General features: G+C 46.3%; 1 protein-coding gene across 1 annotated transcript; it reads right to left on the reverse strand.

Moving 5' to 3' along the window:
- Nucleotides 1-28580: 28580 nt before the first annotated feature.
- On the reverse strand, nt 28581-155136 carry KCNV1 (potassium voltage-gated channel modifier subfamily V member 1). The gene is made up of 2 exons (XM_073679783.1): nt 153781-155136; nt 28581-31347 (listed from the first exon to the last, which is right to left on the reverse strand). The coding sequence occupies exons 1-2, from the start codon at nt 154796-154798 to the stop codon at nt 30839-30841; spliced, it is 1527 nt and encodes a 508-aa protein (XP_073535884.1). The 5' UTR covers nt 154799-155136; the 3' UTR covers nt 28581-30838.
- Nucleotides 155137-288358: the final 133222 nt, after the last annotated feature.

Consider the following 288358-nt stretch of genomic DNA (forward strand, 5'->3'; position numbering starts at 1 on the left):
TTCAGCAGGTCGATGATGTTATTCATCTTTTCACAGAGACCGTTGGTTTGGGGTTGGTACGGTGCAGTCCTGATCTTTTTACACCCGTACAAATGGCAGAACTCTTTGAACAACTCAGCCTCAAAGGCCGGCCTTGGTCTGTCAGCACCTGCTCAGGGTATCCATGGGGTCTGCAGAAACACCCCTGGAACATTTTTGCTGCTGTCTCTGCCGTCAGGTCTTTGACGGGGGCGACCACCAGGAACCTGGAGTAGTGATCCACCATGGTCAGGGCATAGGAGTATCCTGACCTGCTAGGTGACAGCTTGACATAGTCCAGGGCCACGATCTCCAAGGGTCGAGTCATCTTGATGGGTTGTAGGGGTGCCTTCTGGCTGCTGTAGTCTTTTCTTCTGAGGCTACAGGGTCCACAGTTTCGGCACCACCTCTCAATGGAGCTGCGCATTCCCACCCAGTAGAATCAACACTTCAGCAGGGTATCTAGCTTTTTCCAGCCAAAGTGTCCCGCCTGATCGTGGTAGGATTCCAACACCATTTGGATGTCTGTCTTGGGGACCACTATCTGCCATAACATGTCATGGGTATTTGGATTGACGTACCTCCGGCACAGCTTCTCACGGTAGATAAACAGCCGGCTTCTCTCATTCCACAGCTGCTTTGCTTGCAGGGATGCATCCTTCTCCAGGGAGGAACCTTCTTGGGTCATCAGCTCCTTGATACGGCTGACAACCGGGTCACTGTCCTGGGTCTCTTTCCAGCTGTGGTGAGGCAAAGGGTTTAACGTCTTCCCACGCTGCCTCCTGGAGGCTCGTTGCTCGTGGATCATCCCATTCCGGTGAAAGGCAGGTAGCTCAATCTCCTCCAGGTCATCCTCTTCTTCTGTGTCTGACTGGTGAGGCATCCTGGATAGGGCATCAGCGTTGGCATTCTTGAGGCCCGCCCGGTATTTAATTGTGAATTGGTAGTTTGACAGACGAGCCATCCATCGCTGCTCCATGGCTACTAGCTTGGCTGTTTCAAGATGGGTCAAGGGGTTATTGTCAGTGTAGGCAGTGAACTTGCTGGAGGCTAGGTAGTGCTTGAACCTTTCAGTGATGGCCCAGACCAAGGCCAGGAACTCTAACTTAAATCTGCTATAGTTCTCTGGGTTCCTCTCGGTCGGGCGGAGCTTCCTGCTTCCGTATGCAATCACTTTCTCTTGCCCATTCTGCTTCTGACTTAGGACAGCTCCCAGTCCTTCGTTGCTGGCATCAGTATACAGCAGGAACGGTTGGCTATAGTCAGGGTAGGCCAGGATCTCGTTGCCTGTCAGGATCTCCTTCATCTCCTGAAATGACTCGGCTTGCTCCTTACCCAGTGGATTGGGGGGTTTCTGCCTTTGGGGACTGTCCTACCAGGAGGTCTTGCAGAGGGGCTGCTTTCTTAGTGTAGTCTTTTACAAACCTCCAGTAGTATACTACTAGTCCCAGGAACTGACGCACCTCCTTGAGGTTCTTCGGCTCCGGCCACTTCTGGATGGCAGTGACCTTCTCCGGGTCTGGTGCTACCCCTTCTGGACTGACAATATGCCCCAGATACTGTACCTTTCTCTTGAGCAGGTGGCACTTTGAGGGCTTCAGCTTCATCCCGTACCGGGACAGTGACTCAAATACCTCCGCCAGGTGCTTCAAGTGGTCCTCATACATCTTGGAGTACACTATCACGTCATCCAGGTATAGTAACACAGTCTCGAAGTTGCGGTGTCCCAGGCAGCACTCCATCAATCTCTGGAACGTTCCGGGGGCATTGCAGAGTCCAAACGGCATACTGTTGAACTCGCAGAGTCCCATCGGGGAGGTGAAGGCCGTCTTCTCCCGATCCTCCTCAGCCACAGCTACTTGCCAGTACCCACTAGTGAGCTCAAGGGTGGAAAAGTAATTTGCAGACTTTAAGGCAGCCAGGGATTCCTCAATACGTGGTAAAGGATATGCATCTTTATGTGTAATGCGATTTACTTGTCTGCAATCTACACACATTCTCATGCTTCCATCCTTTTTCCTGACTAGAACTAGGGGAGCTGCCCAGGGACTATAACTATCCCTTACTACCCCTGCCTTCTTCATGTCGTGCAACATCTCCTTCGCCTTCTGGTAGTGTGCTGGTGGTATAGGCCTGTAACGTTCTTTGATGGGTATATGGTCACCTGTGGGGATATGGTGTTGAACCCCCTTAATCCTCCCGAAGTCAAGTGGGTGTTTACTGAATACCTGCTCGTATTCCTGAACCACCCGGTGTACACCCTGCTTCTGATGGGCAGGAGTGGTGTCTGTCCCAACATGGAGCTGTTGACACCAATCCTCCACCTGGGTTGCCGGGTCATTTTCCTCCACTTCGTCTGGTGAGGTTAAGGACTCCGCCGTGAGTATGGAGTTGTTATTTACTATGTACAGTTTGGCAACAGTGGCGTAGCGTGGTAATCTGACCTCATCATCCCCATAGTTGAGAAGACGGACGGGCACCCTCCCATTGCGTACATCCACTACCCCTCTGGCAGTTAAGAGTGTGGGTCTGTGCTCTGAGCTAAGGGGTTCGACTACCACCTGGTAGCTCTGTCCTTTAAGACCTATTGCTGCTCTACACCAGATAAGCATTTCACTCATTGGGGGAATCACAATGGGTATGGGGTCTGTTACCCGCACATTACCAATCTCGCCACCGGATAGCTTTACTTGCTGCTGGTACATCAGGGCTCCGATCTCCTTCTGGATCGCTCTTCTCTGCCCCGGTGTGGCGGCGTTAGCGAGCTGATGGAGCAAACACACCACTTCCTCCAAACACTTATCAACAATGTTAGTGCCTAGTACCATATTCAGTCCTGAGTCATCAGAGACAGTCTCTGCTACAATGAGTCCCTGGTCCTTCAGCTCCACTCTCCCCACCTTTACCGTCACATCCTTAACCCCGACTAGGTTAAGAGGGAGACCGTTAGAGGCATATACTGAAAAATCTGGGTTCGGGGGTTGGAGACTGTCCATGGACCAGTATCTCTTGTAAAGGACATCAGGCATAATTGTTACCTGAGGTCCAGTGTCCAGCAGGGCAGATATCGCACTGCCGTCCAGGATTATGGACAGGAAAGGTCTTCCTACCACGTACCTGCTGTGCCAGTCTGAGGGGCCTGCTGAGTCTATTCCTGGGTGTTGGCCCTCGGACCCAGGGTTTTCTTGTTTAAAGGACAGCTCTGGATGGTGTGACCTGACTTGCGGCAGACAGGGTCCCTCGGTGGACCGTGTTGGTCGTTGTCCTCTTCCTCCTTCTCATCCAGGGGACATCCTCAGGGCTGTCGGCTAGCAGGATCCTTCCCTCTGCCTCGGGCTCCGTCCGCAGCTGCAGGGCACTCAGTACAGTGGTCAGGGTTTTGCTCAACTGACGCACTTCAGAGCGCAGGCTGTCCAGCTAACTAGGGGACGTTGCTGGAACCTTGGCTTCAGCAGCCACCGGGGAAAAGATGGATGCTGCAGGCACTGGGGTGGCCCCACCCTGGTAACATTGGATAGCAGATGTTTCCAGGGGCTGCAGTCCTTTTATAGCCATGTCCTTAAGGGTGTCAAAGGTGGCATCTGGATGATCCAGGGACCACCAACGCACAGTCCTGCTCTCCTCTTGAGACCTCAGTCCCCGGATAAACTGTTCCTTCAGCATTTTATTTTCATTATTGATGCTGGTTGGACTAACCTGTTTCAGAGCCCGCAGGGCCCCTTGCAAATGCCAGGCATAGTGCCGAACACTGTCCTCCAGTTGCTGAGAGCAGTTGTAGAACGTCATCCGGTGGTCTGTCTCAGTACAATTCTCAAAGACAGTCTGTAACTTTTTAAAGATTGCGGACACTGACTCCTGGTCTGTGGCTGACCAGCTTTCTACTTCTCGCTCCGCAGCACCAGTCAATTGTCCTAATACAACAGCAGCTCTTTGCTTGCCTGTCATAGAGTACATGTCCAGTATACCGCATATTTTCTGCTTAAATCCAGACAGGGTATCTGGTTTGCCACTGTACTGGGGGAGCCACTTCGCTCCAGGGATGTACGGCAGGGCCATGGGTATGACAGGGGTTACAGGCCCTACTGGTGGAGCGGCTCCTTCGGCCTTCTCGCCGCCGAGCTCGGGTGGAACATCAGGGCGGTTAACCGGTGCTCCGGCGTTGTGCTGTTCTTCGGACATTCTGGCGCCCCCCTAGCGAACCGTGGCCTACCTTCTTTTCTTTCCTTCCGGTAGGCCGCAGCTCCGCAGGTGACGGTCTTCTTCAGGACCTTGCGTCGCTTGCGTCCTACGTCAGAGCGTTCAGCGACGCTCCTTCCAGGACCTGGTGCTTCCTGGTTTGACGTCGAGGCGTGGGGCTTGTCCGGAGCTTCGCGCGCTTTAGCTGGTACGCCTCTCAGTTTCCCGCGGTTACGCCCTTCTTCCCGTTCGGCGGCACAACAATGGCGGCAATCTTCACCACAGTTAAATACACAGTTTTTGAGTAAAGATGCACAGTGGCAATGGGCATAACACTCTGTCATTGCAGCGGGCACAGAATCCTGTTCGTGATGCCAGGAAAGAGATGACGCGCCCAGGGGATGGGGACGACTCGGCGCCTGGGCCTTGTTGCCTGGTCTTGGGGTTGTCGCAGTAGTCGGCTCCCAGGCCCATACCCTGGGCCTCTCTTTAAAAGGGTGGATAATTATGTGAAAGGGGAATGTTCGTGACGCCACCTGTAGATTCTGGTGAGGACCACCAGTGCTGCAGCAGTCCTCTGAGGCCGGTGTTCTGGCAGCTAAGATGGTGTAGCTCCCCACAGGTGGAGCAGGGCCTCAGGGCAGCGTAGAAGATGGGATGCAGGACAGAGGGGACCCAGCCGGGTCGGAGGAAGAATAGGCACACACACGATAGTTCACTTCAGTACCTTTGCTGGTGGTATTTCAGGCACGATCCAGGGCACTGTAGGGTGAAGGGGGCATTTCAGGACTCTCCCCAGTGAGCGGGTGTGGGGCCTCCTGTTTCTTGCCTTTTCCTTAATAAGTTTCTGACCTGCCTGGAGCTAGGCCTAACTTTGTCTCTTTCTTGCATCTGCTGATCCCGGTGATAGGGCCTTCTGTTGAAGTTCACACTCCCTGGTTTCTGGGGTTTTGGTAACTCCTGACCCTGGTACGTTGTCAGTGTTTGGGTTAACCTGGGACATATAGTTCGCCAGGGGTTCCGGTTGTTTCTGCTGGTCCTAGAGATCCTTGCAGACACGGACCCGGTGTCCGGTATATGGTCTTGGGGTGAGCTGGCTAAGCTCCTCTGCCCCCTACGTAGCTCGCTACTCCACTTGCCTTCGGCCACGCTCGGGCCCTCACTAGGCTACCCACAGCAGTAGGCCTTGCTACTCTTCACCACTCTTATGGCATCGGCACGCCTTGGGCTCACTAACCTGAGCTCTCTGAGTCTGGACTGTGCTCCACTGCAGGATGGCTTCTGCAGGAGCTCCTCTCAACAGGCTTCCTTCTACAGACTGGATTCTCACAGACTGGAACTAGCTCTGTCCCCTGAGGAAACTGGACTCCAGACTTACTCCAGACCAGACTGACTGCCTGGCTCCACCTTCCCTATTTATATCCCTAACAGGCTCCCTCTGGTGGTCTGAGGTGGAAGGTGGAGGTGTGTGTATGCTGTGGGGGCCTCTTGTGGAGGAATCCGTCCATGCACCCCTCTAGGATCTGTGGCACTAATGCACAGCAGGGCGCCACACCACAATCTGATAATACCCATTTAACGCTTTTAGTTTGTAGGAGACCATTAAAAAAGCTTCAGTAACATCAAGCTGAGCCATTCTGAGAATAACGTCCAGTAATAAAGCAAGAGAATAACGTACACTCTGTGTAGCGTCAGCGTCTCTGCCTGCTGCCGGGTAGAGACGCAGTTCCCCTCACCGCCGCGGTCCTGGTCCGGCATCCTCCAGCTTACCTGCTTCCGTCGCTGCTGTTGCGCGCACCGCGAGCAGCTTCCTGGGCACTGTGCTTAGGGCGCACGCGCGCTCCCTCCCTCTTAAAGGGGCCGTGCGCGCCGTCCTAAAGAGTCCCTGGCCAATGGCCAGAGGACAACTCCTATATAAAGCACCTCCTCCAAAATGGAGGTGCCTGTGCATGGTTGTTGTTTGTGTGCTAACACTCTCCTCAGCCCTAAGGTTCCAGTGCCCGCCAGCCTGTCTGTCAGCTGTGCCCACCAGCCTGTCTGTCAGCTGTGCCCACCAGCCTGTCTGTCAGCTGTGCCCGCCTGCCTGTCTGTCAGCCAGGCCCGCCTGCCTGTCTACCTGGATCACCTGTCAGGCCACATGCCGTGTTCGCCTGCTTGCCTACCCAGATCACCCGTCTGGCTACCTGCCATGCCCACCTGCTTGCCAACCCGGATCACCCGTTTGGCTACCTGCCGTGCTCTCCCGCTGTACCTGTCAGCTTCACCCATCTGACCCATGGGAGTCGCCTGCTCTCACACAAGGTCGGTCCCAGAGTGGCACCTGGTTCACCTGCCCGGTCCCTCCTTGGTTCACGGAGTCGACTAAGCCGCCGTGCGACCAGGGTCGGTCCGAATCGGCACTTATTTACGCCCCTCTGGTCCCTCCTTGCATTCCAGCACAGAGGTTCCACTACCCGGATCCGTAACACTCTGTATCCAGCTATAAAGCAAAACTGGGCCATTATGGGAATAATTTACCATCCGGACTGCACCTTCCAAGTGCCAATCTCGTATGAGGGCTTTATTTTGGTCAGAAAATAGTAACATCACATCCAATAACAATCAAGATCCAAAGCAGTGCAACTATGGCTTTTGTAATATATACAGCTCTGGCAAAAAATTAAGAGACAACTGCAAAATTTTCATTTTCTCTGATTTTTCTCTTTATAGGTATATTTTTGAGTAAAATGTACATTGTTGTTTTATTCTATAAACTACTGAACTACTGACCACATGTCTCTGAAATTCAAAGCTAAAAAATTTGTATTTATTTGCAGCAAATGAGAAATCATCAAAATAATAAAAAAGAAACAGTGCTTTCAGACCTCAAATAATGCCAAGAAAACAAGTTCTTATTCATTTTGAAACAACAATACTTATGTTTTAACTCAGGAAGAGTTCGGAAATCAATATTTGGTGGAATAACCATGATTTTTAATCACAGCTTTCCTGCGTCTTGGCTGCTTTCCACCAGTCTTTCACACTGCTTTTGGGTGAACTTATGCCACTCCTGGCACAAACTTGAAGCAGTTCTTCTTTGTTTGATGGCTTGTGACTATCCATCTTCCTCTTGATTACATTTCAAAGGTTTTCAATGGGGTTCAGGTCTGGAGATTGGGCTGGCCATGACAGGGTCTTGATGTGGTGCTCCTTCATCCACACATTGATTGACCTAGCTGTGTGGCATGTGGCATTGTCCTGCTGGAAAAAACAGTCCTCAGAGTTGGGGAACATTGCCTGAGCAGAAGGAAGCAAGTGTTTTACAAGGATAACCTTGTATGCGGCTTAATTCATACGTCCTTCGCAAAGATTAACCTGCCCAATTCCAGCCTTGCTGAAGCATTCCCAGATCATCACCGATCCTCCACCAAATTTCACAGTGGGTGCAAGACATTGTGGCTTGTATGCCTCTCCAGGTCTCCGTCTAAGCATTAGACGAACAGGTATTGGGCAAAACTGAAAATTAGACTCATCAGAGAAGATTACCTTACTCCAGTCCTCTATGGTCCAATCCTTATAGTTTTTGACAAACTTCAGCCGGGCTCTTCTTTGCTTCTCATTGATGAAAGGCTTTTTTCTAGCTTTACATGACTTGAGGCCTCTGGGAGCCTGTTACAAACTGTTCTTGCAGTGCACTTCACCCCAGCCGCCATTTGACATTCCTTTTGTAGGCCACTTGATGTCATCCTGCGGTTGCTGAGTGACATTCGAATAAGATGACGGTCATCCCGGTCAGAGGAGAGTCGCTTTAGCCCTCTGCTGGTCTGTAGCTTTGTTGTCCCCAATGTTTGCTGCTTGACCTTGTTGTAATGGACTGCCGTCTTTGAAATTTTAAGGTTGGAGGCAACATGACGCTCACTGTATCCCTCTGCTAGTAAAGCCAGAATTAAGCTCTTCTTTTTCTCACTCAAGACTTTTCTTTTCAACTCCTTTGGCATGGTTAAAAGTTATTTTTTCATTCAAATTACTTTTGGGCTATTCCTAGCACTTGTTTTGCCATCCAGCTTGTCCTATTGCAAGAGGATTGTGAAGACCACAGCAGTGTTTTTTATACTTTCCCTGGTTACATAAGATTTGGTTCAGGTGATCACCTAATCAGAAGCACCTTAAGTAGAATGAGGTGTACTTTGGTTGGAATTCAACTGACACTGGAATGGAATGGCTGTCAGACATGTAGAGATGGTGATTTTTAGAAAACTGTGCAGTGGTCTCTTAATTTTTGCCAGAGCTGTATGTGACATGCAAAAGTAGTGCTGTTGCTTCCAAAACATCCAGCAACTGTTACAAATAACACAAGCACAGGAGACAGGAAGTGTTGTGCTTCAGAAGCATCCAGCAACTAGAGGGGTTAACACAGTCACAGGAGACAGGGAGTGTTAATTGTTTGTTTCTTACAGGAGTCCTACAAGAAAAAGGTCGTAAGAATAGGTTGTTATCAATGTTTATAAATGTTATACCAATTAGACAATGACAAATTTATATATATAGTTACTAAGCTTTCACTACTGTCTCAGAGTTGGTCAGATTGAGAAAATAAGATGACTGTCGAGGACGATGCTCAAAACGGAGGGAAGAGTATGACATGCAGAAGTAGTGCTGTTGCTTCCAAGGCATCCAGCAACTGTTACAAATAACAGAAGCACAGGAGACAGGAAGTGTTGTGCTTCAGAAGCATCCAGTAACTAGAGGGGTTAACACAGTCATAGGAGACAGGGAGTGTTTTAGCAGACCCCCAGGGGGATTGTGGGGAACTTGTTATTGTAGTCTGGCTGAAGCCGAAGAGAAAGGTGGTGTGTTATCTGGATCTGACAGAAGGCAACTGAACAGGATTCAGATCAGTAGGGAAACTAAACACAGGTCAGATAAACTCCCTGAACTAACAGTGCAGAGTATTATTGGGCAGGAAGATAAGGACTGGAAGGAATTGTGTCACAGGGATCATCTCCTTCATCAAACCCTCTCCCCTCCATCTCCATGCAATATAAAGAATGCTGTGGACTATTGTGCCTTTGTGAAGGAAAATCCTGTGGTTGTGTATGCATAGAAGTGTGCTGCTGAGAGATCTAATATATGCTGAATTATACTACTGAAGATACTGTAATACTGTGCCTTGTGAAGAAACTACTGTATTGTTACTGGAGCCAGTTGCTTAAGAAACTCAGACTGTACTGTAATGAAGATTGTTGCTGTAATATCCCTGAATTGCACTGGCCGTACTTCAGATTAAATTCAACTGTTAAACTGTTGAAAAAGACTCTTGTCAGATGTGTCTGGTCAGCAATTGAATCTATCGTGTGCCTAAGAGAAACTACAGCCTATGATCACCCTGAGTAACGGTTTCCTCAGGATTCTAAAGAATTCATGAAACCCATCTCGCCCTATCTGAACCTAGCGGTGTGCATGTAACATTGGTGGCCCATACGGGGAATCCTGAGTGGGAATTAGAGTGCAGAGGAAGAAGAGGAAAAGTGTCTGGAATAACACAGCAGCACAGCAACTCAATTTAACTCTGCTACTGCTACACCAGTTAAAGGGGACCAGCCCTAAAGAAAACTCACTAGCAGCAATAGATGTGGAAATACAATTGGACAGAATTAGTGAGCTGCTTCTTAGTTAACTTGTGAAGAATTGAGAACAGTAACAGAACATATAAAGATGGCAGAAGAACAGATTTCTAAAGCACACAACCGCAGGCAACTGTTAGCTGCCATTAATGCAAAAATGGATGAGCTGGGGGAGAAAGAAGCTGAAGACATCACGGGGACATTCCTCTAGGAGCTACCACAGTTTCTAACCAGGTTGAAGTTGGAGGATGGAGGGGCGGCACCAATTATCAAAACCGGGAATCTCTGTCCACAGACAGAACTACAGAAATTGAAAGAACAATTCAAAGCCTTAACAACAGCCCTGCAGGAATCGACCAAAACCTCTGAACGGGTGACAGACTCAGACAGAACCTTTACCCTGCTCGGGTTAGATAAATCGGGAAGACAGTCCTCTCTAACACCACAAATCACCATAAAGAAACAATTCAAGATCCTGGGACAGATTGGAGAGTGTGAACAGAAAGAGAAACTGTCTTATATGAACTTGTTGCACCAGATCGATGCAGGCTTACAGAAAGGTTACCAGCCAGATGAGATCATCGAGGGGGTGATGAAAGCGATCAGCCCAGGACTGAACCTCCGTAGTATGCTAGAAATGAAGAGTCAATTGACTTTGCAACAGCTGAAGATGATTTTAAAAGGGCACTATAAAGAAGAGAGTACTTGAGAATTGTTCCAACGATTCATTAACCTCTCACAGAAAAATAATGAATCACCCCAAAGTTTCTTGTTCAGAGCAATTGAACTGAAGGATAGACTGTTGTTTACATCCAGAGATGTAGAAGCGGAAGAGAGGTTTGATGCTGGACTACTCCAGAAGAAGTTCTTGAGATCATTGGGAATGGGGTTAATCAGCAAAGACATAAAGTTGCAGCTGAAACAGTACCTAGAAGATGCTGGTATTCTGGACGAAGTCTTAATTGAAAAAATGAATGAGGCAGCTAGTTTGGAGTCAGAGAGCGAACAGAAGTTAAAGAAAGGCTCTGCTCCTAAAATCACCAAAATTAGTCAGCTAAAGTTGGAGACCCCTGGTGGCCAGTCCGAAGATCATCATGGAGACCCTCCAGTGCCACCTCTGATAGGGAACCTTAAATCTCCAACAAAAGAGAGGACCGCCAGCGCTGACTTTGAGGAAGTAATAGGAGAACTGCGAGCCAAGTTGATTGAGGTGAAAAAGTTGATTCGTTTCAGGCCAGAACCTGTATCCCTCAGACCCAGGAGTGGGTTCCAAAACAGAAGATGCCCAGCTTGTGAAGCGTGCCGCTCATCAAATCAAAGTACGGTGTGTGTCCACTGTCTAAGATGTGGTGAGGAAGGACATTATGCCAAGGAATGCCAATGGTCACGGTCGTTTGGGTTAAAAGACAGGAGGTTGCCAGTGCGGGGCGACTGGTAACCGCGACACGAAGGAGGCCCCAGAAGCAAAGCCAAATCTCACCAAACCCCAGAACGGCGCATGAGATAAAACGGCTGGGGCAGTACTATCCTCAAGTGTGTTCCCATCTACAACAGCTGCTAGAGAGACAGGGGCATCAGTTACTTAATGCCTAGTGCGGAGGTCAAACGATGTACTCCTGGGAGGAGGATTCCTTGGTCAGTAAAGATAACCTCATCAGCCTAATCGGTGAAAGGTGCTTTATACAGTGCTAACTTGATGGACTCCTGGTAAAAGCACTGTGGGACACAGGAGCCCAAGCAAGCCTTTTAAATGAAGAATGGAGAAGGCGCTACCTGCCACATACCTGCCTTCGGTCGCTAAAAGAAGTCTTGGGACCAGTGGAACTCCACGACAAAGCTGTCAACCAGACAGAAATCTCTTTCATAAGCTGGGTGGAAGTGACTTACCAACTGAGGGCCACGAAGAACAGCAACACCATTGAGATTTTGGTACCTTTTCTCTTGACCAGTGATCAGAACGTGGCAGAAGATCCCATCCTGGGTTATAATGTAATCAGTGAGGTCGTCATGAAACACAAGTCAGGGACGCTGGTGATGGATGCAATTGCCACATCACTTGCCATACCCAACGCCATGGCGGAAAATGTGATTCATGGAGTAAAGAAAGCACAGAATACAATGGACCTAAAAGAAGTCAAGGTAGGCTAGCACCCAACCATCATCGCTGCAAACCAAATGGTGGGGGTGAGGTGTGGAGTCCAGGTATAACCGGGAAGAAAAGTCCAGAAAAGACTGTTCGGGCCAAAAGACTCCTCAGAACTTCCGGAAGGCCTAGTTCAAGGTGAGACTGTGCTTACGATACCTACTGGTAGGTTTGTTCGAGTGACGGTAACAGTGATGAATACTATGAACCCAAAAATTAGACTGGATCCAAAGACTGTATTAGGTCACATTGAAACCGTTAAAGCAGTATATCCAGCCAGTATGAGACCCGCCCAGGGGTCTACTGTGAATTTAGTCTCCCCACCAAGGAACAGGAGTTGCCCAGGGGAGGAAATTGCACATCCCACCTCAGGGTCCTTGGATCCCCCAGTATCCTTGGAACACTTGTGTGCTGAAGATATAGCGATAGCAAAACAGATGCTAAGAGAAGAGTGTCATGCATTCTCTAAAGACGACTCGGATACAGGCTGTATCCTGTCGTTGCAATTGAAAATCAATTTGAAAGACACGACCCCAGTAACCAGAAGATTACATGTCTGTGCCGAAACCATTACACCGTGAAGTGAAAGTGTATTTACAAGATCTAATCAACAGAGATTGGGTCCAAAAGCCGAAGTCGTCTTATTCCTCTCCTATTGTTTGTGTTAAGAAGGATGGTGCGTTGAAACTCTACTGTGATTACCGGGAACTAAACCAAAAGTCAGTACCTGATCGGCACCCGATACCAAAGATTCAAGATATGCTGGATAGCCTACCAGGAAGTACCTTGTTCTCTGTCCTCGATCAGGGTAAAGCATACCATCAAGGGTTTGTTGAAGAGTCCAGTAGACCCTTGACAGCATTCATCACACCGTGGGGGTTCTATGAGTAGATCTGCATACTGTTTGGGCTCAGTTCAGCTCCAGCAGAATTTCAGAGGAGCATGGAGACCTGTTTGGAAGGATTGAGGGACGATATCTGCCAGTCATACTTGGATGACAATGTGGTACACAGCAAAACCTTCCGGGAGCATGTTGAACACGTGAGGACCATATTACAGTGGTATCAACAACACGGAATTAAGTTGACCCCAAAGAAGTGTGAACTGTTCAAAAGGCAAGTCCGATTTTTAGGTAAAATTGTGTCCAGAGAAGGATATACAATGGACCCAGCAGAAATCGCTCCGGACTGGCCTTAAAAGACAAGCGGCCCTCTACTGTCGGGGAGTTGAGGCAGATCTTAGGATTCCTCTCCTACTATCGTACTTACGTTCAGAACTTATCCAGAATTGCCGCCCCGCTATACCTCCTCTTGGGGACGACGACAGAGTCCACAACACCCCTGGAGAAAAAGAAGAATGCGGGTAGGGCCGGGCTTAAAAGAAACAACGACGTTTCGTCCCAACAGCCCATTCTCTGGACAGCAGACCATCAGAAGGTATTGTAAGAACTAGTAGACTACCTGGTAAAACCATCCATTTTGGGATAACCTGATTTCAACTTACCTTTTGCTCTTCATTGTGACTCTTCTCAAGTTGGACTGGGAGCTGCCCTGTATCAGCATCAAGATGGAAAATTGAGAGTCATCGGTTACGGTTCTAGAACGTCGACGGACGCCGAGAAGAATTACCATCTACATTCTGGAAAATTGGAGTTCCTGGCATTGAAATGGGCTATCTGTGAACGATTTAGAGATTATCTCTACTACAGCAAAGAGTTTGAGGTATACACTGACAGCAACCCTTTGTCCTCACAAACTGAATGCAATGGGTCAGAGATGGGTCACTGAACGAGCTGACTTCAGATTCAGCATCAAGTACAGGTCTAGAAAATGCAATGCAGATGCTGATGGATTGTCGAGAATGCCACTAGAGTCTGAGGAGTTCATGCAAGAATGCTCAGAGGAAGTCAGTCTGGAAGCAATTGAGAGTACTACCCAAGCAGTGCAAGCTTATCAAGAGGAAGACACACCATTGTGGTGAACGTTGATGGTGGAAACCACCATAAAAGCAAGAGAACAAGATCACCCCCTGTCTATTCAATATCTACCAATAGGAAAAATGCATAGAGGACAACGGGAAGATCAGATAATTGGTAGAATACTACTTTATGTGGACCAAAATCGGTTTCAAAGTAAATGGGAGAGAGATAATGAGTCACCAGCAGTATCTGTTTTAGTTAAAGAAGTTGTCCGGTACTTTTTTTAAAATTGCCCAATGTATTCAGCTTGTGGGCATAAGTAAGTTTGTAAATACCTTGTGTTACTGATAAGGCTTGTGAACGGCGCTATCGGTGGCCACTTACAGGCATCACGTGACCCCGCTCTGATTTCACGACAAGTGAGCCATGACTCAGTGCTGGGGTCCCCATGGTGGCTGCTGGGTTGTGGGTGGGGTTATTCCCTGCGTCACACCCAGCATCCACCGCGTGCTTTCTCAATGAATGGGGAGAGGGAGAGCCAGAGGTGGATGCCGGGTGTGACGCAGGGGAATAACCCCGCCCACAACCCAGCAACCACCGGTGGAACGTGAAAGAGGGACCCTCGGCTGCAGCCTGGACTTGTCGTGACGTCAGCGGTTGTCAGCGCTGGCTGCAGCCAGGGGTCACGTGATGCCTGTGAGCGGCCAGTCATAGCGCCGCTCACAGGCATTATCTGCAACACAAGGTATTTGCAGAGATACTTATGCCCACATGCTGAATACATTGGGCAACTTAAAAAAAGTACTGGACAGCTCCTTTAAAGAATGGAGCTGTACTTCAGTGAAGACGGTATCCTGTATCGTAAAGGAAGTCAAAACCGGCAGTTTGTACTACCCAGAGTATTTCGTAGGTTGGTCTTCAAAGAACTCCATGAAAACATGGGACACCTGATCCGTGAACGTTTCTTCTGACCGTACATGCAGAGAGATATTGAGAGGTATGTGACCAGGGAGTGTGGGTGTCTGAAAGATAAACGTCCCAACACATCAACCCGGGCACCTATGGGCAACCTCCAAACTACGTATCCATTTGAGATGGTCTCAATAGACTTTCTACATCTCGAGACGTGCTAGGGTGGTTACGAATACACCTTGGTGGTGATGGACTATTTCACTCGATTTTCTCAAGCATATGCCACCACCAATAAATCAGGTCGAACAGTGGCAGAGAAGACCTTCAATGGTTTTACTTTGAGGTTTGGGTTCCGTATGAGGTTACACAATGACCAAGGAAGAGAATTTGAGAACCAGCTCTTTGCCAAGCTAGGAAAGTACTGTAGAATTCAGAGATCCCACACAACGCCCTATCACCCAGAGGGTAATGGACAAGTGGAACGTTTTAGCCGGACATTATTGTCGATTTTGCACACTTTAACAGCTGACGTGAAGAAAGACTGGAAGAGTTCTCTGTCAAAAGTGGTACATGTCTATAACTGTACAATGAGCGATGCAACGGGTTACTCACCCTTCTTCCTATTGTATGGACGATCACCAAGACTGCCAATCCACATCATGTTCGATATTCCGTTGTCAGAGACTTACAGAACGTATCCGGTGTACATTCGGAAATGGAAGGAACGGATGGCAGAGGCATACAACATAGTGTCCAAAGTGGTTATGCAAGGACAGAGTAAGAATAAGGAGTACTATTATCGAATATGTTATGGAGCAGAAATGGCACCAGGAAGCCGGGTGCTAGTCAAGAATGTACGTGAGAAAGGTGGTCCAGGAAAACTTTGTTCGTACTGGGAAGACAATGTGTTTGTGGTTGTAAAGAGGAAAGCCAATGACAGTCCAGTGTATGAAATCCGATTGGAAAGAGGGGACAAAAAAAACAGAATAGTCCATCGGAATTTTTTACTACCCTGTGATTATCTCCCACCACAACAAGACATCGACCGAGATCGACTAAGGGACCACCACAGACTGAAACTCTGGAGGTGGATAGTGATCTTGAAAGTTCCGATGAGGAAGAGCACACCATTGTATTTCTCGGACCGGCAAGGAGAGGGATGTACCATCCTCAAGAGAGTGAACTAAGTCCCAAGGTTCCAGAGTTTGCACCAAGGAGTACAGATGAAGTCCAATTCAGATCTGATGATCACTGAAGAGACCAATCGACACTTAGGAGTTGCCGAATTACCAGACCAGGTGGAAACGGATGATTCAAGAGAAGTACAGGAACTTACAGAGGCAGTTCCAAGATCATCTGAGGAAGTACAAGAAATGAGTGCAGCAGGAACAACCCGCCAGGAGGATGTTAACTTGAGAAATGAGGAGGCCCATGATGCTGACGTACGAGACACTTGGAGAACTGAGTCAAGTGCCAAGGACTGTCAACTGGAAACAGGTATCTCTGCCTGTGGACCAGGTAAGCCCACTTAAGTGGTATTCACCACCGAGAGACTGTATGGACAATGTTACCTGGTGGAAAGACTTGTTTTGGCCTAGTGAGAGAGAGCTGGTTGAAGACGTACGAAAACCTCCAGCGGAAGAGATGCTGATTGTTTTAATTGTGTTAATTGTTTGTTTCTTACAGGAGTCCTACAAGAAAAAGGTCGTAAGAATAGGTTGTTATCAATGTTTATAAATGTTATACCAATTAGACAATGACAAATTTATATATATAGTTACTAAGCTTTCACTACTGTCTCAGAATTGGTCAGATTGAGAAAATAAGATGACTGTCGAGGACGATGCTCAAAACGGAGGGAAGAGTATGACATGCAGAAGTAGTGCTGTTGCTTCCAAAGCATCCAGCAACTGTTACAAATAACAGAAGCACAGGAGACAGGAAGTGTTGTGCTTCAGAAGCATCCAGTAACTAGAGGGGTTAACACAGTCATAGGAGACAGGGAGTGTTTCAGCAGAGCCCCAGGGGAATTGTGGGGAACTTGTTATTATAGTCTGGCTGAAGCCAAAGAGAAAGGTGGTTTGTTATCTGGATTTGACAGAAGGCAACTGAACAGGTTTCAGATCAAGAGAGAAACTAAACACAGGTCAGATAAACTCCCTGAACTAACAGTGCAGAGTATTATTGGGCAGGAAGATAAGGATTGGAAGGAATTGTGTCACAGGGATCATCTCCCTCATCAAACCCTCCCCCCTCCATCTCCATGCTGGATAAAGAATGCTTTGTACTATTGTGTCCTTGTGAAGGAAAAGCCTGTGGTTGTATATGCATAGAAGTGTGCTGCTAAGAGATCTAATCTATGCTGAATTATGCTACTGAAGATACTGTAATACTGTGTGTTGTGAAAAAACTACTGTATTGTTACTGGAGCCAGTTGCTCAAGAAACTTAGACTGTACTGTAATGAAGATTGTTGCTGTAATATCCCTGAATTGCACTGGCCGCGTCTGATTAAATTCCACTGTTAAACTGTTGAAAAAGACTCTTGTCAGATGTGTCTGGTCAGCAATTGAATCTATCGTGTGCCTGAGAGAAGCTGCAATCTATGGTCATCCTGAGTAATGGTTCCCCCAGGATTCCAAAGAATTCATGAAACCAGTCTCACCCTACCTGAAACGAGCGGCGTGCGTGTACCATATATTAAAGGGAATATGTTAGCAGCTTTTTGCTATGTAATCTGAAGATAGCTGGAGATAGGGGCTCAACACAGAATTCAAAGATGTGTCACTTATCAGGCAGAGTGCTGTTCTTTGCTTACAATTATCACCTGGAAATTATCACTGCCAGCACTGCAGCTCATGTGACGGACCACGTCCCCTCCTGTGATAATCGGCTCACTGTCTAAAGTCTATGAACATAGAGAGCCCTGTGTGGGCAGGGGCAGATTTCTGAGCTCTGCTTTATGCTCTATATAAAAACTCAGATCGTGTCACAACTGCTGCACCCAGTAAACTAAAAGATACATCACTGGAAGCATGGTCTCTGCCCCTACATTATGCTGCTTTCAAGGTATCAAAAACCTGTGAACAGACGGCCTTTAAATCAGCAATGAAACAATGTAAATGAACTATGACATGTCCCACTGTGGCGCCCTGCTATGCCTTGGTGCCACAGAACCCAGAAGGGTGCATGGATGGACTTCTCCACAAGAGGCCCTCACACATTCACACACCTCCACCCTACCACCTCAGACCAGCAGAGGGAGCCCGTTAGGGACATATATAGGGAGGGTGGAGCTAGGCAGTGCAGTTTAGTTCTTGCTGAGACACAGAAAGGGACAGAGCTCAGAGTGAGCTGAGAGCGTGCTAACGCTCTGAGAGCAGTGAAGAGAGCAGCAAGCTGGCTGCTGTGCTTAGGCGAGCCAATGCCTACAGCACGTGTAGAAGCCTAGTGAGGGCCTGAGTGTGGCCGAAGGCGAGAGGAGAAGGAAGAAGTAACAAGGGGGCAGAGGAGCATACCAGGCTCACCCCGATATATATACCGGACACCGGGTCCGCACCTACAGGGACTATTTATACCCAGTAGGAACCACCGTAACCCCTGGAGAACTACAGGTCCCAGGTTCACCAAATGCTGATTGTAGTACCAGGGCTAGGAGTCACGGAGGCCCCAGTGTCCAGAGAGAGTGATCTCCAAAGAGAAGGCCCTACCACCAGGTCAGCAGGTGCAAGGAGAGACAGTAACCAAGCTAGGCCTAGTTCCAGGCAGGCCAGAAGCTTAGAGAGTAAAGCCACGGATCAGGAGGCCCTATACCCGCTCACTGGGGAGAGTCCAAAAGTGTGCCCTTCACCTGGAGTACCCTGGACCGTGCCTGCAGCATCACCAGTAAAGGTACTGAAGCTTACCCCTGTGTGAGTGTCCGTCTTTCCGCCGGGACCATCCAGCTTCTCCCCTGCACCACCATCCATTACACCTCCACGCTGCCCTGGAGCTAGCTCTACCTGTGGAGAGCCACACCATCCCTGCTGCCGTAACGCCAGCTCCAGAGGACTGCTCCGCAGCGGCGGCACCCCTTAGCCGCATTCCACAGGTGGCGTCATGAACTTTCCCAAACCCCCTATATATATTTCCCCTTTTGACTGACCGCCCTGGGTCCCGGACCGGGCCAGCCACTGTGATATCCCCCCAGCAGCCAGAGGCCCGTTTGCCGAGTACACCACGGCCCAGGGGGCGCGTCACCACCTGTTACCTGCCCTGGCTCCATTTTCGGGCTATCCATTCTCCTGTTTTGCTGGCAGCCTCTACTCCTGTGCGCGTCAGCTAACTCAGCATGAACCTCTGATGTCATCCCCTAAGATCTTATATACCAGCCTAGGGGGCGGAACACCACTTGAACATTCAGCAAGTTACTCACCGTTACTCACCGTTACTACCTCGCTGGCTCCCCCATCTTCCACTAAAGTGGCTCCTGGCTAACCCAGTCCTACTACAATCAGGGGGCTCTACTACATTCACTTAGTGAGTCTCCAATCAAACCTAACTCTGCTACAACTGATGGGCCATGCTGCATTCACTTAGTACATTTCCTGACATACCGTAACCCAGCTCTGCCATGCTGCTGGACTCTATTGTCACAAGTTAGTCTCCTGACATACCCAGTTCTGCTTTTCATGGTCTCTGAATATACACTGCTCCATATATACCAGGGGTCACCAAACCTCCTCAGCTCTACTTTACCTCTGAGATTATCTGCTGCTGTTAAACCAGCTCTGCTTCATAGGTCTTCCTTTGCTGAGTCTCCAGCCTTTATTGCCTCTATTCTTCCCATTGTCGTTCCGACTGTAAAGCCTCCGTTGCTTCAATGGCTCACCTCGCTGTATCAATGCCATCAGTCCATGATGCATCAGTCCATGATGCATTACACAAAGGCTTGGAGGATCATCCCTACTGTATTGTTGCATCCTCACTTTATGACACCAACCTTATATAGTCATTATATTTAAAGGAAAAGAAGTGCAAAACATATGCACACCACTGTCCAAACTCAACTGGGAAATGCCGCAGGTTTGTCCTCGATTGTTTAAAATTTTACAGGCAGATGATGCATAAATCCAGCAATTTCAATGAAGTCACAACTGTGGTTTACATGAACATGCAGCCCTGATTGCAAAATAACAAAGACCGGGGGAAATTTAGCTTTATCTCATTTATCACTTTCAAAATTAACATTTTTCAAGATTCACTAGGTTGGCATTTGATGCTGAAGGATCCTGACAAAAGTGAGGAACTGGTGAAGAGACAATGATGGAGTGCACCCCTACGTGCATTGTAGAGAAATGTTGTCATAATGCAGATTGTTTGTTATTTTCAACATCCCAAGATGTGACCTTTGTGGGAGCATGCGCAGAACTCTCATAGAACTCTCCGGTACTGGTATTTCCGGTACCGGAAATATCAGGACGTGTGAAACTGGCCTCACTCTCACTCAGCAGTACTGAGCAGTGTAGCTATGAATCCAGTGTAAATATGTGATGAAATAAAAAGCATCTATAAAGCAGCAACACTGGTCTGTGTGTATGTGTCCTCCCTGGTTCACTTTGCTCCTCCCGTAATATTAGACTTCAATTGGTATCCCTAATCCGATACAACAATGAGCTAGCAGTCTGTCTAATTTTTTTGTGTTTTTCAGAGTGGATGATGAGGAGGTGAGATGGAGGTAAAATATCTGATAAGTTTCTTTTGCTTGCTTGTACTATTGATGTTTTCAATACTTCACCCCAAAAAATAACCAGTTCACTACCTATGTCTCAGAAATTCATTCTTGCATGGATAAGTCCAGGATTTGTAGAATCATTAAATAGACTGACCATGGTGTGGAGGGGTCTTACTAATAAAGCTCTGTCTTTGTTTAGAACCTCGTACACAGTACAACCAAATACACCTGTCCTACACATTTCAGATGTTTAATCCTCAGCCATAGATATACATAAATGCAGTAGCGTAACTAGAGTCCGCAGGGTGCCGGTGCAAGATTTGGACCGGGTCTTCCCCCCATCTAGGTATATATATATGTACTCCATCCTGGTATATATATCCCTCATCCTGGCCCCACACTTGTATATATATTCCCTCCTTCCTTGTATGTATGTAATTTCAACATTTTTATATATGATCTAGATAAGGGAGCTGGAGATAAAGTAATCAAATTTGTAGACGATGCAAAGCTAGGAAGGATAGCTAACACTAGAGAAGACAGAGAAAGGATTCAGAAGGATCTAGACAAGCTTGAACAATGGGCAGCAACTAATAGAATGGTATTTAACTGGGAGAAATGAAAGATTCTACATCTGGGCAAGAAAAACAAAAATTACATTTACAGAATGTGAGGAATAGAACTAAGCAACAGCACGTATAAAGACTTGGGTGTACTAATAGATCACAGACTGCACATGAGTCAACTCTGTGATGCAGCAGCAAAAAAAGGCAATATAATTCTGGGATGTCTTAAGAGAAGCATAGAGTCTAGATCACGCAAAGCAATTATGCCCCTCTACTCCTCCTTGGTCAGACCTCATCTGGAATACTGTGTCCAGTTCTGGGCACCACATTTTAAAAAAACACATCTAAAAACTGGAGCAAGTCTAGAGAAGAGCTATGAGAATGATGAGCGGACTGCAAACTATGTCCTACGAGAAACGGTTAAAGGATCTGGGAATGTTTAGCTTGCAAAAAAAAAAGGCTAAGAGGAGACTTTATAGCTGTCTATAAATATCTGAAGGGATGTCACAGTGTAGAGGGATCATCCTTATTCTTATTTGAACATGGAAACATGAGAAGCAATGGAATGAAACTGAAAGGGAGAAGATACAGATTAGATATTAGAAAAAACTTTTTGACAGTGAGGGTGATCAATGAGTGGAACAGCCGGCCACCAGAGGTGGTGAGTTCTCCTTCAATGGAAGTCTTCATACAGAGGCTGGACAGACATCTGTCTGAGATGGTTTAGTGAATCCTGCATTGAGCAGGGAATCGGACACGATGACCCAGGAGGTCCCCTCCAACTCTAACATTCTATGATTCTATGATTAACCCACCCTGGCCCTTTACTGGAGTAAATTTATGTCCTCCATCCTGGTATGTATGTTCCCCTTCTTGACCTCATCCTGGTATATATGTCCCTTATCCTGGGCCCCATCTTGGTATATATGTCCCTTATCCTGGACCCCATCCTGACATATATATCCCCCATCCTGGCATGTATGTTCGCCATCCTGGTATCTATATCCCTTATCCTGGGCCCATCCTGGTATATATATTCCCCATCCTGATATATATATCCCTTAGCCTGGGACCCATCCTGGTATATATATCCCTCCATTCTGGTATATATGTCCTTTACCCTGGGCCCCGGCGTCAGCTGCTGGCCTCATATTGGCCGGCAGCATGTATTGCAGCGCACAGGCCCAACTGGTCTCTGTGCCGCAATACACTTCAGCTGAATGAGCATTCGAGGACGCACATTCAGTTGAAGTTTGCACTGGTGTTGGTGAGCTCCTCACCCACTAGGGCCCAGTCGTGGTAGCAACCTCGGTGACCACTGTTGTTACGCCCCTGCATAAATGCATTCGCGTAACTTGAAGCCTGTGGGACCCAATGAAAAACTTCCAATGGGACCCCCAATTAACAAAGTTTTTAATAGTAATAGGCTTTTCATCCTGAACAAAGGGACCTTTGGGGCCCCCTAATCTCCAGGGCCCAGGTGCAATTACAACACCTGTACCTGTTATAGTTACGCCCCTTCATAAATGTATGTAAAGCTATGACTTTCTTCTAAAAACCTCACTACTTCTGCTCACAGGTTTTCCTTGTATTATTGCAACTCAAACTTATTCATTTCAGTGGAGCTGAGGTGCAGAACTGGACACAACTCATGGAAAATAGTTTCTAAACAGCAGGCATTTTTCCTAATCTTTTAATCTACAAGCAGAGACACCCATACACGTTGTATTATTTCTTGTCCTATTGTATTACCATTAATGGGATGAACTTTCCATAAGGCTGGAACAGCCGAACCCTTCATTCTTCTGATCACTGATGGTCACTAGGCTTGGCCTCCAAAGTTAATATAATTATAGGTTTATTTTCACGTTTTTTAATTGATAAAATTGCAATGTGCTTGTAAAAACAAGACACATTGCAATTCACCTCTTAAGCTATATTCACATGTTGTGTTTTTGCATTTCTTTTTTAGCGTTTTTTAATGCAATTAAAAGCTGCTTTTTTAGGCCACGTCCACATGTTCAGTACTTGGTCAGTATTTTACATCAGTATTTGTGGCCAAAACCAGGAGTGGGTGATAAATGCAGAAGTGGTGACGTGTTTCTATTATACTTTTCCTCTGATTGTTCCACTCCTGATTTTGACTTTCAGATACTGATGTAAAATATTGACCAAGTACTGAACGTGTGAACGTGGACTTAAAAGCTATGAGATTTCAGAAATCTCATGCACACGCTTGTTTTATTTCTGACTGAATTGGAAAACTGCTTTGTTATTCTTTGAGAATTTTTTCAGCATTTTTTTCACCCATAGAAAGCAATGTGAACGTGCAAAAACGTTGCAAAAAAATGCAACTATGTGTTTTTGCTGCATTTTTGTCGTGTTTTTGGTGAATAAAGCTAATTTTATTAAACATGTACTGTAGACAAATGACACGTATTATCCGGCCACAAAAAAGGCAGCAAAAACACATCTAAAAGTCAGCAAAACCTACTATTTGTAGGCAGCTTCTTTACTGCTGAGAGAGTAAAGCTGCCTCTGTCTGGCCAATGATGTATCGATTGCCTCTGGTCCAAACTGTCAATCAAGAAGTTCATCGTACCCCACAAAACAGGAAGCTGGGAAGATTGGCCCAAATTGCCAACACTTGCCAATCTTTTTAAGTGTAAACCTCTGTAAATTTCTATTTTATGGAGAGATTATCAATGTGCAAACAGAGAAACAATATTGTATATTGGTTATCACAAAATTGTGACTGACAAATAGGGTAAAAAGTGGATTGTATATTAATATATTCAGTTATATAACACCAAAAGCAAGACAACTGAACTGGTGGAATGATTAGTTTTATTTCTTTCCCTGTAGTATTTTGTTTTTATATTCTTCCCTTCCTAGAAAGGGAAAATTTGTTTTTTTTTGTCCCTCACTTTGTATGCATTTTTGAAGATCGGAACTGATTTAATCCTGATAAATTAAGATAAATGTCTTCCCTGTGCTTTGTTCTGTTGAGTTCTGTTCTTTTCGTTCTTCTGTAAAGTGACCGTGGGCAGTAGCCATGACTGAGCTGTTGTTTCACATCTCCCTGCCACTTTACAGGAAAATCAAGTCCAAGTCCCAATGTGCTATCATGTGTAAGGTGGATCACACTCACTTGTAGGCCCCAAACCTTCGCCTTCTCCAGGCCTCCATCATCAGGAGCCGCTGCAAATAGATCAAGGGACACCTGAATCGCTTTAACATCCAAAAGTTTACTGTACAGTTCAAGTTCATCAGATTGTAACACGCAGCATTGGGCGCCACACTTCCAATTCCTTGTTTCCTTAACACAGTATGCTCTCAGCAACGCTATCCATTCCTCCTGAACTATAACCATATTCATAGGCTCTCTTAGCCTCTGGGTTTTCTCATCCAGTCCCGCAGTCTACCCGGGATCCTTTACCCTCCCTTCTCGCGGTTCCACGTCCATCATCCCCTGTATGCTAGAGAATAAGGCACTTTCCAATTTACCTATACCGAGCCCTGAGCTCCGGACATTACAGGGGTGTCTGCAAGGGATTCTAGAAAGGCCTCAGACTGCCATGAATGATAGCTGATTGCCCAATGCAACTTGAACTTGACCTTGGTTACTGTACGTCCCTATCTGAGTCATTACCAGGAAGCAGTCCTTTTTAACTGGGACTTGTCACTCCCACTATGGGCTAGTCCCAACCTTTAACTATGTCTGCCCCTACAGTATGTAGCTGGCAGAACTTCCCCAAACGTTATACACTAAATATATTACATCTATAATGCTTAACCTATAGTTACTATCCATCCTATGTCCTCAGCTAACTACAGTTACTATCCAATACTAGTATGTACTAAGCCTATTGTCCTAGATCTTAATCTATATCTCCACCTTATGCTGTACACTATAATATCACAGTCTATTCACAAATACACTAAAACCGCAGAACCTAGTACATAATTCATATAACACAATATATGTATAAAACGCATGACATTATATACATGACGAGATTGGTGTCTTCTGGGGTAGGATTACAATAAATAGTACAGGGCACCACTTACACTTCATATCACTTTTATTTCAAGAATAAGATGAATTAAAGGAGACTAAAACATCTTTGTAGTTTTGAAAACCTTCAACTAAGGGAACAAAAAAAACCCTCCCTTACAATACATGGATGCCATCCATGTACAATCTGTATCATTTCCATTTTTAACACTGTAATGCGTAGGAGAGGTTTTTTTTTAAAAAAAATATTTGGGGGGGGGGGGCATATGAGAAAATCACAGATGAAAATCTGATCCAGCACACAAAGTTGGTATGTTCTTTTAATGTGCCAAAAAGAAAAAAACAGACGTGTAAATGAGGCCATATATTTACATATGAAAGAAAGACACTAATACCTTTACAATTAAAATGATTGGTTTCTTTATTCTTTTTAAGGCCTATCTGCAACACAATAAAAAATGTAATGGCATTAAGTATTACCCAATAAAATCACACAATGTGACATTTAGATATTCAAAGTACGTAAAATATATACAAAGTGATTCCGTAGAATTCCGTCTGTGCTGCTAAGGAACAGGAATGACAGATTATTCTTTCTCTCGATTTCTTCTTTAGAATAAATAAAATACGAAAAATAAAATTAGAATGGAAAAATAATTTTGTGTTTCTACATTTTATTTTACACATTTGGTAGATTTAGATCAGTGAGTGGATTCCACTTCATGGTAAAGGCCAGCACCCACATGTGGTAGAGGTCAATTTTCAAAATGCATCACAGTCCGGCTGCAAAGAATGACTGCGCCCAGCATATGCATGTAAAATATTATATTTTTTTGTTTTAGGGGGATAATATGTACAGTAGTAGCGAATTCTAAAGGCTTCAAAAGTATAAAGTTATTAGAATTTCTGATCACAAAAAACATTTTCCCTTAAAGGCTATGTACACTTTAGCTTTGATAAAAGGGAACTTGTCATCCGGTTTTCCCAATATAAACTGTGGCCACCACCTTTTTTCATCTCTTTTACAGAAGTCTAGCAACCTGGAAATAAGCCCCAAACCCCTGATGCACGTCTCAAAAAATACCTTTTATCATTCCCTTAAATGGCAATGTCCGGTCCCATGGGCGCCGCTAGTCTTGCTCAACACCTCCTCTCTCTCTCCACAATCTAAGTTCTCCTTCTCTGGGTCATGTGGATGACATGTCCTATGTCATCCACACTGCACCCTCAATCTTACTCTTGTGCAGGTGCAGTTTGCTCTGCCAAGGGCAGAGCAAAGTACTGTAATACGCATGCGCAGAAGAAGACAAATAAGTGCTGGTAACGCAGAAGTAAAGCTGACGCATGCGCATTACAGTACTTTGCTCTGGATTTACTTTAGGGATATTCCCACCTTTTTCTCCTCTCCCAATGCATACCCCCAAGTACGCTTGCACAGGAGTGAGATTGCAGGCGTTGTGTGGATGTCGTAGGATGCGTCATCCACATTAAGCAGGGCAGTAAAATGGTCATTGCAGAGAGAGAAGAGACTCCAAGCAAGCAGTGATGCCCATAAGGCTGGAATATATCGTATGTAGGGATGAGCGGACGCGACGAAGTTCGCGTTCTGGTACCCGATCCAGAACTGTACCTGAACTTGAACCTGAGCTCAAACCACAATGAAAACAATGGGCACCCCAACTTTAGATCTGGAAAATTTCTCTCTCTCTCATGTCCCTGGACTTCCCCCGGAACTCTGAACACGACTTCTCCAGGAAGTCCATATTAATGTTTGGAGTTCTGGGGAAAGTCCGAGGACATGAAAGAGACAGAGAAATTTTCCAGATCTAAAGTTTGGGTGGCCATTGTTTTCATTGAGATTTGGGTTCATGTTCAAGTTCGGGTACAGTTTAGCACCGAACCCCGAACTTTCAGTTGCGCCCATCTCTAGCCATATGAGGAGATTATAAAAGATAATTTTTGGGCTATGCATTAGGATTTGGGGGCTTTTATGCCGGCTTTTAGAATATTGTAAAAGAGGAAGGAAAAGTGGTGACCATAGTTGATATTGGGAAAATCTGGTGACAGGTTCCTTTTAAGCAATTTTTCAAATAGTCTTTATTTAAATTCCCTACAATTTGGTTATGCAGAGTATGTGCCAGTCCTTCATTTTGACTTCTGGTCTGCAAACTCTGAAACAAATCCTTCAGAGCTCTATTGTCTATATCCGCTCTCCACCTCTCTTCTCTCAGTGTTAGAGATAGAAGGGGTAGAGCTTATACTTGGTAGAGGAGAGAGGGGGAGAGCATTCAGGCTATTAGGGGGGGGGGGCAGAGAAAACAGGCTGAAAATAAAGAATAGAGTAATGGATCATTTTTGAGCTGTAGAAGGAAAAATTGCTCCAGGAATGAAGCAGCGTTGATACATGAGAGATAGAGAAGGCAGCAGCATCCTGGATGTATCACTGGGAGGAACATGTGCACAACATGAAAATGTGGACTCTGGATCAGGCTGCAAACTGATAATCTGTGGGTCTTAAATTGAAAGAAAGACTAAAGATTGAGGCCTGACATTTAGTACAATTTTATTTAAATAGTGGCAAACACTAACATACGTAAAAAAAATTCCATCCCAAAGGAGTCCATAGCCTTTAATGAGAATGTCCATCCAAAACAAACATTTTTTTTAATTGTCCCCTTATAGGAGTAACATTTTTTTCATTTTGAGAATGCTTGCGATAAACAGGACTACTGTGACTACTTTGACTTTCCCTGATTCCCTTTCTCACAAGTATAATTGCTAGTTTATTATTTTTATGCCTTGAGAAAAATATAATGAATATAGAAAAGTTTGTCCAGGTAACATCTTCTCTTTAATCGGCTGCTACTCAAATTTTCAACCTCAAAAAGGACGTTGAGCCATCTTTGTTCAAAAAGCTTCTTAAAAAGTAACTATAGTGTGTCATATTTCTGTAGGTAAAATAAACATTCTTTGGATGCTGCTCTAACTTCTGATTTACTAATATATGGACAATTTAATGTTTTGGCGGAATATCATCTCTGTAGGCTCAGAATTGTTTTTATGATTATTATTATTATTATTATTATTATTTATGGCTTTTTCTCCTTTTATTGAAAACCGTAACAATTTTTTTCAGGATAAAAAAATAGAAACTTGTAAAATAAACATTATTTATGCATTAAAGCTTCTCATTAGGAGAAATGTATTAAAAAGTTGTTTTAGAATTTTTTTCCCCTCCGTAAATCAATAGTACACATGAAAATAAGAGACTTTGTAATATATATTATCAGAGAAATCTTTTGTTTTTTGATCAGTCCAGGAGGAGAAAGAAGCAGATCTCCCTGTTAACATATAATACAAAGTTTCTTACTTTCACTTGTACTATTGATTTATGAAATAAAAATTAAAACGATAGTTACACTTTAAAATCAAAGTTTTTATCCTCTTAATATATTGCAGTCATCATATTATACAGCGCTGTGTACTTACAATTGCTCATTTTGCCTTTCTACCTAGTTAATTCCTCTCTTTTCCATTAGGTCTATGACATCACGGGATTAAAAACTGACGAGCTGAATCCTTCTAAGCTCTACGTAGAAACAAGTCATGAGTCACTGCGAAAGTCCTTGGCAGGGGGAGGAGGGAGTAGCTGCGTCAGGAGTTGAAGAGGGGAATGATAAATGCAGGGACAAGAGACTTCCTGTTTCTACATAGAGCAGAGAAAAGAGAAGAATTAGCTGGGTAGAAAGGCAAAATGAGCAATTGTAAGTACACAGTGCTGTATAATATCATGACAGCAATATATTAAGAGGATTAAAACTTTAATGGGAGTGCTTCTTTAATAATGGAGCAGTTGCCCATTGCAATCAGATTTCAGCACTCAGAGGTATTTAAGAATTCAACCAACTGATTGGTTATTATAGGAAAATTCACAATTTTTCAACATATAAAAAAATTTCTGAAATATCACATTATATTAAAGAGGTTGCCTTGGTTAAAAAAAAGAAATAAAAATAATATCAGAATATAGAGTTATAAATTAACCAGAGGGGAGTAGTGTTGAGCGAGCATGCTCGTTTACCCCTTTAAACGAGCATGCTTGGGTGCTCGCCAAGTATTTGTGGCGTGCTCGGCATCTCGGCTGCATGTGTAGCGGCTGTTAGTCAGCTGTGACACATGCAGGGATTGCCTGCTTGTTAGGCAAGCTGTCTAATAGCCGCAACGCATGCAGCCACGGCGGATCAAACCTAGATGCCGAGAAAGCTGCAAATACTCGGCGAGCACCAGAGCGTGCTCGTTTAAAGGGTTAAACGAGCACGCTCGTTCATCACTAGAGGGGAATCCTCACCTCATTTCTTAGTCAGAAACAGAGACGTGCAAAGTGCTACATGGACAGCCTGTTTATTCACCTGAATAAAACTGTGTAAAGGCTTGTTCATACACTGCATTTTTCCATGTGTTTTTGCCTCTGAAAACATACAGCATTTTACAGTAGCAGCGAAGTGAATGAGATTTCAGAAATCTCCTGCACGTGCTGCTGATTTCTTCCTTGCAGATTAGTACTATCAAAGCATTTTTTCACATCTGGAGCGTGTCAATTCTTTTAGCATTTTTGCAGCAAAAATATGCAGCATCGAAAACTCATTGTGGGAATGTGGTCTAACAAGATGACGCAGCAGGTTGGATACCCGACCTTTGCTCCATTCATTCCCTATGAGGCTTACAGAAAAAGCCGAGTTCAGCGTTCAGCAGCCCCTTAAGAAATGAATGGTGCATGTGCATTTCCCCTCCATTTTTATGGAAATATAAGTTCCCCCTTTCTGCTGATTGCTGCAGGTCACGGCAGTCAGACACCCACTCATCAGCAAGTTATCCACAGGGATAAGTGACAACGAGACAAGAGTATTTTCAGTCCAAGTGTGATCCACAAAATATCAGCTCACACCCGGACCAAAGTTAGTCTATGGGGCCGTGCACATGCCCGATTCGTTTCCTTGGACAAGGTCTGTCCAAGGAAAAAATTGGTGCATGCCCAAGTTTGATTAGATATTCGGATCGCATTCACCGATGCAAGTCAATGAGTGTGTTGAAAACATCGGACTGCACTTGGATGACATTTGAGTACGATCCGATTTCCGCGCAGTGGCATAATGGAGATGATGGAGATATTTTTTTTCTTCTCCACATCCGAGAGAATTGGATGACACTATGCTCACACTCTGATTAGAATTTGATCAGAGTGTCATTTATATAATTGGCCCGATTCTCTCATATGAGAGAATCTACGGTCATCTGCAGAAAGAAAAATAAGCTCTGTAGAGGGGTCACTGGTTCTGGATGTCTCCAGGCTTGAGGATATTGTTTCTCTGCACAAAATATTGTATTAAAGGAAGTTTTTCATCCTTGGATTAGCACTTTGTGCAAATGGTGCAAATCCGGACAGCCACCCCAAAGTCTTAGCTAGTCCCCACTCCTTACTGATGGAAAACTCCGTGGTGTTTTCTTGAAGTTTCCTTGTATCTCAGATCTTGAGCATTTGTTTGCATGACCTATCCGTTAAACTGTAGAGCAGAAGGGCGCCTTTAATGTGGCCAAAAGCTGGATTGATCACCATAACAAAGAGTGCAGCATAATAAAATCCTGAAATAATGACATGACCGATGCCTGCTACATCTGAATGCAAAAAGCCACATCCAAGTAAAGCTAAATCGTAATTGAGACAAAAAAAAGGTAAAAAACAAAACCAAAAACCAAACCCAAAACACTCTAGAATTACCAGAATTCATCTCCTCCGCTGCTTCTCGTACTCGCTCGCTCTCGGGTTTTCAGTCGTAACATTTCCATGACACTTTTAGCATAAATGTCCCTTAGATTCACGTTGATATCGGACTCAGTACTGATGTTTTTCATTAGCTTCTTTAAGGCCTCCCTTTGCCTCAGAGCTGCCTCCTTCATTTTTAATGTGAAGTAACAAGCAGCAAATCGGTCATTGATAATAGCAATTGGCAACGCTAAAACTAAGATTCCCGATAAAATGCACAAAAACGCCACAATTTTACCAAACGTGGTGTCCGGTCTGATATCTCCGTAGCCTACAGTAGTCATGGAGGTTGTCGCCCACCACCAGGCACTGGGGACACTGGTGAAAGTCGTGTCAGGGACGTTATACTCAACGGCGTATTCCAAAGCGGAAAATATGGAAATGCCCACCGACAGGAAGAGGAGCAGGAGGCCGACTTCTTCATAACATTGAGCGATGGTCATTCCTAAAGACTTTAAACCTGAAATGTGAAAAGACAAAAATCATTTATTACCATCCATGTTATCAAAAAAAAAAAAATCTGAAGGTTGTCCAGAATAGAAAAAACATAGCTGCTTTGTCTCAGAAATGGCACCAAACTTGTCTATGGGTTGTGTCTAATATTGCAGTTTAGCTGCAGAGAAGTAAATGCTGTTGAGCTGCAAACACCACCTATAACCTGTGGACAGGGGTGGCGCTGTTTTTTAACCATGAACAGTAATATTTTATTGTCATACTCTTTATGGTTAGTTTTAGCATTGCTTTGGACTGCATGCTGACTGACAAGAGGGGTGCCAAAAAGCCCCTCTACATTGATCAAAATAGAGAATATCAAGGCAGCATGATAATATAGTGGAATAAAGGCTAATTCCGGAGAGAAGAAATTCTGTATTTGTAATAAGCTGAGCTAGAAATATGCATAACCTTACGTCAAGAATTTTTTTTCGTTTTCTTTCATGCTCCGGTGACTGTTGATACATATGTATTTCCTTTTGACCGTGTTCTGCCACAGATCTGCTCCTCTGGGAAGCTGCTGAGAATCTTAATAACCAAGTGCCGGTGGCATCAACGCTGCAATAACAGCCAAGGTTAAAGGACGAACAAACGTATTTAATAATAATTATTTTCTCATATATTTATGCATTGCTTCTACGTAAGACATAAATGAATATGCTTTAAATATTCATGTTTGAGGCCGAGCGAAATCTAGTAGGAATTAGCCGGAATTTCATTGTCTGTTTTTTTTTATTAATATCTAATGGATATTTATTGTTGTTATGTGAAAGTTATAGTTTTTTTTAGTTTGAAAAATATTTAACAAAATTACGCTGGACAAAGGCAGGGGCCAATAGTTATAAAGTATAAGGATCTTCAACTTTGTAATACATCGTAATGACCCATTTTTCCTCCTTAGCAATGTTTCAACCCATGTCTATTTGCTCGTAGTCTGTAAAATTCTGCAGTTCATTACTGGATCCTGACTACAAACACGCTCCTCTGTAGTCAGATTGTATCATATCAGTAGAAGCTCCTCTTAGGCTCCCAGCAGATTGTTCTCTGTTGTAATTAAAGGGGGTTTCTAACAATGAATACATGTAAGACCTGAATAGAAATAAATGAAGACTTCTGAATAACTAAAGGATCCTGACAACAGTCTTCTCTGAAGTCAGATCTTACAAATAGGTTACCCTTACGGTCCCAGTGCACAGAGTTATTTTGCTGGTGATTAACAGCTTAATGGGGTATTTCCATCTTCAAGATCATATCCCAATATGTAGTAGGTGTAATAATAATATTTGCAAATACCTCCTATTCGAAATGTAGTATAGTTCTCCTGATTAGCTATGTTCCTTAACGCATGTGTATGACCATTCATATAGTGACAATTAGTTGTTAGAAGTTATAACCATGGATACCTAAGCTACTGCAAAGCCCTGCACATGGGGTAAAGAATATAGCAAATCACGAGAACTATACTACTGTCATGATGTAATGGCTTGTCGTAAGGCAGAGGGGCCTACAACTGTCCCTGGAACTAACTATCCCTGTCCCAGGGTCAAGTCCCCCCATCAGGGCATTACTGCCCTTACTGCTGTAAGGGGCCCGGTGAGCAGAAGTAAAGAGGGAGGGCCCAGGGGGCCCAGACCTAGTTGGAGCCCCTCCTCTTGTGCTACTGCTCACCAGGCCCCAGGGAATCGTGTGCCGGAGCTCCACCGCCAGTGGCATATCTTGGCACAGGGAGCCTTAGAGTTCTCACTGCTAGAGATGAGCGTTGTTCTACTCGAACTGTTCGCCAATCTCAAATTCGAGCTGTTTTGGGCGGTGTTCGAGCCGTTCGGCGAACACGAACAATTTGAGAAAAATTCGACTGTTCGAGGTTATGTTCGATAACTGTTCGTGCACCAAAATCATAACTGGATTTTTTCTCAGTAATGATGAAAATTAATGTTAATACGCAGTTTGAGTGTACAGCGGGGTGGGGGGAGGGGCAGGGGATGGATCTCTGCAGGAACAATGAAGATCTCCATTTTTTTTTCTCTTTCCCGCATTTACAGTGGGGAGGTGCAATCTGTCAGCCTATCAGCAGCGCACACACGGAGCGAACTGCTTTTTTTCACACAAGCAAGGGCATGTGTCATTGGCAGTGTATGTCACATGTCCTTGCCCTATAAGACCAAGCCATTTTCCCCGTCGCCACCATTTTCTCACTGCTGCAGCTGCGTGTTAGACGGCACCGCTGTTGCTGTGTGTGCTATACCTTGTTAATTTCAAGCCAATTTTCGCACAAATCTACAGATAGCTTGGGAGTAGGGAATAGTTGTGATTGCAGTCCTTTTAAGGACTAGGTTACAGCATTTCCTATGACTTTTATCAGGCAGGTCTGTGCTCTTAAATAGATAGGTTGTGGGAGTAAAGACTAATTGTAATTGCAGTCCTTTTCAGGACTAAGTTACATCAGTTCCTATCAGTTTTTGCCAGGCAGGTCTGTGCCAGTGCTGTGCAAGTTTTTTTCACAGCATTTGGCTGAATCTAGCAAAGCTAATCCTTTTTGGCCTATTGCAGAGTGTGTTAGTCAGTGGAGTAGCCTATCTGTGTTGCAAGATATACCACCTGTGTATAGAATACCAATTTTTTTACTGCACCTAGTGAAGTAAAATCTTTTGGGCATAGCATCATTCTATTAGTCCATCTATACTGACCTCCATCAGGTTGCAAATTGAATATAATTTTTTTCTGCATCTAGCTCTGAAAAAATATTGGGCTTCTAGCTGTGTGTGGGACTTGTTGTATTAGTCCATCTATACTGACCTCCATCAGGTTGCAAATTGAATATAATTTTTATCTGCATCTAGCTCTGAAAAAATATTTGGCCTTCTAGCAGTGTGTGGGACTTTCTCTATTAGTCCATCTATACTGACCTCCATCAGGTTGCAAATTAAAAATAATTTTTATCTGCATCTACCTCTGAAAAAATATTTGGGCTTCTAGCTGTGTGTGGGACTTGTTCTATTAATCCATCTATACAGACCTCCATCAGGTTGCAAACTGAATATATTTTTTTCTGCATCTACCTCTGAAAAAATATGTCGCCTTCTAGCAGTGTGTGGGACTTTCTCTATTAGTCCATCTATACTGACCTCCATCAGGTTGCAAATTCAAAATAATTTTTTGTCTGCATCTAGCTCTGAAAAAATATTGGGCTTCTAGCTGTGTGTGGGACTTGTTGTATTAGTCCATCTATACTGACCTCCATCAGGTTGCAAACTGAATATATTTTTTTCTGCATCTACCCCTGAAAAAATATTGGGCTTCTAGCTGTGTGTGGGACTTGTTCTATTAATCCATCTATACAGACCTCCATCAGGTTGCAAACTGAATATATTTTTTTCTGCATCTACCTCTGAAAAAATATTGGGCTTCTAGCTGTGTGTGGGACTTGTTCTATTAATCCATCTATACAGACCTCCATCAGGTTGCAAACTGAATATATTTTTTTCTGCATCTACCTCTGAAAAAATATTGGGCTTCTAGCAGTGTGTGGGACTTTCTCTATTAGTCCATCTATACTGACCTCCATCAGGTTGCAAATTCAAAATAATTTTTTGTCTGCATCTAGCTCTGAAAAAATATTGGGCTTCTAGCTGTGTGTGGGACTTGTTGTATTAGTCTATCTATACTGACCTCCATCAGGTTGCAAATTAAAAATAATTTTTATCTGCATCTACAGTACCTCTGAAAAAATATTTGGGCTTCTAGCTGTGTGTGGGACTTGTTCTATTAGTCCATCTATACTGACCTCCATCAGGTTGCAAATTGAATATAATTTTTATCTGCATCTAGCTCTGAAAAAATATTTGGCCTTCTAGCAGTGTGTGGGACTTTCTCTATTAGTCCATCTATACTGACCTCCATCAGGTTGCAAATTGAATATAATTTTTATCTGCATCTAGCTCTGAAAAAATATTTGGCCTTCTAGCAGTGTGTGGGACTTTCTCTATTAGTCCATCTATACTGACCTCCATCAGGTTGCAAATTAAAAATAATTTTTATCTGCATCTACCTCTGAAAAAATATTTGGGCTTCTAGCAGTGTGTGGGACTCATTGTATTAGGCCATCTATACCAAGCTCCACCAGCTTTGAAATTAATAATAATTTTTAGCTGCATCTAGCCCTGAAAATAATTTTTCCCAATAGTGGTAGCAATAGAAATATGGGGCGCGCGCCTGGCTAACAAAAATATACGCTTCATAACTCAAAACACCAGCCTAGCGCACTGCATTAATAAGATGGCATCATCGTCTCTCCCAGTGCTAGGCCTACTACGCAGGCTAGTATTCCTGTGCCTAAAACACAATGTATGGGTCCACGCTAGCCACTATGCTGAGGGGTCTAAAGCTGCTGCTAACGCTTTATAACAATTCAATTGGCAGATTTTCACAGAGCTCTTCCACAACGCCCACCCATCGGGCAACAGTTGCCCACCCTCCCTATGGGATCTAGTGGCGAATAGTTGATGCCATTAATCAGAGCGTCAGTTGCCCCGTCAACGTGGCAAGCATACGGTAAGGCATGGGAAGAGTGGACACGACTAGTAGCAGGCAGACGGGTTGACCAATGTGAACAAGCCAGATCACAAGTCACCATAGAATTTCTCCACCAGCTAATGATGAGGGGCATATCAGGGGCGTCAGCGCAGCGGTGTCTGACCGGAGTAGCATTTCACTTCCAACTACTGAATTGGGGAGATGTGACAAAGATTCATCATCAGACAATCCATAAAAGGGTGGAAAAGGGGTCAGCCAAGTCAGGAATGTAGACGTCCCGTCCCGTGTCACTAAAACTGATTTCTAACATCTTATCCCTAACTCCATTAACATGACACTCACAATTTGAAGCAACACTAATGTCTACTGCATTTGTGATCGCCTTCTTCGGGGCGCTATGTATAAGCGAATTAGTCCCTCAATCCAAAATTACCACCAGTGGACGCTTATTACACCAGGAAGTAGTCATAGCCAATAATGCAATACGTGTACGCATACACCAATCGAAAACGGTTCCAGCGGGCAGGGGTACTTGGGTACTTCTACAACCCACAAACGGTACACTGAGTCGGATAACAATAGTAAAAACATATCTAACCATCAGATCACAAAGTAATTTCTTCGTATCACACATTGATGGAACGCCATTATCAAGATACCTGTTCCAAGCTATATTTAATAAATGCATAACATCGGCAGGGAACCACCCCAAAGATTACGGGATACACTCATTCCGCATAGGTGCGGCCATGGAAGCAGCAAGAGCAGGACTGTCAGAAACGGAAGTTCAGAGGATAGGGAGATGGCGATCCACGTGTTTGGCGAGATACATAAGACCGGACTTGTTATCCTAACGTGGTTTGTTTCTTTTACAGGTGACGCTAAGCCAACAGTGTGAGTGATAGGCCACTCGTATATATATTGGGCACAAAAAAGGGCGAAAGTCCGCCCAGGCGGGAGGAAATTAGAGTTTCATAACACATATTTCAACTGGAGAGGTATTAGAGGCCTGCTATGGCCACAGGTACTAATGGAGGTAATCAAGGTAGGGAGAGAGGCAAGAGGTCCGGTCATCTTAGTTATACAGGCCGGGGGAAACAACCTAGGTCATCACAAGAGCGCATAACTAATGGCAATAATGAAACTAGACACTGAGTGCTTCAGAGAATTTTTCACAAAATTAGCTATAGTATGGTCAGAGATTGTGCCGATAGCGGTATGGCAAGGTGCGCGAGACATCACGGCCATCGAATGGACAAGGCGGGTAATAAATATTCGGATGGCAAAATTTAGAAGAGACAGAGGCGGTGTAGTGATACGACACCGACAACTGGAAGGAGATAAAGCAGGCCTCATACGGCCCGACGGTGTTCACTTAATAGATATTGGACTGGACATATTCCTGTCAGGACTCCAGGACGGAGTGGAACAAGCGTTAAGAGTGATGGGTGGGGGTCAGAGTCCTGCATACGAGTACGCTGGATCCTCCGTGGCCTGGAAATAGAAAGGACATGTTGGAGAGTTACACTTGTTGGCCAACTTGCCGGAGTGGGGACCCAGGGCATGCTGCAACAAGCTGAATTATTTTAGAAATAAAATGCCTTTCTAATGGAATGAGTATAAAGAGTTAATAAAGCTGTGACCGATCCTCACCCATCCAGTTGTAAGAGTTACATTATTGGGTTGTCCATGAAAGGGGGGTGGTAGGGGGGCTGAGCATCTGGGTTTGGTTGGGGGTCCCCACAGTCTGCCTAGGCTAGATTAATTTAAAAAATCTTATTAGATACACAGGCGGTGCAGCTTGCTTCGCAGCTGGGCTACTACGCCCAAAGTATTGCCTAGGCTAGATGCAGTTAAAAATTCTACGCTGACTAGCAGACACTGAAGATTTGGAGCAGACCTCTGAGTAAACAGCTCTTCAGACTCAACCATCTGTGTTACCCCGAGCCATAGTGTATGTAGTTTCTTACAGTTAAAAGGGGGGGGTGCGACCCAACCCACCTGGAATTGACGATGCCAACGTCACGTAAGACACAGCAAGGGGACTCCCAAAATTGTGGCACAGACACCACTTAACCCTAGAACGCATACCTGTGGCCTTGCAGGCCCGCCCAGTTAATTGTTTTCTATTTTCTGCAAGATTGCTTTAGTTAGAATTTTGAAACTCTAGGTATTCTTCATGTATATAGTTGTTTGTCATTTGAGTTTGAGTTATTCCATGTTATTTGCACACGGGCCTAAAGGGCCCCAGGTATGTGAAAGTGTAGATTTTTATGGTCATGCGTTCTAGGGTTAAGTGGCATCAATTGCCCCATTGTTGCTTAAAACGGTTGGTGAGGTGATTTTACCAAATCCTCAAGCTTTTAGTCTCCCAAGGATGACACAGGGGTAGAAATGTCCTTGCGAATCCATGATTTGATCATCTTTATGAACGTGAGTCTGTCTACATTCTCAGTGGACAGCCGCGTGCGCTTATCTGTCAGCACACCACCAGCAGTGCTGAACACACGTTCAGAGAGAACGCTGGCTGCATGGCATGACAAGATCTCCAAGGCGTGAGTGGCGAGCTCCGGCGATTTTTCAAGATTGGAATACCAAAACGAGCAAGGGTCCAGTGACACAGTCATGGCTTCGATGTTCACTTGGAGATTCTCCTGTACCATCCTCTCTAGGCATTGACTATGTGTCAGACTTCTTGTCTCCTGTGGCCTTGCAAAGGATGGTCTAAAAAAGTGGTGAAACGATTCCACAAAATTGCTGTTACCAGTAGATACTGTGTTACTGTTACTGTTTGAGTGATGAAGACTCGACAGTCCCACCGTTGGCAAGTTAGAACTGTGAGATTCACTACGTGCACCACTGGTGTTTTGTGGAAAAGCACATGTAAGATTCTGCAACAGATACTCCTGCATTCGTCAATACCTTTTTATGGCAGGAATTATTTTGGCAAATATACTTTTGTACCGGGGATCTAAGAGTGTGGCAACCCAGTAGTCGGGATTACTTCGAATTCTGACAATCCGGGGGTCATGTTGCAGGTAGTGCAGCAAGAAGGCACTCATGTGTCTTGCGCATCCAGAAGGACCAAGTCCTTGTTGTGTTGGTAGCGAGGTAAGAATCATGCTTCCTTCCTCTGCCCTCTCCCTCCAACCTCGCACAACAGAAATGTGATCAAGGTCTCCCTCATCTGATGAGTCTTCCATGCCCATTGCCAGTTCGTCCTCCACTTCTTCCTGGGCTCCTGCACCTTCCTCAACAGTTTGGCTGCTACCATGCGCCCTGGTTAATCCCTCTCCCCCACCCTCCCATGCCTGCCGCCTTGGTGCTGCCAACCGTCTGGACCTTGGAGATGTTATCCCTTCCGCATACGACTCCTCCTCTACTTCCTCCACCTCCTCTTGTCCCACCACCTGACTCCGAATTCTGTTTAACATGTGCTCCAGCATGTAAATCACCGTAAATCACCGTAATAGTCATGCTGATAATGGCATCGTCAGCACTAAACATCTTCGTCGCCATTTCAAGACTGTGCAGAAGGGTGCATAGGTCCCTGATCTGAGACCACTCCTCCAGCGTGATTTGCCCCACCTCTGGATCTCGTTGGCCCAGGCTATACGTCAGAACGTATTGCACCAGGGCTTGTCGGTGCTGCCACAGTCGCTGCAACATGTGCAGAGTTGAATTCCACCGTGTCGGCACATCGCATTTCAGCCGGTGAACTGGCAGGCCCAACGACTTCTGTAGAGATGTAAATCGTTGAACTGCGGGATGGGAACGGAGGAAGTGAGCACACACCGACCGTGAACTCTGCAGAAGGCCATCTAGTCCGGGATAGTGGGCTAAAAATTGCTGGACAACCAGGTTCAACACGTGAGCCATACAAGGCACGTGTGTGACATTGCCCCGGCGAAGTGCCGCACCCAGGTTTGCAGCATTGTCGCACATGGCCTTCCCTGGTTGCAGGTCCAGTGGAGACAACCTTTCATGAAACTGGGTCTCCAGAGCTGACCAAAACTCCTCAGCTGTGTGACTCACATTTCCCAGACATTTCAAAGTAAACACTGATGCGTTGAGCCCTGCTGCCAGCATAGTAAGGAGGTGTGCAGGATTCCTTCTGCGCAGTTAGAAAGCAGGTGGCATTACCAGACAGGCTTTGGGTGCAGGTGGAGGACCGAGAGGAGGTTGAGGAGGCAGAAGCAGTGGAGGAAGTTCGAGATAAAGAGGATTAACACACAACTCGTGGGGACGGTAAGACTTGGACAGCAGCCCCTTGTCCTGCTGTCACCATAGTTACCCAGTGCCCAGTCAGCGACATGTAACGCCCCTGTCCATGCCTTCTCGTCCAAGTGTCTGTGGTGAAGTGCACCCTGTCACACACAGAGTTTCTCAAAGAAGCGGTGATGTTGTGTGCGACATGCTAGTGGAGCGCAGGCACACCTTTCTTTGAGAAGTAGTGCCGACTGGGCATCTGGTACTGGGGCACTGTGACGGACATAAGGTCTTGAAAATCCTCTGTGTCCTCCAGGTGGAAAGGCAGCATTTCTGTAGCCAACAGCTTGCAGATGGTGAAATTCAACCTCTTAGCTTTCTCATGGCTAGGAGGAAATGGTCTTTTACTTTTCCACATCTGAGGGACCGAGGGCTGGCTGTTGTGCTTAGACGGTGTTGAGTAGGGTGTCCCCGGCAACTTCCGGTCTGTGAGGAAGATGCAGGCGGACATGTTAGGTTGCCTTGATCCAAAGGTGGTGCTCTCGATGTCGGAGAGCGCTCAACACTAGCAGGTGTTTCCACTTCCCAATGAACTGACGACCTGCCAATCACACTGGCTGTTGCGGGTAAAGAGGTGGCAGGTCTGCGTCCAAAAACATGTGTGACTGCTGTCCCCCCAGTCACAGAGGATGAAGAGGCTGCGGATGCACAAGATGGGGCAGACGGTGGTTGGCCCAGCCGACTAGGCCGCATTGTAGCACAGTGAGCTTCCCACTGCAACTTATCCTTCATATCCATGTGACGGTACATGCATGAAGTACTCAAACTATGTATTTTTTGGCCTCTACTTAGCTTTTGCTGACAAATATTACAGATAACATGAGTTGGGTCATCCTTATCGATCTGAATAAATGCCCAGGCTATGCAAGGCTTAGAGCCCATGTGACCTGAAGAGCCACTACGACTTGTGGTCAGAGGCAGAGTTGTGTTTGAGGATGCAGTTGTTGACGTGCTTCCAGTACTCCGTCTCTGTTCAGGAAGGCGCAACCTAACCTCGTCGTCAATAGCATCTGTGATGCCCCGCTGCGCTTGGTATCACAGATCCTACAAGAGTGCATTGATGGAATCCTCCACAAGAGGCCCCCATAAACATTCACACATCTCCACCTTCCACCTCAGACCAGCAGAGGGAGCCCGTTAGGGATATAAATAGGGAAGGTGGAGCTAGGCAGTTCAGTTCCTCTGAAGAGTTCCTGCAGTAGAGAAGCCTAAGAGAGGTCAGTCTGCAGTGGAGCTCAGTCTAGTCTAGAGAACGCAGTTAATAGTTCAGCAGTGGAGCACGAGGCTCCTGCTTGCTAGATTCAGGGAGCCCAGATAGAGCTTAAGGTGTGCCGGTGCCGTAAGATCAGTGAAACGCGGCAAGCTGCCGTTAGTGTGTATAGCCTAGTGAGGGCCCGAGTAGGCCGAAGGCGAGTGGCGAGTTAGTACATAAGGGGCAGAGGAGCTTAACCAGCTCACCCCGAAGCATTTACCGGACACAGGATCCGAGCTTACCGGTATCTCTATGACCCAGTAAGGCATAACCGGAATCCCTGGAGAACTACAAGTCCCAGGATCGCTAAGGTGCTGATATGTAACAGAGCCAGGAGACGCTTAGGCCCCGCATACTGGGAGCGTGAACTCCAAGAGAAGGCCCTACCACAAGGTCAGCCAGCGCAGGACAGAGACAAAGTTAGGCCTAGCTCCAGGCAGGTCAGAAACTTACTACTCAGAGGCAAGAAACAGGAGGCCCTACACCCGCTCATTGGGGAGGATCCTGATATGCACCCTTCACCCTACAGTGCTCCGGGATGTGCCTGAATTTCCACCAGTAAAAGGTACTGAAGTGACTACCGTGTCCGTTCCCGTTCTTGCTCTGACCCAGCTGGGTCTCGCCTGTCCTGCATTCCCCCTGCATACGCTGCCCTGAGACCTAGCTCCACCTGTGGGGAGCTATACCATCGAGCTGCCTTATCACCGGCCTCAGTGGACTGCTGCAGGGCTGGTGCTTGTCACCAGATACCACAGGTGGCGTCATGAACTCTTATAAAATTAACAATTATCCACCCTTTTAAAGAGAGACCCCAGGGTACGGGCCAGGGAGCCGACCACCGCGACATCCCCAAGGCCAGGCAAATGCCCGGGTACCGAGTCATCCCCATCCCCAGGGCTAGTCACATCCTCCTCCACCTCCTCTGCTGACCTCATCGACTGTCTGACTGTGGGTTGACAGTAAGTGGGATCTCCAACCTCGTCATCATCACCCTGTGTGTTATCACACCCGTCGCCCTCAGAGCCAACCTCTTCCTGCCCTGACCGAAAAGTCAAGTTGTCGCTCCAATCAGGTATTTGAGTCTCATCATCGTCTTCATCATTGTCTCCACCAACAGGAGTTACAGTTTGGGAACAAGGGTCTACATTATGCTCAGAATGTTATGTTCTGCTACCAGAGCTAAGGAAAGAGAGGAGATCTGTCCCTACGATAGAACTCAGCTTAATCCCTACGATGTAATAGGGAACCTGATCCTGCGATCAGACCTGCTAAAGTCCTAAGCTAGTCTGTACGGAGACCTATAGATGTGGGGAAGGAATCCCTACAAGTACTAAGGACTGGGAGGAATATGGGACACCTCCTAACAGAAATAGTAGCAGACAAACGAACAAACAAAATATATAGAACATAGAGGTCAGAAGACCAAGCAAACTAACAGAGCAAGACACAGAGCACAGGCTAGCTAGAAAGTAGATATACAATGAAGTCCAGCAAAGCCAGAAGGGCGGAGCAGGATTAAATAGGCCAACAAGGTCATGTGACCAGCAAAGGAAAAAAAACCTAAGAGCAAGGTTTTAACACAGAACCTTCTTCATCTGGTCCTGGATCCAACTTATAAAGATTCTGGGCATCGGATCAGATCATTTCCTCATCTGAATTAACAGAAGCTCTGGAGCAGACCTCCGTTTCCCAGGCTATAGTATGAGTAAACAGCTGGGCAGACTCAGCCATCTGTGTTACCCCATACTCAGACGGGCAGCTGGAGACTTGGGAGCTGTGAGGAAGCAAGTGCGATTGGGGTGACACCTCTGAGGACTGGAGTATTTGTGATGTTGAAATTGAGGTGATGGAGAGCCCACTTGAAGGAGCACTTGATATCCGTTGAAGCACCTGCTGTTTTTGTGCCTCATCTAGAATTTGTAGCGATGGGCGTGTCCGTAAGAATGGGATCGTATCACATTGTCCACGAAAAGAAGTCGACATCTTAGTTTGGCTGGAAGATGGTCTTTCTTCTGCAGATGTTACTCCCCCCCCCCACCGTGGGGGGCCTCGACCCACTGGCGGACAGGCACCAGTATTGGGATAGGGGGGCTGGCCGTCAGGGTCCACCGCGGCTCTGGCACAAACCCGGCGGCACAGAGGTGGCACAGGCAGGAACGGACTGGCTGTGTCGGCTTCTCACTTTTTGGATTTTAGAAGGGCATGACATGCCTATATCTGTGTCTCCCCCTCCTTTTACTCCTCCACCTCTTTTCTTTTCGCATGACTATATGTACTTGTCACTTTTCCATGTGTTAGTTGTGTCTTCTGAGCAGTTTGTCAGCTTTTGGACACCTTTGAAGGTGTTTTCTATGTGTTTCTATGTGTTTTTGTTTGCCTGCCATTGGTTTTAACGGTGTTCGAAGGTGTTCGACGAACAGTTCGACGAACAGTTCGGCGAACACACGGGTGTTCGACGAACCGAACCGAACTCGAACACTACGGGGGTGGCTCAACACTACTCACTGCCGTCAAAACTGAACAAATGTGCAGCTCCAAGGGAGTCCCTCCGCCTCTTCTGTGATGTGCTAGTAACGGCATCTGCACGATGATGTCATCGCGTACACGAAGGCCTCCATTATCAGGATGCCGGTCCAGAAGTGGAGCTGCCGGGGATCGTATGAGAGGTGAGTATATAAAACTTTTTTCTTTTAATAGAATTAATTAAATGTTCTAGGGGGAGAGCAAATGATGAATTGGGAGGGGAGGGGGGAGCAAATGATGAATTGGGAATGTGGGGTGGGGAGAGCAAATGACAAATTGGGAGTGGGGGGTGGAGAGAGAAAATGACGAATTGGGAGTGGGCGGTGGGGAGAACAAATGACGAATTGGGAATGGGGGGGTGGGGAGAGAAAATGACAAATTGGGAGTGAGGGGAGAGAGAAAATGATGAATTGGGAGTTGGAGGAAAGCAAATGATGAATTGGGAGTGGGGGTAGGGAGAGCAAATGACGAATTGGGAGAGCAAACGCCGAATTGGGAGTGGGGGGAGCAAATGATGAATTGGGAGTGGGGAGAGCAAATGATGAATTGGGAGTGGAGAGAGCAAATGATGAATTGGGAGTGGGGGAAAGCAAAGGATGAATTGGGATTGGGGGTGGGAGAGCAAATGATGAATTGGGAGTGGGGAGTGGGGAGAGCAAGTGACGAATTGGGAGTGTGGGGTGGGAGAGCAAGTGACGAATTGGGAGTGAGGGGTGAGGAGAGCAAATGATGAATTGGGGGGTGTGGGAGAGCAAATGATGTATTGGGAGTGGGGAGATCAACTGATGAATTGGGGGTGGGGGGGAGCAAATGATGAATTGGGATTGGGGGTGGGGAGAGAAAATGATGAATTGGGAGTGGGGGTGGGGAGAGCAAATGACGATTTGGGAGTGGGGGGTGGGGAAAGCAAATGACTAATGGGGAGTGAGGGGGGAGAGCATATGATGAATTGGGAGTGGGGGTGGGGTGAGCAAGTGACGAATTGGGAGGGTGGGATGGGGAGAGCAAGTGACGAATTGAGAGTGTGGGGTGGGAGAGCAAGTGACGAATTGGGAGGGAGGTGAAAAGCAAATAATGAATTAGGAGTGGGGAGTGGGGAGAGAAAATGACGAATTGGGAGTGGGTGGTGGGGACAGCAAATGATGAATTGGAAGTGGGGGTGGAGAGAACAAATGATAAATTGGGAGTGGAGGTTGGGTAGAGCAAATAATGAATTGAGGGTGTGGGGAGTGCAAATAATGATGAATTGATGGTGGGGGTGGGTAGAGCAAATAATGAATTGAGGGTGTGGGGAATGCAAATAATGAATTGAGGGTGTGGTGAGTGCAAATAATGATGAATTGAGGGTTGGGGGTGGGGAGAGAAACTGATGACTTGAGGGTGGAGGGGAGAGCAAATGATAATGAATTGAGGGTGGGGGAGAGTAAATAGTGATGAATAGAGGATGGAGGTGGGAGAGAGAGGACATGACAATGAATTGGGGCGGAGCGGGGCATGTAAATATAATGAATCGGGGGGAGCGGGAGGTACACAGTGGGGGGCATGGCGGATGATGGAGTGTGAATGTTAATGAATTGGGGGAAAGAGTACCGATTCTAATTAATTTATATATTTATTGGGTGGGGAAAGTGGCTTTTTATAGTTAGTAGGGGCACAGTGGTTGATTATAATTTATATTTGGAATGGTGGGTTGCATAATAACTATATATTAATGGTGGGTGCATGTCTGTATTCAGCTACATAGTGTAGAAGTTGGGAAATGTGCTCTGCAAGCGGTGCTCTAGATAACTGTGTTTTATTTTATGCAGAGACGAGTCGTGGCTGGAAGAAATTATGGAAGTCTGCACTAGATGAAAGTGAAGATGAAGGACTTCTACTAGAGACGTCACTGATGAGTCGGTGTCTGTACATTGACACTATACACTATATACTATGTACAGAGCTCCTATGTATGTCACTGGTGATCCCTGTATTATATGTACAGTACACACTATATACAGAGCTCCTGTGTATAATGTCACAGGTGATAACTGCATTACCTGTGCACTGACACTATATACATAGGTCCTGTGTATAAAGTCACGGATGTTATTCAAAAGTTGCCTTAGACAAATAATCCCCAACTAAAGACCATAAAATATAACTTTTAATAATACTACTGCTAAAGCAATAAATTTGAAAACCGCATGAGTCAGTATATGTTCTTCGAAACAATTATACTTATTTAATGAAATAATCAGTCTATTCAGTGTCCATTTAACTATTCTTTTCAATATACTGTTGAAACCAGAAGTTTATATACATTATATAAAAATAGACATATGCATGTTTTTCTCAATATCTGACATGAAATCAGAATAAACCTTTCCCGTTTTAGGTTTAGGTAATGAGAGAGAGAGAATGTTTTAAGGCATTTTTATTACTTACTGCAAAGTGAGAAGTTTGCATACACCAAGATTACTGTTTCTTTAAACAATTCTGGACTGCCCATATGATGATGTCATGTGTTTGGAAGCTTATGATTTTTGGCATCATCTGAGTTAATTAGAGACACACCTGTGGATGTATTTAAATGCACAACTGAAACACACTGCTTCTTTGTGCAGCATCTTGGGAAAGCTAAAGAAATCAGCCAACATATCAGGAAGAGAATTGTTGACTTGCACAAGTCTGGCTCATCCTTTGGTACAATTTCAAGATACCTGAAGGTGCCTCGTTCATCTGTACAAACAATTATACGAAATGTGCAGCCATCATACCGCTCAGGAAGGAGACGGGTTCTGTGTCCCAGAGATGAACGTGCTTTCGTCCGACATGTGCATATCAACCCAAGGACAAAAGCAAAAGACCTTGTGAAGATGATGGTGGAAGCTGGTAAGATTGTGTCAATATCCACAGTGAAATGAGTAGTGTATCAACATGGAATGAAAGGCCACTCTACCAGGAAGAAGCCATTACTCCAAAAGAAACATATAAAAGCCAGATTAATGTTTGCACACAGGAACAAAGACCTTAAATTTGGAGACATGTCCTCTGGTTTGATGAAACTAAAATTGAACTTCTTGGGCATAATGACCGCAGTTACGTTTGGAGGAAAAAGGGAGACGCTTGGTAGCCTAAGAAGACCATCCCAAATGTGAAACACAGGGGTGGCAGCATCATGTTGTAAGGTTGTTTTGCTGCAGGAGGGACTGGTGCACTTCACAAAATAGATGGCATCATGAAAAATGAAGATTATGTGGCAATACTGAGGCAACATCTCAAGACATCAGGTAGGAAGTTAAAGCTTGGGCGGAAATGGATATTCCAAATGGACAATGACCCGAAGCATACTGCCAAAATGGTAACAAAGTGGCTTAAGAATAACAAAGTCAATGTTTTGGAGTGGCCATCACAAAGCCCTGATCTCAATCCCATTGGAAATTTATGGGCTAAGATGAAAAGGCAGGTGCGAGCAAGGCGACCTACAAACCTGGATCAGTTACACCAGTTTTGTCAGGAGGAATGGGCACAAATTCCGACCAACCATTGTGAGAAGCTTGTGGAAGGATATCCCAAACATTTGACCCAAGTCATTCAGCTTAAGGGCAATGGTACCAAATACTAATGAAATGTATATAAACTTTTGACTTTGCAGTAAGTAATAAAATGCCTTAAAACATTCTCTATCTCTCATTCTGGCATTTGGCAAATATTAAAAATTATGGTAATCCTAAATGACCTAAAACGGGAAAGGTTTATTCTGATTTAATGTCAGATATTGAGAAAAACATGCACATGTGTCTTTTTATATAGTGCTTCAATCTTCCAGGAGGATCACCTGTGTAGGGCTGATTGCAGCACTACAAGTCAAAAAACAGCCAGTGAGGCTACCGAGCGTGAGAGGCTGATTGAGCGTTCCAGAGGCTGCAGTTAAGTACAAAGACGGCAGTAAAGTGCATAGTTAAACTCAATAACATAGTTTGACACAAGAGCATAGTTTGGTGTTTTCCTTACTTGCCTTCTATTTGTTTTTCTGCTTTTACCTGCATTGATTATCCCCATTTAATATGTGCTCCATGGACAATGCTACCAGGTGTGCGTCTTGTGAGATGTATGTGACGCGCCCCTGGGCCTACTTGGTGTAGCGTTGCGCACGCGGGGACTACCCGGAGCCGGGCCTGTTGGGGGTAGTAGTCTCGTGGCGGTGACCCGGTCCGTGCCCAGGGAGTCAAACTGTGTGGCTAAGTATTAGCAGTAGATGTTGGACGACTACGCCACCCGTTGAATGCAGCTATGGAGCTGCCGCTGCAGGGCAGACCGCTGAGGCCGGTGGAAGGATTGTGCAGCGTGGATGGTATAACCCCCAACGGGAGGGGTATGGCCTCAGGGCAGCCGACGTGGATGATGGGGGTAGCAGGAACCACTCAGAGACGATGCGGTGTAGTTCAGGGTCTTTACTGGTGATAAAGATAGACCCTCCCGGAGTACTGGCTAGCGATCGGGGCCTGGTCAGTCTTTGAGCAGATGGGATTTCCCCTGGCCAGGCGGAGTTGTAGGCCTCCCCAACTAACTGCACTCTTCTGGCTACCTTGCTAGAGGCGGGTAAAAGTAGCCCACGTCCCTGAGTGTACCGTGTGGTGCTCACCCGTATGGCCGGTGACTCGGGGCCTTCTAGTGGCTTCCGCTCCACGACGGCGGTGCTGGTCCCACGCGTGTGACCGTGCCTTCGGGTTTCTTGGCCAGAGGACCTGAAATCCCCTGCCGGTCGGTTTCTGCTGCTGGGTAAGGATTAGTCCCCACAGCCTCGGACTCCGGGTCCGGTGGTAACTCTTCAATCAGGGCGAGCTCTACAGCTGCCAGCCCCTGATTCCTTTTAGCACGACTTCCCCAGAGCGCCTGATCTTTCTTTCCTATAGCTGCTTCTCCTCTTCTCAACTCACTAACCCTGCCTCAGCCCCAGTTTTATATAGGGGAAGTTCTTCCCCTCCCAGGACTGGGCAGGAGGTGTGGCATGCATAGGATTACTGACCAGGAGACCTCCCACCTGCTCTCAGACGTAACATCTCTATTACTGTGGCAACCAGACCCCTGGGGTGTCACATTCCCCCCTAGTGAAATTTAGTACTCCAGGACTAAACATACTTTTGTAAAACATAACAAGTAAAAACAAAAACAGTACAATAAAGAAAAACACATTAGGATGGTTACGGCATGTCCGCAACCGGGTGCAGTCTTTGAAGAAACAAAGGTGTCCATTTCACCAAAACAGGGAGACGTAACCAGGTAGGGGTCTGTCCTGCCCCGAGTCCTTATCAGTCTTTTAGTCCATCCTGGGTTACGCTCCAACTATATGCAAAAAGGATTCCCGGTAAATCCACCAAAGACTCCTACAAATAACTAGAAACACATAATTATACACAAGCAACAATAAACAGGTAAACATTAATAAAATAGCTTGAACATTTAGATCCTCCACCGTATGGGCAACTGGCCTCTAGTGACCCTAGTGGACCTACGGAGCTGGCTGACTGGTCCTGAGCTACAGGGTATAGGAGCTGTCAAGGGTAAACTGGGCAGCCGTCTACGGACTCTTTGGCTCACTAGGGGTATGGCAGGCTCACTATAAGCAGAGGGTTGATTCTCCTGGTCTGCTTGTGTGGGGTCTTCTGCCTCCTGGACCGGCTGTTCTTCCAGCTCTACCTGTGTCTCCGTAGGCACTTGGGATGCTGGTTGGAGGAACGTGAGGACGGGTACCACAACAGCACCATTGACTTGAGTCCAAGACCGAGGGAAGTCTCCGAGCACAGTACTAACCATATCTTCCCTTTCCTCTATGGGTCGAGGGTCTTCTTGTTCCTCTTCAGGGTTCCGTAGCTGTTCGGGACACTTCTTCAGGTGATCCCGGGATACAATGGCTGTGGTTTCCCCTCCGTCTTTACTGATTGTACAGATCTTTGGGTTGTCGTGACTTGAGGGCAGTACGGTGTACGGGTCCTTCTCCCACTGGTCGTCCAACTTGTGGAGCCGTCTTTTCCTCTTCAAGACCTGCTCTCCGGGCACCAGGGGAACAGCGGGAGCATACTGGTTGTAAGTTTTCTCTTGTCTTTCCCTAGCTTGACAGAGACTTCGCTCCACGCTCTCCTGTACTTTCCGGTACTGCTGCTGCCTCTCTGTGTCCCAGTCTGCTTCTGGTGAAGTGTCCTCGGGTGTCAGGACTCCCATCTCCAGATCAACAGGAAGCTTACCAGGTCATTAGGTAAGCCGGGGTACAGTTGGTGGAACCTACAGGGATGTGGTTGTATAGGTCTACCAGGTCGGGCAGCTTTTCAGGCCACAGACTACGTTCTTCCAGGGGCAATGTTTTCAGAAGATCTATCACCACCTGGTTCATTTTCTCACAAAGTCCATTAGTTTGCGGGTGATAGGGTGTTGTTCTAATCTTCCGGCAGCCATACAGGGTGCAGAATTCCTGGAAGACTTCCGCTTCAAAGTCAGGCCCCTGGTCCGTCAGCACCTGCTCCGGGTATCCGTGCGGACGGCAGAAGTGCTGCTGGAAGGCTCTAGCTGCTGTTTGAGCCGTTAAGTCCTTGACGGGGACGACAACCAAGAACCGGGAGTAGTGATCCACGATGGTTAACGCGTAGACGTAGCCACTTCTGCTTGGGGTCAGTTTTACATGATCCAAGGCTACCAGTTCCAACGGCTGTCTGGTGATGATGGACTGCAGGGGAGCCTTCTGGCTGGCACGGTCCCTCCTTCTTAGGTTGCATGGGCCACAGTCTCTGCACCACCTCTCGATGGTTCCTCTCATGCCTACCCAATGGAACCGCCCGCGCAGCAGGAACTCCAGCTTCTTCCATCCGAAGTGCCCAGCTCCGTCGTGGTATGCCTCCATCACCATAGCTGCGTCTCTTCTTGGCACCACTACTTGCCAGATTAGTTCATGCGTCCGGGAGTTAACCATTCTGCGGCACAACTTCCCCTTGTAAAGGAACAGTCGACTCATCTCAGCCCACAGTTGCTTGGCTTCCTCCGGAGCGTCTGGGTCAAGGCGTGCATCTGGCCGAGTCAGCATCTCCTTTACCAGTCGGACGGCAGGGTCACTGTCTTGCATCTCCGCCCAGTTGTAATGAGGTAATGGGTTGAACGTAGCGGATTGCTTACTCCTTACACGGTGGGAATACTGGATAGTCCCATGACGGTGGAACGCGGGGAGTTCAACTTCTTCCAGTTCCTCTGAATCTTCCCCTACGTCCGGTAGGTTCGGCATCCTGGACAGGGCGTCCGCGTTGGTATTGGAGCGTCCTGCCCGGTATTTGATTGTAAACTCATAGTTGGACAAGCGGGCCATCCATCTCTGCTCTAGGGCACCGAGTCTTGCAGTGTCCAGGTGTGTCAACGGGTTGTTATCCGTGTACACGGTGAACCGGGAAGCAGCGAGGTAGTGCTTAAAGCGTTCGGTGACTGCCCACACCACTGCCAGGAACTCTAGCTTAAATGAGCTGTAATTCTCAGGGTTTCTTTCGGTGGGTCGCAGTTTTCGGCTGGCGTAAGCAATTACCCGTTCCTTCCCCTGCTGGATCTGGGACAGTACGGCTCCTAGCCCGATGTTACTGGCGTCGGTGTAGAGGATAAAGGGCTGGCTATAATCAGGGTACGCCAGGATTTCATCCCCCGTGAGGGCCATCTTCAGCTGGCGGAAGGACTCTTCTTCCAGCTTCTCCCATCTGAAGGGTGGCTTCTGGTTCTTGGCCTTCCTGGACTGGCCTATCAGGAGGTCCTGCATAGGAGCTGCCTTTTTGGTGAAACCGGGAATGAACCTTCGGTAGTAGCCTACCAACCCGAGGAACTGCCTCACTTCCTTTACGCTGGAGGGGCTTGGCCATTCCTTAATTGCGGTGATCTTATCAGGGTCGGGAGCCACTCCGTCAGCACTCACCACGTGTCCCAGGTACTGCACCTTTGGCTTCAGGAGGTGACACTTGGAGGGTTTCACCTTAAGGCCGTAACTTGCCAGAGCTTCGAACACTTCCGCCAGGTGTTTCAGGTGGTCCTCGTAGGTCTTGGAATAGACGATGACATCGTCCAGGTATAACAGGACCGTCTCAAAGTTTCGGTGTCCCAGACAGCATTCCATCAATCGCTGGAAGGTTCCTGGTGCGTTGCAGAGTCCGAACGGCATGCAGGTAAACTTGCTAAGTCCCATCGGGGTGGTGAATGCGGTCTTCTCCCGGTCCGCCTCTGCTACAGGAACCTGCCAGTACCCGCTAGTGAGATCCAAGGTGGAGAAGAAGTTAGCAGATTTTAAAGCAGCCAAAGACTCCTCTATTCTTGGTAAGGGGTACGCATCTTTGTGTGTGATACGGTTAATTTTCCGGTAATCTACACACATTCTCATGGTGTTGTCTTTCTTTTTGACCAAGACTAATGGAGCTGCCCAGGGGCTACAGCTATCCCTGATTACCCCAGCCTCCTTCATGTCTCTAAGCATCCCCTTGGCGTGTTGGTAGTGTGCAGGGGGTACGGGTCGATACCTCTCTTTTATGGGAGGATGGTCTCCCGTGGGGATGTGGTGTTCTACCCCCTTGACTCGCCCGAAGTCTAACGGGTGTTTACTAAACACTCTCTCGTACTCTCGAACCACCCGGTAGACTCCCTGTTTCTGGTGGGAGGGAGTGGAGTCAGTACCCAAATGTAGTTGCTGACACCAATCCTCCATTATTTTTGTAGAGCCGTTTCCTTCCTCCGGGTGAGATGGAGGCAAGGGTTCCACAGACTGTATAGAATTTTGGTTGATAGTATATAATTTGGCTAGCGTAGCATACCGGGGCAGGTATACTTCCCTTTTCCCGATATTTATTATACGAACGGGCACCCTCCCATGGCGTACATCAACTACCCCCCGTGCTGTCAAAATGGTGGGCCTACTGTCTGAGTAGACTGGTTCTACCATGGCCTGGTAATCTCTACCTCTCAGACCAATAGCTGCCCGGCACCAAATCATCATTTCACTTTTCGGGGGCATGGCAATAGGGAAAGGGTCACACATTCTTACGCTACCAATCTCACCACCGGAGAGTTCCACCTGTTGCCGTCGCATCAGTGCCCGGATCTCTTTCTGGAGCACTCGCTGCTGGCCGGAGCTGGCATTCTTGGCAACCTGCTGTAAAATGAAAATCACCTCTGCAAGACTATTTTCAATCACATTAGTTCCTAGAGTTATCTTTGGGTGACTCTCGCGCTTGTCAATGTCTACAATGATCAGTCCCTGTGCTGCCAGTTCGACTCTACCGATTTTAATGGTCATTTCTTTAAATCCGATCTGTGGCACGGTCTGACCATTACTGGCGATGATACTCAAGTCGTCGTCTGGATAGCGGGTTATATCCGAGTCATTCCAGTACTGCTTGAAGAGCACGTACGGGATGGTGGTGACCTGTGACCCGGTGTCCAGTAGGGCACTCATAGGGATGCCATCCAGTACCACAGGCAAGACTGGACGTCCTCCCACATATTTGTCGCGCCAGTTCGATGGGCCTGGTGATCTTTTTCCTGGGGGTTGGCCCTCTACCCCAGGTTGTGCCAGTTTAAAGGACAGTACCTTGCCATATGTCCGGGTTGATTGCAGCGGCGGCAGATGGGTTGTCCGTCCTCGTTGTACCGGTCGCTGGGTCTTCCTCTGGCCGGTGGGGTCCTCCTTGGTCGACACCACGGGATGTCCTCCGGTCCGGATGCCAGCTGGATCTTCCCTGGAGTGGAAACCTGTAAAGACTGCACAGTTCGGGTTAGCGCAGCAACGCTTTTAGCTAGCTCTTGGACCTGATGGTGAAGGTCCGGAGCCGGGTCATTGTTCAAAGCCTGCGCATCAGCCCCCACAGGCCCTGCCGACAAGGGCGCCGCCTCCTGGTGGTAAGTGATAGCTGGGCGCCTGTGGGTCACAACGCCACCCGGTGTCGGTTCTCGGAGCACCCGGATGGCTCTGTCCTTGAACTGTGCAAAGTCCAGATGAGGATCCTGTAAGGCTATGGCCCGCAACTGGGTTCGGTGGACATTGCAATATAGTCCCTCTATAAATTGCTCGGTCAACAGCCTGTCCTCGTTTCCCACGCTGTCAGGGTCGGTCTGCTTAATGGCTCTCAGGGCCTCTTGTAGGTTTAGTGCATAGTCCCTTATACTCTCATGTGCTCGCTGCTTGCACCCATAGAATCTAAGCTTAATCTCGGCTGAGGTGCGGGTATCAAAGGTGTCCCTCAGCCGGGTTAGTATCCCTGCGACAGTCCTCCTCCCAGGTGGCCAGGACTTTACCTCCCTTTGGGCTGCCCCGGTTAGTTGGGCCACCAGGATGCTCACTTTTTGCTCTTCTGTGAGGGGGTACACCTGGAAGAGGCTATCCAGCTTTTCTTTAAAGTCATTCAGGGTATGTGACTCCCCTGAGTACTGGGGTAGCCAGGCTGCTCCCGGGATATAGGGCATGATGAAAGGCATGACTGCAGCAGCGGTGGCACTGGCGGGGATTGAGGCAGTGAAGCTCTCCTCCGTATCCGACATCTTTCTCCCCCCCTAGTGGACCGTGGCCTACCTTGCGATGATCCTCTTCCGTAGGCCGCAGCTCCGCAGTGGATCGTCAGGGTTGAGGACCTTCCGTCGCGCTCCTGTGACGTCGGCGTCTGCTGGGCTCCTTCCAGGACCTTACGCAACGTCCGGACGTGAGGCGGGGCTTCAGTTCTCGCGCGCTTTCGGAGTCCACGCCCCTCTTCTTCCCGCGCGGCGGGAAGAAGGTAGAAGATGGCGCCGGATGGCGGGAATCTTCACCACTGGTAAGTTTGAACAGTCTTTTTTCAGGCACGCAGTACCCGGTGGTTGCGGGCACGAAATCCTGCCGACTACGCCAAAAGTTGACGCGCCCCTGGGCCTACTTGGTGTAGCGTTGCGCACGCGGGGACTACCCGGAGCCGGGCCTGTTGGGGGTAGTAGTCTCGTGGCGGTGACCCGGTCCGTGCCGAGGGAGTCAAACTGTGTGGCTGAGTATTAGCAGTAGATGTTGGACGACTACGCCACCCGTTGAATGCAGCTATGCAGGGCAGACTGCTGAGGCCGGTGGAAGGATTGTGCAGCGTGGATGGTATAACCCCCAACGGGAGGGGTATGGCCTCAGGGCAGCCGACGTGGATGATGGGGGTAGCAGGAACCACTCAGAGACGATGCGGTGTAGTTCAGGGTCTTTACTGGTGATAAAGATAGACCCTCCTGGAGTACTGGCTAGCGATCGGGGCCTGGTCAGTCTTTGAGCAGATGGGATTTCCCCTGGCCAGGCGGAGTTGTAGGCCTCCCCAACTAACTGCACTCTTCTGGCTACCTTGCTAGAGGCGGGTAAAAGTAGCCCACGTCCCTGAGTGTACCGTGTGGTGCTCACCCGTATGGCCGGTGACTCGGGGCCTTCTAGTGGCTTCCGCTCCACGACGGCGGTGCTGGTCCCACGCGTGTGACCGTGCCTTCGGGTTTCTTGGCCAGAGGACCTGAAATCCCCTGCCGGTCGGTTTCTGCTGCTGGGTAAGGATTAGTCCCCACAGCCTCGGACTCCGGGTCCGGTGGTAACTCTTCAATCAGGGCGAGCTCTACAGCTGCCAGCCCCTGATTCCTTTTAGCACGACTTCCCCAGAGCTCCTGATCTTTCTTTCCTATAGCTGCTTCTCCTCTTCTCAACTCACTAACCCTGCCTCAGCCCCAGTTTTATATAGGGGAAGTTCTTCCCCTCCCAGGACTGGGCAGGAGGTGTGGCATGCATAGGATTCCTGACCAGGAGACCTCCCACCTGCTCTCAGACGTAATATCTCTATTACTGTGGCAACCAGACCCCTGGGGTGTCACATATGCATGCCTTGAACAGCCGTTTGAGGGTGAATACGGTATGTCTGCACTCAATGTCAGCGAGGTACATGTTTGGAAGCCCAGATACTAGATCTAAATATGCAGCTAGCAACACTCAGGAGCATTGCAAACCTGGAGAGGAGTTTAGAGCTCACTGAGCTTGCACTGGCTGGGGCCAGTGATATGGAGGACGGTGGAGGTGGAGAAGATCAGGACCCAGAAGTAGGTAGCTGGGTAACAGTTAGAAGAGGGGGTAGGGGGAAAAGTTCCAGGGAGCCCAGTCCTGATCTGGCACAACCTGGTAAATATGCCTGTTTGGCTGATATGAGGAATGCTAGCCCAGGGCAGGAACACTGCAGCAGGACATTGCTCCTAGCAACCAGGAAGATGACTGCTGTAGCAAGGTGGGAAATAGAAGTGCAGCAAAGGCCAGACAGATGTGGTAGGGCACACTATAATTAGGTGGACAGACAGCGTCATCTGCTGCCAAGACCATGAATGCCGAACAGTGTGTTGTCTGCCGGGTGCTTGGGTTCGACATATTGTGGATCGGATAGACAGATTGCAGGGTGGGGCTGGGGAAAACCCAGCAGTCATGGTACACATCGGTACCAATGACAACGTTAGAGGGAGGTGGAAATTCCTTAAAAATGATTACAGGAAACTAGGAGAGAAGCTGAAGGCCAGGACCTTCACGGTGGTGTTTTCAGAAATACTGCAGGTGCCACGTGCGTCACTAGATAGACAGCGGGAGCTTAGGGAGATAAATAAGTGGCTCAGAAATTGGTGCAGGAAGGAAGGGTGTGGGTTCATGTAGAACTGGGCCGACTTCGCTGTCTGCTACAGGGTCTACGATAGGGACGGGCTGCTTCTCAATGGGGAGGGTGCAGCTGTGCTGGGTGAGAAAATGGTCAGACGGATGGAGGAGCTTTTAAACTAGGATCTGGGGGGAGGGAGGGCATTCATGCTTATAAGGGAATATATAGAGTAGACAGAGAGAGTGGGGCAGCAGGGGTTATAGAGGAACTGGGGGGACTGGGATACGCAAGGAAAGTAGGGAGCTGAGTAGGAGTAGCAAATGTGCTAATTGTATTAAATATCTGCTAGCTAATGCAAGTGTTATTTAGTGTTGAGCCACCCCCGTAGTGTTCGGGTTCGGTTCGGTTCGTCGAACACCGGGATGTTCGAGGAACTGTTCGTCGAACTGTTCGTCGAACACCTTAGAACACTGTCGAACACCGTTAAAACCAATGGCAGGCAAACAAAAACACATAGAAACACATAGAAAACACCTGCAAAGGTGTCCAAAAGCTGACAAACTGCTCAGAAGACACTCTCTTTAAAAAAGCCGGCCGGCAAATTCAGCAGCGGCATACACCGGTACCCGACAATTTAGACAAGAAGGAATAGAGCATCACACATAGATTAGATAGATAGAAACATGTCAGTCACACATATAAGAAGCACAGTGACAGTGTTGGTTACTGCACTTGTCATTTAGTGTAAAGGATTTATTAAAAAAAATATTAGTGTTTTCATGCACCGTCTCTTTAAAAAAGCCGGCCGGCAATTCAGCATCTGTACCCGACAATTTAGAACAGAAAGAATAGAGCTTCACACATAGATTAGATAGATAGAAACATGTCAGTCACATATATATGAAGTACAGTGATAGTGTTGCTTACTGTACTTGTCATTTAGTGTAAAGGATTTATTTAAAAAAATAATAGTGTTTTCATGCACTGTCTCTTTAAAAAAGCCGGCCGGCAATTCAGCAGCGGTACCCGACAATTTAGAACAGAAAGATAGAGCATCACACATAGATTAGATAGATAGAAACATGTCAGTCACATATATATGAAGTACAGTGATAGTGTTGGTTACTGTACTTGTCATTTAGTATTAAAATAAAGGATTTATTATTAAAAAAATTGGCGTGTGGTTCCCCTTAATTTTAGGCTCTAGCGGAGGTTAAGCAGACGGCTGGGGCAGATGTTTGAAGCCTGGGAAGGGGGTAATACCCACGGAGCTTCCCAGGCTACTAATATCAGCCCCCAGCTGAATACATAGCCTTTACTAGCTATTAAAATGGGGGACCCCCCAAAAAAAATGACGTGGGGTCCCCCCTAATTTAATAGCTAGCAAAGGCTAGGCAGACAGCTGGGGGCTGATATTAATAGCCCAGGAAGGGAGCCATGAATATTGGCCCCCTCCCAGGCTAGAAACACCAGCCGTCAGCTGCCCCAGAAATGGCGCATTCATAGGATGCGCCAATTCTGGCATTTAGCCTCGCTCTTCCACGCTGCCCTGGTGCGGTGGCAGGGGGTAATAGGGTTGGGGTTGATGTCAGCTTATAATGCCAGCTGACATCAAGCCCAGGTTAGTAATGGAGAGGCGTCTATAAGACACCCCCATTACTAACCCCATAGTCAAAGTTAAAAAAAACACAAACACCCAGAATAAAGTCCTTTAATTGAAATAAAGACACAATCCTTTATTGTTCTAAATTAAACCATACTTACCATCACGCCCATTCCAGCTGAAGCCAACGATCTCCTGCAATAAAAGAAAAATAATAAAGCAACCTCATCCTTACCTTTCCATGGTTCCCACGACAGCTTCAGCTCTGCTACATCGAGATGACAGGCTGGACCGCAGCAGAACGCTGCCATCCAGTCTGTCATCCCGCAGACACTGAGAAGCGCAGGCTTGCTTGCGCTGCTCAGCGTCTCTCTGTGACGACATCCAGAGGAGCCGAGTTCATGTCCAATGAACTCGGCTCACCTCATGCACGTCACTGACAGCGTGGGAAAATTTTCACGCTGAAGCGCTGATTGCAGGAGAATTTTCCCACGCTGTCAGTGACGTGCAGGAGGTGAGCTGAGTTCATTGGACATGAGCTCACCTCATGCACATCACTGACAGCGTGGGAGAATTCTCCTGCACTCAGCACTTCAGCGTGAGAATTTTCCCACGCTGTCAGTGACGTGCATGAGGTGAGCCGAGTTCATTGGACATGACCTCGGCTCATCTGGATGCCGTCACAGCGAGACAGTGAGGAGCGCAAGCATGCCTGCGCTTCTCAGTGTCTGCGGGATGACAGACTGGATGGCAGCGTTCTGCTGCGGTCCAGCCAGTCATCTCGATGTAGCAGAGCTGAAGCTGTCGTGGGAACCATGGAAAGGTAAGGATGAGGTTGGTTTATTATTTTTCTTTTATTGCAGGAGATCGTTGGCTTCAGCTGGAATGGGTGTGATGGTAAGTATGGTTTAATTTAGAACAATAAAGAATTGTGTCTTTATTTCAATTAAAGGACTTTATTCTGGGTGTTGTGTTTTTTTTAAATACTTTACTAGAAATTCATGGCGGTCATGTCTAATACTGGCGTGACCCCATGAATTTTGGGCTTGGGGCCAGCTGATAATACCAAGCTGGCCCTAACCCCTTTATTACCCAGTGAGTCACCGCACCAGGGCCCTGGATGAGTTGGGTACAGCGCCAGAAGATGGCGCTTCTATGAACGCGCCATTTTCCGGGGTGGCTGCGGACTGCAATTTGTAGCGGGGGGGGGCCCAGAAAGCTTGGGCCTCCCTGCGCTGCAGATTCCAGCCCCCAGCTGCCTAGTTGTACCTGGCTGGACACAAAAATAGGGCGAAGCCCCACGTACTTTTTTTTTAATTATTTCATGAAATTCATGAAATAATTAAGAAAAAAAGGCCTTCCCTATATTGTTGTGTCCGGCCAGGTACAAATAGGCAGCTGGTGGTTGGGGGCAGCCCGTTCCTGCCTGCTGTACCTGGCTGGACACAAATATAGTGCGAAGCCCCACTTCAATTTTTTTAAATTATTTCAGGAAATTCATGAAATAATTTAAAAAAAATTGAAGTGGGGCTTCGCACTATATTTGTGTCCAGCCAGGTACAGCAGGCAGGAACGGGCTGCCCCCAACCACCAGCTGCCTATTTGTACCTGGCCGGACACAACAATATAGGGAAGCCCTTTTTTTCTTAATTATTTCATGAAATAATTTAAAGAAAATTGACGTGGGGCTTCGCCCTGTTTTTGTGTCCAGCCAGGTACAACTAGGCAGCTGGGGGCTGGAATCCGCAGCGCAGGGAGGCCCAAGCTTTCTGGGCCACCCCCGCTGCAAATTGCAGTCCGCAGCCACCCCGGAAAATGGCGCGTTCATAGAAGCGCCATCTTCTGGCGCTGTACCCAACTCATCCAGGGACCTGATGCGGTGGCTCACTGGGTAATAAAGGGGTTAGGGCCAGCTTGGCATTATCAGCTGGCCCTAAGCCCGAAATTCATGGGGTCACGCCAATATTAGACATGACCACCATGAATTTCTAGTAAAGTATTTAAAAAAAACACAACACCCAGAAAAAAGTCCTTTAATTTAAATAAACACACAATTCTTTATTGTTCTAAATTAAACCATACTTACCATCACGCCCATTCCAGCTGAAGCCAACGATCTCCTGAAATAAAAGAAAAATAATAAAGCAACATCATCCTTACCTTTCCATGGTTCCCATGACAGCTTCAGCTCTGCTACATCGAGATGACAGGCTGGACCGCAGCAGAACGCTGCCATCCAGCCTGTCATCCCGCAGACACTGAGAAGCGCAGGCTTGCTTGCGCTCCACAGTGTCTCTCTGTGAGGGCATCCAGATGAGCCGAGTTAATGTCCAATGAACTCGGCTCACCTCATGCACGTCACTGACAGCGTGGGAAAATTCTCCTGCACTCAGCGCTTCAGCGTGGGAGAATTCTCACGCTGAAGCGCTGAGTGCAGGAGAATTCTCCCACGCTGTCAGTGACGTGCAGGAGGTGAGCTCATGTCCAATGAACTCAGCTCACCTCCTGCACGTCACTGACAGCGTGGGAGAATTCTCCTGCACTCACCGCTTCAGCGTGAGAATTTTCCCACGCTGTCAGTGACGTGCATGAGGTGAGCCGAGTTCATTGGACATGTACTCGGCTCATCTGGATGTCGTCACAGAGAGACGCTGAGCAGCGCAAGCAAGCCTGCGCTTCTCAGTGTCTGCGGGATGAGAGGCTGGATGGCGGCGTTCTGCTGCGGTCCAGCCTGTCATCTCGATGTAGCAGAGCTGAAGCTGTCGTGGGAACCATGGAAAGGTAAGGATGAGGTTGCTTTATTATTTTTCTTTTATTGCAGGAGATCGTTGGCTTCAGCTGGAATGGGCGTGACGGTAAGTATGGTTTAATTTAGAACAATAAAGGATTGTGTCTTTATTTCAATTAAAGGACTTTATTCTGGGTGTTTGTGTTTTTTTTAACTTTGACTATGGGGTTAGTAATGGGGGTGTCTTATAGACGCCTCTCCATTACTAACCTGGGCTTGATGTCAGCTGGCATTATAAGCTGACATCAACCCCAACCCTATTACCCCCTGCCACCGCACCAGGGCAGCGTGGAAGAGCGAGGCTAAGTGCCAGAATTGGCGCATCCTATGAATGCGCCATTTCTGGGGCGGCTGACGTCTGGTGTTTCTAGCCTGGGAGGGGGCCAATATTCATGGCTCCCTTCCTGGGCTATTAATATCAGCCCCCAGCTGTCTGCCTAGCCTTTGCTAGCTATTAAATTAGGGGGGACCCCACATCATTTTTTTTGGGGGGTCCCCCATTTTAATAGCTAGTAAAGGCTATGTATTCAGCTGGGGGCTGATATTAGTAGCCTGGGAAGCTCCGTGGGTATTACCCCCTTCCCAGGCTTCAAACATCTGCCCCAGCCGTCTGCTTAACCTCCGCTAGAGCCTAAAATTAAGGGGAACCCCACGCCAATTTTTTTAATAATAAATCCTTTATTTTAATACTAAATGACAAGTACAGTAACCAACACTATCACTGTACTTCATATATATGTGACTGACATGTTTCTATCTATCTAATCTATGTGTGAAGCTCTATTCTGTCTGTTATAAATTGTCGGGTACCGCTGCTGAATTGCCGGCCGGCTTTTTTAAAGAGACAGTGCATGAAAACACTATTATTTTTTTTGATAAATCCTTTACGCTAAATGACAAGTACAGTAAGCAACACTGTCACTGTACTTCATATATATGTGACTGACATGTTTCTATCTATCTAATCTATGTGTGATTCTCTATTCTTTCTATTCTAAATTGTCGGGTACCGCTGCTGAATTGCCGGCCGGCTTTTTTAAAGAGACGGTGCATGAAAACACTATTATTTTTTTTGATAAATCCTTTACGCTAAATGACAAGTACAGTAAGCAACACTTTCACTGTACTTCGTATATATGTGGCTGACATGTTTATATCTATCTAATCTATGTGTGAAGCTCTATTCTTTCGGTTCTAAATTGTCGGGTACCGGTGTATGCCGCTGCTGAATTGCCGGCTTTTCTTGTTTCACTGTTGGCACTGTTCCCATCGATTTGGGCAATCACTGTAATGCCACAACCACCATGGCTGTGGCATTACAGTGAGTGACAGACAATCCCTGCATGATTGGTGCTCTAAATAGCGCCAGACATGCAGGACACGCTTTTGGTGCACGAACAGTTATCGAACATAACCTCGAACAGCCGAATTTTTTGCAAATCGTTCGGGTTCGTCGAACAACTCGAACACCGCCCAAAACAGCTCGAATTTGAGATTGGCGAACAGTTCTAGTCGAACACCGCTCATCTCTAGTTATGATCTGCAACATGTACTAAAGAAAGAAAGGGGAAAGCTGTCCCAACAGTAAGACTAAGCTGAATCCCTACGATATAGCGGGCTGCCTGTTCCTAGAGAACAGACCCGCCTAGTCCTCGGCTAGTCTGAACGAAGACCTATAGCATAAGGGGAGGGGTCCCTAAAAGAACTAAGGACTGGAACAAAAATGGGACACCTCCTAAACAGAGAAGTTGTTGCAGAACACAAAAAGACAAACTAACAAAAAGGTACTAGAGGTCCCAGAAGGACCAAGCGAACTGACAGAGATAGGCACCGAAGAACCTGGCTAGAGAAACAGTCAAACACTGAAGTCCAGCACAGCCAAAATTGCGGAGCTGAAATATAAAGGCAGATGGTCACGTGACCGCAAAACACAAGAAGAAAAAAACAAACAGGAGGGTTCTAACAGCAAGAAGTCTCCCAAACAAAATGGCTGAACTGGAGACTCTTATGTCAGTCACAGAATACGATGTGGTGGGCATTAGGGAAACCTGCCTGGATGAAAGCCATGACTGGGTGACAAACATAGAGGGATATACTACATTTAGAAAGGAAAGGAAAGGGGTGTGTATTTTCGTAAGATCCAAATTAAAACCTGTGCTTAATGACAACATTGGGGGGTGCTGCGACAATGTAGAGTCAGTCTGGGTAAATGTACATGGGGATGGCCATAATGGAAAGCTGCTAATTGGAGTTCGTTACAAGCCTCCTAGTATAGCTGAACAGGTAGAGGACGAAATGCTGTAACAAATTAAAAATGCAGCAAATAATAGGGTCCTTATTATGGGTGATTTTAACTATCCAGATATTCAATGGGACATAGAATCTTCCAGTTGTGCTAAAAGCTGCAAGTTCTTATCTACAGTTCAGGACAATTACCTCTCTCAGCTGGTAGATGAACCAACCAGGGGAGTTAATCTGCTGGATCTGGTGCTGTCAAATAGACCAGATACAATTTCAGATCTACAGGTCCGGGAGCATTTGGGAAACAGTGACCATAATATGGTAAGTTATTAAATATTACATTGAAAAACATTTCAAAAAGGAAATGCAAAAACCTGGAACTTTAGGAAAGCTGATTTCAGCAAATTAAGGGAAGAGCTTAATCGTGTAGACTGGGACCAGGTCATGGTAACTGGGGATACCGAATGTAAATGGGGCATGTTTAAGGAAATACTACTAGAATCCTGTAGAAAATTTATACCCTCTGGTAATAAAATGTCCAGGAATAAAAAGAAACCATTATGGATAAATAAGACAGTACAAAGTTTAATAAGACAAAAACAAAGGGCATTCAAAATCTTGAAGGCCGAGAATACAGAAATGTAAAGAGAGGAGAGAACAAGGTGCAATGGGTGACTCAGTATTGCAATTGTTAGAGGGGTGTGGGGATGGCTACTAACCTTGTGAAGTTGTGCACCTCTGCACAACCCCAGTGTAAAGCTCCATAAGCTCCGCTCTGTTGGTGGCTGTCATCTATTTCCAGCGGCGTTCACAGATCCTGATCTCTCGGTGGTGGATCACGTGGTCAAGTTAGTAGCATGTAACGCCGAGATGGACGCCCAGCTTCACCAACACCTCCGGCAGCGTTCCGGAGGGGTTAGGGCAGCGCAGCTTGGAAAACCAGGGTAGTAATTCTAATTAAATTGCTCCCACAGGTGAAAGAACAATAGATTAAAGGCAGCTCTACCGCACCCCAACAGGGGGAAAGGGACAATCAGTGAATATAAATAGCGGTACCAGAGCGCCAATAACAGGGCAAAAATTATGATGAAGGTGGCTGTGTCCACCGAAACACGTTGTGTGTATTAATAAATCAGTCCTTTTAATATTTTTGCCCTGTTATTGACGCTCTGGTACCGCTATTCATATTCACTGAGAATACAGAAATAGCATTTCAGGAGTATAAAGACCTAAATAAGAAATGTAAAAAAGAAATCAAGCTAGCAAAATTATCTACAGAGCAACAAATCGCCAGGGACATTAAATTAAATCACCAAAATTTTTATACATATATAAGTGCCAAAAAGAGAAAATCAAATGGTATCAGCCCCTTAAAGACAATAATAATAAGATAATTATAGAGGACAAAGAAAAGGCTGAGATATTAAACAAACACTTTTCATCCGTGTTCACCAACAAACAGTCTGTTCCAGGGATCTTTCAACAGGGCAAAAATCAAAGTTCACCTCCTAATATAACTAGTTTAACATAAAAAGAAGTACGCCTGCGTCTGAGCAAATTAAACATTGACAAATCCCCTGGACCAGATGGTATTCATCCACTAATACTGAGGGAATTGAGCTCAGTAATTGATAAACCGCTGTATCTCGTATTCTTAGACTCTCTTGTAACAGGGGTAGTGCCACAGGATTGGAGGATAGCCAATGTGGTACCGATTTTTAAGAAAGGTAAGAAGGTGGATCCAGGCAACTACCGTCCTGTAAGTCTGACATCAGTAGTGTGCAAAGTTTTTGAGGGCATGATAAGAGATGACCTTCACAGTTATATTGCAGAGAATAATATAATAAATGATAATCAACGTGGATTCATGAAGAATAGGTTGTGTTTAACCAACATGTTAGGGTTCTATGAGGAGGTAAGTGCAAATCTGGATGTTGGTAATGTGGCTGATGTGATTTATCTGGACTTTGCAAAGGCATTTGATACTGTACCTCATAACAGCCTTATACTGAAGCTGCAGAAGCAAGGACTTGGGGGAACTATATGTAGATGGGTAAGGAATTAGCTTAATGATAGGAAACAAAGGGTCGTTATAAATGGTACATTCTCTAAATGGGACATAGTCAGCAGTGGGGTGCCACAAGAATCTGTGCTAGGACCAATTCTCTTTAACCTCTTTTTTAATTACCTGGGGGATGGGATTGTGAGTAAAGTGTCAGATTTTGCTGACAATACCAAACTATGTAGGATATTAAAATCTGATCTTGACATTACGATATTGCAGAACAATCTGGATAAGATGACTGAATGGGCAAACACTTGGCAGATGAGGTTCAATGTAGATAAATGTAGAGTAATGCACCTAGGACGGAGTAATCCTATTGCTATATATACATTAAATGGGAGTATACTCAGGACTACAGAACAGTAGAAGGATTTGGGTATTCTGGTTATGAGTAAGCTGAGCAGCAGTTCTCAATGTCAAGCAGCTGCCGCAAAAAGCAAACAAGATTTTAAAAAGAAATAAAATCTCATGATCCCAACGTATTGTTACCCCTTTATAAATCACTGGTGAGGCCACATCTAGAATATGGAATCCAGTTTTGGGATCCACATTTTAAAAAGGATATTCAGACATTAGAGTCAATTCAAAGGCGGCAACTAGATTATTACAAGGGATCGAAGGCCTCTCTAATGATGAGAGGTTGAAAAAGTTGAGTTTGTTTCTTATACTGATCGCCTTTCTCGGGGTCAAGAAGGAATTTTTCCCCTAGATGCAAATTAGTTGAATGTATCCTGGGGTTTTTGCCTTCTTCTGGATCAACAGATGTGGGTACAGGGATTTTAGTAATACCATAAGAGTAATACAAAAATAAAACTAATTAATAAATTATAAACTGGTTCATTTGTAATTGTAATAGTGCAGTAATAATAAAAATGGTAATTCATTTGTCAGGCCTAGTTCCAGTAAGTTAGTGTAGTGTTAGTATGGGGAGTACAATTGGGGGAGAAAGGTTGAACTTGATGGATCTAGGTTTTTATTCAACCTACGTTACTATGTTACCATGTGTGTAAACTTCTGGTTTCAACTGTATGTACAGTATGTAGCTTGAGGACAATATTGGTGCGGCCGCTATCTATACTATCCTACCCTTGTTTGTATACCATTGTCATATCTGACTGACGCTATGAAAATATCGTCCTAAGCCTCCCCAACATGATTCCCAGATTGACTGGCATCATCAGGGGATTGAGGCTACAACGAACCAGCACATGGTCTGTCAGACCTTTTAAAGATTTGGGTGTGATGTCATCAAAGGTCAACCAATCCAATTACTCAGTACTTCAGCCTATAGTGGCTCACATAGTGTTTTGGACAAAGGTGATAATGTCCGATAGCCAATGAACTCATAAGTCAGAAGTACAGAGTACTGTGATTGGTTGACCTTTGATGACAGACTCAAATCTTTAAAAGATTTGTGGATAAGGGCTCAGTCTTTCTCAGCCCTTATCCACATTCATGTCACTTGACAAATGGTAAGATTTTAAATATTAGAGTTAGGACTGTCCTAATAGGGTCACCCTGACATGGTGGGATGGCTTTGCATTATTTTGATCAAAATTATGTTAACCAAGTACCCTATATTATTTTCATTCACTTGCTGTTTATTTATTTATTTATTGCAGGGTATTTGCTTATTATATTTCTGTCTTTGTTTTTTTCTGCTTAGTGGCCAGGTGTGAACATGCACTTAAATGCTGCATGCATGTCAATTTATATCCCAGTTCAGATTTCTAGTTTTTTTTATTGGTAAGACTAGTTTAATGGACACTGACTAGAGTAATGATTTCATTGAATAAATAGTATAATCATGTCCAAGAACATATACTACATAAAAGTTAGATTTTATGGTCTTTAGTTGGGGATTATTTGCCTAAGGCAACTTGTGAATAGCATTGTTTTCCCTACACTGACTGTTGGCAAGAGTGTTTATAGTATAGTAATGTCACTGGTGATCACTGCATTAACAGTACACTATACAGAGCTCCTGTGTGTAATGTCACCGGTGATCACTGTATTAGCTATACACTTCAACTATACACTGTATACTATGTACAGAGCTCCTGTGTATAATGACATGTATGATAGTATTAGTATTGTGTTTTTTTGTTAATGATCAGTATTGTAGTATTCGGTCACTATGTGGTGGTAATATGTGTTCTTGTCATGGTGTAGCGGTATTTGTCCCTTGTATGTGATATTACTCTGTCACTATGTCGTGGTAATATGTGGTCTGGCCATGGTGTGGTGGAATTTGTCCCTTGTATGTGATATTATTAGTCATTTTAAAAAATGTATTGTTACAGATCCGGGTGGTGGAACCTCTGTGCTGTGGTGCAAGGAGGGGCCAGAGGGGCGTGACTAAGTATCAACTCGGTCTGACCAAGGTCGCACGGTGGCTCAGTCGACTCCGTTAACCAGGGAGGAACCAAGCAGAGGGACCAGGTGCCACTCTGGGACTGACCTTGTATGAGAGCAGGTGACTCCAATGGGTCAGAAGGCAGGAACTGACCGGTACAGTGAATGAGCTTCGGCTGGCAGGCTGACGGGTGGTAGACAAGCAGGCTGATTAGGCAGATAGTCAGGCGAGTGTTCCGGGTAGGCAAGCTGGCGGCACAACAGATAGGTGGCTGGTGCTTCCAGGTAAGCGAGCTGGCAGGCACGGCAGGTAACAGGCGGGTGCTTCCAGGTAAGTGGAAATCACAGAGCCAGAGAAGCTGCGTGCACCAGCAGCAGGTGCAGGGAGGCTGGAAGACGCTGGAGCAGGACCGCGGTGGTAAGGGGGACGGCATCTCTGCCTGGCAGGGGGCAGAGACGCCAATGCTACATGTATGTGACACATTCCCTTAAAAAATATATATATATATACCTAAAAAGAGGATATTTTAAGAATTGTTTAATAGGTTAGAGTACAGTAGCGCCCTGCCAAAAGAGTCTTACTTGTCGTGGTGTCTGCTTAAAAAATCTTGTGGTCAAAACAAAAGCTGATGGTTATGTATGTGATCTGGTGTTCGATGAGAACTGTTAATGTGTGATTGGTCAGGACGTGGTGCAGAAGTGGAGTTTTTCCAAGAGTGGGCAGTGGGACTGTGGAAGGTTCGAGGGGTGGAGGCGGAGCTGGGTGGGTGGAGCCTGGGTGGAGTCTCAAGGGGGCCCAAAAATTTTGCCAGTATGGTGCCCTGAAATTCCTGGTGGCAGCCCCGCCAAGGGTACACTTAATGGTAGAGAGGCCTGGGTCTCCGGCATTACTATGGTACTGTTAAACCCTAATCTGTCTCCTCCCTCACCCCATGACATATGGGACAGAAATATAAGGGAAAAAGGACACAAAGACAAGCAATGGATAAATGACTACCACTATCACACAAAAACACACACCAACAGATGAGGCAAATAGGGAAAGGAAGGAATAAATCAACCAAATAGGAATACGGACAAAGATATAAACACTCAGATCACTACAACGGAAAGCTACAAATAAGGACTACTCCTTCAACACCAAACTGGGTAGTTATGAGCCATCACCAGCAGGGAACAGAGGTAGCAGTGAGGTTTAAATAGATGCCCCTGCAGAGTGATAGGATAGGCCAAATACCAAATTGAAAACACTTGCTGTAAGAAAGGAATAGACGAAAGGCAAAGGTTAATCAGCACCTAGACAGCAACTGGATCTCCAGTGGCTCAGTGGATAGAGATGCCAGCAGACATGCACAAGACTGCTGGATCGAATCCTGAGGCATGACAACTACATTTCTAATTGGAGGTATTTGCTAATATTATTATTACAACTACTACATATTAGGATAGGATCATGGAGCTGGGATTACCCCTTTAAGGACTGTCTGAAAATCTGCTTTGCTAAAAATGCAGAATACAAGTCCTTTAATTACAGAAAGTGCTTTTTTTACATGTATACATATGGAAGCTTATTCTATAAAGCAGTTCACCCAAAAAAATTCAAAATAAAGCGTAAATTATGTGTAAAGAACTATGAAAAAGAAACCAAAGATCAAGCCAACAGAAGCGAATCTGTATTTTGTTCTGGATTCATTTAAGGGATTTTCCAGTAAATTCTGTATCGTTATCACTTATCCTCAGGATCAGCAATAAATATGTGATCATTTTGACCCCAACTTGACAGAAGTACGGGGGTCCGGACTTCCTCTTTTCTATGAATTGGATCGAGTCAGAATGAAGTGGTGCTTGTATACAAAATGCCTCTTCACTTAAAGTCTATGGAACGGACAGAAAAAGCAAAAATAGAAAATCTTGTACAATAAATGTGAGTCATTGCTTTACAAGAATAGTTCATGTATTCATAATGTAAATGGCTACGTCATTGGTAACGCATTACAAGACTGAAATAAATGTGCCTGAAAGCCAGGTCATATGGTTAGAGTTGTATTAAATATTTAGGCTGTAGCCTAAGGCTCATACAAGAGCAGAGAGTCTTCCACTAAACTTAACATGACGGCACCAACAATGATCCATTCATAAGCTCATTATTTCTTATAAATCAACGCATTGGGCGACAAGTAATTTTTCACCACACCATTGCCCGCTTCACTGATCTGCAACTACGGTCGATATTCCTTATTTGCCATAATTTGATATAGAGCTGAAGAATTCTGGGGAAACTTATTTTTTTGCAAATATTTTGCATTTTTGACAATTTTAATCTAATTCTATGTCTCTATGAATCTTGTGATTTTGTGCTCATGACAGTCCTAAAGAAATTTAGTGGCAATTTAGTGGCAAGGAATGATCAACATTAGGCACCAGAGAGAGAAAAGAAAAGTCCTCTAAGAGTCTATTCAAATTCCTTTGTACTGAAGCTATCCAGGAAGTCACGCTTCAGAACCCCCCATTGACCAGCTGTTATCTATTAGAAAAGCTTCGGGCAGTCATATCTTTTCGCAACAGGAAAAATGTTATATTACATACAATTAAATCTAATAAATGACTTCCAAGGAATATATGGATTGTTTGGGTTTCCAGAGCTATAGAGGGGCTCCAAGAAAGGAATTTGCTTTTGTATGAGGGTTGGGGTTTGGCCCATTATGGCACCCTGTAACAGAGTCATGCAGTAACAGTGACAAACTTCATTCTGGGGCAAATCAACTTAGTTGTCCATTGTGTTTACCCCCAGTAAAATAATAACACTTATACTCACCTTCGGTGCCAGCGCTGCTCCAATGGTGTTGGCACTGGCTCTTCCGGGGCTCACATGACATAATAATCCCTGCGGCCAATCAGCATCGGCTTCACTCTCCCCTCCTTTAAACAAATCAAGACATCCAGAGAAAGTGAAAGCTGCTGCTGTCCTCTCGCTTCAACCAGATGTCAATTATGTCTGTAGGAGAGTGAAGCCAGCGCTCATTAGCTGCAGTGATTGCGTGACATAATAATGAAATGCGAGCACTGGGAGAGTCAGTGATGACATCAGTGGAGCAGCGCTGGCATTTGAGGTGAGTATGAGTGTTATTATTTTACTGAGTGCAAACATTGGGATCCAGAAGGGGTTGTCCGAGTAGTGGACAACCCCTTTAAATTTTAAAAGATAGGACCTAAAGCTTTAAAGAAGTTGTCCACTACTTTGACATTAAGGCCCTATCCATGTGCAGTAAGCAACGGCTGCTACTACCACCTGACGGCCGAGCCCTGCAAGTGAGCACTTCCGGCCGCCGGCACTGATAACAGCTGATCGGCAGAGGTTCTGTGTGCGGGACCACGGCTGATCATACATTGTCAATGTCAAAGTAGTGGACAACCCCTTTAAGAGTTGCACGGTGAGATACGTTGTTCTGAGAACACCAATTTCCATTTTATTTACGTAAACAGCTGTTCTTGGATTTTTTTGTAGCTTCACGTCCTTTGGTCGGCACTGGATTGAGCTATTCCTGTCTCAGCCAGGAAAGGTAAAGATGGCAATAAGCTTTTAATGGTATAGGCAATAGCACTTAGCTTGGCGGTTGCTGTCTGTGACATATGGCTTATTGACTTTAATACACAGTTTGGTGGTTGAAACTACTGATATTCAGTTAGGCCAGACCTGGGCAAACTATGACCCGCGGTCACATCTGGCCCTCTGGCTGTTTCTGTCCGACTCATGGACTGGAACAGCCAAAGTAATGGAAACAGTTGTACTGCCTTTGAGCTTGGAGAGCCCAGTGTCAAACGGCACCGCCATCCTACCACCTGTGTTTCAGCAAAGCAGGCACAATTGTGTCACTAGATTGTCCTTTATGTGTGGAGCCTAAGTCTACAACCACACTCAGACTTTATTTCCGGGTGGAATAAAGTCAATTTCCTCCCCATTAGCCGCACTTTCAATAAGACAGCTGGACAGCTTTGTATTGCTACCAACCTGCAGATTTACCCCTTTATCTGCAGGTAAATAGTGCTTTGATGGCACAACAGGTTCTCTTTACTTTTCTGAAGTTTTTTATGCTATAGTTATTAGACAGATATACTTAACGAATTTTCATACAAATTGTTGAGATTTCCTGGGGGCTTTTTCGGGGAAGGTGGGGAAGTGGAGTGGAGGGTGAGGGTGTTTGGTTGGACAGAGTTGAAGGACTTGCATGACCTGACTACTACTGAGTAAGCAGAGACACTTACGAGAGTATTTCAAGGATGAATTTATTTTTTTAAAATATTTGCATAGAATTAATGAGAGTTCTGGGTGTTCTGTACGGAGCATGCTTTAAGATCCGATTCACTAGAGAGGTCTATATGCTGGATTCTTGGTTTTTGGTTCTCGTGGGAATACGTTACACATTTCTCAGGCATTCAGATCACTCCAACGAGGGATTACTGGCATTATAATAATTTCTAAAAGTAAATGAGTTGCGTTCAAAGCATAGACTCTGCTTAAAATAACATTTACAGGCAGAACACAAGGAAAGACTGTAGCAAGACTAATGGGAATTCATCATCAGAAAATAGCTGATTAAAAAAAAAATCAAGGTGTTTTTTTTTCTGCTAAACATAAATAACTTATTTTTTTATATCATTATCTAGGGTAATTCAAAAAGAAATGTTGAAATTTTACTTTTTACACTCGTCACCATAAGGGTATGTGCACACGTTAAATGTTTGCTGCAGACATTTTTGCATCAAAAACTTGTCTCTTGACAGGAACAATGATGTTGTTTTTTTTGCAGCGTTGTGGATGCGTTTTTTCCCAGCAATTAGATTGAGTGAAAAATGCTGCAAAAATGCTGAAAGAATTGACACGCTGCAGATATAAAATTGCTTCAAATCTGCAAGGAAAAAATAAGCAGTGTGTGCATTTCGGAAATCTCATTCACTTTACTGAGACAGTAAAATGCTGTGTTTTTCGTGACAAAAACACTAGAGAAAAAGTGGAAAAAACACAACATCCCCTAATTATTGGCTAACACTGAGGAAGTGAGAAGTTCTTTTTAGGTTATGTTCACACATGTTTTTTTTTTACTTCGCAAATCTGCAGCAAAACTGATCTGTGGTAGGAAATCAGCTACGTCAAAAATGCAGGTTTTGCTGCATTTTTTATGCGTTTTTTCAGTGTTTTTTTCACTGTCCTTCTGTCTCTATTTATGCATGTACATAAAGTTCTGTGACAAAAAGAACCCCATTCTATTTTGCCAGCAAAAATGCTTAAAAAACGCTGATGCAAATTTTGCTGCGTTTTTGATGCCTTTTTTTCACCACCCGTTACTTCTTATGGGTGAAAAAATGCTGAAAGAAGTGACATGCTCTATTTTCTAAAAATCCAACCAAGGCACAAAATACCCAACAACAAAAAAATATGATGTGGGAACAGAGAATTCTGATTTCTCATAGACTTTGCTAGTACCGCAAAACGCAGCTGAAAATTAGCATAAAAATCTGCAGCAAAAAAAATGCTGAAAAACACAACATGTGTAAACATAGCCTTAAAATGCATTTAGAGCCTCTCAAATACCCTCAGATGGGGCAATGCATGAAATGACTATTCTTCTTTGTAGTTAATAAAAATAATATATTTTATCCAAAAATAATCACAAGTGGCTAGACCACAGCAGATCCAACAGAGAGTGAAGGTCCAATAGGAGATGGAGGTGTACAATGCATCCAATAGGACACTAAGGTGCACACTGGAATCCAATGGGGTGTGCAGGTTAACACTAGATAGAATAGGAGATGGAGGTGAACAACATATCCAATAGAAAGTGGAGGTGCACACCGGATCCAATAGGAGATGGAGGTAGACACCTGTTCAAATAAGACACTGGGGTGCACACCAGATCCAATAGATGATGGATGTGCACACTGGATCCAATAGGAGATGGAGCTGCACTCTTGATCCAATAGGAAATGAAGGTGCACACTGCAGCTAATAGGACACTAAGGTGCACAACAGATCCAATAGGATATGGAGGTTCACACTAGATCTAATAGTAGGTGGAGGCACGCAACACATCCAATAGAATATGAAGGTACACACTGGATCCAGTAGGTGATGGAGGTAGACACCTGATCCAATAGGACACTAAGGTGCACACAGAATGTAATAGACGGTGGAGGTGCACACAGGATCCAATAGGAGATGGAGGTGCACACTTTTACAATATGAGATGGAGGTACACACCGGATTCAATAGGATACTAAGGTATTCAACGGATCCAATAGGATGTGGAGGTTCACACTATATCTAATAGGTGATGGATGTGCATTACAAATCCAATAGAAGGTGGAGGAGCACACCGGATCCAATTGGAGGTGGAGGTGCTAACGGATCCAGTAGGACACTAAGGTGCACATCAGATTTAGTAGCATGTAGAGGTTCACACTGGATTCAATAGAAGGTGCACATTGGATGCAATAGAAGATGGAGATACACATTGGATCTAGTAGGGGATGGAGGTGCACACTGAATCTAATAGGAGGTGGAGGTGCACAACATGTCCAATAACAGATGGAGGTGCACTTTGGATCCAATAGGACACTAAGCTGCACACCAGATCCAATAGAATGTGGAGGCTCACAGTAGATCCAATAGAATGTGCATACAAGATCCAATAGCAGGTGGAGGTGCTCATTGGATCCAATAGGAGGTAGAGGTGCACACTGGATCTAATAGGAAGTGGTGGTGTTTCAACAGGAGATGGAGGTTCATATCAGATCCAATATGAGATTCTCCTAGGATTCCATATGAGGTAGAGGTGCACACCATATTTAAAAGGAATTGGAAGTGCACACCAACTTCAATAGGCCGAAATACATAACTGAGCTCCAGCCTCAAATGACGCGATAGGAGATAATTCTGATCTCGGCAATGTTCTCCTTTTTATGATGTGGCCGGAGTTTGACAGCAAGAGGAGTCTACCTCTGTGAGTGCAGCGGCCCCTACATGACGCAATCGCAGAGTGATTATACTGTAGGTTACTATAACCTAATAATGGACACCCGGTCTTCCATTTTATACTATACTCCTTTATTTTTTTTTAAGTGTTATTATTGTGAATAAGAAGCAATATAAAACTACATGAACTTAGTAAATTTTATAGACTCTCGGAATAAAGCAAATGTGTAATTTATGCTGCATGGTAAGCATAAAATAACAAAACCCAAATGACAGACAATAAATTGATGAATTGATGTCCCCACCCACACCTCCCACAAATAAATTGTAACATTTTTTTTAAATTCGTCATATACACCAAAAATAGTGGCATTAAAAATACAGCTAGTCTTGAAAAGCTCAAGACCTCATGTGGATACATTGGTAGAAAAGTGTAACTCTTATGAACATTAAATTCAAACATGAAAAAATAAAATAATTGCTTTGCCTTTAATAATAGCAGTGTCCTAAAGGGGATAAAAAAAACAAATTTCATGTAAAAATTGAGTCTAATATGTTCGCCTTTATATAAGGTAATTATTTAGAACAGATGTTTTAACAGGATTATATGAGACCACAAAAATGTTTATTTCTAAAACCAGCACCACTCTTATCAATGGGCTAGATCTGGTATTGCAAACACCATTTATTCATTCTGATGTTGTCTTTTTTTTTGGAATTACAGTTTTTCTCTGGACTTATATTACAGTACATTTCACTTTAGTGGTTTTTAAAGAAACAAGCCATACATATGCAAACCATTATAACTGTTTCCGTAGTTACATTGAACAATCCGTGGAAATGATACCATTATTCATTTATCTATGTCAAATATCAGTAATACAAATATGTAATTATCTTCATAAAATAGTTTTTTTTAATAATTATTGAGTTATTGAGGCCTTTAATATTGACAGCCTTTCCCTAGAATAAGTCATAAATCACAAATTGGTGCCCTAGAGTGACAGAACTCTCCCTATACGTGTACAGTGGAAGAGACCTGTCACTCCAGGGCAGTGGGCAGGAGAAGCCGTCGGGGACCCGCCAGTCTGGCTAGTCTCCCATACTACTTGGTCCCCAGCAGCTTTTAAAGTATGTTTTCTTTGAAATGCCGCGGCATTTCAGGATCAAACATACCAGGCTGAGCCAGCCAGTGCCTGATACTTGCTGCCCATGGACCTGTCAGCATGTATCAGCTTCAGGTTCCCTTTAAGCAGGGAGGCTGGTGCAAGTCACATGTTGCACATCCCTTAAGCAGGACTTTTTAACCCTTTAATCAGCTCCTTCAGGTGAGCTGTGTATACTATAGAAAATCGGTACCTGATAAACTGGCAATAACTACTGTATATCATCTATGCAATAGATGGGATATCCTGAATATGAAGTCTATTTGTAACAAAGCCATTAATCAAAGAAGGTAACAAATCCCCCAACTCATTGGATGTACTTAGCACTCCACATGGGAATGGCTATGGTGCCAAAACCCAGCATCAACCTAAGACCACCTCATGAAGACCACCTACACTAATAATTACTGCTATAACAGACTTCAGGAGACAATCTAATGCTCATAATTTATGAACATGGCATGTTTTATTCGTTGAGCTTCCCAACTAAGATTAAAAATTTTCCAAGATCTAGATACATACAGTCAACCCTCTGCAAGCTTCATTATGTCCCTTATTATGTCCCTCTATGCCTAGTAATTTAAAGCAAAATAATGGCAGAAAAACATAAGTCACAAAGCAAAACCAAAGAAATGAGCTGGAGCATAAGTTGGTATACATGCAATACGTAAAAACACGTTAACACTGTGGCAATTTCACACACAAAACCAAAGGAAAATAAAAACAAGGAAAAAACAAAATGCGCATATACCCTCAGTGACGACACAGCATTTAATCTTAATTATCCAGACGTAAATTCAGTAGGCCAGGAGAAATATGTGATTATCTTTATGTTGACTTTTGAATTTATGTGCTTTTCCTTGGTTGGTCAAAAAACACAGCCTATTATTTGTATAAGCCTGGATGTTGATACTTGAGTTGATATTTACTGCAACTTATTGTCTGCTAACTTCGCATGACAGGGAGGCAGGGTCATTTAACTATGATGCTTGCTAATATGTTGATTACCATTGTATAAGAGTATGTGCACACGATCCTTTTTTGGCAGCGCTTTGAACGCAGCATACTTGTGCTGCATCCAAAGTGCTGCATGCAGGTGAAGCCGCGTGTATTCATTGAACACATGCGGCTTCACCGCATCCTATTCTTTGCACTATAGAATTTCTCTTGTGGAGACTAACATCTCCGCAAGAGAAATTGATATTCTGCAGTCTATGAACACTCACTGCATGTTCGTCTCCGCGGGTGAGCCGCAGGAGAACGGGAAGGCATAGTGGGCATGGAATTTGTATAAATCCCATCCACTATGCAGTAACATCTGGTCACTGCGGATTGCACGCAGCACACTTGCCACTCTTTTTTACCCTTACCCTGTGTTGTCTGAGTAGTATTCTGCCCATGGGAGACCCCCTGTGTCTCCACACCCTATAGTAAGAAAATACGTAAAAAGTAATAGTACATGTAAATAATATTGGGTACTTGGTTACTACTATTTTGATCAAAAAGCGTAAAAGCCATCCCATTGTGACAAGGTGTACCCAGTTGGGACAGCCCTATCCTATGTCTAGTATTAAAACCTTACCTTGTATCAGCCGACCTCAATGTGAATAAGGGAAGATCAAGACAGGAGCCGGACTGCTCAGGCACCTGCTATGGGAAGCTAAATAGATGAAATGTCTAGCTCAAAAAGAGAGGGTGGGCAAACAAAGTACAAGAAACTACAGCAAAACCAAAGAAATGACCCAGAGGGTTATACATACAGTATGTCAAAGCTGCGTCAACTGCCAACTTTCTTTAGAATGGCAAAACTTTCCAACTCTTCTTCAACATCAAAGATGCTCACAGAAAGAGCAATGCACCTAAACTAAAAGGAAAAACATCCACAAAAAATTGTTTCCTCTGCCTGGCATTTGAATGCTTCATTAGACAGAATCTGGTGTCCAATTGTGCCTTCAGGGAGGGAATAAAAACAGGATGTCGAGAGGGTATGACCTAAAATAAAATGGGACATTTCACACACAACAATCTCCCTGAGAACCAACTTAAAAAGTTAGCAAAAATTACAATTACTCATTCTACATTGAGTGGTACTTGGTTATTTATTTATTTAATTTACTAGCCTTTTTTTAAGCTAGCATTTGGCTTAGATATAGTAGGACATTAAGTGACCTCCCTTTTTAACAACAGTATAAAGCTTTATGACATAAGAGCATCAAGTTCTCCATTCACACTTAAAAAATGGATTGTAAGTCAGTGGTGGCCATACCATTGATGCAACCTAGGCAGGTGCACAAAAGCCTAAGCGGTGAGGGGGCCATCTCCACCTCAAAAGCTGCAAGCAGATCCAGCCACAGACACGTAATGGGGTGTATTATGACAAACTATTGGAATGATCTTGCACATGGGTCCTCTTTTGTCTGCGTCTGTCCCTGTCTAAGCATATTGTTTGCCAAAAAGTAAATTAATTTTCTTGGCAAATTAATGAACAAAAATGATTATCGAGCATCAATGTGCCGCTTCCTGTACACATTCTGTTCTGCTCTGTTTCCTTGCTTCTCGGATTTTCACCTAGATGACACTAAGAAGTGATTTTTCTTTCCTCCTGAATAAAGCTAATTTAGCAGGTTTTAATATAAAACATATAAATAAAGAAGACATTACCCCCATAAAATGCGGAGGCTGACTTTTTAGAGCTGCAAAACAGAGAATAATTGAAAAAGTTTTTACCTCCTTGTTTTAGTTGAATGGCAGGGCCGCCATCAGGGCATTACTGCCCTTACTGCTGTATGGGGCCCCGTGAGCAGCAGTACAGGGGCGGGCCAGGCCAAGTCGCGCCCCCCTTCCCTATTGTGCATCTGCTCACGGGGCCCCTGGCCCATGCTGTAATAAAGAGCCGAGCACCAGGGCGTTCGCCGCCTTAGGCGGCGCACATCTCGGCGCTATGTTCCTTACCCGAGCAGCGCAGCTGCAGCAGTTCCTTCATACTTCTCCTGACTTCTGGTAATCTGACAGCGCATACGCACAGTCACCTGACCAGAAGTCAGGAGAACCCGGCAGCGGAATGCATGTCCTCGTCACAGCAGGAGCGCCAGGATACTGCAGGGGATCATATGAGGGGTAAGTATGACAACGTTATTTTTTTTTAAACAGAATTAATTAAATAGGAGTGGGGGGAGGATGAGCTGCACATGGGGAATAGGGAGTGGGGGGGAGTTGAGCTGCACATGGGGAATTGGGAGTGGGGGGGGGAGGAGCTGCACATGGGGAATTGGGAGTGGGGGGGGGATGAGCTGCACATGGGGAATTGGGAGTGGGGGGGAGGAGGAGCTGCACATGGGGAATTGGGAGTGGGGGGGAGGATGAGCTGCACATGGGGAGTTGGGAGTGGGGGGGAGGAGGAGCTGCACATGGGGAATTGGGAGTGGGGTGGAGGAGGAGCTGAACATGGGGAATTGGGAATGGCGGGGGAGGATGAGCCGCACATGGGGAATTGGGTGTTGGAGGGAGGATGAGCTGCACATGGGGAATTGGGAGTGGGGGGGGAGCTGTACATGAGGAATTGGGAGTGGGGGGGGGAGCTGAACATGGGGAATTGGGTGTGGGGGGAGGATGAGCTGCACATGGGGAATTGGGAGTGGGGGGTGTGAGGAGGATGAGCTGCACATGGGGAATTGCGAGTGGGGGGGAGGATGAGCTGCACATGGGGAATTGGGAGTGGGGGGATGATGAACTTCACATGGGGAATTGGGAGTGGGAGCTGCACATAGGGAATTGGGAGTGGGGGGAGGATGAGCACATGGTGGATTGGGAGTGGGGGGAGGGGAGGATGAGCGCATGGTGGATTGAGAGTGGTGGGTGGTAAGAGCGCATGGTGAATTGGGGTGGTGAGAGCAAATGGTGAATTGAGAGATGGGAGTGGGGAGAGCACATGATGAATTAGGAGTGGAGGAGTGGGGAGAGCAAATGGGGGGGTGGGGGAGAGTAAATGATGATAAATAGAGGGTGAGGGTGGGGAGAGTACAGACATGACATAATAATGAATTGGGGCAGAGGGTGCATGTAAATATAATGAATCGGGGGAGCAGGAGGTACACAGTAGGGGGCGGTGATGATGCAGGAGTGTGACTGGTAATAAATTGGGGGAAAGTACAGGTTCTAATTCATTTATATATTAATTAGGTGGGGAAAGTGGCTATTTACAGTTAGGGGGGCATCATGGTGGATTACAATTTATATTTGGAATGGTGGGTTGCATAATGACTAATTATATATTAATGGTGGGTGCACATCTGTATTCAGCTGTGTAATGTAGAAGTTGGGGAATGTGCTCTATATAATTGTGTGTTATTTTATGCAGAGACAAGTCCTGGCTGGAAGAAGTGATGGAGGTTTGTGCTAGATTTAGGAGAAAAGCAAAGATGAAGGACTTCATCTAGAGACATCACCGGTGAGTCAGTGTATTACATGTACACTGACACTATACAATATATACTATGTACAGGGCTCCTGTGTATAATGCCACTGGTGATCACTGTATTGCCTGTACACTATACACTATATACAGAGCTCCTGTGTATAATGTCACTGGTGATCACTATTATCTGTACACTTAGGCTGCGTGCCCACTATGCGGTTTTCAAGCGTTTTTGCCGCGGAATTTCCGCAGTGAAAACGCTTAAAAAATGCTTGGTAATATTTGCCCCATGGTCCCCAATGATAATCCGCATGTGCTGTTCACATGCTGCGGAAATTTCCACTGCGGATTATCATTGCGGAAAAATTCGCAGCATGTCCATTTTTTTTGCGGATGCGCGGCAAATTTGCTGCCATTGACTTGCATTGAATAGCTTAATATCCGCATGACTACATGTGCACATGCGGATATTAAGCAATTCAATGTGCGGATGGTACCCGAGTCTGGAGAAGAGGAGACTCTCCTCCAGACCTGGGTACCATAGTACCTGTTAAAAAAAAGGATTTAAAATAAAAAATATACATTATACTTACCTTCTGATGGCCCCCGGTCTCCTGTATGGTGCATCCTGGCTCCCCGGCGGCTCGCGATGGTGTAAAAGGACCTTCCATGACGTCATTTAGTCATGTGACAGGTCACGCGACCATCAGAAGGTGAGTATAATGTTTTTTTTTATTTTTTTTTACCATTTTTCTTTTTTTAACTATGAACCTGGTTACACTATGTAAATCCATGCCGGTTGCATGGATTTATATAGTGTGACCAAGTTGTCAAACAGTTTTCCAAGTGATGTTAAAATCGCTTGGAAAAGCGCTTGATAACCCGCATGCAGAAATGCATGCAAAAACGCTTGACAAACGCTTCTATCTGGCGGAAAAAAGACATGTAAAATCCGCATGCGTTTTTCCTGCCAGGGAGACGCAGAAAAATCCGGAGCATTTCTGCTTCGTGGGCACTAGGCTTTACATTATACACTGTATACCATGTACAGAACTCCCGTGTATAATGGCACTTATGGTAATATTAGTATTGTGTTTTTTCATTAATGATCAGTATTGTAGTATTCGGTGACAATGTGGTGGTAATATGTGGTCTGGTCATGGTGTGGTGGTATTTGATCCTTGTATGTGGTATTATTGGTCATTTTAAAAAATGTATATGACACATTCCCTTAAATAATAACAAATAAAAATATACCTAAAAAGAGTATTAGATATTTTAAGAAAAATGTAATAGGTTAGAATAGAGTAGGGCCTGGCCAGAAGAGTCTCCTTATCGTGATGGCGGCTTTAAAAATCTTTTGGCCAAAACAAAAGCTGCTGGCTATGTGTGTGATCTGGTGTTCCCTGGGAACTGGTAATGTGTGATTGGTGAGGACGGGGTGCAGAAGTGGGACTGTAGAAGATTCAAGGGATGGAGGCGGAGCCTGGGCAGAGTCTCAAGGGGGCCCGAAAATTTTGCCAGTATGTGGCCCCGAAATTCATGGTAGAAGCCCTGTTGAATGGTAAAGAAAAAGTATTGTGAAGTGAATTTACCCATGAATCCTGGTGAATTTGGGCTTCTAGGGGAGAATATCTCCAAGGTATGGCACATTACAGAGCACCATATTTCAGCACACAGGCTCTCCATGAATACCTAGTTTTGTAAACTTATCCTAAATACTTATTCACTAGTTTGGAAAACATTTTCCGCAGTGTTAAAAAAGGTACTTACAGACTTTTGGGCAACACATTTTAGAGAGACCTGTGGTGAACACAGACAGCAGAGTACTCTTGTACAAGTACCGAATATGGGTGCTTTGCTCTCCTGTATCTTTTCGTAGAGTGCCCAATTCATTAGCTCAGTCCCTTACATGTAATCTAGTAGACAGTCAGATGGTGGCAGAGGGCTTTATAGCCTCCTGCACCTCCTGAATGTTAGGTCAATCTAATGGTGGATTTACACTAATCGATCATGGACAGAAAATCCTAGGAACACTTGTTTTCCGATAATCCGCCAGTATGAATAGGCTTCTGATTACCCAATGAACAAGCAAAACACTCCATTGATGGCTAAAATGATCTTTTGGCTTTCTTAATCATTCTAGGCAGCACATTGTCTTTTGTAAACAGAACCTGCTGCCAAGAACAATGGCAACCTTCAATTATTACTGATCATTTTGTGTGCATCTGTAGTGCCGTCTTCTTGTCTAAAACAGGCTACTAAACGACTACCGATTGACCAACATGTTGTCGTAGATTGGTTGTCAGAAGGAAAACTCTGGCATAAGTTTAGGACCATTTGACCCTCTTCTTTGCAAATATCTAGGATACATACAAAAGATTTAAATTACACAGTGACAATTATTTACCTATTTCAACAATTGAAGAATTAGAAAACAACACAGAGTTCCAAAATGGTGTAGTCTACTAGTCAAGCCTCCATGTGCTCCTAGCTTATAGTTTAAAGCATTACTTAGATAACAGAGCCATAAAGTGCTGAAAAAAACAAATCTCAGAGAGCAGTGTCATAAACTGGCCGGATAATTGGGGTTCAGTCAGTGCTGGAGGCACAAGCTGTAACGCTAATGTCAGCATCCCTACATGCTACCTCCCTCTCCTCCCGGCAGGAGTTTGTCTTTTATGAGGGTCAGTTACAATTGAATTTTTAATGATACTGATAAACATAAAATTTTAGGTGTATTTTTTCGGTGAAACTACTTCCTGATCGTGGGAACGAAGCCTAAGGAAGGGATACTCTGGTTTGATGAAACAAGTGTCCCACAGTTATCTGCCTGTCCGCCTGTATGAGTCAATTTTTGAGTGTAAATCTGAACACCAATTACCTACTGTCTGTATATACAGTAATTACTTGTCCCATTATCATTAGTAAAGAGACTGGTCTTTTCAAGTTAACACTGGTTCATCATGATTGGGGATTAGTTGCACAAACCAACATCACCACCATCATCCTCTACTTAGAGGCATCTACTGTGCAAATCGTCATCCTCCACATTACCCGTTCTGATGTGCGGAAATTTGGGATTCACCATCAGCCCTATGTTCAGGAGCCCGTCTCAAACGGTTTGATACGCATCTGGCGCAGTGACAAATTATTTCCCACTGTTATATTCATTTTCCATATATATATATTGTGGGACTTAGTGTGAGTGTAATTGGGGAGGAATAGGCTCATCGTAACAGAAAGCTGGGCCACCGTGAGCACATTATAGACCACAAGGAGCACAACCCTCTGCCATACACCACATGAGGTCACCACACCTCCATTCTCAAGAATAGACATATTTTTAATTCTATAGTATACTGCTCATTGCATAGGTTACCATTTCCCTTTGCAGGTAATCAGTGCTGGACATCCTCCTAGACAAAGAGCATAGAGTCGATAAGCTTGTTAGCATTGCTCTGCAGCTGGTCATATTCCAGGATCAAGCCAGATTCAGTGTCCCTGCGCTCCTTCATTGCTGTAGAGGTAAAACTGCCACAGCTTGCAGCAATGAAGAGCATAAAGTTCAAGTCAGTGGCATAACAATGCTACGGTCTTAACTGTCTATACAGTGCTGCTCGCCATTATTGGCACCCCTTCATTTTTTTCATAGACTGTACAATATCTTCAGAGCTGGAAATGGAAATGTGCCAAAGTTATATCCTCAGGATTTTTTAATTAGTGGTCCAAAGTAATACAACAATGAAACATTGTTTTTCAACTTCCATATTGCAATTTCAAAGAAGAAATAGAATTAACAGCATGTGCAGCAATAAAGGCACCCCTAATTAATACTTGGTTGTGGTTGCACACTCTTTGGCTTTGCTGACAGCCTCCAAACGTTTCTTGTAGCCATCTATAAGTTTCTTGCACTTCTCAGCTGGAGTTTTCTTCCACTCTTCCTTTGCACTTGGTTCAAGCTCTTGAATGTTTGCAGGGTTCTTTTTCCCAATGGCAGATTTCAGCTCACCCATAAGATTTTCAATGGGATTGAGGTCAGGACTCATTGATGGCCATTTTAAAAAAGTGCATTTTTTATTTTTCAACCATTCCTGTGTACTTTTGCATGTGTGCTTTGGGTCATTGTCTTGCTGGAGGACTCATGGTCTTCGACTCAAACCAAGCTTTCTTACACTGGGTAGGACATTTCGCTCTAAAATCTCTTTATAATTATCTGATTTCATGATTCCTGTGATACGGTCAAGGCCTCCAGTACCAGATGCAGAAAAGCAACCTCACATCATTCTGGATCCTCCTCCATGCTTAACTGCTGGTACGGTGTTCTTTTCTTTATAAGCTTTATTGCGCTGTCTGAAAACAAACTGCTTTTTTGGCAATGCAAAGAAACTATTTTTGTTTCATCTGTCCACAGAACATTTTCCCAGAAGGATTGTGTTTTGTCAAGGTACTGTTTGGTAAAGATCAGTCGTTCCTTTTTATGCCTTTTCTTAAGCATTAGTTTCTTTCTTGGCCTTCGCCCATAAAGCTATGCTTGGATTAGTGTGCAGCGTATGGTACTTGTTGAAACCATGACCCCAGACTTTTCCAGGTTGGCCATCAAGTCTTTGGATGTTTGACGTGGTGTTTTTTTCACCATTTGCACCAACCTTCAAAGACATCTCTTTTCAATTTTCCTCTTTCCCCCACATCCAGGAAGGTTCTTGACGGTGCCATGCTTGACAAACTTCTTAATAACATGGCACACTGTTGAAACTGGGATACCAAGGTCTTTGGAGATGGCCTTATACCCTTTGGAAGTCTTGTGTTTTCTAATAATAGCATTTCTAATGTCCTCAGACAGCTCCTATGTCTTCACCATTGTGACAAAGGAACAAGGCCTATCATGTAGATTTTTAAAACACTAAATTCATCATTCATCGGCTAATTCATGTCACATGGGCACCGACAATTAATCACAAGAGGATCTCTTTTGTGATTTACCACAGGTGAGTCAAAATGTGTTTCCATACTAAATTAATGTAAACAGTGCCAATACCAGTGCACAGCAAGCTTTAGGTTTTTCTATTTTTCCCTCCATTGTTTTTGATTTTAAATTATTGTTTATCATTTGCACTTTTGTATTTAACACGAGGGCTCTATACAAAACAGCTGTTTCACTTGATTCATTTTTTCTAGGAGATATTCCACATTATGTACTTAAACTTCAAGGGTGCCAATAACAATGAGTAGGACTGTAAGAAGTGCACCATCCCTGCCAAACAAGAAGCCATGAGTCTGGAGATGGCGAGTGGTGTGCTCCTGAACTGCTAGAGATCGGTGCACTTCTGAGCACCACAAGAAGACAACACCTTTAAATAAAAAACAAAGGTAATAAAAGGAAGTCATTATTGCAGAAGACTAACTATAAGAGATGAAGGGGTTGTAGTCACACTCAGACTTGGAGTCTAAGGGGGTCCAAAAGTAGTGTTGAGCGAATTTGTTCGGCATTTTAAATTTGTGTTCGTGTTCGGGGTTCCCACTTGTTCGCACCAAAAAAATCGCCCCCGCCCAAGAACATCCCTGATTTGCCACAATGTCATGCAAATTCGCTCAACACTATCCAAAAGATCCCTGTGACCCATGTTTTATATTACAGAGACCCATAACAAAGCATCTCAATTAAACCCAGCATTTAAATCCTCATGAATTCAAAAGACCACTGCCCCTCTGTCTTCCACTCACTTCACTGAAGAGTTAGCAGTGGGGCAAAAAGGATCCTCTCATTTTTGGGAATGATGGTTGTCTCCATTGATCACATTTCTTCCATGTCCAAATGGCAAGCCATAAACAGTGGAAAGTCTGTCTGACATCTATTTGATGAAAACTTTCATGCTCCTACCTTATCAAGACTCTATGATATCTGTATATCTGGGGCAAAATCTTCAAAAATGTAAAATAATATTTATAGTAGGAATCAAATCCCTTGCATATAACCTGAGCCTCTGAAAAGAAAAAGTAATATTTCAGATGACCTCACACTCTCTAGAAAGTCTCCTCTACCACCTATAATAGTCTATATTGCGCTAACCTAGCTAACTTTGTTTTTTATATGTTCTGCTGTGGGTCGGTCTCATTCCTGTTTCAGACTCTAACCTTCCACTTTAACTTCATGAAAATATTTCTATTGTACATAGTGTTGAGCGATACCTTCCGATATCAGGAAATATCGTATCGGATTGGATCGGGCCGATACCCAAAAAGTATCGGATATCGCCGATTCCGATACCGGAAACCAATGCAAGTCAATGGGACACAAATATCGGAATGAAAATAAACCCTTTCTTTCCTTGTAGGTTAATTCTACATGAAGTAAAACAACTAAGAATAATGTAGAATGACATGAAAAGCCGGCAATTCATCAGCGGCATTCACCGGTACCCGACAATTTACAACAGAAAGAATAGAGCTTCACACATAGATTAGGTAGATAGAACCATGTCAGTCATATATATATGAAGTACAGTGACAGTGTTGCTTACTGTACTTGTCATTTAGTGTAAAGGATTTATTAAAAAAAATATTAGTGTTTTCGTGCACCGTCTCTTTAAAAAAGCCGGCCGGCAATTCAGCATCTGTACCCGACAATTTATAACAGAAAGAATAGAGCTTCACACATAGATTAGATAGATAGAAACATGTCAGTCACATATATATGAAGTACAGTGACAGTGTTGCTTACTGTACTTGTCATTTAGTGTAAAGGATTTATTTAAAAAAATAATAGTGTTTTCATGCACCGTCTCTTTAAGAAAGCCGGCCGGCAATTCAGCATCTGTACCCGACAATTTAGAATAGAAGGAATAGAGAATCACACATAGATTAGATAGATAGAAACATGTCAGTCACATATATATGAAGTACAGTGACAGTGTTGATTACTGTACTTGTCATTTAGTGTTAAAATAAAGGATTTATTTAAAAAAAAATTGGCGTGGGGTTCCCCTTAATTTTAGGCTCTAGCGGAGGTTAAGCAGACGGCTGGGGCAGATGTTTGAAGCCTGGGAAGGGGGTAATACCCACGGAGCTTCCCAGGCTACTAATATCAGCCCCCATCTGAATACCTAGCCTTTACTAGCTATTAAAATGGGGGAACCCCCCCCAAAAAATAACGTGGGGTCCCCCCTAATTTAATAGCTAGCACAGGCTAGGCAGACAGCTGGGGGCTGATATTAATAGCCCAGGAAGGGTGCCATGAATATTGGCCCCCTCCCAGGCTAGAAACACCAGCCGTCAGCCGCCCCAGAAATGGCGCATCCATAGGAAGCCCCACGTCAATTTTTTTTAAATCATTTCAGGAAATTCATGAAATAATTAAAAAAAAATTATGTGGGGCTTCGCCCTATATTTGTGTCCAGTCAGGTACAGCAGGCAGGAACGGGCTGCCCCCAACCACCAGCTGCCTATTTGTACCTAGCCGGACACAACAATATAGGGAAGCCCTTTTTTTCTTAATTATTCCATGAATTTCATGAATTAAAAAAAAAAAAACGTGGAGCTTCGCTGGGGGCTGGAATCTGCAGCGCAGGGAGGCCCAAGCTTTCTGGGCCGCACCCGCTGCAAATTGCAGTCCGCAGCCGCCCCGGAAAAAGTCCTTTAATTGAAATAAACACACAATTCTTTATTGTTCTAAATTAAACCATACTTACCATCACGCCCATTCCAGCTGAAGCCAACGATCTCCTGCAATAAAAGAAAAATAATAAAGCAACCTCATCCTTACCTTTCCATGACTCCCACGACGGCTCCAGCTCTGCTACATCGAGATGACAGGCTGGACCGCAGCAGAACGCTGCCATCCAGCCTGTCATCCCGCAGACACTGAGAAGCGCAGGCATACTTCCACTCCTCAGTGTCTGGCTGTGACGGCATCCAGATGAGCCGACAATGAACTCGGCTCACCTCATGTACGTCACTGACAGCGTGGGAGAATTCTCCTGTACTCAGCGCTTCAGCGTGAGAATTTTCCCACGCTGTCAGTGACGTGCATGAGGTGAGGTCATGTCCAATGAACTCGGCGCACCTCATGCACGTCACTGGCAGCGTGGGAGAATTCTCACGCTGAAGCGCTGAGTGCAGGAGAATTTTCCCACGCTGTCAGTGACGTGCATGAGGTGAGCTGAGTTCAATGGACATGACCTCGGCTCATCTGGATGACGTCACAGAGAGACACTGAGGAGCGCAAGCATGCCTGCGCTTCTCAGTGTCCGCGGGATGACAGGCTGTTTAGCCTGCCACTTCACCGGCTAAAATGCGATGTGCCTACCCGGTGGAATTCAACTCTGCACATGTTGCAGCGACTGTGGCAGCACCGACAAGCCCTGGTGCAATACGTTCTGACGTATAGCCTGGGCCAACGAGATTCAGAGGTGGGGCAAATCACGCTGGAGGAGTGGTCTCAGATCAGGGACCTATGCACCCTTCTGCACAGTTTTGAAATGGCGACGAAGATGTTTAGTGCTGACGATGCCATTATCAGCATGACTATTCCGGTGATTTACATGCTGGAGCACATGTTAAACAGAATTCGGAGTCAGGTGGTGGCACAAGAGGAGGTGGAGGAAGTAGAGGAGGAGGAGTTGTATGCGGAAGGGCTAACATCTGCAAGGTCCAGACGGTCGGCAGCACCAAGGCGGCAGGCATGTGAGGGTGGGGGAGATGGTTTAATCAGGGCGCATGGTAGCAGCCAAACTAGTGAGGAAGGTGCAGGAGCCCAGGAAGAAGTGGAGGACGAACTGATGGAAGACTCATCAGATGAGGGAGACCTTGATCACATTTCTGTTGTGCGAGGTTGGGGGGAGAGGACAGAGGAAGGAAGCATGATTGTTACCTCGCCACCAACACAACAGGGACTTGGTGCTCCTGGATGCGCAACACACATGAGTGCCTTCTTGCTGCACTACCTGCAACATGACCCTCGAATTGTGAGAATTAGAAATAATCCTGACTACTGGGTTGCCACACTGTTAGATCCCCGGTACAAAAGTAAATTTGCAGAAATTATTCCTGCCATAGAAAGGGATGCACGCATGCAGGAGTATCAGCAGAGACTGTTGCAGAATCTTACATGTGCTTTTCCACAAAATACCAGTGGTGCACGTAGTGAATCTCACAGTTCCAACTTGCCAACCGTGGGACCGTCAAGTGTTCAGCACTCAAACCGTAACAGAACCACAGTATCTGCTGGTAACATCAATTTTGCGGAATCATTTCACCACTTTTTTAGCCCATCCTTTGCAAGGCCACAGGAGACAAGAAGTCTGACACATAGTCAACGCCTAGAGACGATGGTACAGGAGTATCTCCAAGTAAACATTGAAGCCACGACTGTGTCACTGGACCCTTGCTCTTTTTGGGCTTCCAATCTGGATAAATGGCCGGAGCTAGCCACTTACGCCTTGGAGATCTTGTCATGCCCCGCAGCCAGCGTTCTGTCTGAACGTGTGTTCAGCGCTGCTGGTGGTGTGCTGACAGATAAGCGCACGCGGCTCTCCACTGATAATGTAGACAGACTCACGTTCATAAAGATGAACAAATCATGGATCCGAAACGACTTTTCTACCCCTGTGTCATCCTGGGGAGAGTAAAAGCTTGATGATTGGTTAAAATCACCCTACCAACCGTTTTAAGCTTTCAAATTACTAATCATGTTTATCTGTATATTGACTGGAAAATAATTTGGGCTTTGTAGCAGTGTGCAGCACTGATCCTATTAGGCCATCTATAATAAGCTTCACCAGATTTAAAATTAAAAATAATTTTTAGCTGCATCTAGCCCGGAAAATAATTTTGGGGCTCCGAGATGCGCAAGACACATAAGTGCCTTCTTGCTGCACTACCTGCAGCATGACCCTCATATTGTCAGAATTCGAAGTAATCATGACTACTGGGTTGCCACACTCTTAGATCCCCCAAACTTTTCTATCAACCTTTTCATTTTAATAAAGACCAAAAAAATGGTCATTTTTGAAATTATAAGCATTAGCAGGTTGTTAGAAACTGAAATCAAACAGTTTTCAACTCAAAACTTTATTCTAGGTGATGTTACATTTTCACATAGGACCCCTTGTTCGAAAGGAGCTTCTGAACTCTCTCGTCCATTGAATTTGTCAGGTTTTGGATGGTTTCTGCTTCAATTGTTTTGCATGAGGACAGAATACCCTCCCAGAGCTGTTGCTTAGATGTGAACTGCCTCCCGCCATCATAGACACTCCTTTTAATGATGCTCCAAAGGTTCTGAATGGGGTAGAGGTCAGGGGAGCATGGGGGTCACACCATAAGTTTGTCCCCTTTTATGCCCATATCAGCCAGAGATGCAGATGTTTTATGTGCAGCATGAGATGGTGCATTATCATGCAGAAAAATGATCTTGCTGTGAAATACACGGTTCTTCTTCTTGAACCATGGCAGGAAGTGCTGTTTGAGAAAATCCACATACATTATGGAGTTCATCTTTAGCGCCTTCAGGGATCCTAAAGGGGCCGACAATCTCTCTCCCCATGATTCCAGCCCAAAACATTACTCCACCTCCTCCTTGTTGGCGCTGTAGCCGTGTTTGCGTGGGGTGTCCATCAACCAGCCATCCTCCACTCCATTCATCTGGACCATCGAGCGCTGCACGGCACTCATCCGTGAACAAAACAGTTTTGAAATCAGTCTTCATGTAATGTTTGGCCCACTGGAGCCATTTCTGCTTGTGTGAAGTGGATAGAGGAGGTCGACAGGATGGCGTATGCACAGCTGCAAACCTCTGAAGGACCCTGCATCTTGTTGTTCGGGGGACGTTGGAGGCACAAGCAGCTTCAAAAACTTGTCTGCTGCTATGACAAGGCTTTTTTGCCGCTGCTCTTTCAACCTGACGTAATTGCCTGTAGGAAAGAGTCCTCAATTTGCCCTTATCAGCACGCACACGTGTGTACTGTGAATCAGCTACATACTTCTTGATTGCCAAGACACTTCATCCTGATCATCGCACAATGTTGATTGTAGTCATGCCTTGACCTAAACACTCCACAATTTGTTGCTTCTCAGCAGCCGACACATCCTTTTTCTTTCCCATTTTGGCAGAAAATGTAGGCTGCTTAATAATGTGAGAGAGCCTTCTTAAGTAGTCTTGCCTTTCATTGGACACACCTGCCAAACTAATTAGCACAGGTGTCTGCAATTGCTTACAGTGATATAAAGAGCCCTGACACACATCACCATCAATGAGTTTAACTGACAAACAAACAAATTCTTCCCTTATCACTCCTAAACACTTTTTGCATAATAATTTGGAACGCGGTGTACATGTGCTTTTCCACAAAACACCAGTGGTTCACGTAGTGAATCTTACAGTTCTAACTTGCCAACCGTGGTCTGTATGGAATTGTTCAATAAAGGGCCCAAAATTAAGATAACATAGATGGGAGAGGTCTCTATGAATAGGAATTCCTAAGTATTTGATACCCTGTGAGGGCCAGGCAAAGGGAAAGTTGGACTGGATGGAATCCTATATGGATTTAGGGAGGGAGACATCGAGGGCCTCAGACTTCGCTGCATTGATTTTAAAATTTTACCATGTAACAAAGTGATCTATTTCAGCCATAACAGCAGGGATGGATATATGTGATTGAGTGATATATACTAGGACATCATCAGCAAATAGAGAGCACTTGTACTCGGTGCCTCCCACCTCAATCCACCTAATATTGGGGTTATGGCAAATTGATGAGAGCAGGTGCTCCGTCACTAGGATGTATAAGAGAGGGGACAGAGGACATCCCTGCCTTGTCCCATTGGTGATTGTGAAAGGTGATGAAAATGTTCTGACGCACCCCCTGGGCCTTGGGACACCCGGAGCCGGACCCTTTTTGGTGGATGCTGGTGGTTGTAGTCTTCGTGGCGGCAATCCGGTTCCGTGGCTCAGGGCGGTCAAACCAGTGGCGGAACTATTTATGTGGTTTTGATGTTTAAATGTCCGACTACGCCACCCGTGGATTGCGGTCAGAGTGAACCGCCGCTACAGGGCAGACCGCTAAGGCTGGTGTTGTGGGTGCAGCAGAGCGTAGCATAACTCCCCACGGGAGGAGTATAGCCTCAGGGCAGTGTATGCGGAGGATGGGGGTGATGGTGCAGGGCAGCAGCAGTAACGACACGGAGTCAGTGATGCAGTTCAGGGCCTTTACTCACAGTTCTTATTATCCAGACCACGTCTGCAGGTAACGGCTGCCCACGTCGTACTGTGCTCACCAGGTGAGGGGCTCAGACAACTCCCAGATAACTTTGGAGCGCTTCACAGGACCCCCTTTGTGTGTCCTTTGTCTGGCCTTTCTTACCAACACTTCTGTCCGGCTGCCTCGGGCCTCCTCTTGGTAAACTTGGCGCCAGTTTCCCTGACCCTATGTGGTGCCTTCCTAGCGGGTGGAGCAAGGGGCTGCGCCACATAAAATGTCAGAGCCTCCGGTTTCTAGCTGAGGGTCGTTTCCTGCCTCCACTAGTTTCGGGGACTGGTCTCCCCCTTTGGCCTGACCCCTCCACGCAGGTGGATTCGGGCGTGCGGTGGCGACTCGCCCGTCCGCACCCCTGGGATCCCTTCATTCCTCGTTCCTGGAGCCTTCTCCGCTCCTCTTCCTTCCTTCTCCCTCTTGCAGGCCTGGGCCTCTGTTACTAGGCCCGCCTCCGGAGCAGAGCTCATGCAGAGCCCCTGCTCCCTGCCACTTCTGCTCAGACTTCTCTGCACTGAACTAAGATGGTGCCCACCTTTTATACTCCCTTCTCAATGCACCCAGGAACTGCTTCCTCCCTGCTCCTGCACTGCAGGGTTCCCCTTCCTCAGTGTTCCCTCCCCCCACTCCAGCCAGGGACAGGGACTGTCGTGCCCATCTCAGGGGCATATTGGTCGCCCTGCCCCACGGCAATCTGGTGTAATGCATGCAGGTGTCGGGTCCTGATCCACACTCCATCCTTATCTGAGAGTGAGACATCACACCTCTGGGTGAGGTGCAATACGTCTGTAGCAACCGAGCCCTCGGTGCTACAGTTCCATTTATCTTCAGCCTAGGTGACGTATTGTGATACAGGGCCGTGATTTTGGCTATAAAAGGGTCCCCTAGACCCCTACCCCAAGCTTTTAAGAGAATCATATATGGCGTGCCAGGAGACTCTATGGAATGCTTTCTCAGCATCCAACGAGAGTATCTACTTACAAATTTTTAACTGCATCTAGCCCAGGAAATACTTTGTGCCTAGTAGCAGTGTCTGCTAGTCAGCGGATTATCCCGGCTGTTAAGCAAGCTACACCACCTGTAGTTTGGACACTTAATTTTTTCAAAGGAAATGCTTCGGGACCACGGGATACTTAGTGAAGAGCATCAGGAGGCACCCCAAGGCATAGGGGCTGGGACTGGCACTAGGATGCCTTGCGGTGGACAGCCGAGCTCGATCCTTATAAAAGCTTTTTAACTGCAGCAGCTTTAGTGGACGCTACTGGAGCTGGAATTACGCGGCTGCTGGCATGAGACTTGCCCTCCAATAGATCCTTGTAAATGGATTTAAAGTGTATTCATTCAAATTAGAGGGACAATTTAAATTAAAAAGCTTAGAGCTGCCTCCACCACAGGGGGGCTCTCTCGACCCACCAGCGGACAGGCACCAGTATTGGGAGAGGGGGGCTGGCCGTCAGGGTTCACCGCGGCTCTGGCACAATCCCGGCGACACGGAGGTGGCACGGGCAGGAGCGGACTGGCCGTCTCGGCTTCTCACTTTTTGGATTTTAGAAGGGCATGACATGCCTATATCTGGGTCTCCCCCTCCTTTTACTCCTCCACCTCTTTTCTTTTCGCATGACTATATGTACTTGTCACTTTTCCATGTGTTAGTTGTGTCTTCTGAGCAGTTTGTCAGCTTTTGGACACCTTTGAAGGTGTTTTCTATGTGTTTCTATGTGTTTTTGTTTGCCTGCCATTGGTTTTAACGGTGTTCGAAGGTGTTCGACGAACAGTTCGACGAACTGTTCGGCGAACACACGGGTGTTCGACGAACCGAACCGAACTCGAACACTACGGGGGTGGCTCAACACTAGTCGCTAGTCTCCGCAACATAAATTTGACCACTAGAATGTGTAGTATTGGCGTCTCTGCCCCCTGACAGGCATTGACGCCATCCCTCTTACCGCCGCGCTCCCGGCCCGACGTCTTCCGGATCTCCTGCTGCTGCTGCTCCTGCCAGCGCACGCAGCTTCCCGGCCACTGTACTTAGGGCACACGCGTGCCCGCTCCCTCCATCTTAAAGGGGCCGCGCGCCGCGTTCTAAGGAGTCCCCGGCCAATGGCCGGAGGACCTCTCATATAAAAGGCACCTCCACCAAAATGGAGGTGCCCGTGCAAGGTTGTAGCTTTGTGTCCTAAACTCTGCTTCAGCCCTCAGGTCCCGCTGCTAGCCTGACTACCAGTTCAGTCCGCCAGCTTGACTACCAGTCCAGTCCGCCAGCTTGACTACCAGTTCAGTCCGCCAGCCTGACTACCAGTCCAGTCCGCCAGCCTGAATACCAGTCCAGTCCGCCAGCCTGACTACCAGTCCTGTCTGCCAGCCTGATTACCAGTCCTGTCCGCCAGCCTGACTACCAGTCCAGTCCGCCAGCCTGACTCCCTGTCTCTGCCTGCCAAGTGTACTCTCCAGTCCGACGGTCTGCCTACGATCCTAATCCGCCAGTCTGTCTATGGGCCTGGCTTGCCTGCCTACCCGGAGAGCATACCAGTTACCTGCCGTGCCTATCAGTCAGCCTACCTGGAGGCTCCTGTCAGTTACCGGAGGGAGTCACCTGCTGTTATACAAGGACAGGCCCAGAGTAGCACTTGGTCCCTCTGCTCGGTCCTTCCCTGGTTCACGGAGTCGATTGAGCCGCCGTGCGACCTTGGTCAGTCCGAGTTGATACCTAGTTATGCCCCTCTGGTCCCTCCTTGCACCGCAGCACAGAGGTTCCACCACCCGGATCCGTAACAGAATGTATTGAATGCGGTAAATCTGCATGGTTCATTGACACATGAGGATTTACCTGCGTTCAACAGAACATAGCATTTTGGATGCAGCAATAATATGCTGCATTCAAAACGCTGCAATGTCTGGATCGTGGGCACATAGCCTAAAAAAAAAAAATGGCGTTGGCTTCCACGTCATTTTCATAACCAGCAGAGGGAAAGCCGACCGTTGGGAGCTGATATTAGTAGCCGGGGAGGGGCCATTAGCCAAAAATGTTTCCTGGCTATTAATAACACCTCACAGCTGTTTGCTTAGCCTTTACTGGCTAGATTACAGGGGGACCACAGAAAAAAATTGACATAGGGTCCCACTATAAAATCTAACAAGAAAAGGTTAAACAGACAGCTGCGGGCTGATATTAATAGCCAGGGAAGGGGCCATGAATACTAGCCCCCACCACGGCTAATAATATCACCCCTCAGCAGTCCCAGAAATGGCACATCCATAAGATGCACCAAATCTGGCGCCTAGCCTCTGCGCTTCTCACTGCCGTGTAGCGGTGGCGAGTGGTGTAATGGGATTGGGGTTCATGTCAGCCTTGTATTGGGGGTTGACATGAAGCCCAGGTTAATAATGGAGGGCGTCTATAAGATGCCCCCATTACTAACCCCGTAGTAAAGTTTTCGACGCTTTTTCAATAAAGACACCACCAGAATAAAGTATTTTATTGAAAAAAAATGACACAAGGTTTTAATATTTTTTTTTATTGTTCTCTCAATCCCCGACGCCCTCATCTCCTGAAAAAAAAACAAAAATAAAAAACAACCATATCCCTCACCTGTCCGCCATCATGACGTAATCCAGATTGTCCCACGGCAATCTGGGTCACTTCTACAGCAGTCACATCAATCACTGACGTGACTGCTGTAGAAGACAGCACTGTACACTGACAGGAGTGTAACCACTCCTGTCAGTGTACATCGCTGCACTGCTGGATGAGGTCAGATGAGTTCATCAGCTGATCAGCTCTGGTCACCTCATACTGCTTCAGTACTGTGTGGGAACATTCGTGAGAATATTCCCACACAGCACCGGTGCCATAAACTGAGGTCCCGGAGCCCTCAGTTGATCTTCAGTTGATGAACTCACTTGACCTGAGATGGCAGCGCAGCGATGTACACTGCCAGGAGCGAGCCGGCCCCTGGGATGATCCTCGGCTGAGGAGACTACTTCTCCCCTCAGCCGCGCTGCTCTCACTGTTATCAGCGGGAGTGGCGGTCGGATGATGGGAGAAGTAGTCTTCTTCCCCGACCCTGGGTACCATTCTTTGTGCGTTTCTGCAGCGTATTTGACCCATTAACTTCAATTGAGTCAGTCAAATAAGCAGCACACAACTGCAGCAAATCCGCAAATATATTTATACCTGCGGGTTTGCTGCGGTTCAATTGAAGTCAATGGACGGGAAACGCTGCAGAAACGCTACAAAGAATGGACATGCTGCGGATTTAAATGCAATGACAATCCTGAGCAGAAAATTCTGCATCATGTGCACAGTACATCAGGATTGTCATTGCATTAACTGGTCAGAGATTAAGAAAAAACGCTGAGAAAATGCATCAAAAACTCACAGTGTGCACATAGCCTAACAGTGATAATCTCCATCCATGGAGTCGGACAGTTTCTTTAGCAGTTTCATTTGGCGGCACCAACTGCAGCCCCAGACACTGATCAGAGAGGTGACCATTTGCCTTCACCTTAAATTTCCCATTTAAGAAGAGCCCACAAGTTCTCAATAGGGTTTAGGTCCAATAAAGAGGTGCCGGATCATTATTCTTTCACCTGTAAGGCCTTTGCTGGCAACCGAACAGTGGAGACTTCGATGCTGAGATGGAGCATTGTCCTGCATAAAGATCATGGTTTTCTGGAAAGATGCACACTTTTTCCTGCACCACTGATGGCAGAAAGTATCTTCAAAAGACTTGCAGGTTTGGGAATTGATTTTGAGTCCCTCTTCAACCAGAAAAAGTCAAACTAGCTCATCTTTAGTAATCTCAACCATAGCAGTACCCCACCTCCACCTTGCTGGTATCTGGGTCAAAGTGGAGGTCTATGGCCGATACTGATCCAGTCAAGGTCTCATACAGTGGGTACGGAAGGTATTCAGACTCCTTTAAATTTTTCACTCTTTGTTTCATTGCAGCCATTTGGTAAATTCTAAAAAGTTCATTTTTTTCTCATTAATGTACACTCTGCACCCCATCTTGACTGAAAAGAAACAAAAATGTAGAAATTGTTGCAAATTTATTAAAAAAGAAAAACTGAAATATCACATGGTCATAAGTATTCAGACCCTTTGCTCAGTATTGAGTAGAAGCACCCTTTTGAGCTAATACAGCCATGAGTCTTCTTGTGAATGATGCAACAAGTTTTTCACACCTGGATTTCGGGATCCTCTGCCATTCTTCCTTGCAGATCCTCTCCTGTTCCGTCAGGTTGGATGGTGAACGTTGGTGGACAGCCATTTTCAGGTCTCTCCAGAGATGCTTAATTGGGTTTAGGTCAGGGCTCTGTCTGTGCCAGTCAAGAATGGTCACAGATTTGTTCTGAAGCCACTCCTTTGTTATTTTAGCTGTGTGCTTAGGGTCATTGTCATGTTGGAAGGTGAAACTTCGGCCAAGTCTGAGGTCCAGAGCACTCTGGAAGAGGTTTTCATCCAGGATATCTCTGTACTTGGGTGTATTCATGTTTCCTTCACTTGCAACCAGTCGTCCTGTCCCTGCAGCTGAAAAACACCCCCATAGCATGATGCTGCCACCACCATGTTTCACTGCTGGGATTGTATTGGGCAGGTGATGAGCAGTGCCTGGTTTTCTCCACACATACCGCTTAGAATTATCACCAATAAGTTATATCTTCGTCTCATCAGACCAGAGAATCTTATTTCTCATAGTCTGGGAGTCCTTCATGTGTTTTTGAGCAAACTCTATGCCGGCTTTCATATGTCTTGCACTGAGGAGAGGCTTCCGTTGGGCCACTCTGCCATAAAGGCCCGACTGGTGGAGGGCTTCAGTGATAATTGATTTTGTGGAACTTTCTCCCATCTCCCTACTGCATCTCTGGAGCTCAGTGACAGTGATCTTGGGGTGCTTCTTTACCTCTCTCACCAAAGCTCTTCTCCAACGATTGCTCAGTTTGGCTGAACGGCCAGGTCTAGGAAGACTTCTGGTGGTCCCAAACTTCTTCCATTTAAGGATAATGGAGGCCACTGTGCTCTTTGGAACCTTGAGTACTGCAGAAATTCTTTTATAACCTTGGCCAGATCTGTGCCTTGCCACAATTCTGTCTCTGAGCTCCTTGGGCAGTTCATTTGTGCTCATGATTCTCATTTGGTCTGACATGCACTGTGAGCTGTGAGGTCTTATATAGAGAGGTGTGTGCCTTTCCAAATCAAGTCCTATCAGTTTAATTAAACACAGCTGGACTCAAATGAAGGAGTAGAACCATCTCATGGAGGATCACAAGGAAATGGACAGTATGTGACTTAAGTATGAGCAAAGGGTCTGAATAATTATGACCATGTGATATTTCAGTTTTTCTTTTTTTATAAATTTGCAAAAAATTCTACATTTTTGTTTTTTTTCAGTCAAGATGGGGTGCAGAGTGTACATTAATGAGAAAAAAATGAACTTTTTAGAATTTACCAAATGGCTGCAATGAAACAAAGAGTGAAAAATTTAAAGGGGTCTGAATACTTTCCGTACCCACTGTACATCTGGTCCTTTAAGAGTCACTCTCATATCATTAGTCCATAAAACCTTTGATAAATTTGTCTTCAGACATTTCTTGTCCCAGACTTGGTTTCCCCTTTTGTGTCTTGTTCAGTGTACTTCTGGGCCTCCAGGAAGGTTGCAGTTCTGGAATATGACAGCACTGGAGAATAATGGCTTCCTGGTCGCCTCACATCTGATTCTTCTCAAATCTTTGGCAATTAATGTGCAGCTTTTTTTCTCAACACGTTTTTTGACTATGTGCAACAAAACTTTTGATGGTTCTGTGATCACACCCCAATAGCTTAGCAATTTCAAGAGTGTTGCATCCCTCGGTAAGACTTGTAATAACTTTTGACTTTTCAGTTAAAACTTTTTGGCCATTTTTCCTGAGGAAAACAAGCTGTTTAATAATTAAGCACAGATAAAAGGGAGTTGTATCCTTAGGCCTCACCTTCCTCATTACTACACATCACCTGATCTGCTTCATCCAATAAGCATTCACATTTAGAGATGGGAAATCTGAATAAAAATGAGGGATATGGTACAAAATACTCACTTGTCTAATAATTCGGCAAACAGTGTATTTACTGTAGCACAAAGGCAATACATGGACAGCCATAGATAGCAATGATGTAAATGAATCCCAATACTGAAGTACGTAAGTAACAGCTGTGAGCGATGTAAATGACAAGCAGATAATGCTGGGATCATTTATAGTGCAGCTGATGGTATTGTGCTGCTGACACTGAGCGGATATCACCGATGTAAAAAGACAACGCATTATATTTGTATATTCAGATGAGGGCTCGGAAACTAATCATGAGAGGAAATCTTGAAATAGTAAAAAAATCATTTATATATCATAGCAATCAGCAAAGAAACCATCATTTTAATTTTGTATTACATAAATCAATAGTACATGTGAAATTAAGCGATTTTTTGTAATACATCACTTTAGAGAAATCTGCTTCTTTCTACTTCTGGACTGATCATTCATTCCCAAAATTTTCAATTCATTGGTAAAATCTGTGTTCAGTGAACATAGATTTTTTTCATTACTGAGCTAGGAGATGACAGTTGGTGCTCATGAAGTTCTATGGAGAACTGTAGCTGTCGTTTCAGGAGAATTTGCAGCAGAATGTCTATGCTTTTTTCCGCCTCCCTCTCCATAGAATTTTTAAAGCACCAACTATCTGAGTAATAGGAAGATCTGTCTGCACTGAATACAGATTTTACAGGTTTTACCTATGAAATGAGAGTGAAAGAAGGAGATTTCTCTGATAAGATATATTTCAAAGTTGCTTATTTTCATACGTTCTTTCCTTTAATGAAATAAAAAGTAAAATGAAAATTACTTTTAACCACTTCGCACCAGAGCCTGTTTTTGCCTTCGTGACCGGGCCAATTTTTTCAATTCTGACCACTGTCACTTTATGAATAGAGATGAGCGTTGTTCTACTCGAACTGTTCGCCAATCTCAAATTCGAGCTGTTTTGGGCGGTGTTCGAGCCGTTCGGCGAACACGAACAATTTGAGAAAAATTCGGCTGTTCGAGGTTATGTTCGATAACTGTTCGTGCACCAAAATCATAACTGGATTTTTTCTCAGTAATGATGAAAATTAATGTTAATACGCAGTTTGAGTGTACAGCGGGGTGGGGGGAGGGGCAGGGGATGGATCTCTGCAGGAACAATGAAGATCTCCATTTTTTTTTCTCTTTCCCGCATTTGCAGTGGGGAGGTGCAATCTGTCAGCCTATCAGCAGCGCACACACGGAGCAAAGTGCTTTTTTTCCCACAAGCAAGGGCATGTGTCATTGGCAGTGTATGTCACATGTCCTTGCCCTATAAGACCAAGCCATTTTCCCCGTCGCCACCATTTTCTCACTGCTGCAGCTGCGTGTTAGACGGCACCGCTGTTGCTGTGTGCGCTATACCTTGTTAATTTCAAGCCAATTTTCGCACAAATATACAGATAGCTTGGGAGTAGGGAATAGTTGTGATTGCAGTCCTTTTAAGGACTAGGTTACAGCATTTCCTACGACTTTTATCAGGGAGGTCTGTGCTCTTAAATAGATAGGTTGTGGGAGTAAAGACTAATTGTAATTGGAGTCCTTTTCAGGACTAGGTTACATCAGTTCCTATCAGTTTTTGCCAGGCAGGTCTGTGCCAGTGCTGTGCAAGTTTTTTTCACAGCATTTGGCTGAATCTAGCAAAGCTAATCCTTTTTGGCCTATTGCAGAGTGTGTTAGTCAGTGGAGTAGCCTATCTGTGTTGCAAGATATACCACCTGTGTAAAGAATACCAATTTTTTTACTGCACCTAGTGAAGTAAAATCTTTTGGGCATAGCATCATTCTATTAGTCCATCTATACTGACCTCCATCAGGTTGCAAATTAAAACTAATTTTTATCTGCATCTACAGTACCTCTGAAAAAATATTTGGGCTTCTAGCTGTGTGTGGGACTTGTTGTATTAGTCCATCTATACTGACCTCCATCAGGTTGCAAATTAAAAATAATTTTTATCTGCATATACAGTACCTCTGAAAAAATATTTGGGCTTCTAGCTGTGTGTGGGACTTGTTGTATTAGTCCATCTATACTGACCTCCATCAGGTTGCAAATTGAATATAATTTTTTTCTGCATCTAGCTCTGAAAAAATATTGGGCTTCTAGCTGTGTGTGGGACTTGTTGTATTAGTCCATCTATACTGACCTCCATCAGGTTGCAAACTGAATATATTTTTTTCTGCATCTACCTCTGAAAAAATATTAGGCTTCTAGCTGTGTGTGGGACTTGTTGTATTAGTCCATCTATACAGACCTCCATCAGGTTGCAAACTGAATATATTTTTTTCTGCATCTACCTCTGAAAAAATATTGGGCTTCTAGCTGTGTGTGGGACTTGTTCTATTAATCCATCTATACAGACCTCCATCAGGTTGCAAACTGAATATATTTTTTCTGCATCTACCTCTGAAAAAATATTGGGCTTCTAGCTGTGTGTGGGACTTGTTCTATTAATCCATCTATACAGACCTCCATCAGGTGGCAAACTGAATATATTTTTTTCTGCATCTACCTCTGAAAAAATATTGGGCTTCTAGCTGTGTGTGGGACTTGTTGTATTAGTCCATCTATACTGACCTCCATCAGGTTGCAAACTGAATATATTTTTTTCTGCATCTACCTCTGAAAAAATATTGGGCTTCTAGCTGTGTGTGGGACTTGTTCTATTAGTCCATCTATACAGACCTCCATCAGGTTGCAAACTGAATATATTTTTTTCTGCATCTACCTCTGAAAAAATATTGGGCTTCTAGCTGTTTGTGGGACTTGTTGTATTAGTCCATCTATACTGACCTCCATCAGGTTGCAAACTGAATATATTTTTTTCTGCATCTACCTCTGAAAAAATATTGGGCTTCTAGCTGTGTGTGGGACTTGTTCTATTAATCCATCTATACAGACCTCCATCAGGTTGCAAACTGAATATATTTTTTTCTGCATCTAGCTCTGAAAAAATATTTGGCCTTCTAGCAGTGTGTGGGACTTTCTCTATTAGTCCATCTATACTGACCTCCATCAGGTTGCAAATTGAATATAATTTTTTTCTGCATCTAACCCAGCCAATAGTTTTGGCCTAATACCACAGTTTGGCCACTCAGCTCTGCTCGGTTCCCATCCATTGTTTTTTTGTGCAAACAACTCCAGAGTTGTTAATTAGTTAACCACCAAAATGAGTGGAAAAAGGCCTGCTGCTGGTGGAAAGGGGAATAGGCATGTTGGGAAGGGGAAAAAAGGTTGTGTCCGTGGGGTAGGTGTTAAAGCAACAGTAACATCTGCAGAAGAAAGACCATCTTCCAGCCAAACTAAAATGTCTACTTCTTTTAGCGGACAATGTGATAAGATCCCTTTCTTACGGCCACGCCAATCACTACAAATTCCAGATGAGGCACAAAAACAGCAGGTGCTTCAACGGATATCAAGTGCTCCTTTAAGTGGGCTCTCCTCCACATCAACTTCAACATCACAAATACTCCAGTCCTCAAAGGTGTCACCCAAATCGCACTTGCTTCCTCACAGCTCCCAAATCTCCAGCTGCCCGTCTGAGTATGAGGTAGAACAGATGGTTGAGTCTGCAGAGCTGTTTACTCATACTATAGCCTGGGAATCAGAGGTCGACTCCAGCGCTTCTGTGAATCCAGACGAGGAAATGATCTGCACTGATGCCCAGAATCTTTATGAGTCGGATCCAGGACCAGACGCAGAAGGTTCTGACCATAATGTAGACCCTCATTCCCAAACTGTAACTCCTGTTGGTGGAGACAATGAGGAAGACGATGATAAGACTCAAATACCTGATTGGAGCGACAACTTTAGTTTTTTGTCAGGGCAGGAACAGGTTGGCTCTGAGGACTACGGGTGTGATAACGCACAGGGTGATGATGATGAGGTTGGAGATCCCACTTACTGTCAACCCACAGTCAGCCAAGAGAAGAGGTCAGCAGAGGAGGTGGAGGAAGATGCTAGTGACGACGAGGTCAGGTTGCGCCTTCCTGGACAGAGACGTAGTACTGGAAGCACGTCAACAACTGCATCCTCAAACACAACTCTGCCTCTCACCACAAGTCGTGGTGGCTCTTCAGGTCGCATGGGTGCTAAGCCTTGCATAGCCTGGGCATTTTTTCAGATCGATAAAGATGACCCAACTCGTGTTATCTGTAACATTTGTCAGCTAAAGCTAAGTAGAGGCCAAAAAATACATAGTTTGAGTACTTCATGCATGAACCGGCACATGGACATGAAGCATAAGTTGCAGTGGGAAGCTCAGTGTGCTACAATGCGGCCTAGACGGCCGGGCCAACCACCGTCTGCCATATCTTGTGCATCCGCGGCCTCTTCATCCTCTGTGACTGGGGAGACAGCAGTCACACCTGTTTTGGGGCGCAGACCTGCCACCTCTTTACCCGCAACAGCCAGCGTGATTGGCAGGTCATCATTTTCTTTGGAGGTGGTAACACCAGCTGGTGTTGAGCGCTGTCCGACATCGATAGCACCACCTTTGGATCAAGGCAACCTAACATGTCCGCCTGCATCTTCCTCACAGACCGGCAGTTTGCCGGGGACACCCTTATCAACCCCGTCTAAGCACAATAGCCAGCCCTCGGTCCCTCAGATGTGGACAAGTAAAAGACCATTTCCTCCTAGCCATGAGAAAGCTAAGAGGTTGAATTTCACAATCTGCAAGTTCTTGGCTACAGAAATGCTGCCTTTCCGCTTGGTGGACACAGAGGATTTTCGAGACCTTATGTCCGTCGCAGTGCCCCAGTACCAGATGCCCAGTTGGCACTACTTCTCAAAGAAAGGTGTGCCTGCGCTCCACCAGCATGTCGCACACAACATCACCGCTTCTTTGAGAAACTCTGTGTGTGACAGGGTGCATTTCACCACAGACACTTGGACGAGTAGGCATGGACAGGGGCGTTACATGTCGCTGACTGGGCACTGGGTAACTATGGTGACAGCAGGACAATGGGCTGCTGTCCAAGTCTTGCCGTCCCCACGAGTTGTGCGTCAATCCTCTTTATGTCAAAGTTCCTCCACTGCTTCTGCCTCCTCAACCTCCTCTCGGTCTTCCACCTGCACCCAAAGCCTGTCTGGTCATGCCACAAGCTTTCTAACTGCGCAGAAGGGATCCTGCACACCTCCTTACTATGCTGGCAGTAGGGCTCAACGTCATCAGGCGGTTTTTACATTGAAATGTCTGGGAAATGTGAGTCACACAGCTGAGGAGTTGTGGTCAGCTCTGGAGAACCAATTTCATGAATGGTTGTTTCCACTGGACCTGAAACCAGGGAAGGCCGTGTGCGACAATGCTGCAAACCTGGGTGCGGCCCTTCGCCGGGTCAATGTCACACACGTGCCTTGTATGGCTCACGTGTTGAACCTGGTTGTCCAGCAATTTTTAGCCCACTATCCCAGACTAGATGGCCTTCTGCAGAGGGCACGGTCGCTGTGTGCTCACTTTCGCCGTTCGCATCCCGCAGCTCAGCGACTTACATCTCTACAGAAGTCGTTGGGCCTGCCACTTCACCGGCTAAAATGCGATGTGCCTACCCGGTGGAATTCAACTCTGCACATGTTGCAGCGACTGTGGCAGCACCGACAAGCCCTGGTGCAATACGTTCTGACGTATAGCCTGGGCCAACGAGATCCAGAGGTGGGGCAAATCACGCTGGAGGAGTGGTCTCAGATCAGGGACCTATGCACCCTTCTGCACAGTTTTGAAATGGCGACGAAGATGTTTAGTGCTGACGATGCCATTATCAGCATGACTATTCCGGTGATTTACATGCTGGAGCACATGTTAAACAGAATTCGGAGTCAGGTGGTGGCACAAGAGGAGGTGGAGGAAGTAGAGGAGGAGGAGTTGTATGCGGAAGGGCTAACATCTGCAAGGTCCAGACGGTCGGCAGCACCAAGGCGGCAGGCATGTGAGGGTGGGGGAGATGGTTTTACCAGGGCGCATGGTAGCAGCCAAACTAGTGAGGAAGGTGCCGGAGCCCAGGAAGAAGTGGAGGACGAACTGATGGAAGACTCATTAGATGAGGGAGACCTTGATCACATTTCTGTTGTGCGAGGTTGGGGGGAGAGGACAGAGGAAGGAAGCATGATTGTTACCTCGCCACCAACACAACAGGGACTTGGTGCTCCTGGATGCGCAACACACATGAGTGCCTTCTTGCTGCACTACCTGCAACATGACCCTCGAATTGTGAGAATTAGAAATAATCCTGACTACTGGGTTGCCACACTGTTAGATCCCCGGTACAAAACTAAATTTGCAGAAATTATTCCTGCCATAGAAAGGGATGCACGCATGCAGGAGTATCAGCAGAGACTGTTGCAGAATCTTACATGTGCTTTTCCACAAAATACCAGTGGTGTACGTAGTGAATCTCACAGTTCCAACTTGCCAACCGTGGGACCGTCAAGTGTTCAGCACTCAAACCGTAACAGAACCACAGTATCTGCTGGTAACATCAATTTTGCGGAATCATTTCACCACTTTTTTAGCCCATCCTTTGCAAGGCCACAGGAGACAAGAAGTCTGACACATAGTCAACGCCTAGAGACGATGGTACAGGAGTATCTCCAAGTAAACATTGAAGCCACGACTGTGTCACTGGACCCTTGCTCTTTTTGGGCTTCCAATCTGGATAAATGGCCGGAGCTAGCCACTTACGCCTTGGAGATCTTGTCATGCCCCGCAGCCAGCGTTCTGTCTGAACGTGTGTTCAGCGCTGCTGGTGGTGTGCTGACAGATAAGCGCACGCGGCTCTCCACTGATAATGTAGACAGACTCACGTTCATAAAGATGAACAAATCATGGATCCGAAACGACTTTTCTACCCCTGTGTCATCCTGGGGAGAGTAAAAGCTTGATGATTGGTTAAAATCACCCTACCAACCGTTTTAAGCTTTCAAATTACTAATCATGTTTATCTGTATCTTGGCTGGAAAATAATTTGGGCTTTGTAGCAGTGTGCAGCACTGATTCTATTAGGCCATCTATAATAAGCTCCACCAGATTTAAAATTACTAATCATGTTTATCTGTATCTTGACTGGAAAATAATTTGGGCTTTGTAGCAGTGTGCAGCACTGATCCTATTAGGCCATCTATACTAAAGCTTCACCAGATTTAAAATTAATAATAATTTTTAGCTGCATCTAGCTCGGAAAATAATTTTGGGGCTCCGAGATGCGCAAGACACATAAGTGCCTTCTTGCTGCACTACCTGCAGCATGACCCTCATATTGTCAGAATTCGAAGTAATCATGACTACTGGGTTGCCACACTCTTAGATCCCCCAAACTTTTCGATCAACCTTTTCATTTTAATAAAGACCAAAAAAATGGTCATTTTTGAAATTATAAGCATTAGCAGGTTGTTAGAAACTGAAATCAAACAGTTTTCAACTCAAAACTTTATTCTAGGTGATGTTACATTTTCACATAGGACCCCTTGTTCGAAAGGAGCTTCTGAACTCTCTCATCCATTGAATTTGTCAGGTTTTGGATGGTTTCTGCTTCAATTGTTTTGCATGAGGACAGAATACCCTCCCAGAGCTGTTGCTTAGATGTGAACTGCCTCCCGCCATCATAGACACTCCTTTTAATGATGCTCCAAAGGTTCTGAATGGGGTAGAGGTCAGGGGAGCATGGGGGTCACACCATAAGTTTGTCCCCTTTTATGCCCATATCAGCCAGAGATGCAGATGTTTTATGTGCAGCATGAGATGGTGCATTATCATGCAGAAAAATGATCTTGCTGTGAAATACACGGTTCTTCTTCTTGAACCATGGCAGGAAGTGCTGTTTGAGAAAATCCACATACATTATGGAGTTCATCTTTAGCGCCTTCAGGGATCCTAAAGGGGCCGACAATCTCTCTCCCCATGATTCCAGCCCAAAACATTACTCCACCTCCTCCTTGTTGGCGCTGTAGCCGTGTTTGCGTGGGGTGTCCATCAACCAGCCATCCTCCACTCCATCTATCTGGACCATCGAGCGCTGCACGGCACTCATCCGTGAACAAAACAGTTTTGAAATCAGTCTTCATGTAATGTTTGGCCCACTGGAGCCGTTTCTGCTTGTGTGAAGTGGATAGAGGAGGTCGACAGGATAGCGTATGCACAGCTGCAAACCTCTGAAGGACCCTGCATCTTGTTGTTCGGGGGACGTTGGAGGCACAAGCAGCTTCAAAAACTTGTCTGCTGCTATGACAAGGCTTTTTTGCCGCTGCTCTTTCAACCTGACGTAATTGCCTGTAGGAAAGAGTCCTCAATTTGCCCTTATCAGCACGCACACGTGTGTACTGTGAATCAGCTACATACTTCTTGATTGCCAAGACATTTCATCCTGATCATCGCACAATGTTGATTGTAGTCATGCCTTGACCTAAACACTCCACAATTTGTTGCTTCTCAGCAGCCGACACATCCTTTTTCTTTCCCATTTTGGCAGAAAATGTAGGCTGCTTAATAATGTGAGACAGCCTTCTTAAGTAGTCTTGCCTTTCATTGGACACACCTGCCAAAGTAATTAGCACAGGTGTCTGCAATTGCTTACAGTGATATAAAGAGCCCTGACACACATCACCATCAATGAGTTTAACTGACAAACAAACAAATTCTTCCCTTATCACTCCTAAACACTTTTTGCATAATAATTTGGAACACAGTGTACATGTGCTTTTCCACAAAACACCAGTGGTTCACGTAGTGAATCTTACAGTTCTAACTTGCCAACCGTGGTCTGTATGGAGTTGTTCAATAAAGGGCCCAAAATTAAGATAACATAGATGGGAGATGTCTCTATGAATAGGAATTCCTAAGTATTTGATACCCTGTGAGGGCCAGGCAAAGGGAAAGTTGGACTGGATGGAATCCTATATGGATTTGGGGAGGGAGACATCGAGGGCCTCAGACTTCGCTGCATTGATTTTAAAATTTGACCATGTAACAAAGTGATCTATTTCAGCCATAACAGCATGGATGGATATATGTGATTGAGTGATATATACTAGGACATCATCAGCAAATAGAGAGCACTTGTACTCGGTGCCTCCCACCTCAATCCACCTAATATTGGGGTTATGGCGAATTGATGAGAGCAGGTGGTCCGTCACTAGGATGTATAAGAGAGGGGACAGAGAACATCCCTGCCTTGTCCCATTGGTGATTGTGAAAGGTGATGAAAATGTTCTGACGCGCCCCCTGGGCCTTGGGACACCCGGAGCCGGACCCTTTTTGGTGGATGCTGGTGGTTGTAGTCTCCGTGGCGGCAACCCGGTTCCGTGGCTCAGGGCGGTCAAACCAGTGGCGGAACTATTTATGTGGTTTTGATGTTTAAATGTCCGACTACGCCACCCGTGGATTGCGGTCAGAGTGAACCGCCGCTCCAGGGCAGACCGCTGAGGCTGGTGTTGTGGGTGCAGCAGAGCGTAGCATAACTCCCCACGGGAGAAGTATAGCCTCAGGGCAGTGTATGCGGAGGATGGGGGTGATGGTGCAGGGCAGCAGCAGTAATGACATGGAGTCAGTGATGCAGTCCAGGGCCTTTACTCACAGTTCTTATTATCCAGACCACGTCTGCAGGTAACGGCTGCCCACGTCGTACTGTGCTCACCAGGTGAGGGGCTCAGACAACTCCCAGATAACTTTGGAGTGCTTCACAGGACCCCCTTTGTGTGTCCTTTGTCTGGCCTTTCTTACCAACCCTTCTGTCAGGCTGCCTCGGGCCTCCTCTTGGTAAACTTGGCGCCAGTTTCCCTGACCCTATGTGGTGCCTTCCTAGCGGGTGTAGCAAGGGGCTGCGCCACATAAAATGTCACAGCCTCCTGTTTCTAGCTGAGGGTCATTTCCTGCCTCCACTAGTTTCGGGGACCGGTCTCCCCCTTTGGCCTGACCCCTCCACGCAGGTGGATTCGGGCGTGCGGTGGCGACTCGCCCGTCCGCACCCCTGAGATCCCTTCGTTCCTCGTTCCTGGAGCCTTCTCCGCTCCTCTTCCTTCCTTCTCCCTCTTCCAGGCCTGGGCCTCTGTTACTAGGCCCGCCTCCGGAGCAGAGCTCATGCAGAGCCCCTGCTCCCTGCCACTTCTGCTCAGACTTCTCTGCACTGAACTAAGATGGTGCCCACCTTTTATACTCCCTTCTCAATGCACCCAGGAACTGCTTCCTCCCTGCTCCTGCACTACAGGGTTCCCCTTCCTCAGTGTTCCCTCCCCCCACTCCAGCCAGGGACAGGGACTGTCGTGCCCATCTCATGGGCATATTGGTCGCCCTGCCCCACGGCAATGTGGTGTAATGCATGCAGGTGTCGGGTCCTGATCCACACTACATCCTTACCTGAGAGTGAGATATCACACCTCTGGGTGAGGTGCAATACCTCTGTAGCAACAGAGCCCTCAGGGTGCTACAGTTCCATTTATCTTCAGCCTAGGTGACGTATTGCGATACAGGGCCGTGATTTTGGCTATAAAAGGGTCCCCTAGACCCCTACCCCAAGCTTTTTAAGAGAATCATATATGGCGTGCCAGGAGACTCTATGGAATGCTTTCTCAGCATCCAACGAGAGTATCTAATTACAAATTTTTAACTGCATCTAGCCCAGGAAATACTTTGTGCCTAGTAGCAGTGTCTGCTAGTCAGCGGATTATCCCGGCTGTTAAGCAAGCTACACCACCTGTAGTTTGGACACTTCATTTTTTCAAAGGAAATGCTTCGGGACCACGGGATACTCAGTGAAGAGCATCAGGAGGCACCCCAAGGCATAGGGGCTCGGACTGGCAGTAGGATGCCTTGCGGTGGACAGCCGAGCTCGATCCTTATAAAAGCTTTTTAACTGCAGCAGCTTTAGTGGACGCTACTGGAGCTGGAATTACGCGGCTGCTGGTATGAGACTTGCCCTCCAATAGATCCTTGTAAATGGATTTAAAGTGTATTTATTCAAATTAGAGAGACAATTTAAATTAAAAAGCTTAGAGCTGCCTCCACCACAGGGGGGCTCGCTCGACCCACCAGCGGACAGGCACCAGTATTGGGAGAGGGGGGCTGGCCATCAGGGTTCACCGTGGCTCTGGCACAAACCCGGCGACACGGAGGTGGCACGGGCAGGAGCGGACTGAACGTGTCGGCTTCTCACTTTTTGGATTTTAGAAGGGCATGACATGCCTATATCTGTGTCTCCCCCTCCTTTTACTCCTCCACCTCTTTTCTTTTCGCATGACTATATGTACTTGTCACTTTTCCATGTGTTAGTTGTGTCTTCTGAGCAGTTTGTCAGCTTTTGGACACCTTTGAAGGTGTTTTCTATGTGTTTCTATGTGTTTTTGTTTGCCTGCCATTGGTTTTAACGGTGTTCGAAGGTGTTCGACGAACAGTTCGACGAAGAGTTCGGCGAACACACGGGTGTTCGACGAACCGAACCGAACTCGAACACTACGGGGGTGGCTCAACACTATTTATGAAGCAATTACTCTGGAACGCTTCAACGGATCCCCCTGATTCTGAGAGTGTTTTTTCGCGACATATTGTACTTCATGATAGTGGTAAAATTTCTTTGATATCACATGCGTTTATTTGTGAAAAAATCAGAAATTTGGCGAAAATTTTGAAAATTTTGCAATTTTCAAACTTTGAATTTTCAAGCCCTTAAATCAGAGAGATATGTCACACAAAAGACTTAATAAATAACATTTCCCACATGTCTACTTTACATCAGCAAAATTTTGGAACCAAAATTTTTTTTTGTTAGGAAGCTATAAGGGTTTAAAGTTGACCAGCGATTTCTCATTTTTCCAACAAAATTTACAAAAACATTTTTTTATTGACCACATCATATTTGAAGTCACTTTGAGGGGTCTTTATGACAGAAAATACCCAAAAGTGACACCGTTCTAAAAACTGCACCCCTCAAGGTGCTCAAAACCTCATTGAAGAACTTTATTAACCCTTCGGGTGCTTCACAGGAATTTTTGGAATGTGGAAGAAAAAAATTAACATTTAACTTTTTTCACAAAAATGTTACTTTAGACCCATTTTTTTTTATTTTCACAGGGGTAACAGGAAAAAATGGACCCCAAAATTTTTTGTGCAATTTCTCTTGAGCGTGCTGATACCCCATATGTGAGGGAAAACCACTGTTTGGGCGCACGGCAGGGCTCGGAAAGGAAGGAGCGCCATTAGACTTTTTGAATGTAAAATTTGTCTGAATAATTAGCAGACACCATGTTGCGTTTGGAGAGCTCCTGATGTGACTAAACAGTGGAAACCCCCCACAAGTGACACCATTTTGGAAACTAGACCCCTTAGGGAACTTATCTAGATGTGTGGTGAGCACCTTGAACCCCAACGTGCTTCACAGAAGTTTATAATATTGAGCTGTAAAAATAAAATTTTCACATTTTTCCCACAAAAACGTTTTTCATCCCTTAATTTTCCATTATCATAATGGTAATAGGATAAATTGCACCATGAAATTTGTTGTGCAATTTCTCCTGAACACGCCGATACCCCATATGTGGGGGAAAACCACTGTTTGGGCGCACGGCAGGGTTTGGAAGGGAAGGAGCGCCATTTGACTTTTTGAATGTAAAATTTGTCTGAATAATTAGCAGACGCCATGTTGCGTTTGGAGAGCCCCTGATGTTCCTAAACAGTGGAAACCCCCCACAAGTGACACCATTTTGGAAACTAGACCCCTTAGGGAACTTATCTAGATGTGTGGTGAGCACCTTGAACCCCAACGTGCTTCACAGAAGTTTATAATAATCAGCTGTAAAAATAAAATTTTCACATTTTTCCCGCAAACACGTTTTTCATCCCTTAATTTTGCATTATCATAAGGGTAATAGGATAAATTGCACCATGAAATTTGTTGTGCAATTTCTCCTGAACACGCCGATACCCCATATGTGGAGGCAAACCACTGTTTGGGTGCACGGCAGGGCTCGGAAGGGAAGGAGCGCCATTTGACTTTTTGAATGCAAAATTTGTTTGAATAATTAGCGGACGCCATGTTGCATTTGGGGAGCCCCTGATGTGCCTAAACATTGGAAACCCCCCACAAGTGACACCATTTTGGAAACTAGACCCCTTAGGGAACTTATCTAGATGTGTGGTGAGCACCTTGAACCCCAAGGTGCTTCACAGAAGTTTATAATAATCAGCTGTAAAAATAAAATTTTCACATTTTTCCCGCAAAAACGTTTTTCATCCCTTAATTTTGCATTATCATAAGGGTAATAGGATAAAGTGCACCATGAAATTTGTTGTGCAATTTCTCCTGAACACGCCGATACCCCATATGTGGAGGCAAACCACTGTTTGGGCGCACGGCAGGGCTCGGAAGGGAAGGAGCGCCATTTGACTTTTTGAATGTAAAATTTGTTTGAATAATTAGCGGACCCCATGTTGCATTTGGGGAGCCCCTGATGTGCTTAAACAGTGGAAACCCCATACAAGTGACACCATTTTGGAAACTAGACCCCTTAGGGAACTTATCTAGATATGTGGTGAGCACCTTGCACCCCCAGCTGCTTCACAGAAGTTTATAATATTGAGCCATAAAAATAAAATTTTCACATTTTTCCCACAAAAAATGTTTTCCTTTCCCTAATTTTGTACTATCATAAGGGTAACAGGATAAATTGCACCATGAAATTTGTTGTACAATTTCTCCTGAACACGCCGATACCCCATATGTGGGGGAAAACCACTGCTTTGGTGTACGGCAGGGTTCGGAAGAGAAAGGAGCGCTATGTTGGCTGGGATAGGCAGCAGACACCGTGTCACATTTGAAGAGTCGCTGACATGCAGAAACAGCAGAAACCCCCACAAGTGACCCCATTTTGTAAACTACACCTCTCAAGGAATTCATCTAGGGAAGTAGTGAGTATTTTTTAATTTTTAAATTTATACCATTGGGCAGTGAAAAAAGCATAATTATATTTTTACCACAAAAAAATGTTTTACCCTCAGATTTTACATTTTCACACAGGACAATATGTAAAAATGGTGCCGAAATGTGTCACACAATTTCTTCTAAAAGTGCCAATACCCCATATGTGGCTGTATCGTACCGCTCAGCCATATGGCGAGATCTGGGGGGGACGGAGTGCTATTTGACAATTGGAGAACAAATTATTGTAGAATAGGCATTTGGATTTGGGAGCACAAAATTTTTTGAATTTCTTTTGGGGGGCAAGGGCCATTTCGCTTTTCCAGAGCCTTTCTGCTACCAGTAACTTGGAAGTCCCTTATATTTTTAACAGATGACGGACCTGAGTGGGGACTAGCTTTTTTTGAGGACTGAGTTGAAGCTTTTATTGGGAACATTTTACGTAACATTTATCCGGCGCTCTAGGCTGAGCACTTACATCGGGGTTTCCATCTAAATTTCCAAGTGATGTAATTCAGATGAAACCCCTGTGGGATCCATTCACTGTAATGAGGCAGCAGAGTTACTCTGGACTCCGTCTGGCCTCTGTTTAGCGGTGTCCTTTTTTTCAGAAGTGCACAAAACTGTGGCCAACCGCACTTTTATGCACGCTTAAAACAAATGACACCGTGGGATCACAGGCCAGACGGCATCCACAGTGGCCTATATCTGCCTCATTACAGGGAATCTTCCGTCATGGGTTCCGGCTGAATCACATATTTCAGAGATTTACATGGAAACTCTGGCGTAAGTGCTCAGCGCAGAGCGCAGGATAAATGTGTGCCGAGCCATACTGCGATCTTTGGGAGACATAATAAACAAATCAGTAGCAGGTGAAGAATTGGTTTTATTTATTTTTTTACGCCGTTCCTAGTGTGATATAACTGATTAGATTACTTTATTCTTCGGGTCGGTGCGATTACAGAGATACCAGATTTATATCGGGTTTTTATGACTGACAGCTGTCACACACTAAGAGACGCTTTTTTTTTGCAAAATCTAGTTTTTGCATCGCCATATTTAGAGAGCTATAATTTTTCCATATTTCGGCCGACAGAGTCATGTGATGGCTTGTTTTTTGCGGGACGAGTTGACATTTTTATTGGTACCATTTGTGGGTACGTGACATTTTTTGATCGCTTTCTATTCCGTTTTTTTGGGAGGTAAAATTAACAAAAACCAACAATTCAGGAATTGTTTTTTCAGGTTTTTTTTTATGCCGTTCTGCGTGTGGTAAAAGTGATCAGGCAGCGTTATTCTTCGGGTCAGTACATTTACAGTGATACTACACTTACTGTATATTTTTTTATGTTTTGGCGCTTTTACACAATAAAACAATTTTATAGACAAAAATATTTTTTTTGCATTGCTTTATTCTGAGAGGTATAACTTTTTTATTTTTTGGCTGATGGAGCTGTATAGCGGCTTGATTTTTGCGGAACAAGATGACGTTTTCAGAGGTACTATTTCTATTTCCATTTTGCTTTTTGATCGCATTTTTTTCCACTTTTTGTTTGGCAATATGAGGAAAAAGCATAGTTTTTTGCTCCGTTTTTTATTTATTTTTATTACGGTGTACACATAAGGAGTTAATTAGTGTGACAGTTTTATAGCTCGGGTTGTTTCGGACGCGGCAATACCAAATATGTGTACTTTTTTATTTAATTATTTTTATTTATTTTGGATTTTTTTTTTAACAGTTTCAAAACATTTTTTTTTACATTTTTACTTAGTCCCTGTATGGGACATTAATTTTTATTTTTCTGATCCCTGATCTCATGTAATGTAATAGACATATATTACATTATATGAGATCTTCACTGACTGTTTCACAGTCTCCTGTCTGGCATCAGCTACAGGCTGAAGCCAGACAGGAAGGACACCATATATGGCAGAGCTGGAGGCGGTCATGTGACCTCCAGCTGCCATAGCAATGCCAGGTCTTGAAAGCAATCAAGGGGTCGTCACAGAGGTAAGTGGACGACCCCCTCTCCTCCTGCTGTCTCCTATATGCCGCGATCACTATAGATCGCAGCATATAGAAGACAGCAAAGGGTTAACATCACTGGGACCTGATCTAATCAGGTCCCGATGATGTTCCCTGTCAGAGCTAATGCTCTGCACTGCTCTCACAGCGCTTGTAGGACCCAGGGGGTCCTGAGCACTGCGAGACCACCCACCGTTTTTAAACGTCCGCGCTGCACAGAGCCCAGGCAGCGCGGACGTTTATCTACAGTGGGCGGTCGGGAAGCGGTTAAATTGACTTGTGGCGCCCAACTGCGCTTGGTACCACAGATCCTAGAAGGGTGTATTGATGGAATCCTCCACAAGAGGCCCCCATAAACATTCACACATCTCCACCTTCCACCTCAGACCAGTAGTGGGAGCCCATTAGGGATATAAATAGGGAAGGTGGAGCTAGGCAGTTAGGAGTTCCTCTGGAGAGTTCAGCAAGTACAGACCTGAATACTGAGTCGAGCTCAGTTAGTCTGCAGTGGAGCTCAGTCTAGTTCAGAGAACTCAGCTAATAGTTCAGCAGTGGAGCACGAGGCTCCTGCTAGCTACATTCAGGGAGCTCAGTTAGAGCTCAAGGTGTACCGGCGCCATAAGATCGGTGAAGCGCGGCAAGCTGCCGTTAGTGTGAGTAGCCTAGTGAGGGCCCGAGCGTGGCCGAAGGCGAGTGGAAAGTGAGTAGCAGTGGGGGCAGAGGAGCTTAACCAGCTCACCCCGAAACATACACCGGACACCGGGTCCGAGCATACCGGGATCTCTACGACCCAGTAAGGCATAACCGGAACCCCTGGAGAATTACAGGTCCCATGTTCACCAGAGAGCTGATACGTAACAGAGCCAGAAGACACATAGGCCCCGTAAGCTGGGAGTGTGCACTCCAAGAGAAGGCCCTACCACAACGTCAGCCGATTCAGGACAGAGATAAAGTTAGGCCTAGCTTCAGGCAGGTTATAAACTTACTACGCAGAGGCAAGAAACAGGAGGCCCTACACCCGCTCATTGGGGAGGATCCTGATATGCACCCTTCACTCTACAGTGCTCCGGGATGTGCCTGAATTACCACCAGTACAAGGTACTGAAGTGACTACCGTGTCCGTCCCCGTTCTTGCTCTGACCCGGCTGGGTCTCACCTGTCCTGCATCCTCCTCTCCGTACGCTGCCCTGAGGCCTAGTTCCACCTGTGGGGAGCTATACCATCAAGCTGCCTTATCACCCGCCTCAGTGGACTGCCGCAGCACTGGTGATTCTCACCAGAAACCACAGGTGGCGTCACGAACTTCCATAATATTAACAAACAATCCCCTTTTAAAAGCTGACCCCAGGGTACGGGCCCGGGAGCCGACCACCGCGACATTCTCAAGGCCAGGCAAAGGCCCGGGTACTGAGTTGTCACCATCCCCCTGGGTGAGTCATCTTTCCTGGCGTCACGAACAGGATTCCGTGCCCGCTGCAACGACGTAGTGTTATGCCCGTTGCCACCGGGTACTGTGCGCCTTTAATTAAAAACTGTGTATTGAACTGTGGTGAAGATTGCCGCCATTGTTGGGCCGCCAAGGGAGAAGAAGGGCGTAACCGCGGGAAACTGAGGGGCGTACCTGCAAAAGCGCGCAAAGCCCCAGACACGCCCCATGCCTTGACGTCAAACCAGGAAGCGCCAGGTCCTGGAAGGAGCATCGCTGAACGCTCTGATGTAGGACGCAAGCGACGCAAGGTCCTGAAGACGACCGTCACCTGCGGAGCTGCGGCCTACCGGAAGAAAAGTAAAAGAAGGTAGTCCACGGTTCTCTAGGGGGGCGTCAGAATGTCCGAGGAACAGCACGATGCCAGAATACCGGTTAACGGCCCTGATGTTCAACCCGCGCCCGACGCCGGGCAGGCCGAGGCGGCCGCTCCATAAGCAGCGCCTGTAATTCCTGTTATCCCCATAACTCTACCGTACATTCCTGGAGCAAAGTGGCTCCCCCAGTACAACGGCAAACCAGATACACTGTCTGAATTCAAATGGAAGATATGTGGTATCTTAGACATGTACTCTATGACAGGCAGGCAGAGGGCCGCTGTTGTATTAGGACATCTGACTGGTGCTGCGGAACGGGAAGTGGAAACATGGTCAGCCGCAGACCAGGAGTCAGTGTCCGCAATCTTTAAAAAGCTACAGACTGTTTTTGAGGATCATACTGAGGCGGACCTCCGGATGAGGTTCTACAACTGTTCCCAACAGCTGGAGGACAATGTTCGGGACTATGCCTGGCATCTACAAGGGGCCCTACGGGCTCTGAAACAGGTTAGTCTGACCAGCATCGAAAATGAAAGCAAAATGCTGAAGGAACAGTTTGTCCGGGAACTGAGGTCTCCAGAGGAAAGCAGGACTGTGCGTTGGTGGTCCTTAGATCATCCAGATGCCACCATTGACAATCTTAAGGACATTGCTATAAAAGGACTGCAGCCCCTGGAAACAAATGCCATCCAATGTTACCAGGGTGGGGCTACCCCAGTGCCTGCTACACCCACCTTTTCCCCCGTGGCTGCTGAAGCCAAGGTTCCAGCAACGTCCCCTAGAGAGCTGGACAGTTTGCGCTCTGAAGTGCGCCAGTTGAGTAAAACCCTGACCACTGTGCTGAGTGCTCTGCAGCTGCGGACGGAGCCCGAGGAAGGAGGGAAAATTCTGTTAGCCGATAGCCCTGAGGATGTCCCCTGGATGCGAAGGAGGAGGAGGACAACACCACCCTCTACGAGGATCAGTGACCAGCGCTGTCCACAGAAGGACCCTGCCTGCTACCGCTGCCGCAAGACCGAACACAAAGCCCAGAATTGTCCTTTAAACGAGAAAACCCTGGGGCCGAGGGCCGACACCCAGGAGTAAATTCCCCAGGCCCTTCAAACTGGTACAACAGGTTCGTCTGAGGAAGACCTTTCCTGTCCATTGTGCTGGACGGCATCCCGACACACGCTCTGCTGGACACAGGATCTCAGGTAACCATAATGCCTGACGTCCTCTACAAGAGGTTCTGGTCCATGGACGACCTAAGTCCGCCAGCTCCAAATCTTTCTGTTTATGCCTCAAATGGACTCCCCCTTAACCTAATCGGGGTTAAGAATGTGACAGTAAAGGTGGGGAGAGTGGAGCTGAAGGACCAGGGACTAATTGTAGTAGAGACTAATCCTGATGATACCAATCCGTATATGGTACTAGGCATTAACATAGTTGGTAACTGTTTGGGAGAAGTTGTATTCTTACTCCAACAGATAGCTGACACTGCCAGACCAGGACAGAGGAGGGCGCTGCAGAAGGAGATCCGAGTCCTGATGTACCAACAGCAAGTAAGGTTAACAGATGGTGAAATCGGTAATGTGCGGGTGACGGACCCCATACCCATTGTGATCCCCCCAATGAGTGAAATGCTTATCTGGTGTAGAGCCGCCATAGGTCTTAGAGGACAGAGCTACCAGGCGGTAGTAGTACCCCTTTGCTCCGAGCACAGACCCACGCTCTTAACCGCCAGAGGAGTGGTAGATGTACGCAATGGGAGGGTGCCCGTCCGTCTTCTCAACTGTGGGGAAGATGAGGTCAGATTGCCACGTTATGCCACTGTTGCCAAATTACATGCTGTAAATAACAACTGCATTCACAAGGCGGAGTCATTAACCTCACCAGACGAAGTGGAGGATGATGACCCTGCAACCCAGGTGGAGGATTGGTGTCAACAGCTCCATGTTGGGACAGACACCACTCCTGCCCATCAGAAACAGGGTGTACACCGGGTGGTTCAAGAATACGTGCAGGTGTTCAGTAAACATCCACTTGCCTTCGGGAGGATTAAGGGGGTTCAACATCATATCCCCACAGATGACCATCCACCCATCAAAGAAAGTTACAGGCCTATACCACCAGCACACTACCAGAAGGCGAAGGAGATGTTGCATGACATGAGAAAGGCTTGGGTAGTAAGGGATAGTTGTAGTCCCTGGGCAGCTCCCCTAGTGCTAGTTAGGAAAAAGGACGTGAGCATGAGAATGTGTGTAGATTACCGACAATTAAATCGCATTACACATAAAGATGCATACCCTTTACCACGCAAAGAGGAGTCCCTAGCTGCCTTAAAGTCTGCAAATTACTTTTCCACCCTTGACCTCACTAGTGGGTACTGGAAAGTAGCTGTGGCTGAGGAGGATCTGGAGAAGATGGCCTTCACTACCCCGATGGGACTCTGCGAGTTCAACAATATGCAGGTTGGACTCTGCAATGCCCCTGGAATGTTCCAGAGGTTTATGGAGCGGTGCCTGGGACACCGCAACTTCGAGACTGTGTTATTGTACCTGGATGACGTGATAGTGTACTCCAAAACGTATGAGGACCACTTGAAGCACCTGGCAGAGGTATTTGAGTCACTGTCCCGGTACGGGATGAAGTTGAAGCCCTCAAAGTGCCACCTCCGCAAGAGAAAGGTACAGTACCTGGGGCACATTGTCAGTCCGGAAGGGGTAGCACCAGACCTGGAGAAGGTCACTGCCATCCAGAAGTGGCCGGAGCCGAAGAACCTCAAAGAGGTGCGTCAGTTCTTGGGACTAGTAGGATACTACTGGAGGTTTGTGAAAGACTACACCAAGAAAGCAGCTCCTCTGCAAGACCTCCTGGTAGGGCAGTCCCCCAAAGGCAGAAATCCCCCATTCCACTGGGGTAAGGAGCAAGCCGAGTCATTTCAGAAGATGAAGGAGATCCTGACAGGAGATGAGATCCTAGCCTACCCTGACTACAGCCAGCCGATCCTGCTGTATACTGATGCCAGCAACGAAGGACTGGGAGCTGTCTTAAGTCAGAAGCAGAATGGCCAAGAGAAAGTGATCGCATACGCAAGCAGGAAGCTCTGCCCGACCGAGAGGAACCCAGAGAACTATAGCAGCTTTAAGTTGGAGTTCCCGGCCTTGGTCTGGGCCATCACTGAAAGGTTCAAGCACTATCTAGCCTCCAGTAAGTTCACTGCCTTCACTGATAACAACCCCTTGACCCATCCTGAAACAGCTAAGCTAGGAGCGCTGGAACAACGATGGATGGCTCGGCTGTCAAATTATCAATTCACAATTAAATACCGGGTGGGCCGCAAGAACGCCAACGCCGATGCCCTGTCCAGGATGCCTCACCAGTCAGACACAGAAGAAGAAGTGGATGACCTGGAAGAGATTGAGCTACCTGCCTTTCACCGGAATGGGATGATCCACGAGCAACGAGCCTCCAGGAGGCAGCGTGGAAAGACGTTAAACCCCCTGCCTCACCAAAGCTGGAAAGAGACCCAGGACAGTGACCCGGTTGTCAGCCGCATTAAGGAGCTGATAACCCAAGAAGGTTCCTCCCTGGAAAAAGAAGCGTCTCTGCAAGCAAAGCAGCTGTGGAACGAGAGAAGCCGGCTGTTTATCTACCGTGAGAAGCTGTGCCGGAGGTACTGTACGTCAATCCAAAAACCCATGAGATGGTATGGCAGATAGTGGTCCCCAAGACAGACATCCAAATGGTGTTGGAGGCCTACCACGATCAGGTGGGGCACTTTGGCTGGAAAAAGCTAGAGACCCTGCTGAAGTGTCGATTCTACTGGGTAGGAATGCGCAGCTCCATTGAGCGGTGGTGCCGGGACAGTGGACCCTGTGGAACTAAGAAGAAAAGACTACAGCAGCCAGAAGGCACCCCTGCAACCCATCAAGACAACTCGACCCCTGGAGATCGTGGCCCTGGACCATGCCAAGCTGTCCCCCAGCAGGTCAGGGTACTCTTATGCTCTGACCATGGTGGATCACTACTCACGTTTCCTGGTGGTCGCCCCCGTCAAAGACCTGACGGCAGAGACAGCAGCAAAGACGTTCCAAGCGTATTTCTGTAGACCCCATGGTTATCCTAAGCAGATGCTGATGGACCAAGGCCCGGCCTTTGAGGCTGAGTTGTTCAAGGAGTTCTGCCATCTATATGGGTGTAAGAAGATAAGAACTACACCGTACCACCCACAAACCAATGGTCTCTGTGAGAAGACGAATAACATCATCATCGATCTGCTAAAGACCATACCACTTGAGGAGAGAAATCAGTGGCCAGACCTACTACCTGACCTAGAAGATCTGTACAATGACATACCAGTAAGTTCCACCAACTGTACTCCGGCATATCTCATGCGAGCAAGGCAAGGAAAGCTGCCCATGGACCTGGAGCTTGGTGTTGTAGAACCAGAAGCGGATGTGACGACTGAGGACTGGGACACAGCCAGACAGGAGCAGTACAGAAGAGTACAAGCCTGTGTTGAAGACAGTCTCACTCTGGTGAGGGACAAGCAGGAGGCCCACTACAACAAAAGTGCGCACGCAGAGCCTTTCACACCTGGTAAATAGTACTAAAAAGGAAAAGAAGAAACCAAAAACTTGATGACCAGTGGGAGAGGGAACCCTACACTGTGTTGAATTCAAGATTTGATAATAAGAAGACCTGCATAATTAGCAGAGACGGAGGTAGGACGACTGCAACAGTATCCAGGGATCACCTAAAGTTGTGTCAAGATCTGCTAAAACCCCAAGGAGAAGTGCCTCTCATTATCCCGGAGGAGCCTAAAGAAGCAGTAATACACACTGACTTAGGAGATTTCCCGACAGATTGGCCCCAACTAGGAGGAGCAGTAGTCATCCCTGTAATCACCTTCTACCCACAGCAAGAAGAGCTTGTAAGTGCTGAAGAGGAGCCAGCTCAAGAAGAATCCCCGGACGAAGGATCCCCGGTAGGAGAAAAGCAAGAAGGCCCAGCCAATGGTGAACTTGTCAGTCCTGTAGAGAGGTCAATGCAGCCTAGTAGCCCCTCCACACCTAGTACTGACACATTGGGAGGTAGAGCACCTATTAGTGCCTCACGCATTCCAGTACCACGCAGGTAGACGCGTAGTACTAAAGGTCAACCCCCTGTCAGATATACTGTGTAGGATAGCTAAACTTTGACAAATGTAGATAGTTACCCCTGGGGTATTATATAGCATTGAATTAAATTGAATGATATTGTGTGTTTTCAAGCATATGTATATTATTTTGTGCTTTGCTTTATTACTGAACAGTTCAAGTTATATGGACACTTTGCCTAATGACGTCTTTATTTATCTAAGAACTCCGTGGCTGAGGACTGTGTGCAGCCCAAAAACTATTTATTGTATATAATTGCGCTCCCTGGAGTGCCCCTTTTAGGTGACCTCAGAAGTAAAACCTGTCTGGAGTGGCTCTACTGGAGGTCTAATTCGGGATCTTCATGCCCTGCAGCCACCCCAGGGCCTACGTTGAGGGTTTGGGACAGGTCCCTCAAACCACCAAGTACTCTACCCTGTGAGATGGACATCCTGTCTGGGAACCTCACCATAAGAGACTTGAATTCTGAGGACGCTTTGTACCTGTTTATGTTATTATGCAACGTTTAAGAAATGTGCCTCCCATAAAGGGAAGCGTTAATGCATTGTTAATGTTTACTATTGTTGTTTTAAAATGTACTTCAGCCCGGGAGTGCTGAGCTTTGCTAGGGGGGAATGTGGCCCCCAGCTGTGCTTGGTACCACAGATCCTAGAAGGGTGTATTGATGGAATCCTCCACAAGAGGTCCCCATAAACATTCACACATCTCCACCTCAGACCAGCAGAGGGAGCCCGTTAGGGATATAACTAGGGAAGGTGGAGCTAGGCAGTTAGGAGTTCTTCTGGAGAGTTCAGCAAGTACAAACCTGAATACAGAGTCGAGCTCAGTTAGTCTGCAGTGGAGCTCAGTCTAGTTCAGAGAACTCAGCTAATAGTTCAGCAGTGGAGCACGAGGCTCCTACTAGCTACATTCAGGGAGCTCAGTTAGAGCTCAAGGTGTGCTGGCGCCATAAGATCGGTGAAGTGCGGCAAGCTGCCGTTAGTGTGAGTAGCCTAGTGAGGGCCCGACCATGGCGGAAGGCGAGTGGAAAGTGAGTAGCAGTGGGGGCAGAGGAGCTTACCCATCTCACCCCGAAACATACAACGGACACCGGGTCCGAGCATACCGGGATCTCTACGACCCAGTAAGGCATAACCGGAATCCCTGGAGAACTACAGGTCCCAGGTTCACCAGAGAGCTGATACGTAACAGAGCCAGGAGACACATAGGCCCCGTAAGCTGGGAGCGTGCACTCCAAGAGAAGGCCCTACCACAATGTCAGCTGGTGCAGGACAGAGATAAAGTTAGGCCTAGCTTCAGGCAGGTCAGAAACTTACTACGCAGAGGCAAGAAACAGGAGGCCCTACACCCGCTCATTGGGGAGGATCCTGATATGCACCCTTCACCCTACAGTGCTCCGGGATGTGCCTGAATTACCACCAGTACAAGGTACTGAAGTGACTACCGTGTCCGTCCCCGTTCTTGCTCTGACCCGGCTGGGTCTCGCCTGTCTTGCATCCCCCTCTCTGTACGCTGCTCTGAGGCCTAGCTCCACCTGTGGGGAGCTATACCATCGAGCTGCCTTATCACCGACCTAAGTGGACTGCCGGAACGCTGGTGATTCTCACCAGAAACCACAGGTGGCGTCAAGAACTTCCATAAAATTAAAAAACAATCCCCTTTTAAAAGCTGACCCCAGGGTATGGGCCCGGGAGCCGACCACCGTGACATCCTCAAGGCCAGGCAAAGGCCCGGGTACCGAGTCGTCCCCATCCCCCTGGGCAAGTCAGACCCATCCCACTGTAACAAGGCATACTCAATCAGGACGATTCTATCCTGACTCTAGTATTAAAACCTCACCTTATGTCAGTCGACCTCCAATATACTTAAGGACAGACACCTGCCCATGGGAAGCTGTATAGATGAAATGCCTAGCTCAAAACAGTGGAGCCAAGCCTTTGTTTGTACAGAGTACAAGAAACTACAGCAAAACCAAAGAAATGAGCCGGAAATGGAGAAATGGAGCATAATTTTTTGATCAAAATAGTGATAACTAAGTATCCTATATTATTTTCATGTACTATTACTAATTACTTATTTACTTTCTGCAGGGTATATGCTCAATTTTTTTTTCTCAGGTTTAGTCTGTGAAATGACCATAGTGTGAACACGCTCCTACACATTGCACATATACCAACTTATGTTCCAGCTAATTTCTTTGATTTCGCTTCTTACATTTGGCAAAAGTGGAGACAGAGGGAGTACAGTAATACATGATTTCAGACACAGCCAGACCAACATTAGATAGTGCTTCATGCTGTATTTGCTACATACTAACATATTGGCAAGTAAAATAAGGATGTTCCAAAGAATGCCCAAAAACATGCAGGAAAATCAATTTTTAGGCAAGTTTTGCACAAACACTGTCCATTTTGAAATTCTTGACACTGTTTCCAAAAATTTGGGACAGTTCTGTCAAATTTGAGACTATTTGAAACTCTGCCTTCTGTCAATGCTCTCTTCCCAGAAGTAATTATACCATGGTGTGTCTTAATTAGTGTCGGACTGGGGTGCCAAGGGCCACCAGTAACCAACTCCGGGGCCAACTTTTCAACTACATGCAAATGTGACATTATCCTCAATCTCAAATTTATATAACAATGAACGGGGTAGCTTCTTACATGAATAAGATGCTGCCTTTGTCTGTACATAGTGATTCAAGTATATTGTGCCAAGTACTGCTCATATAAGAGGGTGGTGGCCCACCGGAGGATTCTCCTGTTCTCCTGTGGGCCAGTCCAAGCTTGGTCTTAACAGAAGAGCCATGTAGTAGGGTGACAAAATATCAGCCCTATATTTTTCCAAATAACACTTCCATACTGTTGCCTGAAAAGTGCTATATAGTGCTGCCACTATCATACATTACAAAAAAATATATACTGCGCAGTAACTGTGCAATATAATGCAAAAATAAATACCACCACATAGTGCTCAAATATCACCATACAGCGACCAAAGAGCTACAAACATATAGTAAACTTATAACAGTGCTATACAATGCCTAAATAATACAGATATACAGAGATAACAACTGACACACTACGCTATTAAAGGAGCACAATGCAGCATTTTATGCTCTTTATGTAGCCTGAGAGGTCTAATGCATATGGTTGGAGTTCAATGTTAACTGTCTGGTGGCTTCTCCTGGTGCTTACAAGTGTCTGCTGACAGGACATCTATGACTTCTCCTTCAGCAGAAGTGTCTACATTCCCGCTTCTGCTAAAAAGGAGCGCCACTGTGTGATCGTACAGGTCACATACCTCCATGATATCCATGACTGTAGAATCAGAATACACACCGGTTTTGTAGTCTGTGAACATAGAGATACAATGGTCTGAATAGGAGCTGTATACAAAAAACGATAATAGATTTTAAAGAGATTTTGAGAGCAGCACGACAGAGATAGCGATAGAGACCCTTATTCCAGCTATGTATCACTTACTGGACTGTTTGCTGCAGTTCTGACAAAATCACTGTTTTATCATCAGGAGATTATCACTAGAGGACTAATAAACCTGCTGTCATGTAGGCTTCCATAGGAGTTCTGAATAACCTCTCCCTCATCACTGATTGGCAGCTTTCTGCCTATGCACAGTGAACACAGTAAGCTGCCAATCAGTGCTGTGGGCGGCGTTATCATAGAATCATAGAACGTTAGAGTGGGAAGGGACCTCTAGGGTCATCGTGTCCAACCCCCTGCTCAATGCAGGATTCACTAAACCATCTCAGACAGATGTCTGTCCAGTCTCTGATTGAAGACTTCCATTGAAGGAGGTTATACTCCGCTCAGCATTCAGAGAGCTGCTAGATCTGCAGCAGAGAAAATGGGGTTTTAATCAAAACTGCAGAAAGCAGCCCAGTAAGTGACACATCCCTGAAATCAGGGTCTCTGCCTCTACATCATGCTGCTCCCAGATGGGGTAGCAAAATCTTGTTGACAGATTTCCTTGAAGACAAGTTTATTTGGAAAGTTGCTCAATTTTTTTTTTTTTACTGCATTGCAAATTTTGAATGAAAAACTGCACATAGCCTTTAAAGTTTATGGTAAGATCCAAAAATATGTAGAATATCAGATTTTGTTTGACCAACTTTTATGCTCTGACTTTCGGAATTTTTTGCATTGTCATTATCCCATGTAATATTTACAGAAAACAGATTCAAGGCGTATAGATACAGGAAATGATCCCATCTACAGAAACACTTCACAATCCTCCCCGAGGTGCGATCACACCATAGTTATAAATACTTGGATGTGCTGATAAGAGATCATGTGCAGCATCTATTCAAGAGTTCTAAGAAATAGTTCACTTTGTGGTCGCATGTTTTCTGTATTTCCGGTGTTAATGTGTAAGTGTAAACATTTGTATGGGGGTCTTCCATCCTTCAAAATCCACTTTTCATCTTGTAAGGTTTTTAAGGATTCTTCATACCTGGTTCTTCAATCCCATTAACCCCTTCACGATATCCACTGTACATGTACCTCACAAGTCGGAAGCGGGTGTATGGAGCGGGCACACAGAGTGAGCCCACCCTGTATTCGGCAGGTAATGGCTGTGTGTTACAGCCAGGACCTGCCTCTAACAATCACGGGTGACGTGAAGTGCCGCCATCAATTGTTAATCTGTTAAATGCCGCTGTCAAACTCTGACAGCAGCATTAACAACGTGCCAGCAGGGGGGTACGCCATTCTTTGTGCCCATCGGAACGCCTGTCATGTGATCATGGGTAGTGATGAGCGAGTATGTTGGGTTAACCCTTTCGGCGAGTATGCTTGGGCGAGCACCGAGTATCTTCAGCGTGCTCAGTGATATGTTTGAATCACTCCCATGTGCATGATTTGCGACTGTTTGACAGCTTTAATACATGTGAGGAATGCTTGTTTCTTTCGCATTCCTCACATGTATTAAAGCTGTCAAACAGTCACAAATCATGCACACGGGAGTGATTCAAACATATCACCGAGCACGCTGAAGATACTCGGTGCTCGCCCGAGCATACTCGCCGAAAAGGTTAACAGAACATACTCGCTCATCACTAATCGTGGGTCATCAATGGGTACTATGACAGTCGGGAGTCTACTGAAGACCTCCATGCTTGTCATTACAGAGATTCTTTGAAACCCTGCCTGTGTTTGAGCTTCAAAAGGAGATTGTGATTTTTACTATATACAGCAATGCTGAGGCATCGCTGTATATAGCACAAGCGATCAGACAATCACAGATTCAAGTCCCCTAAGGGGACTAACAAATGCAGTGAAAAGTAAAAAAATGTTTTAAAAAATATGAATAAAATAAAAATAATATATAAAAGTTCAAATCAACCCATTTTTCCCCCATTAAAAATTAAGATGATAAAAAAATAATAAAATACACATATGTGGCATTGACACTTTCAGAAAAGTCCGATCCATCAAAATCTAAAATAATTAGCCTGATTGGTAAACACAGTAAACAGAAAAAATTCAAGAATGACAAAATTAAGTTTTACGATACACAAAAAATGCTGTAACAAGCGATCAATAATGAGCCGAGATCTCAATCTGCACATGCGCCGCCACCGGTGCCATTCTCCCAAAGACTGCCAGAAGAACAATCTGCGCATGTGCCGTTACCGTTGTTGAAGCCCATTGAGACATCAATCTGAGCAAGCGACGCCTGCAGCTAGGATGGTGTGAAATTTAAGTAAGGAAGAAGATAGACAGTAGAGGGGACACGGCAGAGCCAAAGACCATTTCCAAACTTCTACATTAGCTCCTATACAGTATAATGGGCCCTACATTAGCCCCCAAACTGTATAATGGGCCTCACCTTAGTTCATATACTATATAATGGGCTTCATGTTAGCCTCAAAACTAAATAACGTAATAGGCCCCACACTTTGTAATGGCCCCCACAATAGTCCCTATAATGTATGAGGGCCCCCACTGTTTCAGGGTCCCCAATTGTTTTTCATGACCCCACAAGTTTAAATTAAAATAAAAAAAACTCATATACTCAACTAATCCAGGATCCTGAGGACTCCCCCATCGAGGTTCGGGCGGACCAAAGCGCCGTCATAGTGCTGACGCATGCGCAGGACGTCAGAATCCTGGCGCTGCTCGATGACGTCTATTGTCGAGACTTTGGCATTCCGATTGTGTGTCGGTGCTTCGGCCGCTCTGTAGACCGCAGGTTTAAAGCGACCTGCAGTCTAACGAACAGACAGCGGTAGTGCAAGGAGACTATGTCTCCCTGCCCTACTGAGAAGCTTAACTTACAGATAATGGTAGAGTAGCTCCTGGTTGGCTCCTTTGAGTGTGAAGCCTGGGGTGACCGCACCCTCAGTCCCCCCACCGGTAGCTATGCAATTGAGGGCCCAGTTTTGCCATAAATGTCATGGATAGAAATACCTCTTTAAAGTTCAGAAGTTTAAAGTCATATTTGGATTGTAAACTCTATCTGAGCTCCACTACTTTTGAGTTTAAAAATCAAAAGTGACTGCTTCCCAGATGTTTATTTTATAATCTTTAGGGGGGCAATTGATTAAAGCAGTACCTGTCAGCCATATTGACAAGAAAACATATCATAAATCGCTGATCATTTTATTACTGTACTATATGGTGTAGCATCGGCGTCTCTGCCTCCTGCCGGGCAGAGACGCCGTTCCCCTCACCGCTGCGGTCCGGCGTCTTCCTTCTCTCCTCCTGCTGCTACTGTGGCGCGCACCACGCGCAGCTTCCCAGGCACTGTGCTTAGGGCATGCACGCGCTCGCTCCCTCCCTCGTAAAGGGGCCGCTCGCGCCGTCCTAAAGAGTCCCCGGCAAATGGCCAGAGGACTTCCCCTTTATAAGGCACCTCCTCCAAAATGGAGGTGCCTGTGCAAGGTTGTTGTTTTGTGTGCTAAAACTTTCCTCAGCCCTCAGGTCCCGCTGCGTGTCAGTCCTGCCCGCCAGTCTGTCTAACAGTCCAGCCCACCAGTCTGTCTAACAGTCCAACCCGCCAGCCTATCAGCAGCCTGCCTACCTGGAGCACCTGCCTGTTATCTGTCGTGCCCGCCAATCTGCCTACCTGGAGCACCTGTCAGTAACCTGACGTGCCTGCCAGTCTGCCTACCTGGTGCACCTGTCTGGCTATCCTCTGTACCCGCCAGCTTGCCTACCCGGAGCACCTGTCTGGCTATCAGCCGTACCTGCCTGCTTATCTACCTGGATTACCCGCCAGCCTTCCTGCTGTGCTCATCTGATGTGCCGGTCAGCTTCTGTCATCTGACCCATGGGAGTCACCTGCTCTCACACAAGGTCGGTCCCAGAGTGGCACCTGGTTCACCTGCCTGGTGCCTTCCTGGTTCACGGAGTCGACTAAGCCGCCGTGTGACCTGGGTCGGTCTGATTAGGCACTTAGTTATGCCTCTCTGGTCCCTCCTTGCACTGCAGCACAGAGGTTCCACCACCCGGACCCATAACAGTTTGCACAGGCCATGGAATCCGGTGGCTCCCAGGCTCCTTCGCTCTCTGACCTGTACCAGGAGGTCTCACGTCAGAGATCCCAACAGGAAACTATCCTGTCCTATCTGCGGACTGTCAACTCCCGCCTGGACTCGCTGTCCACCCCGTCTGTGTCCGTCTCAAGCCAAGCGGCACCCGCTCCGGCGGCACCTCAACACAGTGGCGCTGTGGCACCCGACTTAGGACCCCGGCTCTCTGCGCCTCCACGTTTTGGTGGTGACCCCGTCCTATGTCAGGGCTTCTTAAATCAGTGCACGCTGCACTTTGAACTCCTGGCACACCAGTTCACCTCTGACCAGGCCCAGGTGGCGTTCATCATGTCTCACCTCACCGGACAGGCATTGGCATGGCTTAACCCTCTGTGGGAAGGAGGGGATGCCCTGGTGTCCGATCTTATGGCTTTCCTCGCTCTTCGATGAGCCCGGACGAAAATCTTCTACTGCCTCCTCACTTCTCCGTCACCGCCAAGGGAGTCTCACTGTGGGCCAGTATGCCGTACGTTTCCGAACCCTCGCATCTGACCTTGCCTGGAACAATGAGGCCCTGGTGTCCACTTTTTGGGAGGGTCTTTCCGGACGGATCAAGGATGAGCTAGCCGGTGGTGACATCCCTTCCACCCTGGACGACCTGGTGTCCTTAGCTATCCGGATTGACATCCGTTTTCTGGAGACGACCTGGAGAGAAGATTTCCGCGTCTCGCTCCAACATTCCAAAGGCCAGTCTTGCAACCAGCAATCCCCCGGGCATGTTCGTAAGACCTATGCAAATTGACCAAACCAAGATGGTCAAGTCTCGCCTGGAGACACGCCTAGCCAAGGGGAGTTGCTTCTACTGTGGCAGTATAGAGCATCAGATCCGTTCCTACCCGGTGAGGCCGAGAAACTGCCCGGTGAGGCCGGGAAACGTGCATAGGTCGACCGCTCGGAGAGGTCGTCCTAGGCAAGAGTAAATCCTCTTCGTCTTTGGCTCTGTCTGTTTCCATTTCCAGTGGAGAGACCCGCTTCTTCGAGACAGCGCATCTGGATTCTGGAGCCGCTGGGAATCTCATTCAGCAGGCCGTTGTGAAGTGTTATCAGATTCCTACCATACGTCTGGCTGAACCGTTAGCGGTTGCCTCTTTGGATGGGAAGCTTCTCCCAGAGACCATCTGGCTTGTCACTGAGCCTGTAACCCTTCAGGTGGGATTGCTGCTCTCAGAGAAGATCTCCTTTCATGTGCTGTCCGGTCTCTCTCACTCCCTCTTGCTTGGTCTACCCTGGTTACAAAGACATGAGCCCGTCCTGAATTGGAGATCTGGTAAAGTGCTCTGTTGTGGTCAGGAATGCCATGAGTCCTGTCTGGTTCCGGTTCGTCCTGCTCGACCCCCGTCTACTCCGGCTAATCTACCTGGTCTGCCACCACCCTACTGGTCCTATGCAGATGTCTTTGACAAAAAGGTGGCCGAGACACTACCACCTCATAGGCCGTATGATTGCCTCATCGAACTGGTGCTTCTCCTCCCCGTGGGGGAATCTACCCTTTGTCGCTGGCCGAGACCCGTGCCATGTCTGAGTACATAGAGGAGAATCTTGCTAGGGGATTTATCCAGAAATCCACCTCAACGGCTGGAGCAGGATTCTTCTTCGTCAAGAAGAAAGACGGCTCTCTACGTCCCTGTATCGATTACAGAGGCCTAAACCAGATCACCATTAAAAAAAGTACCCTCTGCCTCTCATCTCGGAGCTGTTTAACCGCCTTAAAGGCACGAAGATCTTCACCCAGCTCGATCTTCGTGGGGCGTAAATTTTGGTCCGGATCCGCCAGGGAGACGAGTGGAAGACTGCATTCAACACCCAGGACGGTCACTACGAATACCGTGTGATGCCCTTTGGTCTCTGTAATGCTCCAGCCTTCTTCCAGGAGCTGGTCAACGACATTTTACCAGATCTCCTCTATTCCTGCATGGTGGGGTACCTGGATGATATCTTGGTTTTCTCTCTGTATCTGCCCTCACACCGGAGGGATGTTCGTCAGGTTCTGCTGAGGCTCCGGAAGAATCGCCTATATGCTAAATATGAGAAATGCCTCTTTTAGCAGACCTCTTTGCCGCTCCTGGGCTATATTATCTCCGAGACTGGTCTGCGGATGGATCCCGAGAAGGTGTCTGCCATCTTAAAGTGGCCCCGACCGGAGGGGTTGAAGGTGATTCAGCGATTCCTGGGCTTTGCAAACTATTACCGCCTCTTCATTCCTCATTTCTCCTCCCGGACTGCTCCCATCTCTGCGCTCACCCGTAAAGGAGCAAATCCCAGGGAATGGACTTCCAAAGCTGAGAAGGCCTTCATCTCCCTTAAACAAGCCTTCTCCTCTGCTCTTGTGCTACACCGTCCGGATGCAACAAGCAGTTCTTCCTGGAGGTTGATGCATCCTCCTCCAGGGCCGGAGCGGCGCTCACCCAGAAATCTTCGTCCCGGTGAATGGCGACCTGCGGATTCTTCTCCAAGCTCTTCTCTTCGTCTGAACTCAACTACTCTTTAGGAGATTGAGAATTGCTGGCCATCAAGTTAGCGCTGGAGGAGTGGCGCTATTTGCTTGAGGGGGCTCTGCACCCGTTGGTCATCTACACTGACCATAAGAACCTCGCTTATTTGCAGAACGCCCAAAGACTAAATCCACGTCAGGCAAGGTGGTCTCTATTCTTTGCCCGATTCTGCTTCACTCTGCACTATCTTCTGGTGGACAAGAACATTAAAGCTGACGCTTTATCTTGCTCATCCCTGTCTTCCGACCAAGAGGAGGAGCTTCTACATATCATTGACCCCTCCAAAGTAATGACAGTGCTCCGTTTGACCTGTCTCATCTTCCACCCGGTAAGACCTTTGTAGTGGTTCCGGATCGAAAGAAGGTTCTACTCTGGGGCCATTCATTCAAACTAGCCGGTCATGCTGGCCAGAGGAAGACCTTCCAGCTCATTGCCTGACATTACTGGTGGCCTTCCCTGCGCAAGGATGTTGCGGACTTTGTCTCGGCTTGTTCCTCTTGTGCCCGTAACAAGGTTCCCAGGCACCTTCCAGCTGGCCGTCTCCTTCCTCTTCCCTTCTGTGGCAACACACTGCAATGGACTTCATCACAGATCTCCCTGTTTCTGCCGGATGTACTGTCATTTTGGTGGTCGCTGACCGCTTTTCTAAGATGGCCCTCACATCCCTCTGCCTTGTCTTCCATCTGCATCTGTGCTGGCTAAGGACTTCATCCATCACATCTTCCGTCTCCACGGCCTACCCTTCCACATTGTCTCGTATCGCAGAGTTCAATTCACTTCGCGCTTCTGGAGAGCTACGTGCAAGCTGCTGGATGTCTCTTTAGATTTCTCTTCTGCTTATCATCCTCAGTCCAATGGTCAAGTGGAATGTATCAACCAGATCCTTACCAGCTTTCTTCGGCACTTTGTCAACGCTCACCATAGTGATTGGTTTGAGCTCCTGGCCTGGGCCGAGTTCTCCTATAACAACCATGAGAGCGAGTCTTCTACTAAATCCCCGTCTTTTATGGTCTACGGTCAACACCCCCGGATTCTGTTTCCCGTCTCCTCTTCAGTGGACAATCCTGCCGCGGAGTCTCTCATCAGTGAATTTTCGGCTATTTGGGAAGATACAAGATCTGCGCTTCTTCAGTCCTCCGAGCGGATGAGGAAACATGCTGATAAGAGATGTCTGGATCCGCCTCAATTCTGTCCAGGAGACAAGGTCTGGCTTTCCTCCAAATATGTCCGTCTCAAGATACCTTCATATAAGTTGGGTCCGTGGTTCACTGGTCCGTTCGAGGTTCTGAAGTAAATTAATCCCATGGCTTACAAGCCGAAACTCCCGGTCACCTTACTGATTCCCAACTCCTTTCATGTATCTCTCCTCAAACCACTTGTTCTTAATTCTTTCTCTGACGATCCAGGTACCAACCCAGCTCCAGTCTCCGCTGAGGACGTCTTTGATGTAGAGAACATTTTGGCCACAAAGAGGGTAAGAGGAAAGACTTTCTTTCTTGTGGATTGGAAGGGGTTTGGCCCGGAGGAGAGGTCTTTGGAACCCCGGGAGAACATTCATGCCCCTCATCTTCTTAAAAAATTTCTCACGGGCCTACAGAAGAGGGGGCTTACTAGAGCATTGGCGTCTCTGCCTCCTGCTAGGCAGAGACACCGTTCCCCTCACCGCCGCGGTCCGGTGTCTTCCTGCTCTCCTCCTGCTGCACTGTGCGCAGCTTCCAGGGCACTGTACTTAGGGCGTGCGTGCGCTCCCTCCCTCTTAAAGGGGCCGCTCGCTCAGTCCTAAAGTGTCCCTGGCCAATGGCCGGAGGACTTCCCCTTTATAAGGCACCTCCTCCAAAATGGAAGTGCCTGTGCAAGGTTGTCGTTTTGTGTGCTAACACTTTCCTCAGCCCTCAGGTCCTGCTGCCTGTCAGTCCAGCCCACCAGTCTGTCCAACAGTCCAGCCCGCCAGCCTGTCCAACAGTCCAGCCCGCCAGTCTGTCCAACAGTCCAGCCCGCCAGTCTGTCAGCAGCCTGCCAGTCTGTCCAACAGTCCAGCCCGCCAGTCTATCAGCAGCCTGCCTACACGGAGCACCTGTCAGTAACCTGCCGTGCCCGCCAGCCTGCCTACTTGGAGCACCTGCCAGTTACCTGCTGTGCCTGTCAGCTTGCCTACCCGGGCACCTGTCTGGCTATCAGCCGTACCTGCCTGCTTATCTACCCGTATCACCCGCCAGCCTTCCTGCCATGCTCATCCGCTGTACCAGTCAGCTTCTGTCATCTGACCCATTGGAGTCACCTGCTCTCACACAAGGTCGGTCCCAGAGTGGCACCTGGTTCACCTGCCGGTCCCTCCCTGGTTCACGGAGTCGATAAAGACGCCGTGTGACTTGGGTCGGTCCGATTAGGCACTTAGTTACACCGCTCTAGTCCCTCCTTGCACCGCAGGACAGAGGTTCCACCACTCGGACCCGTAACATATGGTATAATAACAATGAGTTGTAATTGTAATATTAACAAAAAAAAATGGTACCTATCCTTGCTTATGTTGTTCACAATGCAACAATGTCATCAAAGGTGAACATTTTATACATCCCAGCCATTCATATAAGATAAATGGTTTTTATATACGTGAGTACAATTATGTGTATCTCAAAAAACGCCCATGTGGGCTCCTATTATTTTTTAATGGCCTGCAGCTCGATCTCAAGCCATGGTGACTTGATGGATGGACATTCTGTAGGAAGATCGATCTTGTGCAAGTCTAGATAGGTCCACTAGGGTCTTCTCCGCCGTTATCTTGATAGAGTCAAGCCATCGGGTTACTGGTCTTCCTCTTCGCCTTGTTCTTTCTATTCTTCCGACCATGATGTCCTTCTCCAGTGATTGTTCTCTTCGTATGATGTGTCCAAAGTAGGCAAGTCGTAGCTTGGTGATCCTTGCTTCTGGCTTGATTTGTTACAAAACTAATTTGTTTGTTCTTCTTGCCATCCAGGGTATTGATAACTTCTCCAGAACCACATTTCAAAGGCATCAATTCTTCTTCTGTCTTGTTTCTTTATCGTTCAGGTCTAACATCTATATGTCGGGGAACCATCCAACTTGTAGAAGTCCGGATTAATAAACACAAATCTACCATCAGATGTGTTAATGTATTATTTTCACTTCCAAATCACTTTAAAGAAAAAATAATTCAATTTCTCAACTTAAATACCAGGTAACAGAGCAGATTTACACCACGTCTAGAAGGAGCAATGTTAAAAATATGCTTCTCTGTTGAGTAGTGCTCTGGATTCACACGCTTCAAACTTTGCATCCGAAGGGATTAAATAAAGAATATGAACTACATATACTGACATGAATTCCCTTTTTCTCTTTCCTCTCAAGACTTCACTGAAGGCTATTAATGAGGTGGATAATATACCATTGCTATAGTTTTCCTATGTATATCTATGATTGGATATATTCCACAAATGAGCAAGTATACATGTGGTGAAGAATGACATTTAACTTTATTTATGATTTATTAACCCCTTAACAACCTTGAGTTTTTCCATTTTTGCATTTTCATCTTTTGCTCCCAGAGCCATAGCCTTTTTATTTTTAAGTCAATATGGCCATGTGAGGGCTTATTTTTTGTGGGACAAGTTGTACTTTTAAACGCCATCACTGTTTTTACCATATAGTGTACTGGTAAAGGGGAAAAAAATTCCAAATGCGGTGAAATTGCAAAAAAATGCAATTCCACGGTTGTTTTTTGTTTTTTTCTTTCTACCACGTTCACTTAATGCCAAAACTGAGCAGCCATTATTATTCTCCAGGTCATTACGAGTTCGTATACACCAAACATGTGTAGGTTCTTTTTTATTTAAGTGGTGAAAAAAATCCAAAGTTTGTTAAAAAAAAAAAAAAAGCGCCATTTTTCAAGATCCGTAGTGTCTCCATTTTTCAGGATTTGGGGCTGGGTGAGAGCTTATTTTTTGCGCGTCGAGCTTACGTTTATACTGATACCATTTTGGGCCAGATGTGATGTTTTGATCGCCCGATATTGTATTTTATTGCAATGTTGCGATGACCAAAAAAACATAATTCTGGCTTTTAGAATTTTTTTCTCGTTAAGCCATTCACCGATCGGATAAATTCTTTTTTATTTTGATAGATTGGGCGATTCTGAACGTGGCGATACCAAATGTGTATGTGGGTTTTTATTTTATTTTGAATGGGGCGAAAGGGGAGTGATTTAAACTTATATATATATTTATATTTTTAAAAACTTTTTTTTTTCTTCACACTTCCTGCTTGCTTCAATAGTCTCCATAGGAGACTAGAAGCGGCACTTTTCTGATTGCTTCTACTGCATACAAGCGATGACTATATCGCCTGTATGCAGTAAAAATGCTCACTTGCTATGAGCACTTGGTGGCACTCATAGCAAGCGAGACATGACAACCACAGGGGTCTGCTGCAGATCCTGGGTTGTCAAGCCAACCTATCGGTGACCCGCAATCATATGACGGGGTCACCGATGGGAGGGGCATAGGATGCGCTTCCCGGAAGCGCAAGTTAAATGCCGCTGTCACAGATTGACAGCGGCATTTAACTGGTTAACAGCCGCGGGTGGATCGCGATTTGGGCACATGTTAGCTGTAAGAATCAGCTGACATGTGCCCGGTTCAGTGCGGGCTCAGCGCTGGAGCCCGCGCTGAAATGGGGGTGATAGCCCATAGCGTACTTATACGTCATAGGCTATTAAGGGGGGGTATTCATATATATTTTTATGCTCAGTTCCGATATAAGAGAGATTATGAATCATTCCAATGCGGTTATTTTATGTGGCTTTACAATAAATAAAAGTAAATAAAATACAGAATAATTAAAAAATAAAAAATATAATTTTTAAAAAAAAAAATGATAAAAAATACATGAGGAGTGATCTAAGACTGCAATCTAGAATGATATTTTTTATTTAATAGGAAGATTTTTCAGAAAATAATGGCTTATATCTAGTGCTGAGCGAGCATGCTCGACACTGCTCGTTACTCGCCCGAGCATCTCACTACTCGGGATGTTCGGCGAGCACCGAGCATTTCCGGGTTACTCGGGCGGGAGCTCGGGTCTCCACCCTGCACATTTACAGAGCCAATGAACATGCAGGGATTGCCAGCCAGTCACTGTAATGCCTCAGCCATGTTGTTTGTGGGCATTACAGTGATTGGCTGGCCGCACAGCGTCACCTCGAGTATTTAAAACCAGGCGCCGCCATCTTGGACACAGTCGCTCCGGATCAGACTGTGTAGGGAGAGTGCTGCTGAGTTAGGGAGAGATATATAGTGCGAAATAGGTAGTGTAGGGTCTCTAAAGCCTGCCAAATCAAACAAACAGTCCTTCTCAGGACTAATATCCATCCCAGATATCAGGCAGGCAGGCTGTATAGGAGATGCAGTGGTTATACCAGCAAACGCTGCATTACAGTCCTGTGTGCTCCTGTTGGTCAAATTGCTAGACTTATCCCCCGGTCTCAGGGGCCAGGAAAAAATCTTTTTTTTTTCATCTAAATCCTGTATTTTTTTTTCCCTCAGTCAGACTGTACAAATACGCGTCCTATTAACCTTTTGGTATTTTTTCTCTCCCCCCCCCCCAAAATATTGAGTGTGTCAGTGACTGTTCAGACACCAATATACAGTTATATGAAAAAGTTTGGGCACCCCTATTAATCTTAAGCTTAATGTTTTATAAAAATTGGTGTTTTTGCAACAGCTATTTCAGTTTGATATATGTAATAACTGTTGGACACAGTAATGTTTCTGCCTTGAAATGAGGTTTATTGTACTAACAGAAAATGTGCAATCTGCATTCAAGCAAAATTTGACAGGTGCATAAGTATGGGCACCCTTATCATTTTCTTGTTTTAAATACTCCTACCTACTTTTTACTGACTTACTAAAGCACTTTTTTTGGTTTTGTAACCTCATTGAGCTTTGAACTTCATAGCCAGGTGTATGCAATCATGAGAAAAGCTACGTAAAGTGGCCACTTGCAAGTTGTTCTCCTGTTTGAATCTCCTCTGAAGAGTGGCATCATGGGCTCCTCAAAACAACTGTCAAATGATCTGAAAACAAAGATTATTCAACATAGTTGTTCAGGGGAAGGATACAAAAAGTTGTCTCAGAGATTTAACCTGTCAGTTTCCACTGTGAGGAACATAGTAAGGAAATGGAAGAACACAGGGACAGTTCTTTTTAAGGCCAGAAGTGGCAGGCCAAGAAAAACATCAGAAAGGCAGAGAAGAAGAATGGTGAGATCAGTCAAGGACAATCCTCAGACCACCTCCAGAGAGCTGCAGCATCAACTTGCTGCAGATGGTGTCACTGTGCATCGGTCAACTATACAACGCACTTTGCACAAGGAGAAGCTGTATGGGAGAGTGATGCGAAAGAAGCCGTTTCTGCAAGCACGCCACAAACAGAGTCGGCTGAGGTATGCAAAAGCACATTTGGAGAAGCCAATTTCTTTATGGAAGAAGGTCCTGTGGACTGCTGAAACCAAGATTGAGTTATTTGGTCATACAAAAAGGCGTTATGCATGGCGGCAAAAAAACACAGCATTCCAAGAAAAACACTTGCTACCCACAGTAAAATTTGGTGGAGGTTCCATCATGCTTTGGGGCTGTGTGGCCAATGCCGGCACTGGGAATCTTGTTAAAGTAGAGGGACGCATGGATTCCACTCAGTATCAGCAGATTCTTGACAATAATGTTCAAGAATCAGTGACAAAGTTGAAGTTACGCAGGGGATGGATCTTTCAGCAAGACAATGATCCAAAACACTGCCCCAAATCTACTCAGGCATTCATGCAGAGGAACAATTACAAAGTTCTGGAATGGCCATCCCAGTCCCCAGACCTGAATATCATTGAACATCTGTGGGATCATTTGAAGAGGGCTGTCCATGCTCGGCGACCATCAAACTTAACTGAACTGGAATTGTTTTGTAAAGAGGAATGGTCAAAAATACCTTAATCCAGGATCCAGGAACTCATTAAAAGCTACAGGAAACGACTAGAGGCTGTTATTTTAGCAAAAGGAGGATCTACTAAATATTAATGTCACTTTTCTGGTGAGGTGCCCATACTTATGCACCTGTCAAATTTTGTTTGAATGCAGATTGCACATTTTCTGTTAGTACAATAAACCTCATTTCAAGGCAGAAACATTACTGTGTCCAACAGTTATTACATATATCAAACTGAAATAGCTGTTGCAAAAACACAAATTTTTATAAAACATTAAGCTTAAGATTAATAGGGGTGCCCAAACTTTTTCATATAACTGTATCTGTTTAAAAAAGTCTGGTGTAGGGCAGAGAAATAGAACTGTGGTTTTGCAGTTCCACGGGTCAAATCTCTGTATTATCCTGCTTTTGGCATTTTTTGCCGTAAAAAAAAACTGTAATAGTGTCTCCCTGACTGGTCAGACAACAATATATCTGTTTAAAAGAGTCTGGTGTAGGCCAGAGAAATAGAACTGTGGTTTTGCAGTTCCACTTGTCAAATCTCTGTATTATCCTGCTTTTGCCATTTTTTGCCGTAAAAAAAAAGATAGTAGTGTCTCCCTGACTGGTCAGACAATAATATATCTGATTAAAAGAGTCTGGTGTAGGCCAGAGAAATAGAACAGTGGTTTTCCTCTTCCACGGTTCTAATCTCCTTTTTATTACCCTTTATCCATTGATAGTGCGAGTGTAAGCTATTTTACTTCATTTACAATGGGCAAGGCGTGTGGCAAGGGACGTGGAACTGGACATTCTGGTGATGTTGCGTGTAGAGGACGGGGCCGTGGCCAAGGTGAAAATGTGCCACAACCAACAGCCACATCTTCTCGCTCCCACTTCTTGACCGAATTACTAGGGAAGCACACTACAACACCAGTATTGCAAACTGATCAGTGTGAACAGGTTATTAATTGGATAGCAGATAATACTTCCAGTTACCTGGGCACCACCACCTCCGGTCTGTCTTCCACACGGTCAAGTTTTAGTAGCCGTGAGTCTCGACCGCATACTCCTCCTCACCCTGATGCTCCCTCCTCCCACCATGCCGAGTGTCGTCAGACAGCAACTGATCCCACACTTGAACACTCTGAAGAGCTGTTCACTGGTCCATTTCCATTTTTGTGCCCCTCGCCTGCTCTGCTTGAAGTGGTGGAAGAGGAGATCCCATGTAGCGATGCCCAAATATTTGAACAGACACGGTCACAGGAAGTCGACGCTGGCAATTTGTGACAAGAGGTGGACGATGACGAGACACAATTGCCACAAAGTGAGGAGGAGGATCGTGGTGCGCAAGTGGAAGAGGAGGAGGTGGCGGATGATCTAGTAACTGACCCAACGTGGCAGGAGGGCACGCAGAGCAAGGCCAGCAGCACACAGGGGGAGGGAGGCAGAGTACCCAAACAAGCAGGAAGAAGCAGTGTGGTGGCCGCACACAGAAGGCGGGCAACAGTTCCCCATAACACCAACACGAGGGACGTTGCCAGTACAACCGGTAGGTTTTCCAGAGTCTGGAATTTTTTTAAAGACTCTGCTGATAATCCCAAAAAGGCCATTTGTACCACCTGCCATGCCAGCATCAGCAGGGGTGACAAAACTACCAGCCTGACCACCACCAGCATGATCAGGCACATGTCAGCAAAGCACCCAACTTTGTGGGGCGAACCCCAGGGTCCACGACCAGTGTCAGCGGGTGTCACCACTGCTTCTTCCGCTGTTGTGCGTGTAATAGAACCCCCTGTTGTGCGTGCAAGGCAATCCCCTGTCCATACTGCATGCAAAGATGACCCCTCCTCTCAGTCTTCACTTGTTATGGCAGTTTCTCAAGAAACAGCATCAACGTCCACGTCCACGTCCCACCACAGCGTTCAATTGTCCATATCCCAGAGCTTTGAACGAAAGAGCAAACTCGCAGCCAACGCCCCACAGGCCACAGTCCTAAATTTGCACATTTCACGACTGCTTGCATTGGAAATGCTGCCTTTTAGGCTGGTGGAGACAGAATCCTTCCGCAACCTTATGGCGGTGGCCGTTCCTCGGTACTCGGTCCCCAGCCGACACTATTTTGCCCGGTGTGCCATCCCTGCACTACACAAGCACGTGTCCCAAAACCATCTGCCGTGCCCTCAACAACGCAGTTACTAGGAGAGTCCACCTGACAATGGACACATGGACAAGTGCTTGTGGCCAGGGACGGTACATCTCCCTGACGGCACACTGGGTAAATATAGTGGAAGCTGGGACCCAGTCGGACCTTGGGACGGAACACATCATCCCCACACCGAGGATTGCGGGCCCTATGTCAGTCAGAGTAGCCCCCCATAGTGTACAGCTCCTGCGCATCATCCTCCTCCTCCTCCTCATGTTCAGCCTCCATCTCAGATTTCACCACATCAGTTACAAGATGGAAGCACTGCAGTACTGCCTCAGCCAAGTGGCAACAGGCTGTGCTGAAACTCAAAAGCTTAGGTGATCAACCTCAAACTGCTTGTGAGTTGTGGACAGCTGTGAAAGACCAGGCATATCTGTGGCTGAGACCGCTGAACCTACATCCAGGCATGGTCGTGTGTGACAATGGCCATAACCTGGTGGCGGCTCTGAGGCGAGGCGAGATCACACACGTACCATGCCTGGCTCATGTGCTTAACCTCGTGGTTCAGCGGTTTCTTAAATTGTACCCCGATTTGCCAGATCTGCTCGTCAAAGTACGCTGCCTGTCAGCTCATTTTCAGAAGTCGGCTACAGCTTCCGCTGCCCTTGCTGTGTTGCAGCAGCGTTTGCAGCTTCCGGCACACCGACTTGTGTGTGATGTCCCCACACGTTGGAACTCTACCCTCCACATGTTGCAAAGGATTTGTGAGCAGAAGAGAGCAGTTGTGGAGTACCAGCTGCAACAAGGCTGTCGATATTCAGGTCAGACTCCACACAGAAGACCTCAGGAGTGGACCTGGATGTCTGACATATGTACCATCCTGTCAAACTTTGAGGAGTCCACCAAGATTGTGAGTGGCGATGACGCCATCATTAGCGTCAGCATCCCACTTGTCTGTCTTTTGCAACGCTCTCTGCAGAGAATTAGAGAGGAGGCATTGCAGCCAGAGAATGATGAGATGGATCAAGAACCCGTAATGGGCGATTACACACAGCCCAGCCTCATCTCATCCCAACGTGCATTGGGGGACAATGAGGGAGTGGAGGAGGAGGAGGAGGAAGAACAGGAGCTGGTATCATGCGCTGTAGACGGTAGTACCTGTACAACTGTCATACAGTCAGTTCAGCGTGGGTGGCCTGAGGACAGGGGGGAGGAGGAGAAGGAGGAGGAAAGCATGGTCTGTCGTCATCTTGGTGAGGACAAGGAAGTCTTGCCCGTTACCAGTCTGGCACACATGGCTGACTTTATGTTATGCTGCCTTAACCGTGACCCTCGCGTTGTCAAAATGTTGGGTGACAGTCATTACTGGTTGGTGACACTTTTAGACCCCCGCTACAAGGAGAACTTTCACTCTCTTATTCCTGAGGTGGAGAGGTCTACAAAAATGAGGCAGTACCAGAAGGCCCTTGCTGCAGAACTGTTAAAAAAATTCCCATCTGAACACGCTAGCAGCAGAGGTCACAGTTCGTTGACCAACCAAGGCGTACAGGCAAGAGAGACGCAACTACAATACAGCAGAGGCAGGGAAACGCTGTCAACATTCTGGGACAGTTTTCTGAGACCCGCCAAGCTTACTGGCCCTGAGGCGAGGGGTACTCTCACATGGAGTGGAAAGTTTCAAAAGATGGTGATGGAGTACCTTGCCGACCGTACCAGGGTCCACCGTTATTCCTCTGTGCCTTTTAATTATTGGGTATCCAAGCTGGACACTTGGAATGAACTCGCTCTGTACGCCTTGGAGGTCCTGGCCTGCCCTGCCGCTAGCGTTTTATCGGAGCATGTTTTTAGTGCCGTTGGGGGAATTATAACTGATAAGCGCCCTCGCCTGTCAACTGACAATTCTGACAAGCTGACCCTTAACAAAATGAACAAGGACTGGATTGGGCCAGACTTCTCATCACCACCAAATGACAGCAGAGTAACATAAAGTCAAATCCACTGTGTTATTTCGGGAGGTGTATTCCCATGCACCGCTTCACACCCACACATGGGTATACGCTTCCTCATTTCGGCTGTATTTTGCTCTTCTCCTTATCCTCAGCCTCCACCACCACTATAACACCAGGGTGACCGTGGTCCGTGTTGCCAGCATTGCAAGTTCCTCCGTCCTAATTTTTTCCAGCTTTTGCTTGGAAGGCATAGGCAAAGACTATGGGAGACCCACTCCCCAATAATGGGAATAATGTTTTTAATATGCTGTACTGCATGGCTCTTGTAAGGGGCATGAAAACAGTCTTGTTAAGCTACTGCGACCTCCAACATTTTTCCAAGGGGCATTGATATTGTCTTTTTATTCCACTGCGACCTCCACCATTCTTCCAAGGGGCATTAAAACCGTCTTGTTAAGCTACTGCGACCTCCACCACTTTTCCAAGGGGCATTAAAACCATCTTGTTAAGATACTGCGAGTCTGCGACCTTCAAGTCTCTTCCAAGGGACATTAAAACCGTCTTGTTAAGCTACTTCGACCTCCACCACTTTTCCAAGGGGCATTGATATTGTCTTTTTATTCCACTGCGACCTCCACGTCTCTTCGAAAGGGAATTAAAACCATCTTGTTAAGCTACTGCGACCTCCACCACTTTTCCAAGGGGCATTAAAACCGTCTTGTTAAGCTACTGCGACCTCCACCACTTTTCCAAGGGACATTGATATTGTCTTTTTATTCCACTGCGACCTCCACCATTCTTCCAAGGGGCATTAAAACCGTCTTGTTAAGCTACTGCGACCTCCACCACTTTTCCAAGGGGCATTAAAACCATCTTGTTAAGCTACTGCAACCTCCATGTCTCTTCCAAGGGACATTAAAACCGTCTTGTTAAGCTACTGCAACCTCCACCACTTTTCCAAGGGGCATTGATATTGTCTTTTTATTCCACTGCGATCTCCACCATTCTTCCAAGGGGCATTAAAACCATCTTGTTAAGCTACTGCGACCTCCAAGTCTCTTCCAAGGGACATTAAAACCGTCTTGTTAAGCTACTGCGACCTCCACCACTTTTCCAAGGGGCATTGATATTGTGTTTTTATTCCACTGCGACCTCCACGTATCTTCGAAGGGGAATTAAAACCATCTTGTTAAGCTACTGCGACCTCCACCACTTTTCCAAGGGGCATTAAAACCGTCTTGTTAAGCTACTGCGACCTCCACCACTTTTCCAAGGGGCATTGATATTGTCTTTTTATTCCACTGTGACCTCCACCATTCTTCCAAGGGGCATTAAAACTGTCTTGTTAAGCTACTGCGACCTCCACCACTTTTCCAAGGGGCATTAAAACCATCTTGTTAAGCTACTGCAACCTCCATGTCTCTTCCAAGGGACATTAAAACCATCTTGTTAAGCTACTGCAACCTCCACCACTTTTCCAAGGGGCATTGATATTGTCTTTTTATTCCACTGCGACCTCCACCATTCTTCCAAGGGGCATTAAAACCATCTTGTTAAGCTACTGCGACCTCCACCACTTTTCCAAGGGGCATTAAAACCGTCTTGTTAAGCTACTGCGACCTCCACCACTTTTCCAAGGGTCATTGATATTGTCTTTTTATTCCACTGCGACCTCCACCATTCTTCCAAGGGGCATTAAAACCGTCTTGTTAAGCTACTGCAACCTGCACCACTTTTCCAAGGGGCATTAATATTGTCTTTTTATTCCACTGCGACCTCCACGTCTCTTCCAAGTGGCATTAAAACCATCTTGTTAAGCTACTGCAACCTCCACGCCTCTTCCAAGGGGCATTAAAACCGTCTTGTTAAGCTACTGCGACCTCCACGTCTGTTCCAAGGGGCATTAAAACCGTCTTGTTAAGTTACTGCGACCTCCACCACTTTTCCAAGGGGCATTGATATTGTCTTTTTATTCCACTACGACCTCCACCATTCTTTCAACGGGCATTGCATTTCCTCCTAATTTTAGTCAGCTTTTGGCTTTCAATGCATACGAGAACACTAAGGGAGACCAACTCCCCAATAAAGGGTAGAAGGTTTTTAGTATGCTGTCATCCACGTCTGTTTCAAGAGGCATTGCAGTTCCTCATAATTTTTGGAAAGCCTTCCATTCAATGCTTAGGCCAACAGTGCACAGGAGACCCAGTTGCTATAAATGGAAAAGGCCCTCTGACCTCCATGACTCTTCCAAGGGGCATTGGAGTGCCTCGAAATTTTTGGTAGGCATTGCACTCACTGCATGCCCTATAACTGTGTAGCCAAACCGCTCCTTTTGGTACAGAAACATATCCTACAAGACATGTGTGGTTGACTGGCCTCATATTGATGTGAATGGTCCCTGTTCCTCCTGCTCTTTCTCCTTTGCCACCACCTCATCCATCATTCATCACCTGAAGCTTTGTTTGAACGGGAGTCATAGAACTGGGATAGTAGCAGGAAAACATCCAGCAATCCTCGGAGGAGGTAGGATATGCGCCAAAACGCTGATCACCTCAGGCCTAGCCGCTACTACATACATGCGCTTGCATTCCAAGAAAACAAAGCAGATGCTAACTTCTATCATAATCATCATGCTCCTCACCTTGGCACTCTCAACTCCCCTGATGGAGAAGCCAGGGCCCACCGGAGGAGTCTGGTTCTCTGGTGGGCTTGTCCAATGCTGCCCTAAAGCAGGCCAGGCTAAGAAAAGTGTGGGGGAAGTTCCAAGGAGAAATAGGGGCAGCTGGGGACCGTTTATGGACACCCGGCCGCCCCCAGGCGGCTGGGGACCGTGTGTGGACACCCGGCCGCGGGGCGGCTGGCGACCGAGTATGGACACCCGGCAGCCCCCTGGCGGCTGGGGACCGAGCGTGGACACCCGGCCGCCGGGCGGCTGGGGACTGAGTATGGATACCTCGCTGCCGAAGCAGCCATGAGGTAGTGGCCAGCTTCGGCCTTCTCCAAACTAAAAGGCCCCATTTCAAGTGCAAGCTAGCAGTATGGTATTGCAGCCTGGGGGTGGGTGGGTGGCAGGTTGCACACTTACGCTTGCATTTCCAGAAAACAAAGCAGATGCTAACTTCCATCATCATCATGCTCCTCACCTTAGCATTCTCAACTCCCCTGATGGAGAAGCCAGGGCCCACCGGAGGAGTCTGGTTCTCTGGCGGGCTCGTCCAATGCTGCCCTAAAGCAGGCCAGGTTAAAAAAAGTGTGGGGGAAGTTCCCAGGAGAAATAGGGGCGGCTGGGGACCGTTTATGGACACCTGGCCGCCCCCAGGTGGCTGGGGACCGTGTGTGGACACCCGGCCGCGGGGCGGCTGGGGACTGAGTATGGATACCAGGCCGCCAACGCAGCCATGACATGGTGGCCGGCGCCTGCCTCCACATGCCTAATAGGCCCAATTTCAAGTGCAAGCAAGCTAGCAGTATGGTATTGCAGCCTTGGGGTGGGTGGGTGGCAGGCTGCACACTTACGCTTGCATTGCAAGGAATGGGGGAGGTACAATTGAGCACTGCCCTGGGACAAGGACTTGCATGGGGATAGTTGCAAGTCTGCATCTTCTGATGTGGCAAGGATCACTTTTGATGGGCACACTTTTAGGCAGTGACCTGGGCGTCAGAGATGCTTCCAGGGGTCTTCCCCATGCTGTTCCCATGTCTTTTCAACACTGTATGCATGTGTCACACAGCACATGGCCAGATAAGTTTGTAAAATGTTAAAATGACATTTCCCGGTGAATGCATTTGTCACGGTTGAAAGCAATACAAAAGTGCAAAACACATAAAAAATGCTACTTGTGAACATAGCCCAGGGTGTGGAGGAGTATTTTTTTTTTTGGTTATTTATTTTACCTTATACACAAGTCTTTACCCTGGAAAGGAAGTTCCTTAAAATATTTCACAGGAGAGCAGTTTCAGTTTCGTTTTTGAACGTTTTATTGTGAGCCCGTAAAAGTGGCTTAATACCTCTGACCACGTTGTTGACAGCAGTGACCTGGGGGTCAGAAATGCTTCCTGGGGCGAAGCCCATGCTGTCCCCATGTCTTTTGAGCACTGTCACTATCGTTTTGGGCACTTTCTACAGAATGCCGGGGTTGCTGCCGCAAAAATGCTCGGGTCTCTCATAGACTAACATTGGGCTCACTGCTCGGGTCGAGCACCTGAGTATCTCGGTGAGCTCGACCCGAGCTTTGAGCACCCGAGCATTTTAGTGCTCGCTCAACACTACTTATATCTAATTTTGCGATAAGTGAGGTGGACATCTTTTTTGGATTCTAGAATTAATAGATGATAATCCCAATATTATTTAGTGTAGGTGTGGCGCCCCTGCGGGTTCAGTCGCCACAGAGGTACTGCATCTCACCCAGAGGTGTGGTACCCCACTCTCAGGTAAGGAAGGAGTACTACCCGGGACCCACCCACCTACATCCAACACTACACCATTCCAGACCAGCAGGAGGGGCAAGATGCATGAATCCACTGCTGAGCCCTGTCCCTGGTTGGAAAGGGGGGAACCAAGAGAGGGGGAACCATGTAGTGGGTGTGGGTGGAGGAAGTAGATCAGGGGAGCACTGTCAGTAGGAGTATAAGAAGAAAGGGAACCATCTAGAAGGGTCGAGCCCTGCGAGGAGGTCCAGGCTCCTGGCTCCAGTGCTTGGAGCAGGAGTTGAGAGGAGTGGGGCCTAGTAAGAGAGGCCCAGGAGAGAAAGTGAGAGAAGACGGGAGTAGAGGGAAGGCTCCAGACACAGAGGGGATCCCAGGGGCACGGGGAGTGCAAGAAGCCACCCGTGTGCCCTAATCTACACGGACGTGGAGGGATCAGGCCTCAGAAGGGACCGGCCCCTAAACTAGTGGAGAACAACCAGGCTCAGCTAGATAACCGGAGGCTACTATACTTGCAAAGTGCAGCTGCCAATCACCACAATTACATCGCCGAAAAGGTGGCCGCATAGGGTCCAGGGGACTGCACGTCACCCGAAAAGATCCAAGGCTACCGGCTTCCGACACTGATTGTGAGGCGCAGGGCAATAGAGTGAGAGCCAGCGCAGGGAAGATGACCTAGAAAGGAACACACAACGGGGTCCCATTTAAGTACTCCTGAGAGACTTGAGAGTTGCTGAACCCCTTCCTTGGTGAACACAGGACGACGTGGGCGGTTATAATCCGGAAAGTGTAACCTGAGGAACTTAACAACCGTGAGTAAAACCTGAAGACTACGCCCCACTGTGTCTTTGAATAATTGCTGCGCCATCACAAGCCCTGCACTACACAGCACCAGCAACATCTTCCTCATAACATCACTATTTCCTGCCCTGGAGCTAAGCTCTGCCTGTGGAGAGCTGAACCAACTCTGCGACATCACCATCAGCTCCAGAGGACCTGCACCGCAGCGGCGGCCCCATTTAGCCGCATACCACAGGTGGCGCCACAAACATTATCTCTAAAACCTTTATTCCCCTTTTACTTTCCCTTTAATTGACCGCCCTGGGTCACGGACCGGGTCACTGCCATAGTGACATCCCCCAGCACCAACCGGCCCGGCTATTCAGTACTCACTTGGCTGCGGTTGAGGTAGGCACACGAAGCATTTTTGTCAGAGGATCCAGGCTCGTTTATTTTGTCCGTATAAATCGTTCATGAAGCAAACACAAAACAGCCTTTTCCGGCACAAAAGTATATAACAGAACCAAACTCAAATTAACAAGTCCATATACCGCATGGCCTCAGCCGTTTAAATGAAGTGCTCTTCCTGCACTTCAGCAGGTCTGAGCAGCACATGCAAGGCCTGCTCACATTGTACAACATACAATCATACTGAGACAGGCGCAGCTATCTTAAATCAGGACATTCCAAAACCTGGACTGGAGGTAAGTGAGCAGCCAATCCCACCAAGCTCTTTCAGCTGCTCGTAAAACCCGGCCCTATAATCCGGGCCCATTATACACCTCTCAGCACTATGTGTGCTGGAGCCTGCTTCTCCGAGTCCTACATCACCATGGCTTGGTACTTTGGGGACACATACTTCCCGTCCACGACCTGCCCGGATGCAACCTTACATCAGTTACATTGTTTTTTTCTTTAAGGTGTGAACGATTATACAGTATATAATCCAATAAAGAATCAAGAATAATGATACCTGTGAGTGCTTGGAATTCTTCACTTCATTTAACTCACTACCACAAAGAATGGTGTGCCGATCGCCATTTGGATTTTATATTGTTTGCAATTGAAGCTAACAAAATAACAACAAAACAATCACATTTTGTGCACATGACGTCTTTTAAACTCAGATTAACCCACTGAGATTCCAGCAGAGGACGCTTCAGGAAACTCTGGCGCCTTGTTTGTTGGTTTTTTCGGTTGTTTTCTGAGCGTTTTTTTGAAGGCTTTGGCTGCTGGCGGTCTTTTTGGGGGTGTTTTTTTTCAATATTTATTTTCTGTTTTCTGGTGTTTTTTCACTCCAGTGAAAAATGAAGATACCTCTTGCAGTTTTGAACATTTTCTTGGCAAAATGCCATAAAGGAAATCCAGGCGTTTTTTGAGCTTTGCCATTGATTTGTATTTTAAAGTGAGTAGCATCTTCCGAGTTGAAAAATTCACTTCTTTTAACTGCTCGGCATTTTTGGGAACCTAAAGCTGTTAAAAAAATGTTCAAAAGCCTCAACATGTGATCAGCTAGTCGTTTTTACATAAAAATGCAAATGTTCATTCTTCTGAGCATCTTCTCAGGTTTTTCAGGTCTTCTTCGTGGTGGAATCTCCCTGAAAAATCCACCTAAAAATGTGTTGGGCACATACCCTTTCTATTAAGAATGGGAAAAAATGGACTCATGATTAGTCCTAGATGAAATATGCTCTTATGTTATATAAAGCAGTTTTCCACCATTACTTAAAGAGGTTGTCCACTGCTATAACAATGATGACCTATCCTAAAGGTAAGTCATAAATGTTTGATCGGTGCGGGTGCGACACCCAGCACCGCCGCCGATCAGCTGTTCTCGATGTCTGCAGTGGCCAGAACTGCTCATTTATGCAACTGCACAGCACATCTGTCTACCGTGTAGTGGCCGCGGCTGGGTACTGCACATCCGCCTCCTATTCAAATCAATAGAGAATGAATGTGCAGTACCTGGTCGCCACCACTAACAGCAGATGGAGCAGCTCCGTAATTGAGCATGTCCGGCTGCCACAGACACCGAGGACAGCTGATCGGTGGGGGTGTCAGGTGTTGCACCCCCACCGTTCAGACATTGATGACCTATCCTAAGGATGGGTCATCAATGCTAAAGAAGTGGACAACCTCTTCAACTCAAGATGCTTAGGATACACCATCAATATTTGACCAGCAGAGGTCTGTTCCCCAGCACCACATAGCTGAAATAAGAAACCAAATTATCTTCCTCATACTCAGTCACCACCTGACCTAACATTGTGGCTGGTATGATAGAATATAGTAATGGGACTGAGCAGCAAGAAGTAGGAGTGCCAGGAGCAGCCAGAACAACAGCAATTCAACATGTCCTATACTTCCATATTACAGTAAAGTTACTGATACATGATGACAATATGGATGCTGTAAGAGTGTAAAGTGGATCAGTATTGTGGTTCCATGGTTTTGTCTCTTGCACAATCATAAAGCAAATATGTATAAAGCATAAAGTATATATATATATATATATATATATATATATACAGCAGAAATTAGATAAGCACAGTATACAGTAGAAATAATAGGGCCCCAAAGGAGGAGTCTTAATTGGGCACCTTCCCTCCCTGCAAAGAAGTCAACAGGATCTTAGAGCATGGAAGAGGGTGGAAGGAAATTCAGCTGCTTATCGGCCAGTTGAATCTCCTGGCGTTCCGATCTACAAGGGTTATCGGGGCCTGGGAATCAGGATCAGGTTTACAGAAGTAGGCCGAGGTCAGGGAGCAGGGCAGTTCAGTCACTGTGGGGTCCACCACCATTGGAGGTATGCCAATGTCTATACAGGAACAGGAAAAAGTTTTACATATGGTAAATGGGCAGGTGTATGAGGATATAAACATAGTCAGAATAAGATATGAACAAAGCCTAAAATATGTGGATACTCTTTTCTGCCGAATCTATGTTTTACACACACACATCTCTGCTACATCTGTAACAACCACACTCTCACACAGTCCTTGTACAGCCATAGTACACACACAGCTATAGCTATAATACAGACACAACTCTGCTATAGCCTTAGTATACACATATCGCTCCAATACAGTCATAATACACACATACAGCTCTGCTACAGTGATAGTACACACACAGCTCTGCTACATCCATAACAACCACACTCTCACACAGCCCTTCTACAGCAATAGTACACACATAGCTATAGCAATAATACAAACACAGCTCAGCAACAGCCCTAGCCCTATGACAGCCCTGGTCCCGCTACAGCCATAGTATACACATTGGGCTCTACTACAGCCATAATACACATATACAGCTCTGTTACAGCCATAGTACACACACAGCTCTGCTACAGTCATAGCACACACACAGCTCTGCTACAGCCAAAGTATACACACACTTTAGCCATACCACACACACACGCAGCTCTACCACAGCCAAATTATACACACAGCTCTGCTACCACCTTAGTACACACACACAGCTCTTCTACAGCCTAGAACACACACACAGCTCTTCTACAGCCTAGAACACACACAGAGCTCTGCTACCACCTTAGTACACAAACACAGCTCTTCTACAGCCTAGAACACAGACAGAGCTCGGCTACAACCATAGTACATACATAGCATTGTTAAAACCAAAGTACTCGCACACACAGAGCTCTGCTACAAGAGTACACATAGAGAGCTCTGCTGCGACCATAGTACACACACAGCTCTGCTACAGCAGTAGTACAAGCATAGCTCTGCTACAACCATAGACCAAACATAGCTCGGTTACAGTAAAAGTACACACACAGCTCTGCTACAATAGTGCACAAACACAGAGCTCTGCTGCGACCATAGTACACACATAGCAATGCTACAACCATAATACACACACAGTACATTGGGCTTTGAACAGCAGCTCACAATGCATTCTCAGCCAGAGCAAGCGATACCCTGGCAGGCTCCAGAGTAAAGAAGAATGTAAATGGAAATGCTCAATCATTGCCACTAGAACTAGAAGAGGATGATGCCAATGGCAACAGGTGAGGAAACAGAGCCAAAGGGATGAGTTGGGTGGGGAAGGGGAACTAAGGGGTTAATATCTGCAAAAATGATTCATATTTTAAAATTCCTTGTATTGGCAAACTTGATTAAATATGCATGAAGAAAATTATGAGATAACATCCTGATATTGGTAATAATTACCCTTCAAGCTCTTACATTTCCCCACAGGTAACGGCTGGACACTTGGGATTCCAGCATCAAGGCATCCAGTGATCATCTCAGGTGTAAGGAAAATGGAAGCTAAAATTAATCATTCAAAGCAGACAATGGCTTTAAATTCACCTATAGGGACACCTGGCTTATTGCTTCCCCCAGTGTATTGCGGAAAAGTTATTAACAAATTGGTAAAATGAAATCAGTAAATGCAATGTGCCATATCTATCTATCTATCAATCTATCTATCAATTTATCTATCTATCTATCTATTTATCTATCTATCTATTATCTATCTATAAATCTATTTATCTATTATCTATCTATCTATCTATCTATCTATCTATCTATCTATCTATCTACAGTTGAAACCAGACGTTTCCATACACTATATAAAAAGACTCATATGCATGTTTTTCTCAATATCTGACATGAAATCAGAATAAAACTTTCCCATTTTAGGTCAATTAGGATTACCATAATTTTTAATATAATCTATCTATCTATCTATCTATCTATCCATATATCTATCTATCTATCTATCCATATATCTATCTATCTATCATCTATCTATCTATCCATATATCTATCTATCTATCATCTATCTATCTATCATCTATCTATCATCTATCTATCATCTATCTATCTATCATCTATCTATCTACCTGTCTATCTATCTTCCTCTATCCCTTATGTATCCAATCTTAAGCTAAATCATTTTGTACCCAGTTATGTATCTTAGATAATGACTCCTCAATAGTATGAATGGTGGTGTCTGTGTGCTCACAAATTTGGAGGTGTGTAATTGCACCTGACCTAGAACAGCCACATACATAATTAACAGCCCATTCTCAGGCCCATGAATTCTTAATACTTGACTTACCTGTTGAATGCCTTCCCAGCTTCAGCATCCTCAGCGATCTCAGGAGTCTCAGAATCTGTACTATCCTCCCCACGTTCTCAAGGTCGGTACTCTCACCAAAGCAGGTTTCCACTACCAATGTTATGTAAAAGGGTAGGATGGCAATGAAGTCTATGATGTTGACCACACTCCTCATGAAACGACATTTATCTCTCACACATAGAAACCTGAGCACTAACTCCACTGTGAACCAGGAGACACAGATATACTCCAACACATTCAGGAGAGGTTGGTCTATGGTGTTAACATCAGATGAGATAAGAACCATGTTAGCTATGGAGACCACCACAAAAGTCATAGAAACAGTGCCAAATGTCTTAGCTGCTACAGAAGATCCAGGCTTCTCCAGGACATCCCAGAGCTTCTGTCTCAAGTCTTCAAATGCGACCCCTGTGAAGTCGTCTTCTTCAGCCTCAATCTCCTCCTCATCCTTCTTGATGTCAATTGTCTCAATTTTTAACTTCTTCCTAAAATATCTGTCCCTGCAACAGTGGTCAATGCTCAGCTCATCAATGCCCCAGTACTCAATCTCCTGGAGGAAAGACACTGCACACAGCTGGTCCATGACATGGAGACGTCCAGTCTTGTAGTAGTTCATGATGTACTCAAACAATTGGGAGCTCCTGTCAAAGAAATACTCATTGTCCATCAGGTTGGCATCATCACACAAGTCATACACCTCGTCCACTCCTGAAGTTGCCAGCTTGCCCAGGCGAGTATGTGGATGGCTGGATAAGGTTTGCTGTGAGAAAATGAATCTGCTGCCCCCCACATTGATGGTAAAGTGATCTCGGGGGGCTGCAGAATAATCGCTGCAGAAGACACTGGAGTCCAGGGAAAGAGCAGAATCTGAATCTCCGCAGGCTTTAAAGGACATCTGCTTCTTCAAGTTACTGCTGCCAGAATGTGGGGGCAACCTGAGACCCCCTTCATCATCGGATTCAGATGGGACATCGGAGCAGAATAAATGTGGGAGCATCAGTCCTGGAGCAGGATCCGGCTGCGATCTGCAGAAGATCTCCCTGCTGTCAGCTGCTGCTGCTGCTCTCTGAAGTCGTGACTACCTGAGCAGTGTCTGCTGCCTGCCTGGCGATCATCGCTCATGGAGACATGGTAATTGCTCCTTTTGTCTTGGCCTCTCCCTCCCTTTGGTGTTGAAAACTTCTCTAGACTCAAGTGAACAAAAGACTCATCCAGCACCGGATCACATTAATATGGCAAAAGGGTTCTGTGAGCTTCAAAGCATTGGCAGAGGGGACAGGGCTGTGAGCTTTCTGCACAGGGCTTCTGTGCGTTACCACCTACACAGTGGACAATAGTCTGTACTTTCAGCACCACCAGAGTGGACAGCGTTCTGTACTTTCAGCACTTGCAAGGGGGACAGGATTTTTGTGCTTCACCACCTTCAGAGTGGGCAGCCTTCTGTGTTTTCAGCTCTGTAAATTGAGATGGGTTTCTGTACTTTCAACACCTCCAGAGTCCACAGCCTTATGTACTTTCCACACCAACAAAGTGGGTATGTTCTGTACTTTCAGGAACTCCAGAGTGGACAATGTTCTCTACTGTCAGGACCACCAAAGTGGAATGTGTTCTCTACTTTCCACACCATCAAAGTGGGTGTGTTCTCTACTTTCAGCATCAGAGTGGATAGTGTTGTCTACCTTCATCATCATCATCAGAGTGGAAAGTGTTCTCTACTTTCAGCATCATCAGTGTGGACAGTGTCCTGTATTTTCAGCACCACCAGAGTAGACAGTGTCCATTACATTCAGCACCACCAGAGTAGACAGTGTCCATTACATTCAGCAGCACCAGAGTGGACAGTGTCCATTACATTCAGCAGCACCAGAGTGGACAGCATTCTTTACTTTCATTACCCACCTAGGGGATATAGCTCTGCACGCCATAATAAATTGGAAAGGTATCTGTACTTTTGGCCCTTATGCAAGGAATGTATGTTTTCTCCACTATTTGCATGGGTCAGTTTTCATCACCTTCAGAGTGGAAAGGGTTTCTGTTCTTTTAGTCTTATTTCCATGGATCGCATTGTTTTCAGAACCATTAGTATGGATGCCTTTTCAGCACCATCAGTGTGGTCAGAGCCCTTTACTTTCTGTACCTTCAGAGTGGACATCTCTGTGTGTTTTCCACTCCTCTAAGGTTGGCAGGGTTTCTGTACTTTCACCCTTAAATCCGTGATCAACACTGTCTGTGTTTAGCACAAATATCAGTCTATGCTTTCAGCACTTTCTCTTCAAAATCCTCAGAGTGGAAAGAAACCCGTGTTCTCAGCATCCTCAGCATGGACAGGGTTCTTGTGCTTTCTGCCCCATTTTCATGCATAGCTCTTTGTTTTCAGCACCATTAGCATGGAAGCCTTCTCAGCACCATCAGTGGTTAGAGCTCTGTGATTTCAGCACCATTAGCATGGACTGCAGTCTGCTTTCTGCACCTCCAGAGCTGACAGCCCTCTGTGCACAGGACTGGAAGGAGCCTGCATTCACATTGCAGGAAAGTGGATGCACATATCAAAGCCACGTTGAAACCAATAAGATGTATGTTTCCGGGCTGTCAGTCTCTATAAAGCACATGCCACAAGACATAACTAGACATAACTGCTTCATAGCAATAGCTTCTTCTAACCTTGTGCGATTGTTTCTGTGGTATAAAGAGACATATAAAAATGGTTTGAAATGGTGACAAAGATAATATTTTAAATGGTTAAAGAATCAAGGGTTTAAAACGGAGGTATTATATAGTGATTTATTTTTGTGCTTTATGATTACGTGATACTTGCCACCGATTTCAGCAGAACTGCAATAAGTTAACTTTAAGGCTTTTTTCTAGAACACTTACTAGATAGATATTGTGGAACTGATGAAAGAAAGAAATAAGGAAAAAATATAGAAAGAAAGAAAAAAAAAAAAGAAAAAGGATAACAAAAGAAAGATAAATGAGACAGACAGTAGATCAATACAAACTAGGAAAGAGATAGATAAATATGATATACACTGCTCAAAAAAATAAAGGGAACACTTAAACAACACAATGTAACTCCAAGACAATAACACTTCTGTGAAATCTACCTGTCCAGTTATGGAGAAACACTAATTGTGAATCAATTTCTCCTGCTGTTGTGCAAACGGAACAGACAACTGGTAGAAATGATAGACAATTAGCAAGATACACCCTATAAAGGAGTGGTTCTGCAGGTGGTGACCACAGACCATTTCTCTGTTCTCATCCTTTTTGACTGTTTTGGTCACTTTTGCATTTAGTCATTGCTCTCACCCCTAGAGGTACAGTAGCATGAGGCGGTGTCTACAACCCACAGAAGTTGCTCAGGTAGTGCAGCTCATCCAGGATGGCACATCAGTGCGAGCTGTGGCAAGAAGGGTAGCTGTGTCTGTCCGTACAGTGTCCAGAGCATGGAGCAGATACCAGGAGACAGGCCAGTACGCCAGGGGATATGGAGGGGGCCATAGGAGGGCAACAACCCAGCAGCAGGACCGCTACCAGGAAGAGCAGTGCCAGAGCCCTGCAAAATGACCTCCAGCAGGCCACTAACATCCATGTGTCTGCTCAAACTGTCAGAAACAGACTCCATGATGGTGGTATGAGGGCCCGACGCCCACAAGTGGTTCTGTGCTTACAGCTAAACACCATGTAGGGCGATTGGCATTTGCTAGAGAACACCAAGACTGGCATATTTGATGTTGGATAGATAGATAGACAGATAGATAGATATATATGAAATAGATGGACAGATACTGTAGAACTAATGAAAGAAATAAAGAAAACAAAAGGAAAGAGAAAGAAAGAAAGAAAAGAAAGAAACAGAAAGAAAGAAAAATGATGAAAAAGAAAGATAAATGAGATAGATAGACATGCAAACTAGGAAAGAGATACTGTAGATAGATAGATAGACCGATAGTAAGATAGATAGCTAGATAGATAGATAGATAGAGAGATAGATAGATAGATGATAGATAGCGAGATAGATAGATAGATAATAGATAGATAGATAGATAGATAGAGAGATAGATAGATAGATATGGGATAGATAGATAGTAAGATAGATAGATATGGGATAGAGAGATAGTAAGATAGATAGATAGATAAATTGTACAAGGTTAAAGGTATAGGTGGAACGTTGCATTAGATTCATTGGATATACTGCATTTTACTTAACCCCTGAGATCAACATTTAGATCGAAAAATGTAATGTTTCGATAAAGTGTAGAATAATCGTTTTTTTGAACTGATTTTTACAGTTGTAGGACTTCGGTTCAAGGATAAATCAATGTCTTTCAATGCTATATAGAAAATTACAGGAAGCACATGTACAACACTATTTCTGCTGCATCTGTCCATCAAATTACAGCAAAAATAAGAAAGCAGAATTGATAAATGCACTTTACCTGCAAGACAAATGAATGACTGAAAGATGTTGTTCTACAATCAACATGTAACAAACTAAAGGAAAGTGAATTACTTACATTTATTGAGTTGTCAATAGTGTTGAGCATTCCGATACTGAAATATCGGGTATCGGCCGATATTCGCGGTATCGGAATTCCGATACTTAATTCCGATACTATTGCAATATCGTATACCGGAATCGGAAGTTCCCATAATGCAATGAGACATTTTCATTTTATTCAGCCAATGAGGATCCTAAGAAGTGTGGGCACATCCTGTTAGGCATGTAGGCATCTTAACTAATGGCATGGCTGTGATTGGCTGCTGAAATGATGTCATGATGCACTATAAAAGCCACCGCCGCCATTTTGAGCTCACTCTGCTGTGAATTCAGTTAGGGATAGGACGCTGTTGTTCTGAGGGACAGTTTTAGCTACCTATTTGCTCTATACTGCTTTACCCAAGCTACTTTCTAAATCACTGTGCCTTGCAGTGCTAGTGCACAGTTCCCTGTGCTGTTCACCGCTATCTGCAAGGTCTGTGTGTGTGAGTGCAGCTCACCCTGTAGTGTGTGCTTCAGCCAAGTCTGGTTGTAGTGCACTCAGTGTGTGTCACTGCCTCATACATTGTCCTTTTTTGCCAATTCATAATTTTTCCTGATATCTCCTATTAGTGTGGTGGTTCCATCTGTATTCAGCTAAATTGGTTCCAAACACACTATATAGGAGTAGATAGAGAAATTTTTTTCCGTCTTGCAGCACTAGTGCACAGTGCTCTGCATCTGTACTGTTCACCGCTGTCTGCAAGGTCTGGTGTGTGAGTGCAGCTCACCCTGTAGTGTGTGCTTCAACCCCGTCTGGTTGTAGTGCACTCAGTGTGTGTCACTGCCTCATACATTGTCCTTTATTGCCAATTCATAATTTTTCCTGATATCTCCTATTAGTGTGGTGGTTCCATCTGTATTCAGCTAAATTGGTTCCAAACACACTATATAGGAGTAGATAGAGAATTTTTTTCCGTCTTGCAGCACTAGTGCACAGTGCTCTGCATCTGTACTGTTCACCGCTGTCTGCAAGGTCTGGTGTGTGAGTGAAGCTCACCCTGTAGTGTGTGCTTCAACCCCGTCTGGTTGTAGTGCACTCAGTGTGTGTCACTGCCTCATACATTGTCCTTTATTGCCAATTCATAATTTTTCCTGATATCTCCTATTAGTGTGGTGGTTCCATCCATATTCAGCTAAATTGATTCCAAACACACTATATAGGAGTAGATAGAGGAGCCTTTCTGCAGCATTGGGCCCTGCAGCCCCAGCCAGATTAGTATTAGCCTATTTTTTGCAGCCTCATCTATTGCATTGTAGGTTACCTTCCTACATTGTAATAGCTACAAAAAGTTTGTGATACTATCGTTATTACATCTTTAGGCACATCCAGTGTCTTTTTGTGACAAAAAAAACCTAAATAAAGTTCACCAAACACTCCACTTTACAGTTGTGTAGGCCACATTAGCTCATATTAAAGTCTAGTCCACACTTTATAAAATTAGTGTTTCTTATACCTGTTAGCAGCTGTTCAGGAATAAGCACACTAAGCCCTTAGTACTTTTCTGCCTATCTTTATCAGTCTACCAAGATGAAGAAGGCAGGGAGTAAGGCATGTGGTCGTGGTCGTGGGCGTGGGCGTGGAGTTTCTGCAGGGAGAGGACGTGAGGATTCTGTGCCTGCAGGGAGAGGACGTGGGGATTCTGTGCCTGCTGCGGGCACCAGTGACTCAGCATCCCCCAGTTTTACCAGGGAACAGTCCTTTATGCGCAGCTTTGTAGGAGCTAGCCGTACCCCACTGCTGCGCGAGGACCAAATTGAAGCCGTTGTCGGATGGATGGCAGCTAACGCATCGACTTCAATTAGTTCCAGATCCTCTCAGGTCCTGAGCACTGAAGAGCACCCATCTGTCTCTTCACCACCTGCCAAATTGCCCAGGCAGTCAGAGAGCCCTGGACAGGAGCCATCTCTACTTCTGTTCTCTGAATCTCTTGGCTTGGAAAGAGGGGGCCAGCCAAGCAGAATTCGAGAATTTGAAGAAGAGGTAGTATGCAGTGATGCGCAACCGTTTTGTCTCTCTGAATCTGAAGAGGCGGGTGGGCCAGTGCCTATGGTCAGCAGCACACCTCAGTACGCATCTGATGATGAGACTCAGGTGCCACTTTCTGGTGCGTACTGTGCTGTCGAGACTACCCAGGAGAAGCAGTTGTTTGAAGAGGGTGGTGTAGATGATGAGGTCCTTGACCCATCATGGCGTGAGGGACAGGAAGGTGGTGGGAGCAGCTCTGAGGAAGAGATTCCCCGAACGGCCCAAAAAGGAGGGAGAGGGAGGGGGCAGACTTGGTTGCCTGTAGCCTCCACTTCGGCACCCATTAGGAGCATGGCTCTTCCAAAATCCAAAGCGGGCGCTCCCAAGACTTGCAGTGCCTGGTCCTTTTTTGACACAGTTGCAGATGACATTTGCTTTGTCAAATGCAAGCTGTGTAATCAGAAGGTGAAAAGAGGGAAAAGTGTCAGCAACCTCAATACCACAAATATGTGGAAACATGTGCGGACCAAGCACGTGGTGGAGTTACACAAACACACTGAAGACCTAGGCCAACCTACAGCGCCACCTACCACCTCTTCAGCTCGTGTTGTAGCCTCTTCCTCCAGCTCACACACAGCTGGTTCGGCTTCCTCACAGGATCGCCATGGAAGAATCTCTGTCACTGTTGTACAGAGACACAGTGTAATTCCACCCACAGCACCACTTTCCCAGTCATCCTCACACTCCCAGGCCAGTCTACAGCCATCGTTAGCACAGGCATGGGAGAAAAGGCGCCCATACTCGGCAAACCACCCCCGAGCACAGGCTCTGAATGCTGGCATTGCTAAACTACTGGCCCTTGAAATGCTATCATTCAGGCTGGTGGAGACTGACACATTCCGTAACTTTATGGCATTGGCAGTCCCACAATACAACGTGCCCAGCCGCTTTTATTTCAGCAGGCAAGCCGTCCCTGCCCTGCAACATCATGTGGAGGGAAAAATTAAACATGCGCTACAAAACGCCGTCAGTAGCAAGGTCCACCTGACCACTGATGCGTGGACCAGTAAGCATGGACAGGGACGATACCTTTCCCTCACTGCCCATTGGGTAAATGTTGTGGAGCCGGGTACAGATCTTGAGAGTGGCGCTGTACGTGTTCTGCCAACTCCAAGGATTGCAGGAATCCAGTCTGTACACATTGACTCCTCCTCATACTCCAGTTCCTCTGAATCAGCGCTGCAGGAGCCGTCACGGTCTACCTCCACATCGACCCGTGAACGGTTACCTGTTATGATGACCGATATGAGCACAGCCGTGGCCAAACGTCAACAGGCCGTATTAAAATTAATTTCTTTGGGGAATCGAAGCCACACAGCGCAGGAGCTCTGGAATGCCATCAAGCAGCAGAGTGACGTGTGGTTTGTGCCAGCGAATCTCCAGCCAGGCATGGTAGTGTGTGACAATGGCCGAAATCTGGTGGCAGCTCTGGGCCTAGGCAACCTCACTCACATCCCATGTCTGGCACATGTGCTCAACTTGGTCGTGCAGAGTTTTTTGAGGGACTATCCGGATCTTGATGCACTGCTTCACAAGGTCCGCATAGAGTGCGCTCACTTGCGGCGTTCCAGCAATGCAAGATCACGCATTGCAGCTCTGCAGCGCCGATTATGTCTTCCGGAACATCGCATCATATGTGACCTACCCACCAGGTGGAATTCAACGTTACATATGTTGGAGAGGTTGTGTGAGCAGCAGGCAGCAGTAATGGAGTACCAGCTGCAGCAGGCGCAAACAAGTCGCAGTGCGCGCCGTTCACACTTCACCACCACTGAGTGGGCCTCTATGAAGGACATTTGCCACGTTTTGCGTGCCTTCGATTATTCCACGCGGATGGCGAGTGCAGATGATGCACTAGTCAGCATGACTATCCCCCTTATCTGCCTGCTTGAAAAAACACTGCAAGCACTAAGGGACGAGGTTTTGGAAGAGGTGGAGGATGAGGAGTCACAAATGCCATCTGCTTCTCTACAGTCTGCGCAACGTGGTTCCTCACAAAGGCCTAGGCAGGGGACACTTTGTGAGGAGGATGAGGAGGAGTCAATGGATGAGGAAGACATCTGTCCAGAGGAGGGAGGTACACAATGCTCTAGTAGTCAGTATCTAGAGCGAGGGTGGGGTGATGCAGAGCAGGCAGAGATCACGCCTCAAGCAGGGGACAGCGTTTCTTGGCCAGTTGGCAGTCTGCAGCACATGGTTGATTTCATGCTGCAGTGCCTCAGAAACGACCGCCGCATCGCCCACATTCTCAACACGGCTGATTATTGGGTGTCCACCCTCCTAGATCCTCGCTACCGGGACAACTTACAAAGCCTCATAACACCATTGAACCGGGAGCGTAAAATGCGGGAGTACCAAGACGCACTGGTGCATTCCATCATGTTCTCCATTCCAACCGAGAGCAGTGCTGCTAGTGCTTTACAAAGCAGCTCAGTGCGTCGAGGCAGTGGAGGAAGCTCTGCACAAAGAGGGAGCAGAAGCAGCGCCTCAGCACAAGGCAAGACCAGTATGGCCGAAATGTGGCAAAGTTTTGTGTCCCCGCCGCCACAAATGTCTACACCATCACAGACAGCTCCAGTCAGCAGGAGGCAACGTTTCCGTCAGATGGTGACAGACTACATGTCTTGCCCTCTTAGTGTACTCCCAGACGGCTCTTCTCCCTTCAAGTTTTGGGTCTGTAAGCTGGATACATGGCCAGAGCTTAGTCAGTATGCACTGGAGGTGCTAGCTTGCCCTGCTGCTAGTGTATTATCGGAACGCGTCTTTAGTGCCGCAGGTGGTGTACTAACAGACCGTCGCATGCGACTATCCTCCGATAACGTTGACCGGCTTACTTTTCTCAAAATGAACAAGGCCTGGATCTCTCATGAATTTGCCAGTCCTCTTCCAGAATAAATAATTGGTTGGCAACAGTATCCAGGTCTCCTGTTCTGTTCATGTTTCTACCACCTGAACTGTAATCCCTGAGCTCCAACACCGCCAGTTGGCGCTCGGAAGTGCCGTCTGCACAGTCAACACTTGCTGCCGTGTTATTGGGGTTCAGTAACGTCAGCTGTTCTCCTGCTGTGCGGACGGCAATTTCTCCTGATTTGTCCACATCCACTGTACTACACATTTTAAAGTTGCTCCAATTACTCCTCTGGCTCCTCTGTTTTCATTCTTATCCCTGGGCTCCAGCACCGCCAGTTGGCGCTCGGAAGTGCTGTCTGCACAGTCAACACTTGCTACCATGTTATTGGGGTTCAGTAACGTCAGCTGTTCCCCTGCTGTGCGGACGGCAATTTCTCCTGCTCTGTCCACATTCTCACTACTACAGATTTTAAAGTTGCTCCAATTACACCTCTGGCTCCTCTGTTTTCATTCTTATCCCTGGGCTCCAGCACCGCCAGTTGGCGCTCGGAAGTGCCGTCTGCACAGTCAACACTTGCTGCGGTGTTATTGGGGTTCGGTAACGTCAGCTGTTCCCCTGCTGTGTTCACGGCAATTTCTCCTGCTCTGTCCATATTCACTGTGCTACTTATTTAAAACTTGCTCCAATTACACCTCTGGCTCCTCCGTTTTTAGTATTTACCCTGGGCTCCAACACCGCCAGTTGGCGCTCGGAAGTGCTGTCTGCACAGTCAACACTTGCTGCCGTGTTATTGGGGTTCAGTAACGTCAGCTGTTCTCCTGCTGTGCGGACGGCAATTTCTCCTGCTTTGTCCACATCCACTGTACTACACATTTTAAAGTTGCTCGAATTACACCTCTGGCTCCTCTGTTTTCATTCTTATCCCTGGGCTCCAGCACCGCCAGTTGGCGCTCGGAAGTGCCGTCTGCACAGTCAACACTTGCTACCATGTTATTGGGGTTCAGTAACGTCAGCTGTTCCCCTGCTGTGTTCACGGCAATTTCTCCTGCTCTGTCCATATTCACTGTGCTACTTATTTAAAACTTGCTCCAATTACACCTCTGGCTCCTCCGTTTTTAGTATTTACCCTGGGCTCCAGCACCGCCAGTTGGCGCTCGGAAGTGCTGTCTGCACAGTCAACACTTGCTGCCGTGTTATTGGGGTTCAGTAACGTCAGCTGTTCCCCTGCTGTGCGGACGGCAATTTCTCCTGCTCTGTCCACATTCTCACTACTACAGATTTTAAAGTTGCTCCAATTACACCTCTGGCTCCTCTGTTTTCATTCTTATCCCTGGGCTCCAGCACCGCCAGTTGGCGCTCGGAAGTGCTGTCTGCACAGTCAACACTTGCTACCATGTTATTGGGGTTCAGTAACGTCAGCTGTTCCCCTGCTGTGCGGACGGCAATTTCTCCTGCTCTGTCCACATTCTCACTACTACAGATTTTAAAGTTGCTCCAATTACACCTCTGGCTCCTCTGTTTTCATTCTTATCCCTGGGCTCCAGCACCGCCAGTTGGCGCTCGGAAGTGCCGTCTGCACAGTCAACACTTGCTGCCGTGTTATTGGGGTTCAGTAACGTCAGCTGTTCTCCTGCTGTGCGGACGGCAATTTCTCCTGATTTGTCCACATCCACTGTACTACACATTTTAAAGTTGCTCCAATTACTCCTCTGGCTCCTCTGTTTTCATTCTTATCCCTGGGCTCCAGCACCGCCAGTTGGCGCTCGGAAGTGCTGTCTGCACAGTCAACACTTGCTACCATGTTATTGGGGTTCAGTAACGTCAGCTGTTCCCCTGCTGTGCGGACGGCAATTTCTCCTGCTCTGTCCACATTCTCACTACTACAGATTTTAAAGTTGCTCCAATTACACCTCTGGCTCCTCTGTTTTCATTCTTATCCCTGGGCTCCAGCACCGCCAGTTGGCGCTCGGAAGTGCTGTCTGCACAGTCAACACTTGCTACCATGTTATTGGGGTTCAGTAACGTCAGCTGTTCCCCTGCTGTGCGGACGGCAATTTCTCCTGCTCTGTCCACATTCTCACTACTACAGATTTTAAAGTTGCTCCAATTACACCTCTGGCTCCTCTGTTTTCATTCTTATCCCTGGGCTCCAGCACCGCCAGTTGGCGCTCGGAAGTGCCGTCTGCACAGTCAACACTTGCTGCCGTGTTATTGGGGTTCAGTAACGTCAGCTGTTCTCCTGCTGTGCGGACGGCAATTTCTCCTGATTTGTCCACATCCACTGTACTACACATTTTAAAGTTGCTCCAATTACTCCTCTGGCTCCTCTGTTTTCATTCTTATCCCTGGGCTCCAGCACCGCCAGTTGGCGCTCGGAAGTGCTGTCTGCACAGTCAACACTTGCTACCATGTTATTGGGGTTCAGTAACGTCAGCTGTTCCCCTGCTGTGCGGACGGCAATTTCTCCTGCTCTGTCCACATTCTCACTACTACAGATTTTAAAGTTGCTCCAATTACACCTCTGGCTCCTCTGTTTTCATTCTTATCCCTGGGCTCCAGCACCGCCAGTTGGCGCTCGGAAGTGCCGTCTGCACAGTCAACACTTGCTGCGGTGTTATTGGGGTTCGGTAACGTCAGCTGTTCCCCTGCTGTGTTCACGGCAATTTCTCCTGCTCTGTCCATATTCACTGTGCTACTTATTTAAAACTTGCTCCAATTACACCTCTGGCTCCTCCGTTTTTAGTATTTACCCTGGGCTCCAACACCGCCAGTTGGCGCTCGGAAGTGCTGTCTGCACAGTCAACACTTGCTGCCGTGTTATTGGGGTTCAGTAACGTCAGCTGTTCTCCTGCTGTGCGGACGGCAATTTCTCCTGCTTTGTCCACATCCACTGTACTACACATTTTAAAGTTGCTCGAATTACACCTCTGGCTCCTCTGTTTTCATTCTTATCCCTGGGCTCCAGCACCGCCAGTTGGCGCTCGGAAGTGCCGTCTGCACAGTCAACACTTGCTGCGGTGTTATTGGGGTTCGGTAACGTCAGCTGTTCCCCTGCTGTGTTCACGGCAATTTCTCCTGCTCTGTCCATATTCACTGTGCTACTTATTTAAAACTTGCTCCAATTACACCTCTGGCTCCTCCGTTTTTAGTATTTACCCTGGGCTCCAATACCGCTAGTTGCTGCTCAGAAGTGCCGTCTGCACAGTCAACGCTTGCTCCAGTGTTATTGGGATTCAGTAACGTCAGCTGATCCCCAGCTGTGTGTCCGGCAAATTCTCCTGCTTTGTCCACATCCACTGTAGTACGGATTTAAAACCTCCTCCAAATACACCTCTGGCTCTTCTGTTTTTAGTATTTACCCTGGGCTCCAGCACCGCCAGCTGGTTCTCGGCAGTTCCATTGGCTCTTGTACCTTCTGCTACCCATCCGGGTTCCAGTACCGTCAGCTGGTTCTCGGCAGTGTCTTTGGCACGGGTACTCCCTCCTGCCCAGCCTGGTTCCAGCACGCCAGCTGTTTCCGGGTAGTGTCAACGTCACTTTGCCTCCAATGCGTTGTCCTGTCGTGTTGCGGTCGGGTTAGCCGACTCTATGGTGCCTGCAGTTTAGGTGACTCCTATGTGGGCTGCGTGATCTGGCAATGAAGGCTGGTTCCATAGTGCCAATAGGACAAGCACCCTCTGTAGGACTGTGGGTTTTGGTAACTGCGGCCGGCTCGCGGCCTTGAACTTTTTTTTTACATGGGTACCTTCTGCTACCCATCCGGGTTCCAGTACCGTCAGCTGGTTCTCGGCAGTGCCTTTGGATTAGGTGCCTCCTTCTCGGTATCCAAGTTCCACCAACGTCTGCTGGTCCTTGGTAGTGCTTTCTGGCACAGGTACCTCCTGCTTAGTAACCGAGTTCCAGTAACATCAGCTGGTCCTCGGTAGTTCCATTGGCTCTTGTACCTTCTGCTACCCATCCGGGTTCCAGTACCGTCAGCTGGTCCTCGGTAGTTCCATTTGCTCTTGTATCTTCTGCTACCCATCCGGGTTCCAGTACCGTCAGCTGGTCCTCGGTAGTTCCATTTGCTCTTGTATCTTCTGCTACCCATCCGGGTTCCAGTACCGTCAGCTGGTTCTCGGCAGTGCCTTTGGATTAGGTGCCTCCTTCTCGGTATCCAAGTTCCACCAACGTCTGCTGGTCCTTGGTAGTGCTTTCTGGCACAGGTACCTCCTGCTTAGTAACCGAGTTCCAGTAACATCAGCTGGTCCTCGGTAGTTCCATTGGCTCTTGTACCTTCTGCTACCCATCCGGGTTCCAGTACCGTCAGCTGGTCCTCGGTAGTTCCATTTGCTCTTGTATCTTCTGCTACCCATCCGGGTTCCAGTACCGTCAGCTGGTTCTCGGCAGTGTCTTTGGCACGGGTACTCCCTCCTGCCCAGCCTGGTTCCAGCACGCCAGCTGTTTCCGGGTAGTGTCAACGTCACTTTGCCTCCAATGCGTTGTCCTGTCGTGTTGCGGTCGGGTTAGCCGACTCTATGGTGCCTGCAGTTTAGGTGACTCCTATGTGGGCTGCGGGATCTGGCAATGAAGGCTGGTTCCATAGTGCCAATAGGACAAGCACCCTCTGTAGGACTGTGGGTTTTGGTAACTGCGGCCGGCTCGCGGCCTTGAACTTTTTTTTTACATGGGTACCTTCTGCTACCCATCCGGGTTCCAGTACCGTCAGCTGGTTCTCGGCAGTGCCTTTGGATTAGGTGCCTCCTTCTCGGTATCCAAGTTCCACCAACGTCTGCTGGTCCTTGGTAGTGCTTTCTGGCACAGGTACCTCCTGCTTAGTAACCGAGTTCCAGTAACATCAGCTGGTCCTCGGTAGTTCCATTGGCTCTTGTACCTTCTGCTACCCATCCGGGTTCCAGTAACATCAGCTGGTCCTCGGTAGTTCCATTTGCTCTTGTATCTTCTGCTACCCATCCGGGTTCCAGTACCGTCAGCTGGTTCTCGGCAGTGTCTTTGGCACGGGTACTCCCTCCTGCCCAGCCTGGTTCCAGCACGCCAGCTGTTTCCGGGTAGTGTCAACGTCACTTTGCCTCCAATGCGTTGTCCTGTCGTGTTGCGGTCGGGTTAGCCGACTCTATGGTGCCTGCAGTTTAGGTGACTCCTATGTGGGCTGCGGGATCTGGCAATGAAGGCTGGTTCCATAGTGCCAATAGGACAAGCACCCTCTGTAGGACTGTGGGTTTTGGTAACTGCGGCCGGCTCGCGGCCTTGAACTTTTTTTTTACATGGGTACCTTCTGCTACCCATCCGGGTTCCAGTACCGTCAGCTGGTTCTCGGCAGTGCCTTTGGATTAGGTGCCTCCTTCTCGGTATCCAAGTTCCACCAACGTCTGCTGGTCCTTGGTAGTGCTTTCTGGCACAGGTACCTCCTGCTTAGTAACCGAGTTCCAGTAACATCAGCTGGTCCTCGGTAGTTCCATTGGCTCTTGTACCTTCTGCTACCCATCCGGGTTCCAGTAACATCAGCTGGTCCTCGGTAGTTCCATTGGCTCTTGTACCTTCTGCTACCCATCCGGGTTCCAGTACCGTCAGCTGGTTCTCGGCAGTGCCTTTGGATTAGGTGCCTCCTTCTCGGTATCCAAGTTCCACCAACGTCTGCTGGTCCTTGGTAGTGCTTTCTGGCACAGGTACCTCCTGCTTAGTAACCGAGTTCCAGTAACATCAGCTGGTCCTCGGTAGTTCCATTGGCTCTTGTACCTTCTGCTATCCATCCGGGTTCCAGTACCGTCAGCTGGTCCTCGGTAGTTCCTCAGCTTTCTTGTACCTTCTGCTACATTTCCAAGTTCAAGCTTTTTGAAATGGTTCTTGGTAATCACTCTGGATCTCCCTGACGAGGACCCTGAAGACGAGGACCCTGAAGACCAACCCTAAGAAGACGAGGACCCCGAAGACAATGACCCTGAAGACGAGGACCCTGAAGACCACCCCGAAGAAGACGAGGACCCTGAAGACCACCCCGAAGAAGACGAGGACCCTGAAGACCACCCCGAAGAAGACGAGGACCCCGAAGACGAGGACCCAGAAGACCAACCCGAAGAAGACGAGGACCCCGAAGACGAGGACCCCCGAAGACGACGACCCTGAAGACCACCCCGAAGAAGACCAAGAAGATGACCCTGAAGAAGTTGACCAAGAAGACAAAGAAGAGAAGACAAGCACCAAGATACAGAAAAACAAGAGACAGAAAACCAAGAAGCAGAAATACAAGAAGCTGCAGAACAAAAAGCGGAAGAACATTAAGCATAAGACTAAAAATCAGAGCAAAAGATAATATCTAAATTATAAGCAGAAGATGACTAAGCAGTGTATGGGGGTGAGTCCGTTCCTCCTCGTGGTGCCCCTGGAAAAGACCTGCTGCTGCAGGCCAAACTGAACGCGGACAAATCCTGTTGTAAATCTTTTGTGACGGGCAGAACGAAAGGTGTAATGTCCAACCTTTTATAGATAACAACTACAGGAATGCCTGTCACAAATAAGAATATGATGAAGAAGAAGAATATGAAGAAGATGAAGAAGTAGAATATGAAGAATGTAAAAAAAAGAATAATACGAAGAAGGTGAAGAAGAAGAAGGTGAAGAAGAAGTGGATGAAAAAGATGCTGAGGATGATGAAGGAGAAAGTGTGGGAGAAGTAAAAAAGAAGGTGAAGAGCATGGAAGTAGTGAAACATAAATATCTGACAAAATATAAAAATACTTAACATAGTTAATATTTCCGTAACTCAGAACATAATAAAAAAATATTAATTCCTGCTATTCCATTTGACTGGGCTAAACCTCTATGCCTTTATTGTCTCCCCCACCTCCCCCAATACATTCTACATTATTCTTAGTTGTTTTCCTTCATGTAGAAATAACCTACAAGGAAAGAAAGGGTTTATTTTAATTCCGATATTTATGTCCCATTGACTTGCATTGGTTTCCGGTATCGGAATCGGCGATATCCGATACTTTTTCGGTATCGGTCCGATCCAATCCGATCCGATATTTCCCGATATCGGAAGGTATCGCTCAACACTAGTTGTCAATGAAGATACTAGTTAGACATTGTCCTATCTTTATTATAGAAGGTGTATTTTATTTTTATTATATGTACAGTACAGACCAAAAGTTTGAACACACCTTCTCATTTAAAGATTTTTCTGTATTTTCATGACTTTGTAAATTGTACATTCACACTGAAGGCATCAAAACTATGAATTAACACATGTGGAATTATATACTTAACAAAAAAGTGTGAAACAACTGAAAATATGTCTTATATTCTAGGTTCTTCAAAGTAGCCACCATTTGCTTTGATGATTGCTTTGCACACTCTTGGCATTCTCTTGATGAGCTTCAAGAGGTAGTCACCGGAAATGGTTTTCACTTCACAGGTGTGCCCTGTCAGATTTAATGAGTGGGATTTCTTGCCTTATAAATGGGTTTGGGACCATCAGTTGTGTTGTGCAGAAGTCTGGTGGATACACAGCTGATAGTCCTACTGAATAGACTGTTAGAATTTGTATTATGGCAAGAAAAAAGCAGCTAAGTAAAGAAAAACGAATGGCCATCATTACTTTAAGAAATGAAGGTCAGTCAGTGTGAAAAATTGGGCAAACTTTGAAAGTGTCCCCAAGTGCAGTTGCAAAAATCATCAAGCGCTACAAAGAAACTGGCTCACATGAGGACCACCCCAGGAAAGGAAAACCAAGAGTCACCTCTGCTTCTGAGGATAAGTTTATCCGAGTCACCAGCCTCAGAAATCGCAGGTTAACAGCAGCTCAGATTAGAGACCAGGTCAATGCCACACAGAGTTCTAGCAGCAGACACATGTCTTCAACAACTGTTAAGAGGAGACTTTGTGCAGCTGGCCTTCATGGTAAAATAGCTGCTAGGAAACCACTGCTAAGGACAGGCAACAAGCAGAAGAGACTTGTTTGGGCTAAAGAACACAAGGAATGGACATTAGACCAGTGGAAATCTGTGCTTTGGTCTGATGAGTCCAAATTTGAGATCTTTGGTTCCAACCACCATGTCTTTGTGCGACGCAGAAAAGGTGAACGGATGGACTCTACATGCCTGGTTCCCACCGTGAAGCATGGAGGAGGAGGTGTGATGGTGTGGGGGGTGCTTTGCTGGTGACACTGTTGGGGATTTATTCAAAATTGAAGGCATACTGAACCAGCATGGCTACCACAGCATCTTGCAGCGGCATGCTATTCCATCCGGTTTGCGTTTAGTTGTGAAAAAATTGTGAAAAATATCAAAGTACATGTACTGCAACTAGTCATAATAGTTAACCCTTAAGATGGTTAAAAAAAGACATAAAAAACAGTGACAAAAATGTTCAGCCATGTGTCCGCTCCTCCTCCTTGCTGTCCTGTGTGGCGCTAAAAGACAACTGACTGCAGCAGAAACCCCACCCTGTGTCATATGAAGGGGGTGGTGCAAGACACAAATAATGAATGCGCACCATAGTAATTGTACCAGTTTTACTGTCGTGTAACATTAAACAGCCCATACAGCTCATCTACATCTACTCCATGACTATCTCATCCCCTCACGTTCCTTCTTCTGCCAAGTCTGTCGCCACCTTTCCCTCAGTGCACCTTCTACGACATGGAGATATCATTAGAAAACTTCACCAGATGTTGCATTATATCAGTTTCTCATTTCAGGCCGCTACAATCAATTCTGTCTGTAGAACAATGGGGGTCCGATTTAATGGTTAAACTGTAGTAATTCTCATATATCCAAGATTATCATTCACATCTATTCATAAACAAATCTCCATGGCAAGCCAGCGAATCGCTAATGAACCTCAATATCCGGAGAGACGGCGCGGGTTTTCACAGCAGGTGCTGTCTCCGATCTGAAGAACGGATTGATTTGCTTACTAATCAACTTATTGGAATTAGCTTAATATTTGCAAAATAGACAAACTTGAAACCAGATGTGGCAATAATCCCGGGACTGGGTCAGGTCGTGCGTGTAAGGGATAAACTTTACCTGTGCATGATAGGAATACAAACCCTATAGTAGCTGTATTGTTATGTATGCAAATATATAGGAGTCCATTATAAAACACAACAAGTTTCCACTGTAAATAATCATATAACCATCAAATTGTCATGTCCGAACCTTGACATATACATGGAGATCAGCGGTGCTACCTAAAAGCCCGAGAGCGACATTTAAAGGGGTATTCTCATTTCCAAGATCATATCTCAATATGTAGTAGGTATAATAATATTAGCAAATACCTCTAACTAGAAATGTAGTATAGTTCTTCTGATTCGTTATGTCTCTTTCCTCATGTGCAGGCATTGCAGGACCTTAGCTATCCATGGTTACGACCACTAGCAACTAGCTAACTGTCACGATATCAGTGGTCGTAACTATGAATACCAAAGGTCCTGCAATGCCTGCACATGAGGAAAGAGACAAAGCGAATCAGAAAAACTATACTACATTTCTAATAGGAGGTATTAGCTAATATTATTATTACTACACCTACTACATATTGGGATAGGATCTTGGAGATGGAAATATCCCTTTAAGTGTTGGGTTCACTTGACGCCACTTGGTGCTCCAGTGTGACTAGCTGGGTCTTTACCAGAAGCCTCCATAGCCGCTATCTTTGTACAACTATGAAGCCCAGTCACAGTCTCCATACTTCCTTCACAAACAAAAACAATAAAAAGCAAATCAAAACATTGTATGTAGCCCAAAAGGTATCAATAAAAACGTCAGCCAACAATGAGCCCACACATCGATCCATCAACGGAACAATGAAAAAGTTACGGGGCTCAAAAAACGGTGATGGAAACAAATTTTTTTTTTAAAGTTCTGAATTTTTTTAACCATTAAAATATAAAAAGAAGAAAATATATATTTGCTATCACCATAACGAACGCCATAAAAATGAAACTCAAAAGACAATTCCAGAATCTATTTTTTTTTTCTACAATTTCAATTCCCTTGGATTCTTCTCCTGTTATTCAATGCTGCAATGAATGGTGTCTTTCACTACTAAAACTCGTTCTGCAAAAAACAAGCCCTCATTCGGCTAAAAAAACAAGTAAATAATTTAAAAAGTTATGGCTTTTAGAAGAAAAGGAGGAACAAAATGAAAATGCAAAAAATGAAAAATTACCACAACATAAAGGGAATCAAAATACTAGAAAGCATATTGTAAAGTCAGTACTCCGAGCAGCTGCATAACATCATAGTGCATACCTCACTGGCCACTGGGTCTTTTTTAAACTCTTACTTCCTATCCTATCAGGAAGAGTTTTCAGCAGGCTCCTTATCAGCAGAGGCAGGATTACAATGACAGGTAACAGCTCAATACACATCTGATGACACAGGGATACACCAATCACAAGAGGCAATATGCCCTGCTCCTTATCTCTTCACAATGATCTCTTGCACACACTCATTAGACAATTCACTATAAAAGATACCATCATGGCTAATGTACATGTGTTGTTTCCTGAAACAACAGGAAGTTAGAGTTTAAAAAAGCCCCAGTGGCCTGTGTGAGAATTGCAAGATTCCTATTTTATATTTTTAATACAAAATGTAATAGGGAAAAAAAAACATTACATTATTATTTTTTGATAATAGATTCGCTTCCCCTAAAGGTTCTTACTGAGTGAGAGCAAGCAGTGATCTTGAAATTGGTGAGGCACTGGTACAAGAAATATAGTGTAAAACTATAGAACTTTTCATTACACAGTGAATAAACTTTATTAGCCAGAATACCCCTTTAGTAGCCCTAAGTGCAGAATAAATATTATCAGCTAGGAGAATGTCATAAGTCTACCATATGTGATTTTATTGTCTGATACGTTTATTATCAGGTCTTTGTTACATTATACAATGTAGCTTTGTGGGTTTATGTTATTTACAGCACCCGGAGAACTAGAAACATTGACGGATTTATAAGCGATATGACTGGAATAGAAGTAATGGTTTATAATTGATGCAATTCTGCTGAACCACCAAAGGGCATGATACCGCGCTCCACCATCTGCAGCGTCAACTTCGCTTTCTGAGATTTCACATAATGCCCTCAGCGCCCAGTGATCAGACAGAATATTCACACTCCTATTACAAGGTTTTTTTTTCTGGCTATAGTCCAGTAAAGTCACATTTTCATCACTAACATATAATACAATCCAATTTAGCATAGTTTATATATTATCTAAAATTACAATTAACTAAACAACTTCCAACCTGCAGCAATGACCAGAATAAAAAATCATTATACTGTGGAGGACACCGAGCTCAATGGAAAGTACAAAGAGGAAAACTATAAAAAAGGACACCACGATTAGGTGGAGATTTAGTATCAAAGTAATCATGAATGTGCCATGAAGAAGAATGAACCACCCAAGAAGATAAGACATTGGGATGATTCATCAAGACTCTTGCACCATGTCAGTCTTGCTGGAGTACAAGGCGTCAAGGTCATTGAGAGGCGCACTCCACTTCGGCGCATTTTCTGATTGGCGAGCTCCTTCTTCATGCACCACACCAGAAATGCTACTCCAGTGTCTGGAGTAGCATTTCTACCATGAAAAATGCCAACACTTTTGATGAATTGTACAGGTAGGCATAGCCACCCCCTCTCTCGCTCCAGGTCCTCACCAGCTACTCTCAATTAGACAGAGCTGATTCAAAGTGGAGTGAAAATGACAAAATTTGCAAAAAAAAATTGTGCAAAAATTTTGCAACTTTTCAAAGCTTTTACGTCACTTTTCTGGCATAAAAGTTTTAATGAATCGGCCCCTTTATGCCCTAAAAAGGTTCTGACCATTAAAGTGATATTCCCATCTTAAACATGTTCATAGCATATCCACAGGGTGCTGAACAGGAGCACAGGCCATGCTTGGGACAAGTGCAATATCCACAACCGGTGAGCTGATTTTTTTGTACATTTTATGGTATAAGTATAGAAGCAAACCAACGTCTAGGACGTCATTCCTTAGTTTATCTCTTTTATTGACATCACAAGATGCGTGGTGTGGGATGACTAGCTTTAAAATGAATAATACATTTTGCAGTACTCTGTCGGGTAATGTTTATGGTATATATGTCTCTATGAGACCACCCAGTGATTGTGATGTTGATTGCAGCCTTTCCACGGTTTTTCTAGCACATTGTGAAAATGTATTTAAGCTATTTAATGAGGAATTGGAGTCTATAACCAGATTTTAGGAAAAGTAAGGGTGAACACATCTGCATTACCAGGATAAGGGGCGCCCAACCTTCATCTTCCTTGTTGCCTCAGACAGTGTGAATAGAGATGTGGCCACACACCACATATACCCCTTCATTACATTCACTTCTATAGAAATTCTGCAAACAGTATGCTGACTTATGATTGAAGCGGAATCCAATGCTAGACATAAACCATTGACAAAAATGGCACTATTTCCAGATAAAAAAAGCTTTTATTTCTAATTCCAGAGAACTTCTTTATGAGGCCTGTCTAACCTTCTGAAAATGAATCTGGCCAAAATCAGCTTGAATGTAGTATATTCCTTAAGCTGCCTGCAATCAGCAGCAAAAAGAAAAGGAAATATTAGACTTATTTATATGAGTGACTGTCCATGTCATATATGGACGAGCTGGGTCCACCTGATTGCAAGTCTCCGATTCTTGCTTAAAATAGTGGTCCTAAGCGGTCCCAATAATAGCGGTCCAAAGATTATCCATGTGTCCTAATCTGGACAGACCCTTTAAAGATCAAATAATAACTAGAGTTGGAGCAAATTGATTTTCCGAACCTTGTCCATCAGCCGTGTGAGTAATCTGTGGCTGTTGAATAGGAGCCTTAAGAACAGCCTTGTTTTTTATGACATATGCAGCTCCTCCTTTGATTAGCCTGCGTGATGTAATCATTTCGTCGTGATATACATCTGACATCATGTCAGGTCGGCTAATCAAAATCAGACCCCCCCTAAATGTCAGCAAGTAAGAGGTGGTTCTCAGGGTTCCGGTCTAGTGACCACAGATTACTGACATGACCGATGCACCGAGTCATGAAAATCGATATGCACTAACTCTTATAATCACCAAATCACATTGAAAAATTGATACAATGGTAAAAAATATAGGTTTGTGTGTATTTTGTAGGTTGTATGTGTGTAAATTAACACTAGATTCTTGGGGTAGGGTAGTAGTCTAAAACCCTTGAATGATTTCAAAAGACCTACAGCAAGGTTTGGTCGCAGCAGGCACTAATGCTTCAGTTTGCACAGTAAGACGCATACTAAGCGCTAAAGGTCTCCTTGCTGAAATCTCATAGGCTTGAAAAGTTCTGGTTTTGTTTAATCACTCCATAGAACAGAATCTCAAAATTTCTGTGGCTGATTTATATGATTTTGAGCTTATTGGAGAAAACTGTTATTGTGCATCGTATGTCGGTAGGAGAAAGAATGAAGGACATGCTGAAAATAAAACCCTGCCTACAGTCAAGCATGGTGGCAGATCAGTGATGCCTGCAGCGTAGCATGGGGGTGACTAAGTTATGCCTACAGGTGGTGGCTCTGTGAAGTCTACAGTGAAACATGATGGTGGCTTGGTGATGCCTAGAGTGACACAGTAATGCTATATCTCCTCTTTGCATCCCGTGGAACTGGAAACCTGCAACGTGTGGCAGGTAAGATGGTTTTAATGAAGTATCAGAAAATCCTAGGAGAAAATGATATGCCTTCTGTGAAAAAGCTGAGGCACAGATTTCTTTATGCCAGGCAGCAGAACAATTACCTCATAGCCCACCAAGGCTTGGTTTCAGAACAAGTCCTTGAAGCTCCTGGAGTAGACATCAAAGTTTTTCACTTGTATCTCATAGAAAATCTCTGATAAGATTTGAAGAAGGTGGTTGCAGCAACAAACCCAAGAATATTGGTGAACTAGAGGCCATTACCCATGGGGAATGAGCTAAGATTCCACTTGTATTAATTTTTGAGATATTACATTGTTCTTATTTCATCGGTTTATTGTGAACAGCAGAAAGTTTGTAAAGTTTGTTGTTTTCAATTGTATTAAATAAATTTAATTTCAAATGTGTGTAATTTATTTTTGTTTAATAAAATATATTGTTTGAATGATGATCAAATATAGAGTCCTCAATGATTAAAAAAAAGAAAAAACAACATAAAGCAGAAAAAAAAGCATGATTTGTCTTTATTTTTGCGATGTGATTGAAATTCTTATGCAAACTCTGTACCTGCAGAAAATGATGAATTGACTAGAGTGAAGCGTGGAAGGAATTGTAATCTGTACATTGTGCCCCAAAGAATACTTACAAGTAGCAGGAAAAGCAACATCATCTCCACAGCATAATAAAAATTTCATGAAATCAGTAGGAAAAAACTGAGCAGAGAATCCTCCCCTTAAAAGCTGCCATAGACCCCTGATGTAAGGAAGTGATTTGCATCTTTCTCCTCTACCTTATATTTAAGCTTCATATATATTCTATTACTGTCTGATAATCCAGAAGATTTGACATTCATGTGGTGTCTTCTATAACAGATTATTTTATTACACTTTGTAGCACTCTTTGACCACTATTATCACTTTGTCAAAGTCTTAGCACCATTTCTAGAAGCCAAAATACCAAATATTTAACTGGGGTCAGAGGTTGTGTCAGTGACCGCAGTCTCTGCCCCCTGATGACGTCTCATTTGAGTATCCCAGCATGTACTGGGAATTCTCAAACAAAAAGTCATAAAAACAGAAGTAGGTAAAAAAAAAAGTAGTTAGGTAGATTTAAGAGGGAATGGTAGGTGACCCCACCTTAAAATAAAGTATCATCAGCCCTGACCTCAAAGCAAATGTCAATTTTGAGGGCGGGGCTAGTCTCTGCTCTCCTTTCTTGCTTCCTTCTCTCCTTACAATGTGAACTGACAGTGCGCTCTCTTGCCAGCTTGTCACTTCTCAATAGAGCAAGCCAAAGAGTGCACTGTCACTGTTCACTGAAAATAATATTGCACAGTGACAAGCAAGCTCATATTATTGAACATATGTTGGTATTGACAGCCGACACATGATCAGTAGAGCAGGGACTAGCACAGCCCCTGAAATGGACTTCACTGATGACACTTCATTTCAGAGTGGGGACAGAGTCCGGGGCAGGAACCACAGTCTCTGCCCCTAATGATGTCCTGTTTGAATATCCTAGCATGCACTGAAGATTCTCAAATGAAATGTCATCAAAACAGAAGTAGATAAAAAAAAAATAAAGCAGTTAGATTGGAGAGGGATTGGTAGGGACTTTTAAACTATAATGTATTATAAAAAAAGAGTTACGATTATTACGATAAATAGACGGGTATTTAGGCTTAAAATCTATATTAATTTCATACCACAGTAACGTTATACTGTATATTTTTATTTTAGTCTCACTACAAAGGCGACTGCAGGTCCAGATTTATACACAACACATTCTTCTAATCATACAAAAAGTCAAAGGTGCCAATTAATGTAGATCCCGCCGCATCTCTGTACTAGAAACGCATTTTGCACACATCACATTGATCAGGTTTGCAAGTTTTCATTAAACCAGAATTTACTACGCAAGGTTAATGAGTTCTTGATGCAGTTCTTATACTTGAACACTAAAAAAAATGAAAGATCTGTCACATTAAATTCTTGTCAAAAGCTTGGTTTACATGTCCTGTAATAGCTCCTTATTAAAGGGATGTCTGCAGTAAAAAAAACAAAATTTTTTTAATACTACCTCTTAGAAAACTTTGAGTTAATATGGAACATTTAATTTAAGCTGCTTACCTAGTCATGGTGGTGAGTACATAAAAGAAGCTTCTCTACCTCTCTAGGACTTCCTATTGGTGGCACTAGAGTTCTAGTCTTCTTCCTCTCTGAAGAGGCAATTTGCATCATTAATTTGCCAGAGGAGCATTGCAAGGCTTAAAAGTCTCCTCATATTAGCATGTCAGGCTAGCCATGTCACTTTCCATAAGTAGAAACGTTACCCCTTGGATCCCGGTCAGGCGCCTCTCACCCAGCCAAACCAGATCACACACTTGGCTTACAAGCCTCCTTACACTGGCATGTCAATCATAACACTCTGCACAAGGAAAAATGTTACCCCTTTTGACTTCCCACTGATTTAATCATAGTTGGTTTGAAAAAGTGTTTCCACTCCTTCAAAAACAATACTGGGTGACTTATAGCTGCGCAAGTACCAATGAAATCAATTACCAGATGTCCACAATGTTGACTTGACAAAATTCCAGTTTATTTAGTAAACAAGGTCTCCAATAGCAACGCATTTCGGTACAAACAGGGCTCCTTTCTGAAGCTTAGTTTGCTCCAGAACTCGTTGTCATTGGAGACCTTGTTTACTAAATAAACTGGAATTTTGTCAAGTCAACATTGTGGACATCTGGTAATTGATTCCCTTGGATCTTGTGCACCCATTGGTTGTGCAGTACCGTTTTTGAAAAAGGATAGGTCTCTGAAGAGTCTCGACTGAATGAAGCGGAGGTCGAGCATGCTGTTGTAATAGTGGGGAAGGACGTAGCCTTCCCTTGGCACTGAAGTAGTTAAAGGAAGTGTCCCTGTAGTTAGACCTCTCTGAACTGTTGGTAGGCCAAGCTAAGGGGTTAGCTTCAGTGGTCCAGTCAGTAGAGTAGAGGGGGAACTTAGTGCCCTGATCAAGCCTTGAGAGTTATAGAGCTTGTTCCTGGCATAATTCCTTCTGGGCTGTAGTACTTGTAATCAGCCACAAGATGCCACTGTCCTGGGTGCAGATGTCAGGATGAGTCTGCTAGCAGTGTTACAGACAGTGATGGGGTTAATGCTGTGTGATGACAGTCCACAGAGGGTGGGCACTTTGGGAAAATCCCTGCTTAGTTTCCAGAAGCAGGAAGTGATGATCATTGAGAGATAGGACAGTGAACTGTACAGGCAGCCTGACTATATGTGGCTGCTAGGGTAGACAGACGCTCCATACCCTCAGACAGTGGGATCAATAGTGCAAAAGTCTCCCTGCACAAGAGTCCTGTTAGCCGGCCGGAGAAACACAACAGAGGTAGTGAGGACCCGGGGCACTTCTAGTCTGCAGGAAGCAGAGGTAGATAAATAGGACTCCAGGCTAAGACTTGGGGAAGATATCGGATCCAGAACACTGCTGGTATTGCAGAAGAGTCTCTTGGGCTAGAGATTAGAGTCACAGAGATGCTTCACAGAAAGAGGGAACCAGGGCTGAAGATGTTGCTAGCGCCTGTGAGGGAGATAATAACCTGTCGGGCCTTATCCATTATATCTGTCTGTAAATACTGTACATATACCTCTTCCCCAAGTAAAGTCCAAGTTATGGTTAAGAACCTCGTGTCCTCTGAATTTATTGCTGCCCTGGTCCCAGAAGAGAAATGCCTGGAGACAGCCGCGATCGGATGGTTTGAAGTAAGTGGAGAGCCCCACATACACAGCCACACTGCAGAGGGAGGACACGAATTGTCTGTAGGGTGTCAGAGTGAGAGGGGGCTACAGCTCGCCCACGACTACCTCGCTGGGGCACCTTACACTGTACTCAGGTATTTCTGGCAGTGCTGCAAATTGAGATATCGGGGTCGGCCACATTCTCTTTATTTTATCAGATGCTTTGGGGACATGATTTGTGGTCCCCGCTTTTATGTAGGTATGGCAGGTTCTCCTCCTGCTCTGAACATCTCTCCAGTCCATAAATGGCTTCTGTTGGAGGAGCATGTGAGACCTGTCCATCAGTCTCCTCCAATAGAAAAGCAGTTTTCTCATGTGAGGTTTTCAATTGGACAAGGCTGATGGACAGGTCTCACATGCTTCTCCAGGAGCAGTCATTGTATGGACTGGAGACCTGTGGAGGAAAGCTGCACTAACAAGTGTAGGAGGAGAACCTGCCATACCTTGTATATAACAGTAAGAGCCACAAATCATGTCCTCCACACATCTATTAAATAAAGAGAATGTGGCCGACCCCAGTAACCCATTTTGCAATCAGCAATAAACAGTGTAAATACAACGGATATAGGAGGCAAATGGTGCACATTTTTTAATGAAACCCAATTGCAAAAATGATTTTTATACTCAAATGCAAGTATTTAAGTAAGTAAAAAAAAAATTGTCCCCAAAGGTGAACAACCCCTTTAATAGAAGTAAAGAAAGCACAATACGTCTCCTGGAGGAGTTTTCATGAAGGTGATGATTGTGGGAAGCAATTTTACAGTATTTTACTAAATATAGAAGTGTAATTTCTGCTCTGATAACATTCTGCCCAGAGGAGAATAACATTGATCACCTTTATTCAAGAGACCTCTGATTATAATGAATCCAACATTTCACAACCTCCAATCAGGCAAGATGCGGATGTCCAATAAAGGAACGTAAGGTTTACTTAAAGGGATACACACCTTACAAACATCTTTGTAAATGTCTTTGTACCGCAGTCTTCAGGAAAACTCTCAGCACCCTATACTAGATTGTACTGAACCAAGATAAAGTTTTATTCTCTAATTGAAGCTAAAGTCAGAATTCTACTTGTTTTCTGTTGGCAAAGAACAGGGCATTATGGGATCTCATATTATGGAGCCATAATTAAAACAAAACTGTTAGGTCAGACATCACTCTGACCACAATTATACTAGAACCTGCTTTTATATGGTCCTCGTAATTTTGGATAAATGTGACAAACAGACAATGTGCACAACAGTTTATTAAAAATGATGTTGTCTTACTCCAAAAACTCACTCCAAAGTGCAGGCTGATAAGTATCTCCCTGATGTCTAACCTACTGTCCACTGCCTGTTGTCAAGTGTAATCCATATCTTGCAGCAGAGATGATGTGACAGATTACAGTAAGTGGGGTAGGGGATTTTTTTCTGCTGCTCTCCTGTCATACATAACAGAGAACCAACCTATTCGTTCAAGATACACAAGCAATCGGACAGTGGCAGGAGAGATGAATTCCAGGAAGTGATGGAAAGGAAGTTCCTGCACCTATAGTGCTGTCAGAATGCTGATGAGAAGGAACTGCTTACGGAAAAAGAGTTTGTCAAGTTACAGAGCATGAGAATCAGAGCAGCTCCTAGACATATGTGCTGTGAAAGCAGTTTTAATATCTTGTTTTAACATGCTGTTATTCTGTTTTTGGGTACTACGAAAGGTATGTTGTAAGGGCAACCAGAAGAATTTTAATTTTATGTACACAGCAGAGGGGAGGAATACACCGATGTAGCTGAGATGGGGTGAAAAATTTAAATAGTGAGAAAATTGATGGTGAGTAGCATATGGGTAGCATAGTGGCTCTATGAGTAGAACTGTAGACTTACATCGCTGGGGACCTGGGTTCAAATCCCATCAAGGACAACATGTGAAAGGACTTTGCATGTTCTCCCCGTGTTTGCATTGGGTTACTCCCACAATCCGAAGACATACTGATAGGAAATTTAGATTGTGAGCCCGAAGGGGGACAGCGATGATGATGTCTGTAAAGTGCTGTGCAATATGATGGTGCTTCATAAATAATGTGTCCAAAAAATTGCTGGAGTTTTTCTTTAATTCCTGCCAAAAGGACCACCACAAAAATGCCCAAATCTATGAAGTTATCAAACTTTTTTGGTAGGGTTAATGTAAAACCCACACCATTTCAAAATTTAGTTATGTGTTTGATGCCCAGCAGACTGTCAGTCTGTATTAGGGGACTAGGGCCCAAGTAATGTTGTTGCCACGTGTCCAGTGAGAAGCCTGCAGTGAAACAGTTGTATGGAGTCTGGAGGAGAAACAGTGGGTGTGTAGAGCCAGGGTTGTACTGGCCCACCAGAGAACCAGAGAATCCTCCGGTGGTCCGTGGCTTCTCCTTCAGGAGAGTTCATAGTGCAACCCTTGCAGCTGCTATGAGGCTCTTGAGTGGGGGAAAAAAGCGGGTCCTCGCAATCAAATCCTCTGGTGGGCCAATGTTCTTCATTCTGACACTGTATCGAGCCAGGGATAGGATTCAGCAGGTTTTCATTAGTTTGCCTGAACCAGTTGTTAAAATAACATTTGGTTCGGTGAGTCAGTTGTTAAAATGCCAGTCAGCTCGGCGAACCGGTAGAATGCAGGATGCCGGCCCATTCCCTGATTCCTCGATTCAAATGTATTTGTGCATTTAAAACATGAATACGACTGAAAAGATGAACGTGCCAGCGCTGCAGCAGGGGCTGAGGAGCATTTATCAGCACCCGGCTCCAAATTGCAGAGTCGTGATGAAGACACTGGATAACGCTGCAGGAAGGTAAGTGCTCCACATTGGAGCTGAAGATCAAAGTGATTTTTACAGGGGAAGATACAGTGTGAAGAGGAAGCACAATTTGGAAAGGGGTCAGTGGGGTGGGGGAGTACAGTGCAATGGCACAGTGTGAAGAGGGGGCATAATATAGAGAGGGGAAATTGTGGTAGCGTATAGTGTGAGGGCACAGTGTGAAGAGGGGGCAATGTATGAAAGGGAGCATTGTGGGATGAGAATGTGGGGACACAGTGTGAAGAGGAGGCACAATATGGAGAGGGGCAGCATGGGGAAGTAGACAGTGTGAAGAGGGGGCAAAGTATTGAAAGCGGTCAGCGTGGTTGGGGTACTGTCAAGATTGGGACAGGATGAGGGGGAGGCCACATGGAGGGAACAACATCAGGGGGACAGATGGGGATAATGTGAGCAGAAACAAGGGAGAGGGAAGAGTATGAAGCGAGGACAGTATGTAGGCAATAGTTTATAAGGCTGGGACAATGTGGAGGGGAGAAAATGTATAGGCCATAGTTCATAAGGGAGGATGGTGTGGTGGTTATAGCTCAAGGACACCGTGTCGAGATGTGCTCAAAATGACAGAAGAAAAGGGAAGTCTGCAGAGATGAGTTGTGGATCTGATCAGTCAACATTGCTTCTGAACCAGGTGGTAAAGAAAAGAAAAATAATTACTTCAATTAGAGAAGACAGCACTTAAAAGGTACCTTGATGTAAATATTTATTTGATATACTGACTATATTTCATCATTACTGTGATTCCTGTATGGTTCAGAGTCTGATGATGGCTGGCAACAACAACACCAAGTATGTTTTTACCATTGTTAAGGACATACTGTGAGTTTAATTTTCATGCAATACAGATGTATATGGTGAGGAGTGGACTCACCTGACATTGCAATTGATTGTTGTACTAAGCTTGGTGTTGCATTTATTTATTGATGATAGTTCTGATGATGTATTCATGTACTGATGGTGGTTCTGTTGCTGTTATCGAGGTCTAAATGCTACTACGTTTATGTACTGACGATGGTTCTGGTGATGTATTCATGTACTGATGAAGCTTCTGATCATCTATTCATATACTCATAGTGGTTCTGGTGCTGTATTCATGTACTGATGGTGGTTCTGGTGCTATATTTATGTACTTAAGGTGGTTCTGATCTTGTTCATACGTAGCAATCCATAACTTGTCAGATGACATTCTACATGGTTGTGTTAAAATGTAGGGTGCCGTCTGACAAGTTACTATATCTGTATTTATGTTAAGATTAGTGTTGAGCGAGCACTAAAATGCTCGGGTGCTCGAAGCTCGGGCCGAGCTCGCCGTGATACTCGGGTGCTCGACCCGAGCAACGAGCCCAATGTTAGTCTATGGGAGACCCGAGCATTTTTGCGGCGGCACCCCCGGCAGTCTGTAGAAAGCCTAAAATGTGCCCAAAACGATAGTGACAGTGCTCAAAAGGCATGGGGACAGCATGGGCATCGCCCCAGGAAGCATTTCTGACCTCCAGGTCACTGCTGTCAACAACGTGGTCAGAGGTATTAAGCCACTTTTACGGGGTCACAAGAAAACGTTCAAAAACTAAACTGAAAGTGCTTTCCTGTGAAATATGTTAAGGAATTTCCTTTCCAGGGTAAAGACTTGTGTATAAGGTAAAATAAATATCTAAAAACAAAAATGCTCCTCCACACCTTAGGCTATGTTCACAAGTAGCATTTTTTATTCATTTTTGCACTTCTGTATTGCTTTCAACCGTGACAAATGCATTCACCGAGAAATGTCATTTTAACATTTTACAACCTTATATGGCCATGTGCTGTGTGACACATGCATAAAGTGCTGAAAAGACATGGGAACAGCATGGGGAAGACTCCTGGAAGCATCTCTGACACCCAGGTCACTGCCTAAAAGTGAGCCCATCAGAAGTCATCTTTGCCGCATCAGAAGATGCAGACGTGCAACTATCCCCGTGCAAGTCCTTCTCCCAGAGCAGTGTTCAATTGTACCTCCCCCATTCCTTGCAATGCAAGCGCAAGTATGCAGCCTGCCACCAACCCACCCGCAGGCTGCAATACCATACTGCTAGCTTGCTTAGGCATGTGGAGGCAGACGCCGGCCACCATGTCATGGCTGCGTCGGCGGCCTGGTATCCATACTCAGTCCCCTGCCGCCCGGCGGCCGGGTATCCACACACGGTCCCCAGACGCCTGGGGGCGGCCGGGTGTCCATAAACGGTCCCCAGCCGCCCCTATTTCTCCACTGAACTTCCCCCACACTTTTCTTAGCCTGGCCTGCTTTAGGGCAGCATTGGACGAGCCCACCAGAGAACCAGACTCCTCCGGTGGGCCCTGGCTTCTCCATCAGGGGAGTTGAGAGTGTCAAGGTGAGGAGCATGATGATGATAGAAGTTAGCATCTGCTTTGTTTTCTTGGAATGCAAGCGTAAGTGTGCAACCTGCCACCCACCCACCCCCAGGCTGCAATACCATACTGCTAGCTTGCTTGCATTTGAAATTGGGCCTTTTAGGCATGTGGAGGCGGAATCTGGCCACCACGTTATGGCTGCGTCGGCGGCCTGGTATCCATACTCAGTCCCCAGCCGCCCGGCGGCCGGGTGTCCACGCTCGGTCCCCAGCCACCAGGGAGCGGCCGGGTGTCCACGCTCGGTCCCCAGCCACCAGGGAGCGGCCGGGTGTCCATACTCGGTCCCCAGCTGCCCCGCGGCCGGGTGTCCACACACGGTCCCCAGCCGCCTGGGGGCAGCCGGGTGTCCATAAATGATCCCCAGCCGCCCCTATTTCTCCTGTCAACTTCCCCCCACACACTTTTCTTAGCCCGGCATGCTTTAGGTCAGCATTGGACGAGCCCACCAGAGAACCAGACTCCTCCGGTGGGCCCTGGCTTCTCCATCAGGGGAGTTGAGAGTGCCAAGGTGAGGAGCATGATGATGATAGAAGTTAGCATCTGCTTTGTTTTCTTGGAATGCAAGCGTAAGTGTGCAGCCTGCCACCCACCCACCCCCAGGCTGCAATACCATACTGCTAGCTTGCTTGCACTTCAAATTGGGCCTTTTAGGCATGTGGAGGTGGAATCTGGCCACCACGTTATGGCTGCGTCGGCGGTCTGGTATCCATACTCAGTCCTCAGCCACCCAGCGGCCGGGTGTCCACGCTCGGTCCCCAGCCGCCTGGGGGCGGCCGGGTGTCCATAAACGGTCCCCAGCCGCCCCTATTTGAAGGACAGCCTAACCACAAACACGTGGACAAGTGAATGTGACCAGGGATGGTCCATCTCACGCCTTCACACTGGGTTAATATTGTGGAAGCCGGGACACAGTTGGACACTGGGATGCAACACGTCCTCCAGACACAGAGGATTGCGGGTCCTGGGTCAATCAGGCTTCAACACAAAGTTCAAAAGGTAGACAGCAGCAGTGGTCAGCCTCCTACACAGCGAGTAAATTATTCATGATCATGAGGCCATCCATCTCCTTAGCTTTCTGTTCCTTGGAATGCAAGTGCATGTACGTAGTAGCGGCTAGGCCTGAGGTGGTCAGCGTTTTGGCGCATATCCTACCTCCTCCGAGGATTGCTGGATGTTTTCCTGCTACTATCCCAGTTCTATGACTCCCCCCGTTAAAACAAAGCTTCAGGTGATGAATGATGGATGAGGTGGTGGCAAAGGAGAAAGAGCAGGAGAAACAGGGACCATTCACATCAATATCAGTCCAGTCAACCACACATATCTTGTAGGATATGTTTCTGTACCAAAAGGAGCGGTTCGGCTACACAGTTATAGGGCATACAGTGAGTGCAATGCCTACCAAAAATTTCGAGGCACTGCAATGCCCCTTGGAAGTGACATGGAGGTCAGAGGGCCTTAACTAAACCGTTTTTTCCATTTATAGCAACTGGGTCTCCTGTGCACTGTTGGCCTAAGCAGTGAATGGAAGCCTTTCCAAAAATTATGAGGAACTGCAATGGCCCTTGAAACAGACGTGGATTACAGCATACTAAAAACCTTCTACCTATTATTGGGGAGTGGGACTCCCTTAGTGTTCGCCTATGCATTGAAAAGCAAAAACTGACTAAAAGTAGGAGGAAATGCAATGCCCGTTGGAAGAGTCATGGAGGTTAGAGTTAATTAAAAACAACATTTCAATGCCTCTTGGAAGAGCTGTGGAGTTCAGAATGGTTTAACAAGATGGTTTTAATGCCCCTTGGAAGAGACGTGGAGGTCACAGTAGCTTAACAAGACGGTTTTAATGCCCCTTGGAAGAGACGTGGAGGTCACAGTAGCTTAACAAGATGGTTTTAATGCCTCTTGGAAGAGCTGTGGAGTTCAGAGTGGTTTAACAAGATGGTTTTAATGCCCTTTGGAAGAGTGGTTGAGGTTGCAGTGGAATAAAAAGACAATATCAATGCCCCTTGAAAGAGACGTGGAGGTCACAGTAGCTTAACAAGACGGTTTTAATGCCCCTTGGAAGAGTGGTGGAGGTTGCAGTGGAATAAAAAGACAATATCAATGCCCTTGGAAGAGACGTGGAGGTCACAGTAGCTTAACAAGATGGTTTTAATGCCCCTTGGAAGAGTGGTGGAGGTCGCAGTGAAATAAAAAGACAATATCAATGCCCCTTGAAAGAGATGTGGAGGTCACAGTAGCTTAATAAGACGGTTTTAATGCCCCTTGGAAGAGACGTGGAGGTCACAGTAGCTTAACAAAATGGTTTTAATGCCCCTTGGAAGAGTGGTGGAGGTCGCAGTGGAATAAAAAGACAATATCAATGCCCCTTGAAAGAGACGTGGAGGTCACAGTAGCTTAATAAGACGGTTTTAATGCCCCTTGGAAGAGACGTGGAGGTCACAGTAGCTTAACAAGATGGTTTTAATGCCCCTTGGAAGAGACGTGGAGGTCACAGTAGCTTAACAAGACGGTTTTAATGTCCCTTGGAAGAGTGGTGGAGGGCGCAGTGGAATAAAAAGACAATATCAATGCCCCTTGGAAGAGACGTGAAGGTCACAGTAGCTTAACAAGACGGTTTTAATGCCCCTTGGAAGAACTGTGGAGTCCAGAGTGGTTTAACAAGACGGTTTTAATGCCCCTTGGAAGAGAGGTGGAGGTCCCAGTGGAATAAAAAGACAATATCAATGCCCCTTGGAAGAATGGTGGAGGTCGCAGTGGAATAAAAAGAAAATATAAATGCCCCTTGAAAGAGACGTGGAGGTCACAGTAGCTTAACAAGATGGTTTTAATGCCAATTATAAGAGCCATACAGTACAGCATCTTAAAAACATTATCACCATTATTGGGGAGTGGGTCTCCCATAGTCTTTGCTTATGCCTTCCAAGCAAAAGCTGCCAAAAATTAGGGCGGAGGAACTTACAATGCCCCTTACAAGAGCCATGCAGTACAGCATATTAAAAACATTATTCCCATTATTGGGGAGTGGGTCTCCCATGGTCTTTACCTATGCCTTCCAAGCAAAAGCTGCCAAAAATTAGGAGGAAATGCAATGCCCGTTTGAAGAGTCGTGGAGGTTAGAGTTAGTTAAAAACAACATTTCAATGCCCCTTGGAAGAGCTGTGGAGTTCAGAGTGGTTTAACAAGACGCTTTTAATTCCCCTCGGAAGAGATGAGGAGGTCCCAGTAGCTTAACAAGATGGTTTTAATGCCCCTTGGAAAAGTGGTGGAGGTCACAGTTGCTTAACACGACGGTTTTAATGCCCCTTGGAAAAGTGGTGGAGGTCACAGTAGCTTAACACGACGGTTTTAATGCCCCTTGGAAAAGTGGTGGAGGTCACAGTAGCTTAACAAGACGGTTTTAATGCCCCTTGGAAAAGTGGTGGAGGTCACAGTAGCTTAACAAGACGGTTTTAATGCCCCTTGGAAAAGTGGTGGAGGTCACAGTAGCTTAACAAGACGGTTTTAATGCCCCTTGGAAAAGCGGTGGAGGTTGCAGTAGCTTAACAAGATGGTTTTAATGCCCCTTGGAAAAGTGGTGGAGGTCACAGTAGCTTAACAAGACGGTTTTAATGCCCCTTGGAAAAGTGGTGAAGGTCGCAGTAGCTTAACAAGACGGTTTTAATGCTCCTTACAAGAGCCATACAGTACAGCATCTTAAAAATATTATTCCCATTATTGGGGAGTGGGTCTCCCACAGTCTTTGCTTATGCCTTCCAAGCAAAAGCTGACAAAAATAAGGACGGAGGAACTTTCAATAATGGCAACACGGACCACGGTCACCCTGGTGGTATAGTGGTGGTGGAGGCTGAGGATAAGGAGAAGAGCATAAAACAGCTGAATTGAGGAAGCGTATACCCATGTGTGGGTGTGAAGCGGTGCATGTGAATACACCTCCCGAAATAACACAGTGAATTTGACTTTATGTTACTCTGCTGTCATTTGGTGGTGATGAGAAGTCTGGCCCAATCCAGCCCTTGTTCATTTTAATAAGGGTCAGCTTGTCAGCATTGTCAGTTGACAGGCGAGTGCGCTTATCAGTTATAATTACCCCAGCGGCACTAAAAACACGCTTCGATAACACGCTAGCGGCAGGGCAGGCCAGGACCTCCAAGGCGTACAGAGCGAGTTCATTCCAAGTGTCCAGCTTGGATACCCAATAATTAAAAGGCACAGAAGAATCACAGAGGACGCTGGTACAGTCGGCAAGGTACTCCCTTACCATCTTTTGAAACTTGTGAGAGTACCCCGCACCTCAGGGTCTGTCCGAAGGGAGGGTCTGAGAAAACTGTCCCAGAACGTTGACAGTGTTCCCCTGCCTCTGCTGGATTGGAGTTGCGTCTCTCTCGCATGTTTTCCTTGGTTGGGCAACGAACTGTGACCTCTGCCGCTAGCGTGTTCAGATGGGAATTTTTTTAACAGTTCTGCAGCAAGGTCCTTCTGGCACTGCCCCATTTTTGTAGACCTCTCCTCCTCAGGAATAAGAGAGTGAAAGTTCTCCTTGTAGCGGGGGTCTAAAAGTGTCACCAACCAGTAATGACTGTCACCCAACATTTTGACAACGCGAGGGTCACGGTTAAGGCAGCATAACATAAAGTCAGCCATGCGTGCCAGACTGGTAACGGGCAAAACTTCCGTGTCCTCACCAAGATGACGACTGACCATGCTCTCCTCCTCCTCCTCCTCCTCCCCCCTGTCCTCAGGCCACCCACGCTGAACCGACGGTATGACAGTTGTACAGGTACTACCGTCTACAGCGCATGATACAAGCTCCTGTTCTTCCTCCTCCTCCTCCTCCTCTCCCTCATTGTCCCCCAATGCATGTTGGGATGAGATGAGGCTGGGCTGTGTGTAATCGACCGCTACGGCTTCTTGATCCATCTCATCATGCTCTGGCTGCAATGCCTCCTCTTTAATTCTCTGCAGAGAGCATTGCAAAAGACAGACAAGTGGAATGCTGACGCTAATGATTGCGTCATCGCCACTCACCATCTTGGTGGACTCCTCAAAGTTTGTCAAGATGGTACATATGTCAGACTTCCAGGTCCACTCCTGAGGTCTTATGTGTGGAGTCTGACCTGAATATCGACGGCCTTGTTGCAGCTGGTACTCCACAACTGCTCTCTTCTGCTCACAAATCCTTTGCAACATGTGGAGGGTAGAGTTCCAACGTGTGGGGACATCACATACCAGTCGGTGTGACGGAAGCTGCAAACGCTGCTGCAACACAGCAAGGGTGGCGGAAGCTGTAGCAGACTTGCGAAAATGAGCTGACAGGCGGCGTACTTTGACAAGCAGATCTGGCAACTCGGGGTACGATTTAAGAAACCGCTGAACCACGAGGTTAAGCACATGAGCCAGGCATGGTACGTGTGTGATCTCGCCTCGCCTCAGAGCCACCACCAGGTTACGGCCATTGTCACACATGACCATGCCTGGATGTAGGTTCAGCGGTCTCAGCCACAGATCTGTCTGCTCTTTCACAGCTGTCCACAACTCACAAGCAGTGTGAGGTTTCTCACCTAAGCTTATGAGTTTCAGCACAGCCTGTTGCCGCTTTGCGGAGGCAGTACTGCAGTGCTACCATCTTGTAACTGATGTGGTGATATCTGAGATGGAGGCTGAACATGAGGAGGAGGAGAAGGATGATGCACAGGAGCTGTACACTGTGGGGGCAACTCTGACTGACATAGGGCCCTCAATCCTCGGTGTGGGGATGATGTGTTCCGTCCCAAGGTCCGACTCGGTCCCGGCTTCCACTATGTTTATCCAGTGTGCCGTCAGGGAGATGTACCGTCCCTGGCCACAAGCACTTGTCCACATGTCCGTTGTCAGGTGGACTCTCCCAGTAACTGCGTTGTTGAGGGCATGGCAGATGTTTTGGGACACGTGCTTGTGTAGTGCGGGGATGGCACACCGGGCAAAATAGTGTAGACTGGGAACCGAGTACAAAGGGATGGCCACCGCCATAAGGTTGCGGAAGGATTCCGTCTCCACCAGCCTAAAAGGCAGCATTTCCAACGCAAGCAGTCGTGAAATGTGCGAATTTATGACTGTGGCCTGTGGGGTGTTAGCTGCGAATTTCCGCTTTCATTCAAAGGTCTGGGATATGGACAATTGAACGCTGCGGTGGGACGTGGACGTGGACGTTGATGCTGTTTCTTGAGAAACTGCCATAACAAGTGAAGACTGAGAGGAGGGGGCATCTTTGCATGCAGTATGGACAGGGGATTGCCTTGCACACACAACAGGGGGTTCTATTGCACGCACAACAGCGGAAGAAGCAGTGGTGACACCCGTTGACACTGGTCATGGACCCTGGGGTTCGCCCCACAAAGTCGGGTGCTTTGCTGCCATGTGCCTGATCATGCTGGTGGTGGTCAGGCTGGTAGTTTTGTCACCCCTGCTGATGCTGCCATGGCAGGTGGTACAAATGGCCTTTTTGGGGTTATCAGCAGAGTCTTTAAAAAAATTACAGACTCTGGAAGACCTACAGGTTGTACTGGCAACGTCCCTCGTGTTGGTGTTACGGGGAACTGTTGCCTGCCTTCTGTGTGCGACCACCACACTGCTTCTTCCTGCCTGTTGGGGTACTCTGCCTCCCTCACCCTGTGTGCTGCTGACCTCACTCTGCATGTCCTCCTGCCACGTTGGGTCAGTTATTAGATCTTCCACCACCTCCTCCTCTTCCACTATGATCCTCCTCCTCACTTACTGGCAATTGTGTCTCGTCATCGTTCACCTCTTGTGACAAATTGCCAGCGTCGACTTCCTGTGGCCGTGGCTGTTCAAATATTTGGGCATCGCTACATGGGATCTCCTCTTCCACCACTTCAAGCAGAGCAGGCGAGGGGCACAAATCTGGAAATGGACCAGTGAACAGCTCTTCAGAGTGTCCAACTGTGGGATCAGTTGTTGTCTGACGACACTCGGCATGGTGGGAGGAAGGAGCATCAGGGTGAGGAGGAGTATGCGGTCGAGACTCACGGCTACTAAGATTTGACCGTGTGGAAGACAGACCGGAGGTGATGGTGCCCAGGTAACTGGAAGTATTATCTGCTATCCAATTAATAACCTGTTCACACTAATCAGTTCGCAATACTGGTGTTGTTCTGTGCTTCCCTAGTAATTCGGTCAAGAAGTGGAAGCGAGAAGATGTGGCTGTTGGTTGTGGCACATTTTCACCTTGGCCACGGCCCCGTCCTCTGCACGCACAATCACCAGAACGTCCAGTTCCACGTCCCTTGCCACGCGCCTTGCCCATTGTAAAGGAAGTAAAATAGCTTACACTCGCAATATCAATGGAAAAAGGGTAATAAAAAGTAGATTAAAACCGTGGAAGAGGAAAACCACAGTTCTATTTCTCTGGCCTACACCCGACTCTTTTAAACAATCTGAACAATCAGGGAGAAACTATTACTGTTTTTCTTTACGGAAAAAAATAACAAAAGCTGGATAATAGAGATTTTTTACCGTGGAACAGCAAAACCGCAGTTATAATTTACTGGTCTACCAGACTTTTTTAAATATATATATTTGCGGCTGAACAGTGAGCGACACACTCAAACTGCTTTTTTTTAGATACAAATGGCCCAAAAGTGGATAATACAGAGGTTTGAACCGTGGAACTGCAAAACCATGCTTCTGTTTCTCTGGCCTACACCAGACTATTTTCAACAGATATATTTGTGTCTGAACTGTCACAGACACACTTTTTTTTTTTTTGGGGGGGGGACACCAAAAGGTTAATAAGACGGGTATTTGTACAGTGTGAAGGAGGAAAAAAAAGAGGATTTAGATGAAAAAAAAAAGGATTTTTCCTAGCCCCCGAGACCTGGAGCTAAGTCCAGCAATTTCAGCAACAGGAGCACACAGGACTGTAATACAGCGTTTGCTGGTATAACCACTGCGTCTCCTATACAGCCTGCCTGCCTGCCTGCCTGATATCTGGGATGGATATTAGTCCTGAGAAGGACTGCTTTTTTGATCTGGCAGCCTTTACAGACCCTACACTAACTATTTTGCAGTATATATCTCTCCCTAAATCAGCAGCGCTGTCCCTACACTGTCTGATCCCAGCCGTCTGTGTCCAAGATGGCGGCGCCCGGTTTTAAATATTCGATGTGACTCTGTGCGGCCAGCTAATCAATGTAATGCCCACAACCAACATGGCTGCGGCATTACAGTGACTGGCTGGCAATCCCTGCATGTTCATTGGCTCTGTAAAGAGCGCCAAACATGCAGGGGGGAGACCCGAGCTCCCGCCCGAGTAACCTGGAAATGCTCGGTCCTCGCCGAACATCCCGAGTAGCGTGATGCTCGGGCGAGTACCGAGCAGTGTCGAGCATGTTCGCTCAACACTAGTTAAGAGTCTTAAATCTTTTCTATTCGGTTGGTGGCAAAAAGATGGGAGGCTGACCTTGGTGTCTTGTGTAATGTATGTAGGATCTGTAATCTTATGTTAACAAAATCAAACAAAAAAACCCTGATAGCCTTTTCCTTTGCCAACCTCTGTTCCAACTTAGCTTCCTACGATGACATTTCGTCCTATGTGACTGCTGAAATTTGTAACTGGCTGCGATGTTCACATACTAGAAGCAAAAATCATCACAGGAGGCCAGTTTATACCACAACAGGCAGAGGTCTAGGCAAAAGAGCCACAGAAGTGCCAGAGGAGGTGCATAGTGTTTGTTTTTACATCTTAAACTTTTTTTTCAAGGAGTTCCAAATTTTGCTGTGGATTTGCATGTAGTCATCAACAGGTCGGCAATATAAATTTGCATTCTTCACATCGATTTATTTTCCACAGTGCGATGAGATTTCTTAAATTGTCTTATATTCTCTACTGCACTTTTTTAGCTTTTCACTTTTGTTTTATGGTTTTATGTTTCTAGCAACATAAATACAGCAGCATCATTATCACAAATGGCAGTGTCCTCCTGTAAGCGAGTCTCATCTACAGAGTTATATCAAAGAACCAAGTGTAGATGGACATCAACACAACTGCAGAACACATTGCCGTAGAGACCAACTTACACAGTAATGAGGAATGTATGGCCGAAGTGGACTCAAACTATGAAAGTATCATTAGTCTACTCATTAACCATGTGAACGTCGCAGTAACCGCAGCATGTAATAATCATAGGAGCTTCCTCCTACACATACAGTATTTCAATGGTCTTTAAAGAAGTTGTCCACTATTTTTACATTGATGCCTCATCCGTAGGATAGGGCATCAATGTCTGATCGGCCAGGGTCCCGCACCCCGCCAATCAGCTGTTATCATTGCCGGCAGCGACGGCTGCTGACCGGAAGTACTTACTTGTGGAGCTTGGCTGTCTAGCTGTAGTGGCCGCCACAGGGTACTACACATGCCCCTCCCATTGAATTGAATAGGAGGCAGATGTGCATTACCCTGCGGTGACCACTACAGCTAGACGGCCAAGCACCGCAAGTAAGTAATTCTGGTCAGGAGCTGTTGCTGCCGGCACTGATAACAGCTAATTGGAGGGGTGCGGGACCCTGGCCAATCAGACATTAATGCCCTATCCTACCGATGAGGCATCAATGAGAAATTAGTGGATGTCAGGGAAATATTGATGAATACTGAGAGTCTGTCATAGATATTGACCACTAGATGGTGGCCCGATTCTAACGCATCGGGTATTCTAGAATAGGTATGCGGCCGACCGGGCGCAAGCAGCAGAGCGGTGTTCACATTTGGCGCCAAAATCGCTGATTGGTCAAGGCCGGCAACCGCGACCAATCAGCAAAGCGGTGTTAAAATTTGGCGCCTATATCGCAGATTGGTCACGGCTGGCGCTCGCGACTAATCAGCAGAGCGGGGTTTAAATTTGGCGCCAATAATGCTGATTGGTCGCGGCCAGCGAACGCGACCCATCAGCAGAGCGGGGTTTAAATTTGGCGGCAATAATGCTGATTGTTTGCGGCCGGCGGTCGCGAACAATCAGCAGAGTGGTATTTAAATTTGGTGCCAATAATGGTGATTGGTCATGGCCGCGACCAATCAGCAGAGCGGTGTTTAAATTTGTCGCCAATAATGCCGGCGGGCCACCGCGACCAATCAGCCGAGCGGGTTTTACATTTGGCGCCAAAATCGCTGATTGGTCATGCCCGGCGGTCGCGACCATTCAGCAGAGCGGGATTTAAATTTTGCGGCAATACTGCTGATTCTTCGCGGCCGGTGACCGCGACCAATTAGCAGAGCATTGTTTAAATTTGGCGCCAATCTCGCTGATTGGTCGCGTCTGCCGTCCGCGATCAATCAGCAGAGCGTTGTTTAAATTTGGTGCCAATCTCGCTGATTGGTCGCGTCTGCCGTCCGCGACCAATCAGCAGAGCGTTTTTTAAATTTTGCGCCAAAATCGCTGATTGGTCGGGGCCGGCCACCGCGACCAATCAGCAGAGCGGGGTTTAAATTTGCCGCCCATATCGATGATTGGTCGGGGCCGGCGGCCGCAACCAATCAGCGTCGTATTAGTGAGGACCGGGGAGCGGCGCTGCCTGTGGAGGTACTTCCGCTGCGAGCAGCTGGGAGATGAGCGGCTGCTCGCAGCAGAAGCATCCCGACCGGCGGCGCCGCTCCTTGGTCCTCCATTGACACTTGCCGTCGGGAGATCATAGCGCTGTTTAAATTAGGCGCCAATCTCGCTGATTGGTCGCGGTCGGCTGGAGGCCGCAACCAATCAGCAGAGCGTTGTTTAAATTTGGCGCCAATCTCGCTGATTGGTCGCGGCTGGCGGCCGCGACCAATCAATAGAGCGTTGTTTAAATTTTGCGCTAATCTCGCTGATTGGTCGCGGTCGGCTGTCATCCGCGACCAATCAGCAGAGCGTTGTTTAAATTTGGCGCCAATCTCGCTGATTGGTCGTGATTGGCGTCCGCGACCAATCAGCACAGCAGTGTTTAAATGTGGCGGCAAGATCGGTGATTGGTCGCGGCCGCTATTTAAATGTGGCGCCCAAATCGGTGATTGGTCGCGGGCAGCGGTCGTGACCAATCAGCAGAGCGGTGTTTAACTTTAGCGCCAAGATCACTGATTGGTCGCGGGCGGAGAGCGCGACCAATCAGCGAATCATATTGGTGAGGACCGGGGAGCGGAATCGTATTGGTGAGGACCGGGGAGTGGAATCGTATTGGTGAGGACCGGGGAGCGCCGCTGCCTGTGCGGATACTTCCGCTGCGAGAAGCCAGGACATGAGCGAAGTATCCCGACCCGCAGCGCCGCTCCCCGGTCCTCCCTTGACACGCTAGCCGCTGATGTCCCCACAGTATCCGCATGGTGTTACAAAGGTCCGGACATTTGTGTTAAAAATCGCTGATTGGTCGCTGCCACTGCCCGTGACCAATCACCGATTTGGGCGCCAATGGAAATATCGGCCGCGACCAATCACCGATTTTGGCGCAACATTTAAATAGCGTCCGCGACCAATCAGCACAGCGGTGTTTTAATGTGGCGCCAAGATCGGTGATTGGTTGCGGCCGATATTTAAATGTGGCGGCCAAATCGGTGATTGGTCGCGGGCAGCGCCAGCGACCAATCAGCAATTCTTAACACAAATGTCTGGACCTTTGTAACACCATGCGGATACTGTGGGGACATCAGCGGCTAGGGTGTTGAGGGAGGACCGGGGAGCGGCGCTGCGGGTCGGGATACTTCTGCTGCGAGCGCCCGCTCATGTCCCGGGTTCTCGCAGCGGAAGTATCCGCACAGGCAGCGCCGCTGACATCCATGCGCCTAGGGTATGAAGGGAGGACCGGGGAGCGGCGCTGACATCCAATTGGTCGCGGCCGCTATTTAAATGTGCTGCACAAATCGGTGATTGGTCGCGGTCTTGGCCCGCGACCAATCACTGATCTTGCCGCAAAAGTTAAACACTACTGTGCTGATTGGTCGTGGACGCTGCCCGCGACCAATCACCGATTTGGGCACCAAATGTAAAAATCGTCCGCGACCAATCACCGATTTTGGCTCCACATTTAAACACCGCTGTGCTGATTGGTCGCGGACGCTATTTAAATGTGGCGCCAAAATCGGTGATTGGTCGCGCCCGGCATCGGCGACCAATCAGCACAGCGGTGTTTAAATGTGGAGCCAAGATCGGTGATTGGTCGCGGCCGATATTTAAATGTGGCGCCCAAATAGGTGATTGGTCACGGGCAGCGTCCGCGACCAATCAGCATAGCGGTGTTTAACTTTTGCGGTAAGATCAGTGATTGGTCGGGTCCGAAGACCGCGACCAATCATCGAATCGTCTTGGTGAGGACCGGGGAGCGGCGCTGCCTGTGCGGGTACTTCCGCTGCAAGAACCCGGGACATGAGCGGGCGCTCGCAGCAGAAGTATCCTGATCCACAGCGGCGCTCCCTGGTCCTCCCTTCCGCATGGAGGTCAGCGGCACAGGCGGTCGGGGTCCTTCCGCTGCTACCGGCCGGGAGATGAGCGCCTCGCGCCGCTCATCTCCCGGCTGCATCTCCGTCCCGCAGATCGGTCCGGCAGTCGAGGTCCTTCTGCTGGTACCGGCCGGGAGATGAGCGCCTCGTGCCAGTCATCTCCCAGCTGCATCGCCGCTGAGCTCCGTCCCGCAGATGAGCCGGTAACGGCCGCCATCTTTTTTCAGAAATTTCGCGGCGCTGATTGGCCGCTGCCGGACCAATGAGCGACGCGGAATTTCCAGGACAGACAGACAGACAGACAGACGGGATAAGACTATTATATATATAGATTTCTCCCTTATTCCCCTTTTGGTCAGTATAAAGCTTTCTCCATAAAAATCTCAGCACAAAGCCCCAATTAACGCAGTCATGAGTAAGGCCTTAAACAAACTGCTGGCAGTCAAGAAGTGTTATAACTTAGTTAAGATGGGAGCATCTTGTCCCTGGAAGACGCAGGGGATGATTAAAATGCAGGATTTCAATAATTTGCATGTAACTGTTGGAGCTTGCTTCCCGAGTTTCAAATAGAAATCTCCAGACACTTCGACTCCAAAATGAAATATTGTAAGTTCCATGCGTCCGACAATAACGGGACCTATATTTTTAGTGGTAGAATCAGCCAAGGAGCAAAATATGCATATTTCCTGTCACTATAAGTGTCTGCGTAGAGCTGTAGTGCAAAAACACCAGGATAGCAGACTGCAACCATGCGATGTGGTCTCTACATGAAGGTAAAATCATAATAGAAAATATGATATCACTTTTGGGATTCTAGGATCAACGCGCGATGAGTTATCTCAAAAAACAGGTTTTTAATACAAATCTGAAGGGTGGAGCCCAGCCCCTTCTCTTCCTTCAGCATAAAATAGTTTGTTTAGACTGAAGCCGTGTTCTTTGCCCGGGAGTACAGTACAGACCAAAAGTTTGGACACACCTTGTCATTTAAAGATTTTTCTGTATTTTCATGACTTTGAAAATTGTACATTCACACTGAAGGCATCAAAACTATGAATTAACACATGTGGAATTATATACTTAACAAAAAAGTGTGAAACAACTGAAAATATGTCTTATATTCTAGGTTCTTCAAAGTAGCCACCTTATGCTTTGATAACTGCTTTGCACACTCTTGGCATTCTCTTGATGAGCTTCAAGAGGTAGTCACCGGAAATGGTTTTCACTTCACAGGTGTGCCCTGTCAGGTTTAATAAGTGGGATTTTTTGCCTTATAAATGGGGTTGGGACCATCAGTTGTGTTGTGCAGAAGTCTGGTGGATACACAGCTGATAGTCCTACTGAATAGACTGTTAGAATTTGTATTATGGAAAGAAAAAAGCAGCTAAGTAAAGAAAAACGAGGGGCCATCATTACTTTAAGAAATGAAGGTCAGTCAGTTCGAAAAATTGGGAAAACTTTGAATGTGTCCCCAAGTGCAGTTGCAAAAACCATCAAGCGCTACAAAGAAATTGGCTCACATGAGGATCGCCCCAGGAAAGGAAGACCAAGAGTCACCTCTGCTTCTGAGGATAAGTTTATCCGAGTCACCAGCCTCAGAAATCGCAGGTTAACAGCAGCTCAGATTAGAGACCAGGTCAATGCCACACAGAGTTCTAGCAGCAGACACATCTCTTCAACAACTGTTAAGAGGAGACTTTGTGCAGCAGGCCTTCATGGTAAAATAGCTGCTAGGAAACCACTGCTAAGGACAGGCAACAAGCAGAAGAGACTTGTTTGGGCTAAAGAACACAAGGAATGGACATTTCACCAGTGGAAATCTGTGCTTTGGTCTGATGAACCCAAATTTGAGATCTTTGGTTCCAACCACCGTGTCTTTGTGCGGAGCAGAAAAGGTGAACGGATGGACTCTACATGCCTGGTTCCCACCGTGAAGCATGGAGGAGGAGGTGTGATGGTGTGGGGGTGCTTTGCTGGTGACACTGTTGGGGATTTATTCAAAATTGAAGGCATACTGAACCAGCATGGCTACCACAGCATCTTGCAGCGGCATGCTATTCCATCCGGTTTGCGCTTAGTTGGACCATCATTTATTTTTCAACAGGACAATGACCCCAAGCACACGTCCAGGCTGTGTAAGGGCTATTTGACCAAGAAGGAGAGCGATGGGGTGCTACGCCAGATGACCTGGCCTCCACAGTCACCAGACCTGAACCCAACCGATATGGTTTGGGGTGAGCTGGACCGCAGAGTGAAGGCAAAAGGGCCAACAAGTGCTAAGCATCTCTGGGAACTCCTTCAAGATTGTTGGAAGACCATTTCCGGTGACTACCTCTTGAAGCTCATCAAGAGAATGCCAAGAGTGTGCAAAGCAGTCATCAAAGCAAAAGGTGGTTACTTTGAAGAACCTAGAATATAAGACATATTTTCAGTTGTTTCACACTTTTTTGTTAAGTATATAATTCCACATGTGTTAATTCATAGTTTTGATGCCTTCAGTGTGAATGTACAAGAAAATACGGAAAAATCTTTAAATGAGAAGGTGTGTCCAAACTTTTGGTCTGTACTGTATATGTCTATCATAGCAGAGGACCCTGTTCGATTACAGTTTTAGCAGAGCAGCTCCCCTCCACCTATATTGAATCATCGCAGCGGTCTTTATAGTGTAAGTTTCTCTTTTTTTATCCTGTTTTATTTGTGTAACTGCTTATGTATTTTAATGTCTCCTTTGTACCATCCTTGTATATATTTTTCCTAAACACTGCCTCCCTTGGATTAAATATAAATTTTGGTAGTTCTGTTTCTTTTTTCCTGTAATCGTTCCCTTCCCGAAGCCATATACGCTACCAAAACGCAGGCATCCAGCCAGGCCTGTATTATATTTCAAACTTGGCTGGTGGTGGCAGCGAATAATATTAATAATCAGGCTATTGTGAAGCTGACAGTGACCGTACGGAGGGTGTAAACACATATTCCATGCTTTGGAACCCAAAAGTATGATGCCATACGCTCACTGGTCACTTGCCGATACCTACGCAGCGAGTAGTCTGGATCGTGTGCTCCTGATTCTGGACAAAATACGTGACACAATGACGGCACGGTGAGATATTGCGTGATCTCCCCGGTGTTGTCGCTGTGGAATTCCTCACAGTAGACAACTTCTTTAACCTTTGGCTTTCCAACTGTTGTAAAACTATAACCCTCAGCATGCTCTGACAGATGCAAATTGCTGGGAGTTGTAGTTTCACAACAAGAGAAGAGTCATAGGTTGGAAGTCAATGTAACAAAACACAAGCATGGACCCCAAAACAACTATAGACAAACAAAAATGTTGTACATATGTAAAATAAAGGTGCACTATTTGGCAACAAGCGCTGCAGCTTGTTGTAACCTAACAGTGTGTAATACCTTTTATTCACGAGGGCAGATGTATATCTAGAGGAGGGGTAAGGGGACAGGCAGGGCAATTGCCCCAGATACAGCTAGAAGTGGGGCACCTTCAGGCCACCTAATATAGTGAAAAAAACCAGAGAAACTAGGAGTTTCTTGTACAAAAATATAACAAGATCTTTATTAAATACACATGTATACATATTAGCAAGAAGACAATATGGGTAAAAGCAGTGTGCATAAAGAGCAGTGTCAGAAACCCCCCCCCCCCCACAGAACAAAAAAACTGGTCAGAGGTTATCTATGATTGTATATTAGGTATGGGCCTGGAAAAGCGGAATATTTAAGGCTAATCATAAGAGGTTAATCCAGGTAGTGTATATAAAGCAAGTAATGCTCTAGCGCCCTCCGATTTTCATGCACCCGTCTCTTTAAAAAAGCCGGCCGGAAATTCATCAGCGGTATACACTGGTACCCGACAATTTAGAACAGAAAGAATAGAGCATCACACATAGATTAGATAGATAGAAACATGTCAGTCACATATATAATAAGTACAGTGACAGGGTTGGTTACTGTATTTGTCATTTAGTGTTAAAATAAAGGATTTATTAAAAAATAATAATAGTGTTTTTGTCTCTTTAAAAAAGCTGGCCGGCAATTCATCAGCAGCATACACCGGTACCAGACAATTTAGAACAGAAAGAATAGAGCATCACACATAGATTAGATAGATAGAAACATGTCAGTCACATATATAATAAGTACAGTGATAGTGTTGATTACTGTACTTGTCATTTAGTGTTAAAATAAAGGATTTATTAAAAAAAAAATTGGCGTGGGGTTCCCCGTAATTTTAGTCTCTAGCGGAGGTTAAGCAGACGGCTGGGGCAGATGTTTGAAGCCTGGTAAGGGGGTAATACCCACGGAGCTTCCCAAGCTACTAATATCAACCCCCTGCTGAATACCTAGCCTTTACTAGCTATTAAAATGGGGGACCCCCAAAAAAAATGACGTGGGGTCCCCCCTATTTTAATAGCTAGCAAAGGCTAGGCAGACAGCTGGGGGCTGATATTAATAGCCCAGGAAGGGTGCCATGAATATTGGCCCCCTCCCAGGCTAGAAACACCAGCCGTCAGCCGCCCCAGAAATGGTGCATCTGTGGCGCCCCTGAGGGTTCAGTCGCCACAGAGGTACTGTACTGGTAAGGAGGGAGTGCTTCCCGGAACCCCAACACCTGCATCCAACACTACACTGCTCCAGGCCGGCTGGAGGGGCAACATGCGTGCGCAGAGCTGAGCCCTGTCCCTGGCTGGAGTGGGGGGAACCAAAGGTAGGGGGAACCAGTAGTGGGTGTGGGTGGAGGAAGCAGTTTAGGGGAGCACCATGGTAGGAGGTATAAAAAGGGAAGCCATCTTAGGGTGGCAGATCAGTCAGATCAGTAAGTGGGAGAAGTCAGTCTGGGAACAGAGTTTCTTTAGGAGCTCTGCTCCACAAGTTGGGGCCTAGTGCTAGAGGCCCAGGAGGGGAGCAGAGGAGTAGGCTCCGATCTACAGAAGGGATCCTAGGGGGTACGGCGAGTGCAGAAGACAGAGGGATCGTAGACCACAAGAAGGGGACCGGCCCCTAGTCCAGCCGTGTCACTCTAAGTCTGGGCTGGGAAAACCGGAGGCTTCTGGCTTATATAGTCAGTTGTCGAAGCCTCATTCTAATCTCCGTGAGGGTCAAGCAGGTCCGGGAACTCCGAAGAGACAGGAGGGACTTCAGAGCACCCGAGCGGGATTGAGAGAGGGAAGCACAGGGCAGGAGGGAGAAAGACCCAGCGTGAAGACGGTTTAGCTAGGAACACAAGAAAGTGGGGTTCTGTCAGGTACTCCTAATCTGCCTGAGGAAGTGCTGAACCCCTGCCTGGTGAACGCAGCGCGACGTGGGAGACTGACACCTGTACAGTGCACCAGTGGAAGTGTCATAAGAACTGTGAGTAAAGACTCGGATGACTGCACCGCACCGCCTCCATCCATTCTTTCATCTGCGCAATCTTTCCCTCCCTGCAATGCAACGTCCAGCGCAACTCCCACTACCTACACTGCCCTGGAGCTAGCTCTACCTGTGGAGAGCCACACCATTCCTGCTGCCGTAACACCAGCTCCAGAGGACTGCTCCGCAGCGGCGGCTCCCCTTAGCTGCAATCCACAGGTGGCGTCACGAACTTTCCAAATCCCCTATAAATATTCCCCTTTTTAGTGACCGCCCTGGGCCACAGACCGGGCCAGCCACCGTGATATCCCCCAACCGGTATCCAGAGTAGTGTTGAGCCACCCCCGTAGTGTTCGAGTTCGGTTCGTCGAACACCCGTGTGTTCGCCGAACTGTTCGTCGAACTGTTCGTCGAACACCTTCGAGCACCGTTAAAACCAATGGCAGGCAAACAAAAACACATAGAAACACATAGAAAACACCTTCAAAGGTGTCCAAAAGCTGACAAACTGCTCAGAAGACACAACTAACACATGGAAAAGTGACAAGTACATATAGTCATGCGAAAAGAAAAGAGGTGGAGGAGTAAAAGGAGGGGGAGACACAAATATAGGCATGTCATGCCCTTCTAAAATCCAAAAAGTGAGAAGCCGACACGTTCAGTCCGCTCCTGCCCGTGCCACCTCCGTGTCGCCGGGTTTGTGCCAGAGCCGCGGTGAACCCTGACGGCCAGCCCCCCTCTCCCAATACTGGTGCCTGTCCGCTGGTGGGTCGAGCGAGCCCCCCTGTGGTGGAGGCAGCTCTAAGCTTTTTAATTTAAATTGTCTCTCTAATTTGAATGAATACACTTTAAATCCATTTACAAGGATCTATTGGAGGGCAAGTCTCATGCCAGCAGCCGCGTAATTCCAGCTCCAGTAGCGTCCACTAAAGCTGCTGCAGTTAAAAAGCTTTTATAAGGATCGAGCTCGGCTGTCCACCGCAAGGCATCCTACTGCCAGTCCCAAGCCCCTATGCCTTGGGGTGCCTCCTGATGCTCTTCACTGAGTATCCCGTGGTCCCGAAGCATTTCCTTTGAAAAAATTAAGTGTCCAAACTACAGGTGGTGTAGCTTGCTTAACAGCCGGGATAATCCGCTGACTAGCAGACACTGCTACTAGGCACAAAGTATTTCCTGGGCTAGATGCAGTTAAAAATTTGTAATTAGATACTCTCGTTGGATGCTGAGAAAGCATTCCATAGAGTCTCCTGGCACGCCATATATGATTCTCTTAAAAAGCTTGGGGTAGGGGTCTAGGGGACCCTTTTATAACCAAAATCACGGCCCTGTATCACAATACGTCACCTAGGCTGAAGATAAATGGAACTGTAGCACCCTGAGGGCTCTGTTGCTACAGTGGTATTGCACCTCACCCAGAGGTGTGATATCTCACTCTCAGGTAAGGATGGAGTGTGGATCAGGACCCGACACCTGCATGCATTACACCACATTGCCGTGGGGCAGGGCGACCAATATGCCTCTGAGATGGGCACGACAGTCCCTGTCCCTGGCTGGAGTGGGGGGAGGGAACACTGAGGAAGGGGAATTGAGAAGGGAGTATAAAAGGTGGGCACCATCTTAGTTCAGTGCAGAGAAGTCTGAGCAGAAGTGACAGGGAGCAGGGGCTCTGCATGAGCTCTGCTCCGGAGGCAGGCCTAGTAACAGAGGCCAAGGCCTGGAAGAGGGAGAAGGAAGGAAGAGGAGCGGAGAAGGCTCCAGGAACGAGGAATGAAGGGATCCCAGGGGTGCGGACGGGCGAGTCGCCACCGCACGCCTGAATCCACCTGCGTGGAGGGGTCAGGCCAAAGGGGGAGACCGGTCCCCGAAACTAGTGGAGGCAGGAAACGACCCTCAGCTAGAAAGCGGTGGCTGTGACATTTTATGTGGCACAGCCCCTCGCTACACCCGCTAGGAAGGCACCACATAGGGTCAGGGAAACTGGCGCCAAGTTTACCAAGAGGAGGCCCGAGGCAGCCGGACAGAAGGGTTGGTAAGAAAGGCCAGACAATGGACACACAAAGGGGGTCCTGTGAAGCGCTCCAAAGTTATCTGGGAGTTGTCTGAGCCCCTCACCTGGTCAGCACAGTACGACGTGGGCAGCCGTTACCTGCAGACGTGGTCTGGATAATAAGAACTGTGAGTAAAGGCCCTGGACTGCATCACTGACTCCGTGTCGTTACTGCTGCTGCCCTGCACCATCACCCCCATCCTCCGCATACACTGCCCTGAGGCTATACTCCTCCCGTGGGGAGTTATGCTACGCTCTGCTGCACCCACAACACCAGCCTCAGCGGTCTGCCCTGCAGCGGCGGTTCACTCTGACCGCAATCCACGGGTGGCGTAGTCGGACATTTAAACATCAAAACCACATAAATAGTTCCGCCACTGGTTTGACCACCCTGAGCCACGGAACCGGGTCGCCACCACGAAGACTACAACCACCAGCATCCACCAAAAAGGGTCCGGCTCCGGGTGTCCCAAGGCCCAGGGGGTGCATCAGAACATTTTCATCACCTTTCACAATCACCAATGGGACAAGGCAGGGATGTCCTCTGTCCCCTCTCTTATACATCCTAGTGACGGAGCACCTGCTCTCATCAATTCGCCATAACCCCAATATTAGGTGGATTGAGGTGGGAGGCACCGAGTACAAGTGCTCTCTATTTGCTGATGATGTCCTAGTATATATCACTCAATCACATATATCCATCCATGCTGTTATGGCTGAAATAGATCACTTTGTTACATGGTCAAATTTTAAAATCAATGCAGCGAAGTCTGAGGCCCTCGATGTCTCCCTCCCCAAATCCATATAGGATTCCATCCAGTCCAACTTTCCCTTTGCCTGGCCCTCACAGGGTATCAAATACTTAGGAATTCCTATTCATAGAGACCTCTCCCATCTATGTTATCTTAATTTTGGGCCCTTTATTGAACAACTCCATACAGACCACGGTTGGCAAGTTAGAACTGTAAGATTCACTACATGAACCACTGGTGTTTTGTGGAAAAGCACATGTACACTGTGTTCCAAATTATTATGCAAAAAGTGTTTAGGAGTGATAAGGGAAGAATTTGTTTGTTTGTCAGTTAAACTCATTGATGGTGATGTGTGTCAGCGCTCTTTATATCACTGTAAGCAATTGCAGACACCTGTGCTAATTAGTTTGGCAGGTGTGTCCAATGAAAGGCAAGACTACTTAAGAAGGCTGTCTCACATTATTAAGCAGCCTACATTTTCTGCCAAAATGGGAAAGAAAAAGGATGTGTCGGCTGCTGAGAAGCAACAAATTGTGGAGTGTTTAGGTCAAGGCATGACTACAATCAACATTGTGCGATGATCAGGATGAAGTGTCTTGGCAATCAAGAAGTATGTAGCTGATTCACAGTACACACGTGTGCGTGCTGATAAGGGCAAATTGAGGACTCTTTCCTACAGGCAATTACGTCAGGTTAAAAGAGCAGCGGCAAAAAAGCCTTGTCATAGCAGCAGACAAGTTTTTGAAGCTGCTGGTGCCTCCAACGTCCCCCGAACAACAAGATGCAGGGTCCTTCAGAGGTTTGCAGCTGTGCATACGCCATCCTGTCGACCTCCTCTATCCACTTCACACAAGCAGAAACGGTTCCAGTGGGCCAAACATTACATGAAGACTGATTTCAAAACTGTTTTGTTCACGGATGAGTGCCGTGCAGCGCTCGATGGTCCAGATGGATGGAGTGGAGGATGGCTGGTTGATGGACACCCCACGCAAACACGGCTACAGCGCCAACAAGGAGGAGGTGGAGTAATGTTTTGGGCTGGAATCATGGGGAGAGAGATTGTCAGCCCCTTTAGGATCCCTGAAGGCGCTAAAGATGAACTCCATAATGTATGTGGATTTTCTCAAACAGCACTTCCTGCCATGGTTCAAGAAGAAGAACCGTGTATTTCACAGCAAGATCATTTTTTTGCATGATAATGCACCATCTCATGCTGCACATAAAACATCTGCATCTCTGGCTGATATGGGCATAAAAGGGGACAAACTTATGGTGTGACCCCCATGCTCCCCTGACCTCTACCCCATTCAGAACCTCTGGAGCATCATCAAAAGGAGTGTCTATGATGGCGGGAGGCAGTTCACATCTAAGCAACAGCTCTGGGAGGGTATTCTGTCCTCATGCAAAACAATTGAAGCAGAAACCATCCAAAACCTGACAAATTCAATGGACGAGAGAGTTCAGAAGCTCCTTTCGAACAAGGGGTCCTATGTGAAAATGTAACATCACCTAGAATAAAGTTTTGAGTTGAAAACTGTTTGATTTCAGTTTCTAATAACCTGCTAATGCTTATAATTTCAAAAATGACCATTTTTTTGGTCTTTATTAAAATGAAAAGGTTGATCGAAAAGTTTGGGGGATCTAAGAGTGTGGCAACCCAGTAGTCATGATTACTTCGAATTCTGACAATATGAGGGTCATGTTGCAGGTAGTGCAGCAAGAAGGCACTTATGTGTCTTGCGCATCTCGGAGCCCCAAAATTATTTTCCGGGCTAGATGCAGCTAAAAATTATTATTAATTTTAAATCTGGTGGAGCTTAGTATAGATGGCCTAATAGGATCAGTGTTGCACACTGCTACAAAGCCCAAATTATTTTCCAGTCAAGATACAGATAAACATGATTAGTAGTTTTAAATCTGGTGGAGCTTATTATAGATGGCCTAATAGAATCAGTGCTGCACACTGCTACAAAGCCCAAATTATTTTCCAGCCAAGATACAGATAAACATGATTAGTAATCTGAAAGCTTAAAATGGTTGGTAGGGTGATTTTAACCAATCATCAAGCTTTTACTCTCCCCAGGATGACACAGGGGTAGAAAAGTCGTTTCGGATCCATGATTTGTTCATCTTTATGAACGTGAGTCTGTCTACATTATCAGTGGAGAGCCGCGTGCGCTTATCTGTCAGCACACCACCAGCAGCGCTGAACACACGTTCAGACAGAACGCTGGCTGCGGGGCATGACAAGATCTCCAAGGCGTAAGTGGCTAGCTCCGGCCATTTATCCAGATTGGAAGCCCAAAAAGAGCAAGGGTCCAGTGACACAGTCATGGCTTCAATGTTTACTTGGAGATACTCCTGTACCATCGTCTCTAGGCGTTGACTATGTGTCAGACTTCTTGTTTCCTGTGGCCTTGCAAAGGATGGGCTAAAAAAGTGGTGAAATGATTCCGCAAAATTGATGTTACCAGCAGATACTGTGGTTCTGTTACGGTTTGAGTGCTGAACACTTGAAGGTCCCACGGTTGGCAAGTTGGAACTGTGAGATTCACTACGTGCGCCACTGGTGTTTTGTGGAAAAGCACATGTAAGATTCTGCAACAGTCTCTGCTGATACTCCTGCATGCGTGCATCCCTTTCTATGGCAGGAATAATTTCTGCAAATTTACTTTTGTACCGGGGATCTAACAGTGTGGCAACCCAGTAGTCAGGATTATTTCTAATTCTCACAATTTGAGGGTCATGTTGCAGGTAGTGCAGCAAGAAGGCACTCATGTGTGTTGCGCATCCAGGAGCACCAAGTCCCTGTTGTGTTGGTGGCGAGGTAACAATCATGCTTCCTTCCTCTGTCCTCTCCCCCCAACCTCGCACAACAGAAATGTGATCAAGGTCTCCCTCATCTGATGAGTCTTCCATCAGTTCGTCCTCCACTTCTTCCTGGGCTCCTGCACCTTCCTCACTAGTTTGGCTGCTACCATGCGCCCTGGTAAAACCATCTCCCCCACCCTCACATGTCTGCCGCCTTGGTGCTGCCGACCGTCTGGACCTTGCAGATGTTAGCCCTTCCGCATACAACTCCTCCTCCTCTACTTCCTCCACCTCCTCTTGTGTCACCACCTGACTCCGAATTCTGTTTAACATGTGCTCCAGCATGTAAATCACCGGAATAGTCATGCTGATAATGGCATCGTCAGCACTAAACATCTTCGTCGCCATTTCAAAACTGTGCAGAAGGGTGCATAGGTCCCTGATCTGAGACCACTCCTCCAGCGTGATTTGCCCCACCTCTGGATCTCGTTGGCCCAGGCTATACGTCAGAACGTATTGCACCAGGGCTTGTCGGTGCTGCCACAGTCGCTGCAACATGTGCAGAGTTGAATTCCACCGGGTAGGCACATCGCATTTTAGCCGGTGAAGTGGCAGGCCCAACGACTTCTGTAGAGATGTAAGTCGCTGAACTGCGGGATGCGAACGGCGGAAGTGAGCACACAGCGACCGTGCCCTCTGCAGAAGGCCATCTAGTCTGGGATAGTGGGCTAAAAATTGCTGGACAACCAGGTTCAACACGGGAGCCATACAAGGCACGTGTGTGACATTGCCCCGGCGAAGGGCCGCACCCAGGTTTGCAGCATTGTCGCACACGGCCTTCCCTGGTTTCAGGTACAGTGGAGACAACCATTCCTGAAATTGGTTCTCCAGAGCTGACCAAAACTCCTCAGCTGTGTGACTCACATTTCCCAGACATTTCAAAGTAAAAACCGCCTGATGACGTTGAGCCCTACTGCCAGCATAGTAAGGAGGTGTGCAGGATCCCTTCTGCGCAGTTAGAAAGCTTGTGGCATGACCAGACAGGCTTTGGGTGCAGGTGGAAGACCGAGAGGAGGTTGAAGAGGCAGAAGCAGTGGAGGAACTTTGACATAAAGAGGATTGACGCACAACTCGTGGGGACGGCAAGACTTGGACAGCAGCCCCTTGTTCTGCTGTCACCATAGTTACCCAGTGCCCAGTCAGCGACATGTAACGCCCCTGTCCATGCCTACTCGTCCAAGTGTCTGTGGTGAAATGCACCCTGTCAAACACAGAGTTTCTCAAAGAAGCGGTGATGTTGTGTGCGACATGCTGGTGGAGCGCAGGCACACCTTTCCATGAGAAGTAGTGCCGAATGGGCATCTGGTACTGGGGCACTGCGACGGACATAAGGTCTCGAAAATCCTCTGTGTCCACCAGGCGGAAAGGCAGCATTTCTGTAGCCAAGAGCTTGCAGATGGTGAAATTCAACCTCTTAGCTTTCTCATGGCTAGGAGGAAATGGTCTTTTACTTGTCCACATCTGAGGGACCGAGGGCTGGCTATTGTGCTTAGACGGGGTTGATAAGGGTGTCCCCGGCAAACTGCCGGTCTGTGAGGAAGATGCAGGCGGACATGTTAGGTTGCCTTGATCCAAAGGTGGTGCTATCGATGTCGGACAGCGCTCAACACCAGCTGGTGTTACCACCTCCAAAGAAAATGATGACCTGCCAATCACGCTGGCTGTTGCGGGTAAAGAGGTGGCAGGTCTGCGCCCCAAAACAGGTGTGACTGCTGTCCCCCCAGTCACAGAGGATGAAGAGGCCGCGGATGCACAAGATATGGCAGACGGTGGTTGGCCCGGCCGGCTAGGCCGCATTGTAGCACACTGAGCTTCCCACTGCAACTTATGCTTCATGTCCATGTGCCGGTTCATGCATGAAGTACTCAAACTATGTATTTTTTGGCCTCTACTTAGCTTTTGCTGACAAATGTTACAGATAACACGAGTTGGGTCATCTTTATCGATCTGAAAAAATGCCCATGCTATGCAAGGCTTAGCACCCATGCGACCTGAAGAGCCACCACGACTTGTGGTGAGAGGCAGAGTTGTGTTTGAGGATGCAGTTGTTGACGTGCTTCCAGTACTACGTCTCTGTCCAGGAAGGCGCAACCTGACCTCGTCGTCACTAGCATCTTCCTCCACCTCCTCTGCTGACCTCATCTCTTGGCTGACTGTGGGTTGACAGTAAGTGGGATCTCCAACCTCATCATCATCACCCTGTGCGTTATCACACCTGTCGTCCTCAGAGCCAACCTGTTCCTGCCCTGACAAAAAACTAAAGTTGTCGCTCCAATCAGGTATTTGAGTCTCATCATCGTCTTCCTCATTGTCTCCACCAACAGGAGTTACAGTTTGGGAATGAGGGTCTACATTATGGTCAGAACCTTCTGCGTCTGGTCCTGGATCCGACTCATAAAGATTCTGGGCATCAGTGCAGATCATTTCCTCGTCTGGATTCACAGAAGCACTGGAGTCGACCTCTAATTCCCAGGCTATAGTATGAGTAAACAGCTCTGCAGACTCAACCATCTGTTCTACCTCATACTCAGACGGGCAGCTGGAGATTTGGGAGCTGTGAGGAAGCAAGTGCGATTGGGGTGACACCTTTGAGGACTGGAGTATTTGTGATGTTGAAGTTGATGTGGAGGAGAGCCCACTTAAAGGAGCACTTGATATCCGTTGAAGCACCTGCTGTTTTTGTGCCTCATCTGGAATTTGTAGCGATTGGCGTGGCGGTAAGAAAGGGATCTTATCACATTGTCCGCTAAAAGAAGTAGACATTTTAGTTTGGCTGGAAGATGGTCTTTCTTCTGCAGATGTTACTGTTGCTTTAACACCCACCCCACGGACACAACCTTTTTTCCCCTTCCCAACACTCCTATTCCCCTTTCCACCAGCAGCAGGCCTTTTTCCACTCATTTTGGTGGTTAACTAATTCACAACTCTGAAGTTGTTTGCACAAAAAAACAATGGATGGGAACCGAGCAGAGCTGAGTGGCCAAACTGTGGTATTAGGCCAAAACTATTGGCTGGGTTAGATGCAGAAAAAAATTATATTCAATTTGCAACCTGATGGAGGTCAGTATAGATGGACTAATAGAACAAGTCCCACACACAGCTAGAAGCCCAAATATTTTTTCAGAGGTAGATGCAGAAAAAAATTGTATTCAGTTTGCAACCTGATGGAGGTCAGTATAGATGGACTAATAGAACAAGTCCTACACACAGCTAGAAGCCCAAATATTTTTTCAGAGGTAGATGCAGAAAAAAATTATATTCAGTTTGCAACCTGATGGAGGTCAGTATAGATGGACTAATAGAACAAGTCCCACACACAGCTAGAAGCCCAAATATTTTTTCAGAGGTAGATGCAGAAAAAAAATATATTCAGTTTGCAACCTGATGGAGGTCAGTATAGATGGACTAATAGAGAAAGTCCCACACACTGCTAGAAGGCCAAATAGTTTTTCAGAGCTAGATGCAGACAAAAAATTATTTTGAATTTGCAACCTGATGGAGGTCAGTATAGGTGGACTAATAGAACAAGTCCCACACACTGCTAGAAGGCCAAATATTTTTTCAGAGCTAGATGCAGAAAAAAATTATATTCAGTTTGCAACCTGATGGAGGTCAGTATAGATGGACTAATAGAACAAGTCCCACACACAGCTAGAAGCCCAAATATTTTTTCAGAGGTAGATGCAGAAAAAAATTATATTCAGTTTGCAACCTGATGGAGGTCTGTATAGATGGATTAATAGAACAAGTCCCACACACAGCTAGAAGCCCAATATTTTTTCAGAGGTAGATGCAAAAAAAAATATATTCAGTTTGCAACCTGATGGAGGTCAGTATAGATGGACTAATAGAGAAAGTCCCACACACAGCTAGAAGGCCAAATATTTTTTCAGAGCTAGATGCAGAAAAAAATTATATTCAGTTTGCAATCTGATGGAGGTCAGTATAGATGGACTAATAGAACAAGTCCCACACACAGCTAGAAGCCCAAATATTTTTTCAGAGGTAGATGCAGATAAAAATTATTTTTAATTTGCAGCCTGATGGAGGTCAGTATAGATGGACTAATAGAGAAAGTCCCACACACTGCTAGAAGGCCAAATATTTTTTCAGAGCTAGATGCAGACAAAAAATTATTTTGAATTTGCAACCTGATGGAGGTCAGTATAGATGGACTAATAGAGAAAGTCCCACACACTGCTAGAAGGCCAAATATTTTTTCAGAGCTAGATGCAGAAAAAAATTATATTCAGTTTGCAATCTGATGGAGGTCAGTATAGATGGACTAATAGAACAAGTCCCACACACAGCTAGAAGCCCAAATATTTTTTCAGAGGTAGATGCAGATAAAAATTATTTTTAATTTGCAGCCTGATGGAGGTCAGTATAGATGGACTAATAGAGAAAGTCCCACACACAGCTAGAAGGCCAAATATTTTTTCAGAGCTAGATGCAGCAAAAAATTATATTCAGTTTGCAATCTGATGGAGGTCAGTATAGATGGACTAATAGAACAAGTCCCACACACAGCTAGAAGCCCAAATATTTTTTCAGAGGTAGATGCAGATAAAAATTATTTTTAATTTGCAGCCTGATGGAGGTCAGTATAGATGGACTAATAGAGAAAGTCCCACACACTGCTAGAAGGCCAAATATTTTTTCAGAGCTAGATGCAGACAAAAAATTATTTTTAATTTGCAACCTGATGGAGGTCAGTATAGATGGACTAATAGAGAAAGTCCCACACACTGCTAGAAGGCCAAATATTTTTTCAGAGCTAGATGCAGAAAAAAATTATATTCAGTTTGCAATCTGATGGAGGTCAGTATAGATGGACTAATAGAACAAGTCCCACACACAGCTAGAAGCCCAAATATTTTTTCAGAGGTAGATGCAGATAAAAATTATTTTTAATTTGCAGCCTGATGGAGGTCAGTATAGATGGACTAATAGAGAAAGTCCCACACACTGCTAGAAGGCCAAATATTTTTTCAGAGCTAGATGCAGACAAAAAATTATTTTGAATTTGCAACCTGATGGAGGTCAGTATAGATGGACTAATAGAGAAAGTCCCACACACTGCTAGAAGGCCAAATATTTTTTCAGAGCTAGATGCAGATAAAAATTATTTTTAATTTGCAACCTGATGGAGGTCAGTATAGATGGACTAATAGAGAAAGTCCCACACACTGCTAGAAGGCCAAATATTTTTTCAGAGCTAGATGCAGAAAAAAATTATATTCAGTTTGCAACCTGATGGAGGTCAGTATAGATGGACTAATAGAACAAGTCCCACACACAGCTAGAAGGCCAAATATTTTTTCAGAGGTAGATGCAGATAAAAATTATTTTTAATTTGCAGCCTGATGGAGGTCAGTATAGATGGACTAATAGAGAAAGTTCCACACACTGCTAGAAGGCCAAATATTTTTTCAGAGCTAGATGCAGACAAAAAGTTATTTTGAATTTGCAACCTGATGGAGGTCAGTATAGATGGACTAATAGAGAAAGTCCCACACACTGCTAGAAGGCCAAATATTTTTTCAGAGCTAGATGCAGGCAAAAAATTATTTTTAATTTGCAACCTGATGGAGGTCAGTATAGATGGACTAATAGAGAAAGTCCCACACACTGCTAGAAGGCCAAATATTTTTTCAGAGCTAAATGCAGATAAAAATTATTTTTAATTTGCAACCTGATGGAGGTCAGTATAGATGGACTAATAGAGAAAGTCTCACACACTGCTAGAAGGCCAAATATTTTTTCAGAGCTAGATGCAGAAAAAAATTATATTCAGTTTGCAACCTGATGGAGGTCAGTATAGATGGACTAATAGAACAAGTCCCACACACAGCTAGAAGCCCAAATATTTTTTCAGAGGTAGATGCAGATAAAAATTATTTTTAATTTGCAACCTGATGGAGGTCAGTATAGATGGACTAATAGAGAAAGTCCCACACACTGCTAGAAGGCCAAATATTTTTTCAGAGCTAGATGCAGACAAAAAATTATTTTGAATTTGCAGCGTGATGGAGGTCAGTATAGATGGACTAATAGAACAAGTCCCACACACTGCTAGAAGGCCAAATATTTTTTCAGAGCTAGATGCAGAAAAAAATTATATTCAGTTTGCAACCTGATGGAGGTCAGTATAGATGGACTAATAGAACAAGTCCCACACACTGCTAGAAGCCCAAATATTTTTTCAGAGCTAGATGCAGAAAAAAATTATATTCAATTTGCAACCTGATGGAGGTCAGTATAGATGGACTAATAGAATGATGCTATGCCCAAAAGATTTTACTTCACTAGGTGCAGTAAAAAAATTGGTATTCTATACACAGGTGGTATATCTTGCAACACAGATAGGCTACTCCACTGACTAACACACTCTGCAATAGGCCAAAAAGGATTAGCTTTGCTAGATTCAGCCAAATGCTGTGAAAAAAAACTTGCACAGCACTGGCACAGACCTGCCTGGCAAAAACTGATAGGAACTGATGTAACCTAGTCCTGAAAAGGACTGCAATTACAATTAGTCTTTACTCCCACAATCTATCTATTTAAGAGCACAGACCTGCCTGATAAAAGTCGTAGGAAATGCTGTAACCTAGTCCTTAAAAGGACTGCAATCACAACTATTCCCTACTCCCAAGCTATCTGTAGATTTGTGCGAAAATTGGCTTGAAATTAACAAGGTATAGCGCACACAGCAACAGCGGTGCCGTCTAACATTCAGCTGCAGCAGTGAGAAAATGGTAGCGACGGGGAAAATGGCTTGGTCTTATAGGGCAAGGACATGTGACATACACTGCCAATGACACATGCCCTTGCTTGTGTGAAAAAAAGCACTTCGCTCCGTGTGTGCGCTGCTGATAGGCTGACAGATTGCACCTCCCCACTGTAAATGCGGGAAAGAGAAAAAAAAATGGAGATCTTCATTATTCCTGCAGAGATCCATCCCCTGCCCCTCCCCCCACCCCGCTGTACACTCAAACTGCGTATTAACATTAATTTTCATCATTACTGAGAAAAAATCCAGTTATGATTTTGGTGCACGAACAGTTATCGAACATAACCTCGAACAGCCGAATTTTTCTCAAATCGTTCGTGTTCGCCGAACGGCTCGAACACCGCCCAAAACAGCTCGAATTTGAGATTGGCGAACAGTTCGAGTCGAACAACGCTCATCTCTAATCCAGAGGCCCGGCTGCCGAGTACCCCACGGCCCTGGGGGCGCGTCACATCCATAGGATGCACCAATTCTGGCACTTAGCCTCGCTCTTCCCACTGCCCTGTAGCGGTGGCAGTGGGGTAATAGGGCTGGGGTTGATGTCAGCTTATAATGCCAGCTGACATCAAGCCCAGGTTAGTAATGGAGAGGCGTCTATAAGACACCCCCATTACTAACCCTATAGTCAAAGTTAAAAAAAACACAAACACTCAGAATAAAGTCCTTTAATTGAAATAAACACACAATTCTTTAATTTTCTAAATTAAACCATACTTGCCATCACGCCCATTCCAGCTGAAGCCAACGATCTCCTGAAATAAAAATAAAATAATAAACCAACCTCTTCCTTACCTTTCCATGGTTCCCAGGATGGCTCCAGCTCTACTACATTCACATGACAGGCTGGATCGCAGCCGAAAGCCGCCATCCAGCTTGCCATGCCGCAGACACTGAGAAGCGCAGGCATGCTTGCGCTCCTCAGTGTCTGGCTGTGACCGCATCCAGATGAGCCGAGTTCATGTCCAATGAACTCTGCTCACCTCATGCACGTCACTGACAGCGTGGGAAAATTCTCCTGCGCTTGCAGTGAGTGCAGGAGAATTCTCTCACACTCACGGCAAGCGCAGGAGAATTCTCCCACGCTGTCAGTGACATGCATGAGGTGAGCTGAGTTCATTGGACATGAACTCGGCTCATCTGGATGCCGTCACAGCCAGATACTGAGGAGCGCAAGCATGCCTGCGCTTCTCAGTGTCTGCGGCATGGCAAGCTGGATAGCAGCTTTCGGCTGCGATCCAGCCTGTCATGTGAATGTAGCAGAGCTGAAGCTGTCCAGGGAACCATGGAAAGGTAAGGATGAGGTTGCTTTATTATTTTATTTTTATTGCAGGAGATCGTTGGCTTCAGCTGGAATGGGTGTGATGGTAAGTATGGTTTAATTTAGAACATTAAAGAATTGTGTGTTTATTTCAATTAAAGGACTTTATTCTGGGTGTTTGTGGTTTTTTTTTAACTTTGACTATAGGGTTAGTAATGGGGGTGTCTTATAGACTCCTCTCCATTACTAACCTGGGCTTGATGTCAGCTGGCATTATAAGCTGACATCAACCCCGGCCCTATTACCCCACTGCCACCGCTACAGGGCAGTGGGAAGAGCAAGGCCAAGTGCCAGAATTGGCGCATCCTATGGATGCGCCATTTCTGGGGTGGCTGACGGCTGGTGTTTCTAGTCTGGGAGGGGGCTAATATTCATGGCTCCCTTCCTGGGCTATTAATATCAGCCCCCAGCTGTCTGCCTAGCCTTTGCTAGCTATTAAATTAGGGGGGACCCCACTTCATTTTTTTTGGGGTGTCCCCCATTTTAATAGCTAGTAAAGGCTAGGTATTCAGCTGGGGGCTGATATTAGTAGCCTGAGAAGCTCCGTGGGTATTACCCCCTTCCCAGGCTTCAAACATCTGCCCTAGCCGTCTGCTTAACCTCCGCTAGAGACTAAAATTACGGGGAACCAACCCCACGCCAATTTTTTTTTTAAATAAATCCTTTATTTTAACACTAAATGACAAGTACAGTAATCAACACTATCACTGTACTTATTATATATGTGACTGACATGTTTCTATCTATCTAACCTATGTGTGATGCTCTATTTTTTCTGTTCTAAATTGTCGGGTACCGATGTATGCTGCTGTTGAATTGCCGGCCGGCTTTTTTAAAGAGACGGGTGCATGAAAACACTATTATTATTTTTTTAATAAATCCTTTATTTTAACACTAAATAACAAGTACAGTAACCAACACTGTCACTGTACGTATTATATATGTGACTGACATGTTTCTATCTATCTAATCTATGTGTGATGCTCTATTCTTTCTGTATTAAATTGTTGGGTATCGGTGTAAGCCCTTCTGAATTGCCGGCTTTTCATGTTTCACTGTGAGCACTGTTCCCATAGATTTGGGCAACCACTGTAATGCCACAACCACCATGGCTGCGACATTACAGTGAGTGGCAGACAATCCCTGCATGATTGGTGCTCTAAAGAGTGCCAAACATGCAGGACGGGGACCCGAGCTCCCGCCCGAGTATCTCGAAAGTACGCGGCGAGCTCCGAGCATCTCGAGTACTGAGATGCTCGGGCGAGTACCCAGCAGTGGCGATCATGCTCGCTCATCACTAGTGGTTATAGTTCATAAGGACAGACAGTGTAGAAGCAATGTACTATAAAGGCACCCGTAAACAGACTTAAGTTGGCTGAACCCACCAATATCACCTGGTTCAACTAATGCTCTAGTGAGTAGGGAGGCGCCGGTCAACTGCTACTGATATTTTGAACTGATGTCGATCGTGCCTGTCCAATTTCAGACTGCCGATTGTTTTGTTCTGTTTGAGATAAGTCGCTGGCCAATGTGTCATTCTGCGGATTTCTCATAGAAAGCATGAGAGAGCTCTGAGCCAAACATACGTTCCTGTGTATGGCAGTGTCGGATGAGATGGTTAGCAATATAAAAGAAAGATGAAAGGTGTCGGTAGTTCCGGGCTCCTCCGCAGAAGTTTGTAGCTGTGTAAGCTTGACTGGAGAAAGAGCCAGGGATTCTAAGCAAAATACATGCATCAGAGAGTCCTGTATGGCGCTGTGAGGAAAATCAACGTGCTAGGGGAAAGGCGATCGACTATGGAAGGGACAGCTCAGGACAAACGGACAGTGAACATCACTACGTGGGGTGCAACGGACAGTAACCATGGAAAAGTATGTGATCAATGCTACATGTTGTACTAACTTCAATTCAAGCATTCCAGTAAAGTTTTTTTTATAAAACAGAGTGGAAGTCCCTAAATGTGTGTGCGGCGGTTCCTGAGGTGGAAGAACTGAAGACAGCAGAGATCTGCGACCAAAACATAAGTGTTCTGCACCACACGCACAGCACAGGAGAATTGGGACATTTGTTTTTGTCAGGGAGCCAGGGTGTGGGAACGCAACAGCTCTCGCCACAACTACCACCCTGAGCCCTTCACAAAACTGGTGTAGTTGGCAGGATGAAATCGTGCATCGCAAGAACGAGACAGATGCGGGGAAGATTTCAGTGAAAGGAAAGATGGCAGATGATGGCACGGTGGCTGGCGATAGCTCCGCCCATCGTGGGCGTCCTGAGCACAAAGCGGTGCGAAAAATGGCATGGTATGGATGCTGGGCTGGGTCGAGTTTGCGCCCCCCTGTGAGTGGTGCCCGCCCACGGTGGGTGCGGCAAAGAAAGAAGAAACCCCGCCCATTAATGAAGATCCCAGAGACAGATGTTGAGTGGGAGGAACTGCTGGAAGTGGCTCCACCCAGGGACGGGTGGAGCCGAGAGGAAGGATCCCTCGTGTCAAGGCATGCAGCGCCATTGCTGGAGGTGACGCTGGAAGTGCAGCAGCTCGGCATCATGTCTTTCCGTGGAGGCCTCGGGAGAATGGAGTGGGACCTGCATAAGACGCGACAGGAGATGGAGCAGCAGGAAAGAGAAATACAAAGGCCTGTGCAGCCAACTGTGATGGCCGCAGTACAGGTGGCAGTGGTCCAAGACCAGGGGGTAAGTCTCAGAGCGGCGCCCCCTATTCCAGAGTCACTGGGGGCTACAGCGGGCTCTCAGGGGAGTGTTAGGTCTGAATCCCCGAGCCTGTTGTCATCGGATGCGAGAAGCAGGAGCAAAAGCGGAGAGTCTGCCTCCAGTGGTTCATCCTCTGGGACCACCATCATTTATATTCAAGGCCAGGAAGTGGCCCATTATGGCGGTCACAGGGGAATCCCCAAGTGATGTGGCCACTTTGGAAGTGTCTTGTTGTGCTAGTTGCACTGAAAAAAATGAGACTGTTCTGCGTCTCTGTGAGCTGGAGCCCTGAGTAAAGAAAACCAGAAGTATCTGGTATTGTCCAGTCAGGCCATAGTAGAAAAGAGAGCAATATTTTCTGTTTTACTTCCCTCCAAGTTCTTGTGCCTGTTGCGCATTCCCCTGCTGGATTATGGGGCTGAACCCTGATAGGGTTAAATCTCCAACACTTATGGACTGTGTGCAACTGCTCTATGGACTGTGCTTTTGCTTTACTTTGCTATAGGAGCTATTGAGCAACACATGGGTCTTAAAGAGGACTGTACTCAAAAAGGAGGGAGGGGGAAAACTGTCAGGATGACCCGAGGATCATGCCGGGCCACTGCTCCTCGACTGTCGGAGCTGATGTAAGTTGGCCAGGGGGCCATTGTGTTTTTAACAAGGACTTCCTGTGTTTGGTAAACCTGGAGCAGGATTTGTTGGCCAACGGACCTGTAATGGACATTTTTTTGTGGGTCCTAGAAGCAAGAGGACCAGGGACAGACAGACCCCTGTTTAAAGGAATTTGAACATTTGTGGTTAGTCCCTTACAGCGGAGGGACTAGGGTCAGTCGGACCCGCCTGGTTCTTTGGATGACCTGATGTGCGTGCCGGGTTGAAGGACTTTGCCCTTGCGTATGGGCAACTACTAAAGTGGGCCAAAACTTGAACTCTGTTCCAGGGTCCCAACAGAGTGGGACCGAGGTCAAGGGTGACCAATGAGAAAAATTTATTAAAATGTATTAATCTATAGTGCTTTTTAATATAAACATGTGTTGAATGTTTTAAATGTGCATTGGTGTTTTTACAGGCGTTGTCGTCAGGACGATCATGTTTTAGGAGGGAGGAATGTAAGAGGGTGACCGGGACGGTCATGCGCCTCTTCCCTCTTTATGCACATAATGTTACACTCTGTATATGTATATGTTCTGACCAACTGTCTGATGTGTCAGTTACATGGTCAGTATAGGTTAGTGCAGGTAGAGTATACTGTAGCTTAGTGCAGGTAGAGTATTAAGATTAGTAGAAGAGTAGTGCAGAGGTGGCAACTATAGCATAGAGAGTATGAAGTTCTAAGTTAGGAAAGTGTTAAGGCGTTTAGGAGCTGCTCCAGTGTGGGAGGAGCAGGTTCAGTGAAAAACTGAGACACTTCCTGATTGCAGGCAGTTCTAGTGAGGGGGAGAGATGTGACAAGAGCAGCAGTTGGTGGTCCAGGGGGCACCAGGGACACGGTCTGTCCAGCAGCAAAGAAACATCAGTCAGAAACTCTGAAGCAGATATTTCCTTAATGTTCGGGGCCTACGGTCCACAGAAGCCACAGAGAAGTGTGTGTTCAGAAATCTTCCCAGGAGGGGAAGTCGGATGGGAAATAGTACAGAGAATACAGTACGGGACTCTCAGAGCTGCAAGCATCTCATAGGCCAAAAGGGTCGACTATAGAAAGGGAAAGCTCAAGACAAACGGACAGTGAACATCACTACGTGCGGTGCAATGGATGGTAACCCTGGAAAAGTATGTGATCAATGCTGCATGTTGTATGAACTTCAATTCAAGCATTCCAGTAAAGTATTTTTATAAAAAGTTTTTTTTTATAAAACAGAGTGGAAGTCCCTAAAAGTGTGTGCGGCGGTTCCTGAAGTGGAAGAACCTAAGACAGAGATCTGCGACCAAAACATGAGTTTTCTGCACCATATGCACAGCACAGGAGAATTGGGACATTTGTTTTTGTCAGGGAGCCAGGGTGTGAGAACACAGCAGCCCCTCGCCACAACTACCACCCTGCGCCCCTCACAAATACACAGCTTCATTCAACTGCAGTAGTCACAGAGTAACTGTCAGTTCTAAAAACTTTCGACATGTCATTGGGAAATATCAGAAGTTTTGTTGGGTTGGGTCTGGGTGCTGAGACCCCAAACACTCGCTAAAACTAAGAGGCAGAGTTGATTAGCCATGCCTGTTTTCTTTGAATACTGAAGATGTGCTCATAGACCTTTCATTAAAGGGGTTGTCTGGGACTTTAACAGTGATGGCCTTTCCTTAGGTTAGGTCATCAATGTCTGATTGGTGGGAGTGCGACACCCGGCACCCCCCGCCGATCAGCAGCTCTTGGTGTCTGCAGGAGCCCGAACTGCTCAGTTGTGGCGCTGCACAGCTCTGTTGATTGTATAGTGACCGCTGCCACGTACTGCTCATCCTCCCTCTGTTCAAATCAATAGGGTATGGACTTGCAGTACCGGGCTACAGCCACTATTCTGTCCATGGAGCTGTGTTGTGCAGTTCTGCAACTGAGCATTCCTGGTCACCACTGACAGCGGTGCTGGGTGTTGCACCACCACCAATCAGACATTGATCCTAAGATAGGTCATCATTGTTAAGGTGTGGTACACCGGAGCGCAGGGGCGATGAGAGCCCCTCCAGTACGCCGGGCATGGGTCAAATCCCTGGAAATATGGTTGGTGGTAGCTGTGCCCGGCGCCTGACGTTCCCGGAGGTCATAGTGATAACGGCACATGGCTGAGAGTGTGCGGGGGTTAAATGCCATTTCACTTCTGTTCCGCCCTGTTACGCTCATGCCCGGACTGTTTGGTGAGCGTGGCTTGTGGTATCACTGGGCCACGAACCGTGGAGTTCCTGGACGGGCGTGACTAGGGGCCTCACTAGATCCGACCATGGATGCACGGCGGCTTAATCGACTGCGTGGTCCGAGGAGGAACGAGAGAGGTGACCCAGGTGCTACTCCAGGTCAGACCCCGGTCACACAGCTGTTGACCCACACCGGGGAATGCAGGAGAGGGCAGGTTTGGCTGGTATACAGACAGGCGGGTACTGGCAGGCAGGTAAACAGGCTGGATAGGGACCAGTACAGACTGGGATACAGGGGCAGGGCCGCAAGTGCGGACGGAAAGCAAAGCAGGGCAGAGCAGGGCAGAGCCGCAGGTGCGGATGGGAAGCGGAGCAGGGCAGAGCAGAGCAGAGCCGCAGGTGCAGATGGGAAGTGGAGCAGAGCAGAGCAGAGCCGCACGTATGGATGGGAAGCGGAGCAGGGCAGAGCAGAGCAAAGCCGCACGTGCAGATGGTAAGCAGAGCAGGGCAGAGCAGAACAGAGCCGCACGTGCGGACGAGAAGCAGAGCAGAGCATAGCAGCACATGCGGACGGGAAGCAGAGCAGGGCAGAGCAGAGCCACAGGTGCGGACAGGAAGCGGAGTAGGGCAGAGCCGCAGGAGCAGACAGACAGGACAGGGCTCTGTTCACATGAAACAGACAGGGATGGGTAAACACAGGAAAATAGCTAAATCACAGGAGGTAGATACGGAGGCAGGGAAATAGAACAAGCAGAACCAGATACACACAAGATACTTGCTATGAAGTAGCGAGTGGACACAGAACTCACAAACAGAAGTACAGAGACAATGAGTTGGAGTTAGGTACTGTTTCAGACACTGCAGGAAAAGGGAAGGATTGGACATAGAGACAAACAGGCAACGGGCTAGGACACAGTTCAGACAGAAAGGAGTTATAGGAACAAGATACTACTACGGGCCTGGGTACTCAGCTCCCAGGGTGGCAGAAACAGACTAAAAGTCACAGATACAGGTAACAAGCCTGGGTACTCAGCCCCTAGGTTGGCAGAACAGGAAAGATACAGGACACAGGTACAGGCCTGGGTACTCAGCCCCCAGGGAGCCGAAAACAGGCAAGATTCAGGACAGGACCTGGCAACTCACAATTGACAGAACCCACTGTAAGAAAAGGTTGCTCAGGCACCTCCCACTGGGTGGAGGTGGTTTAAGTATCCAGTGACTCACAGCAATAGGCTGGGTACGCATTAGGACTGCGCACACTGTGACTTTAAAAATCAGGAAGTTCCAGTGCTGCTGCCCTAAGCCAGCAGACAAGAGACATGCACACAGCAAGTAGAGGAGCATAGTGCGCAGCCTGGACTAGTAGGTAAGTTGGAGGTTTAGCATGGTGGGAGATGGTAATCCATGTCAGCACGCCGCCAGGGATGTTACACCCCCGCTTTCGTTTACGATGTTGCTGGCATTCCCCATGATGTAGGTGCAGGGGGAGACAAGTGGAGACATAGGCCGATGTACTTTTCAAACAGATGAAACTTTTACTTGTACACGCAGCCAAAAAGGATCACAGCCACAAATGGTACAGGGTAAACATGTGCTGATGACAAAGTTCCTCAGACAGGTGTTTAGCAATAGATTCAGGAAACAACAGATATGAGGTGTGATAGACAGCAAGTGTCAATAGAGCCTATACTGTTCTCCAAACTGATACTGTACAATAGAGTCTTCCTCTATCCCACTGGGGTGGTGTTCCCCTGGAGACTCCTATATCTCTGCTCTCTCTGACCTTCATTGGGTTGTAGGATTTCTGTTCTCCACCATGGGGTCCACCCTCCAGGCCTGTACTCCTACTGCGTCCACAGGGTAGTATTCTAGTAGGCTACGGTTGCTGTGCTGACCAAGGAATTCCATTGGCCTCAAGGGTTCTAATCCTCAGGATATCCTGCTGGTTTCTTCTAGTCAGTCCATCTGTATTCAGCCCTATGGAAGGGGAAGAATAATCTCTATTCAGCCCTCTGCAAGGGGAAGAGTAATCCCCTCACATGTTTTTCGGGATGACCCCCAACTGTCCTCTTAAGGTGTTCCCTGAAACTATGTAACTCTAGAACTTCACTAGAATAACAGTTGAAGCTAACTTTTGTACACCCAGGGGCTCCACCTACTAAGCCTACCAACTATCATAGTAAGTAGACTTAACTATTACTCTACTGAAAGTGCAATAGACAATCATAAATAAACATATTAGCAATAACTTATACAGAGTTTTCTTAGTAATACAACTATGGGGTATTACAAAAGTCTTGGAAACCCCTTTAAAGGGTTATTCACTACATTGAAAGTTATCACCTATCCACAAGATATGCGAAAACTTTGTGACCAGTGGGGGTCCGATCTCTGTGACCATTACCCATTCCGATAATGGGTTTCTGAAATGCCCTGTTGGAATGGAGTGATGGCAGTACATGCGCATCACTGCTCCCTATATTATTTATGAGACTGACAGAAAAATCCAGGAGCTGTACTCAGCTGTCTCCAGTAGACTAACAGAGAGTGAAATGAGTGAGGCCATGCTTTTGAAAAGTTTCTATGACATTTTAAAAGTTTTTTTTTTTTTTTTTAAATTACAGCTACACTTTATCCTTCTCAGTGTACCCATCATTGCTGGCACTGGCATCATAATCATCAGGACTGTCATGACTGAGATGAGACACAAGTCCCTTGGGCTGTCTGCGGTAAAAACTAGGCACAGACCGTAATCTGCTCTATAGACACCGGTGCATATTGTTATTGCATACATACGTTTTGTTATGATGATTCTGCAGATACTGTCAGTGCACAAGATCAGTGCCGGGAGCAGGACTGTGCTACCCAATCATAGTCTTACTGCAATGGCTGAGATTGGAAAACACCCTGACCCTAGCAGTTAACACCTTCAGTGCTGCAATCAAACATAATCACATCACTGACTGGCATCGTCATGGAGACAGCCTTGGACGATGAAAGAATATTGAAAGAATAATGTTAAGTGAAAGAACTAATGTCTATTAGGTTTCTGTGCATATCTCTATATACAGGTACATTAGGCTGGAATGCAAAAGTTTGCCATCATATTGTAAGTTAAAAAAATAAAAAAAAATTAATAAATAAACCTAATACTCCACTAATAGAAATGATATTACATATTTGAATAAATTAATTTAAAATTATAGCTAGAAAATGTAAAAAAGAATAAAACAATTATTAAATACATTTAATATGAGATAACCGCACATATTTGGTGTTCCCATGTGCATCCTATACTTGAAATACATATACTTAGTATAAAGGGAGTCTGTCAGCAGGCTTTTGCTATAGAATCTGAGATAAGCATGATGTAGAGGCAGAGAACCTGATTTCAGTGAGGTATCACCTACTGGGCTGCTACGTGCAGTTTTCATGGACTCCCCGTTTTCTCTGCTGAAGATGTAGCAGTGCTCAGAATGCTAAGAAGTTTATAACCCCACCCACACCCCTGATTGTCAGCTTCCTGCGTACACTGTGCATAGGCAGAAAGCTGCCAATCAGTGGTGGGGTTACACAGATTAGGTGGTCTGGCTTACGTAAGACTTGTGGTGAGCTACAGATGCAAAATAATGACCAAATACTGAATTTGTGCTTTGGCCCCCTTCACACATTCGTTTTGTAAGTCCGTATACGGTCCGTTTTTTAAGGACCACAAATACGGACATATGCACACCCATTGTATTCAATTGGTGTGTGCACATGTCAGATTTTTCACACGGACCATGTATCCTTGTGAAAAACCCACAGACATGACAGTTTTTTTTGCGCAACATGTAGAAAATATATGCTGCACACGTGCACACTGATGACACACTTATGACATCCGTGTTTCATCAATGTGACACGTACCGGTGCCTGGGAAAAAGCGGTACAGTTCGCGCTGATCCCAGGCACTGGCTGCTGAAGGCAGCTCTCATCATTGTCCCTGCTCATGCTGAGACCAGCACGAGCAGGAGACAATGATGGGAGTTGTATTCAGCACTAGCTGTGTACATGCTGTGTAAAATGAATAATTAAATAAAATAAATGACGTGGGCTGCTGCCGATTATTCTTACCCAGCAGAGGGAAAGCCGCCCTCTGGTGGCTGATATTACTAGCCAGGGAAAGGGCCAGTAGCCAAAAATGTTCCCTGGCTATTAATAACAGCTCACAGCTGTTTGATTAGCATTTACTGGCTAGTTTAAAGGTGGACCCCAGAAAAAAATTGATTTTGGGTCCCTCTATAAAATCTAACAAGAAAAGGCTAAACAAACAGCTGTGGGCTGATATTAATAGCCAGGGAAGGGCCCATGGATACTGGCCCCCTACGAGGCTAATAACATCAGCCCTCCACGACCCCAGAAATGGCGCATCTATAAGATGCACTAAATCTCGTGCTTATCCTTGGCTATTCCCACTTACCCTGGTGTGGTGGCAAGTGGGATAATAGAAACCCAGGGGTTAGTAATGGAGAGGCGTCTATACGATGCCCCCATTACTAACCCCATAGTAAGTTTGGAAATAAACACAGCCTGAATAGTCCTTTATTTGAAATAAAAGTCAAGTCCCTGTTTTACACATTTATTAAAACACAGGGTGGTTCAAAAGTAGGTGGACAGAAAGTGTAATAAGGTTATGAAGGGAGAGATTTATCAAACATGGTGTAAAGTGAAACTGGCTCAGTTGCCCTTAGCAACCAATCAGATTCCACTTTTCATTCCTCACAAAGTTTATAGTTGAAAACCAAAAAGTATCAGTGATTTGAAAAATTACATAAGAGATGCATTTCAAGAAATTAATACCCAAAGAGACTTGTGCAAAAAAGTTTGTCAAAGCGTAAGAGGCAGACTTCAAAGCGGTGCAAATTGTAATGGAAAACAGTTTAAGCACCTGCGCTGATAAAATTTAAGGGCTTTTGTATTATTGTTCAGAATAAAATGTAATTGTCAATGTTATGCTTGTGTTAGTAAATATAATTTTATATATAAATCAAAATAAATGTTATTATTTTCTGGCCACCTACTTTTGGACCACCCTGTATATAAAATACAGTTATGCTCACCTTTATGCCTAATCCATTAAAGTCAATGTAACAAAAATAAAAAAGCTAATTGGTACTCACCTTAATGCCTAATCCAATGAAGCCATTGTCCCCTGTAAAAAAAAGTATACCTCATCTGTCCGAAGTGGAAAGAATCCATACTGTCCCACGCTGTAATCCATCTGTGCGGCATATGGTATTTAGCATGAAGGGTGGCATGATGCGACCATTCATGATGAAAACCAGGGGAGAATGAGCTGCAGCTAGTGGGCCCATGAACTGCGGTGACCTCAGGAAGATAATTGCTAGCATCATAAGAAAAATTCTCACGCTGTTGTGCTGAGCTCAGTAAGTTTACGGCAGTTCACTGTGAGAAATTGCTCAAGGTAAACTGTAATGAACTCACTGAGGTCAGCGCAGCACTATGAGAATTTTTCTCATGGTGCTAGCGGTGATCTCACTGAGGTCAGCTCAGTTCATGGGCCCACTTACTGCAGCTCATTATGTCCTGGTTTTCAGCATGAATGGTGACATCATGCCATCGTTCATGCTGAAGACGGATGGATTACGGCATGGGACAGTATGGATTCTTTTTCGCTTCAGAAAGGTGAGGGATATGTTTTTTTTATTTTTGTTTTTTTTGCAGGGGACAATGGCTTCAGAGGATTAAGCATTAAGGTGAGTTTAAGGTTGCTTTGTTATTTTTGATTTTTTACAGGGAACATTGGCTTCAATGGATTATGTGTTAAGGTGGGTATAACTGTGTTTTATATTTTTTAATAAATGTGTAAAACAGGGAGTTGAGTTTTATTTCAAATAAAGGATTGTATTCAGGCTGTGTGTCTATTTCCAAACTTACTATGGGGTTAGTAATGGGGGCATCTTATAGACGCCTCTCCATTACTAACCCATGGGCTTCATGTCAGCTGCTAATACAAGGACAATATGAATCCTAACCCTATTACGCCACTTGCCACTGCACCAGGGCAAGTGGGAAGACCCGAGGATAAGCACCAGATTTGGCACATCTTATTGATGCGCCATTTCTGGGGCTGCTCAGGCTGATGTTATTAGCCTCAGAGGGGGTCAGTATCCATGGCCTTTTCCCTGTCTATTAATATCAGCCTACAGCTGTCTATATAGCCTTTGCTGGTTAGATTTTATAGGGGGACCCAACGTTAATTTTTTTCTGGGGTCCCCCTGTAATTTAGCCTGTAAACGCTAATCCAACAACTGTGAGCTGTTATTAGTTTAGGATCTTGCACACATCTTTTATTTTTATTAAATAAACACTTGTAAAATTGGCATAATTTTAAAAAACTTTCATGATGTTTTTTTAAATTTTTTTACAAATATTTTTGCCTTTTTATTCTGTACTAAGTGTTTTTCTAGTCCCCTATGGGAACCATACAGTAAGATATGTCCTCACGGAAAGCACTAAAATAGCAGTCAAAAATGCCATGAAAAATACTACAAAAAATATATTTTTTTATAATAAAGATGATCTATGAGGAACCTGCCTTCACAATAGTTGTGTTGACAGAAGCTTTTTGTAGCATTAAGAATGCACATTTTTGTGCACTGTGACAAAAAGGAAAATCCATACAGCATTTATTTTCAGTTGTTGTAAAGCTTAAAAGCAAAATACAAACAACAATCTGATAGCCTCTGGTTGGGTAGCCCATTAATACCATAGCAGTGGGGATCCAACACTCGGCACTAGAGATGAGCAGATCGATCTCCGGAGGATCTAGCTTCAGTCCAATTTCCTGAAATTCGCAGTTTCAGGTGAATTGAACACTCTGAGATTCGATTCACGTTTCGCAAAAAAGAAAAAAAACTTGCTTGGAACCATTTGTCACACTGTTGAAGCATCAGAGAGTGGGATACCATCATTTTGCATTACTGCACAGACCTCCCTACAGTGCCCCGCAGCTACGACATCTAGCGGATTATCACACCTTGTACAGTGGTGGTCAGTACCTGAGGCCATCACAGATCAACAGTTCCCAGTGGAGCACAGTTTGTACGGCAGAATCATTTTTCATCTCCAGAATCACTGGCTCTCTCTCCTGTAGAGTGCAAGCTCTTATGGGCAGCAGGGTCCTCTCTCTCTCTTCTGTAGAGTGTAAGATCTTATGGTCAGCAGGGTCCTCTCTCTTCTGTAGAGTGTAAACTCTTATGGTCAGCAGTTTCCTCTCTCTCTTGCAGGGTGTAAGCTCTTATGGTCAGTGGGGTCCTCTCTCTCTCTTCTGTAGAGTGTAAACTCTTATGGTTAGCAGTTTCCTCTCTCTCCTGCAGGGTGTAAGCTCTTATGGTCAGTGGGGTCCTCTCTCTCCTTTAGAATGTAAGCTCCTATGGTCAACAGGGTCCTCTCTCTCATCTGTAGATTGTAATCTCTTATGGTCAGTGAGGTCCTCTCTCTCCCGTAGAGTGTAAACTCTTATGGTCAGCAGAGTCCTCTCTCTCCTGTAGATTGTAAGCTCTTATGGTCAGTGGGGTCCTCTCTCTTTCTCCTGTAGAGTGTAAGCTCTAATTGTTAGCAGGGTCCCCTTTCCCTCTTGTAGAGTGTAAGCTCTTTTGGTCAGCAGGATCCTCTCTCTCTCGTCTGTAGATTGTATGCTCTTATGGTCAGCGGAGTCCTCTCTCTCTCTCTGCTGTAGAGTGTAAGCTCTTTTGGTCAGCAGGGTCCTCTCTCTGCTGTAGAGTGTAAACTCTTATGATCAGCAAGGTCCTCTTAATCTCACTCCCACAGAGTGTGAGCTCTTATGGTCAGTGGGGTCCTCTCTCTTTCTCCTGTAGAGTGTAAGCTCTTATGCTCAGTGGGGACCTGTCCCTCTATCTCATACAAAGTTTAAGCTCTTTTGGTCAGTGGGGTCTTTTCTCTTTCTCTCCTGTAGAGTGTAAGCTCTTATGATCAGTGGAGTCATATCTCTCTCTCCTGTGGAGTGTATGCTCTTATGGTTAGCAGGGTCCTATCTCTACTGTAGAGTGTAAAATATTTTGATTAGTATGGTTCTCTCTCCCTCTCTCCTGTAGATTGTAAGCTCTTATTATCTACAGGGTCCTCTCTCTCTTCTGTAAAATGTAAGCTCTTATGGTTAGCAGGACCCTATCTCTCCTGTAGAGTGTAAAATCTTATGATTAGTGGGGTCCTCTCTCTCTTGTAGAGTGTAAGCTCTTATGGTCAGTGGAGTCCTCTCTCTTTCTCCTGTAGAGTGTAAGCTCTTATGGTCAGTGGGGACCTGTCCCTCTATCTCATACAAAGTTTAAGCTCTTTTGGTCAGTGGGGTCCTTTCTCTTTCTCTCCTATAGAGTGTAAGCTCTTATGATCAGCAAGGTTCGCTCTCTACTGTAGAGTGTAAGCTCTTATGGTCTGTGGTCCACTCTCAGCAAGCACAGCAAGACCCAGTGGTTCAGATGAGTGTCATAGTCACTACCCGGCGCCTGTGAATAGCAGGCACTTTACTGCTATTCACAGTCGCCAGAGCCAGATTCGAGAACGTGGATTACATTGAAACTTTGTAGGAACATTTTCACAAATAAATTGGTGAACAAGGGAGAGGCTATTGTCTTTTTTTATGTCTTTTGATGGGATCAGGTATCCTTTTCTGGACTACTACGGATTCTGTGGACTACAGATGACCTGCATGGGATATTTTTATTTTTTTTCAATAAATTGGTGAATGAGGAATAGTGTAGGGGAGTCTTTATTAAAATAAAATATTTTTTTTCTGTGTGTGCTGTCATGAACCCCAACTACCAGTACCCCGATTGCCACCACACCAGGGCGATCGGGAAGAGCTTGGCAAAGCATCAGAATTGGAGCATCTCATATGATATGGCAATTCTGGGGTGACTGCAGGCTGGTACTTGTAGGCTGGAAAGGGCCCAATAACCAGGGATCTTCCCAACCTAATATTATGTGCCTGTAGCTGTCGGCTTTACCTTGACTGGTTATAAAAAATAGGAGGGACCCCACATCATTTTATTAAATTATTTATTTATAAGGTTAAACTAGTCTAAAAACACTTGCATAAACGCACTTACAATGCATGTGCTTTTTTTTAACTGCGGATCTAATATAAGTCTATGGGGAAATTCCGCACAAAAAGACTGAGAGTTCCCGCAAGAGAAATTGACATGCTGCGGATCGGAAATCTGCACTGCAGGTCAGTTTACACAGCGTAAAAAAGAAGCACAGTGGGCATGAAATTTCTTTTAAACCCATCCACTGTGCTTGTACTGTACAACACATAGTTTTGGACTCAGCAAAAATACCCTGCTTCCAGAATGCTAGTATTACTGATCGTGGGAAGGCACTATCAGTATTTGGTCAGTATTCGGTCAGTATTTTTTCTCAGGAGTGGGAGCCAAAACCAGGTGAGGAACAATCAGAGAAAAGGTATAATAGAAACAAGTCACCAATTCTGCATTTATCACCCACTCCTGGTTTTGTCTCCCACTCCTGAGAGAAAATACTGACCGAATACTGATGGTGGCCTTAATCTAACAATTTTTCGCATACATCAATTCCTATGATTGATTTATTGTCTTTTGCTGCCATCTGCTGCTCATATACAAAATTGCAGCATCTGAGTGCATTTCTGATATTGTTTAGCTTCTGTTAACTTTCTCTTTTCTATTTACCAGGTTCCAAAAAAATATTTTTGCACTTTTAAAACTAATATTTAATTGAACAAATCAGTAATTTCTCAAAATGCTGCCCTTCACAATAATACCTTTGCTCCCCATTGTCTGAAATGCCTCTTTCTATGTGGGACTAAGTATTCCAAGTTGTCCTGGACTGTTTGTCATCAGAAACATGCAATCACATAATGAAGCAGATATGTTACAAGATTGCACGGATGTAGAGGAGCTCTCACACTGCTCTTTGTCCAATGTTTCTTGGTCCCATTGGGGCACACGGCTGAATCCTGTTACAGGGAGTTCAGACTTAAGCCCCAATGGGACCCTGAACCTGGGGATGAAGGGGCCTAATACGTAAAGTGATTAGTTACAAAGTGGAATTTGTTGCAAATGCTTCTGTGACTGAGCATCGAACCCCTAAATCTGAATGGGTTTATGTCTGCAGCATATACATGTATGTACCCTATGAATACACTAAGCACATGTGATGTCACATTCATGCAGTCACACAACATAACCAGAGATGAGCAAAGTTAGGGAGTTGTGTCGGGAAGTGGCTTGTAAATTGATTGTAAGATTTCTTTTTGTGCATGAAAATATTATTCACTGAAAATGCAAGTCATTCAATTTTAATCTTTCATCATCTATTCTTTGTTAGGCTAGGGTCACACAACCATTTTTCTTTCATCCGAGAAAATTGGTCCAATTATGCTAATCACGCCCTGATCAGAGTTACACCAAAGTTTGATCAGATTGTGATCTGATTTTCTTGGATGTGGAGGAAAAAAAAAAAGTTTCTGCAACTTCTCCATTCAGTCAGTCTGTGAAAATCGTACCACAATCAGATGTCACCCGAGTGCGACCCGATGTTTTTCACAAACCCATAGACATGAAGGGGCAAGTGCGATCCAATTATTGGAGGCAAACTGTGCACGCTGCAATTTTTTTCCTTGGACTTGTGCATGGACTCATTGAATAACATATAAATGAGTGCCAGCTGTCAAAACAACAGAACACACATCTTGCGCTAACCTTTTTTCAGTTTTTTGTTATAATTATCTTGATTGTTTGGTCCATCTTGATCCTGACACTGTTTCTTAGATTTCCCTCTGTACCTTTACATCATTGTTGATTCCTGGAATTGATCATTCGCTTGCCTTCCTTCCAGGTACATGTAGTCCTCCAGGTTTTTCACCTTTTTTCTCTGTCCTATAGTGAGGCGCCCTGCAAAATCAGGTGTCACAAATATCTGTGATCTCTGATGGTGTGCGAGGCTGGCTCTTCAGCCATTTTTACACACACAGATGTAATTAGTGTAAGAGCTATTGTGAAGTCTAGTGGGTAGCAGTCTCTACAGGGCAACTACTAAGCCCAGGAGAAGCATCCCTGGGATTGGGTGGTACTGGAGATAAGGAGGCCAGCCAGTGCCTTTGCTGTGGTCTCTTTTGGGACTCCAGCGAATTCTGTGCAGCCACATGGGACATGGTGTCCTGCGCGGTTCAAGAAGTGCCCAACTGCCAGGCGACATCAGTTAGGGATCAGACGAGGGATGTCTATGGAGGATCCTTAGTTGACAGCGGTGGGAAGAGAACTGAGGTACTTTCCTGTAAGCCTGAGGTCCGTGGATGCCAAGGTCCAGGTTGAGAGGAGAAGTTTTAGTGATCATATAGTGCTATACGCAGCGGGAGTGAGGAGAGCTGCTACACATTGCCGGAAAAGAGCCGGGGTCATCACACCATGAGGGGCTAATGGCTCCATGTAATGAATAACTGTGGATAGCTGTCATCATCATCATCATCATCAACTGCTCCAGTAAAAGTGAGTTTATTTTCCTGTTGCACCTGAGGTCTGGACATTGCTTATTGAAACGGGTTGATCCTGTATACCTTCCACAACTTTCCCCTTTTTATTGTACTGAGGACGATCCGCCGACCAGCGAGACCACTGTGACCATAGGCTGCCATTGCGCGCCGGCTCATTGGAGGCCGACCCAGACAGAAGACTGGCGTCACAAACAGGATCGTCGCCTGCTGTCACATCTTCCTGAAGAGCTGCTAGTGAGAGACTGCAACAACAGGACAGCAACCAAAAGCAGAAAGGACGTAAGAAAACCCATGTAATAAAAGAATGTTTATTGACCAAATATTTTTAAAAACAATAAGATTATATATTTATAAAGAGGAGGGGAGAAGTCAAGAGCAGAGTGAACCCCGACCCAAGCACAATCACAATGCACAGGAAACAAATGTTTGAAATAGGAAAATCCACACATAATGTAGTTTCTCACAGATTGTCTTGGTATAAAAGGCCATCTAGTGGACAAATAATATAATGACAATAGTATTTAGAGAGAGATGATACTGAGAGTATATGGGATATCAAAGTTGATCAAAAGTTGAGGTATGATCCCTTTATAATATTTCTTAATGAATAGTGTCCCTGTTAATATCACATACGTTGTAATTCGTCAGCTCCTCGTATCAGCTTGGCTCTATTTTTCAAACTGTGGATTTGATCTCTACAGCATTTGCACTTTACTGTTTATTGCATCATATGTTTACATGTATTTTTGTATATAATTGGAAGTACACAGAAAATACCTGTAAAACGGTGTGTCTGCTAGGGTGAGGTGGCACTGTAGGGGCACTATACATTGAGATATATTACTGAGGGTTCATACATCAACTTTTGATTAACTTTGATATCCCATATACTCTCAGTATCATATCTGTCTGAAGTCTTTGTTGTCGTTATATTATTTGCCCACTAGATGGCTTTTTATTAGTGTTGAGCGAGCACTAAAATGCTCGGGTGCTCGAAGCTCGGGCCGAGCTCACTGTGATACTCGGGTGCTCGACCCGAGCAACGAGCCCAATGTTAGTCTATGGGAGACTCGAGCATTTTTGCGGTGGCACCCCCGGCAGTCTTTTAAAAGCCTAAGAAGTGCCCAAAACGATAGTGACAGTGCTCAAATGACATGGGGATCAACCCAGGAAGCATTTCTGACCCCCAGGTCACTGCTGTCAACAACGTGGTCAGAGGTATTAAGCCACTTTTACAGGCTCACAATAAAACGTTCAAAAACTAAAGTGAAACTTTTTTCCTGTGAAATATGTTAAGGAACATCCTTTCCAGGGTAAAGACTTGTGTATAAGTTAAAATAAATGACCAAAAACAAAAATACTCCTCCACACCTTCGGCTATGTTCACAAGTAGCATTTTTTATGCGTTTTTGCACTTTTGTATTGCTTTCAACTATGACAAATGCATTCACCGGGAAATGTCATTTTAACATTTTACAACCTTATTTGGCCATGTTCTGTGTGACACATGCATAAAGTGCTGAAAAGACATGGGAACAGCATGGGGAAGACCCCTGGAAGCATCTCTGACTCCCAGGTCACTGTCTAAAAGTGTGCCCATCATAAGTGATCCTTGCCGCATCAGAAGATGCAGACTTGCAACTATCCCCATGCAAGTTCTAGTCCCAGGGCAGTGTTCAATTGTACCTCCCCCATTCCTTGCAATACAAGTGCAAGTATGCAGCCTGCCACCCACCCACCCCCAGGCTGCAATACCATACTGCATGCTTGCTTGAACTTGAAATTGGGCCTTTTAGGCATGTGGAGGTGGAATCTGGCCACCACGTCATGGCTGTGTTGGCGGCCTGGAATCCATACTCAGTCCCCAGCCGCCCGGCGGCCGGGTGTCCATACTCGGTCCCCAGCCGCTTCGTGGCCGGGTGTCCACACACGGTCCCCAGCCGCCTGGGGGCAGCCGGGTGTTCATAAACGGTCCCCAGCCACCCCTATTTCTCCTTGGAACATACCCCCACACACTTTTCTTAGCCCGGCCTGCTTTAGGCAGCATTGGACGAGCCCACCAGAGAACCAGACTCCTCCGGTGGGCCCTGACTTCTCCATCGGTGGAGTTGAGAGTGCCAAGGTGAGGAGCATGATTATGATGACAGAAGTTAGCATCTGCTATGTTTTCTTTTAATGCAAGTGTAAGTGTGCAGCCTGCCACCCACCCACCCCCAGACTGCAATTCCATACTGCTAGCTTGCACTTGAAATGGGGCCTTTTAGTTTGGAGGAGGCCGAAGCTGGCCACTACCTCATGGCTGCTTCGGCAGCGAGGTATCCATACTCAGTCCCCAGCCGCCCCTATTTGTCCTGGTGTGCCTTATACATAAGATTAAGCGCGTATACCAAAACATTACCTGTGCCCTCCCCAGTGCATTTAGTGGGAAGGAGAGCCTATTCCGCTGTAGTGTGTGCATGCCAAACCCCTGTTCATGGTACATGCGAAGATGCCTCCCACCTTGCACCTGTCGTTGCAGACTTGCAACTATCCCCATTCAAGTCCTTGTCCCAGGGCAGTGTTCAATTGTACCTCTCCCATTCCTTGCAATGCAAGTGCAAGTATGCAGCCTGACACCCACCCACCCCCAGGCTGCAATACCATACTGCTTGCTTGCTTGCACTTTAAATTGGGCCTTTTAGGCATGTGGAGGCAGAATCTGGCCACCACGCCATGGCTGTGTCGGCGGCCTGGTATCCATACTCAGTCCCCAGCCGCCTGGTGGCCGGGTGTCCCCGCTTGCTCCCCAGCCTCCAGGGGGTGGCCGGGTGTCCATACTCGGTCCCCAGCCACCCATATTTGTCCCGGTAACCTTTCCCACACTTTTCTTAGCCTGGCCTGCTTTAGGGCAGCAATGGCCGAGCCCACCGGACTATCAGACTCCTCCGGTGGGCCCTGGCTTCTCCATCAGGGGAGTTGAGAGTGCCAAGGTGAGGAGCATGATGAGGATGATAGAAGTTAGCTTCTGCTTTGTTTAGTTGTAATGCAAGCGCATGTATGTAGTAGCGGCTAGGCCTGAGGTGGTCAGCGTTTTGGCGCATATCCTACCTCCTCCGAGGATTGTTGGATGTTTTCCTGCTACTATCCAAGTTCTATGACTCCCGTTAAAACAAAGCTTCAGGTGATAAATGATGGATGAGGTGGTGGCAAAGGAGAAAGAGCAGGAGGAATAGGGACCATTCACATCAATATCAGGCCAGTCAACCAGATATGTCTTGTAGGATATGTTTCTGTAACAAAAGGAGCGGTTCGGCTACACAGTTATAGGGCATACAGTGAGTGCAATGCCTACCAAAAATTTCAAGGCACTCCAATGCCCCTTGGAAATGACATGGAGGTCAGAGGGCATTAACTAAACCTTTTTTTCCATTTATAGCAACTGGGTCTCCTCTGCACTGTTGGCCTAAGCAGTGAATGGAAGGCTTTCCAAAAATTATGAGGAACTGCAATGCCCCTTACAAGAGCCATGTGTGGCAACCCAGGGGTCTGGTCACCACAGTAATAGAGATATTACGTCGGAGAGCAAGTGGGAGGTTTCCTGGTCAGGATCCCTTAAACATGCAACATCCTCCTGCCCCAGTCCTGGGAGGGGAGAATTCTGCCCTTATAAACTGGATCTGGGGCGGGGTTGAGTGAGTCAGAGAACAGAGAACAGTCAGAGTCAGAGTGAGAGCAAGGGAAAGTAACAGCAACGAGCTCTGTAGGAGCTAGAAGCTAAAGACCAGGGGCTGGAAGCTGAGCAGAGCTCGCCCTGGCAGAAGACAATAGGAACCGGACACAGGAGTCCGAGGCTGTGAGGACTTATATATCCAGCAGCAGAAACCAGCCGGCAGGGGATTTCAGGTCCTCTGGCCATAGAAGCCCGGAGGCTCAGTCACAAGCAAGGGACCAGCACCGCCGTCGTGGAGCGGAGGCTAACAGAAGGCTCCAAGTCACCAGCCATACGGGTGAGCACTACACGGTACACTCAGGAACGTGGGCTACTGCTACCCGCTTACAGCAAGGTAGCCAGGAAGAGTGCAGACAGACGGGGAGGCCTACAACTCCACCTGGCCAGGGGAACTCCTGCTTGCTCACAGACTGACCAGGCCTCTTATGCTAGCCAGTACTCCCGGGAGGGTCTACCTTATAATCATCAGTAAAGACCCTGAACTGCACTGCAAAGACTCTGAGTCGTTCCTGCTGCGCTCGTGCACCATCAACCCCATCATCCACACTCACTGCCCTGAGGCTATACTCCTCCCGTGGGGAGTTATCCCATTCTCTGCTGCGCACACAACACCAGCCTCAGCGGTCTGCCTCTCAGCGGTGGTACTCCCTGACCGCAATCCACGGGTGGCGCAGTCGGACAATTAACGTCAAAACCTAAGAAAGACTGCCACTGGTTTGACCTGCCTGAGCCACGGGACCGGGTCACCGCCACGGAGACTACAGACCCCAGGGTATCCCACACACGTGTACACACGGCCCAGGGGACGCGTCACATGCAGTACAGCATATTACAAGCATAAGTCCCATTATTGGGGAGTGGGTGTCCCATAGTATTTGCTTATGCCTTGCAAGCAAAATCTGCCAAAAATTAGGACAGAGCAACTTGCAATGCCCCTTACAAGAGCCATGCAGTACAGCATATTACAAACATAAGTCCCATTTTTGGGGAGTGGGTCTCCCATAGTGTTTGCTTATGCTTTCCAAGCAAAAGCTGCCAAAAATTAGGACAGAGCAACTTGCAATGCCCCTTACAAGAGCCATGCAGTGCAGCATATTACAAACATAAGTCCCATTATTGGGGAGTGGGTGTCCCATAGTATTTGCTTATGCTTTCCAAGCAAAAGCTGCCAAAAATTAGGACGGAGCAACTTGCAATGCCCCTTACAAGAGCCATGCAGTACAACATATTACAAACATAAGTCCCATTATTGGGGAGTGGGTGTCCCATAGTATTTGCTTATGCCTTGCAAGCTAAAGCTGCCAAAAATTAGGACGGAGCAACTTGCAATGCCCCTTACAAGAGCCATGCAGTACAGCATATTACAAACATAAGTCCCATTATTGGGGAGTGGGTGTCCCATAGTATTTGCTTATGCCTTGCAAGCAAAAGCTGCCAAAAATTAGGACAGAGCAACTTGCAATGCCCCTTACAAGAGCCATGCAGTACAGCATATTACAAACATAAGTCCCATTATTGGGGAGTGGGTCTCCCATAGTATTTGCTTTTGCTTTCCAAGCAAAAGCTGCCAAAAATTAGGACGGAGCAACTTGCAATGCCCCTTACAAGAGCCATGCAGTACAGCATATTACAAACATAAGTCCCATTAATGGGGAGTGGGTGTCCCATAGTATTTGCTTATGCCTTGCAAGCAAAAGCTGCCAAAAATTAGGACGGAGCAACTTGCAATGCCCCTTACAAGAGCCATGCAGTACAGCATATTACAAACATAAGTCCCATTATTGGGGAGTGGGTCTCCCATAGTATTTGCTTATGCTTTCCAAGCAAAAGCTGCCAAAAATTAGGACGGAGCAACTTGCAATGCCCCTTACAAGAGCCATGCAGTACAGCATATTACAAACATAAGTCCCATTATTGGGGAGTGGGTGTCCCATAGTATTTGCTTATGCCTTGCAAGCAAAAGCTGCCAAAAATTAGGACGGAGCAACTTGCAATGCCCCTTACAAGAGCCATGCAGTACAGCATATTACAAACATAGGTCCCATTATTGGGGAGTGGGTGTCCCATAGTATTTGCTTGTGCCTTGCAAGCAAAAGCTGCCAAAAATTAGGATGGAGCAACTTGCAATGCCCCTTACAAGAGCCATGCAATTCAGCATATTACAAACATAAGTCCCATTATTGGGGAGTGGGTCTCCCATAGTATTTGCTTATGCTTTCCAAGCAAAAGCTGCCAAAAATTAGGACGGAGCAGCTTGCAATGCCCCTTAAAAGAGCCATGCAGTACAGCATATTACAAACATAAGTCCCCTTATTGGGGAGTGGGTGTCCCATAGTATTTGCTTATGCCTTGCAAGCAAAAGCTGCCAAAAGAAGGACGGAGCAACTTGTACAGTCATGGCCAAAAGTTTTGAGAATGACACCAAAATTATATTTTCACATGATCTGCTGGCCTCTGGTTTTTATTAGTGTTTGTCTGATGTTTACATCACATACAGAAATATAATTGCAATCATATTATGAGTACCAATAGGTTATATTGACAGTTAGAATGAGTTAATGCAGCAAGTCAATATTTGCAGTGTTGCCCCTTCTTCTTCAAGACCTCTGTAATTCTCCCTGGCATGCTCTCAATCAACGTTTGGACCAAATCCTGACTGATAGCAGTCCATTCTTGCATAATCAATGCTTGCATTTTGCCAGAATTTGTTGGTTTTTGTTTGTCCACCCGTCTCTTGATGATTGACCACAAGTTCTCAATGGGATTAAGATCTGGGGAGTTTCCTGGCCATGGACCCAAAATCTCTATGTTTTGTTCCATGAGCCATTTTGTTATCACCTTTGCTTTATGGCAAGGTGCTCCATCATGCAGGAAAAGGCATTTTTGGGCGCCAAACTGCTCTTGGACGGTTGGGAGAAGTTGCTCTTGGAGGACATTCTGGTACCATTCTTTATTCATGGCTGTGTTTTTAGGCAAGACTGTGAGTGAGCCGATTCCCTTGGCTGAGAAGCAACCCCACACATGAATGGTTTCAGGATGCTTTACAGTTGGCATGAGACAAGACTGGTGGTAGCGCTCACCTCTTCTTCTCCGAATAAGCTGTTTTCCAGAAGTCCCAAACAATCGAAAAGGGGATTCATCAGAGAAAATGACTTTGCCCCAGTCCTCAGCAGTCCACTCCCTGTACCTTTTGCAGAATATCAGTCGGTCCCTGATGTTTTTTCTGGAGAGAAGTGGCTTCTTTGCTGCCCTCCTTGAAACCAGCCCTTGCTCAAAGAGTCTCCGCCTCACAGTGCGTGCAGAAGCACTCACACCAGCCTGCTGCCATTCCTGAGCAAGCTCGGCACTGCTGTTAGTCCGATCCCGCAGCTGAAACAGTTTTAAGATATGGTCCTGGCGCTTGATGGTCTTTCTTGGGCGCCCTGGAGCCTTTTTGACAACAATGGAAGCTCTCTCCTTGACGTTCTTGATGATGCGATAGATTGTTGACTGAGGTGCAATCTTTGTAGCTGCGATACTCTTCCCTGTTAGGCCATTTTTGTGCAGTGCAATGATGGCTGCATGTGTTTCTTTAGAGATAACCATGGTTAACTGAAGAGAAACAATGATACCAAGAACCAGCCTCCTTTTAAAGTGTCCAGTGATGTCATTCTTACTTAATCATGACTGATTGATCGCCAGCCCTGTCCTCATCAACACCCACACCTGTGTTAATGGATCAATCACTAAAACGATGTTAGCTGCTCCTTTTAAGGCAGGACTGCAATGATGTTGAAATGTGTTTTGGGGGTTAAAGTTCATTTTCTGGGCAAATATTGACTTTGCAAGTACAGTAATTGCTGTTAAGCTGATCACTCTTTGACATTCAGGAGTATATGCAAATTGCCATTACAAAAAATGAAGCAGTAAACTTTGGAAAAATTACTATTTGTCTCATTCTCAATACTTTTGGCCATGACTGTAATGCTGGCACCCTGGTGGTATAGTGGTGGTGGAGGCTGAGGATAAGGAGAAGAAGATAAAACAGCCGAAACGAGAAAGCGTATACTCATGTGTGGGTGTGAAGCGGTGCATGTGAATACACCTTCCGAAATAACACAGTGGATTTGACTTTATGTTACTCTGCTGTCATTTGGTGGTGATGAGAAGTCTGGCCCAATCCAGCCCTTGTTCATTTTGATAAGGGTCAGCTTGTCAGCATTGTCAGTTGACAGGTGAGGGCGCTTATCAGTTATAATTCCCCCAGCGGCACTAAAAACACGCTCCGATAACACGCTAGCGGCAGGGCAGGCCAGGGCCTCCAAGGCGTACAGAGCGAGTTCATTCCAAGTGTCCAGCTTGGATACCCAATAATTAAAAGGCACAGAGGAATCACGGAGGACGCTGGTACGGTCGACAAGGTACTCCCTCACCATCTTTTGAAACTTTCCACTCCTTGTGAGAGTACCCCGCGCCTCAGGGCCTGTAAGCTGGGCGGGTGTCAGAAAATTGTCCCAGAACGTTGACAGTGTTCCCCTGCCTCAGCTGGATTGGAGTTGCATCTCTCTCGCCTGTACGCCTTGGTTGGGCAACGAACTGTGACCTCTGCCGCTAGCGTGTTCAGATGGGAATTTTTTTAAGAGTTCTGCAGCAAGATCCTTCTGGTACTGCCCCATTTTTGTAGACCTCTCCACCTCAGGAATAAGAGAGTGAAAGTTCTCCTTGTAGCGGGGGTCTACAAGTGTCACCAACCAGTAATGACTGTCACCCAACATTTTGACAACGCGAGGGTCACGGTTAAGGCAGCGTAACATAAAGTCAGCCATGCGTGCCAGACTGGTAATGGGCAAGATTTCCGTGTCCTCACCAAGATGACGACTGACCATGCTCTCCTCCTCCTCCTCCTCTTCCTCCTCCCCCCCTGTCCTCAGGCCACCCACGCTGAACCGACGGTATGACACTTGTACAGGTACTACCGTCTACAACGCATGATAGAAGCTCTTGTTCTTCCTCCTCCTCCTCCTCCTCCTCCTCTCCCTCATTGTCCCCCAATGCACATTGGGATGAGATGAGGCTGGGCTGTGTGTAATCGCCCGCTACGGCTTCTTGATCCATCTCATCATACTCTGGCTGCAATGCCTCCTCTTTAATTCTCTGCAGAGAGCGTTGCAAAAGACAGACAAGTGGGATGCTGACACTAATGATGGCGTCATCGCCACTCACCATCTTGGTGGCCTCCTCAAAGTTTGCCAGGATGGTACATATGTCAGACATCCAGGTCCACTCCTGAGGTCTTATGTGTGGAGTCTGACCTGAATATCGACGGCCTTGTTGCAGCTGGTACTCCACAACTGCTCTCTTCTGCTCACAAATCCTTTGCAACATGTGGAGGGTAGAGTTCCAACGTGTGGGGACATCACACACCAGTCGGTGTGCCGGAAGCTGCAAACGCTGCTGCAACACAGCAATGGCGGCGGAAGCTGTAGCCGACTTGCGAAAATGAGCTGACAGGCGGCGTACTTTCACGAGCAGATCTGGCAACTCGGGGTACGATTTAAGAAACCGCTGAACCACGAGGTTAAGCACATGAGCCAGGCATGGTACGTGTGTGATCTCACCTCGCCTCAGAGCCGCCACCAGGTTAAGGCCATTGTCACACACGACCATGCCGGGATGTAGGTTCAGCGGTCTTAGCCACAGATCTGCCTGCTCTTTCACAGCGGTCCACAACTCACAAGCAGTGTGAGGTTTATCACCTAAGCTTATGAGTTTCAGCACAGCCTGTTGCCGCTTGGCGGAGGCAGTACTGCAATGCTTCCAGCTTGTAGCTGATGTGGTGATATCTGAGATGGAGGCTGAACATGAGGAGGAGGAGGAGGATGCGCAGGAGCTGTACACTGTGGGGCAACTCTGACTGACATAGGGCCCGCAATCCTCGGTGTGGGGAGGATGTGTTCCGTCCCAAGGTCCGACTGGGTCCCGGCTTCCACTATGTTTACCCAGTGTGCCGTCAGAGAGATGTACCGTCCCTGGCCACAAGCACTTGTCCACGTGTCCGTTGTCAGGTGGACTCTCCCAGTAACTGCGTTGTTGAGGGCACGGCAGATGCTTTGGGACACGTGCTTGTGTAGTGCGGGGATGGCACACCGGGCAAAATAGTGTAGACTGGGGACCGAGTACCGAGGGACGGCCACCGCCATAAGATTGCGGAAGGATTCCGTCTCCACCAGCCTAAAAGGCAGCAGTTCCAACGCAAGCAGTCGTGAAATGTGCGAATTTAGGACTGTGACCTGTGGGGCGTTAGCTGCGAATTTCCGCTTTCGTTCAAAGGTCTGGGATATGGACAATTGAACGCTGCGGTGGGACGTGGATGTGGACGTTAATGCTGTTTCTTGATAAACTGCCATAACAAGTGAAGACTGAGAGGATGGGGCATCTTTACATGCAGTATGGACAGGGGATTGCCTTACACACACAACAGGGGGATCTATTGCACGCACAACAGTGGAAGAAGCAGTGGTGACACCCGCACACACCGGTCTTGGACCCTGGGTTTCGCTCCACAAAGTCGGGTGCTTTGCTGCCATGTGCCTGATCATGCTGGTGGTGGTCAGGCTGGTAGTTTTGTCACCCCTGCTGATGCTGGCATGGCAGGTGGAACATATGGCCCTTTTGGGGTTATCAGCAGAGTCTTTAAAAAAATTCCAGACTCTGGAAGACCTACCGCTTGTACTGGCAACGTCCCTCGTGTTGGTGTTACGGGGAACGGTTGCCTGCCTTCTGTCTGCGCCCACCACATTGCTTCTTCCTGCCTGTTGGGGTACTCTGCCTCCCTCCCCCTGTGTGCTGCTGGCCTCACTCTGCATGTCCTCCTTCCACGTTGGGTTAGTTACTAGATCATCCACCACCTCCTCCTCTTCCACTTGCGCACCACGATCCTCCTCCGCACTTCCTGACAATTGTCTCTCGTCATCGTCCACCTCTTGTGACAGATTGCCAGCGTCGACTTCCTGTGGCCGTGGCTGTTCAAATATTTGGGCATCACAACATGGGATCTCCTCTTCCACCACTTCAAGCGTATCAGGCAAGGGGCCCAAATATGGAAATGGACCAGTGAACAGCTCTTCAGAGTGTCCAAGTGTGGGATCACTTGCTGTCTGACGACACTCGGCATGGTGGGAGGAAGGAGCATCAGTGTGAGGAGGAGTATGCGGTCGAGACTCACGGCTACTAAGAGTTGACCGTGTGGAAGACAGACCGGAGGTGGTGGTGCCCAGGTAACTGGAAGTATTATCTGCTATCCAATTAATAACCTGTTCACACTGATCAGTTCTCAATACTGGTGTTGTTCTGTGCTTCCCTAGTAATTCGGTCAAGAAGTGGGAGCGAGAAGATGTGGCTGTTGGTTGTGGCACATTTTCACATTGGCCACGGCCCCGTCCTCTGCACGCACCATCACCAGAACGTCCACTTCCACGTCCCTTGCCACGCGCCTTGCATTGTAAATGAAGTAAAATAGCTTACACTTTGCACTATCAATAGAAAAAGGGTAATAAAGAGTAGATTAGAACCGTGGAAGAGGAAAACCACAGTTATTGTTTACTGGGGTATACCACACTTTTTTAAATAGAGATATTTGTGGCTGAACAGTGAGCGACACACTCAAACTGCTTTTTTTTAGATACCAAAGGCCCAAAACTGGATAGTACAGCGATTTGACCCGTGGAACTGCGAAACCACACTGGGATGTCGGGATTACACAAGACTATTTTCAACAGATATATTTTTGTGTCACAACAGTCTGGAGACACTACTGTTTTTCTTTACGGAAAAAATTACCAAAAGCTGAATAATAGAGATTTTTTACCGTGGGATGGCAAAACCACAGTTATTGTTTACTGGGGTATACCACACTTTTTTAAATAGAGATATTTGCGGCTGAACAGTGAGCGACACACTCAAACTGTTTTTTTTTTAGATACCAAAGGCCCAAAACTGGATAGTACAGCGATTTGACCCGTGGAACTGCGAAACCACACTGGAATGTCGGGCCTACACAAGACTATTTTCAACAGATATAGTTTTGTGTCACAACAGTCAGGAGACACTACTGTTTTTCTTTACGGAAAATATACCAAAACCTGAATAATAGAGATTTTTTACCATGGGATGGCAAAACCACAGTTATTGTTTACTGGGGTATACCACACTTTTTTAAATAGAGATATTTGCGGCTGAACAATGAGCGACACACTCAAACTGCTTTCTTTTTAGATACCAAAAGCCCAAAACTGGATAGTACAGCTATTTGACCCGCGGAACTGCGAAACCACACTGGGATGTCGGGCCTACACAAGACTATTTTCAAAAGATATATTTTTGTGTCACAACAGTCAGGAGACACTACTGTTTTTCTTTATGGAAAATATACCAAAAGCTGAATAATAGAGATTTTTTTACCATGGGATGGCAAAACCACAGTTATTGTTTACTGGGGTATACCACACTTTTTTAAATAGAGATATTTGCGGCTGAACAGTGAGCGACACACTCAAACAGCTTTCTTTTTAGATACCAAAGGCCCAAAACTGGATAGTACAGCTATTTGACCCGCGGAACTGCGAAACCACACTGGGATGTCGGGCCTACACAAGACTATTTTCAACAGATATATTTTTGTGTCACAACAGTCAGGAGACACTACTGTTTTTCTTTATGGAAAATATACCAAAACCTGAATAATAGAGATTTTTTACCGTGGGATGGCAAAACCACAGTTATTGTTTACTGGGGTATACCACACTTTTTTAAATAGAGATATTTGCGGCTGAACAGTGAGCGACACACTCAAACTGCTTTTTTTTTAGATACCAAAGGCCCAAAACTGGATAGTACAGCGATTTGACCCATGGAACTGCGAAACCACACTGGGAAGTCGGGCCTACACAAGACTATTTTCAACAGATATATTTTTGTGTCACAACAGTCTGGAGACACTACTGTTTTTTTTACGGAAAAAACTACCAAAAGCTGAATAATAGAAATTTTTTACCGTGGGATGGCAAAACCACAGTTATTGTTTACTGGGGTATACCACACTTTTTTAAATAGAGATATTTGCGGCTGAACAGTGAGCGACACACTCAAACTGCTTTTTTTTTAGATACCAAAGGCCCAAAACTGGATACTACTGCGATTTGACCCATGGAACTGCGAAACCACACTGGGATGTCGGGCCTACACAAGATTATTTTCAACAGATATATTTTTGTGTCACAACAGTCAGGAGACACTACTGTTTTTCTTTACAGAAAAAACTACCAAAAGCTGAATAATAGAGATTTTTTACCATGGGATGGCAAAACCACAGTTATTGTTTACTGGGGTATACCACACTTTTTTAAATAGAGATATTTGCGGCTGAACAGTGAGCGACACACTCAAACTGCTTTTTTTTTAGATACCAAAGGCCCAAAACTGGATAGTACAGTGATTTGACCCATGGAACTGCGAAACCACACTGGGATGTCGGGCCTATACAAGACTATTTTCAACAGATATATTTTTGTGTCACAACAGTCAGGAGACACTACTGTTTTTCTTTACGGAAAATATACCAAAAGCTGAATAATAGAGATTTTTTACCGTGGGATGGCAAAACCACAGTTATTGTTTACTGGGGTATACCAGACTTTTTTAAATATATAGATTTGCGGCTGAACAGTGAGCGACACACTCAAACAGCTTTCTTTTAGATACCAAAGGCCCAAAACTGGATAGTACAGCTATTTGACCCGCGGAACTGCGAAACCACACTGGGATGTCGGGCCTACACAAGACTATTTTCAACAGATATATTTTTGTGTCACAACAGTCAGGAGACACTACTGTTTTTCTTTATGGAAAATATACCAAAACCTGAATAATAGAGATTTTTTACCGTGGGATGGCAAAACCACAGTTATTGTTTACTGGGGTATACCACACTTTTTTAAATAGAGATATTTGCGGCTGAACAGTGAGCGACACACTCAAACTGCTTTTTTTTTAGATACCAAAGGCCCAAAACTGGGTAGTACAGCGATTTGACCCGTGGAACTGCGAAACCACACTGGGATGTCCGGCCTTCACAAGACTATTTTCAACAGATATATTTTTGTGTGACAACAGTCAGGAGACACTACTGTTTTTCTTTATGGAAAAAACTACCAAAAGCTGAATAATAGAGATTTTTTACCATGGGATGGCAAAACCACAGTTATTGTTTACTGGGGTATACCACACTTTTTTAAATAGAGATATTTGCGGCTGAACAGTGAGCGACACACTCAAACTGCTTTTTTTTTAGATACCAAAGGCCCAAAACTGGATAGTACAGCGATTTGACCCATGGAACTGCGAAACCACACTGGGATGTCGGGTCTACACAAGACTATTTTCAACAGATATATTTTTCTGTCACAACAGTCAGGAGACACTACTGTTTTTCTTTACGGAAAATATACCAAAACCTGAATAATAGAGATTTTTTACCGTGGGATGGCAAAACCACAGTTATTGTTTACTGGGGTATACCACACTTTTTTAAATAGAGATATTTGCGGCTGAACAGTGAGCGACACACTCAAACTGCTTTTTTTTTAGATACCAAAGGCCCAAAACTGGATAGTACAGCGATTTGACCCATGGAACTGCGAAACCACACTGGGAAGTCGGGCCTACACAAGACTATTTTCAACAGATATATTTTTGTGTCACAACAGTCAGGAGACACTACTGTTTTTTTTACGGAAAAAACTACCAAAAGCTGAATAATAGAGATTTTTTACCGTGGGATGGCAAAACCACAGTTATTGTTTACTGGGGTATACCACACTTTTTAAAATAGAGATATTTGCTGCTGAACAGTGAGCGACACACTCAAATTGCTTTTTTTTTATATACCAAAAGCCCAAAACTGGATAGTACAGCGATTTGACCTGTGGAACTGCGAAACCAAACTGGGCTGTCGGGCCTACACAAGACTATTTTCAACAGATATATTTTTGTGTCACAACAGTCAGGAGACACTACTGTTTTTCTTTACGGAAAATATACCAAAACCTGAATTATAGAGATTTTTTACCGTGGGATGGCAAAACCACAGTTATTGTTTACTGGGGTATACCACACTTTTTTAAATAGAGATATTTGCGGCTGAACAGTGAGCAACACACTGAAACTGCTTTTTTTTTAGATACCAAAGGCCCAAAACTGGATAGTACAGCGATTTGACCCATGGAACTGCGAAACCACACTGGGATGTCGGGCCTACACAAGATTATTTTCAACAGATATATTTTTGTGTCACAACAGTCAGGAGACACTACTGTTTTTCTTTACAGAAAAAACTACCAAAAGCTGAATAATAGAGATTTTTTACCGTGGGATGGCAAAACCACAGTTATTGTTTACTGGGGTATACCACACTTTTTTAAATAGAGATATTTGCGGCTGAACAGTGAGCGACACACTCAAACTGCTTTTTTTTTAGATACCAAAGGCCCAAAACTGGATAGTACAGTGATTTGACCCATGGAACTGCGAAACCACACTGGGATGTCGGGCCTACACAAGACTATTTTCAACAGATATATTTTTGTGTCACAACAGTCAGGAGACACTACTGTTTTTCTTTACGGAAAATATACCAAAAGCTGAATAATAGAGATTTTTTACCGTGGGATGGCAAAACCACAGTTATTGTTTACTGGGGTATACCAGACTTTTTTAAATATATAGATTTGCGGCTGAACAGTGAGCGACACACTCAAACAGCTTTCTTTTAGATACCAAAGGCCCAAAACTGGATAGTACAGCTATTTGACCCGCGGAACTGCGAAACCACACTGGGATGTCGGGCCTACACAAGACTATTTTCAACAGATATATTTTTGTGTCACAACAGTCAGGAGACACTACTGTTTTTCTTTATGGAAAATATACCAAAACCTGAATAATAGAGATTTTTTACCGTGGGATGGCAAAACCACAGTTATTGTTTACTGGGGTATACCACACTTTTTTAAATAGAGATATTTGCGGCTGAACAGTGAGCGACACACTCAAACTGCTTTTTTTTTAGATACCAAAGGCCCAAAACTGGGTAGTACAGCGATTTGACCCGTGGAACTGCGAAACCACACTGGGATGTCCGGCCTTCACAAGACTATTTTCAACAGATATATTTTTGTGTGACAACAGTCAGGAGACACTACTGTTTTTCTTTATGGAAAAAACTACCAAAAGCTGAATAATAGAGATTTTTTACCATGGGATGGCAAAACCACAGTTATTGTTTACTGGGGTATACCACACTTTTTTAAATAGAGATATTTGCGGCTGAACAGTGAGCGACACACTCAAACTGCTTTTTTTTTAGATAACAAAGGCCCAAAACTGGATAGTACAGCGATTTGACCCATGGAACTGCGAAACCACACTGGGATGTCGGGTCTACACAAGACTATTTTCAACAGATATATTTTTCTGTCACAACAGTCAGGAGACACTACTGTTTTTCTTTACGGAAAATATACCAAAACCTGAATAATAGAGATTTTTTACCGTGGGATGGCAAAACCACAGTTATTGTTTACTGGGGTATACCACACTTTTTTAAATAGAGATATTTGCGGCTGAACAGTGAGCGACACACTCAAACTGCTTTTTTTTTAGATACCAAAGGCCCAAAACTGGATAGTACAGCGATTTGACCCATGGAACTGCGAAACCACACTGGGAAGTCGGGCCTACACAAGACTATTTTCAACAGATATATTTTTGTGTCACAACAGTCAGGAGACACTACTGTTTTTTTTACGGAAAAAACTACCAAAAGCTGAATAATAGAGATTTTTTACCGTGGGATGGCAAAACCACAGTTATTGTTTACTGGGGTATACCACACTTTTTAAAATAGAGATATTTGCGGCTGAACAGTGAGCAACACACTGAAACTGCTTTTTTTTTAGATACCAAAGGCCCAAAACTGGATAGTACAGCGATTTGACCCATGGAACTGCGAAACCACACTGGGATGTCGGGCCTACACAAGATTATTTTCAACAGATATATTTTTGTGTCACAACAGTCAGGAGACACTACTGTTTTTCTTTACGGAAAAAACTACCAAAAGCTGAATAATAGAGATTTTTTACCGTGGGATGGCAAAACCACAGTTATTGTTTAGTGGGGTATACCACACTTTTTTAAATAGAGATATTTGCGGCTGAACAGTGAGCGACACACTCAAACTGCTTTTTTTTTTAGATACCAAAGGCCCAAAACTGGATAGTACAGCGATTTGACCCATGGAACTGCGAAACCACACTGGGATGTCGGGCCTACACAAGACTATTTTCAACAGATATATTTTTGTGTCACAACAGTCAGGAGTCACTACTGTTTTTCTTTACGGAAAATATACCAAAAGCTGAATAATAGAGATTTTTTACCGTGGGATGGCAAAACCACAGTTATTGTTTACTGGGGTATACCACACTTTTTTAAATAGAGATATTTGCGGCTGAACAGTGAGCAACACACTGAAACTGCTTTTTTTTTAGATACCAAAGGCCCAAAACTGGATAGTACAGCGATTTGACCCATGGAACTGCGAAACCACACTGGGATGTCGGGCCTACACAAGATTATTTTCAACAGATATATTTTTGTGTCACAACAGTCAGGAGACACTACTCTGTTTCTTTACGGAAAAAACTACCAAAAGCTGAATAATAGAGATTTTTTACCGTGGGATGGCAAAACCACAGTTATTGTTTACTGTGGTATACCACACTTTTTTAAATAGAGATATTTGCGGCTGAACAGTGAGCGACACACTCAAACTGCTTTTTTTTTAGATACCAAAGGCCCAAAACTGGATAGTACAGCGATTTGACCCATGGAACTGCGAAACCACACTGGGATGTCGGGCCTACACAAGACTATTTTCAACAGATATATTTTTGTGTCACAACAGTCAGGAGACACTACTGTTTTTCTTTACGGAAAATATACCAAAAGGTGAATAATAGAGATTTTTTACCGTGGGATGGCAAAACCACAGTTATTGTTTACTGGGGTATACCAGACTTTTTTAAATATATAGATTTGCGGCTGAACAGTGAGCGACACACTCAAACTGTTTTTTTTTTTTAGATACAAATGGCCCAAAATGGATAATACAGAGGTTTGAACCGTGGAAGTGCAAAACAACACTTCTGTTTCTCTAGCCTACCCCAGACTATTTTCAACAGTTATATTTGTGTCTGAAAAATCAGAGACACGCTATTTTTTTTGGGGGGGGGGGGACACACCAAAAGGTTAATAGGACGGGTATTTGTACAGTGTGAAGGAGGAAAAAAAAAGGAGGATTTAGATGAAGAAAAAAGGATTTTTCCTGGCCCCCGACACCTGGTGCTAAGTCCAGCTATTTCAGCAACAGGAGCACACAGGACTGTAATGCAGCGTTTGCTGGTATAAACACTGTGTCTCCTATACAGCCTGCCTGCCTGGTATCTGGGATGGATATTAGTCCTGAAAAGGACTGTTTGTTTGTTCTGGCAGCCTTTACAGACCCTACACTAACTATTTTGCAGTTTATTTCTCTCCCTAAATCAGCAGCGCTGTCCCTACACTGTCTAATCCGGAGCGACTGTGTCCAAGATGGCGGCGCCCGGTTTTAAATACTCGAGGTGACTGGCAATCCCTGCATGTTCATTGGCTCTGTAAAGAGCGCCAAATATGCAGGGCGGAGACCCGAGCTCCCGCCCGAGTAACCCGGAAATGCTCGGTGCTCGCCGAACATCCCGAGTAGCGTGATGCTCGGGCGAGTACCATGCAGTGTCGAGCATGTTCGCTCAACACTACTTTTTATACCATGACAATCTATCTTTGAGAAAATACATTTGTTTACTGTCCATTGTGATTGTACTTGGGTTGGGCTTCACTCTGCTCTTGAATTCTCCCCTCCTCTTTATCAATATAAAATTTTATTGTTTTTAAAAATATTTGTTCAATAAAGATTGTTATTTTACTTGGGTTTTCTTATTTGCTTTCTCCTTTAAGTTACTATGCATTTTTGGAAGTACCCATTTTTATACCCCTTTGGTTATATATAGGCATCAAAAGGACAGTAAGTAGTATTAACCCTGGGTTAGCTGTAAAAGGAGGTGATAGCCATGTGTGACATGCAGAAGAAGTGCTGTTGCTTTAAAAGAATTCAGCAACTTTTAAAAGTAACACAAGCACATGAGGCAGGAAGTGTTGTGCTCCAGAAGCAACCAGCAATTAGTGGGGTTAACACAGTCACAGGAGAAGGGGAGTGTTTTAGCAGAACCCCAGGGGGATTGTGGGGAAGTTGTTTACTGTCTGGCTGGAGCCGAAGAGAAAGGTGGTTTATGTGTTCTGTATCTTACAGAAGCACCCCTGCAAGTGAAAAGGATTCAAGTCAGGAGTGAAGCTAAGCACAGGTCAGGTAGAATTCCTGGGACTAGCAGTGCAGAGTATTGTCAAGCAGAAAGATAAGGACTATAAGAAATGGTGTCACAGTTATCATCTCCCTCAGCAAACCCTCCCCCCTCCTCCATCTCATCTTGCTGTAAAGAATGCTGTGTTCATTAATCTGCCTTTGTATTAGAACTGTGCTGTCCTGTACTAGTGAGAAGATTGTGAACTGCTGTGATGCTAAGGAAACTGTACTGTTTGTCACTGGAGCCTGTTGCTCATAAGACTTAACTTGCACTGGCTGTGCGGCTTCTTATTAAATGCTACTGTTCTACCGTTTATGAGGACTCTTGTCAAGTGTGTCTGGTCAGCAAGTGAAACAACCTACGTGTCTGTGCCTGTGTGTCAATACCCCTGTGTGCCTGAGAGAAGCTGCATGGTCTATGGTCGCACTGAGTAATGTTTCCTCCAGGATTACAAAGAATTCATGTAACCTGTCTCGCTCCTATCTGAACCTAGCGGTGTGTGTGTAACATTGGTGGCCCGTACGTTGAGTCCTGACTGGGAATTAGCATATAGAGGAAGAAGAGGAAAAGTGTCTGGAAAAACACAGCAGCACAGCACCTCAACTCAACTCTGCTACACCAGTTAAAGGGGACCAGCCCTAAAAAAAACTCACTAGCAGCAATGGATGGGGAAATACAAATGGACAGAATTAGTGAGCTGCTTCTTCAGTTAACCTGTGAAGAATTGAGAACAGTAGCAGAACATATAAAGATGTCAGAAGAACAGATTTCTAAAGCACACAACCGCAGGCAACTGTTAGCTGCCATTAATACAAAAATGGATGAGCTGGGAGAGAAAGAAGCTGAAGACATCATGGGGACATTCCTCCAGGAAATAACACAGTTTCTAACCAGGTTGGAGGATTGAGGGGTGGCACCAATTATCAAAAGCGGGAATCTCCGTCCACAGACTGAACTGCAGGAATTGAAAGAACAATTCAAAGCCCTAACAACAACCCTGCAGGAATTGACCAAAACCTCTGAACGGGTGACAGACTAAGACAGAACCTTTAACCTGCTCGGGTTAGATAAATCAGAGAGACAGTCCTCTCTAACACCACAAATCACCATAACGAAAGAATTCAAGATCCTGGGACAGATTGGAGAGTGTGAACAGAAAGAGAGACTGTCTTATATGAACTTGTTGCACCAGATCGATGCAGGCTTACAGAAAGGCTACCAGCCAGATGAGATTGTTGAGGGGGTGGTGAAAGCAATCAGTCCAGGACTGAACCTCCTTAGTATGCTAGAAATGAAGAGTCAACTGACCTTGCAACAGCTGAAGATGATTTTAAAAGGGCACTTTTAAGAAGAGAGTACTTCAGAATTGTTCCACCGACTCTTTAACCTCTCACAGAAAAATAATGAATTACCCAAAGTTTCTTGTTCAGAGCAATTGAACTGATGGATAGACTGTTGTTTGCATCCAGAGATCTAGAAGTGGAAAAGAAGTTTGATGCTGGACTATTCCAGAAGAAGTTCTTGAGATCATTGGGAACGGGGTTAATCAGCAAAGACATCAAGTTGCAGCTGAAACCGTACCTAGAAGATCCTGGTATTCTGGACGAAGTCCTAATTGAAAAAATTAATGAGGCAGCTAGTTTGGAGTCAGAGAGCGAACAGAAGTTAAAGAAAGGCTCTGCTCCTAAAATCACCAAAATGAGTCAGCTGAAGTTGGAGTCCCCCAGTGGCCAGTACGAAGATCATCATGGAGACCCTCCAGTGCCGCCTCCGAGAGGGAACCTTAAATTACCAACAAAAGAGAGAACCGCCAGCGCTGACTGGGAGGAAGTAATAGGAGAACTGCGAGCCGAGTTGATTGAGTTGAAAAAGTTGATCCGTTCCAGGCCAGAACTTGTATCCCTCAGACCCAGGAGTGGGTTCCAAAACAGAAGATACCTGGCTTGTGAAGTGTGCCGTTCATCAAATCAGAGTTCGGTGTGTGCCCACTGTCTAAGATGTGGTGAGGAAGGACATTATGCCAAGGAATGCCAATGGTCACAGTCGTTTGGGTTAAAAGACAGGAGGTTGCCAGTGCAGGGCGACTGGTAACCACGACACGAAGGAGGCCCCAGAAGCAAATCCAAATTTCACAAAACCTTAGAACGGCGCAAGAGGTAAAATGGCTGTATCAGTACTATCCCCAAGAATGTACCCATCTACAACTGCTGCAAGAGAGAGAGGGGCATCAGTTACTTAATGCCCAGTGCGGAGGTCAAATGATGTACTCCTGGGAGGAGGATTCCTTGGTCAGTAAAGATAGCCTCATCAGCCTAATAGGTGAAAGGTGCTTTATACAGTGCAAGCTAAATGGACTCCTGGTAAAAGCACTGTGGGACACAGGAGCCCAAGCGAGCCTTTTAAATGAAGAATGGCGTAGGCGCTACCTGGTACATACCTGCCTTCGGTCGCTAAAAGAACTCTTGGGACCAGTGGAACTCCACGGCAAAGCTGTCAACCAGACCAAAATCCCTTTCATATGCTGGGTGGAAGTGACTTTTCAACTGAGGGCCACGAAGAACAGCAACACCATTGAGCTTTTGGTACCTTTTCTCGTGACCAGTGATCAGAACGTGGCAGAGGATCCTATCCTGGGCTATAATGTAATCAGTGAGGTCATCACGAAACACAGCGACGCTGGTGGTGGATGCAATTGCCACATCACTTGCCATATCCAACGTCATGGCGGAAAATGTGATTCATAAAGTAAAGAAAGCGCAGAATACAATGGACCTAAAAGAAGTCAAGTTAGGCTGGCGCCCAGCCATCATCACTGCAAACCAAATGGAGGGAGTCAGATGTGGATTCCGGGCAGAACCGGGAAGAAAAGTCCAGAAAAGACTGTTCGTGGCAAAAGACTCCTCAGAACATCCGGAAGGCCTAGTTCAAGGTGAGACTGTGCTTACGATTCCTACTGGAGGGTTTGTTTGAGTGACAGTACCGGTGATCAATACTACGAAACGCGAAATTAGACTGGATCCAAAGACTGTGTTAGGTCACATTGAAAACGTTAAAACTGTATATCCAGCCAGTGTGAGACCCGCCCAGGGATCTACAGTGAATTCAATCTCCCCACTAAGGAACAGGAGTTGCCCAGGGGGAGAAATTGAACGACCCACCTCGGAGTCCTGGGATTCCCCAGTACCCCTGGAACACTTGTGTGCTGAAGATTGAGCGGTAGCAAAACAGATGCTGAGAGAAGAGTGTCATGCATTCTTCAAAGATGACTCTGATATAGGCTGTATCCCATCGGTGCAGTTGAAAATCAATTTGAAAGACACGACCCCAGTAACCCGAAGTTACATGTCTGTGCTGAAACCATTACACCGTGAAGTGAAAGAGTATTTACAAGACCTAATCAACAGAGGTTGGGTCCAAAAGTCAAAGTCGTCTTATTCCTCTCCTATTGTTTGTGTTAGGAAGAAGGATGGTACGTTGAGACTGCTGTAATTACCGGGAACTAAACCGAAAGTCAGTACCTGATCGGCATCCAATACCAAAGATCCAAGATATGCTGGATAACCTATCAAGAAGTATCTGGTTCTCTGTCCTCAATCAGGGTAAGGCATACCACCAGGGGTTTGTCAAAGAGTCCAGTAGACCCTTGACAGCATTCAGCAGACCGTGGGGATTATATGAGTGAATCCGCATACCGATTGGGCTCAGAACAGCTCCAGCAGAATTCGAGAGGAGCATGGAGACATGTTTAGAAGGGCTGAGGGATGATATCTTCTAGTCGTACTTGGATGACAATGTGGTACACAGCAAAACCTCCTGGGAGCATGTTAAACTCGTGCGGACTGTATTACAACAGTATCAACAACACCGAGTTAAGTTGACCCCAAAGAAGTGTGAACTGTTCAAAAGGTAAGTCCGATTTCTAGGGAAAATTGTGTCCGGAGAAGGATATACCATGGACCCAGCAGAAATCGCTCCGGTACTGGTCTTAAAAGACAAGTGGCCCTCTACCGTCGGGGAATTGAGGCTGATATTCGGATTCCTCTCCTACTATCGTACTTACATTTGGAACTTCTCCAAGATTGCCACCCCACTATACCTCCTCTTGGGGGGGGGGGGACAGAGACAACACCCACGGAGAAAAAGAACACGGGTAGGACTGAGCTTAAAAGAAACAACGCAGTTTCGTCCCAACAGCCCATTCTCTGGACAGCAGACCACCAGCAGGTATTGGAAGAACTAGTAGACTACCTGGTAAAACCACCCATCTTGGGATATCCTGATTTCAATTTATCATTTGTTCTTCATTGTCATGCTTCTCAAGTTGAACTGGGAGCTGCCCTGTATCTGCATCAAGATGGAAAATTGAGAGTCATCGGTTACGATTCTAGAATATTGACAGATGACAAGAACAATAACCATCTACATTCTGGAAAATTGGAGTTCCTGGCACTGAAATGGGCTATCTGTGAATGATTTAGAGATTATCTCTGCTACAGCAAAGAGTTTGAAGTATACACTGACAACAACCCTTTGACCTATGTCCTCACTACAGCCAAACTGAATGCAACAGGTCAGAGATGGGTCGCTGAACTAGCTGACTTCAATTTCAGCATCAAGTACAGGCCAGGAAAATGGAATGTGGATGCTAACAGATTGTCAAGAATGCCACTAGAGCCTGAGGAGTTCATGCAAGAATGCTCAGAGGAATCAGTCTGGAAGCAATTGAGAGAACTACCCAAGCAGTACAAGCTTATCAGGAGGAAGACACACCATTATGATGTCTGACGGTGGAAACCACCATAAAATCGGGAGAACAAGATCACCCCCGGTCTATTCAACAACTACCAAAAGGGAAAATCCATAGAGCACAATGAGAAGATCAGATAATTGGTAGAATACTACTTTATGTTGACCAAAATCATTTTCCAAGTGAATGAGAGAGAGACAATGAGTCACCAGCAGTATCTGTTTTAATTAAAGAATGGACGAAGCTCTACCTCAGTGAAGATGGTATTCTGTATCATAAAGGAGGACAAAACCAGCAGTTGGTACTACCCAGAGTATTCTGTAGGTTAGGTTGGTCTTCAAAGAACACCATGAAAACATGGGACACCTGGGAGTGGAAAGGACAACCAACTTGATCTGTGAATGTTTCTTCTGGCCATATGTGCAGAAAGATATTGAGAGATACGTGACCAGGGAGTGTGGGTGTCTGAAAGATAAACGTCCCAACACATCAACCTGGGCACCTATGGGCAACCTCCAAACTATCTATCCGTTTGAGATGGTCTCAATAGACTTTCTACATCTCGAGACATGCAAGGGTGGTTACGAATACATCTTGGTGGTGATGGACCATTTCACTCGATTTGCTCAAGCATATGCCACCACCAATAAATCAGGTCAAACAGCGGCAGAGAAGATCTTCAATGATTTTGCTTTGAGGTTTGGGTTCTCTACGAGGTTACACCATGACCAAGGAAGAGAATTTGAGAACCAGCTCTTTGCCAAGCTAGGAAAGTACTGTAGAATTCAGAGATCAAACACAACGCCCTATCACCCAGAGGGTAATGGACAAGTGGAACGTTTTAACCAGATGTTATTGTCTATGTTGCGCACTTTAACAGCTGATGAGAAGAAAGACTGGAAGAGTTCTCTGTCAAAAGTGGTACATGCCTATAACTGTACAAAGAGCGATGCAACACGTTACTCACCCTTTTTCCTATTGTATGGATGATCGCCAAGACAGCCAATCGACATCATGTTCGATACTCTGGTGTCAGAGATTTACAGAACGTATCCAGAGTACGTTCAGAAATGAAAGGAATGGATGGCAGAGGCATACAACATAGCGTCCAAAGTGGTTACGCAAGTACAGAACGTACGTGAAAAAGGCGGTCCAGGAAAACTTCGTTCTGGGAAGACAAGGTGTATGTGGTCGTAAGGAGGAAAGCTGATAACAGCCCCATATATGAAATCAGATTGGAAACAGGAGACAAGAAAACCAGAATAGTCCATCGGAATTTACTACTACCCTGTGATTATCTCCCACCACAACAAGACTTCCCAGAAGTAGACCGACATCGTCCGAGATCGACTAAGGGACCACCACAGACTGAAGCTCCGGAGGTGGATAGTGACCGTGAAAGTTCTGATGGAGAAGAACACACCATTGTATTTCTTGGAACGGCAAGGAGAGGGATGTACCATCCTCAGGGGAGTGAACTAAGTCCTGAGGCTCCAGAGTTCTTACCAAGGAGTACATATGAAGTCCAATTCAGATCTGATGATCGAACACCGTTCCTTGAAGAGACCGATCGACACTCAGGAGGAGTGGAATTACCAGACCGTGCGGAAACTGGTGATTCAGGAGAAGTACATGTGCTTAAAGAGGAAGCTCCAAGAGCATCTGAGGAAGCACAGGAAATGAGTGCGGTGGAAGAAACTCCTGTGACCGAAGAACTCGTCGTATCTAAGGAACAACCCACCAGGAAGATGTCGACTCGAGAAGTGAGGAGGCCCGTGATGCTGACATATGAGACACTTTGTGAACCAAGTCAAGTGCCAAGGACTGTCGACTGGAAACAGGTATCTCTGCCTGCGGACCAGGTAAGCCCACTTGAGTGGTATTCACCACTGAGAAGCAGTATGGAAGATGTTGCCTACTGGAAAGACTTGTTTTCATGCTTTGATTTTTCTTAAAAGACTTTGTAGAAACAAAGATCTGTTAAAGCATAGATAGAGAGAGCTGGTTGAAGACGTACAAAAAGCTCCAGCTGAAGAGATGCTGATTGTTTTAATTGTGTTAATTGTTTATTTCTAACAGGCATCCTACAAGAAAAAGGTCATAAGATTAGATTGTTATTAGTGTTGAGCGAACATGCTCGACACTGCTCGGTACTCGCCCGAGCATCACGCTACTCGGGATGTTCAGCGAGCACCGAGCATTTCCGGGTTACTCAGGCGGGAGCTCGGGTCTCCACCCTGCATGTTTGGCGCTCTTTACAGAGCCAATGAACATGCAGCGATTGCCAGCCAGTCACTGTAATGCCGCAGCCATGTTGGTTGTGGGCATTACATTGATTGGCTGGCCGCACAGCGTCACCTCGAGTATTTAAAACCGGGCGCCGCCATCTTGGACGCTGGGATCGGACAGTGTAGGGACAGCGCTGCTGATTTAGGGAGAGATACAGTTATATGAAAATGTTTGGGCACCCCTATTAATCTTAAGCTTAATGTTTTATAAAAATTGGTGTTTTTGCAACAGCTATTTCAGTTTGATATATGTAATAACTGTTGGACACAGTAATGTTTCTGCCTTGAAATGAGGTTTATTGTACTAACAGAAAATGTGCAATCTCCATTCAAACAAAATTTGACAGGTGCATAAGTATCGGCACCCTTATCATTTTCTTGTTTTAAATACTCCTACCTACTTTTTACTGACTTACTAAAGCCCTTTTTTTGGTTTTGTAACCTCATTGAGCTTTGAACTTCATAGCCAGGTGTATGCAATCATGAGAAAAGCTACTTAAAGTGGCCACTTGCAAGTTGTTCTCCTGTTTGAATCTCCTCTGAAGAGTGGCATCATGGGCTCCTCAAAACAACTGTCAAATGATCTGAAAACAAAGATTATACAACATAGTTGCTCAGGGGAAGGATACAAAAAGCTGTCTCAGAGATTTAACCTGTCAGTTTCCACTGTGAGGAACATAGTAAGGAAATGGAAGAACACAGGGACAGTTCTTGTTAAGGCCAAAAGTGTCAGGCCAAGAAAAACATCAGAAAGGCAGAGAAGAAGAATGGTGAGATCAGTCAAGGACAATCCTCAGACCACCTCCAGAGAGCTGCAGCATCAACTTGCTGCAGATGGTGTCACTGTGCATCGGTCAACTATACAACGCACTTTGCACAAGGAGAAGCTGTATGGGAGAGTGATGCCAAAGAAGCCGTTTCTGCAAGCACGCCACAAACAGAGTCGGCTGAGGTATGCAAAAGCACATTTGGAGAAGCCAATTTCTTTTTGGAAGAAGGTCCTGTGGACTGATGAAACCAAGATTGAGTTGTTTGGTCATACAAAAAGGCGTTATGCATGGCGGCAAAAAAACACAGCATTCCAAGAAAAACACTTGCTACCCACAGTAAAATTTGGTGGAGGTTCCATCATGCTTTGGGTCTGTGTGGCCAATGCCGGCACCGGGAATCTTGTTAAAGTTGAGGGAAGCATGGATTCCACTCAGTATCAGCAGATTCTTGACAATAATGTTCAAGAATCAGTGACAAAGTTGAAGTTACGCAGGGGATGGATCTTTCAGCAAGACAATGATCCAAAACACCGCTCCAAATCTACTCAGGCATTCATGCAGAGGAACAATTGCAATGTTCTGGAATGGCCATCCCAGTCCCTAGACCTGAATATCATTGAACATCTGTGGGATCATTTGAAGAGGGCTGTCCATGCTCGGCAACCATCAAACTTAACTGAACTGGAATTGTTTTGTAAAGAGGAATGGTCAAAAATACCTTCATCCAGGATCCAGGAAATCATTAAAAGCGACAGGAAGCGACTAGAGGCTGTTATTTTTGCAAAAGGAGGATCTACTAAATATTAATGTCACTTTTCTGGTGAGGTGCCCATACTTATGCACCTGTTAAATTTTGTTTGAATGCAGATTGCACATTTTCTGTTAGACAATAAACCTCATTTCAAGGCAGAAACATTACTGTGTCCAACAGTTATTACATATATCAAACTGAAATAGCTGTTGCAAAAACACCAATTTTTATAAAACATTAAGCTTAAGATTAATAGTGGTGCCCAAACTTTTTCATATAACTGTATATACTGCAAAATCGTTAGTGTAGGGTCTGTAAAGGCTGCCAGATCAAACAAACAGTCCTTCTCAGGACTAATATCCATCCCAGATATCAGGCAGACAGGCAGGCTGTATAGGAGACGCAGTGGTTATACCAGCAAACGCTGCATTACAGTCCTGTGTGCTCCTGTTGCTGAAATTGCTGGACTTAGCTCCAGGTCTTGGGGGCCAGGAAAAATCCTTTTTTTCCATCTAAATCCTCTTTTTTTTTTCCTCCTTCACACTGTACAAATACCCGTCTTATTAACCTTTTGGTGTCCACCCCCCCCCCAAAAAAAAAAAAAAGTGTGTCTGTGACAGTTCAGACACAAATATATCTGTTGAAAATAGTCTGGGGTAGGCCAGAGAAACAGCAGTGTGTTTTTGCAGTTCCACGGTTCAAACCTCTGTATTATCCACTTTTGGGCCATTTGTATCTAAAAAAAAACAGTTTGAGTGTGTCTCTCACTGTTCAGCCCCAAATATATATATTTAAACAAGTCTGGTATACACCAGTAAATTATAACTGTGGTTTTGCTGTTCCACAGTAAAAAATCTCTATTATCCTGCTTTTAGCATTTTTTGCTGTAAAAAAACCCCGAATAGTGTCTCCCTGATTTTTCAGACACAAATATATCTGTTGAAAATAGTCTGGTGTAGGCCAGAGAAACAGAAGTGTGGTTTTGCAGTTCCATGGTTCAAACCTCTGTATTATCCACTTTTGGGCCATTTGTATCTAAAAAAACAGTTTGAGTGTGTCGCTCACTGTTCAGCCGCAAATATATATATTTAAAAAAGTCTGGTATACACCAGTAAATTATAACTGTGGTTATGCTGTTCCACAGTAAAAAATCTCTATTATCCAGCTTTTGTTATTTTTTCCGTAAGGAAAAACAGTAATAGTTTCTCCCTGATTGTTCAGATTGTTTAAAAGCGTCGGGTGTAGGCCAGAGAAATAGAACTGTGGTTTTCCTCTTCCACGGTTCTAATCTACTTTTTATTACCCTTTTTCCATTGATAGTGCGAGTGTAAGCTATTTTACTTCCTTTACAATGGGCAAGGCGCGTGGCAAGGGACGTAGAACTGGACGTTCTGGTGATGGTGCGTGCAGAGGACGGGGCCGTGGCCAAGGTGAAAATGTGCCACAACCAACAGCCACATCTTCTCGCTCCCACTTCTTGAACGAATTACTAGGAAGCACAGAACAACACCAGTATTGCGAACTGATAAGTGTGGACAGGTTATTAATTGATAGCAGATAATACTTCCAGTTACCTGGGCACCACCACCTCCGGTATGTCTTCCACACTGTCAAATCTTAGTAGCCGTGAGTCTCGACCGCATACTCCTCCTCACCCTGATGTTCCTTCCTCCCACCATGCCGATTGTCGTCAGACAGCAACTGATCCCACACTGGGACACTCTGAAGAGCAGTTCACTGGTCCATTTTCATATTTGTGCCCTCGCCTGCTCCACTTGAAGTGGTGGAAGAGGAGATCCCATGTAGCGATGCCAAAATATTTTGAACAGCCACAGCCACAGGAAGTCGACGCTGGCAATTTGTCACAAGAGGTGGACGATGACAAGACACAATTGCCAGGAAGTGAGGAGGAGGATCGTGGTGCGCAAGTGGAAGAGGAGGAGGTGGTGGATGATCTAGTAACTGACCCAACGTGGCAGGAGGACATGCAGAGCGAGGCCAGCTGCACACAGGGTGAGGGAGGCAGAGTACCCCAACAGGCAGGAAGAAGCAGTGTGGTGGCCGCACACAGAAGGCAGGCAATAGTTCCCCGTAACACCAACACAAGGGACGTTGCCAGTACAACCTGTAGGTCTTCCAGAGTCTGGAATTTTTTTAAAGACTCTGCTGATAACCCCAAAAAGGCCATTTGTACCACCTGCCATGCCAGCATCAGCAGGGGTGACAAAACTACCAGCCTGACCACCACCAGCATGATCAGGCACATGGCAGCAAAGCACCCGACTTTGTGGGGCGAACCCCAGGGTCCACGACCAGTGTCAGCGGGTGTCATCACTGCTTCTTCTGCTGTTGTGCGTGCAATAGAACCCCCTGTTGTGTGTGCAAGGCAATCCCCTGTCCATACTGCATGCAAAGATGCCCCCTCCTCTCAGTCTTGTTATGGCAGTTTATCAAGAAACAGCATCAACGTCCATGTCCACGTCCCACCGCAGCGTTCAATTGTCCATATCCCAGACCTTTGAACGAAAGCGGAAATTCGCAGCTAACGCCCCACAGGCCACAGTCCTAAATTCGCACATTTTACGACTGCTTGCGTTGGAAATGCTGCCTTTTAGGCTGGTGGAGACGGAATCCTTCCGGAACCTTATGGCGGTGGCCGTCCCTCGGTACTCGGACACCAGCCGACACTATTTTGCCCGGTGTGCCATCCCCGCACTACACAAGCACGTGTCCCAACACATCTGCCGTTCCCTCAACAACGCAGTTACTGGGAGAGTCCACCTGACAACGGACACGTGGACAAGTGCTTGTGGCCAGGGACGGTACATCTCCATGACGGTACACTGGGTAAACATAGTGGAAGCCGGGACCCAGTCGGACCTTGGGACGGAACACATCCTCCCCACACTGAGGATTGCGGACCCTATGTTAGTCAGAGTTGCCCCCACAGTGTACATCCTCCTCCTCCTCATGTTCTGCCTCCATCTCAGATATCACCACATCAGTTACAAGCTGGAAGCACTGCAGTACTGCCTCCGCCAAGCGGCAACAGGCTGTGCTGAAACTCATAAGCTTAGGTGGGAAACCCCACACTGCTTGTGAGTTGTGGACAGCTGTGAAAGAGCAGGCATATATGTGGCTGAGACCGCTGAACCTACATCCAGGCATGGTCTTGTGTGACAATGGCCGTAACCTGGTGGCGGCTCTGAGGCGAGGCGAGATCACACATGTACCATGCCTGGCTCATGTGCTTAACCTCGTGGTTCAGCGGTTTCTTAAATCGTACCCCGAGTTGCCAGACCTGCTCGTCAAAGTACGCCGCCTGTCAGCTCATTTTCGCAAGTCGGCTACAGCTTCCGCCGCCCTTGCTGTGTTGCAGCAGCGTTTGCAGCTTCCGGCACACCGACTGGTGTGTGATGTCCCCACACATTGGAACTCTACCTTCCACATGTTGCAAAGGATTTGTGAGCAGAAGAGAGCAGTTGTGGAGTACCAGCTGCAACAAAGCCGTCGATATTCAGGTGAGACTCCACACATAAGACCTCATGAGTGGACCTGGATGTCTGACATGTACCATCTTGACAAACTTTGAGGAGTCCACCAAGATGGTGAGTGGCGATGACACCATCATTAGCGTCAGCATTCCACTTGTCTGTCTTTTTCAACACTCTCTGCAGAGAATTAAAGAGGAGGCATTGCAGCCAGAGTATGATGAGATGGATCAAGAAGCCGTAGCGGTCGATTACACACACCCCAGCCTCATCTCATTCCAACGTGCATTGGGGGACAATGAGGGAGAGGAGGAGGAGGAGGAGGAAGAACAGGAGCTTGTATCATGCGCTGTAGACGGTAGTACCTATATAACTGTCATAACGTCGGTTCAGCGTGGGTGGCCTGAGGACAGGGGGGAGGAGGAGGAGGAGGAGGAGAGCATGGTCAGTCGTCATCTTGGTGAGGACACGGAAGTGTTGCCCGTTACCAGTCTGGCACGCATTGCTGACTTTATGTTACGCTGCCTTAACCGTGACCCTCACGTTGTCAAAATGTTGGGTGACAGTCATTACTGCTTGGTGACACTTTTAGACCCCCGCTACAAGGAGAACTTTCACTCTCTTATTCCTGAGGTGGAGAGGTCTACAAAAATGGGGCAGTACCAGAAGGACCTTGCTGCAGAACTGTTAAAAAAATTCCCATCTGAACACGCTAGCGGCAGAGGTCACAGTTCGTTGCCCAACCAAGGCGTACATGTGAGAGAGACGCAACTCCAATCCAGCAGAGGCAGGGGAACACTGTCAACGTTCTGGGACAGTTTTCTCAGATCCTCCATCCGGACAGACCCTGAGGCGCGGTGTACTCTCACAAGGAGTGGAAAGTTTCAAAAGATGGTGAGGGAGTACCTTGCCGACCGTTCCAGCATCCTCTGTGATTCATCTGTGCCTTTTAATTATTGGGTATCCAAGCTGTATACTTGGAATGTACTCGCTCTGTACGCCTTGGAGGTCCTGGCCTGCCCTCCCGCTAGCGTGTTATCGGAGCGTGTTTTTAGTGCCGCTGGGGGAATTATAACTGATAAGCACACTCGCCTGTCAACTGACAATGCTGACAAGCTGACCCTTATCAAAATGAACAAGGGCTGGATTGGGCCAGACTTCTCATCACCACCAAATGACAGCAGAGTAACATAAAGTCAAATCCACTGTGTTATTTCGGGAGGTGTATTCACATGCACCGCTTCACACCCGCACATGGGTATATGCTTCCTCATTTCGGCTGTTTTATGTTCTTCTCCTTATCCTCAGCCTCCACCACCACTATACCACCAGGGTGACCATGTTCCGTGTTGCCAATATTGAAAGTTCCTCCATCCTAATTTTTGGCAGCTTTTGCTTGGAAGGCATAAGCAAAGACTGTGGGAGACCGACTCCCCAATAATGTTGATAATATTTTTAAGATGCTGTACTATATGGTTCTTGTAAGGGGCATTCAAACCGTCTTTTTAACCTACTGGGACCTCCATGTCTCTTCCAAAGGGGCATTAAAACCGTCTTGTTAAGCTACTGTGACCTCCACGTTTCTTCCGAGGGGCATTAAAACCGTCTTGTTAAGCTACTGTGACCTCCACGTTTCTTCCAAGGGGCATTAAAAGCGTCTTGTTAAGCTACTGGGACCTCCATGTCTCTTTCGAGGGGCATTAAAAGCGTCTTGTTAAGCTACTGCGACCTCCACCCCTTTTCCGAGGGGCATTCAAACCGTTTTGTTAAGCTATTGGGACCTCCACGTCTCTTCCGAGGGGCATTAAAACCGTCTTGTTAAGCTACTGTGACATCCACGACTCTTTTGAGGGGCATTAAAACCGTCTTGTTAAGCTACTGTGACCTCCACCACTTTTCCAAGGGGTATTAAAACTGTCTTGTTAAGCTACTGGGACCTCCACCACTTTTTCAAAGGACATTAAAACCGTCTTGTTAAGCTACTGCAACCTCCACCACTTTTCCGAGGGGCATTCAAATCGTCTTGTTAAGCTACTGGGACCTCCACGTCTCTTCCGAGGGGCAGTAAAACCATCTTGTTAAGCTACTTTGACCTCCACGTCTCTTCCGAGGGGCATTAAAACTGTCTTGTTAAGCTACTGTGACCTCCACGTCTCTTTCGATGGGCATTAAAACCGTCTTGTTAAGCTACTGTGACCTCCACCACTTTTCCAGGGGGCATTAAAACCGCCTTGTTAAGCTACTGTGACCTCCACTACTTTTCCAAGGGGCATTAAAACTGTCTTGTTAAGCTACTGCAACCTCCACCGCTTTTCCAAGGGGCATTAAAACCATCTTGTTAAGCTACTGGGACCTCCACGTCTCTTCTGAGGGGCATTAAAAGCGTCTTGTTAAACCACTCTTAACTATTCAGCTCTTCCAAGGGGCATTGAAATGTTGTTTTTAATTAACTCTAACCTCCACGAGTCTTGGAACGGGCATTGCATTTCCTCCTAATTTTTGGCAGCGTTTGCTTGGAAGGCTTAAGCAAAGACTATGGGAGACCCACTCCCCAATAATGGGAATAATGTTTGTAACATGCTGTACTGCATGGCTCTTCTAAGGGGCATTGCAAGTTCCTCCATCCTAATTTTTGGCAGCTTTTGCTTGGAAGGCATAAGCAAAGACTATGGGAGACCCACTCCCCAATAATGGGAATAATGTTTGTAATATGCTGTACTGCATGGCTCTTGTAAGGGGCAATGCAAGTTCCTCCGTCCTAATTTTTGGCAGCTTTTGCTTGGAAGGCATAAGCAAAGACTATGGGAGACCCACTCATCAATAATATGAATAATGTTTTTAAGATGCTGTGCTGTATGGCTCTTGTAAGGGGCATTAAAACCATCTTGTTAAGCTACTGGGACCTCCACGTCTCTTCCGAGGGGCATTAAAACCGTCTTGTTAAGCTACTGTGACCTCCACGTCTCTTCCGACAGGCATTAAAACCGTCTTGTTAAGCTATTGTGACCTCCACGTCTTTTCCGAGGGGCATTAAAACCCTCTTGTTAAGCTACTGTGACCTCCACGTCTCTTTTGAGGGGCATTAAAACCGTCTTGTTAAGCTACTGTGACCTCCACCACTTTTCCAAGGGGCATTAAAACCGTCTTGTTAAGCTACTGTGACCTCCACGTCTCTTCTGAGGGGCGTTAAAACCGTCTTGTTAAGCTACTGTGACCTCCATGTCTCTTTCGAGGGGCATTAAAACCGTCTTGTTAAGCTACTGTGACCTCCACCACTTTTCCAAGGGGCATTAAAACCGTCTTGTTAAGCTACTGCGACCTCCATCCCTTTTCCAAGGGGCATTAAAACCATCTTGTTAAGCTACTGCGACCTCCACCACTTTTCCAAGGGGCATTAAAACCGTCTTGTTAAGCTACTGCGACCTCCACCACTTTTTCAAGGGGCATTAAAACCGTCTTGTTAAGCTACTGCGACCTCCACCACTTTTCCAATGGGCAATAAAACCATCTTCTTAAGCTACTGTGACCTCCATGTCTCTTCAAAGGGGCATTAAAAGCGTCTTCTTAAACAACTCTGAACTCCACAGCTCTTCCAAGGGGCATTGAAATGTTGTTTTTAATTACCTCTAACCCCCACGACTCTTCCAACTGGCATTGCATTTCCTAAGGGAAAACTAAGGGAGACCCACTCCCCAATAATGGGTAGAAGGTTATTAGTACGCTGTAATCCACGTCTGTTTCAAGGGGCATTGCAGTTCCTCATAATTTTTGGAAAGCCTTCCATTCACTGCTTAGGCCAACAGTGTACAGGAGACCCAGTTGCTATAAATGGAAAAGTTAAGGCCCTCTGACCTCCATGTCATTCCCAAGGGGCATTGGAGTGCCTCGAAATTTTTGGTAGGCATTGCACTCACTGTATGCTCTATAACTGTGTAGCCGAACCGCTCCTTTTGTTACAGAAACATATCCTACAAGACCTATGTGGTTTACTGGCCTGATATTGATGTGAATGTTCCCTGTTCCTCCTGCTCTTTCTCCTTTGCCACCACCTCATCCATCATTTATCACCTGAAGCTTTGTTTTAATGGGAGTCATAGAACTGGGATAGTAGCAGGAAAACATGCAGCAATCCTCGGAGGAGGCAGGATATGCACCAAAATGCTGACCACCTCAGGCCTAGCCGCTACTACATACATGCCCTTGCATTCCAAGAAAACAAAGCAGATGCTAACTTGTATCATCATCATCATGCTCCTCACCTTGGCACTCTCAACTCCCCTGATGGAGAAGCCAGGGCCCACCGGAGGAGTCTGGTTCTCTGGTGGGCTCGTTCAATGCTGCCCTAAAGCAGGCCAGGCTAAGAAAAGTGTGTGGAAAGGTGACAGGAGAAATAGGGGCGTCTGGGGACCGTTTATGGACACCCGACCGCCCCCTGGCGGCTGGGGACCGCGTGTGGACACCCGGCCATGCCCTGGATGCTGGGGACCGAGTGTGGACATCCGGCCGCCGGGCGGCTGGGGACTGAGTATGGATACCAGGCCGCCAACGCAGCCATGACGTGGTGGCCAGATTCCGCCTCCACATGCCTAAAAGGCATAATTTAAAGTGCAAGCAAGCAAGCAGTATGGTATTGCAGCCTGGGGGTGGGTGGGTGGCAGGCTGCATACTTGCACTTCCATTGCAAGAAATGGGAGAGATACAATTGAACACTGCCCTGGGACAAGGACTTGAATGGGGATGGTGGCAAGTCTGCAACGACAGGTGCAGGGTGGGAGGCATCTTCGCATGTACCATGAACAGGGGTTTGGCATGCACACACTACAGCGGAATAGGCTGTCCTTCCCACTAAATGCACTTGGGAGGGCACAGGTAATGTTTTGGCATGCGCGCTTAATCTTATGTATAAGGCGCACCGGGACAAATAGGGGTGGCTGAGGACCGAGTATGGATACCTCGTTGCCAAAGCAGCCATGAGGTAGTGGCCAGCTTCGACCTCCTCCAAACTAAATGGCCCCATTTCAAGTGCAAGCTGCAGTATGGCATAGCAGCCTTTGGGTGGGTGGCAGGCTGCACACTTATGCTTGCATTAAAAGAAAACAAAGCAGATGCTAACTTCTATCATCATCATCATGCTCCTCACCTTGGCACTCTCAACTTCCCTGATGGAGAAGCTGGGGCCCACCGGAGGAGTCTGATTCTCTGGTGGGCTCATCCATTGCTGCCCTAAAGCAGGCCAGGCTAAGAAAAGTGTGTGGGAAGGTGACAGGAGAAATAGGGGTGGCTGGGGACCGTTTATGGACACCCGGCCGCCCCCAGGCGGCTGGGGACCGTGTGTGGACACCCGGCCGCGGGGCGGCTGGGGACCGAGTATGGACACCTGGCCGCCCCCTGGCAGCTGGTGACTGAGCGTGGACACCCGGCCGCCAGGCGGCTGGGGACTGAGTATGGATACCTCACTGCCGAAGCAGCCATGAGGTATTGGCCAGCTTCGACCTCCTCCAAACTAAAAGGCCCCATTTCAAGTGCAAGCTAGCAGTATGGCATTGCAGCCTGGGGGTGGGTGGGTGGCAGGCTGCACACTTGCGCTTGCATTACAAGAAAACAAAGCAGATGCTAACTTCTATCATCATCATCATGCTCCTCACCTTGGCACTCTCAACTCCCCTGATGGAGAAGCCAGGGCCCACCGGAGGAGTCTGGTTCTCTGGTGGGCTCGTCCAATGCTGCCCTAAAGCAGGCCAGGCAAAAAAAAGTGTGTGGGAAGGTGACAGGAGAAATAGGGGCAGCTGGGGACCGTTTATGGACACCCGGCCACCCCCAGGTGGCTGGGGACCGTGTGTGGACACCCGGCCGCGGGGCGGCTGGGGACCGAGTATGGACAATCGGCCGCCCCCTGGCGGCTGGGGACCGAGCGTGGACACCCGGCCGCCGGGCGGCTAGGGACTCAGTATGGATACCTCGCTGCCGAAGCAGCCATGAGGTAGTGGCTAGCTTAGACCTCCTCCAAACTAAAAGGCCCCATTTCAAGTGCAAGCTAGCAGTATGGCATTGCAGCCTGGGGGTGGGTGGGTGGCAGGCTGCACACTTGCGCTTGCATTCCAAGAAAACAAAGCAGATGCTAACTTCTATCATCATCATCATGCTGCTCACCTTGGCACTCTCAACTCCCCTGATGGAGAAGCCAGGGCCCACCGGAGGAGCCTCTGGTTGTCTGGTGGGCTCGTCCAATGCTGCCCTAAAGCAGGCCAAGCTAAGAAAAGTGTGGGGAAGGTTCCCGGGACAAATAGTGGCGGCTGGGGACTGAATATGGAGACCTCGCCGCCGACGCAGCCTTGAGGTAGTGGCCAGCTTCGGCCTCCTCCAAACTAAAATGCCCCATTTCAAGTGCAAGCTAGCAGTATAGTATTGCAGCCTGCGTGTGGGTGGGTGGTTGGCTGCATATTTGAGCTTGCATTGCATGGAATGGGGGAGGTACAATTGAACACTGCCCTGGGACAAGGACTTGCACGGGGATAGTTGCAAGTCTGCATCTTCTGATGCGGCAAGGATCACTTCTGATGGGCACACATTTAGGCAGTGACCTGGGTGTCAGAGATGCTTCCAGGTGTCTTCCCCATGCTGTTCCCATGTCTTTTCAGCACTGTATGCATGTGTCACGCAGCACATGGCCAGATAAGGTTGTAAAATGTTAAAATTACATTTCCCAGTGAATGCATTTGTCACGGTTGAAAGCAATACAAAAGTGCAAAAATGCATAAAAAATGCTACTTGTGAAAATAGCCCAAGGTGTGGAGCAGTATTTTTTTGGGAGGTTATTTATTTTACCTTCTACACAAGTCTTTACCCTGGAAAGGAACTTCCTTAACATATTTCACAGGAAAGCAGTTTCAGTTTCGTTTTTGAACGTCTTATTGTGAACCCTTAAAAGTGGCTTAATACCTCTGACCACATTGTTGACAGCAGTGACCTGGGGGTCAGATTGCTTCCTGGGGCGATCCCTATGCTGTCCCCATGTCATTTGAGCACTGTCACTATCGTTTTGGGCACTTGTTAGGCTTTTAAAAGACTGCCGGGGGTGCCGCCGCAAAAATGCTCGGATCTCCCATAGACTAACATTGGGCTCATTGCTCGGGTCGAGCACCCGAGTATCACGGCGAGCTCAGCCCGAGCTTCGAGCACCCAAGCATTTTAGTGGTCGCTCAACACTAGTTGTTATCAATGTTTATGAATATTATACAAGGTTCACAATGCCAATTTGTATATTAAGCTATCCAACTTTCAACAGTGTCTCAGAATTGGTCAGATTGACCAATTAAGACGAATGTCGAGGACGACATTCAAAAAGGAGGGAAGAGTGTGACAAAGAGAAGTAGTGCTGTTGCTTTAAAAGCATTCAGCAACTATTAGAAGTAACACAAGCACATGAGACAGGAAGTGTTGTGCTCCAGAAGCATCCAGCAGGTAGAGTAGTTAACACAGTCACAGGAGAAGGGAGTGTTTTAGCAGAGCCCCGGGGGGATTGTTGGGAAGTTGTTTACTGTCTGGCTGGAGCTGAAGAGAAAGGTGGTGTGTGAGTTCTGTATCTCACAGAAGCGCCTCTGCAAGTGAAAAGGATTCAAGTCAGGAGTGAAGCTAAGCACAGGTCAGGTAGAGTTCCTGGGACTAGCAGTGCAGAGTATTGTCAAGCAGAAAGATAAGGACTGTAAGAAATGGTGTCACAGGAATCATGTCCCTCAGCAAACCCTCCCCCCTCCTCCATCTCACCTTGTTGTAAAGAATGCTGTATTCATTAATGTGCCTTTGCATTAGAACTGTGCTGACCTGTACTACTGGGAAGATTGTGAACTACTGTGCTGCTATGGAAACTGTACTGTTTGTCACTGGAGCCTGTTGCTCATAAGACTTAACTTGCACTGGTGTGTGACTTCTTATGAAATGCTACTGTTTTACCGTTTATGAGGACTCTTGTCAAGTGTGTCTGGTCAGCTAGTGAAACAACCTACATGTCTGTGCCTGAGAGTCAATACCCCTGTGTGCCTGAGAGAAGCTGCAGAACATGGTCTATGGTTGCCCTGAGTAACGTTTCCCCCAGGATTCCAAAGAATTCATGTAAACTGCCTCGCCCCTATCTGAACCGAGCGGCGTGCGTGTAACACATGTCACATGCTAATAACGTACCCACAGGGAAGAAAAGAGCAGATTCCTGAGCTGGAGCTCCCAGTTTCTATGGCAGCGATTCTACTGCTTCCGTCATGCCATATATGCCTGGTGCCCCGTGGCTATCGCAGTATAGCGGTGAGCCCCATGATCTGCAAGAATTTAAGGACAGGCTGCAGAATTTCTTTTAGCTATACATAATGACAGAGGCATAAGTTTACTATTCTAATCAGTTAACTCACTGGTGCTGCACAGCGAGAGGCCAAATCCTGGCCCAATGCTACCAAACAAACTGTAGAAGCTTTGCTCACTAAGAGACACCTTTGATACCTGCACTACAGCAGAGATTAAAATAAGGTTTTTCAAATGCAAACAAAGACCTCAGGAGACTATAAGGGACTATGCACTAAATCTGCAGGAGACACTAAGGGCAATTAAGCAGACTGATCGTGTAAGCATCCAAAAGACTGATCAAATGATAAAAGAGCAGTTAGTAGAAGGCCTCCTGTCCAAATCAGATAAAGTACAGCTGCCGATGCCATCTTTCCAAAACCCTGATATGGATTTCGCACAATTCAAGGATCAGTCTATCCGTATCCTTCAAGAGCCTGCCAATGCAGTCAACTTGGTAGCAGGCAACCCCATTGTTCCTACCCAGCACAAGGCCACCGATTTCTGTCAAGTAGTTGTTTACAGTTCCATTGCCAAAAAGCCTGCAATTTCATCTGCACCAGCTCCAGTGGATAGTATTGCCTTGACGCTACAACAGCAAGTGAATGACTTGACAAAAAGTGTTGTTGTGCTGTGCTAAGTGGGACAGACTCTTCAGGTCGCTTCCAGCCCAGAAGACCTGACGTTGTATCGATGAAAGCGCCTGCCAGCGTCCCAAAGAAGGTATGCCCATAGGGACCAAAGGGCAACCAACAAGTTCTATCCGTTCGGCCAACCTGTCTGCATACGGTGTGACGAAGCCGGTTACATTGAGTGAAGGTGTCCTTTAAATGGGAAGGTCCTGGGGCAGCGGACCAACCCCCAGGAGTAAGTCCAGGTGGCCCCCAAGACTGGCAGTGCAAGTATGTCAGCGGCCATCCCGTGGTTCCAGTCCTGATTGACAGCATTCCTTTGATGGCCTCGGTGGACACTGGGTCATAGTTAACAACTATGCCTTGAACCTTGTATGAAAGATACTGGGCCACAAAGAACTTTACCAGGGATCCTGAAGATGAGAACCACTTATTGACAAGTAATGGCTTACTGGTGATGCAGATGAGCTATAAGGACATTACCATCCAGGTGGGTCAAGTTAAAATGCCTTCCCAGGGATAAGTGATCATATACGTTGAGAGGGGTGACAGTGCTCCTGTAGTGACCCTGGGCACCAATGTGATAAAACACTGCCTGGATGATATTGTTAATATGATCAGGGACACTTTGCATACAGTCCTACAGGAGGAGAGACAAGCCCTGCAGCGGGACCTCAGGGTCCTAGTAAAGCATCAGCAGATAGAACAATCTGGCATAGAAATAGGAGGTGTGAGACTTACAGACCCAAATCCTGCTTTTCTGATCCCTAGAAGTCAGACAATCCTGAGGTGCAGGACTGCTGTAGGTATAGGAAGTAGAGATTATGGCACCCTACTCAAGACAGTGTATTCAATTAGTACACCAGCCATCCTTGCAGCACACCAAGTGGTAAACATATGCAAGGTCCCAGTACAGGTATCGAATTCTGGGGAGGAGGAGGTCCGCCTGCCCCGATACTCCATGTTAGCTAGGCTATTTAGGATGGGCACTAATTCAGTCATTGCTGCCGAACCACTAACTCCCAAATATGATGATCCAGGGCCCTTAAAAAAATGGTGTCAGGAGTTTCACATTGGTACTGACAGCATCAGCATCATAAAAATTGTGTTCTATTGGTAACACAATAGTATGGTCATGTATTCAGCAAACTCCCCCTTGACTTTGGTGGAGTAAGCTCCATTCAACACCACATATCCACAGGGACCAACCTGACGACAAAAGAAAAGTATAGACTAATTTTTGATGCAAATAACCAACAGATAAAAGATATGTTTCAGGAGATGAAACAGGTAGGAGTGATCAGGGAAATCTATAGACCCTGGGCTGCCCCTTTGGCTTTGGTTAAAAAGGACGGGAGCATCTGCTTGTGTGCGGACTACCATAAAATTAACAATGTTACCAATAAAGATGCATAACCATCACCCCGTATTGAGGAGTCTCTGGCTGCTCTTAGGGAAATTAGGTATTCCTCTACCCCGGACTTGACCAGTGGTTATTGGCAGTTTCTGGTTGCTTTAGCTGACAAGAAGAAGACAGCCTTCACAATGCCAATGGGACTATTCAAGTATAACTTTATGCCATTCGGATTGTGCAAAGCATCGGGAACTTTTCAAAGATTAATGGAATGTTGCTTGCGGCATAAGGACTTTGAAACGGTCCTCTTGTATCTGGATGATATAATCATCTATTCCAAGACCTACGATGAACACTTGCAACATCTTGCTGAGGTGTACAAATCCCTGGCAAAGTTTGGATTGAAAGTGAAGCCATCAAAGTGCCATTTGCCGAAACCCAAGGTTCAGTATCTGGGGCATGTTGTCAGCACAGAAGGAGTGTCTCCAGATCCAGACAAGGTGTTGGTTATCTGCGACTGAACAGCGCCAACCACCATCTGGGAAGTCTGTCAGTTTCTTGGTCTACTACCGCCACTTCACGAAGTTGGCGGCTCCACTGCAAGAATTGCTGATGGGTCAATCTGGAAAGACAAGACAGAAAAGTCCTCCCATTGAATGGAATTCACAGCTGGAAAAAGTTTTCCAATGCTTGAAACAAGCCCTCACTGGGAAATGGATCTTGGCAGATCCTGATGACAGTCGACCTTTCATCTCTCATACCGAAGCTAGCAATACTGGAGTAGGAGCTGTTCTATGCCAAGTATGGAATGGACAAGAAAAAGTAATCTCCTATGCTAACAGATCACTCTGACCATCAGAAAGAAACCCCTCAAACTACACCTCGTTCAAGCTGGAATTACTGGCTGTGATTTGGGCTATAACAGAAAGATTCAAGCATTACCTAGGTAGCTCCAAATTCACTGTGTACACTGACAATAATCTGCTTACCCATTTGAATATAGCTCAACTAGGTGCTCTAGAACATAGCTGGATAGCGATATTATCTAATTATCAGTTTGTGATAAAGTATCAGGTCGTCAAGAAAAACAGTAATGCCGATGTGCTGTCTCATATGCCAAATACTCCTACGTATGAAGAAGACCCTGACTTGCTGGAAGAGGTAGAAATGCCAGCTTACTATCACCAGGGTTTGCAGCAAGAACAATGACTATTGTTAAATGACTGAGAAGCCTTCAGGGTTCAGAAGAATGCCTGCCGACCCCCTGCCCCATTTCAGGTGGAAGGAAGCACAAGACAAAGATCCAGTACATAAAGCAGCATCTGATGGATGAGAGGTCATCACCTGAAAAAGAAGAACCCCCAGAGGTCTACCAGTTCTGGAAATAGAGGAAAAGATTCTTCTTAGATGAAGGCAAATTGATCCGATGCCACATCAACCCATGGACACATGAAGTTGTACAGCAAATGATGGTACCCAGAGCTCCCAACTGTCCCGGTTTCCGTGGGACTGTCCTTTTTTGAGGGTCCAGTCCCGCATCTCGTCACGGCTAAGTTGTTCTCCCTGCTGTGGTCGGGTGGTGGGCGTTGTTGCGGCGGTGGAGCAGCATGGGAGGGGAGAGGAGTGAATATTCATTCTCCTTAATAGCGCACACTGTGAATTGCAGCAGCTTCCTGCTGCAGCTCCGCGATCCTGTGTGCTCGCTATTAGAGAGAATGAATATTCACTCCTCTCCACGCCCATGGGCATGGAGAGGAGTGAATATTCATTCTCTTTTGTAGTGGGCACAGAGGATAGCGGAGCTGCAGCAGGAGCCACGGCCCTGCTGACAGTGCACACTACTAAGGAGAATTAATATTCACTCCTGTACATGCCCATAGTCCCAGTGTAGAGAATAGTGAATATCCCTGCAGCTCACCTTGGCATCTGAGGGCGCATGGCAGTGACGTCATGCGCTGCTCAGATGCTGACATAATCTGCTGGCAGACAGGACCCAGCGTTGGAGCAGAGCAGAGGGGAGGAAGGAAGGTGAGTATAAGTGTTTATTTTTTTCATGTGTGCAGTGAAGGGGGGCTATGTATACCAGGATATGGGGCCATGCATACCAGGATTGGGTCTGAGGTGGCCATGCTTACAAGGATTGGGTCTGAGGGGGCCATGCATACCAGGATTGGGTCTGAGGGGGCCATGAATACCAGGATTAAGGATGAAGGGGCCATGCATAACAGGATTGGGGATGAAGGGGCCATGTATACCAGGATTGGGGATGAGGGGGCCATGCATACCAGGATTGGGGATGAGGGGGCCATGCATACCAGGATTGGGGATGAGGGGGCCATGCAAACCAGGAATAGGGATGAGGGCCGTCTGCTGAATGCCCCTTATTACCAGCGCCCCTCTGACAACTCCTCCTGCCAGGGGAGAAAGAAATTGTAAATGGGTGTGGTTTGGTGTGTGGCCAAGGGCGTGGTCAAAATTGGCTGAGGCACACTATGCTTGCCGCATGATCTGTCCCGCTTTCTCTTCAAAGGTTAGGAGGTATGATGGTACCAGATGTCCCCATGGTGCTAGTCACTTCAGCTGGAAGAAACTTGAGATGCTGCTTCACGACCACTTCTACTGGCCCAGAATGTGAAGCTCTGTTGAGAAGTAGTGCAGAGAATGTGGTCTGTGTGCACTAAGAATGAAAGATCTGACAAGCTAGAGGACTCCTCTACAGATGATCATCACCAGACAGCCATTTGAGATGGTAGCCCTGGATCATGTGAAGTTAACACTCAGTCGATCAGGACATCTGTATGCATTGACTACTGTGGGTCATTATTCCCTGTTCCTAGTGGTCCTACAAGTTAAGGCTCTCACTGCTAAGAGAGCAGCTAAGACCCTCAAAGAACATTTTTGTCGCCCTCATGATTACCATGGCCAGGTATTGACTGACAAAGGTCCAGCCATTGAAGTAGAACTTTGCCAAGAATTGTTTGCGTTATACGGATGTTGGAAAATAAGGACGACAGCTTACCACCCGCAACGCAATGGATTATGTGAAAGAATGAATGGGGTTTTCCTGTAAATATTGAAGACCCTACCTCTGGAACAGCGTAACCAGTGGCCTGAGAAGTTGCCTAACTTAGTGGACCTTTACAATCATGTCCCCATCAATTTCATCGGTTATTCACCTGCGCACTTGATGAAAGCCAGACCTGGCAAGTTGCCAGTAGATCAACAAATGTGAGCCATCACACCTGAAGATTTCTTTACCCCTTCCAATGCCCATGGAATCTAAGACCAACAGAAACAATATCAGAAAGTACAACAATGCATTGCGGAACATCTGAACAAAGCATGACCCCAAAAACATCAGGATCATAAAGTGTACCAGATCACAAGAGAAGGAGGTAAAACACACAAAGTGATTTCTCATGATAACCTTAAGCTGAGTCCATCCCAACTATGTCAAGAAGAAAGACCTGGGCAGACTGTACCTCCTAAACAACAAGAAGAGAAAATACAAGAAATGCCGACTGTACTTGGTAAGTTCCCTGTTAGTTGGTTGAGATTCTGAGAAGCTGTAGTAATACCTGCCCTGGTGTTTAGTCAAGAACTCCCAGGAATAACGAATGCTGTGAAGCCTGCCATACCCTTGGTAAGTCCAGTGGATAGAAGATGCTTGTGTGGCACCCCAGGGGTCTGGTTTCCACAGTAACAGCAATGTTATGTCTGAGAGCAGGTGGGAGGTCTCTTGGTCAGGGATCCTATGCATGCCACACCTCCTGCCCAGTCCTGGGAGGGGAAGAACTTCCCCTATATAAACCTAGGGCTGAGGCAGGGTTAGTGAGTAGAGAAGAAGTAGAGACAGAGAAGAGAAGCAGATATAGGAAAAGAACATCAGGAGCTCTGTGGGAGCAGTGCTATAAGGAGTCAGGGGCTGGCAGCTGCAGAGCTCGCCCTGACTGGGAAGCTATCACCGGACCCGGAGTCCGAGGCTGTGGGGACTAACTCCTACCCAGCAGCAGAAACCGACCGGCAGGTGATTTCAGGTCCTCTGGCCAAGAAACCCGAAGGCACGGTCACACGCGTGGGACCAGCACCGCCGTCGTGGAGCGGACGCCACTAGAAGGCCCCGAGTCACCGGCCATACGGGTGAGCACCACACGGGACACTCAGGGACGTGGGCTACTTATACCCGCCTCTAGCAAGGTAGCCAGAAGAGTACAGTCAGTTTGGTAGGCCTACAACTCCGCCTGGCCAGGGGAGATCCCATCTGCTCAAGGACTGACCAGGCCCCGATCGCTAGCCAGTACTCCGGGAGGGTCTATCTTTATCACCAGTAAAGACCCTGAACTACACCGCATCGTCTCTGAGTGATTCCTGCTCCCCCATCATCCACGTCGGCTGCCCTGAGGCCATACCCCTCCCGTTGGGGGTGATACTATCACGCTGCACAATCCTACCACCGGCCTCAGCGGTCTGCCCTGCAGCGGCAGCTCCTTCGCTGTATTCAACGGGTGGCGTAGTCATCCAACACCTACCGCTAATACAACGCCACTTAGTCTGACTCCCTGGGCACGGACCGGGTCACCGCCACGAGACTACTACCCCCATCTGATCCGGATCCGGGTAAGCTCCTGCATGCGCAACGCTGTGCGACACAGGCCCAGGGGTGCGTCACTTGCCCAGTACACCCGGTATTACCCTTGTTCGCAGCTCAGAACACAGTACCCAAGGTCAGTTACCTGTTAGATACAGACCGTAACTAGAAAATGTGTCCTCAATATATCCGTAAGACACCAAACTGTTATTTGAAATGTAAATATTTTACTGTTCGCAACTTAATAGGGACCTTTCTGCTCCCTCTATATAGGGTACTAATGTATGAGATGAACTGTACCCATACACCCCTGTACCTATGGATTTGCCCCTTCAGAGGTCAGCCCCAGCTACACTCAGGAACTTCTTTGCTGTTGTCGATGTCGGGACTCCAGCGAAATTTGTGCATCTGTAGCACCCTGAGGATTCGGCTGCTACAGGGGTATTGCACCTCAACCCAGAGGTGTGATATTCCACTCCCGGGTAAGGATGGAGTGTGGAACTGAGCTCAGTTAGCTGCATGCACTACACACATCCCATTTCCGAGGGACAGACCGATGGTACTCCCACTAGAGAAATGTGCAGGTACGACAGTGTCTGTTCCTGGCTGGAGTGGGAGGGGGGTGGAACATCCCAGTAGTGTAGGGGCAGATAGGGGGAGCAGCCTGGGTAAAGCTAGGAGCTCATTGGGTGCTGGTCACCTGAGCTCACACATAGAGGGAGTATATAAGGTGGGAACCATCTTAGATCAGGGTCAGTCTGTCAGAGTTTAGTCAGAGGAGCAGAGCAGAGAAGCTCAGCCAGAAGGGCTGACAGGGAGTTGTGGTTCCGGCTGGGCCCAGCTCCAAGGCCAAGAGAGAGAGAGGAGTCAGAAGGACCCAGAGAAAACAAGCAGGAACCCCAAGACCCCAGAATACAAACAACAGGGTGAAGGGTTGGCACCTAGGGTACCGGATCCCAAGCTGGCAGAGAGAAAAGCACACCTTAGCCAGAGACCGGAGGTCGTGGGCAGGATCTGCCACGACCCTCACCAAAGCCACCAGGAAGGCAGACCAAGTATAGGGTCAGGGAACCCAGAGGAGGTGTACCCACCAAGAGACCCGAGGGAGCCGGACATAGGTGGATCCCTGGTGAGAACGGCCAGAAGAGAGGGAAAGTCAGACAGGAGCTCAGGACCACGCTCCAGAACTGCCTGGGGGTTAGCCGAGTCCAGGACCTGGTGGACGCAGCACGGCTCGGGTGGTCGCTTCAGGCCAGAGTGACCATAAGAACACCCGTAAGTAAAAACCCCTGAACTGCACAGCCCGACTCTGAGTCTTCTTGCTGATTCATCCTGCACCTTCACAACCACCATCCTCTACATCTGACCCCCTGAGGCTATACCCCTCCCGTTGGGGGTTATACTACCAAAGCTGCACACATACCAACAGCCTCAGCGGACCCTGCTGCAGCGGCGGCCTTTTGACCGCAAATCAACGGGTGGCGTAGTCGACACAAAGAACTCTAATAACATCTGTAGGACTGCCACACACTGAGTTTGACACCCTGGGCACGGACCGGGTCACAGCCACTCGGAGACTACAACCCCCATCTGATCCGGCTCCGGGTATCCCCCAAATAACACTGGCCCAGGGGGAGCGTCAACTTTGGCGTAGTCGGCAGGATAACGTGCCCGCAACAACCGGGTACTGCGTGCCTGAAGAAAAGTTCACCGTTACCTCAAAAAGAAGTCTCCTGCCGGTTCCGGAGGGTCCCCGCCAACGGACCCCATCACAGGTCGTTTCCCGCCGGTTGTCCGCCATTTGCAGCTTTTTCCCGCCATCCATGGAGTTTCCCGCCACTGGGAGACGATTCCCGCCATTTCCGAAGATTTCCCGCCTTGGGGGAGCGGACGCCATTATGGGCGTGCCAGAGGGTGGCAAAAGGCCACCTCCCATCGTGGGCCAGGTCGAAGAATGGCGCCAAAAGCGGAAACCGCGCCCACCAACAGAGACTGTGATGCTGGAAGTGTCCATCAGCGTGAGAGAACTGCCCCTGGAACTGAAGTTGCCCCGGGACCACCCTCAATGTGGGCGGAGACAGAACAAGAGAACGAAGATGGGTGCAGCCTGGAGGAGTCTGGAGAGAGCGCACCCGGAGACAAGACGTCTGGAAGAGAGTCCAGAGAAAGCGTACCCGGAGATGGAGGGAGAGACAGGCAGCACAGACCCAGTGGTCAGGAGCCTGCTGCAAGCAACAACCCCACTAGGCTTAGTGGAGATCCTGGCACAGCTCCCCCGAGACCGGGAGTGTGCACAGACCGCGCTGGAGGGCCTCGCACGGAGGATGGCCCGGGTGCAGCGGGAGACGTTGGCGGAGTGGAGCCGAGAGATGGCCCAGCAGACCGGAACCCGTCAGCGGAGCACGCCGCCCGAGACGAGGAGACAGACCGCCTCTGAGGATGGCGCAGGAGGAATGAAGGCAGGAGACGGCGCCGAGAAGGGAGCTGAACGGACGGAGGCAGGTAAAGGGGACGTCTCTACCCCGAGCCGGGAAACCGCGCACCTGCCCCAGCTCCCCGTCGCAGAGCCCGAAGTTCCCCCTGCCGTGCCCGTCGCTGCATCGTCACCGCCGCCGACTAGGCCTCAACCGGAAACCGCGGCCGCGACCCCTGTGACGTCACACGCCTCGACCTCGAGCGTGGCCAAGCAGGAAATACCACCGGCCTGGTCGCAAGGCCTAGTACCTCCGGGCGCCGCAATACCAACAGCGCCCCCTACCTCCGCGGAGCCACCGGCCTGGTTGCAGGGCCGAGTAACCCAGGGCGCCGCCGTTCTTACGGTGCCCTTTGCCTTTAGGGTGCCCCAAGCCTGGTCGCAAGGCCTGGTCGACCCGGGCGCCGCTACCATCAACGCGCCCTCAACATCTAGAGTGCCGCACCTGGGTGAAGACCTGTTCGCCCAGCATACGTGCCCGGATGGGCAGCCCTTTGTATGGCCCCAGGAGTATATTCAGCTGGAACTCCAGAGAGCAAGGCCCATGTGCGAGCCCCTGATTCCGGCTCCGAAGCCCGTAAGGAGGACCTCGCCCCCACTGGAGGAGATCCAGTTCGAGTGGGACCCCATCGGAGAAGACCTCATGGGGTTCACTCAGGAGACTCGGGCGGCCGCAGCGGAGCGTGCAGAGTGCTGCCGGCAGCAGCTCGAGGTCTTCGAGAGGGAGCGGAGAGAGAGGCGGGTCCGGGAACAGCAAATGCAGATAAGGAGCGCGGAGGAGAAGAGCCGGACCAGGAGGAAACCCCGTGCAGCTCATGGTCCCCGTGCCACCGGGACTGTGATAAAATTCAATATGCAGCACGGATGGGGCTTTATTAGAGACCATCAGACCCCCGGCGACGTCTTTGTAACCCGCAGAGACGTAGAGAGCCATCTGCCGGAGGGACACAGAGGTCGTGACCTGTATGTAGGGGACGAGGTCACCTTCACCCGGCACAAGTGTGCCAAAGGACCCTACGCCCTCCATGTGCATCGCCTGACGGAGGAGGAGCTGCGGTGTGAGGAGGAGCAAGAGGACCCGGACGGGTCTGAAGAATCTAAAGAAGGAGCGGGAGGACGCCGTCGTTGAAGTACGGTAGAGAGAGACTGTACATAGTTACCCGTCAGGGTATAAGAACTGTTCTAGTTAAAATATAGTCCCCGTTGGGACCAGCAAATTGAACTGAAACCCGTGTGTCCCTATTCCCACTGACCGAGGACTGAGGGCGGTCATTCCTTTCCTAATACCTGGCCGAGGACTGAGAGCGGCCATATTCCCCTTGTATATAGTTGCGCTTCCTAAAGCGCCCCCTACCGGTTTTATAGGAAACTGTTTTCTTCCAAGAGAGACTGTCGCACCTTACCCGGTCACAAGTTGCACCGTGGCCGGAGGAACAAGAATGTTATTTATAAAAAGTTTTATATGAAAAGTTTGATAGCTGATAATATATATGATGTTTTATATGTTGATGTTTATGAAAAAAATAAAAATTGTATGTTTTGATGTTTTGTTATCTTACAGCCCGAGGACGTGCTGTGGTTTACCAGGGGGGAATGTAGCACCCTGAGGATTCGGCTGCTACAGGGGTATTGCACCTCAACCCAGAGGTGTGATATTCCACTCCCGGGTAAGGATGGAGTGTGGAACTGAGCTCAGTTAGCTGCATGCACTACACACATCCCATTTCCGAGGGACAGACCGATGGTACTCCCACTAGAGAAATGTGCAGGTACGACAGTGTCTGTTCCTGGCTGGAGTGGGAGGGGAGTGGAACATCCCAGTAGTGTAGGGGCAGATAGGGGGAGCAGCCTGGGTAAAGCTAGGAGCTCATTGGGTGCTGGTCACCTGAGCTCACACATAGAGGGAGTATATAAGGTGGGAACCATCTTAGATCAGGGTAAGTCTGTCAGAATTTAGTCAGAGGAGCAGAGCAGAGAAGCTCAGCCAGAAGGGCTGACAGGGAGTTGTGGTTCCGGCTGGGCCCAGCTCCAAGGCCAAGAGAGAGAGAGGAGTCAGAAGGACCCAGAGAAAACAAGCAGGAACCCCAAGACCCCAGAATACAAACAACAGGGTGAAGGGTTGGCACCTAGGGTACCGGATCCCAAGCTGGCAGAGAGAAAAGCACACCTTAGCCAGAGACCGGAGGTCGTGGGCAGGATCTGCCACGACCCTCACCAAATCCACCAGGAAGGCAGACCAAGTATAGGGTCAGGGAACCCAGAGGAGGTGTACCCACCAAGAGACCCGAGGGAGCCGGACATAGGTGGATCCCTGGTGAGAACGGCCAGAAGAGAGGGAAAGTCAGACAGGAGCTCAGGACCACGCTCCAGAACTGCCTGGGGGTTAGCCGAGTCCAGAACCTGGTGGACGCAGCACGGCTCGGGTGGTCGCTTCAGGCCAGAGTGACCATAAGAACACCCGTAAGTAAAAACCCCTGAACTGCACAGCCCGACTCTGAGTCTTCTTGCTGATTCATCCTGCACCTTCACAACCACCATCCTCTACATCTGACCCCCTGAGGCTATACCCCTCCCGTTGGGGGTTATACTACCAAAGCTGCACACATACCAACAGCCTCAGCGGACCCTGCTGCAGCGGCGGCCTTTTGACCGCAAATCAACGGGTGGCGTAGTCGACACAAAGAACTCTAATAACATCTGTAGGACTGCCACACACTGAGTTTGACACCCTGGGCACGGACCGGGTCACAGCCACTCGGAGACTACAACCCCCATCTGATCCGGCTCCGGGTATCCCCCAAACAACACTGGCCCAGGGGGCGCGTCACATCCACTTGGGAAATAGTGTCTTACGTGGTTCAAAAAGTGCCTAACTGCCAGAATATTTCAGTTAGGGATCAGGCAAGGGATATCTACGGAGGATCCTTAGTTGTCATCGATGGGTAGAGCTGAAGTACTTTCCAGTAAGCTTGAAGTGCCGAGGATGCCAAGGACCAAGCTGAGTAAAAGCATGTTTTTTTCTTGTGCACCTCAGGTCTGGATATTGTTTATTGAGACAGGCTGATCATGCATCCCTTCTGCAAGCTCTCCATTTTTATTCTGCTGAGGACGTCCCGACAGCCTGCAAGACCACCGTGATCGTTGACCGCCATTAAGCGATGGCTCAGTGGAGGCCGACCCAGACACTATTGCCTCATCATTTGTTGCGAGGCATGCCGGTTTGTCCTCAGTTGACGACTTTAATTCTGCTATTGACTACAGATTTTCTCCACCAGCTGCCTACTGCCTATTTTTAGAATTGTCAGCTGGAGATATCTGTCTGAAGTCTGGATCCTTGTACACTGCTTAAAAGGTGAAAATCAGGGGATCTTTCAGACTCACAACCCTAGATTATCAGATTATTTATTACCTTTGCACATCATTAAATACATGATCTTCCTGAAGTCTCAGCTGTCTATCTACTGTACATAGAAAGCAAACTTCAGTAAAAGATATTTTGCAACAAACATGATCATCACTGTAACACCTCCGAGATATATTTACTGAGGATCTGACATTAAGTAAAAGTCAGCCACTGTCACCAGTGATATATAACATATCTGAAATGGAAGGTTTCTCCACTTCAAGAGAAGAAAGGTGAGGGCTGCACAACAGGGTTGACAACCATCTGTAAATGTCTGAAGTTTTTTAGGTCTGTAAAAAAATAGAAGAAATCACTGTATATGCTGCTAATGTGTTCATATATGTACTGTATATTTTTTAAGGGGTTTTCCCACTAAAAAAGTTCATTTAAATTAAAAAATCTTATAATAATAATGAATTTCACAACTGGAACGTGTTAAAAAAATGTTCCTGTGCTGAAATAATCTTAATTATGTGCCCCTGCTATGTTTTGATAGAATCCTTGTTTTGTCTAATGTAGATGTAGCAGATCTAAGACTTCTGAGCTGTGTATATCCCCGCCCACACCATGATTGGCAGCTTCCTGGATATATCGCCGCTCACACCCCTGATTGACAGCTTCCTGTGTATAACCCCGCCCACACCCCTTATTGGCAGTTTCCTGTGTATAACCCCGCCCACACCCCTGATTGACAGCTTCCTGTGTATAACCCTGCCCACACCCCTTATTGGCAGTTTCCTGTGTATAACCCCCCCACACCCCTGATTGGCAGCTTCCTGTGCACACAGTGAATTGTCAGCAAGCTGCTGATGAGTTGTGGGGTCGAGGTTACACAGGTTGTTTAGACTGGGCTGCTCATGAGACAAAGTCAGGCATTGATAATGTACTGCTGATAAAGTATTGTGGGGATTCACTCTATCAGGTTGACATTAGGTAACGTTCACACAGGCAATGCAGTTTGGTACAAACAGGTGCAGTTTTATTGCTTTCATAAAACTTCAAGGAATTCAAAACCAAAAACAGCCTCTTCTTCTGCCCTACTCACTGTGGTCACCACGTGGTTTCTACTCGAGTCAGGCCGGCTCACTGAGATTTGCCTCTTGCAGCACCGCTGCATCTGAAAGTGTTTCCATTTGGCTTTAAGGGTGTGGGCCAGTCTCTGCAGGAATTTAACCCTGCTGAGTCCTGCAGAGATTAGGTTCCCCGGCGTATCCCGTGACCGCAGGCTCTTTGTTAGGCAGCTCCTCCCACCACTACTGGCCCGAATGTTTGTTCCTAGACAGTTTGCCTGCTAGCATCCTGTATGTGTAAGTGTGTTTTTATTTCTCCCATTATTGACCCGGCTCGTATACCTGCCCTGTTTGACCTCACTGCTCTAAAGCCTCAATTTCCCACCACGACTTAATATTATTTTTATATTCAATATATGAGTCTCTGAAGAGAGTTTCCATAGAGGTAACAATACTAGTTCCCAAAGGATGTTCTTCAGTAGAGAAAAACTGACTTGCATCCTCCAACTAGGATGTCGTCTTAATAGGACCCGATAGGAAAACTTGCCATACTACTAAGTGCAATCAAAAGGGTTTACAAAATTTGACATAATCCGAGGATTATTATTAATGGCAAACAAGAAAAAAATACCCTAAAAACAAAGTTTATTAGTTAAATTAAAATT

Source organism: Phyllobates terribilis, unplaced genomic scaffold (genome assembly GCF_046119375.1).
Source record: "Phyllobates terribilis strain yellow unplaced genomic scaffold, ASM4611937v1 Scaffold_4__5_contigs__length_816908805, whole genome shotgun sequence".
Classification (NCBI taxonomy): domain Eukaryota; kingdom Metazoa; phylum Chordata; class Amphibia; order Anura; family Dendrobatidae; genus Phyllobates; species Phyllobates terribilis.

Bases quoted from the DNA above. Each gene is read 5' to 3' on its own strand.
- KCNV1 (XM_073679783.1), bottom strand. From the start codon at position 154,798: ATGCTCCCACATTTATTCTGCTCCGATGTCCCATCTGAATCCGATGAT. The intron at 31,348-153,780 runs GTAAGTCAAGTA...TTCACATTTCAG, and splicing joins GCTGGGAAGGCATTCAACAG to GTTTAAAGTCTTTAGGAATG.